Genomic DNA, 288358 nt, shown 5'->3' with positions numbered 1-288358 from the left:
AAATTCTTTGTTTAGCTCTGGACCCCATTTTTAAGGGGTTTATTTGGCTCTCTGGAGTCTACCTTCTTGAGTTCTTTGTATATCTTGGAGGGCTGGATTTGTGGAAAGATACTGTGTAAATTTGTTTTTGTCATGAAAAATCTTGGTTTCTCCATTTATGGTAATTGAGGGATTTGCTGGATATAGCAGTTTGGGTTGGCATTTGTGTTCCCTTAGGGTCTGCATGACATCTGCCCAGGCTCTTCTGGCTTTCATAGTCTCTGGTGAGAAGTCTGGTGTAATTCTGATAGGTCTACCTTTATATGTTACTTGACCTTTTTCCCTTACTGCTTTTAATATTCTTTCTTTGTTTAGTACATTTAGTGTTTTAATTATTATATGACGGGATGAATTTCCTTTCTGGTTGAATCTATTTGGAGTTCTGTAGGCTTCTTGTATGTTCATGGGCATCTCTTTCTTTAGGTTAGGGAAGTTTTCTTCTTTAATTTTGTTGAAGATATTTGCTGGCCCTTTCAGTTGGAGATCTTCACTCTCTTCTATGCCTATAATCCTTAGGTTTGGTCTTCTCATTTGGTCCTGGATTTCCTGGATATTTGGGGTCAGGAGCTTTTTGCATTTTTCATTTTCTTTGACTATTGTATCATATATCTTCTATATGTTATTATACATATATTTGTATGTTATATACATAGATATATATTTCTATGTATCTTCTACATCTGAGATTCTCTCTTCCATCTCTTGTATTCTGTTGTTGATGCTTGGATCCATGACTCCTGACTTCTTTCCTAGGTTTTCTATGTCCTGAGTTGTCTCCCTTTGTGATTTCATTATTGTTTCTACCTCTTCTTTAGATCCTGGATGGCTTTGTTTAATTCCTTCACCAGTTTTGTTGCGTTTTCCCTTAGTTCTTCAAGGGCTTCTCGCTGTTTACTTGTGTTCTCTTGTATTTCTTTAAGGTAATTATTTATGTCCTTCATGAAGCTCTTCATGATGCCCTCCATCAGCCTCATGACCTGTGATTTTAAATCCAAATCTTGCTTTCCTGGTGTGTTGGGGTATCCAGGACTTGCTATTGTGGGAGAATTGGGTTGGGATGGTGCCATATTGCCTTCATTTCTGTTAGCAACGTTCCCACCTTTGCCTTTTGCCATCTGGTAATCTCTGGTCTTAGCTGGGCCTGCTGTCACTGGCAGGAGCTTGCCCCTCCTGTGTGTGTGCCTGTAGGTCTATCTCAGCAACCTTGGGTGAGCTGATTTCTCCTGGCACAAATTGCTATGATGCTGCAGAGTTCTTGGGTACAGATGGAGTCCTGGTGTGGTGTGTCCCAAGTGATCCTCTACTCTGGTGAAACCTGCCTACCAATCTGTTGCACAGTCACAGAAGCAAAGATGACAGCTGAGACCTACTCTCTTGTAGTTGTATTTGGGTATGTACCTCTGTGGCCCTGATCAGCTCTGGATGCAGGCTGTGCTGGCTGTCTCCTCTTCACTGGCTGCTTCATTTATAGTTGGCTTCCTGCACTGATTAGAGATGGCATGCTGTGGCCGAGGCTGTTCCTAATCCAGAGGCAGAGACTGGAAGGTTCTTGCCAGAGGCCTCTGGACTGGATCCTCCGCTCTGCAAGGCCAGACTCAGCCTGTGCAGGCTGCCTCTTCCTAGCTGGCTGCTGGGTGTATAGCTGGCATCCTGCAGTGCTTGAAGATTGTGCGCTGTGGCGCTGCCTAAGGAAGTTAATTCAAGGTCACATTTATGATCAATCTCAGGTGTCTGCAGAAGCACTCATAACTGTGTGGCAGCTCTCAGCTTCCCAGAAGCTGTGGGTCTGAATTCTTTTTGTACCGTGCATGCCATCACTCTGTGCAGCACCAGCAAACACTGTTAGGAACTCCTCTGCTCAGGCTCAAGCTGGTGTTTCCACAGAACACGCATGGTTTCCTGACTCTAGAGCAATATAACAGAAAACTGAGAATTCATATTTTCCTCCCATCATTCCTCAGCACACATCAAATTAATGAATCTTTTGTTTATGTTTAACATTTTAAATTTGTTTAGTTAGTGGTTTGCATTTCATGCAAAAAAGAAATCAGTCAATGAATCTTGGCTGGTGTCTTAGCCAGGGTTTCTATTCCTGCACAAACATCATGACCAATAAGCAAGTTGGGGAGGAAAGGGTTTATTGAACTTATACTTCCGCATTGCTGTTTATCATCCAAGGAAGTCAGGACTGGAACTCGAGCAGGTCAGGAAGCAGGAGCTGATGCAGAGGCCATGGAGGGATGTTTCTTACTGGCTTGCTTCCCCTGGCTTGCTCAGCCTGCTGTCTTATAGAACCCAAGAATACCAGCCCAGAGGTGGTACCACCCACAAGGGGCCCTACCCCTTGATCACTAATTGAGAAAATGCCCCATAGCTAGAACTCATGGAGGCACTTCCCCAACTGAAATTCCTTTCTCTGTGATAAGTCCAGCCTGTGTCAGTTGACACACAAAACCATCCAGTACAGCTGCAGAGTAAGACAGAATCCAGCAACTTCAGATTTGGCCTTACATGTAGTTCCTCCATTTTGTACCACATTTTTCTGTATTAAAAATTATGAAAAAAATATGAAATTGGGCTGGAGAGATGGTTCAGTGGTTAAGAGCACTGATTTGTTCTTCTGGAGGTCCTGAGTTCAAATCCCAGTAACCACATGGTGGCTCACAACCATCTGTAATATGATCTGATGCCCTTTTCTGGTGTGTCTAAAGACAGAAACATATAATAAATAAATAAGTAAGTAAGTAAATAAATAAATAAATAAATAAATAAATCTTTGGGCCTTAGTGAGTGGGGCTGGAGCAAGAAGCGGGGGGAACCTATGAAATCTGAATGTTAATCAGTTGTTAACATGGTGAAGGTGGCCCTTGTCCTTCCATATAAAAAATTGAGCCAAGAATTAAGTCTTCCTGTCAAAAGAAATAAATGGCTTTAAGATAAATTTGCTTCCAACTTACAAAGGAATGTTTGAATTGCCTGTTTTGTATTCCTGTATGTCAGAGATTGTATAAAATTTTCTTGGTTACAAGGGGAAAGAGATTAAGCAGTCCTTGTATACATGATGACTAGGAAGTAAAGCAACAGACAGGAATCCCAAATGAAGAAACCAACTGACCTCAAAGAGATAACATGCAGCTGATCTGAGTTCTGCTCCTGGCCCAGACTCTATGATGCTCACAGCATTATGAGTTTATGGGACCAGCCACTTGTATTTGTGCCGTGGACTGACCCAGCTGGGGAAGTCATGACCATGGGAAAACCAGGGCTTTGGTACTCAGGAAGGTGTGGCGAGGTAATGACAAACAGACACACAAGAGAGCGGTTTGAATCTGCTGCAACTTTAATTTTTCAGTCAGGCATATTTTTAGTATATTGAGGAACAGGTCGAGGTTGGAACACCTCCAGAAACACTCATACAGTTACTAAACAAGGTACACTTCCATCTTAATTAGAACAGTAAGTAGACATGGCATGGTGCCCACAGGAACTATTGCTCTGTGAACCATGGTCAAAAGCAGACTTAGGTCATGAACTTTAGACATGTGGTGTTGAGTCTAATTTTTGGTTACTTAAAGTTGTGTTAATAATCAATACGAGAACCTGGACTTTCAGGCCAATTTGCATGATATAAGCCTTCTTCTGCCACCAAAAGTCAAAATGCTTTAAGAATGAGCAATGTTCATTGCAAGAGCCCTCTGTACTGCCCTGGAAAGCAAACCCCAAAGTGGTCTGGCTCAAGCTAATCTATCTCTAAAATTTAGAATATTATAGGACCTCTGCCCTTCAATGCTATTACCCCTCTGTTACCTTCTTTACCATAAGCACCTGTTTAAAGCAATGGCTCATCAGTAGTCCTATATTTTCTCCTACTGTGTTCTTCCTGCTACAAACTATCCATAACATTCCCTAATATCTCATATTCTTTGGTCACTACTTTTGCTAAGGCTAGTAATAAAGAGGGGCCCTGATGAGAAACAATCCAAGACCTTCTTTCACTAAGGTTCAACATGAGTTCATTGAGTTCAAGACTGGGAGCAGTAGGCGTAACCGCCACATCCTCTTTTCCTTCTACTGGAACATCAAATCCTCCTTTATCAATTAACCAGCTTGTAGGCTGGGATTGTGCTATATAAAGAATTAAGAATAGGAAGAAGAAAGACACAGTGCAGAACCCATAACATAGGAAGCACAGTATCTGTGGAGAACATCGAGGCCCTTTTCAAGGCCAGAGGTAGGCACTCTGCCAGAGACCTCCAGGGAGCCTAGCCCCAAGGGGCATTTATCTCTCCTCTGCCTTAATGATGTACTGTCCTGTCACACAGAGGACACTGGAGTTGGTGTGGCATATTTGCACATTTTCCCGAAGACATCTTGAGCTACTCAGAGGAGTTGGTTTCCTATTTAGGAACAGTCTCAAGCCTCCTAGGCCTCAGCTTCTTTGGTCAACCCTGGGAACATCCCCTCTCGGCTAATGAGCACCTGTTTCTTCGTTTTTTTTGCCCTGCCTCTTCAGCTACAGCTGCCTCTTCAGAGCACCCACGGCCTCCCTTTGTTTCTGGTGTGCCATGTTGATGTCTCCCAGGACTGGATATGTCTGAATGCTTGGCTTGTGGCTGCATATGGATATGGAAACAGCACCTGACCGTGTTGCCCAATCTGGCCTCACATTCCTAGTTGCAGGAGAATCTCCTGCCTCAGCCTCCCAAGTGCTGTGATGATATGTGGGTGCCATCACCTTGGTTAGAAAATGCGTTTGATCAAATACAGTAATGGGCCTGGCTACTTCCAACAATGGGGACATCAAAATTCGGAGCTTCCAGCCATCTTAGCCTATGTCTAACAGTGGGGGGTCTCCATTGTCACTCTGTGGATGAGGCTTTGTTAAGAAAAAACAAGCCAGGCAGTGGTGGTGCACACCTGTAATCCCAGCACTTGGGAGGCAGAGGCAGGCGGATTTCTGAGTTCGAGGCCAGCCTGATCTACAGAGTGAGTTCCAGGACAGCCAGGACTCCACAGAGAAACCTTGTCTTGAAAAAAAACAACAAAAAAAAAAAAAAAAAAAAGAAGACAAACCCCCATGAAACCAACCAGGCAGCATGTAATCTTCTCAGAGGTTACAAACAATACTGCCAGGCTTAGGTCATTCAGTGATAAGGTACTTGGCATGTTGAGGGCCCAAGTTCATAGCCATTACACAGATTGGACAACAAAGTCCAGGAAGATCCCAGGTTCTCTCTCCAACTCCCAAGAAAGAAATTGGAAAACATGTGTAAACACACAGGGCAACCTGTCTCTTTGAGTTTCAGGCAAGAGGGTGCCACTACCATAAACAAGTATGTGGTAGAGAGATGGCAGAGACAGAGAGGTGGAGAGGTTTGTATATTGTGGAGAGGGGCTACACTGCAGATGCGATGGCAGTGAGGCTCAGGCTGATGTGGATGGCCTGTGCTGCCACCTAAAGCCTTGTTGATGTAGGAGGGCCCAGCTACCACTGGAGGCCACACTGATCTGGGAGGCAAGCCCTGCTCTAAGGGTGATGTCTTGGTCCTGATGCTGCTGACAGCCAGGTCTGCTTCTTCCATAGCTGGGGGCTGTGATGATGTCCATAGTCTGTGCTGTCGTCTCAGGCCAAGTGGATTCTGTGGGGGGTGCTGCTCCTTGAGTCCATGATGGTATCTTGATCAGGTCTGAGTAGATGCCTGTGGCCCCTTATAACACCAAGGACTTGTGGATGTCCATGGCTGCAGCCTGAAACCATGCTGACAGCAGTGGCTGTGCTGACTCTGGGGGCCATATTGATGGGAGTGGTTTGCACAATCCCCTGAGGCCAAGGTGATACCCATGGACCAGGTTGTCTCCAAGGGTCTACTGTGGTTCTGTGGTCCTACAGCTGATGGGGTGTTGTGCTGATGCAAGTCAGTTAAGAATACAAGGTTTAAACCCAGTCCTTTTAATTTCTGCTATTACAAACTGTTTAGGATAGACAGTGAAACTCATGTCATATTAGATTCTCATTTAGTTAATTATAATAGCATGTTTTCAAGGTTATTCAAATAGTAAATAATTAAAAAAATTAATGATTAGCAATTCAGTCATGCTATATGTAGGTAGCTTCAAAAGCATCAGTGATCCATAGAACATGGCATTGAAAGTTATTTCATTATTTTTTTTTTTTTTGGTTTTTTGGATTTGGTTTTTTTCGAGATAGGGTTTCTCTGCATAGCCCTGGCTGTCCTGGAGCTCACTCTGTAGACCAGGCTGGCCTCGAACTCAGAAATCCGCCTGCCTCTGCCTCCCAGAGTGCTGGGATTACAGGCAGGTGCCACCACCACCCAGCTATTTCATTATTAAAGATCGTGTGACTATAATTTTCATAATTGTTGTAATTGGATTCAACGCATATTTGAGAGAAAAGGAGGTTTGGTCTTTCTGTCTATTGTAATGCTAAGTGCGGGTTTCCAAGCCCTGGAATCTGCATGTAGACCTGCGACCCTACCCCCAAGTTATTTAAATAAAGACAGAAACAGCCAATAGTTAGGCAGAAGAGACATAGATGGGTGTTAGGTTTCTCCGGCTTGGGGTCCAAGGAGAACCACGAGAAGAAGAAGGAGGTGCATGAGGGAGAAGGAGAAGCTGCCACAGGTTAGGTGAGCCATAATCACATGGCTCCGCGGGCTGGCACATTAGAGCTATGAGCAGCCCAGAAGAAACAGAGAAAATAGTAAGTAATAATTTGGGGTTATCAATAGGAAAGTAGATTCTAATACCAAAGAGGATTCTAATCCTAGCTTTTGTGCCATTTAAGGCTTATTGCAAAAATAAAGGCTGTGTGTATCTTTTATCAGGGAGCTAAAGGTTGGAAGGTGGGTTAGAAACCTGGGTCGGGATTAAAAACTTCTACAACAATCTGCCTTCAGAGTGCTGACATTAAAGGTGTGCTCCACCATGATAGCTCATTAAACAGGAATGGCAGCCAACAACCACAGAAGGAATATGTATTTGGAAAAGCATCCTTTGCAACTCAATAAAATAGTTGACTGAGACCAAGTTTATCAATAGAGGCTGAAACATTAGTTGTCAAGTTGTTGGTGAGAACTTAAGGTTGATAAAAGCATTGTCAAGTTAATGGCCAATATAGAGGAAAATGTATTTTTATATTTTAGTAAGGAAAAAAATCTGGCTGTTACCACTCACCCAGGCAATTCTATTTTGTATTCTATTTGTAGTGAGGAACCTGTCCCTTTCACTATGATAGAATATTAAGTGTAGAGCAGTGTGCCTGACCGTTTCCTGCCAATGTAGAGTGGGAAACAATAGTGATATTGTCCCATAGTCCCAAGTTTGAGAAGTGGCACATTCCCCAGTGGCTACAGATGTCCCATTAGTAAATAAAATTCGTAGTTTTGTTTTTGACTTAAGTATATTACTTTTTTGCCTGATGAATTTCCAACCTGTTAAGTTACAAATACTTCAGTTATGTGGCCTCATTTATTGTAATCACAGAGTTACATATTTATTTTGGCTTATGGATAATATTTAAAAAATTATTGAGCCATAATTGCTAGGGACAGAATGAGTTTGTGAACCCCAGTTTGTAGGGTAATCAATGTATTAGAATTTAGCACGTTAGATGATATTCATACTACTGACTTGATTCAAAATGATTTCTTGAGTCATTGTCTCCAGTTCTGGAATTCACTTATTTAGCAATTTGACTGTTCAGCTCCTCTGGAAATCCTGTCTCTACTTCATGAGAGTTGGGAGTATAGGCAAGCACCCACCCCTGCCCTGCATTTATGTGGGTGCCACAGATCTGAACTCAGTTCCTCACAGTTGTGTAGCAAATTCTTGACCCACTAAGCCTTCCCCCAAGCCCTGATATCTGATGACTTTAATACATATAGAGATGAACCATCTCTGTCCTGAACTTTCATATCTTTGAACATCTCCTTTAAAATGACTTTGTCCTCCAATTTATTTGTCCTCTCTCATGGCTGCAGCCAGGGTGAATTACTAAAGTTACTTTTACTGTTTAACTCTTTCATTGATTCCTCCTCTGGAGTATAGGCTCACCAGGTCTCCAAACCCGGCAGGACCTTCATTCTCAGTCCTCCATTTGCCTCCCTAGCTTCCTCTGTCTGGATACTCTGCAGCCTATGCCACTCTCTGCTTCACGCTTCACAGTTCCTAGAATGCACGCTGACCTCCATCCTCTGCCCATGCACATGCTGCTCTGGATTTTTCCTACCTAATAGAACTAATCATTCAGTTCATATTATGACTTTATTGACATTTTCTAGCTGTGCCCCCCAAAGCTTTCCCTCAGATGTAGCTCAGAACTTATCCTGCAGCTGTTGCCTCTCTCACCACACTAAATGTGTTTTGAACACTGGGAATCGACCTGTTTGTCCATTGGCACAAAAGATGTGGTAAAGTGAGTGGTGGACAGAATGTATGCTGTGACTAACTATTGGTTAGAATGAATTTTTGTGAACTGTGGTGGAACATGCTTTTCTCAGCTTTAAAAATACAGTTTTTTCATTTTTCTTAGTGGAAATAACAGCTGTGTAGAGACAATTTTTAAAATATCATTCCCTCAAATCTTCATTTTCTTTTTTTTTCTTCACTGTTACATTTCAGGACATGACCTGCTGGTAAGGCAGCTAGGAGCTCTGTCTGAAATTAAGCTATTTCTATCTTTTCCGTTGTGGGTCCAGAGAAACATGCTGCTTTTTAGGGATAGAGATGGAATATTGAAGTTGAATTTATGAAGGAGGGAGAATGAGAGCGATTTATTTGAGTATCTCCTGTTTTTTCTGGGGAAAACACCTCAGGTTTGCAAAGTCAGTTTTGAAAACAGTACTGATTGTTTAAGTGATTGCAAACACTTTCAAGTCTCTAAGGTGGAGGAAAGAAAGTGTTGAACTTTGGGAAAGGAGTTGCTTGGGAGAGGAGTTTGAATATTTCAACAGTAAGGACTATTGTAATAACAATGGAGTCTCAGGTCTGATATCACAGAGGCCTCCTTTGCCAGCCAGCAATTTACCACCGAGGCTATGTCACCCCCAACTCGGGAGAAGGACCTTGACTGGGTCTCTTTGCTCTCTGTGTTAGCAGCTCCCATGCACTGTGTCCACTGAAAGTGTCAGCTCTCACCCAGCAGGTGGGTCACAGGCAGGATGGGGGCGGGGCGCGCTAGAGGGATGTGGGGGAGGCGAGGAGCGGGGCGGAGCCATCGTGAAACCGGAGGCTGAGCTGACCAAGGGAGCAAGGGGTGCGGTGCGGTGCCCCTCGGAGGCCTGCGGACCTGCTACCTTCTCCGGCCTTCCTCCTGGCTGTGGCGAGGGCACTGAGTGGCTGTGGTGCTGCCGAGGCCCAGGTGCGGTGTTTTGCTGTGGCGCCAAAGGTGAACGACCCCCGGGATGGCAGGCTGGGGAATGGCGCTGACCCTGGAGACCTCGATTCTTGCAGCTCAGGCTGCAGAATTGTGTGACCCGTGACCTCCGGTTCCCCCTCCGCCGCGACTGCAAGGCCACCCCGGCCCTGCCACCCGCGCTGCCTGGTTCGCCAACTTGTGCGCCCACGGATCTGCTTCTGAGTCCCGCCGCTGGTGTCGCCTCCTTCCTCCAGCGTGGGTCAGTCTTGGCCATTCATTCCCTGTGTTTTCTCTGCGTGGTTGCTCCTCTGGCTTTTGCAGATCTTGGCAGGGCTCCCTCCCGCCCCCCCTCCCCGCTCCCCAGATGCAGTTCTCCAGTTTGCTGTTCTTCAGTAACAGTAAGAATGATGTTTTGAAAAAGAACTTGGATTGAACTGCTTGTGCTCAAATCCTCCAAAAGCCCTGGGTTACACACAGAATTGAATCTAAGCTGCTTCTCCCTACCACCAGGGCAGCTTCCAACCTAACCTCAGCCTTACCCCACACTGTTGATGAATTGTACTTTCACTGCCCCTGCACTGTCCCCGCAGTGTCCAACACTGTCCTGGACTGTCTTGCACTGTCCTATACTGTCCTCAAACTGTCCACGCACTGTCCCAACACTGTGCCCACACTGTTCCCACCTGTCCTGCACTGTCATTGCACTATCTTCACACTGTCCTGGCCCAATCTCTGCATTTTCCTGCACTGTCCTTCACTGTCCTGGAACTGTTCCTGCACTGTCACAGCACTGTGCCTGTACAGTCCTAGACTGTCATGCACTGTCCCTGCATTGTACTGCACTGTTTCAAACTGTTCCCACACTGTTCCCACACTGTCCACTCACTATCCTGCACAGTCCATGACCTGTCCTGTCTTGTCCCCCACACTGTCCTTTACTGTCCCAGCACTGTCCCTGCACTGTCCTACACTGTCCCACAGTGTCCCTTCACTGACCACGCACTGTCCCTGCACTGTCATCCACTGTCCTGTACTGTCCCCACACTGTCATGCCCTGTTCCTGCACTGTCCCTGCACAATTTTGCACTGTCCTGCACTGTCCCCACACTGTACTGTACATTCCTGCACTATTGTCACACTGTCATGCATTGTCCTGCACTGTCTCTCTACTGTCCCTGAACTGTCCTGCACTGTCACCACATTGTAGCACTCTCCCTATACTGTCATTTACTGTCCTATACTGTCCCCACACTGTCCCTACACTGTTCCCGCACTGTCCTGCAATGTCACTGCACTGTCCTGGCACAGTCTCTCCACTTTCGTGCACTGTCCTACACTGTCCCTGCACTGTCCCTGTACAGTCCTGGACTGTCATGCACTGTCCCTGCACTGTACTGCATTGTTTGAAGCTGTCCCAACACTTTCCCCACAATGTCCCTCACTGTCCTGCACAGTACCTGACCTTTCCTGTCCTCTCTCTCACACTGTCCTAAACTGTCCCTGCACTATCCTACACTGTCCCACAGTGTCCCTTCACTGACCCCGCACTGTCCCTGCACTGTAATCCACTGTCTTGTACTGTCCTCACACTGTCCTGCACTGTTCCCGCATCTGTCTCTGCACAATTTTGCACTGACCTGCACTGTCCTGCACTGTCCTCACACTGTACTGTCCACTCCTTCACTATTTTCACACTGTCCTGCATTCTCCTGCACTGTCCCTGTACTGTCCCTGCACTGTCCCTGCACTGTCCGGCACTGTCACCACATTGTACCAACACTGTCCTGCACTGTCCCTGCACTGTCCAGCACTGTCACCACATTGTACCAACACTGTCCTGCACTGTCCCTGCACTGTCCAGCACTGTCCGGCACTGTCACCACATTGTACCAACACTGTCCTGCACTGTCCCTGCACTGTCCGGCACTGTCCGGCACTGTCACCACATTGTACGAACACTGTCCTGCACTGTCCCTGCACTGTCCGGCACTGTCACCACATTGTACCAACACTGTCCTGCACTGTCCCTGCACTGTCCGGCACTGTCACCACATTGTACCAACACTGTCCTGCACTGTCCCTGCACTGTCCGGCCCTGTCACCACATTGTACCAACACTGTCCTGCACTGTCCCTGCACTGTCCCGCACTGTTGACTCACTGTCCCAGGACTGTCCCTGCACTATCCCCACACTGTCGTGCACTGTCTTGCACTATTCTAGAATGTTACTACACTGTCCTCCATTGTACCTGGACTGTCTCCTCACTGTGGATACATTATACCCTCACTGCTCCTGCAGTGTTGCCACACTGTCCTGCATTCTCCCTGCACTGTCCCAGCACTGTTCCCATACTGTCTTCCACTGTCCTGCACTGTCTCTGAACTGTGTCTGCACTTTCCTGCACTGTCCGGCACAGTCTTCACACTGTCCTTACACTTCCCTGCACTCTCCACTCACTGTCCTGCACTGTCTCTGCACTGTCCCCGCATGCTCCCTGCATAGTCAGTACACTTTCTGGCACTTTCCTGCACTGTCCTAACACTGTTCCTGCACTGTCACCGCACTGTCCCTGTACAATCCTGGACTGTCATGCACTGTCCCTGTACTGTACTGCACTGTTTGAAACTCTCCCCACACTGTCCCACACTGTCCCCTCACTGTCCTGCACAGTCCCTGACCTGTCCTGTCACCCACACTGTCCTGCATTCTCCCTTCACTGATCCTGCACTGTCCTACACTGTCCCACAGTGTCCCTTCACTGACCCTGCACTGTCCTACACTGTCCTGTACTGTCACCACACTGTTGTGCACTGTTCCTGCACTGTCCCTGCACAATTGTGCACTGCCCAGCACTGTTCACACACTGTAATGCACACTCCTGCACTATTGTCTCACTGGCCTGCATTGTCCTGCACAGTGCATGAACTGTCCTATACTGTCCTCACACTGTCCTGCACTGTCCCACACTATACGCTCACTGTCCCAGGACTGTCCCTGGACTATCCCCAAACTGTCCTGCACTGTCTTGCACTGTTCTACAATGTCACCACAATGTCCTCCACTGTCCAACACTGTCCTCCACTGTCCTGCACTGTTCATGCACTGTCCCCACACTGTCCTGTACTGTCCTGCACTGTCCCTGCACTGTTGCCATGCTGTCCCCACATTCTCCCTGAGAATGTCCTGCACAGTACCTGACCTGTCCTGTCTTTCACGCTGTCCTTCACTGTCCCTGCACTGTCCTAAACTGTCCTGTAGTGTCCCTTCACTGACCCCGCACTGTCATCCAGTGTCCTGTACTGCACTGTCATCCAGTGTCCTGTACTGTCCCCACACTGTCCTGCACTGTTCCTTCACTGTTTCTGCACAATTTTGCACTGTCCTGCACTGTCCTCACACTGTACTGCACTGTTCTGCACTGTCCTTGTACTGTCACTGCTCTGTCCCTGCACTGTCTGGTACTGTCACCACATTGTACCAACACTGTCCTGCACTGTCCCTGCACTGTACTGCACTGTCCCGTTCTGTTCACTCACTGTTCCATGACTGTCCCTGCACTGTCCCCAAACTGTCCTGCACTGTTTTTGCACTGTTGCTGCACAATTTTGCACGTCATGCACTTTCCTTCACTGTCTCTGTACTGTGCCCACACTCTTCCTGCACTGTCCTGCCCTGTCACTACACTGTCCTCACACTGTCCCGGCACAGACTCTGCACTTTCCTGCACTGTCCTGCACAGTCTTCACACTGTCCTTACACTTTCTGCACTGTCTCTGTACAGTTCTGGACTGTCATGCACTGTCCCTGCACTGTACTGCACTGTCCTGCACTGTCCCCACACTGTCCCTACACTGGCCTGCACTGTCTCTGTACTGTGTCTGCACTTTCCTGAACTGTCCTGCACAGTCTTCACAGTGTCCTTACACTTTCCTTAACTGTCCACTCACTGTCCTGCACTGTCCTGCATTGTCCCCACATGGTCCCCATACTCTCCCTGCTCTGTCATGCACTGTCCTGTACTGTCCCCACATTGTCCCTGCACTGTACCAGCACAGTCCTGGCACTCTACATGCACTGTCCCTTCACAGTACTGTCACTGTTCCTGCACTGTTCCTGCACTGTCCCCACATTGTCCCCCACTCAGTACCAGCACTGTCCCCACACTGTCCCCGCCCACACTCTTCTTGCACTGTGCCAGCACAGTCCCCACAATGTCCCTGCACAGGATCTGCACTGTCCTTGCACTGCCCCTGCACAGTCCCTGCACTATTTCCACACCGTCCCAGCAGTGTCCACGTTCTGTCCCTGCAGTGTGTACGCACTGTCCCTGCCCTGTACCCACACTGTCCACCCCTCAATTGTAGTCCCCTCAATGTTCCAGCACTGTCCCCATACTGTCCCAAACACTGTCCCTGCACTGTTTCAGCATAGTCCCCTCACTGTCCCTACACTGTCCCTCACTCTCCCCACAGTGTCCCTGCACTGTCTCTGCACTGTCCCGACACTCTCCCTGCACTTTCTCTGTACAGTCCCCACACTGTCCCTGCAATGTCTCCTCAATGACCTGCACTGTTCCCACACTGTTCTGGCCAAGTCCCAACACTTTCACCACACTGTCCCCACACAGTCCCCTCACTGTCCCTGCACTCTCCTTGCCCTGTATAGGGATAGTCCCAGCACTGTCACCACAGTGTTCCAGCACAGTCACAGCACTACCCACACTTTCCCCGAACTGTCTCTGCAGTGTCCCCGCACTGTTTCAACACTTTCCTTGCACTGTCCCCACAAGGTCTGGAAACAATCCCCGCACTGTCCTGGCACTATCCCCGCACATAGTACCTGCACTGTCACCACACTGTCCCTCACTCTCCCCACAGTGTCCCTGCACTGTCTCTGCACTGTCCCGACACTCTCCCTGCACTTTCTCTGTACAGTCCCCACACTGTCCCTGCAATGTCTCCTCAATGACCTGCACTGTTCCCACACTGTTCTGGCCAAGTCCCAACACTTTCACCACACTGTCCCCACACAGTCCCCTCACTGTCCCTGCACTCTCCTTGCACTGTATAGGGATAGTCCCAGCACTGTCACCACAGTGTTCCAGCACAGTCACAGCACTACCCACACTTTCCCCGAACTGTCTCTGCAGTGTCCCCGCACTGTTTCAACACTTTCCTTACACTGTCCCCACAAGATCTGGAAACAATCCCCGCACTGTCCTGGCACTATCCCCGCACATAGTACCTGCACTGTCACCACACTGTCCCCACACTGTCCCCACACAGTACCCACACTGTTCCCTCACTATCCCCACACAGTCCCGGTGCTCTACCCACATTGTCCCCACAATTTTCTGGCACAGTACCCACACTATCCCAGCACTGTCCCCGCACTGCCCCAACACTGTTCCTGCACTGTCCCAGCACCGTCCCCGCACAGTCCCTGCACAGTCCTGTCACTGTCCCCGCACTGTTCCTGCACTGTTCCCATACTGTCCCAGCATGGTCCCCAACCTGTCCTGGCACTGTCTCTGCAATATCCCTGCACTATCCCCACACTGTCACCTCACTATCCACGCACTGTCTCCTCAAGGTCCCTAAACAGTACCCGTACTTTCCCCTGCGCTGTCCCAGCAGAGCCCCTGCAATGTCCCCACACAGTATCCCTACTGTCCCTGCACAGTGCCAGCTCTGTTTTTGCACTGTCCCAGCAGTGTCCATGTTCTGTCCCCATACTGTGCCTGCACTGTCCCTGCTCTGTACCCGCACTGTCCTGGCACAGTCCCTGCACTGTAACAGCACTGTCCCTGCACTGTCCCCAACACTGTGCCTGCACTGTCCCTGCACAGTGCCCGTTCTGTCCCCGCACTGTCCCCACACTGTCTCTGCACTGTCCCGGCACTCTCCCTGCACTTTCTCGGTGCAGTCCCCACACCATACCCACAATGTCTCCTCAATGACCTGCACTGTCCCCAGTACTGTACCAGTACTGTTCCTGCACTGTCCCTGCACTGTCACCGCAAGGTCCGGGTATAGTCCTCACACTGTCCCCACACTATCCCCACATTGTGCCAGCACAGTCCCTACAATGTACCCGCACAGTATCTGCACTGTCCCCGAACTGTCCCAGCACAGTCCCAGTACTGTTCAGGCACTGTCACTGCCATGTCCAGGCACAGTCCCCTAACTCTCCCCACACTGTCTAGGCACAGTACTCAAACTATCCCCGCAATGTCCCCACACAGTACATGCACTGTCCCCACACTGTACCATCACAGTCCCAGCACTCTCCCCGTATTCTCCCTGCACAGTCCTGTGACTGTGCCTGCACAGTCCTGTTTCTGTCCCCACACAGTCCTATCACTGTCCCCGCACTGTTCCTGCACAATCCCCACACTATCCCTACACTGTTCCCACAAGTTCCAGGTACAGTCCTCCCCACTGTCCTGGCACTGTCCCAGCACAGTGCCGGAACTGTTTCCACATTGTCCCAGCAGTGTACAGGTTCTGTTCCCATACTGTGCCCACACTGTTCCTGCCCTGTACCAGCACTCTCCTGGCACAGTCCCTGCACTGTCCCAGCACTGCCCCTGGAGGGTCCCCACAATTGTCTTCACACTGTCCTGCAATCTCCCCGCAATGCCACAGCATTGTCCCCACACTGTCTCTGCACTGTCCCTGCACTATCCCTCCACTGTCCCCATTCTGTCTCTCCACTGCCATCTGTCATCTCACTGTTTCCACACTGTCCAAGCCATGTCCACATTCTGTCCCTGTACTGTGCCCACACTGTATCCACACTGTCCTCAACACTGTCCCCGCACTGTCCTGGCACAGTCCCGGCACTCTTCCCACACTGACCCCACTCTGTGCCCACATTGTCCCCACGCTATCCCTGCACTGTCCCTGCACTGTCCCCATTCTTCTCCTCACTGTCCCCACACTGCACCCACACTCTCCCAGCATGGTCCCCACACAGTCCCTGCACTGTCCCAGCAGTGTAACTAAACTGTCCCCACAATGTCTCTGCAATGTCCCTGGACTGTCCACGCACTGTCCATGCACTGTCCCTGCATTGTCCCCACACTGTCCCCTCACTGTCCCTGCACTGTCCTCGCATGGTCCTGGCACTGTCCCCACAATTTGCCCGCACTGTCCCTGCACTCTCCCTGCACTGTCCCAACACTCTCTCCTCACTGTCTCAGAAGAGTCCCCTTAGTGTTCTATCAGTGTCCCCGCACTATCCCCACACAGTACCCGCACTGTGCCAGCACTGTCCCCGCATGGTCCCTGCATTGTCCCCACAAGGTCCGGGTACAGTCCCTGCACTGTCCTGTCACTGTCTCTGCTCTGTCCCCACACTCTGCTAGCACAGTCACCGCAATGTCCCTTCCATGGCCCGCACTGTCCCGTCACTGTCAAGGTGCTGTCCCGGCACTGTCCCAGTACTGTTCTGCCACACACCTCTCCCTGTCCCAGCACTGTCCCAGCACTGTCCCTGAACTGTCACACACTGTCCCGCAATATCTCCTCAATGTCCCCACACTGTCCCCATACTGTCCCTGCAATGTCCGCATATTGTTCCCACACTGTTACCACACTGTCCCCGCAATGTTCCTGAACTGTCCCCACACTGTACTGGCACTGTCCCGCCCTGTCCAGGCACGGTCCTGGCATGGTCCCTGCATTGTCCTGGCACTGTCCCAGCACTGTCCCTGCACTGTCCCCACACTGTGCCAGCACAATCCTCACACTCTCCCAGCAATATCTCCACAATGTCTCCACTCTGTCTCCACACTGTCCCCACGGTGTCTACGCATTGTCACCTCACTGTCCTGTCACTGTCTCCACAATGTCCCTGAACAGTCCCCACACTGTTTCCACACTGTCCCTCCTCAGTCCCAGCACTGTCTCCACACTGTCCCTGCACTGTCCCCTGGCACAATTCACACACACACTGTCTCGCACTTTCCTGGCACTGTCTCTACAATGTCCCTGCACAGTCCCCACACTGTACCATCACTTTCCCCACACTGTCCCTGCACTGTCCCCAATCTGTCCCCACACTGTCCCTGCACTGTCCCCAATCTGTCCCCACACTGTCCCTGCACTGTCCCTGCACTCTCCTCACACTGTCCCCACACTGTGCCAGCACAGAGCCCACAGTGTCCCCACATAGTATCCGCACTGTCCTGGCACAGTCCTGGTACTATCGCCTCACTGTCCCCACACTGTCCTGGCACTGTGCCCGTTCTGTCACCACACTGTCCATCCACTGTCTCCAGATTTTCTCAGCACAGTCCCCGCACTGTACCTGTTCAGTCCCCACACTGTGCCAGCACAGTTCTGGAACTGTTCCCACAGTGTCCGGGCATTGTCCTGGCACTCTCCCTGCACTTCCCCCTCACTGTCTCCGCACTGACCCCCGCACTGTGCCAGCACAGTCCTCACACTGTCTCTGCACTGTCCTCTCACTGGCCTTGCACTGTACCTACATTTTCCCCCACACTATCCCAACATGGTCTCTTCAATGTCCCTGCACAGTCTCCACACTGTCCCAGTACAACACCCTAACTATCCCATCACTGTCCCCATACGGTCACCATACTGTCCCCTCATGGTCCCCGCATTGTCCCTGAACAGTCCCAGCACTGTCTCTGCACTGTCCCCTCAAGGTCCCGGTACAGTCCCTGCACTGTCTCATCACTGTCTATGCTCTGTACCCGCACTCTGTGAGCACAGTCCCTGCACTGTCCCAGCACTGTCAAGGCACTGTCCCAGCACTGTAGCTGCACTTTCCTGGCACAGACTTCTCCCTGTCCAGGCAATGTCCAGGTACAGTCTTTGCACTCTGCCAGCACTCTCCCCACAGTGTCCCCGCACTATGCCCGCAATATCTCAGCTATGTCCCCATAATGTCTGCATATTGTCCCCACACTGTTCCCACACTGTTCCCACACTGTCCCTGCACTGTCCCTGAACTGTCCCTGAACTGTCCCCACACTGTGCCAGCATAGTTCCCACACTTCCCCCACACTGTCCCTGAATGGTCCTGGCACAGTCTCCGCAGTGTCCCAGCACTGGACACGAACTGTCCCTGCAATTTCTCTGCAATGTCCCGGGACTGTCCCTGTACTGTACCTGCAATATATCTGCCCTGTACCCGCACTTTCCCTGCACAGTCCCCGCAATGTCCCAGAACTCTCCACACACTGTGCCAGCACAGTCTCCGCACTGCACCCGCTCTGTCCCTGAATGGTCCTGGCACAGTCCCTGCACTGTCCCAGCTGTGTGCCCAAACTGTCCCCACAATGTCTCTGCCATGTGCCTGGACTGTCCACACACTGTCCCTGCACTGTCCCCACACTGTCCCTGCACTGCCCCGGCACTGTCCCCACACTGTTCCCACACTGTCCCTGCACTGTCCCTGCATGGTCCCTGCACAGTCCCCTCACTGTCATAGCACTGAATCCATACTGTCCCTGCAATGTCTCTGCAATGTCCCTGGAGTGTCCTGGCACTGTCCCCGCACTGTCCCCACACAGTCCCTAAACTGTCCCACACTGTCCCCACACAGTTCCGGCACAGTCCCTGAACTGTTTCCACACTGTCCCAACAGTGTCCCCATTCTGTCCCCGCACTGTCCTCAAACTGTCCCCATTCTGTCTCAGCACTGTCCCTGCACTGTCCCCGCACTGCCCAGGGACTCTCCCAATACTGTCCCCGCAATGTGCCCATACTATCCCCACACTCTCTCCACGCTGTCCCTGTACTTCCCAGTTCTGTCTCTGCACTGTCCCTGAACTGTCCCCACACGGTCCCCGCAAGGTCCGGGTATAGTCCCAGCACTGTCCTGGCACTGTCCCCACACTGTCCCCGCACCATCCCGGCACTATCAAGCAATGACCCCACACTGTCCTGCTCTGTCCGGCACTGTCCCTGCACTGTCCTGTCCGGTCCTGCACTCAAACAGTTCTGTCCTGCACTGTCCCCACACTGTTCTCACGCTGTCCCCACACTGTCCTTCACTGTCCTGTGCTGCCCTGCACTGTGTTCATACTGTCCCCACACTGTCCCACAATGTCCCTGCACTGTCCCCTCCCTGTCCTACACTGCCCTACACTGTCCCCCCACTGTCCTGAACTATCCCCACACTGTCTCCACAATGTCTCTTCACTGTCCCCTCACTGTCATGCACTGCCCTGCACTGTCACAGCACTGTCCCCGCTCTGTTTCCACCATGTCCTGCAATGTCCTACACTGTCCCTGCACTGTTCCAAACTGTCTTGCACTGTCATTACCATGATGTTCTCTAACATGATGTCCATAACATGATGTACTGAAACATGATGTGCACTTAAATGATGTTCTATTACATGATGTCCTCTTACATGAGGGCCCGCATACTTAATGTGCACTAACATGATGTCCTATATCATGGTGTTCGCTAGCATAATTCCTACTATCATGATGTCTTCTGACATGATGCCCAAAAACATGATGTACACTAATGTGAAGTCTACTAACAAAACATTCACTAAACTGATGTCTCCAGATATGATATACACTAACATGATGTTTATGACATGGTGTCCATGAACATGATTCCCACTACCATGATGTCCACTAATATGAGGTCCTCTAACACGATGTCCTCTAACATGAATTGCTCTGACATGATGTCCAATAATATGATGTCCACTAACATGAACTCCTCTAACATGATATCCACTAACATGATGTCCCCTTGCATGATATTCACTAACATGTTGTCATCTAACCTGATGTCCTCTAACATGATGTCCTCTGACATGATATCCACTAACATGATGCCCACTACCATGATTTCTACAAACATTTTCCCACTAACATGATGTCCTCTAACATGATGGCAACTAGCATGATGTCTACCAACAAGATATCCACTTACATGATGTCTACTAACATGAAGTCCACTAACATGATGACCTCTAACATCATGTCCTCTGATGTAATGAACTCTAGCATGATACACACTACCATGATGTTTTCTAACATGATTTTGACTATCTTGATGTTCTCTTACGTGATGCCCAATTATATGATGTCATCTAACATGATGACCTCTAACATAATGTCCTTTGATTTGATGTCCACTAACATGATTCTCACTAATGATGTTCTCTGACATCATGTCCACTAACATGATGTCCTCTAACATGATGTCCAGACATGATGTTCGATAACATGATGTTCACTAGCATAAGGTCTACAAACTTGATGTGCACTAACATAATGTCCTATGATGTGGTGTCCATTAATATGATTGATTCCCACTACCATGATGTCCTCTAACATGAGGTTCTCTAACATGATATTCACTAGCATGACATACACTAATGTCATGTTGACTAACATGACATCCAATAACATGATGTCCTCTAACATAATGTCCACTAGCATAATGCCCTATAACATGATGTCCATTAAATTGAGGTTCTCTAACATGATGTCCTCTAACATGATTTGCTGTGACATGATATACAATAATATGATGTTCACTAACATGAAGTCCTGTAACATGATGTCCCCTTACGTGATCTACACTAACATGAGGTCCTCTAATATGATGTCCATTGACATGAGGTCCTCTAATATGATGTTCATTGACATGATGTCCTCTGAAGTGATGTCCACTAATATGATGCCCACTACCATGATGTCCTCTAACATGATGTCCACTAACATGAGAACCACTAACATGATGTCCACTAACATGATGTCCACTAATATGATGTCCCCTTACATGATATCCACTATCATGTTGTCCTCTAGCCTGATGTCTTCAAACATGATGTACTCTGTGATGTCCACTAACATGATGCCCACCACCATGATTTCCACAAACATGACTTCCAATAACATGATGTCCTCTAACATGATGGCCAGTAGCATAATGACCACCAACATGATATCCACATATGTGATGTCCACATGATATCTACTAACATGTTGTCCTCTAACATCATGTCCTCTGAAGTGATGTCCCTTATCATGATGCACACTACTTTGATGTTTTCTAACATGATGTTGACTAATTTGATGTCCTCTTACGTGCTGTCCACTTATATGATGTCATCTAACATGACGACTTCTAACATGATATCCTCTGATGTGATGTCCACTAAGATGATGCCCACTAATTATGTTCTCTGACATGATGTCCTCTAACATAATGTCCAAACATGATGTTCTATAACATGATGTTCACTAATATGAGGTCAGCAAACTTTATGTGCACTAACATGATGTCCTATGACCTGGTATCCACTAACATGTTTTCTATTGCCATGATGTCCACTAACATGAGATCCTCTAACATAACCACTAGCATGATGTCCTCTAACATCCACTCACATGATGGCCTCTAAAATGATGTCTTCTAACATGATGTCCACTAACATGATGTCCACTAGTATGATGTCCTATAATTTGGTGTCCACTAACCTGAGGTCCTCTAACATGGTGCCCTTTAACATGAATTACTCTGATGTGATGTCCAATAATATGATGTCCACTAACATGAATTCCTCTAACATGATGGCCACTAACATGATGTCCCCTTATGTGATATCCATTAACATGTTGTCATCTAACCTGATGTCCTCAAACATGATATCCTCTGACGTGATGTCCACTAATATGATGCCCACTACCATGCTTTCCACAAATATGACTTCCACTGCATGATGTCCTCTAATATGTTGGCCACTATCATAATGTCAACCATTATATCTACTTATGTGATGTCCACTAACATGAGGTCCAATAACATGATGTCTTCTAACATCATGTCCTCTTACATGATGACCTCTAGCATGGTGTACACTAACATGATGTTCTCTAACATGATGTCGGCCAATTTGATGTCCTCTTATGTGATGTTCACTTACATGATGTCATCTAACATGACTACCTCTAGCATGATGTCCTCTGATGTGATGTCCACTAACATGATGCCCACTAATGATGTTCTCTGACATGATGTCCACTAACATGGTGTCTTCTACATGATGTCCAAACATGATGTTCTATAACATGATGTTCACTAACATGAAGCCCTCTAATTGATGTCCATTAACATAATGTCCTATGACGTGGTGTCCAGTAACATGATTTCTACTATCATGATGTCCACTAACATGAGGTTCTCTAACATGAAGTGCATTGACATGATGTCCTCTGAAGTGATGTCCACTAACATGATACCCACTACCATGATGTCCTCTAACATGATGTCCACTAACATGAGGTCCTCTAACATGATGTCCACTAACATGATGCCTACTACCATGATGTTCTCTAACATGATGTCAACTAACATAAGCTCCTCTAACATGATGTCCATTGACATGATGTCCTCTGAAGTGATGACCGCTAACATGATGCCTACTAACATAATGTCCTCAAACATGATGTCCTCTGACATGATTTCCACTAACATTATGCCTACTACTATGATTTACACAAATATGACTTCTACTACATGATGTCCTCTAACATGATGGCCACTAGCATGATGTCCACCAACATGATATCCAATTATGTGACGTCCACTAACATGATGTCTTATAACATCATTTCCTCTGTCATGATAACCTCTAGCATGATGCACACTACCATGATGTTCTCTAACATGATGTCAGCCAACTTGATGTCATCTTATATGATGTCCACTTACATGATGTTATCTAACATATGACCTCTAACATAATGTCCTCTGATGTGTTGTCCACTAACAATATGCCTAATAATGATGTTCTCTGACATGATGTCCATTAACATGATGTCCCCTAATATGATGTCCAAACCTGTTGTTCTATAACGTGATGTTCACTAAAATGAGTTCCTCTAATTGGTGTCCACTAACATGATGGCCTATGACTTTGTGTCCAATGGTGACCAGAGACTTGGTGTCCAGTCACATGATTTCTACTACCACAGTGTCCACTAACATGAGGTCCTCTAACATAATGTCCATTGACAAGATGCCTTCTGAAGTGATGTCCACTAACATGATGGCCACTACCATGATGTCCTCTAACATGATGTCTACTAACATAAGGTCCTCTAACATGAAGTCCTGAAACATGATGCCAATACCTTGATGTCCTCTAACCAGATGTTCACTAACATGAGGTCCTCTAACCTGATGTCCATTGACATGATGTCCTCTGAAGTGATGACCACTAACATGATGCCCACTACCTACCATGGTTTCCACAAACATGACTTCCACTAATATGATGTCCTCTAACATGATGGCCACTAATGTACTGGCTAGTTTTGTATGTCAACTTGACACAGGCTGGAGTTATCATAGACAAAGGAACTTCAGTTGGGGAAGTGCCTCCATGAGATCCAGCTGTGAGGCGTTTTCTCAATTAGTGGTCAAGTGGGGAGGGCCCCTTGTGAGTGGTACCACCTTTGGGCTGGTGCTCTTGGGTTCTATAAGAGAGCAGGCTGAGCAAGCCAGGGGAAGCAAGCCAGTAAGAAACATCCCTCCATGGCCTCTGCATCAGCTCTTGATTCCTGACCTGCTTGAGTTCCAGTCCTGACTTCCTTTTGTGATGAACAGCAATGCAGAAGTGTAAGCTGAATAAACCCTTTCCTCCCTAACTTGCTTCTTGGTCATGATGTTTGTGCAGGAATAGAAACCCTGACTAAGACATATTGGTACCAGCGTAGTGGGGTTTTTCCCGTGACAACATGACCATGTTTTGGGGAGGAATGTGGAAGGACTTTGGAACTTTGAGCTAGAAGAGCCATTAGGATGTTAAGAACTCTGTGGAAAGTTCTGTAGGAGCTTGGAAGATAATGTTGAGAACATTGCAGAAAATGGAGGCCTGGCTTGTGAAATTTCAGAGGGAAGATTAAAGACTCTTAAAGTGGCCATGTTTTGATTATGAAGATTCTGTGGTTTTGGTTAGCTGGGGCTGAAGAATCAGCTGTGAGTAACAAGATACCAGAACCACTAAAGCAAACCTTTGTGTTACTGGGACTATTGATGCTGGTTAGCTGGAGCTAAGAAATTAGTGGTGATTAAGAAACGATCAGCATCACTGAGGTGAAATCTTCTGGGAAGTGTTTTCTGAGAGTACAGAGAGTGTGTTCCAGAGATAGCCACAGTTGTATTTTGTGCTGTGGCTAGACTTTAGTACTGTGTAAGAGTCACCCAGATGGTACTGGTTTTGAAGGCATGAAGGGGTCATGAAGAGCAGCTGAGGCTCTTGGCACAGTGAGAGGCCACGGAAGGCCATTGGTGAAGGTTCAGCCTCAGTTGCAATTGATGGCCCAGGACTTGAAGGGGTCATGCATAGGAGCAGAGGCTTGTCACCATGAAGAGAGCTTATGAGAGGCTATTGGTGAAGCCTAATTACAGTGGAAGATAGCAATGTTTTGGAAATGCCAGTACCATGCTATGACCACCAAGAACAGCAGCAGCAATGGAGTACAGGCAGTTGGAGCCTAGAAGACAAGCTGTGTGCTACAAAGGGCAGAGCTGGAGAAGTGACCCAGGCCCTTGGAGGAGTCCAGAAGATCATGAGTTGGATTCAAGACATTGAACCATTGGAATCTGAGTTTTGCTTTTGGTTGTTACTGTGACCTGATATGTTTCCCTCTTGAAGGAAGAAAGTATTTTAGTGGAGCCCACAGTTAAGAGACTTTGAATTTTAAAATACTTTGAAAAAGAATGTAAGGGTTGAGGCTTAATAGTGATGTGTTTGTGTGTCAAGTTGACAAAGGATTAATTGTACTGGCTAGTTTTGTGTGTCAACTTGACACAGGCTGGAGTTATCACAGACAAAAGAGCTTCAGTTGGGGAAGTGCCTCCATGAGATCCAGCTGTGTGTGGGGCATTTTCTCAATTAGTGGTCAAGTGGTGAGGGCCCCTTGTGGGTGGTTCCACCTTTGGGCTGGTGCTCTTGGGTTTTATAAGAGAGCAGGCTGAGCAAGCCAGAGGAAGCAAGCCAGTAAGTAATATCTTTCCATGGCCTCTGCATCAGCTCCTGCTTTCTGACCTGCTTGAGTTCCAGTCCTGACTTCCTTTTGTGATGAACAGCAATGCAGAAGTGTAAGCTCAATAAACCCTTTCCTCCCCAACTTGCTTCTTGGTCATGATGTTTGTGCAGGAATAGAAACCCTGCCTAAGACAACTAGCATGATGTCCTCTAATTTCATGTCTTCTGATGTGATGACCTATAGCATTATGTGAACTACCATGATGATCTCTAAAATAATGTGGGCCAACATGATGTCATCTTACATGATGTCTACTTACATGATGTCATCTAACCTGATGTCCTTTGAAGTGATGTCCACTAACATGATGCCACTACCATGATGTCCTCTAACATGATGTCCACTAACATGAGGTCCTCTAACATGATGTCCACTAACATCATGTCCCCTTCCATGATATCCACTAACATGTTGTCATCTAACCTGATGTCCTCTGACGTGAAGACCTCTAACATTATCCATACTACCATGATGTTCTCTAACATGACGTTGACTAACTTGATGTCCTCTTATATGATGTCCACTTACATGATGTCATCTAAAATGACGACCTCTAACATGATGTTCTCTGATGTGATGCCCACTAAGATGATGCCCACTAATGATGTTCTCTGACATGATGTCCACTAACATGATGTCCTCTGATATGATGACCTCAAACATGATGCGTATCACCATGATGTTCTCTCACATAATGTTGACTAATTTGTGTCCTCTTACATAATGTCTACTTACATGGTATCATCTAACATGATAACCTCTAACATAATGTCCTCTGATGAGATGTCCACTAACATGATGCCCATTAATGATTTTCTCTGATATGATATCCACTAACATGATGTCCTCTTACATGATGTCCAAACATGATGTCCTATAACATGATCTTTACTAACATGAGGTCCTCTAGTTGATGTCCACTAACATGATGTCCTATGACATGGTGTCCAAAAACATGATTTCTATTACCATGAGATCCACTAACATGATGTCCTCTAACAGGATCTCCACTAACATGAGGGCCATGAACATGATGTCCACTAACATGATGCCCACTACCATGATGTCCTCTAACATGATATCCTCTAACATTATGTCCATGAGCATGATGTCCTACAATAAGATGTCCTCTAACACAGCGTCCTCTAACATGATGTCCACTAACATGAATTCATTGACATGGTGTCCACTAAAACGAAGTCTCTGACATTGGGTTCACTAACATGATGTACACTAATGTAATGTCCACTAAGATGACTTCTACTAGCATGTCCTCTAACATGATGTCCACTAGTCTGATGTCCTACAACATAATGTCCACTAATATGAGGTCCTCTAATATGATATCCACTAATTTGATGCCCACTACCCTGATGTCCTCTAACATGAATTGCTCTGATGCAATGTCCAATAATATGTTGTTCACTAACATGATGTCCTCTAACAGGATGACCACTAACATGAGGTCCACTTTACATGTTGTACTCTAACATGATGTTCTCAAACATGATGTCCATTAACATTTGTCTACTACTGTAATGTCCCCTAACGTGATGTCCACTAACATGATGTCCTCTCACATGACATCCACCAACGTGATGACCACTAATATAAATTCCACTATCATTATGTCCTCAAACATGATGTCCACTAATATTGGGTTCACTAACATCATGTCCTCTAACATGATGTCCTCTAACATGATGTCCACTAGCATGATGTCCTATAACATGATGTCCACTCACATGAGGTCCTCTAACATGATGTCCTCTAACATGAATTGCTCTGATGTGATGTCCAATAATATATCCACTAACATGAAGTCCTCTAACATGATGTCCACTAACATGATGTCATCTAACCTGTTGTCTTCTAACATGATGTCCTATGATTTGATGTCCACTAAAATGATGCCCATTACCATGATTTCCACAAGCATGACTTCCACTAACATGCTGTCCTATAACATTATGACCACTAGCATGATGTCCACCAACATGATATCCACTTACATGATGTCCACTAACATAGTGTTCACTAACATGACGATCTCTAACATGATGTCCTCTGATGTTTTGTCCACTAACATGATGCCCACTAATGACACTCTCTGACATGTCCACTAACATGATGTCCTCTAATATAATGTCCAAACATGATGTTCTATAACATGATGTTCTCTAGCATGAGGTCCTCTAATTGATGTCCACTAACATGATGTCCTATGATGTGGTGTCCACTCTCATGATTTCTACTACCACAATGTCCACTAACATGAGGTCCTCTAACATGATGTCCATTGACATGATGTCCTCTGAAGTGATGTCCTCTAACATGATGCCCACTACCATGATGTCCTCTAACATGATGTCCACTAACATGAGGTCCTCTAACATTATGTCCACTAACATGATGCCCACTACCACGATGCCCTCTAACATGATGTCCACTAATGTGATGCCCACTACCATGAATTCCTCTAACGTGATGTCTGCCCTCTAACATGAATTCTCTGACATGGTGTCCACTAACATGAGATGATGCTCACTAACATGATGTTTTCTAACCTGATGTCCACTAGCGTGATGTACACTAATGTCATGTCCTCTAACATGATGTCCACTAACATGATGTCCACTAACATGATGCCCACTACCATGATGTCCTCTAACATGATGTCCTCTAACATGATATCCATGAGCATGATGTCCTACAATAAGATGTCTACTAACATGAAGTCCTCTAATATGATGTCCACTAGCATGAGGTCTCTGACATGGTGTCCACTAACACGAGGTCTCTGTTGTTGGGTCCAGTAACATGATGCCCACTAACATGATGTTTTCTAACCTGATGTCCACTAACATGAAGTCCACAATCATGATGTTCTCTAACATGTTGTCCAATATCATGATGTCCTATAATGTGATGTGCACTAAAATGATGTTCTATTTCTTGATGTCCACTAGCATGAGGTCCACAAACTTGATGTATACTAACATGATGTCCTGTGACGTGGTATCCACTCACATGATTCCCACTACCTTGATGTCCTCTAACCATGATGTGCATAAACATCATGTACACTAATGTCATGTCCACTAACAAGACATTTGCTAGCATGATATTCTCTGACATGATGTACACTAACATGATATTCTATTATGTGGTGTCCACTACCATGATTCCCATTACCATGATTGTCCACTAACATGATGTTCTCTAACATGATGACCACTAATATGAGGTCCACTTAACATGATGGTCTCTAACATGATGTCCTCAAACATAATGTCCATTAACCTTTGTCTACTATTGTGATGTCCCCTAATGTGATTTCCACTAACATGAGGTCCTCTCACATGATGTCCACCAACATGATGTACACTAATATGAATTCTACTATCAAAATGTCCTCTAACATGATGTTCACTAATATGGGGTTCACTAACATGATATCCTCTAGCATGATATTCACTAATATCAGGTCCAATAACATGATGTCCTCTAACATGATGTTCACTAATATGAGGTCCACTAACTTGATGTCTTCTAACATGATATAAAGTAACATGGTGTATACTAATGTGATGACTTCTAACATGATGTACACTATGTGATGTACACTAACATGATGTCCTCTAACATGATGTCTTCTAACTTTATGTCTACTAACATGATGTCCTCTAACATGAAATCAACTAACATGATGTCCATTTACATGATGTCCACTAACATGATATACACAAACACGATGTTCACTAATATGATGTCCTCTAACATGATGTCCACTAATGTGATGTTCACTAACATGATGTCATCTAACATGATGTCTTTTGATGTGATATCCACTAATATGTTATCCACTAAAATGATTTCTGCTAATATGAAATCAACTAAAATGATGTCCACTTACATGATGACTACTAACATGAGGTACACTAACATTAAGTCCACTAACATGATGTGCTCTAACATTATTCCACTAATATGTTGTCATCTACCATGATGTCCACTAAAATGAGGTCCACTAACATGTGGTGTTCTGGCATAATGTCCTGTAACAAGATGTCCATTAACATGAGGTGCACTAACATGATGTCCAATAACATAATGTTCACTAACATGAGGTTCACTAACACGATGTCCACTAACATAATTTCCTCTCACATGATGTTCTCTAACATGATATTTTCTAACATGAAATCCACTAATATAATGTCCACTTAATGATGTCCTCAAACATGATGTCCTCTAACATGATATCTTCTCACATGATGGTCTCTAACATTATATCCACTAACTAGAAGTCCTGTAACATGTTGTCCTCTTATATGATGCCCACTTACATGATGTCCTAAAGCATAATGTCCTCTAAGATGATGTCCACTAACATAATGCCATCTAACATGATGTCCTCTGACGTGATATCCACTTACATGATGTCCTCTAACATAAAGTACTCTAACATGATGTCCAATAACATGATGTCCTCTAACATGGTGTCCACTAACATGATGTCCACTAGCATTATGTCCTCTAACATGATGTCTGCTTTCATGATGTCCTCAAACATGATGTCCACCAATATGATGCCCACTTATAGAATGTCCACTTTTATGATATACTCAAACATGATGTTCTCTAACATGATATCCAATAACATGATGTTCTCTAACTTGATGTCCACTAACATGAAGTCCTCTAAAGTGATGACCACAAACATGGCATCCACTAGCATGATGTCCTCTAACATGATGTCCACTAATATGATATCCACTAAAGTGATGTCCTCTAACATGAGGTCCACTAACATGATGTTCTCTAACATGATGTCCCCTAACATGAGGTCCTCTAATATTATGACCATGAACATGATGTTCACTAAAATGATGTCCATTAACATGAGGTACACAAACAGGATGTCTAATAACATCATGTACTCTAACATGATATCCACTAACATGATATCCACTAACGTGATGTCCACTAACATGATTCCAGAAAAATGATGTCTGTTAACATGATCTCCACCATTGTAACCTCCTCTAAAATGAAATATTCTAACATGATGTCCACTAACATGATATCCACTAACATGATGTCCACTAATGTGATGTCCACTAATGTGAACTAGCATGATCTACACTAACATGATGTCCTCTAACATGATGTTCTCTAACATGATGCCCTCTAACATGACGTCCTCTAACATAATGTCCACATAAATAATGTTCACTAACTTGACTTTCTCTAACATGAGCTTCAGTAGCATGAGGTCCACTAACATGATGTCCATTAACATGCTGTCTTCTGCTTCCGGGCGGCCAGCGGGAAGAAGTCAGTGTGCTCCGGTAAATCCAGCGGGCCCCAGGGGGAGCCTTCGGGTGCCTGCTTTGGGATCTAAACATCCTGGGCCACAGCACTCAGTCTCCAGGAAGTATGGGAGACCCAGTGTGCACCCAGAGGCAGTCTGGGAGCTCCGGTGGCACGGAGCTTGGGTTCCAGTCCTGAGGCCTCTGGCGGGAGCACTCAGATCTCTGTGCTTCTGGATCCAGATCAGCCTGGGCGGCAACACCACATCTCCAGGTCCTGCAAGAGGCAAGAGGGGCTTCCGGGCGGCCAGCGGGGAGAAGTCAGTGTGCTCCGGTGAATCCAGAGGGCCCCAGCAGGAGCCTTCAGGTGTCTTCTTTGGGATCTGAACAGCCTGGGCAACAGCACCCTGTCTCCAGGCAGTGCAGGAGCATGTCCTGGATACCCCATCGCACCAGTAAAACAAGATTTGGATTTAAAATCACTGGTCATGATGCTGGTACAGGAACACATGAAGGGCATACTTAAAGAAATTCAGGAGAAAATGGATCAAAAGTTAGAAGCCCTTTCAAGGGAAACACAAAAATCATTGAAAGAAATCCAGGAGAATACAAAAGCCAATAATGAGGAAATGCAAACAACACTTAAAGAAATACAGGAGAACTTTGGTCAACAGGCTGAGGTCATGAAAGAGGAAACACAAAAATCTCTTAAAGAATTACAGGAAAGCACAAACAAGCAAGTGAAGGAGCTAAGCAAAACCATCCAGGATCTAAAATCAGAAATAGAAACAACTAAGAAAACTCAAAGGGAGACAACTTTGGAGATAGAAAGCCTTGGGAAGAAATCAGGGGACAGAGATGCAAATATCAACAACAGAATACAAGAGATAGAAGAAAGAATCTCAGATGCTGAAGATTCCATAGAAACCATGGACTCAACAGTTAAAGAAAATGCAAAATGCAAAAAGCTTGTAACCCAAAATATCCAGGAAATCAAGGACACAATGAGAAGACCAAACCTAAGGATTATAGGCATAGATGTGAATGAAGATTTACAACTTAAAGGGCCAGCAGATATCTTCAATAAAATTATGGAAGAAAACTTCCCTAACCTAAAGAGAGAGATGCCCATGAATATACAAGAAGCCTACAGAACTCCAAACAGACTGGACCAGAACAGAAATACTTCCCATCACATAATAATCAAAACCCAAAATGTACTAAAGAAAGAAAGAATATTAAAGGCAGTAAGAGAAAAAGGCCAAGTAACATATAAAGGAAGACCTATCAGAATCACAGCAGACTTTTCACCTGAGACTATGAAGGCTAGAAGGTCCTGGGCAGATCTCATGCAGACTCTAAGAGAACACAAATGCCAGCCAAAACTACTATATCCAGCAAAACTCTCAATCACTGTAGATGGAGAAACTAAGATATTCCATGACAAAACCAAGTTTACCCAATATCTATCCACAAACCCAGCCCTACAAAGGATAATAGGAGGAAAACACCAATGCAAAGAGGGAAACTTCACCCTGGAAAAAGCAAGATAGTAACCTTTCATCAAACCCAAAAGAAGTTAAGCGATCAAATTTAAAAAATAACGTCAAAAATGACAGGAAGTAACAATCACTATTCCTTAATATCTCTTAACATCAATGGACTTAATGCCCCAATAAAAAGACATAGACTAACTGACTGGATACGTAAACAGGACCCTACATTTTGCTGCTTACAGGAAACACACCTCAGGGTCAAAGACAAACACTACCTTAGAGTAAAAGGCTGGAAGACAATTTTACAAGCAAATGGTCTCAGGAAACAAGCTGGAGTAGCCATTCTAATATCAGATAAAATTGACTTTCAACCCAAAGTCATCAAAAGAGACTATGAGGGACACTTCTTGCTGGTCAAAGATAAAATACAACAAGAAGAACTCTCAATCCTGAACATCTATGCTCCAAATGCAAGGGCACCCTAATTGATAAAAGAAACTTTATTAAAGCTCAAAGCACACATTGCACCTAACACAATAATTGTGGGCAACTTCAACACTGCACTTTCCTCAATGGACCGATCAGGAAAACAGAAACTAAACAGGGACACAATGAAACTAATTGAAGCTTTGGACCAATTAGATTTAACAGATATATAGAGAGAACATTCTATCCTAAAGCAAAAGAATATACCTTTTTCTCAGCACCTCATGGTACCTTCTCCAAAATCGACCATATAATTGGTCACAAGACCGACCTCAACAAATATAAGAAGATCGAACTAATCCCATGCCTCCTATCAGATCACTATGGAGTAAAAGTGGTCTTCAATAGCAACAAAAACAACAGAAAACCCACATACACGTGGAAACTGAACAATATTCTACTCAATGATAACTTGGTCAAGGAAGAAATAAGGAAAGAAATTAAAGACTTTTTAGAACACAATGAAAATGAAGACACAACATACCCAAATCTATGGGACACAATGAAAGCAGTGCTAAGAGGAAAACTCATAGCCCTGAGTGCCTCCAAAAAGAAAATGGAGAGAGCATACATTACCAGCTTAATGACACACCTGAAAGCCCTGGAACAAAAAGAAGCTATTTCACCCAGGAGGAGTAGAAGGCAGGAAATCATCAAACTCAGGGCCGAAATCAATCAAGTAGAAACAAAGAGAACCATACAAAGAATCAACAAAACCAGGAGCTGGTTCTTTGAGAAAATCAACACGATAGATAAACCCTTAGCCAGACTGACCAAAGGGCACAGAGAAAGTATCCAAATTAACAAACTTAGAAATGAAAAGGGAGATATAACAACGGAAACTGAGGAAATCCAAAAAAATCATCAGATCCTACTACAAGAGCCTGTACTCAACACAACTGGAGAATCTGGAGGAAATGGACAATTTCCTTGACAGATACCAAATACCAAAATTAAATCAGGACCAAATAGATCATCTAAACAGTCCCATAATGCTGAAAGAAATAGAAGGAGTCATAGAAAGTCTTCCAACCAAAAAAAGCACAGGACCAGATGCTTTCAGTGCAGAATTCTATCAGACCTTCAAAGAAGGGTTAACACCAATACTCTTCAAACTTTTCCACAAAATAGAAACAGAAGAAACACTACCCAATTTCTTCTATGAAGCCACAATTACGCTGATACCAAAACCACACAAAGATCCAACAAAGAAAGAGAACTTCAGACCAATTTCCCTTATGAACATCGATGCAAAAATACTCAATAAAATTCTTGCCAACCGAATCCAAGAACACATCAAAACGATCATCCACCATGATCAAGTAGGCTTTATCCCGGGAATGCAGGGTTGGTTCAATATACGGAAATCCATCAATACAATCCACTACATAAACAAACTCAAAGAACAAAACCACATGGTCATTTCATTGGATGCTGAAAAAGCATTTGACAAAATTCAGCATCCTTTCATGCTTAAAGTCTTGGAGAGAACAGGAATTCAAGGCCCATACCTAAACATAGTAAAAGCAATATACAGCAAACCGGTAGCCAGCATCAAACTAAATGGAGAGAAACTTGAAGCAATCCCACTAAAATCAGGGACTAGACAGGGCTGCCCCCTCTCTCCTTATCTTTTCAATATTGTACTTGAGGTACTAGCTCGGATATTCGACAACATAAGGAGGTCAAAGGGATACAAATTGGAAAGGAAGAAGTCAAACTATCATTATTGCAGATGATATGATAGTCTACCTAAGTGACCCAAAAAACTCCACTAGAGAGCTCCTACAGCTGATAAACAACTTCAGCAAAGTGGCAGGTTATAACAGCAAAGTGGCAGGTTATAAAATCAACTCAAGCAAATCAGGGGCCTTCCTATACTCAAAGGATAAGCAGGCTGAGAAAGAAATTAGGGAAATGACCCCCTTCACAATAGCCACAAACAGTATAAAGTATCTTGGGGTGACTCTTACCAAACATGTGAAATATCTGTATGACAAGAACTTCAAGACTCTGAAGAAGGAAATGGAAGAAGACCTCAAAAAATGGGAAAACCTCCCATGCTCATGGATTGGTAGAATCAATATAGTTAAAATGGCCATTTTGCCAAAAGCAATATACAGATTCAATGCAATACCCATCAAAATCCCAACTCAATTCTTCACAGAGTTAGAAAGAGCAATTATCAAATTCATCTGGAATAACAAAAAACCCAGGATAGCTAAAACTATTCTCAGCAACAAAAGAAAGTCTGGGGGAATCAGTATCCCTGACCTCAAGCAATACTACAGAGCAATAGTGTTAAAAACTTCATGGTATTGGTACAGTGACAGGTAGGAGGATCAATGGAACAGGTTTGAAGATCCAGAAATGAACCCACACACCTATGGCCACTTGATCCTCAACAAAAGGGCTGAAAACATCCAATGGAAAAAAGATAGCCTTTTCAACAAATGGTGCTGGTTCAACTGGAGGTAATCATGCAGAAAAATGTGAATTGATCCATCCTTATCTCCTTGTACTAAGCTCAAATCCAAATGGATCAAGGACCTCCACATAAAGCCAGACACTCTGAAGCTAATAGAAAAGAAACTGGGGAAGACCCTTGAGGACATTGGTACAGGGGGAAAGTTCCTGAACAGAACACCAATAGCGTATGCTCTAAGCTCAAGAATTGACAAATGGGACCTCATAAAATTACAAAGTTTCTGTAAGGCAAAGGACACCATCAAGAGGACAAATCGGCAACCAACAAATTGGGAAAAGATCTTCACCAATCCTACATCAGATAGAGGGCTAATATCCAATATATATAAAGAACTCAAGAAGTTAGACTCCAGAAAACCAAACAACCCTATTAAAAAATGGGGTACAGAGTTAAACAAAGAATTCTCACCTGAAGAACTTCGGATGGTGGAGAAGCATCTTAAAAAATGTTCAGCATCATTAGTCATTAGGGAAATGCAAATCAAAACAACCCTGAGATTTCACCTTACACCAGTCAGAATGGCTAAGATTAAAAATTCAGGAGACAGCAGGTGTTGGAGAGGGTGTGGAGAAAGAGGAACACTCCTCCACTGCTGGTGGGGTTGCAAATTGGTACAACCACTCTGGAAATCAGTCTGGCGGTTCCTCTGAAAACTGGGCACCTCACTTCCAGAAGATCCTGCTATACCACTCCTGGGCATATACCCAGAGGATTCCCCACCATGTAATAAGGATACATGCTCTACTATGTTCATAGCATCCCTATTTATAATTGCCAGATGCTGGAAAGAACCCAGGTATCCCTCAACAGAAGAGTGGATGCAAAAAATGTGGTATATCTACACAATGGAGTACTATTCAGCCATTAGAAACAATGAATTCATGAAATTCTTAGGCAAATGGATGGAGCTAGAGAACATCATACTAAGTGAGGTAACCCAGACTCAAAAGGTGAATCATGGTATGCACTCACTAATAAGTGGATATTAACCTAGAAAACTGGAATACCCAAAACATAATCCACACATCAAATGAGGTACAAGAAGAAAGGAGGAGTAGCCCCTTGTTCTGGAAAGACTCAGTGAAGCAGTATTCGTCAAAACCAGAATGGGGAAGTGGGAAGGGGTGGGTGGGAGGACAGGGGGAGAGAAGGGGGCTTACCGGACTTTCGGGGAGTGGGGGGCTAGAAAAGGGGAAATCATTTGAAATGTAAATAAAGAATATATCGAATAAAAACCAAACAAACAAACAAACAAAAAAACCCAAAAACATGCTGTCTTCTAAAATTATGTACACTAATGTGATGTCCCTATCATGATGTCCACTAACATGATGTCCTCTAACATGATGTTCACTAATACGACATCTTCTAACATGATGTTCTCTAACCTGATGTCCTCTAAAATGATGTACATTAATGATGTCCATTAACATGATATCCACTAACATAATGTCCTCTAACATGATGTTCTCTAAAATGATGTACACTAATGTGATGTCCACTAACATGACTTCCACTAAAATGATATCCTCTAACACGATGTCCACTAACATGATGTCCTATAACATGATGTTCACCAGCATGAGGTCTACTAATATGATGATGTCCACTTATGTGATGTCCACTTATATGATGCCCACTTACAGATGTCATCTATCATGATTCCTATGACCTGATATCCACTAAAATGTTATCCACTAACATGATGTCTATTAACATGATGTCCACTAATGTGATGTTCATATATATGATGTCCACTTTTTCCCAAACATGATGTCCACTAACATGATGTCATCTAACATGATGTGCTCTGATGTGATATCCACTAACTTGATATCCACTAACATAATGGCAGTTAGTGATTTCCACTAATATGATGTCCACTTATATCCTGTCCACTTACACGAGGTCTTCTAATGTTATGTCCTCTATCATGACATCCACTAACATGATGTACTCCAATATGATGTCCTCAAACATAATGTCCACTAACATGTGTCTGCTAACTTGAAGTCCCCTAACATGATGTCCTCTCACATGATGTCCACTAATATGACATCCATTAATATATGTCACTAACATGATATGTTCTAACATGATATTCACTGATATATGGTCCACTCTCACAATCTACACTAACATGATGTCCTCTAACATGACGTTCACTAACATGATGTCCTCTAGGATGATGTCTTCTAACATGATGTCCATTAACATTATGTCCACTAAAATGATGTCCACTAACATGATGTCCTCTAACACAATGTCCTCTAACATAAAATAATCTATCATGAGGTTCGCTAACTTGATGTCCTCTAACATGATGTCCACTAACATGATGTCCACTAAGATGGTTACCCCTAAGATGAGCACCCCTAACATGAGGTCCATTTATATAATGTCCTGTAACATGATGTCCTGTAACATGATGTCCTGTAACATGATGTCCTGTAACATGATGTCCACAAACATTAATTCCACTATCATGATGTCCTCTAACATGATCCACTAATATGAGGTACACTAACATGAGGTCCACAAACATGATGTCCTTTAACATGATGTCCTGAAACATGATATCCACTAACATGAGGTCCACTTACATCAGATCCACTAATATGATGTCCACTAACATGATGTCCTATATCATGATGTCCACTTATATAATGTCCACTAGCATGATGTCCTCTAATGTGATTTCTCCTAACATCATGTCCAATAGCATTATGTCCTGTAAAATTATGTATACTAATATGATGTCCACTAACATGATGTCCACTAACATGATTTCCACTAATATGATTTCCACTAATGTAAGGTCCACTTATATGATATCCACTTACATATTGTTATCTAACATGAGGTCCTATGACCTGATAACCACTAACATGTTATCCACTAACATGATGTCCACTAATGTGATGTCCATGTAAACGATGTCCTCAAATACTATGTCCTCTTACATGATGTCCACTAACATGGTGTCATCTAACATTATGTTCTCTGATGTGATATCCACTAACTTGATATTCACAAACATGATGTCAGCTAACATGATTTCCACTAATATGATGTTCACTTATATGATGTCCACTTACAGAAGGCCCTCTAATGTCATGTCCTCTAACATGATGTCCAATAACATGATGTTCTCTAATCTGATGTCCTCTAACATGAGGTCCACTCACATGATGTCCACTAAGTTGAGGTGCACAAACATGATGTCTACTAACATGATATCCTCTAACATGATATCCACTAACATGATGTCCTCTAACATGATATCCTCTAACATGATATCCACTAACATGATGTCCACTAATGTGATCCACTAATATGATGTCCTCTAACATGATTTCAACTAACATGAGGTCCACAACCATGATGTCTACTTACATGATGTCCTTTAACATTATATCCACTAACATAATGTCCACTAAAATGATGTCCTCTAATGTGATGTCCAATTAACTTGATGTCCACTAACATGATCTCCATTAACATAATGTCCTCTAACATGACATTAATAATATGATTTCCAATAACATAAGGTTATCTGACATGATGTCCACTAACAAGAGGTATACTAACATGACATCCACTAACATGATGTCCACTAACATGAAACTGACTATCATGATGTCCTCTAACACACTGTCCTCTAACATGAAATACTTTAGAATGATGTTCACTAACATGATGTCTTCTAACATGATTTTCAGTTACATGAGGCCTACTAACATGATGTCCTCTAACCTGATGTCCTCTAACATGATGTCAGGTAAAATGATGTCCTCTAATATGAAGTCCACTAACATGACGTTCACTAGCTTATGTCCTCTAACATGATGTTCACTATTATGAGGTCCACTATCATGATGTCCTCTAACAAGATGTCCTCTACCATGATGTCCAATGACAAGTGTCCACTAACATGATATCCACTAACATGATGTCCTATATCGACGCCCACTAACATGAGTTCCACTAAAATGATGTCCTCTTACATGTTTTCCACTAGTATGGAATCCACTAATATTATGTTCTCTAACATGTCCTCTAACATGACATCAAATAACATGATGTCATATAACATGAAGTCCTCTGATGTCATGTCCACTAAAATGATGTTCACTATTATGATATCCTCTAATATGCTGTCCACTAATATGTGCTCCACTAACATGATGTCCTCTAACATGTTGTTCACTAATATGGGGTCCACTAATGTGATTTCCTCTAATATGTTGTCCTCTTACATCATGTCCACTAATATGAGATTGACTAACTTGATATCCTCTGACATGATGCCCACTAACATGAGATTGACTAACTTGATATCCTCTGACATGATGCCCACTAACATGATGCACACTAATGTGATGTCCACTAACATGGCATCCACTAACATGATGTCCTCATTTGTGATGTACACTAATATGATGTCCTCTAACATTGTCTTCTAACATGATGCCCTCTGAAGTGATGTCTACTAACATGATGCAAAGTACCGTGATGTCCTCTGACATGATATCCACTAACATGATGCCCACTAACATGGTGTGCACAAACATAATGTCCACAAAAATGAGGTCCCCTAATATAGGGTCCACTAACATCATGTCCTCTAACATGATGTCCACTAATATGAGGTCCACTAACATGAGGTTCACTAACATGATGTCAACAAACATAATGCTCACTAACATGATGTCCACTAACATGATGTCCTCTAACATGATGTCCACTAACATGATGTCCTCTAACATGATGTCTACTAACATAAGGTCCACTAACATGATATACTCCAACATGATGCCCTCAAACATGATGTCCACTAACATGTGTCTACTACTGTGAAGTCCCCTAACATGATATCCACTAACATGATATCCTCTCACATGATGTCCACTAACATGATGTCCACTAATATAAGATCCACTCACAAGATGTCCTGTAACATGATGTTCACTAATATGAGGTCCACTAACATGATATCCTCTAACAAGATATACACTAATATGGGGTCCACTAACTTCATGTCCTCTAACATGATGTCCTCTAACATGATTTCCACTATGAGGTGCACTAACTTGACATCCTCTAATATGATATAAACTATCATTATGAATACTAATGTGATGTTCTCTAACATGATGTCCACTAACATGATCTCTATAATGCTATTTGCACTAATATGATGTCCTCTTACATGAAGTATTCTGATGTGATGTCCACTACTATGATGTCAATTAACATGATGTCTTCTAACATGATGTCTTCTAACATGTTGTCCACTAACATGATGTACACTAACATGAGGTCCTCTAATATGATGTCCACTAACATGTGGTCCACTAACATGAGGTCCACTAACATGAAGTATACCAACATGATGTCTTGTAACATGATATCTACTAACATGTTGTCCACTATCATGATGTCCACTAATGTGATATCCATGAATATGACATCCACTAACATGTTCCCCACTAACATAATGTCCTCTAACATGAAAAACTCTAACATGATGTTCTCTAACATGATGTCCACTAATATGAGGTCCACTAACATGATTTACACTAATATGATGTCCTCCAACATTAGGTCCACTTCTATGAATTCCAATAACATGATGTCCTCTAACATGTTATCTACTAATAAGGGGTCCATTAACAACATGTTCTATAACATCATATACTCTAACATGATGCCCATTAATATGATGTCTGATAACTTGATGTCCTCTAACATGATGTCCACTAATACGAGGTCCATTAGTATGATATCCACTAATGTGATATCCTCTAATGTGATGTTCCCTAACATCAGGTCCACTAACATGATGTCTTCTAACATGATGTCCAGTAACATTATGACCTCTAACATGAGGCCCACTCACATGATGTCCAATAACATGATGTCCACTAACATGATGTCCACTAATATGAGTTCCACTAACAGAATGTCCTCTAAAATGATGTCCTCTAATATGAGGTCCAATAACATGTACTCTAACATGGTGTCCTCTAACATGATGTTCTCTAACATAATATACACTAATATGATGTCTTCTAAGGTGATGTCCACTATCATGATGTCCAATAACATGCTGTCCACTAACATGAGGTCAACTAACATGCCATGATGATCCCTAACATGAATTTCACTAACATGAGGTTCACTAATATGATGTCCTCTAACATGATGTCTTCTAATATGATGTCTACTAACATGATGCCCTGTAACACGATTTCCACTAATATGAGGTCCAATAACTTGATGTCCACTAATGTGATGTTCACTAACATGATGTTCTCTAACTTGATGTCCTCTAACATCATGTCCACTAAATGATGTCCAATAACATGATATCTACTAACATGATGTCCACTTATATGATGTCAACTTATATGATGTCCACTTACGCGATGTCCTCAAATGTGATGTCTTCTAACATGGTGCCCACTAACATGATGTCCACTAACACAAGGTCCTATAACATGATGTCTACTACCATGAGGTCCACTACCATGAAGTCCACTACCATGAGGCCCACAAACATGATGTCTACTAACATGATGTCCTCTAACATGATGTCCTCTAATCCTATGTCCACTATCATTATGTCCACTAACATAATGTCTTCTAACATGAAATACTCTAATGGGATGTCCAATAACATTAACTCCTCTAACGTGATATCCATAATGTGATGTCAACTAACATGATGTTCTCTAACATGATGTCCACTAACATGAGGTCCTCTAATGTGATGTCCCTTTAACATGAGGTTCACTAACATGATGTCCACTCGCATGAGGTCCACAAACAGGATGTCTACCAACATTGATATCCTCTAACATTATATCCACTAACATGATGTGCACTAATGTGATGTCCACTAACATTATGTCCACTAACTTGACCTCCACTAACATGATCTCCACTAACATAATGTATTCTAACATGAAATACTCTAACATGATGTCCACTAACATGATGTCCACTAACATGATGTCCTCTAAGGTGATGTCCAATACCATGATGTCCACTACCATGATGTCCTCTAACATGATGTCTTCTAACATGAAATCCTGTAATGTGATGTCCTCTAACATGATGTCCTGTGATATGATGTCCTCTAACATGAGGGCTACTAACATGATGTCCACTAATATCAGGTCCACTATTTTGATGTACTATAACATGATGACTTCTAACATGATGTCCTGTGACATGGTGTCCTCTAACATGAGGGCCACTAACCTGATGCCCACTAATATCAGGTCCATTATTTTAATGTACTCTAACATGATGTCCTCAAACATGATGTCCAATAACATGTGTCTACTAATGTGATATCCCCTAATGTGATGTCTAATAACATGATGTGCTCTTACATGATGTCCACTAACATGATGTCATATAACATGATGCCCTCTGATGTGATGTCCACTAACATGATTTCCACTAACATGATGTCCTCTAACATTAGACCCACTTATATGAGTTCCACTAACATGATGTCCTCCAACATGTTGTCTATTAATATGGTGTCCACTAACATCATGTCCTATAACATGATGTCCTCTAACATGATGTCCATTAATGAGGTCCACTAACATGATATCCTTTAACATGATGTCCACTAACATAATGTCCACTAACAAGATGTCCAATAATGTGATGTCCACTATTGTGAAGTCCACTAAATGTTGTCCACTATCATGATCTCCAACCAACAAAACATCCTCTAAAATGAAATACTTCAACATGATGTGCACTAACATGATGTCCACTAACATGATGTCCTGTAACATGAAATACTCAAACATGATGTCCTCTAACTTGACATCCTCTAATATGATATCCACTAACATGATGTCCCCTAATGTAATGTCCAATAACATGATGTACACTAACATGATGTCCTCTATGAGGATGTCCTCTAACATGATGTCCAGTAACATGATGTCCTCTAACATGAGACCCACTAACATGTTGTCCACTAAAATGATGTCCTCTAACATGATATCCTCAAACATGATGTCCAGCAACATGTGTCTTCTAATGTGATGTCCAATAATGCACTGTCCACTAACATGATGTCCACTAACATGATGTCCACTAACATGATGTCCTCTAACATTAGTTCCAGTAACATAATATCCTCTAATATGATGTTCACAAATATGAGGTCCACTAACATGATGTCCAATAATATGTGGTCCACTAATATCATGTCCTCTAACATAAGATTCACTATCATGATGTCCTCTAGCATGATGTCCACTACTATGGTGTCCACTAACATGATATCCTCTAGCATGAAATCCACTAATGTGATATCAACTAACATGAAGTTCAGTAACATGATGTCCTCTAACATGATGCCCACTAACATGATGTCCCTTTAACAAGAGGTTTGCTAACATGATGTCTACTCACATGAGGTCCACAAACAGGATGTCTACCAATATAATGTACTCTAACATTATATCCACTAACATGATATCCACTAACTTGACCTCCACAAGCATGATCTCCTTTAACATAATGTGTTCTAATGTGAAATACTCTACAATGATGTCCATTTACATGATGTCCTCTAACATGATGTTCAATACCATGATGTCCACTACAATGATGTCCTCTAACATGATGTCCTGTAATGTGATGTCCTCTAGCATGAGAGCCACTAACATGATGTCCACTAACATGATGTCCTCTAACATGATGTCCACAAATATGATGTCCAGTGACATAATGTCCATTAACATAAGTTCTACTAACAAGATAACCTCTAACATATTCTCCACTAACATGTGGTCCACTAACATGATGTCTTCTAAATGTTGTCCACTAACATGATGTCCACTAATGTCATGTCCATTAACATGATGCCTAATAACATGATGTCCAATAGCATGATATACTCTAACATGATGTCCTCTGTTGTGATGTCCACCAACATTATGCACACTATCATGTTGTCCTCTAACATGATATCCACTAACATGATGTCCACTAACGTGATGTCCCCTAACTTGACATCCACTAACATGATCTCCACAAACATTATGTTTTTTAACGTGAAATACTCTAACATGTTGTCTACTAACATGAGGTCCTCTAATGTGATGTCCAATAACATGATGTCCACTAACATCATATCCTCTATCATGATGTCCAGTAAAATTATGTTCTCTAACATGAGGCCCACTAACATGATGTCCACTAAAATGATGTCCACTAATATGATGTCCAACAAACATGGTCCACAAACATGATGTCCAGTAACATGATGTCCTCTAACATTAGTTCCATGAACATGATGTCCTCTAACATGATGTCCATTAACATGTGTCTTCTAACATGATATCCCCTAACATGATGTCCAGTAACATGATCTCCTCTAACATTAGTTCCACTAACATGATGTCATTTAACATGATGTTCACAAATATGAGGTCCTCTAACATTATGTCCTATAACATGACGTCCACTAATATGTGGTCCACTAACATCATGTCCTCTAACATGAGTTCCACTATCATGAGGTCCTCTAACATGATGTCCACTACTATGATGTCCATTAACATGATGTCCTCTCACATGAAGTCCACTAATGTGATGTCTACTAACATGATGTCCACATGATGTTCTGTAACATGATATCCACTATTATGATATCCACTAACATGAGGTCCTTGAACATGATATCCACTAACATGATGTCCACTAATGTGATGTCCACTTATATGATGTCCATTTACATGATGTCCCCAAATAATATCCACTAACATGATGTTCTCTAACATAATATTCAATAACATCCTCTAATGTGATGTCCACTAACATGAGGTTGACTAACATGATGTCCACTAACATGAGGTCCACAAACATGATGTCTACTAACACAATGTCCTCTAACATGATGTCCAGTAGCATGAGGTCCACTAACATGAGGTCCACTAACATAATGCTCACCAACATGATGTCCTCTAACATGATGTCCACTATTATTAGTTCCACTAACATGATGTCCTCCAATATGATATCTACTAATATGGAGTACTAATGTCATGTCCTCTAACATGATGTCCACTAACATGATGTACATGAACGTGATGTACTCTAACATGATGTCCACTAACATGATGTACATGAACGTGATGTACTCTAACATGATGTTCACTAACATGATGTCCTCTAACATGATATCAACTAACATGGTGTCCACTTATGTTATGGCCACTAACATGATGTTCACTAGCACAATCTCCACTAACATGATGTCATCTATCATGATGTGCTCTAACATGATGTCTTCTAACATGATATTCACTAATATTATGACCACTAACATGAGGTCCTCTAGAATGATATCCACTAACATGAAGTCCACTAACATGATGTGCACTAATGTGATGTCCACTTCTATGATGCCCACTTACTTGCTATCCTCAAACATGATGTCCTCTAACTTGATGTCCACTAGCATGATGTCCTCCAACAGATTGTCCACTAACATGAGGTCAACTAACAATTGTTGTATGTCCACTAAGTTATGTCCACTAACATGACTTTCATTAACATGAGGTTCACTAATGTGATGTCCTCTAACATGATGTCATCTAACATGATGTCCTATAATGTGATGTGCACTAACATGAGGTCCTCTAAGATGATTTCCACTAAAATATTGTCCAATAACATGAGGTCCTCTAACATGATGTCAACTTATGTGATCTAAACTAATATGATGTCTACTTACACGATGTCCTCAAACATGATGTCTTCTAACATGATGTCCACTAACATGAGGTCATATAATGTGATGTCCAATAACATGAGGTCCACTAACATAAGGTCCACAAACATGATGTCTACTAACATGATGTCCTCTGACATGATCTCAATCAACATATTGTTTTTAACAAGAAATATGTTAACATTATATCTACTAACATGATGTCCACTAACATGAGGTACTCTAACATGATGTCCACTAACATGTGGTCCACGAACATGATGTCCATTAACATGAGGTTGTCTAATGTGATGTCCACTAACATGAGGTCCACTAACATGAGGCCCACAAACATGATGTCTACTAACATGATGTCCTCTGACATGATCTCAATTAACATAATGTCTTCTAACAAGAAATATGCTAACATGATATCCACTATCATGTTATCCACTAACATGAGGTCCTCTAACGTGTTGTCCAATAACATGTGGTCCACTAACATGCTATCCACTAACATGATGTCATTTAACACGATGTCCTGTAAGATGATATCCACTCACATGATGTCCTCTTGCATGATGTTCTCTAACATGATATCCACTAACATGAAGTCCACTAACATAATGTTCACTAATATGTCTACTTATGTGATGTCCAATTACATGATGTCATCAAGCATGTTGTCCTCTAACATGATGCCCTCCAACATGATGTTCTCTAACATGATGCCCTCTAACATGATGTTTTCTAACATGATGTCCACTAACATGAGGTCATCTGACGTGATGGCCACTAACATGAGGCCCACAAACATGATGTCTACTAACTTGATGTCCTCTAACATGATCTCCATTAACATAATGGCTTCCAACATGAAATACTCTAACATGATGTCCTCTAATGTGATGCCCAATAACATGATATCCACTAACTAGATGTCCTCTAACATGATGTCCTCTAACATGAGAGCCACTAACATGATGTCCACTAACATGATGTTCTCTAACATGATGTCTACTAATATGAGGTCTACTAACATGGTGCATTCTAACATGATGTCCTCAAACATGATGTCATGTTACATGATGTCCTCTGACGTGATGTCCACTAACATGATATCCACTAATGTTATGTCCATTAACATGATGTCCAAAAACATGATGATTGCTAATATGATATACTCTAACATGATGTTCTCTAACATGATGTCCTCTGTCATGATGACCACTAACATGATGCCCACTATCATGATGTCTTCTAACATGATATCCACTAACAAGTTGTCCTCGTATGTGATGTCCACTTATATGATGTCCACTTACATGATGTCCCATAACATAATGTCCACTAACATGATAAGTTCTATCAAAATCTCCACTAACATGTGGTCCACTAAAATGATGTCCTCAAACATGATGTCCAGTAATATGTGTCTACTAATGTGATATGCCCTAACATGATGTTCACTTCCAGGAGCCATTCTTACTTAGATCTCAAAACCCCCTCCTTCTAGCCTGCCTTTTTCTGGCCTGCTTTTAGAAAGAAATAGCCTAGCTTATACTGTCTTGCTGTCTGTCTCTCATGTCTCTTGTCTCTCACCTTCTCCTAGGTGGTCCAGGGACCCTGTTGACTGTCCTGCAGGTTGGGACAGTCCACTAAAATGATGTCCAGTAGCATGATGTCCTCTAACATGATTTCCACTAACATGATGTCCTCTAAGATGATGTCCACTAATATGAAGTCCACTAACATGATGTCCTCTAACATGCTTTCCATTAATATTGGGTCAACTAACATCATGTCCTCTAACATGAGCTCCACTATCATGATGTCCTCTAATATGATGTCCACTTCTATGATGTCTATTAACATGATGTCCTCTAACATGAAGTCCACTAATGTGATGTCCACTAACATGATGTCCAGTAATATGATATCCACTCACATGAAGTCCACTAACATGATGTCCACTGATGTGATGTCCACTTACATTATGTCTTCAAACATGATGTCCTCTAACATGGTGTCCTCTCACATGAGGTCCTCTAATGTGATGTCCACTAACATGATGTCCACTAACGTGAGGTAAACAAACATGGTGTCTACTAACATGATATCCTCTAACATGATCTCCATTAACATAATGTCTTCTAACATGAAATACTCTAACATGATGTCCACTAACATCATGTCCTCTAATGTGATGCCCAATAGCATGATGTCCAGTATCATGATGTCCTCTAACTTGAGGCCCACTAACATGAACTACTCTAACATGATGTTCACTAACATGAGGTCCACTAATATGATTTCCTCTAACATGATGTCCAAAATCATGATGTGCAGTACCATTTGTCTACTAACATAATGTCCCCTAATGCGATGTCCACTAACATAGCTTCTGACATGTTTTCCACTAACATTATGTCATATAACATGATATCCACTGATGTGATGTCTACTAACATTATGTCCACAAACATGATGTCCATTAACATGAGGTACACAAATATGGTGTCTACTAATATGAGGTCGACTAACATCATGTCCTGCATGGTGTCCACTAACAAGAGGTGCACTAACAAGATGTCCTATAACATGATGTCCACTAACCTGAGGTCCACTAATGTGATGTCCTCTTACATGTTGTACACTAACTTGATGTCTTATAAAGTGATGTCCACTAATATGATGTCCACTAACATGATGTCTACTAACCTGATATCCACTTGTCTTAGTCAGGGTTTGTATTCCTGCACAAACATCATGACCAAGAAGCAAGTTGGGGAGGAAAGGGTTTATTCAACTTACACTTCCACGTTGCTGTTCATCACTAAAGGACGTCAGGACTGGAACTCAAGCAGGTCAGGAAGCAGAAGCTGATGCATAGGCCATGGAGGGATGTTTCTTACTGGCTTGCTTCCCCTGGCTTGCTCAGCCTGCTCTCTTATAGATCCCAAGAGCACCAGCCCAGAGATGGCATCACCCACAAGGGGCCCTTCCCTCTTGATCACTAATTGAGAAAATGCCCCACAGCTGGATGTCATGGGGGCACTTCCCCAACTAAAGCTCCTTTTTCTATGATAACTCCAGCCTGTGTCAAGTTGACACACAAAACCAGCCACTACACCACTTATATGATGTCCACTTATATGATGTCCACTTATATAATGTCCACTTACATGATATCCTCAAACATGATGTCTTCTAACATGATGTCCACTAGCATGAGGTCCTCTAACATGATGTCCACTAACATGAGGCACACAAACATGATGTCTAATAACATGATGTCCTCTAACATGATATCCCCTAACATGATGTCCACTATCATGATGTCCACTTATGTGATATACATGAACATGGCATCCACTAATATGATCTCCACTAACATAATGTCCTCTAAAATGAAATACTCTAACATGATATTCACTAGCATGATGTCCTCTAATATGATGTTCTCTACCATGATGTCCAGTAACATGATGTTGTTTAACATGATATCCACTAGCATTATGTCCTCTATTATGAGTTCCAATAACATGAGGTCCACCAGAATGATGTCCACTGACATAATGTACACTGACATGATGTCCTCTAACATGATTTCCACTAATATGTTGTCCTCTAACATTATGTCCATTAACATGACGTCCACAATCACGATGTTTTATAACATGATTTCCTCTAAAATGAGGTCCACTAAAATGAAGTCCACTAACATGGTGTCTTCTAACATGATATCCACTAACATGAGGTGCACTAACATGTTATCTTACATAATGTCCACTAACATGAGGTCCACAAACATGATGTCTAATAACATGATGTCCTCTAAGATGATCCCCATTAACATAATGTCTTCTAACATGAAATACTCTAACATGATGCCCTCTAACGTGATGTCCAATAACATAATGTCCACTAACATGATGTACTCTAACATGTTGTCCTCTAACATGATGTCTAGTAACATGATGTCCTCCAACATGAGGCCCACTGACATGATGTCCACTTACATGATGTCCTCAAACATGATGTCCACTAACATGATGCACAGATGCAGGACTTTCACATAGTGCCAGGAGAACTTGGAAACAGATGTGAGCTGGTAGGAGAGGCCATATGCTGGTGAGTCTTTACTAATCTTGAGTTGAGATCTATAAAGTAAGTAGACCTGGCACAGAGAGTCAGAGGATGTCCACATCAGGTCAGGTGGCTAGGAACACAGCCAGTGAGATAGCCCTGTGTAGTGGCAGTGTGGAGGAGCATATGGCTTAGAGAAGACTGGCGATAGGCCACTGTAGAGTAAGAAAACCATTGGAGGTCACACCAGGGCTCTGAAAAATCTTTGAAGTCATGGAATTGGGACAATAGCCTATGATTAATTACCACAAATGGGTCCAAAAATGCCATAGGTTAGCAAAACATAACTAAACCAGAATCAAATACAGGGATTTGATTAAACACCAAATGGAGAGGTTGGAGGAGGTGGCTCAGTGAGAAGAATACTTGTTCCACAAGCATGAGGACCTGCATTTGGAACCTTAGAACCTACATTAAAGCAAAGAGTTGATGGCAAGTGTCTGCACCCTCAGCTCTGGTGGGAGGGAGGGAGAATTGTGGATTCTGGGGCTGCTGTTCAGTTAGTTAGCCAAAATGGTGAGCTTTGGGTTCAGTGAGAGACAGTAAATGAAACACCATAGCAAATGTCAGGGCACAGGCATCCAGGAGTGTGAAACCTGGGTCGACAGCAGCTCATCTGCCACCACTGTGGCTCTGAGCACAGAAAGGGAAGGTGCTCAGCCCAGGAGATAGGACTGGAAATCAGTCTGCTCATGTTTTGGAGGGTGTTTCTATCACCCAGAGGCTGAGGATGTAAATAAACTCTATCCAGGCTGTTTCCACAGCCCTGTTCTTCAGCTCTCATCATTTTACCTCAGGCTCCAGAAGTTACCAAGACCCCATCCTACTTGTTGGTGCTCTCCTTCCAATGGCTCCTCAGTTTGGGTTTGGGGTGCTGACAAACTCCTGGTTTCCTCAGGCATGAAGCAGGAACACAGTAACAAAGATAAAACCTTTGGACTAATGTGAGAGGATCAGTGGGACTCTGTTCTCTGATCACCCCAGGACTCTGCTGACAGAACTGTGGGAGGGAATAGCAAAGACCCTGTGGAGCCCAGAGAAAGGAGTGTACTATGAAAGAGACATCCTAAGTTGGTGGAGGCAGGGGAGCTCTCAGCTGGGAGCAGAGAGAAAAAGAAGCATGTAGCACCTGCTCAACCTGCCAGAGTGTCAGCTCCTCGTCACCACAGGGCCCTATGGTATCTTGGTCTCTTGCTTCAGAAGTCACTTTTATGAGTTTTCCTGGAAGGCCATCCTGTCCCTTCATTCTTGAGAATGCAAGTGAGAAGGCAAGAAAGGCTGAGGATGTTGTCTCAGCCACTCAGTGGAAAGTCACATGGTGTGCCTTGCTGTTTTCCCACAAATCCCAGAGCATAATGTTTGTGTGGGGAAGCAGCTGTGCATGCCAGAAACGTGTTCTCCAACTGATGACTGTAAATCCTTGCTGTCAAACACACTTTTAACATATCCCACAAATAACGGGAGTTAGTACGGTCATGTTAAGGACATCTAAGGAAGAGTCAAACACTGAACAAAGTACCAAAGGGAGGGGGGAACAATAGCAGTGAAACCCACAGTTGGTAGTCACAAAGCCCAATGTTTTATTGAAGTATAATACACATACAGAAAAGCACCCAAAAATGAACAGTTGGAGAACTTCCACAAACTAAACATATCAGGGTGACCCACAGCTAGATTCAGTGACAGAACATTCCAGACACCTTTTGTGCCCTTTCTCTGTTGCCCTTCTGAGAACAGCTACTGTCCCTCCTTCAATCACCATGGGTTGGCCTGCCAGGCCTTTGCTGTATGGAAATGGAACTGTAGTTTGGACTTGCCTGCTCTTAGTCCCTCAGGCCAAAAATGTTGACATCAAGCTGTGGGTGGAGCTGAGAATCCACCACATGAATCCACTGACTCTCATCTGCTTATTCCTTCAGCATGGGCATAAAGGGCTTCTTCTGGCTATTGTTACTGTAAACGGTACTTCCATGGACACTCTAGCACATTTCTTCTGACAATAATGTACACATTTCTATTAAGTACATACTCTAGTGGAGTTGTCTCCTCACAAAATATTTACATCCAAATGAGGATACTTTGTGGAATAATGAGTTTACAAAGTTAATCACAAGACTCCAAGAATTAACAGAAATCTAGGAATAAGTAGAAAGATGTTGGGGGTAGAAAGCTCAATTGGTCCAAGGAGTAGAGAGGCAGTGGAGGGTAGGGGGATCTTTCTAGGACAGTTACTAATGGATGCATCACCCACAGGAGAATGTAAGAAAGATGGTTGGGAATGGGAGGAAGGAAAGCAAAGACAGTATAGTTGGAGATTAAAGCACACTGTTCTATTGACCTGATTTTGCCTCTGCAGGTGCTGCCCCACTTCCTTGGATTTTGTGGTCTGTGGTCTACTCTGTTAATGATGCCAACACAAGCCACAGAATAAAGAGATCCTGTTACATCCAACAAAACCAGAGTCTTAGCCTCTCATCTCACGTCCAATAGTGAAACTAACTGCAAGAGAGGGTAGCAAGGCACAAACCTATCTTAAAATGATAGTCACCTCCTTGGAGGCCATTTCACACATCACAGAACCATGGTGTCTATGAAGTCTTATACTCTCCACAACATTATGGATTGTCATGCAGCACACATTGTTTTTCAAGGATAATTGGAGCTTTACTTGGTTTTTGCCCTGGCAGAAGAGCAAGAGGAGTAATTAACTGTGTGCAATTTGCTGGTTTGAACAGCATAGCACACAATGGCTTGCCCAGTACAAACCTCTTTGAGATCCAGAGGAGAGACAGTTTCCAAACATCTACACAACAAATATCCTCATGAGCCCTCAGCAACTGTGGTTACTGCCTCCATCAGGAGGGTATGGGGGTGCCTTAGATGAGGCCAACCACCTTGGAAAATCTCAAGGCATACTGCTATCTGATCTAGGGGTACCTACATATATAATCTATCACAAACTATCATCTAGGCTTGTGACGCTTCTCTCGGCCAAGGTGGGAGAGGGGTGTACATCCAGTTAGTGTGAAAATGTGCTTGCTTCATTCCTAGTGTACAGTTAGGTCTGTTTGTGAATCTTCACACTTGCAACCATTCAGGACTTCAGGGAGAGCTTTAGGAATAGACTACCCACATATGGAAGCCTTGGTGTGTCTACTTTCTGTCTGCACTTTTCAGCAAATGTGATTTCTCTATGCTTAGGATATTCCATCCCTAAAAATAGGCCTATACTTGTAGTATTTATTGTTAGGTTAAATATGTTGACATCCATAAATTCAGAACAGCAAGTGGCATAGTGACATCACTTTCAGGGATAACTGTGCAGAGACTCCAGAGGACCCAATGTTGTCAGACTCCTTGCCTTACTAAAAACATCAAGTAGAAGGGAGCAAGCAAGGAGAGTGGGGCATTTGGACTGAGGAGATGGTCCAGTGGGGCTGTCTGGTGAGTATCTGAGTATCTACAGTCAAGGCTGCTCCAGTGTCTACACCACAAATGTATTCTCAGAAGCATCAGCTTTGGACTGTTCAGTGATAAACAGATGAAATATTAGTCATCTACAGGGCCTAGCCACATGGCCCGAAGGCTCCTATGATAGAGTTGCCAGAGGAGAAAAAGACCCCATCCTCACATGTGTCTGGCTGACATGCTCTCATCTGCTACTGAATTACTGTGCATGGGAGACACTTGTGCATGGTTTTGATTTCAGTAAATTAACCACTGAAATTTATTAACTGGATATATTTATGGTTGGGAATGTTTAAAAACCATAGACCTTTAAATCTACACTTTTATATGGTACATTTGTTATTTGGCTATAAAAAGTCTGTTTTCTCTATAAATGGAAATAAGAAAAATGAAACTGAAAAAAAGAAGAAGAGGAGAAGAGGAAGAAGAGGAGAAAGAGGAGGAGGAGAAGGAGGGGGAGGAGGAGGAGAAACAACGTCATGAAGGAAATATGATAAAACAAGATGAGTCTATATCATGATTGATTGGACAGAGATGGGGTGTTGTGGGAGGCATGTCTCTACATGGGAGCATGCATGGTTTCTGCTTGAAATCTTTATGGCAGGAAAAGGCCTGCTTCATCACCATGTTGTTAGAGAATAGTGCAGAAGAACTTCTTCTCCCGGAAGGGGTTTTCTGACGCAGGCACAGGGATGATGAGAGGATCCTCCCGAATGTGGGCTTCACAGTAGGCCAGAAGGTCTGAGGCAGCCTGGGAGACCTGAAGCAAAACAGCACAGGCACTTGTTAAAGGCATTCACAGTGGGTCTAGGGTGAGATCCACAAGAAGAGTGGCCATTGCTAAAGTCAGGCTATGTAGTAGGCGTGATCAAACAAGGCCAGGGGCTGGCAAGTTTGGATAGAACTGAGGTGATGGATTTGGAAGATGCTCCAAGGACCTGCTGCCCTAGAGTGCTAAGTCAGGATCCAGAGAGCTGAGAACATACTCAGGGTATGGCTCAGGAATAGTGTTCTTGCCGAGCATGAACTGGATCCCAGCATATCCAACAATGAAACAGGAAGAATGAAACAGAGTAACCTCACAGTGACTCTGCAAAGCCATTTCTATAAGAATAACACAGAAACTATTCCTGGCCAAGTCAGGCTGATGGTATTTGTTTGTGTTGATTTTTCTATAGTCCACTCTCATGTCCAAACCAGGAGAGACAAACTGTCCTCTTCAGCAGACCCCAGTTCAGCTCTGCTTTATAAGCCGTCATCTTTTACAATGTATTCATCACTATCTTTTTATATAATTATGCTAACATATAATGTACTTTTATATACTAACTAATGTGTACAAATGCAGTGGAGGGAGCAGGTACTTGCCATGGCACACATATGAAAAAGTCTAAGAACAAAGTTCTGTCCTTCCACCTTCATGTGGGCCCCAGGGATCAAAACCAGGCTCAAGCCCATATCATGTAATGACAGGTAGCTGCTCCCTACATACAGGCTGCTAAAGGCCAGGAAGCCCTTTTGTTTGCCTTACAGACCTTTCTTAATTGCATAGAGAACATGCCCAGTCTGAGTCTAGAGAAAGAGCTGAGGGTTCCGAGTGGGAGAGGCTAAGTCCTTTTAAGTGGTCAACCACCAGAAGGTGTGGCCCAGATTTAGGGTGGACCTTCTTCAAACCGTCTTCTCGAGACAATCCTTCACAGGTGTGCCCAGCTACTTGGGTTTAAGTTGACTTCAGATGTAGTCAAACAATAAACCCAGATTAGCCATCACAAGTGAGGGGAGAATATTCTAAAGCCTCTGTCCCAGCAAGCCAAAACACCAGCTTTGGGGTTTCTTACACCTTTGATTACAGATTCTTACTTCCATTTTCCACCCCAGTTTCAACCTGTCTGTGTTGGTGGTAGCTAGTCTCTGAGAAGTGATGTAGGCAGACTCAATTTGGTGTTTTTCTTTCCCAGATGAAATAACTACAGGTCAAGTTGATGAATCAAGTCAAATGCTACACTTGTTGCTAGTGTGGAATGAAGAAATGATCTGTTTTCACTGTCCTTTTAGAAATAAACTCTTCCTTTTATAGAGTTCTGTAGGTATTTTGTCACTGCATCAAGAAAAATAGTTAATATAGATGGGAAAATGATGAGGGTGTGAAACAGGCCTAAATGAACTACAGGAGCCATCATGCAGGGAAGGACAGATGTGCATATCCTCAGATTAAAGAGTGGTTATAATATAGCCACCCTGATGGGTTCTGGCTTGAAGCATACTCCAGGGGTCGCTAGAGGGACTGCTGGGTGGATTTACTGCCTTCCCACATTGGTGGCTGTAGGGAGAGAGAGGCAGCCTTTGCATGTTGGTGGAGGTGAGCATGACTGCCAGTCAGGAAGCACTTGGCATTTACTTGGAAGGTTAGAGTAGGCATGTTCATGCATGTCCTCTCTCCCTGTGACCACAGATCTGTTCCATTGCCCTTCCTGTGTGTCTCCTGATCTATGTGTACATTAGGGTCATCTCTGTGCCCCACATTCCTTTTCTTTGCCATGGTTATAAAGATATCCCGCAAACTTGGTCTTCCCCTGGGAATTCCCATCTCAATGTACAGTTAGGTGTTTAAAAACTGACTATGCTATAGACCACAGACTAGAAGAATGAGGTTGGAGACATTTAAGAACACCCTGAATGTCACTAATCAATAAGGTCTTTTAACTTATGGTAAGGTGAGTTTCTTGTAGAAAATCTACTGGCAAGCTTAGGAGCGGAGGTAGGAAAAAAAGCTAGAAGTCAGGGTTGGAGATCCAACAACTCAGGAGGGAAGAGCTCAAATTGGTCTCTTTAGTCATTCCGTACTTGCCAAAAATTATTCTATTTCTTTTTTCTTGACTGTACTCAGCTAATTTGGAATTCTTATAGGACTTAGCTTTTAAGTCACCAGTAGGTGTTTACTGAGCATCTATTTACATTGCCAAGCTAATTGAGAAGATGCCAGGGGGAAACTAACACAAGAACCAGCTGAGAAGACTCAGGAATAACAGAGTCACCACAAACAATAAAATGTGTTGAAGAGTCAAAGATGTAGACATGGAGAACTGGCCGTAGGCAGCTGTCCTTGTGCACAATCCAGCTGCTGCTTGGCAGCTGGCATGGGAGTAATCAGAGCAGCTTTGTTTCCCCCAATTTACCTTCATACATAACCAGCAGCATACACCTTGTATCCATGTGTGTGTGTGTGTATGTGTGTGTGTGTGATAATAACTTAACTCTGAGAACAACCCCAAGTTCAAATTTATCACCATAAGACATCAGAGAGGGGGTTCAGAAGATGCTAGCTCCTCTCACACACCTGCAACATCTGACAATGATGCTGGGTGTCTGACCTGCCCAGTTCTGAGTAGGTCCTATCTAGAAATTTTCCCTGCCTTGTCACAAAGGTGAGGCTATAGTTGTCACCATGCTCCTCCACAATGCTTCTTTTAAGAGAGTAAGTTGTTCTAAAGTTGCTTATTTTTCTGCTGCATCCTCTCAGCCATAACTAGAGTCCTGCGGGGCATCCCAGCCACACATTCATTTGACCTATCAGGCTGCAAAGAGGCAGTTGGTGTAAGCATGGAGAGAAATGTGTTGGCCTCGGTTGTTTCCACACTATGCCAGTTTTCCCAGATGTACTCAAAATTACTGACATGTGATTGTTGCAGTTTGGAAGTCCCTTAAAAACTCACAATGAAAGTCAAATGTACTCACAAGTAGGTCATGTGACACCCCCAATAGATTATGATATTGCTAAAGGACAGGGCTCTGACAAGAAGAAGGATTTAGCCTGAGTTTTCTTCTGCCTTGCTTTTTAATAGCTTGTCTTCAACCACGCTGTGACCCAGTTTGGGGGCCCTGCCACCTACAGTATCCTGCTCTTCCAGCCCCAGAGCTTCAAGAAACACTGTCCTTTCTTCTCTTCCTCCCTGCCTCCTTCCTATCTTTTCTTTCCTTCTAAGTTTCCTTTCTTCACTTTTGTTTTCCAACCATAGAATTCTGATACAGTTGTAGAAAACAGACAAACAAAAAGTCTGAGGTCAGAGATGTAGATCTGACAATCCCAGGAGGAAACGGTGATCCAGACATGGTCCCTTCAGTCATCCTACACTCCTAACAAATGATCCTATTTCATTCTTCTGACCATGCTCTGCTAATTCTGGGTTCATGTAGGGCTTACATTTACTCAAATGATTACATTGTAAAGAATGTCTCACTTATGCCTAGCTGCACCTAATGGAGTGTAAATCATTTTACAGCAAAGTAAGTGAGGGAATTTCCACTCCGCCTAGATCCCCTCAGTTCACAGAATAGAATCCAAAGTCCACTTATGTCAGTATAAGCACAACACCTTGAATATCTGCTGGTGTTCACTATACTGTGATCAAAGAAGATAAACACAGGTAATGACTATTTTCCGGCATGGATCACTAGACATGAAAGATGTCATCATGGCTGTGATGGGTATAATTTATAATCACAGAGGAGACACATCTTTGGGTGTGTCTACAAGGGTGTTTCCAGAGAAGTTTAACTGAGCTGGGAAGATACAGGCTAAATGTGATTGAAATCCTCCCATGAACTAGAGTCCTGGACTGAATGAAACGGAGCACATGATCTGGGCACCAGACTCTGTCTCTCTGCTAATGTGATGTGAGAAGCTGCCCCATGCAGCTGCCATGCCTTCTCACCACAACAGCCTGTATTTCCAAACTACAAGCCTTTCTTTATGATGTACTATGGGTATTTTTGTCCTAATAATGAGAAAATTAATACACTGGCCCACAGTATTCCATCCCAGCATTAATTAACCTAACTGCTGCCGTGGCTGAATGTGTTTTTTGTTAATCAGGTTAGATTGATTTTTTTGTGGCTGGTGAGCTCCTTCCTGCAAAATATGGGTGGCAGACAGTGCCAGATGCCAAAATGTCTACTGCTTCTGAAACAAACCAGATAATCTCAGAAACAAAATTTTATCACGGTAGAAAACTGACAACTGTCTCCTTCCCAGTGCTTTCTTATCAAGCATTGAGATCATGGAGATGAGCTGTCCTGAGCATCTCTGCCTCCTACCTCAGCATCCAGCTCTTACAATTATAAGTCAGCAGATGCTGAGAAAAGTGGGTAGCCTGGGAACAACTGTGGAATTTTCCCATTGCATTTCAGAGTAAAAGAGGTGATTAAAACAGCCCAAGTTAGCACATAATGCTGTTAGTTGCACTATAATTACCAGCTTCAATGATGGGAGAAAATAGTTGCAATTACTTTAGTCGCATTCCATGACAAGACAGATGACATAATTACTACTCTCGCTGTGACACCCACTGCACTTATCTTGTACATCTGAAGTCAAGAGGGCACCTACTTCTCGACATACCAGGTCTATTGAACAATGTAGAATCAATGAAGAGTATCTTGGTTGGCTTTGCCTATTCCTCCCTCCACCCCCAGAAAACAAAGTCATGTCAGGGTTAAGAGTACTGCCAGGCTGTAGTCAGCATGTAGCAATGGTATCTCCTCTAATGTCAGGCCTGGTGTACACCCCAACAGAGGCTGCCATGTGCCCTTAGCCCCACAGGGATCCTCGGAGCATCACCAGTATATGTCTTGCCTCTGAATCCTGTGCACTCTTCTTTCCAAACACAGAGTTGAGCTGAACACAACAGCTTTTAAGGAGGATACCCAGGCACTGAGCAGCCTGGCTTTCAGCAGACCCCAGAGCACTGCAGGGAATTTTTAGCTGTTGGGAAATGGTCTAAATAGGAAGGTGACTTTCACTGCACAAGAGGTCCTGTCCTGAGGGAGGGAGCATCTCCTGTTCCTACAGAACATCTGGAGGAGGAGAAAGCCAGGTGGTGATAATGTGAATAGATCTTAGGGCCAGTCGTCTCTAACAGTGGGACAGCCATTGTCAATGACCATAACTGCTCTTCTTTCCTATCAGAATCTGGTTGCACACTGGGAAGCAGAAATGCAAGAGATAGGTTGACAGCATCAGGTTCACTCCAGTGAGAACTGTTACTTACATGCCTACTACAGGACCAACAACCGCTAGCCTGAGTAGCCTACCACTGACCCACAAGTACCCTGGGTCTTGACTTAACCAAATCTTTCAAACAGGTGGGAAGATGTCCCATATAACCTATTCCCCTTCCGTCTTCATGATTTCTCAGTTTACACATTTCCTACAAAGAAATGTGTAACTCAGAACTAGGTGGGGTGGTGCACACCTGTGATTCCAGTCCTCAGGAGGCTGAGGTAGGATGGCAAGCTCTGACAAAAGGAAACAAGATGAAGCAACCAAACCCATCTATGCCAACAGAGTATTTGCATAGCAAGGTGAACCATGAAGGTCAAGGACGCTGGTCTTGTCACAGAGAGATTCTACAGTAATAAGGTGCTGTATTTTTCCTAGAGAAAAACAGTGAGCTTTGGCAGCCTCAGCAGGTACCAACACTGTTCCCTCACTGGATGCATCGCACACCATTCAACCCAATTTAGCCTCAGTGGCCACTGACACATCCTGTCCTGCTGGCAGGAGACACACCTCACAGATAACCCATCTAGCTTTCACTTCTGTAAGTGGCAAGAGCTCCAGACTGCACACCACATGCCACCCTGAGGATGCTCTGACTCCAGTGCTACTTCCTGGTGGCACAGAGGACATCCTGCCCTGCTCTTTGGCTTAGTTAAAAGGTTGTTCTCCTTTTTATCTGATCTTCATTCTAGAATTGCTAACGACCCTTACCCATGTCTTACCAAATACCAGTTTTGGCCTTTCCTGGTTTGAATTTTGGGGGGTAGGGTCATAAATCACATCTTGTTATTTCTAAAGCTCCCCATCTGGTGGCATGGCACACAGCTCTCATGAGAGGGAAAGTGTGGAGAAGTACTAAGCTTGAGTTTACAGGGCTAGCTCAGAAAATGTTTGCAGCAGGTAGCCTGGTCACACTGAGAAAACAAGCAGACACAGATTCTTGAGCAAGGTCCTTGGGTTTGGTCCTTGAAGACCACAAGCCTGGTTGACTCCAGGTGGATTTCTGGGGGGAGGTGTGTCCTAACCTTATCATAGCCATAAACTGGCTGCAACTCGGAGCCACATACTGCCATGCCTTTAACGTGCCTCTGTGTTCATCAGTCTACATGGCGTCTGTGGAAACCAAGGTTCCATCTCCCTGCAGTAATGCCAGTAGGAAGGGACCCCATGGTGGGGGCAGGCACATACCTTTACCTCCCTGCAGGGAGCATTTAATACATAAGCTTGATTCAATGTGTCTGCCCCAGATGTGACTATCCAAAAGCCTGTTGTTGTCTAACCTCTGTCACTGCACCAGGGAGATACAATGTGATTGATCTTAGGGTCCAGCTCTCCAACCCTTATTGTATGTCTACAGTTATATACAGCTGACAGGACAGTTTATTTTTGGTGCCTTCTAGAATTTACACACACACACACACACACACACACACACTCTGTGTGCATACTTTATCATGGGAGCCCCTGGGCAGGGTCAAAGCTCTGGAACAAGCACACACACACTGAGAGTATTCCTCCTTTGGGGGACTGAGCCTCACAAGGTCACTCTGGAACCAGGAGGAACATGCTGAGTGAGTTTACCTTCACCCTGTCCATGCAGGCTTCCATCTTCAGCTGCTCTACAGCTTTCCTGGCCTGGGAGATGCTGGTGGTGCTGTTATTAGACATGCCTTCCTTCATTCCTGCACTCCCTGCAAATAACCACAGGGTGAAGATTGGGGTATCGCTGTCCCACAGAAACTCGGGCCCCATCATACTCCTCCTACCCCCACCACCTGAGGCTTCTCAATCCACACCCAGATTTGTTCTTTTAGAAAGAGGAAGGAATTCTTCTTGCCCCCACCCATACCTACCCCACACTGTGAAGTCATTACAGTGCTGACTGTCTCCTGAGGGAGACTCTGTTACCCTTGCAAGGAAAAACTGTTTGAGGGAGACTGGCAGTGATCATTGTGTGGGGCTGAAGTCAGGTAAACACAAATGTAAAAGACAGTGGCTCCCTAGGTACAGAGTGAGGCAGGGGTCCAGGTTCTGAGCACTAAGTGCCCAGGCAGGGGTGGGGAGAGGGTGTGGGAGCATCAGGGTCCGCAGCACTATGCAATTGCATTTGCTCATATGCATTTTTTTAAAGAAAAGGCTTTCTTGGTATTATTTAGATCAGCTACTCAAATCAGAGTTCAGCAACTGTGGGTTCACATCTTCCTTGGAAACCTGTGCCCAGCAAAAAGAGAAGAGCCACACGGAACTGGGAGTTTGAATTCCAGGGACCTCCACTGAGCCATCCCCAGCCTTGATTTCTTCTGCTCCTCCAGGACCAATGTACTTCTGTGTATATAGGGGGAGGGGAATCCATACTTTGCCTAGCCTGCGAGTGAGGGCAAAGAGGAGCTGGCAGAGCAGTGGGCCAGCCATTCGAGGGCTGCAAGTATGGAAAGAAACAGCTGTAGCCAACTAGAGCTAGAGACAGAAGAGCTTTAGAAGGCAGACCAAAAGGGAGGCTTCAGAGTTGTCCTACTCCAAAACTTAGCTGCTTGTGGTTTAGGCTCCACCTGAATGACGCCCCTGCTTTTCTGAGCCCACTGGCTGCCCCTACAAGACCTGTGTGAGTATTGAGTATCTAAGAAGAAATAGACTAGAGACAAACACGAGTGGGACATGAGCTTTTTTTTTTTTTTTGGAGAGATGATATGTCCCCCAACACAGAACAAAGTTAAGATTCGCACTACAGTCTAGCTTGGCAAACCAATATGTTTATTGGGCTTTCTTACAGAGCATGAGGGAGGGATTGCTTACTGGATCTCTGGCGACATCAGAAGATCCATATCACTGAACAACTCCATACCAACATGGGTGGCAACTTGCCCACAGATGCAGATAGAGTTCCTCTTCTATCAATCTTCCTCTCCTAACTACTCTAGTATCTCGGAGACCAGAGAACTGGGGCAGAATTATATTCAGTCTCCAGAGGGAGTGGCTGAAGCTCAGGTGTGGGGTAATGACAGTCTCCCTCTCCTTCTCCTCCTCCCATGAGAGCACTGCAGTTTTCCAAGTAGGCGCAGCTGCTCGGATGAAGAGGGCAGTGGTTGTAATGCTGAAAGAACAGCTTTCCACAATGGGGGCAGGGACAAAATTAGATGTCCATGCTGACTCCAGGGGACACTAGTGGATGCTTGGCCTCCAGGAAGGTGAGGTGAAAGGGAAACTGAGTCAACTGTTCAGAGTCACCCTGGAGCCTTGATATCAGTCTAGTTTGGCACACAGACACATTTAGACTGACAGGTCATTTAGGAACCTCTGGTAAGCTGCATCAGTGGCTCCTAACTCAGCAAGTGCCAACTTAGGATGGGGGTCAGGGTGAGGCAGTTTCATACCAGTGCTGTTGAATGACTCAGGACACAGAAAGGATTCTCAGAATGATGGTTGTCCATATGCCTTCCATATGCCTTGGCTAGTAGTGTCCCTAACTTTGCTATGGGGGAAGAGTGAGACTAGGACTGACATGGATAGTGTGAGGAATTCTGCCACCATAGGACCCTGTTTCCTGGGTCTTACTTTCCCTGCTCTGTAGACATCCATTCTTACCTGCTGAGAGGTGGTGCAGGGACAGGTCCAGACAGGAGACACTGCAGCAGCAGAAGTTGGCTATTAGAAGAGAGGCTGACTCAGGGTTCTGCTGTGGAGTTTACCTGAAAAGACAAACAGATATACATTGTCCTCACACTTCACGGCCTCTGCCAAGCTCAAGCTCAGTGGCTTTGCCTAGAACCCTGGGGGCTCTCATACCAGTCCCGGGGATGACAGTGACCTGAAGGATGAAGAAACACTCCAAGGTGGCATGAAACAGACTGGGACACAACCTCAAGACAAGGCCACCCTGAGCCTTGCCCAGCAACTCCACTTTGAGCACAGCCTGTGTGCCCAGCTGCCCTACCTTTTCTCTTGTCAAACTAGTGTGCCAACCTAGTATCCTAAGCAGAAAGAGTTTGCAGGGATTTTTTTTAATGACTGACAGCAATCAATTGTACAGATGAATAGGTTTTACTGTGGCATATCCAAACATCACGTTTTTTCCTTACCATATGTGTGTGTGTGTGTGTGTGTGTGTGAGAGAGAGAGAGAGAGAGAGAGAGAGAGAGAGAGAGAGAGAGAGAGAGAGAAAGAGAGAGAGAGAGAGAGAGAGAGAAAGAGAGAGAGAGAGAGAGAGAGAGAGAGAGAGAGAGAGAGAGAGAGATCACCTCTGTAAAAATAAAAACAAAAACTCAAAGACCAAGGAAAACTTTGGAAGGGGTGTGTGTGCACATGTACACATGCACACAGTGGATACCTAAAGTTATAGAACACACTGAGCCCTATATGCTCTGTGTGTGTCCCTATCCATATATACCAATGAAAAAAGTTAGCTTTTTCTTAAATACAAACTCTGTGATACTCTGACAGTTTAGTACAGAGAGGGTTGTAAAGTGAGCCTAAGGCAAAGGCACTTTCCAAAAGTCATGGAGATAGCTGCAGCTGTGGAGAAAAGTCATGGACCTTGTGGTATCATTGTCACAGTACCACTGGCTTTGGGGGTACCTTCCCACCTATTTTGATGATTTCTAGACACTCTTTGGTAAACAACAACTCAGAAAAGAAGGATAGATAATTTTTCCTCATTTACTTGACATGTGCACTTCATTTTCTATCCAACACTTAGTAAGTGTTTCACATATCACCCCATTAGTGTGCCTGGATCCCAGTGAGCCTTTAAGACACCGTCCTTATGTCTTACAATTTAAAAACATTTATGCATTTATGTGTCTTCCTGCATGATTTTATATGTACTACATGTGTTCAAGAACTGGACGAGTCCCAGAACAGGGGCCCTTGGAGCTGGAGTTACAAATGGTTATGAGTTGCTGTGTGGGTGCTGGGAAGAGCAGTGCATGTAAGCCTCCTAACTGTGGAGCCATCTCCCCAGGCCTCATCACCATTTCTTAAATTGTGACAAGTGTTTGATAGTGAGGTCTCCTTTGATCTCTACTAGCTGTCCTGGAGAAAGCTATTTAAATGGCATTACATTTTGCTATGATGTTTTCCAAAGCAATGTCCCCAACTTCAAAGGAAGAAAATATGTTAATTTCTAAACAAAGTATTGTGGTTATACTGTGAAGCCACTTGGCCATCACTGGACAAGAAGCAACTAAAAGTCAAAGGCTTTGATTTGTTTTTAAGTGAGGTGCCCACTTGTGTGCCTGTCACCACATGTATGCCTGATGCCCATGGAGGCCAGAAGAGTGAGTGCATCAGACCCACTGGGACTGGACTTACAGAGATAGGACAGAGCTGTGAGTGCTGGGAACTGAACCAGGGAACCAGTGTCCTTTGGACAAATACTGCTGAGTCATCTCTCAAGTCCCAAAGGCCCTATTTTATTTTCTTCTGTGTCCCTAGTGCCCAAGTAAAACAAGTGCATAGTCAGCTTTTGCCAAGCAGTGGTGGCACATGCCTTTAATCCAAGCACTTGGAAGGCAGAGGCAGGTGGATTTCTGAATTCAAGGCCAGCCTGGTCTACAGAGTGAGTTCCAAGATACCTAGGGCTACACAGAGAAATTCTTCTCGAAAAACCAAAACAAACCAAAACAAACCAAAAACAAACAAATAAACAAAAACAAAAACAAAAAAACAAATGCATAGTAGCCAGTTACTAGGCCAGCAACAGCAACATCCTTTGAGATATAGTGGGAAAGCAGATGTTCAGCATTCTGTTCCATAGTGTGCACAGCCTCTGCCATGCTCTTCCATGGCCATGGACTGAGCTGTTCTGCCATGCTTTCCTGACTACTGGGGCTGAACTCTGTGAAACTACTAACCAAAACACATCTTTCCTCACTTACAAATGCAAAGTCTTTACTCAACTGTGACTTACTGAACAGGTGCAGTAATCTAGGGGTAGGACACAATTTAACAACCTTTCCAGGTAACAAGCTGACAGCCCAAGAACCACAGTCCAGGAACGCAACAGGGAAAAGATGTTGCTGGAAAAACATCTGTCTTTCTGTCAGCCTGGCCCCTTACTACCAGGCCCACTAGTCAGAGAGGAAGGCACTTCCCCTACTTCAAGACTCACACTGAGTCTCTTCACCCCTCATTAGCCAGTGTGGTATTTCAGTAGAGGTCAGTGTACAGAGATGGAAACCCTGCTGCCTTACAAAGGCTTTGCCTGATTAGAAAGGGCTGAGGGTTAGGGTTATACTTTGGAGATCAAATATAATAAATCACATGACTGAGCAAAGGATTCTCTTGTATGGGTGGATCTAACATCTAGGGATCCTCATGCTTCTGGGACTGCAGGTTCAAATTCCTGTTGGATTTTAGGGAGGGAGCTGTAAGCAGCCATGCAAGGAAGGTGCCACCATCCCCATAAGGTTCTGTTGTAGACCAGCCAGAGAGAGTCATCATGGACAAAAGTGTGACAGAGGCTTTTCCTGCACTCAGATACTGAGCCCTGGGTTCCCATGCTCTGAAGCTGTACACAGCCCTTCAAATGACTTTCAAATTGAAACCTTTTATTCAGACAGTGATAAGCAGTAAGTCATAAACCTTGGCTGGTGAGATGTATCTCAGAGGGAGAGTTTTTGTTTGGCATGTTCAAGACACCAGGTAAGATCCCCAGTACTGAGGAAAACAAAACAAAACACACCGCCATGAGCAGCAGCCATGGGTGCAGTCACAGAGTGGAATACAGCCCACCGAGAGCACAGGAGGTCTGGACTAAAGGTTCTTCCAACACAGGTTTTCAATAAACTGGATTGGAATGGCCACAAGGATGCCATGTGTTGAATAAGTATCTTAGAGTGGCCAACAAGGGATGCCACACTAACTGTGTGACACAGCACTGAAAGGGAGGGAGCTGTGCATCCACCTGGAGTTATGAACAATAGAAGGAAAGAGTACAGCCCCCAGCTGCCAAGGGTGGAGGACACACTGGCCATCTCAGCAGCTGGGGAGGCTGGGGACAGGAGGATGCTGAGTTTGAGGCTGTGAGCTACTTAGTCTCAGTAAGAAAGAGAGAAGGAGGGAGGGAGAGGATAAAGACAGAAACACAGGCATAGAGAAACAGAAAGAGACAGAGACAGAGAGACAGAGAGAGAGAGAGAGAGAGAGAGAGAGAGAGAGAGAGAGAGAGAGAGAGAGCTCAAGTGAGCAGTTTTAAAGACCTAAGGATTTATTTATTAATTTTTAACATGATTTCAAATATAGCCAAGTTGAAAGACTAAAAGATCAAATAACTTTAGTAATTACTTTGAATAATTGTTTATATTTTACTGTATTTAATTTCTACAGTGCTTTTAAAAATATAAATTTTACTAACTTGTTTTGTTGTTATTTCGAGACAGGGTTCCTCTGCGTAGCCCTGGCTGTCCTGGGACTCACTTTATAGACCAGGCTGGCCTCGAACTCAGAAATCCACCTGCCTCTGCCTCCCAAGTGCTGGGATTAAAGGCGTGCGCCACCACCGCCTGGCTTAACTTTTTTATTTATCATACATGAATACCATATATCTTCATGACTTCCCTTCCACTCCTTCCCCTAACTCCTCTCAGATTCATCTCCCACCACCCATCCCTCTCAACCTCATGCCTCATTTTTTGTTTTGTTTTTAAATATAGTCCACTGAGTCTGGTTTGCGCTGCCCATACACTACTCCTGGGCATGGGGCCATCTGTTGGAATGTGTTTGGCCTACCAGGACCATACCCTTAAAGAAAACTGACTCTGCTTTCCCCAGAAGCCAGCAACTGCCAACAGCTCCGAAATGAGGTGTGGGAGATTTTCAGTCCCTTGCCACTCTGTGGAGCATAACTTTATTTGTTCTCAATGGAATCTAAAGGAGTATTTTAGAATCACATGACCAATGTTATTCTTTCTTGGTTATCCTGAGATGAATATCCCTGAAGGCAAGACCTGGATCTGAGCGAATACACTGTCTCCACAGCCTCCTCATGGGAGTGTGAACTCCAGGAGGAACCACTGTGCAAATTAAATACTGTGATAGGGAACTTTGATATATTTTATAGCTTGGGTCTCAGTCATTCAATTTACATTGTGGCATCTCTAGCTACAGAAGGAAGAATCAAGAGGCTAGAAGCTGGTGATGCTACCTGAGAACCTTCCTCACTAGCTTCCTTCTGCTACTGTCCTGTTTTCAGAGTCATCCCAACTGACAAACACACTGAGCACATGACAGCAAACAGTGTACAAAACACCATAGGCTGACTGTATTACATTTCCAGAGGTCAGAAGTCCAAAACATCCTCAGGACCTGGAGGCAAGGCCTAGCCTGGCCATGTTATCTCATGAGGGTCTCAGGAAGTCTTTTGCCCCTTTTCCTGGATTGTGGAGGCTAAACACAAACTTGTCTATTATTCCCTTCAAATCCATGGGCAGAGCATTTTCAAGTCTATCTCCGACTCTTTCACCAAATCCTATGTCTCCTTCTTTCACTTATAAAGACTCTGTGATCACATGAGGCCCAGTGGATAATCCACGACAACCTATCTTAATATCAGCTGGTCAACAGCACTAATCCCATTTGCTACTTTAATTCCTCCATGTCTTGTAACACAACATGTCCACAGAGTCCAGGGATTAGGACACTGGGGGAAAAGCCATTATTTTGCCTCCATACCCTAGAAACCAGATAAGATATTACATGTCAGCTTTGTTGCCAGGCAACCTACTTACAGTAAAAGTGGGCTCTGGTTGGTAAATAACATTCAGCCCTGGAGCAACTGGAAATGAGCCTCAAATACTGGATGTAGATATCACTTTGGCCTTCTTTGTCCTGTGTTTATTTGGCATCTGCATGAGAGAAGCTATTACTGGAGCTGGAGCTGCAGGATTCCTAGAGTTGCCCAACAGCACATACCCTATTCCTAGCTATTCACATCTAAGATACATACACTCTGTGTAGTCACGAAGTATACTGTACTTTGGACTGAGTATTTTTCAGTAGCTTATGAGTCAAAGCTTAACTAAGGATTACTTTAGAAGGTAGAAGTAAGTGTGTTCTTGAAAGGGCCCTGATCTCTTATTTTTTTTTCCCCTCTGGATACCAGGTGAGGAGTTTTGCCATGCCAAACTGATCGTGGACTGATAACTCAGAAACTGAGAATGGGATTTTAGGTAGACCAGACTGTCCTCAAACACACTACATAGCTGAGACTGGCCTTGAACTCCTGATCTTCCTGACTCTGTCTTGAGTCATAGAATTCAAGGATGTGCTAGCAGCTCATGTTAGATACTGACCTTGTATTTTTATACAGTGTTTTTTTATCAGGCTTTGTTATTAAAATTATCCTCCCTTTCAAAGCTATATGCCCTCATCTTCAAATTATCTCAATACATTTGGATGTAATCAGCATACCTTTCCCCTAAATGTCTGGTAACACTTTCTACAAATACATGTGTTGTTAGAATTTTCTTTGTTAAAAGATCTTTGACTCCACATTCACATTTGTTAGTGGAATTAGGACCATTCAGTTTTTCTACTGGTCCTTGTATGAACTTTTAATGTATCTTCAATAGAGTTCAGACATTTAGAGTTAAGCTTATGAACATATAATTCTCTCTTAAAAATTACTAGGAGTGGAGCATGAGAAACTTGTTTGTATTAGGTCAGAAGACAACCTATGGGAGTTGGTTCTCTCTTTCTACTATGTTGATTCTAGGAGCTGAACTCAGGTAAGGTCATCAAACTCGGCAGCAAGTGCCTTTACCTGCAGAGTCATCTTACCTGTACTCCATCAAGTTCTTTCTGAGATTTACCTTTAATATTTGTAGAATCTGTAATGATTCCTCCTTTTTTATGCCTAACATTTGTAGTATGTATTTTCTTTGTCTGAGTCTGCCTAGAGGGTTAATGTTACATATGTTTTCAAAGAATTAGCTTTGACTTCTTTTACTGTTTTTCTTTTTCAAGTATTTGTTCCTAAATTTCAGTGTTATTTTTCCTATTTATTGTTTCCTTCCTCTTCTAGCTTTAGGTTGAATTTTCTCTCCATCTGTTTATGATTTAGTTTATTAAGATGAGGGCTATCGATGATTCAGGGTCTTTTTTCTTTTCAAAAATAAACTCTGGTATGAGTGTTCCTGTTAGCACAGCTTTAGCTGAACCCCATACAAATTTATATGAATTCACACTATTTTCTAATTTTCTTTGTGATATCTCCTTTGACTCTTGGGATGTGTAGAGCTGTGTGTTCCATTAGGTTAGATTCTGACTCCAGTTTAGTTATTTAAAGCCTTTGCAATTGCATGCACATGACATTCAGAGACCTGCCAAGATTTTAGTGGTATTATCAATCTGACTTTGGTTCTCAAGGCTTTTGCATCTTTTGAGTCTGCCCTAAACACATGCAGAGATGAGGCTGTAATTCTGTTGCTAATAGAAAGAATCTGATGATCCTCTTCTCCAGCGTTTCCCTCTCCAGCATTCTCCCCAAACCTTCAACTTCATAGGAACATTTTTCTTATTCCCTTGGTGGTATAGAGAGGGCTTATCTTAAAGCTACAGTACTGAAGTGCAGCCATTTCATCCCAGTCTTATGACAGAGCAAGGCTGTAAGTGAAGGAGAAGGAAAGAACCACAGACATCTCAGTCCTGCATCTAGAAAGGTGGACCTCACTCACATTATTACACGCACACTGCAGCTTCCCTTCTGGCCAACCTGGGAGCAATGCCATGAATTCTGGGATAAAACAGACAGGAGATACATCTTCTTTTGAGTGGCTTCTCTTGTGATGCACCTTTTCACAATCCACATACTTTCCTGTGCTTTTGGGGGTCCTTGGATCATTCATTGTCTTTTCTGTTTTTCCGGAGCATTAGTTTCAGTCAGCTGAGGGAGAGGCGCCGTGAGCTGGCTTCATCGTGGACACTCTGTACGGCACTCACTGTGTCCACTCCTTTCTGTTCTTGTCTAATTCACACCTATGCAACTCTCATGACCTCCAGGACACCTTTCCTCATCACTCCCACCTCTACTGGGTCACAACAAGCTCGCTCTCTGTTCTAGTAATTATTCAAATCTGCCCCGTCTTCTACCCTGCCTTGATTATTGAGTTCCAAGATAAAAAACATACTCGCCGCCTTTATATTTACAATAAGCCTTAAGCAGCACAAGAACTGGGTTAGGGTCTACCCTCAATGATGCCACTTCTTTCTCCTCCCCTGCATGTTCTTCTTCCTCTCATGGTCTTCCTTCTAACCCAAAGCCCATGAACCTTAAATCCTACCTATGTCTCTTCTGCCTAGATACTGGCTACTGCCATCTTTATTTACCAACCACAGTTAACTGGGGGCAGGGTCACTTACCTACAGGGCCACATCTAAGAGCAGACTCACCCTCGGGGGCAGCCAGTTTTGGGAGCCCAAATTAGCATCAGAATACAAGCAGCACATCAGGCCAAGCCACTACAACTCTCTCTCCCTACCAACCAGTAGCTTAGCAAGGGGGAAATCTGCATGTCCCTATTGTTGCTGTATCTATGGCTCTCCAAGATGGGGAGGGAAAGGTGGGGTGAGTGATTCTATCCTGTGTCCTGATTCTATACAGGAAATAGATAAAAACAGAAAATTGTAATCATAACAGAGACTCTCGGAATGCTGAAGAGAGAGGTGGAGATTCTTAGGTATTTGGGGTCCAGACACAGATGAAACAAGCAAGCCTGGAGCCTTAGCTATGGCAGACCCAGAAGGACAGTTTGGCACCTTGGATTATGTCAAGTTCTGTCTCACAGAGCAACATCTTCATGGAAAAGCTGTTTTTACAATGAGAAGTGACATTTGTAGAGTAATGTAGTCTTGACTTTTCCATGCAATTTTAATTGAAGAAAGAACAATGCTTTCGTAGTCCAGCTCCTGTTATAACTGATGAAGGATGGATTTCCTATCAATATTCTTAGAGCAAATCGTTACTTTCCATATTCATGGAAAACCCATCTTTTAATTTTAATAGGTTGACTTGGTTCCAAAACTTGAGGACTGTAGCCTTTATAAATGTACTTCCTGTTTCACTTGCTTCCAGTGAGGTATCTCAGGACTCCACTATGACATATCAAAGCTTTGCCTACTGTCTGTGCCACAGCTCTACAGGTTCCTTTGTTAGCTTCCAATGTGCCTTGGCTTATGGTGCCACTGAGAACAGGCTCCTGAGCAGCAGAAAAGGATTGACAATGCTGTGCTGCTCTTAGGAAATTTGTAACGCACGGCTGACTGCAGCTTGGGGACAGCTGGCCTCTAAGAGTCTGCTTCCGACTCATCATGAGAGGTACTGGTTGGATTGGCAGCTGCCAGGCTGTAGAGGCAGTACTAATAGATGGTATTTTGGGTTTAGAAGAGGGACAGACTATGGAAGTATGTCTTTTGGAAAACAGACCTTGTCACCTACATGAAGATCCACAAGCAGCATCCTTTTCCCGCACTCTCTTCCTGTCCTGGGATGATGCTCTTCAACCTCACCTTCCCAAACTTCTTTTGCTTTTTCCCTAGCTCTTTTAAAACACAGAGAGGAAAGAGGGAGAGAGAGAGAGAGAGAGAGAGAGAGAGAGAGAGAGAGAGAGAGGAGAGAGAGATCTTTCCATAGATTTTAGTATAGTTCCAAACTCACAGTGTAGCTAGGAACAACCTTGAACATTTGAGCCTCCTGTTTCTATCTCTGAAGTGCTTGAATTATAGGCATAGGTTACTATATATGGTCTGCATATATAGGCATAGGTTACTATATATGGTCTGCATAGGTTACTATATATGGTCTGCATATATAGGCATAGGTTACTATATATGGTCTGCATATATAGGCATAGGTTACTATATATGGTCATATATAGACATAGGTTACTATATATGGTCATATATAGGCATAGGTTACTATATACGGTCATATATAGGCATAGGTTACTATATACGGTCATATATAGGCATAGGTTACTATATACGGTCATATATAGGCATAGGTTACTATATATGGTCATATATAGGCATAGGTTACTATATATGGTCATATATAGGCATAGGTTACTATATACGGTCACATATAAGCATAGGTTACTATATATGGTCTGCTTAGGGCAGGATTGATTCCTAGGGCTTTGTGTTTGCTAGGCAAGCACTTTACCAACTGAGATACACCCCCAACTGCCTCCTCCTCCTCCTTTGGGGGGGCAGTTAATGTCATGCCTCTGATCAAACTATGTAGTTGAGGCTGCCCTTAAATTGATCCTTTGCCTTCAAATTCCCAAGGGCTGGGGCTACATAAATGTATCATCATGCTTCACTTAGTTTTTATAGAAGTTTTGAATTCACAGAAAAACTGAATAGAAAGCACAGACTTCCAATACACTCCTGAGCACACCCCAGGCTCCCCCACAACCAGCACTTCACACCAGAGCAGAAACTTTGTGACAGACAACCAACGCTGACAAGTTTACACCTGGGCTCACTGTTCAAGTCTTTCGTAGGCCTGTCTGCACAAACGTGCCACCTGTATCCACCCAGATGGCATCCTACAGAATAGACTTTTGGCCTTAGAATCTCTGCACACTATTTTTCACACCTCCCCCATAATTATTAATCTTAAAAAGTATTTATTACTGTGTTTGCAAGTTGCGTAAATTTAGGCACACATGTGCCATAGTACAAGGGGTGATCAGGGGACAACTGCAAAGTTAGTTCTCTCCTTTTGCCTTTGCATGTGTTCTAGGGATAGAACTCAGGTCACCAGGCCTCTACCCACTGAGTAATTTTGTTGGCTCCAATTGTTGATACTTTTACTGTCTTCATGGTTTTGTCTTTTCTAAAATGCCATGTAGGGGAATCATAATCTGCAGCTTTGTCAGACTGGCCTCTCTTGCTTCGCAACATGTTCCTCTATGTCTTCTCAGGCCTTGTACATGCAAACCAAGCATCTCAGAGGAACCCCAGCCCTGATAGCTCTTGCATATATGGTTCTCATCTAAGCAAATTCAACTCAACATTAACAGTAAGAGGAAACTTTAGTTAAATGGATCAGAAACCACTATCTAACCCCTCTCAATAAGGACTTTCCACATTAGCCAACCAAACCAAATGTGGTTCATCTTGATTCTGTGCACCCCTTATTCAGTTCTCCTCTTCACACCTCTCTTCTGCCAGTAGAGACATGACTAAAATTATTTATGATGGGTTATTAACTCCCAAGTCTGTCTTCGCCCAAATCCAGTTGTCCTCCTTATCTGCAGGAAGTATATTTCAAGATCCTCCACCCCTCAGCTACTGCCTGAAACCATTAATCATATGTTATCTGTTTTCCTCTGTGTGTGTGTGTGTGTGTGTGTGTGTGTGTGTGAAAAAGGTTAGTCTTTCCTGAACACAAATACTGTAACACTTGGTAATTGAGATGGCTTCTAAGTGACTAACAGGTAGTGCCACACCCTAGATGAAGCTGATTAATTTCAGGAGTTCGATAGACAGAGTAGAGCTAAGGTCTGTCCACATGCACACCTTCTGAAGCACACACTGCCCACTGTGGCTTAAGAATGGCTTGCAGACTGTGGTACGAATCGGTGGGCTGATGGGCCAACAGATGCAGCTTGACCGTTCAGAAAAGGTATTTTTCCAGTGTGGAAACACTTGAGGAGCCACACATACTTGCTGCACACTCTATTTCCATCTTCCGTTATTCATATGACTCACCCAAGATTCCATCTTTCTGCATTTTCTTTGTCATTCTTTTGCTTCAAGACAGTGACAATAAAACAAAATGCCACCAGGGGGAACAAAACCAATGACAAACTGACAAATTCATGGTCTGACAGATGCTTTCACATGCCTCCTTTTCCTCCTTTCGAGAGCAGAGACTGAGTTAATTGCTTGATCCTGAAAGAAGAAACCTACTAGTGTAGTTTTCATTCTAGATTCAGAGATTGCATCACACCAAAATGACTACTGGAAGTTAACCTCCTCAAGAGAACGAGGAGGTACAGCCTCTGCTTGCTGCCACTCACCAACACAACGCCATGAGTCACCCGTTACACACAGTACAGAGAGCTCCCTGAAGTGGTTTTCTTTACAGGCAAGACTCATTTATGTTGCTCAAGTACTCCATGCATGGAAGAGAATATTTTAGCGGTAGTGGAGAGTAAATGGGACACACAAAACAAGTCTGGAAGTGACCTAGATATTTTCCAGGAAAGATATGCAAGCTGACCCGGCTATTTCTTCAAGGTGCTGACAGCCCAGTGAAGATCTGAAGCAATGTAGGTCTGCTTATGGTGACCTGTCTCTGAGTACAGGGGCAGCGGACAATGTTAGGCTAGACTAGAGACAAGCAGGGACAAATTCCATTCCCTACCAGATGACAGAGTCTGACTTCTGTGCCAGGGCTCCATCAAGTGTCTCTCTGAAAGGGGGACATTCCAGTTTCTCAGTTGGTTGACAGTGGCAGACACTGCTGCACTGAGCAGCCAGGCAAGCGGTCTTCCTTCCGCTTCACTAAGATCTGTTAGTTTAGCATTTCTGTGACTCAATTCCTGACAGACCATCTTAGAGAGGGATTATTTCTTTTAGCTCTCGGTTTCCTAGGGCTCTGTTCACTTCCTGGTGGGCAGGAGGCAGAGAGAGATGGCACAAGCAAGGGCCAAAGTGAGACAGAAGCTCTAAGTGACACACTCCAAGTGGCTCTACCTCTTCCAATAATGCTGTTACTGTGAACCCATGACGGGGCTTCGATTATACTGTGGTGCCATAGAGGAACTGTCTCTGGAAATCCCATTACAGACACAGGATGTGTCACTAAACTTCTAGGCATGAACCCATCAGGTTGACAGTCAACATTTACCATCCCAGAGCCATGTTCTGGTCAAATGTCTGGTGGTGACTTGGGTCTGGGTCTCTCTGCTCAGCACCCCAGAGGTGCTGCTGTTTCTGTGAAAGAAAGACATAGTAGGTAAGTCTTTACTGGGGAGTACCTGAGCTCTGAGGAGGGGTAGTTGTTGGGGATGAGTGGATCTCTTGAGAAGGCCTGCCCTACTCAAGACAGGAGAAAGATTTGTAATTGAGCCTGGAGAGGAGGCCTGGACTCCTACAGGTGTGGTACCATGGTTTCATTGGTAGCCATCCTGCAGGGGAGGGACAGGTGAGGCTCAGTAGAAAATAGAAGTCTGGAGAGACACAGACAAGATAGAAGACTCCAGAGGAAGGGCCTGTGGAAACCATCTGGCTTAGTTTCCCAAACCTGCTGGTTGCAAAACATACACAGATTCCTAATCTAGACCCCACTGAGTAGGAATGACCAGAGTGGAAACTAAAGAAGTTGTATTTCAAAATGTGGCCCAAAGTTTACATAGCTAGATGTGGGAGTGGCTGCTGGATCAAAGATGGACTTTCTAGATTGAGCTGCAAGAAGATCGCTCTTAAAGGTGGTGTGAAAATATGAAGGGAGTGACCAGTGCCATGAGGAATGTGTCGTCTGTTTCCCCAAGATGTTTACCACGCTTCCTACCATGACCCTGGGTTTCTTTTGGTACCTGGTATCTAGCTGTCTAGAATCACTGCATCCTAGTCTGGACCAGGATTAGCACCTGAATATAAACTCGTCCTTACAGGCTAATGTGCAGGGGCCTTAGTGACACACTGTTTTGGGATGTGGGGTTTATTTCAGAGTATGGGCTGCTATGTCTCGTGTGTAATGTGGTGCCTCCTCCAGCCTGCTATGCCCTTTCTGGCAAGCCATTCCTTGTCCCATTTTCTTGAACCTATTATGTTTCAAGAAGCTCATTTTTTGTTGAAATGACTTTTTTTTTAAATGATTTGTTTTTATTTTATCTGCATTTGGTGTTTTACCTGCTGGTGTGTCTGTTGGGTCCCCTGAAACTATAGTTACACACAGTTGAGAGTTGCCGTGTTGTGTGCTGGGAATTGAACCTGAGTCCTCTGGAAGAGCAGCCAGTGCTCTAACTACTGAGCTATCTCTCCAGCCTGACTTTTGAGTTTCTTGCTTCTTATTGGTGATGGTAAGACTAGGCAGACAGGGAGTCAGCTGTGAGGGAACCAAAGACAGGGCAGCAGAACCTTAGTAGCTAGCTGTGTCTCCCAATGGTTAGAACACCATCTATGGTTAAACATCCTGGAGGCTGAAGCTAGATTCTACCCTCTATACCAGAAACTAGGACATCAGGGCACTTTCCCAATTCTCACATGAATACTAACAAAGGGTCTGTACTCTCAGGAGACCTTGGCCTCATTATAATATTATTTGCATAGTGTTTTTTTGTTTATACCCTTTGACCTGAAAATAGTTCTCCTCTATGGCAGAAGGTCATCTACCTATTTCCAGGAAGACTGTCTTCTTCAACCAAATAAATGCAGAACTTCAGGAGGGATGAATGTGGAGCCATGAGGGAGGTAGGACACACTTACCTTGCCAGCCAGATCAGCCAAATCAACCGCAAGGTCTTGACTCCCCTTGTGGGCTTCTCAAGAAGATTACGGGAAGAAATACCCTACAGGATCATCACTCTACAATACAGCATCCAGTGGGCTGCCCCCACCCACCTGGGTTTGCCTGTTCTACTCTTTCTCTGGAGTTTGCTATCATTTTTCTTTGATAAAATATACTTCTGCTTAAACTATTTGTGTTTTTCTGATGAATTATCTCCTTTGAGAAATCTTCACCCTATTATGTGAGAACAACCCCCATCCCCCAGTGCACATCCATCGTGCAGGAGCCCTGTGCTTCCTTCTACTGCCTACATCTTGTTTTCTGCTGTATCATCCCCGGTGCAGATAAAGTACAGTGACAAACCCAACTGAGCTATTCAGACTGAGGAAGTAAAGAGGGAGGGGGAGGCGGAGCACAGAGCAGCACACAGCACCTACACGTAGACCCCCGATGGTAGGGGAAGGTGAGCCCTACGAATCTGGGGTGTCAGGATAGAGACTGGGCATGCTTATTGGGCTGTACTTTGAGTGTGTGCAGAAAGGCCCTAAAGGAGACACAGAAGACAAAAGCAGGAAGAGAGGCAAGGGCTGACATGCAGAACTGGCACTGGGGAGGACATGGTGGGGCATGGGGCCTCCAGAAGATGCCAGCATCTCCCCTGCAGGTAAAACCCAACTGAAGAAGTATGTGATACTGTTTAAGTCCTGTTCAGAAATCTCTGCCTTCCCCTGTCCAGAAAGAGTTCAAAGGACGTTATCATTCCTTTGTTTCTCTTGAGGTCACTAAAGGCATTGAATTCTCCACTCACAACTCCCCATCACCCTTCTCAGACACAGTCCACCTCCATCTTTGCCCTGGAGGGTCAGAGAGCCTGTCAGTCAACTAAAGAACACTCTTGCCCTCAAATTCCACCAAACATGCCTACTGGATATGACAGTGTTTGCTAGGCTGCAGGCTGCCTCTTCTAGACAGAGTACCACAGGTGGAACACTGGGTAAGTACCCAAAGGTACGTACACTGTGGGATAAAAGGCACATTAGCTGTACACAGGAAGGACAGGATTTCCCCAAGATAGCTGAACAGGACTAAATGTGATGAACTCACTTGCCCTCAGCACACCTGGGGGTATGGCTGCAGAAAGGACTGGGGGAAGTTTCCATCTAGCATATGACCTGCAGGTGGTCTAAGACATCATCGAAAACGGCTTCTCAATCAGGCTGTAAAGACCCTATAGTACATACAAGCAATGGGCATGTCCAGCTGTCCACACAGATAAGAGAAAGATGTGTTAGCTCCAGATGCCTGGTGTTTGACAGTCCTGGACTACCACAAGCGCTTACCAGTAGTGGGGTAGCAGACATGCACAATTCTTTAGCGGTGTAACAGTCATGTTGGGGGCATGTAGTCCTTGCAGAGGGATCCGTCCAGGGGCTAGCCACGCCTATGCCCACACTGTGCTCACAACAGGCTCTGCTCCCAGACCTGACCCCACATGGGGCATAATCAACCTCTCTGTGAATTTGGTCCTCACCTTCCCAAGAGCTTCTGGTAACAATGTGACCACTGTCAACTCCAGTTTTGCTTCCTCTGTGGATCCATCATTCTTTCCTGTTTTCTAAGCCCAAGTCTCCTATTTGGACATCTTGGAGAGGTTGAAGAAAAGGCCTTGAAGTTGTGTCTCAGACCCAATACCAGGAGGAACCAGTGGGAAGGAGAGGGAAACAAAAGCATGGTCATGGTCAGCTAACACCTCCTGGGTACTGTCTGCACATGTGCTGAGAAGTAGCCCTCAGACCTCAAAGGAAAATGAAAGTGCTTCTCCTGTCTCTAGGGAATCTCTTCACAACCTCAGTACACATCCTGTGATGTTTACATATGCTCGTCCCAGGGAGTGGCACTATTAGAAGGTGTGGCCTTGTTAGAGGAAGTGTGTCACTGTGGGGATGGGCTTGGGGAATCTTCCTCCTAGCTGCCTGAGGACACCCAGTCTGTCCCTCACTTCCGTCAGATAAAGATGTAGAACTCTCAGCCCCTACTGCGCCATGCCTGCCTGGATGCTGCCATGCTTCTGCCTTGATGACAATGGACTGAACCTCTGAACCTGTAAGCCAGCCCCAATTAAATGTCATTTGTAAGACTTGCCTTGGTCATGGTGTCTGTCACAGCAGTAAAACACTAAGTAAGACACATCCCAAGAAGAACAGCTGACCCAACCTCTTAGAGGAAACTTTGAGGAGAAAGAAGGACATATTCTCTCTCATCTTTGGGAAGAGCCACTTCCAGCCTCAGTCACTCCTGTCCTCCATGTGGCTCTGTCGTATCACTTGTCATCTCTATGTACTTTCATTCATTGAGGTCCCCACGACCCACCGAGGACACTGCCAGAACACTTCCCAACTATGATGCTTTGCAAAACCTCAACCCAGCAGGTGTCACATGAGGATCAACTGAGGCTATTCTCATTGTGTGCCAGGCAAGGACTGCTCCTCAGCCCTGGGCCTGCTCACCTGGGCTCCTGTCCTGCTGCTTCTGACAGGCTCAGACTTTGTGGAGCTGCCTGTAGACACCCCAAGACCTCAAGGGCACATGATTTTCTGTGTCTCCAGTACTACTTATGTGTCCTCACCCCTCTAGAACAGCAAGGGCCCACCTACAGCGAGCAACACAGCTTCCACACAGTCCCATCTGCCAGAGACTGCAGCAGCTGCTGCCACAATGGCCCCATAGCTCAGTGCACCGATCTCTTTACACATGTCCTGATTTTTCCACATGAATCTTTCTGGAGCTTTTCTTGCCTCTGTTTTGTTCCCTGTGTGGGCACTCCATTTGTATTTCCCCCTCTGGTTCCTTGAAAGGCCTTGGCTTGTTCTCAGTTTTTAGGCAGTCACTTAGAGGCTTCCAGGAGCATGGTCCTACTTTGAAACTTACGTGGTTTCTCTGACTTTCAGTGAAAATCTTTGTGATATCCAGTGTTGATGTTTTGGGAGAATTTAGGATGTTTCAGTGTGTGGTCTAAGAAAACTGAATGAGTTAACTGTGACCTGAATACTAAAAGTCTCAAAGCTTGAATTTGTCTAAAGGCAATAAAGATGTTGCAAAGGGGTGGGGGAGAAGGAAATCATCAGATTGGATACACAATGTAGATTTAAAAAAAGAAAAATCAAACATTGCTTCAAATTTTCCCCCAAAAGAAGCTTGTAATGCACACTGTCAACACCTCCCTTGGTCAAGCAGAATGAAGTGAGACGAAGTAGGAAAGGTGGCAGTGGGATCTGCAGTAAGGAGACCCGGATTCTGGCTGACTGCTGGGCTGCATTCCTGGCAGGTGCTGAGTGTGACTGTGCTCTGGGTGGAGGCAAACACAGCCCAGGTGTCCCGTGATCCCGAGACAGGCCACAGGCAAGGGCCCTGTGCCATCTGATAAGCCACAATCTTGAAGAGTGTTTGAGATTTGGGAGCGTTGGCGATGGCCATTCTTCAAACACTAGGAAATGAACAAGGGAAATCTTCCCTCTGGGTATTTCCTTACAGGCTACCATGAAAGGGGGGAGGCCTGACATGCATGAACTGGTCAGGATGGCCCTTCCTTCCCTGTGCAGTTTCCTGCCCATCGCTTCCTCCATGGGTTTTATTAGAAGGGGAAAGGACTGGGGCCTACGGGTTGCAGGTCCCACAGCTCTCAGCCTGAGAGTCCCTTGGCTAGCAATGCACCCCAGTAGGTTCTGTATTCTCATCAACACCTCTCAGTCGGAGAAATCCAGAAACCTCAAGTGTAGTTTACAAGCACCTTGTCTTGTTTCTCAGTACTGAAAGAACCAGGTCTCCCCCACCCCATCCCCAGGTTAACAGGACCAGAGGAGGAGGTGGCTGCCTTCCTCCTTGCAAGCCAGTATGAGGAAAAGGGCAGTGGTGCCCCAGTAATGAAGAACCAGTCAGCCTGCACACAGCCCAAGTGCCTTGCTGCAGCCATGGGGCCATCATGCTTCCCTTTGTAGCAGACAGCAGGAGTGCTTTTTCATCGGAATCCCAGCATAGCCTTGCAGGCTTGCTCTGGCTAAAACAGCAGCCTGTCCGCTGCCAGCCAGCCCGTCCACAGACCCAGGAGGCCTGAGAACTGAGGACAGGATTTATCTATTACTGGATCAAACTTTCATATTTGGAAGTATCCTCACTCACATCTTAGCTCAAAATACACGACAAGAAGCAGACTAGTCTAAATGAAGGAGTCTTTTGCAGCCATAACTGGCATCTTGCCCCGTTATTTCCCAGGAGACTAAAAAAACAAAGCTCACTCTCCCAAAGCTCAGCAGCGCGTGTCAGCACCTTCTTCCTGGACAATCACCATGCAGAGGGAGGGCACAAACTCGCCCAGGTCACCAAGCTCTCCCCTCTACCGAGGCAAGTGTCCTGGCGTCGGGAAAGCAGAGGGAGTCTGCGAACCTCCGCCAAACACTGCTCCAAACAAAATGATCAGTGGCCATGCCATCTGTCTCCTGTAGTCCTGCACGAGGGTGGGGGTAGGGGGACGAGGGGGCGTCCCTTATGATCATGGCCGGCCATAAGGGACCTCTACGCCCCACTGATGAATAAAGGTCCCCTGGGAGCCTCGGACCTCCTCGACCCTGGGGGGGGGGGGGAGGCGGGATTTGGCTATGTCCCTGAGACCAAAGCTACCTGTGGACATTAGGGAGGCTCAGGCTGGAGGCGGCCAGCGGCCGTGCACCAAGCAGCCGCCACAAGGAACCATAGGTCTTTGTGACGCGTGCTGCGGTAGTTCCAGGGAAGACCCAGGAGCCAGATTGTCTCTCCAGTTCTGACAGTTTCGATTTCGCCCAGGGTCTCACGGAGCTGTCGGGGCCCGGGCTGAGGTTCCCCGACGAGGCGCCGCGCCCTCCTGGGGGCTTGGGCGCCACTTACCACAGCCGGCGCGCAGCCGGTGCTGCTCAGACACGGGCTGGGTCCCTGGCGCGGCGCTCGACGGGGGTGGCCAGGCCAAGTGGCATCGCGCGCCCCGGCTCAGTGAAAGCGCGCCCCGCGAAGCCACCCGCGGGGTCCCCTGCCACAGAAGACCGTGCGTGTCTGGGGAGAAAAGGGGGCGCGGCGCGGAGCCCAAGCCACAGCAAAGCCACCCGCAAGCGGGACCTCGGGTCTGCGCAGTGGGCCCACAGGGTGCAGAGCGGTGACCCCCAACCCTCGCCTGCTGCGCCACGCTGGCCGCACCCACTCCCTCGCACCCACTCCGCAGCAGGTCTCCTCCCGCGCTGGGAGGGGCCGGGAAATCCCGCCCGCCGCCGCCGACGTCATTGGTGCGTCACTGGGGCTCCCACTCTGGGCTCTGCGCGTACCCTGCCCCAGACCCACTCTCCCGGGGAGCAAGCAGCCTTGGAGGGTTCATGGCTCAAGGCAGATTCCCAAGTGTAAAGTGGGGACGACCAGCTCAGGGTACTTCACCTGGGGACACCTAGGGTGTCTCACTCCGAGGAAGGTGGGCGCTGTTAGCGCAGATGCTGAACATCTGGAAATGCGCACCAATCTTACGCAGACGTCGCTAAGCAACGTGGGCAAAACTGCCATCCAGCAGAGCTTGGCAGAGCAGCTGCCTCCCAGCCAGTCACAAGGGTGCGAGTGGACAGCAAGGAGCTGCTGCCGCGGGGAATCCTGGTGACTCCCATGGACGAGATAAGGTCATGGTCTACCAAGCCTTGTCCTAATGGAACTGTGTTTTGTGTGCCTCATTGTAAACTGATGAATTACCAACTCCTCTCCCTTGAAACCCATCTTCAGCTTCAGCCACATCTGTTTTTCAATTCATGAAATAACACAAAGCCCTCTGAAGACAAAGGCAGAGAAAACATTGCAGGCAGTAGACGCATAAAGGAGGCCTTATTACTTCTGTCTAAACGCCACTGACAGATTTCTTGAAAAATCTTCCTTCCTCCAGGCACCTTCCCTAACTCTCCCTGCAGAAAGTGACACCAGACAAGGTGCCTTAGATTTTCGCAGATCTGACATGCCTCACAGTACCGTGGACAGAGGCACACTTTGGCTGAGTGGAACTGCCCAGAGAGGCCAGAAAGATCCAGTGGGGTGGAAAATCACACTGATTGTCTTCACCGTTCTCAGAAGTCCCTTTAGGCTTCAGAATTAAATGGCATCACAACGACTGATTTAGCCAGTAACATTCACAAGACAGAGATTAAGTGAGACCCTATAGTCACTACAGTTGAAAATTCAAGCAACATAAAATTGTGGCCTCTATTTTTACTCTTTGATCTACCATCTCTCCTGCAATCCCTAGCTCAGTTGTACACTCTTCCCACAAACCTGCTGCAGAAAAGTTGACCTTAGGTTTCCTTTTACTAGAATTCTAATGAGTTGGTGCCAACTGTTCAATTGTATGGGATGTCAATAGATAAACTCTATGCTTCCATCACTCCCAGGCCCTTTGTCTTACACACATAAAGACCAATATTCAGCCTTTTGGGCTCTGGAGGGAGAAGCTGTATCCCTTTGGGCAACCTCCTACACAAAGACCCTACCCTCTTCCAGTAGCAGCCCTTCTGGGGGCCAAACGACTAACACACGGGGCCTCTGGGAGACATTAAATATACTAAGTACAGCATGATCAAGGATAGTTAAAAACAGCTGAGTTGATTTAGCATCAAGCACAAGGGTAGAGGGGCAGCCAACTCAGAGACCAACTGCTTCTGGTACAGCAGACAACAACTGAGTTTTCAGTCTCAAAAAGAGATTTAAATAAGAGATTTTCAGTAGATCTAAATGTAGCTGTGATAACCTCTGACAGGACATATGTGTTCAACTCAGATGTGTCATTCTCAATCTTATTTAACAAGTGGTTTTTGTCAAGATACATATCACAGCAACAGGAAAGGAATCTAAGTTATCCAACCGCTATGAAAGCTACAGTGTAGATTTAACTAAAATCTCAGAAAACAACATTAAAAAAACTTTTGAGCTGGGTTTTAAACACGATTTGGACAAGATCAAAATATGAGAATGAAAAGAAGGCTTCCTGTGGTCAGCCAATAGAAGCTGGGTGAGACAGCTTATTTCACACTGGGAATGAACCAAACTTGACACAGGATCATCTTTTAAAAACCCACCTCTCATTGGTTCTGCCTACGAGGGAAGAAACTCTCAAGACTTCAGCAGGAACACTGATACCAGCCTCAGCCTTCAGAGGCCAGTGTTACAGAATTCTGTCCACTAGCAGCAGGATACACATTTTTGTCCATGTCATGTAATGTGCAGCACATTTACATGATTTTTTTTATTTTAGGAACTGTAGCTGCTTCTTAAATTATGGTTTCATATTGGACATACCTGGAAGAAATGTCTATAGGCCATGCATGTTACAGGGCTCTATCTGAGTGTGCTTTTCCTGATCTCTTTTGGCCTTATTGCTGAACTGCCCTTTCAAATGACAAGTCTCCTTTCCCCACCTCCCTTCCATCCCCTGCTTCTCTGAGGAAGGTGCAAACTAACCAAGACTGCTGGTTTCTGAAGTGTCTAGGTTTCATAATGCATAAAATGTTGTCCTGATTAGAATTCTCAGGGAAAAAAATGGTAAAGTTGTCCAAAACATTTGGGAACAATTTGAAACATTTTTTGCTTGTGTAGGGACCAACAGGGAACAGTTAAAGGGTAATCAGCAATGAAAGAGGCTCCTGAGAACGATAACTCAACATAAAGTAAAACCATGGTGCTTTTGCTTCTCTTCCTGCCTTTCTGAGCCTTCCTTAAGGACACCATGTAGCTCTTGTTTGTTGAGATGGGGCATTAGCAAGTTATCCAAAACAGTGGGAACCAGAGAGCTAGGAAAGAGCTCTGAAGGGCTGGGGAACATCTGGCCTGTCTCCTTTCTGTACCCTTAGATATGCAGACAGGCAGGCAGAGGGAGGACTGGGATTGGCAGCCTCATACTAATAAAGCACTGCTGCTGAGTTCCCCTGGACAGAAAAGCACTAAACCAGCTTGAAAAGCTGTGACATCCCACAGATGCAGGCAGAGGAGCAGCAGTTCCCACACCCGTGTGTTCTGTGACTGCAGACACCTGATGCTGTGGCTGGGATAGAAGAAGATGCTCCTTCCCAGCCCTGTCCCGGACCTGCTGCTGGCACCAAGGTCCTGGGATGTGCACCATTCAACACGTTGATGTCTCAGTTCACTTGTATTTCTATCCATCCATTATGTTGCAGTAACACTTTAGTCACTAGAAAGGCTTTCCACCTGGGCAGAGGGGTACACAAGTGTTAGCCTAGAGCTCAGGAGAATTTGAAATTTCAGGCTAAGCTAAAAATACACAGGCTGGGAGTGTATCTCAGTGGTGGGGGCTCTCAGGATCCCTCCACCTGTGGCTCTCCCCGCCTGTAATGACCAGGAGCTGGGCTATTACTGCATCCTCAGCTCTACCCTCAATACAGGGCTGCCACAGGAGAGAGACAGCCACTCTCCTATTCAAAATGAGAGGCTGGTTTTGGAACTGATGTGTAAAGTTCATTTAAGGATACAAAAGGTTGAAATTTAGCATTTTACAACAAAAACTAAAATTAAGGAACGGGAGCTGCCTTATCTATTCCTAGTGGTAGAAATTTATAGGCCAACTAAAAAGAACAGATGGGGCTTCTTAAAAAGCCACTGTTGTGTGAACTTTCCCAAGGAGGAGAGAAGAACAAACATCTCACTCAGATAGGACCCCAGAGACAGAAACAAATGATTTACCTCAAGTGTAGAATGGTGAGCCAATGTGTTTAATTGGGGTTACTTACAGAGCATGGATCCCGCTGAAGGAAAAGAATTCTTTTTCTGTAACTTAAGTGTCATTGGGAAGGGGCATGGCCTTGTGAGCCTCTCCTCAGAGCAACCATTAACTACAAATTCTCCGGTAGGGGTGGAAGCTTGTGAGACCCTCCTTCAGCAATGTTAACTATCAATAAACCTTTATGGGGCAGTTAACCAGAGCCTGTCAGCTGCCAGCACATCCTCAGAGAAGTGGGGCTTCGCAAGCAGCTCAGGGTGGGGGAGAGGGGCAGATACTCATGGCTTATGAGCCATATTCCCTATTAGCAACCATTAACTATCTAAAATCCCTGGGGCAGGGATGGCTTTGGGCCTCTCCCCACAGTGACAGAAAGTTAATGGGCCCAGTCTTGGGCAGGTGTCCTGAGGGTAATCACACTGAGTTAGAGTTATAAAAGACAATGTACAGGGCAGGCCCAAAAGACAGCATCCCAGCACACCCCACTCTCCTCCAGTTCTGACATTCTCTTTATTCCATCTTCAGCAATGTTGCCTGAGACTTATGCACAATATAGATGTCTCATTTAGGGCCGAGCAGTCACATCCCTTATTCTCAGCACTCTGACCCTGCTCTGACCAGTTACGAGTCTCTGCAGTAATCAATGCCCACTGTAAAAAGTTTTTCAGACCAAATCTGACCAATCTCACTAACTATGGTGGCAAAAATAAGTGTTTCTACAGCAATATGAAAGGCACATCATGTCCAGTCAGCAAAACCCCAGCAGCAGCTTCTCTCCAGTAGCCCAGGAGCTTCCGCTTGCCGCAGGGGTTCACCCAGGGGCCAGAGTTCCCTCCGGTGAAGCTGGCCTCAAATGAGTCTGCCAGTCATGCTATTACGGCACCAGTGGGCAAAACCTGGCTAGCATGTTGATAGTGTAGCATGTAGGATCCACCACCAACCAGAAGCATTGGTGACAATTTCCCCCAGCAACTGCATGGTGCCTTCTGGCCCCATGAGAAGTAGTCAGTAGGGAGAAAGCTTCCAGCTCAGTTCCATCTAGGTTTGGCTACATTCTGCAAACCATGAGGTGTCCTCAGCATTGGGGCCTTACCACCCAGGTTTGTTGAGCAGTCAACAACAGTGGCTGTTCTGTTTAGAGGGTTATAGTTCTCACTGGCCAAAACCTAACGGGGAGGTATCCTATTCCTAATCCTACCACTGAGATCTGTGTTCAGTAACTCTAAGGCTTCTTGGAGTGTCCTTGCAGAGGGTGTGTGTGTGTGTGTGTGTGTGTGTAGAGGGGAGGGAGAGAGGGGAGAGAGGGGGTAGAGAGAGGGTCAGGGACAGGGAGAGAGACAGGTAGAGGAGATAGAGACCCTGTGGCAGCTTCCACATAGGAGACACCTTAGAGCCCTAGCTGATAGGCTTTGGCCTAGCAGTGACTCAGCTATTTTCCAGTCTACACTGAGGTCTTGTGGCTAGATGCTAATGGATCTAGCAGTCTGGGGTGCCTGAGGGCAGATGGCCTGCATTTAGTAAGGGCATCTGCTTCTTGGCTTCTGGGAAGACTCATGGCCAATGGACTCTTAAACAGAACTACTGACTGTTCCCTGCTGAAGTCTGTGTTTCCTCCCACATCTGCTGTCCTCCCCCCCCCCCACTAAGCTGTTCATAAAGCCTGACTGTAGGTGCAGACTGTCACAGGCCCTGTCCCATGAGCTATTACTACTCATGGTGCTCTTGACCTATTCCGTTGGCTATTTCCTTCTGATGACATAGTATCTGGGCTTATCTGCATGGTTGCAGCCATACAATTTCCTCTAGAGTCCCTACTCGAACCAGCAGCGAACTATGGTTTGCTTGTTGCTTCCATTCCTTGAGAAGGACATTGGTCCCAGCATAGCCAGTGATTAGTAACAGGACTTCCAGACAGACCTTGTTACAGACTGAGCACAGCCACAGACTGAGATCTGGTCATAATTCACAAGTCCTATATGCAGGTTTAAGTCTATTTTTAGGAAGTTTATTTCCAAACTGAAGTGGCAGTGTGTAAAAGGTAACAGCATGTGATGACTTCCAGGAATGTATGCTATAACATGCATGTTACAAAGCGTTTCCAACATATACATACTAGGTTTCATGCTCAATAAATAATCCCCCCATGAATTTTTTATTTTTACATAAAAATAGAATATTGCACACTTAACAAGACCGATTTTTTTATATTTTCCTCTTTAGATAAATGATGAAACTTGGCCCTTAAAAAAAGCCAAGACTGCATAGCATCCTTATTCTAATAGGAGACTACCTTGAAGTTCTCAGTAAAAAAAAAAAAAAAAAAAAAAAAAAAAAAAAAGAAAGAAAATGAAAGCTAGACATTAGCTGAATTTTTAAAAACAAATCAATCACTTCAACGTGAGTAGGAGTAATATTATCTCTGTTCTGAAGTAGGCATCAGGAGTAACATGTGGCCCATGTCAATATGACCTAAAGGTCCCCTGAGGCCCTGCTCTCCCTGTGCCTGTCCCCACAGCAGAGACTCTGGAATTGCATCTTGTGGATATAAGCAGAATGTTTTACAAAGTCTGGAAGTTACAAAAGTAGTTCTGTAAACATAGGAATTACATTTACATAACAAATGCACAAGTCATTTATAGGCAGCAACACATGCTTCTACCCCACACTGATATATTTCTGAGCCTACACAATAGTTTTCAAAGCCATCCAAGCAGCACCTCAAGGAAAAGCCCAGTGGTCCAGAGCAGCAGGCATGGCATTCCAGAGCAGAGCTGTTGTCCCCGCCATGGTGCACATGGAGGCCTTCCCATCTTCCCTAGGATTCTCAGATGGTAGCTTAGTAGGACCAAGTAAAACTGGCTCCTAAACTGTGACGTGCTCTGCCTTTTGTCTGCGCACTGCACTTCCTTTCCCTCCCAGTTCTGTCTCACAGTAGAGCACTGTCCCAGCTGCTGTGCCTCCTTCACACTGTCAACACCGTGGAGTTGTGTGGACCTTCCCAGTGCACATGTGAGTGTTCAGTGCTCTGTTACTGTTTAGCAGGTGCTAAAAGACTTATCATTATGTTTGAAGGTTAGTCACTGAGCCAAGGGTGCGGATACCTGGTGTTATGGAAGCCTATGAGGAAGTAGGGTGTGAAGGAATTGAAAAGCACCCGAAGCTCCTGCCCCTGGCTCTTCTTTGGGCAGAGAGGACAAGAGCAACATCACCCTCATGTGACGATGCAGCAGCAGAGTCTACGTTCTGTTCCGATATGCCGGAATGTATTTGGTGCAGAGGTACCTGCTAAATAATTGCTTCCTGAATCCTGAAAAGTCCTATTCTTTTCCTTTTATTGGATGTATGAGTGTAGGGGATATATCAGAAACTTTTAAAATATAATGCTTAATATTTTAGATAAATAATTAGCCAATTTAAGTTCTGCTCTTCCTTTTTGAAAAAGGAGGAGAACAGAGACCCTAACCTCTGATTCAGTATACCTTTTTGGGAAAAAGCATCAAGATTCTGACTTTAATTCGCCTAGCTTGTTGGCTAGTGTGTGCAGACCCAGGCTTCCACACCATCACTGAGTGAGGGCAGGGCTGCACTCTTGGGACCACAGAGCTGGGGAAGTATGCACAGAGGCACCGCTGTTGTCAGTCCTGGGGATCTGCTTAATCATCTGCTTCTGCAGCTGCTGGAGCCAGACTCACAGAACAGTGCTTATGTCCTGTGAGGACGCTCCCTCTCTTCATCCAGCTGCGTAGCTGCTAAGGAAAGAGTAGAACATGGGCTGCTTCATACGCTGCTGGTCCTTCCGGCACCATGCAATCACTGTCCCCTCACTGTTGGCAGTGTACAGATGGTGGCCATCACAAGAAAAGGTCAGGCTGTGGAAAGCAAGCCCATTGGTACACATCAGTTCTCAATACACAGACTGTGATGCTGAAACTAAAGTATTTCCACCCAGAGAATCATAAATGAAGAGACTGCCAGCAAACTGCCTGATTCTAATAGTCGCCCACCTAACTAGGCTCAGGCTCAGCTAAGCTAGAATAAAACTGGAGTCCCAGAGCTCAGGCCCCTGGGCGGGAGAAACTTCATAAAGATATCACAGTATTACATTTTGCCTTTAAAAATCAAATAACAATTGCTTTATTATTCTATGTAGTCCTGGGTATCCAGAAACTTGCTCTGTGGAACACAGATCCACCTGCCTGTGCATCCCAGCTGCTAGATTAAAGGTGTGTGCGACCACACCCAGGCTTTAAGTGACATTTATTTTAAAGATATATTTTGCTTCTCTGGAGGAAAAAGGTAAAGCAATGTATAATGTAATTAATAGATAACTTGGGTTCGTTAAATTTTAAATTTAGTACAATCAAAATAAGTTAATTTTAATTAAGTATAATTTGAATTAGTATAATTACTTGTTGAGTTTTAAAGGCAAGTTTGTAAGCCAAGTTAAGGGTGGTTGGTCTTTCTTCTATCAAGCACATCACTGTGGCAGCCAGTCACATGACTGTCACTGCAAAGCTGGAGGTGAAAAGCACAGTTTTCATGGTCTCTGAGGCTTCCTGGCACCGAGCCAGCCTGTTTTTCCACTAGACACTAGATAGTGAGTTCCACACGACAAGAGTGCATTGGCTGCTGCCGGTAACAGGTAATTTGCTGTATGGTAAGAGGATGGCTTTTCATGAAGCCTTCATACCTTCATTCTTTGGGTCTATATGCTTTAATGTCAGAAAAAATACAATTACAAATTATTTTATGAAGAAAAAAGGTGGAGGTAGGTCTTACCTTATGATAGGCTTATTTGATTTGGGAAATGCAATTTCTCTCACAGGCTTCAAGTCCCATGTACTCCATAGCCTAGAGGAGAGAGAAGCCATTATTCAGTCATGCAGACTAAAACGACATGTGTGAGCTCAAGGTGGGAAGGGGCTCTTTGCCTTTTCATATGGGTACTACATTATAGGTAATACTTCCAAACTGCAGTAGCTTTACTTTTTAAAAATACAACAGGAATAAAGGCCTATATACAAAGTGAGTTTAAATCTCTAAGTACTATATATTTATATGTGTAGACATTAAAAGTAATTTCTCAGACTGCACTGATCCATGACTGGGAGGAAGAGTCAAGTCCCCTCTTACCTTACAATGCCATTTTCTAATCCCCCAGCAATGACATTGATGGATACTCCCTCAGGCTGGTTGGAGAAAGCTACAGAACAAATGATCTCTCTGCAGTGGACATGTCCAATGAGGTCCCCATTCACTGTCCAGAGTCTCAGGTCACTGCCCCCTCCAGCTGAAACATGAAATCATAGCACAGATCACCCACAAGTCCCTGAGGCATCCATAAGGGCCATCCCTACTTGCTCACTGATGCAGCTCAGAGGAACCCGGGGTTAATGACTCTGAATTACTGCACAGGGAGTGGTACTGTATTACGTACTTGGTCCTCTGTGTATAGTGATCACAGATGAAGTGAAACAGTAAGGAGGGAAATGATTCACGAATCTTTGTATGATTACATTTCTGTGTATTAACTGGAAAATCTTAATTACGTTAAAAAGTACTCAGAATATGATTCTTTAAAAGAGAGAAAAATATTCTTTAAAACCCTCAGGAGGAAGTGACTCGAGGGAGCTGGGGAGATGGTTCAGTGAGTCAAATGCTTGCTGTGCAAGAATAAGGCACCAAGCACAGACGCTCAGGAACCACATAAGAGCCAGGTACGGTGCTCCGTGCACGGCACCCCGCGCTGGGGAGGCAAACCCAGGCAGGGTCTTGGGAACCGCTGGCTAATGAGTCTGGTGAAATGGTGAGCTCCAGTGGGTAAGTCTGAGAGATCCTCTCTCAGAAAATAAGATGAAGAATAATAAAAATATTCAGTCAACCCCTGGCCTCCACATGTGAGCAGCATCCCTTCCAGGACAGAAGTGACTTAAGCCAAGGTTGGTGGTATACAACTGCATTCCAAGCACTCAGGAGGCAAGAGGATCATGACTTTCTGGTCAGTTTGGGCTGCATATAGAGACCCTACTTTACAAAAGAAAAAGTGACTTATGTGATTTTTAAGAGAGACAGAAACAGATGCAATAAAAATGTTATGTTTTAAAAACAAATTTTAAAAATCCCCATTCCACAGAATATCTAACATAGGATTTTATTTACTAAAGCTGAACTAAACTAGGTTTTTCTTCTCAAATACAACAGAGTGAGGGGCCTGGGAGACGGCTCAGTGAGTAAAGTGCTTGAAATACGAGCATGAGAACACGAGTCCAGATCCCCAGAACTGGGCCACAGTTCGCACTGTCAACTTGACACCCAGTCTGGTGCACTTGTGAGGAATCCTCTAGATGAACTTTAACCTCTGAGAATGTATGTGAGAATTGTCTTAATAGGTTTTATTACTGTAGGAAGACACATCTTAATTGTGGGCACACCCATCCCCTGAATTGGGGACCCTGGACTATCTGTATACAATGGAGAAGGCAGGCTGAACACTAGCTTTGTGTGTGTTAAGTCTGCGGCTGACTGGCTCTTCAGGTTCCTGCTGCCTTGGCTTCTCTCCGACAGCAGACTTAGCTGGGAATGAGCCACATCAGCCTTCTTGCCCTAGGCTGCCTTACTTAGGCGCTCCCTGTTAGTGACAGGTAATGAGACTATGACCATGCAAAGCTAGATACAATTGCTTGTAACACTACTGTGCTCCCACGGTAAGACTGAAGGTAGAGATAGAAGCTCTTGAAGTTGGTAGGCCAGCTAGCCTCGTGTACCACAGCAGTGAACAACAGAAGAGGCACTCTTGATTGTAAGGCTCTATTGCTGAAGAAAACACCTACACAATTTATTGAACATAGAAAAGTTGAACTTGTGCCTAATTTAAAAAAAAAAAAAAAACACCAGCCCAGCTATAAATGCTTCAATCTACAATGGTGACTATATTCAAGATGCACTAGTACAATATAGAGTCACAAAGCTTATGAGACTAGTCAACCAATATCTGACTGGATTTAAGAACTGCTCCATGAGATAAAACCCATATCAGAGACTGCTTGGAAGGCGAAGAACCTGAGACTAGAGAGGTCAGAGAGAAAGCAAATACTACTGCTCTGCTAACTGAACACAGCAACAAGGTAACTTCTAATGATGTCACTCTGCTGTACTCATAACTCAGTGCCGTGCTCAGCCCAAACCAGGAAAGCTTCCTCCTGCAGCAGATGGGAATAGATAGACCCACAGCCAGACAATGAGCAGGAGCAGGAGACGCTGCACACCTGGACCTAAATGGATGTCTCCATCCATTCCATCCCTCAGGGCTCAGGAAGCCTTGCAGAAGGGATGTAGAACAGCAAGGGAACTAGGCCTTCTCAACACATCTGAGCTCAGCGACCGCAGCAACATGCACAGTCTGGGCTTGATGGGTCCGAGATGGGTGCTGAGAGTGGAGGTGGAATAGCCTAAATCCTTATCCCAGAAATTATGTCCAATTGACAATCACTCACAAGTGAAAGAAGTCAGTTTTCTCTAGTGGAGTCTTACTGGGCATACAAACCACTCTGAAGGCCAGGACCCATGGCCAATAGAAAATTACCAATTGGAAAAAAATCTTAAGGATTTTTTTGGAGGTTTGGTTGGTTGGTTTTGTCTCGTAATGCTTTGTCTGGGAATTTCTTTTTTCTTTACTTACCCTACAGGTCTTTTGCATATGGTTTCCAATTTTGTATTTATGGGACTTCTGTGTTTGCTGATGTGTCTCTGCATTTATATATGTTTCTTTGGCTCTTCCTTTTTCCTTTCCTTTCCTTTCCTTTCCTTTCCTTTCCTTTTTCCTTTCCTTTCCTTTTCCTTTTCCTTTTCCTTTTCCTTTTCCTTTTCCTTTCCTTTTCCTTTCCTTTCCTTTCCTTTCCTTTCCTTTCCTTTCCTTTCCTTTCCTTCCTTATCCAAGTCTGTTTGCATTTATTGTCTGTTATTTTAAAAAATTAGTATTTTAGTTTTTCTTTCAGATGTCTGTTTGTTTTCTAATGGTTAGGGCAAGAAAGGGTATGGAACTGGGTTGTGGGGGGGATTTGGGGTGAGGGGGGCATAATCAGAATATACTATGTGAAAAAATATATTTTCAATTAAAAAAAGAAACCAACATCAATAATAAAGAGATCTAGAAAAGATAGTCACAGAGGTGGAAGTAAGAAAGCAAATTACCAGCGGTCTTCCAGTGAGGCGGGCAAGGGAATGGGGACAGAGTGCTTAGTGACCACACAGACTTTATTCTGAGGTCAGTGGGAAAGTTTCTGAAATAGTAGTGCCGACTCCACAATGCTGCTCGTGTATCTGAACCACTGGGGTGCACACTCAAGAAAGGCTTCTAGGCAGATTCTGTGCCATGCACTAGACTCTTGCCGTTTCCTCAGTGGCACTGTGACTTCTAATTGTAGAGCATGGTTTGGGAGATGTAGGAAACAGCAAGTTAGGAGAGAGATCCACCTTCTAAAAAAAGATACATTTAAAACAACTTTTTAAAATATTTTTATTTTCTATATTCTTTGTTTACATTCCAAATGATTTCTCCTTTCCCGGATCCCTCCTCCCCATATGTCCCATAAACCTTCTTCCCTCCATCCCTTCTCCAATCACCTTCCCCCTTTTTTTTCTCTGTCCTTATATTCCCCTCCAATGCTAGATCGATCCTTTCCAGGATCAGAACCCTCTCCATACTTCTTCATGGGAGTCATTTGTTATGTCATTTGTGCCTTGGGTATTCAGGGCTTCTGGGCTAATTAATATCCACTTATCAGAGATTGCATTCCATTAAAACAATTAAATTATATGTGGGTAAGCACCTATGAATGCAGTGCCTATGGGGGTGAGAGGCACCAGATCACCTGGAGCTGGGATTATGCCTGATAGCATGGTTAGACCGATGCTCCGATTATTAAAGTAAGGGACTGTCCAGGTGACCAGAGGTCTCTATAATTGGCTAAATTTTGGAAGCTGTGTTAAGCTTCCTATATATTTTCAATTAATATCAGTCATTCTTGGATTTCTGACAGTGTTGAAAAACTACATAGTCTCCTAGCCAACCCAGGCTTTTTACTTTGAGAAGAACAGATCTAAGAAGATGGTTTTCAGACAGCATTCAATCTAAAGCCAAGACAGCCAGATGCAGAACTGTAGTCTTATAAGTTAGGATAAAATACAGTATTCAATTTTATTGGCAAAAATGTTAGACTGGGTGTTAGGTGATAGGTTTTATTTTAATATTTCCCACAAGAGATAACAGGAACAAACTTGGGTCCTCTACAAGAGAGGTTCACACTCTTAACCCCTGAATCATCTCTTCAGCCTGGAGAATCACCTCTTTGATCATGGTCCATAGCTACTTCATGGCTTAACACTTCAAAACGAAAAGTCTAAACTTGGACCTGATGCCCTAAAGTGTGGCATGTGATTTCTTAGTCAAGGCAGCTTACCTAGCATTTTAAGACAACCCAAAACCAAACCCATCTGTTTAAAACTATATGTAGCCAAGTGAGAGACCATTATTTCATACCAGATTGCTTTCATGCAAAACTTAACACATTAACTGAAAGTTGCAAGGTTGGGCATCTCTGTTCTTATATACAGTCTTGGAAATTAAAAGAAGTTGGAGAACCAGCTGGCCCTGAATCTTAGAACACTGTCCGACTTCACAATGCCAGTCTAATAGATGGCCAGGTCATGCACATCCATTATCACCCAAAGACATGCATTCTTATCCAGAGATAGAATGGTTAAAGATAGAGAAAACTAATTATAATATTTTCATAAATTAACTTCAATCTTATTACTGTAAAAATCACAGTTTTTGTGTCTGGTTCTCTTTGACTAGCTGATCCAGTAATTAACTCTTCCAAACTGAGCTCTCTTGGGGTTAGTCCTAGCTTTCAAATGGGGTCAAAATAAGAAAGCAGTAAGTTTTTATATAAATAGCCATCCTATTATCTGCACCCCCCCCCACCCCAGTGTCTCTTGGTATGCAACCCAGTCAAGGAAAGCTGCCAGTGAGGAGGCCAGGGCAGAACTATCAGCAAGTCTGTCAGTCATCTGATCCCTTGTACGGCTAAGGTCAGACCCTTAGTAGTGGTCAGGAGGAGATAAGGATGTTTTCATGGCATTATTTTATGACTGGGGTTAGGACAGAAACACATATCCAAAATTTATAACATCACTGAAGCTATTACTTTGACAACAAAAATGAATGAATAGCTGGCCATGGTGGGGTATACCTATATTCCCAGCACTTGGTAGGTTAGGGTAGGGGATTGCTATGATTTTGAAGTTAGCTATTATATACAGAGAAATAAATAATAACAAAACAATGAATTAGTGTCCAATAAAAACAGCAACAAAACTCTAAGAGATACCTACAACTTAAGCATTTAGTCACTGTCTCTGTACCCCTCACAAAGCCCCCAAACACTTGGAACCCCTGTCTTCTGAACATTCAGGCCATGGCTCCTGGTGGAGCTCCTGGCTTTGGGCTCAGAATTGAAGGGTTAGAATTTTCAGATTCTGCTTTCTGCAGAAAAAGAGAGACTGGAGATTACAAGGCCACCTGCTTACACGGGCCTTCACAGAAGCCCTGCCTGACATGGTTACTTCTGTGCTTGAGCACATAGCCCTGTGCATTCCCAGTCTAGTCTCAAGCCCAGGAAAACAGCCCTATGCTCAGGGTCCTGGTGCGCATGATCCTTTTTAGTTCTTCATCTGACTCCTTACTTCCATCCTTATTCTGGATTGAGGCAGTAAGACTAGGTTGAACATTCCCAGTGAGAAATGCTCTATGACTAGAACTTCAAGGCCAGTCTGTGCTATAAAGTGCTACCTAATCTCTAAAATTAATAAAAATTAATTAATTAAATAAAATTTAAAAAAATATAAAATTAAAAGGAAATAAAATTAAGATAAAAACCCAAATAACAGAAAAATGGAACCAAGCAAAAAACAGAGGCATACCCACTAGAGATGTATTAAAGGTACTCTATATTAAGTGGATGTTAAAAAGCAAATATTTTTTCAAAATATTCTTTCAATTTTAAAATTCTTACAAATAGAAATACAAACAGAAAGTCCAAGAGCTCTTCAACAGGTACAGATGCATCATATTTTAAACATAAAAACATGGGAAACCAATTGTGTCCTTTAATTAGGAGATATATCTTTCTCCTGGAACTTAAAGCAAGTTATACCTCCACTGAGTACCCTACACTATTTCTCTGTCTCAGGAACTAGAGACATACTCAACACTAGCCAATAGATGGTGCTCCTCTTCTTTCTTCACTATTTTCTCCCTGCATCGTCCACTTCCCCTGTTTGGCTCAGGAATATCCTTCTGTTTTAGATGGGTACCTGCCAATCATGATCTATCACTAAAGCCTATCAAATCTCCTGTGATGGCTTAATCAGAAATGTCAACCTGAAAGCTAGAATCACCAGGAAGGTAGCTATCAGGCACGCCTTTGCAGCACTGTCTTGATGGGTTAATTGAGATGAAGATCTGCCCCTGTGGGTGGCACCGTTCCCTGGGCTGAAATCCTGGCGTATAAAAAGGACAGAGAGCCAGACATCAGCATTCATTGCTCTCTGCTTCTTGCTCATGAACACAATGTGACCTACTGCCATGACTTCCGTACTACGATGGATTGAGCCAAAATAAACAGACTTCTTTAAGTTGCCTTCTTCAGAGTATCTTATTACACCAAAAGGAAAGTAACATCATCAAATTCAATTTATCAAAAACTTGTTTTCTAGCACAACAAAGGTAACAAAACCAATAGTTAAATACCCAAAGCAAAGCAGTACAGAAAACAAAAGCTAAGAACATTCAATTAATTAGGTAATAATAAATCATATTAGTGTACTCAAATTTTTACACCTCACAAGAAAACAATTTGAACTCTTGCGTAAGGTAAGAAGTCAGTTTAGGGCCTTACATTTTAATATGATCCACGCCATGGCCAAGGTGCTTACACTGAAGGGAGCTGAGAGAGGGCCTAGCCAGGGAATGGACAACCCTAGGCTTGGGCTGGGGGCAGCTCACCTGAGGCACACACAGTAGCAATGTCACCCGTCGTTTCACTGGCAGAGACAGCTGTCACAGGGCTTTTGTGTCCAGCCAAACTTTGCACATAGCATAGCCTAAAAAAATAAGGCATGAATTTGTATATTCAGTCATATAGAGGATTACATCTTTTATGTTTCCTATCCTCAATAGGTATAGCTCTTCTTCTACAGTATTTCATTTCTGACTTAAAAAAGACTACAGAGCTACTCTTAGTACCTTTAAGTACGTGTTTTCATGCCTTAATTGACAACATAATGACATGATTTTAGTGTATTTATTAGATACTGTAAAATAATATTTCAAGCAACCATGTCTGGATAAGAGTCTTCTGTACCTGTTCAGGTCCCACACTATGCAGGTGCCATCTCTGCTCACACTTATCATCACGCTATATGGTTTGCAGACACATAAGCTGGTTATCTCTTCTGTGTGTCCATAGAGATGCATCTTACTCTCCATTTCAATTTCTGAGGGCTGGAATTTGAATATTAAACAAAGTATGAGATTAAAACCCATACAAAATAATCTGTAGTATCTCAAAATAAAAAAACAATGGTGTCTCAGCATTCTTCTTGTCTGATCATTTTTCAATTCTACTTACCTTTTTAAAATCATAAGTTAATAAAGCACTATAATTTAAACTGCTCAATTTTAATAACTTGCATTTCTTTTTATTTGTTCTTGTTCAGTCTTTGTTCAAAAACACATACATTTTTATTGTTTGCAGTTTTGCTATACAAATACATTTCTATTTTGTATTTTTCATATTTTGTACTTTCTACTTTTGATATTATCTTTAAATAGTGTTAATGGTATATAACACTCCATACAGTTATCATAGTTGACTTCTGATGTATTTGAAACTGTTTTCAAGGGTCTGGTAGGATTTAAGGTATGAAAAATGTCCCAGTTCAGGTCCCTGTTCCCACAGGAACTGCAGGCCATCGAGAAAGCTAAGGACACTGGTAGAAATTTTTAGGCAAATGGTTGGAACTCGAAATATCATCCTAAGTGAGGTAATCCAATCACAAAAGAATACACATGGAACGCAATCACTGATAAGTGAAAATTAATTAGCCCAGAAGCTCTGAATACCCAAGACAAAATTAGCATAACAAATGACTCCCATGAAGAAATAAGGAGAGGGTCCTGATCCAGGAAAGGCTTGATCCAGCATTGTAGGGGAATATAAGGACAGAGAAAAAGGAGGGAGGTGATTGGAGAATGAGTGGAGAAAAGAAGGCTTATGGGACATATGGGGAGGGGGGAACCAGGAAAGGGGAAGTCATTTGGAATATAAACAAAGAATATAGAAAATAAAAAAAAAAGAAAAGGGAAAAAAAGTATTGATAGACTAATAAAAAAATTAAGGAAGTCATGTGTATTTTCCATTTCTCCCCAGGACCTCCGACCTGTGGCAACTGCAGATGTGGGAGCATCTCATGGATTTGCAGGCTAAAATGGCCCTGATGGTGAAGACCCTGCAGGGTGTGGCTGGAAGACATCTTGGACAAACCTATCAACGCATTTTCACAGTGCCCCTCAACTCCATGCTCAGCATATAGCAGGCTCAAGGTCCTAGAGCTACTTCTCTCCCACTGCCTGTGCCAGTAGAAGACTCCTGACTGCCTAAAAGCTTCTGTCACCTTCAGCTCTTCCATCTGCTCACCAGGTTGTCAAGGGAGACCAGTGACTCTGGACTCCCCTGCCAAGTCTTGAATTCTACATTGCACTGGTACACTAATATGTTGTCTAAATTTAAAGCCACTATGTATTTATTTGTATATGTGTGTTCTCGAACTCTGAGCCAAAAGAGTCTATTTTTTACTCTGTTAAACGCAATACTATGCAGTAAGTCTCAAGAACAATTACTACATTCATAAGACATTCTTCTGTAAGTCATTGGACTTATAGGTGACTATCTTAGAAGGTATCATGAGAAGACTCAGACAACTGAGCAATTAAGTACCCAAGTTAAGTATGGTTTGCTAGCAAAGAGAGACACTTCCAAGAACCCCAAGAAAATTCTCCCAACAAGAACTTTGGTGGCTCTTATGTGGCACAATAGGGCTATCCTTAGTCTGTGTGAAAATCCCCTGAAGGAACACAAGAAGGCTTTCAGAACCAGGTCTTCATGGTGGTAGTGATGGTGGGGTGCTGCAAAACGGAAAGAAGTGAATTCCAGAGGCCTTCAGAATCAGAGCCTGGGCTGAATCGGGGATACAATTTGCCTACACAGTCCCTGGGATAAGGCATTGGTACAACATCTGTGAAAATCTAAGTGAACTCTCCATAAACACCAAGGACCACATAGCTTAGCTGCATTTCTGACCCTGGGTAGGTAGGTAGTGACTTCTATTCTCACAACTCAGTTACCTAAAAAAAAAAAAAAAAGTAGGAAGGAAAACCCTTAGCAATGAGCTGAGAAACCTGCTTTCTGGAAAACTATATAAAAGGAATGATAAACAAGATGGGTCTTCAGCCTGCTACAGCTTAAAACCAAATGAACAGGTCTGGCTATATTTAAGTCACAACTGTAATCAGCTCTATGGAAAGGTATTCCTTGTATAATTACTCCTATATTGACTTCTTAATCCTTTTCTTTTTAATATGTTACTAAATACTGTGCTGGTAGATGATTAATAACACAGAAATGAGAAAAACTAAAACTGAGGGTATTTAAAATGTCAAGAAGAAAACAGAGCAAAAACTAAAATGAAACACCACCACCACCAAAAAAAAAAAAAAAAAAATCCCCAAAACCAAAATGAAACTAAAAACCCAAACAAACAAACAAACACAACAAAAATAAAAACAAAACAAAGATAAAGCTAGTTCTAAAAAGGCAGAGCAGATAGCAATCCTAGAGGTAAGTTGGGACAGATTCCTAGGAGCATGGCAACAGAGTACAAACCAAGATGGCTGAAGGAACCAGAAACCATTCATGGTCAAGTTAGATATACAGGGGTGAGGTATTTGAGTGTAAAAAAGGAGAAATAAAAAGGAGACTTTCTGGATGTTATAGCACTCCAGGACTCAGGTTCCTTAGTGACCATGGCATGTAAAAACCCTGGGCTCTGTTATGGGTGTCTTTTGGAGGGGCCCTGCCAGAGCCTTACAGATAAAGAGGCAAACACTAGCAGCCAACCACTGGACTGAGTTTGAGGTTCACAATAGAGGAGTTGGAGGACAGACTGGAGGAGCTGGGAGGGTGTGTGTAGCCCTATAGGAAGAATGACAATGTTGACCAACCAGATGCTCCAAGGCTCCCAGAGACTAAGTCATCAACCAAGGGGTACACATAGTTCCAGCCAAAAGAGTGGCAGAGGAATGCCTTGTCGGGCATCAGTGGGAGGAGAGGTCCTTGGTCCTGTGAAGGCTCAATAGAGGCCCCAGTGGGGAAATGGAGTGGGGGCTGTGGGAGTGGGTTGAGTGGAGGAGCATATTCTTGGAGGCAGGGGGTGAGAGGATGGGTTGGAGGTTTTCGGGGAGGGGGGAACCAGGAAGGGGTATGACATTTGAAATGTAAATGAAAAATATGTTCAATTAAAAAAAAAAAAAACCCTGGGCTCCACAGACTGCTCTGTTTTTCTATTTCATCTTTACCACTACCTTCTTAACTAAACAGGAAATTATTTGCCACTTCTCCCCCAACATGGGCAAGTTGGTTCCCACCTTGTGGTAATCTCCTTTCTCCACACTGTACTATCCAGTTTTAGTATAACCTTCTTGTTGTGGATGGGGCTGATGCTGTTTGTATTTTGATGCTATTTCTACTCTCCTGGAAGGGGTTGCGGGCAAGGAGTGAGTTACATACCCAGGTGACTTCTTGAGAACCAATCCTCTAATGAATAAAGGAACCAATCACTGGGGGAATAGAAGGGACTTCTGGGTTGGACAGAGGATGAGAGGGGGAGGAGTTAGAAGCTTTGTGAAAGGGGATGGTGGAAGGACAAGATGTAGCTGCTAAAGTTTCCCGGTATCACTCTGGAAATCAGTTTGGTGGTTCCTCAGAAGACCGGACATTGTACTACTGGAGGACCCAGCTATACCACACCTGGGCATATATCCAGATGCTCCTACATGTAATATGGACACATGCTCCACTATGTTTGTAGCAGCCTTATTTATATTAGCCAGAAGCTGGAAAGAACCTAGATGTCCCTCAAGAGAGGAATGGATACAGAAAATGTGTTATATATACACAATGGAGTACTATTCAGCAATTTAAAGCAAATGAATTCACGAAATTCTTAGGCAAATGGATGGAACTAGAAAATATCATCCTGAGTGAGGTAACCCAATCATAAAAGAACACACATGGCATACACTCACTGATAAGTGGATATTAGCCCAGAGGCTTGGAATACCCAAGATACAATTCACAAACCAAACAAAGCACAAGCAGAGGATGGTCTTGTTGGTCATCAAAGGGAGGAGAGGCCCTTGGTCCTGAGAAGTCTGCATGCCCCAGTATAGCAGATTATCAGGGCAGGGTAGGGGGGAGTGGATGGGATGGTGAGTAGGCGAGGGGGAATTGGATAGGGAGCTTTTGGAGGGGAAACAAGGAATGGGGAGAACATTTGAAATCAAAATAAATAAAATACCTAATTAAAAAAAAAGGAAAAAAAAGTTTCCCAGTATCATGGTGGATCTGTCAGGATTCACCACAGGAATCAGATTTAATAAGGCTTACAAGATTGGGTTTTAGTTGTTGCACCCAAAGATTGAGTTACCATTGTTTCTGAGCTAAATTTGAGTGGTGTTTTCTTCTCGTGGTGATTCGACTGGGTTCCAGAGAGAAACGTATGGAGGCAAAGCGTGGGTTTGCCTGACATGCACCACAAAGGCCGTGGGGGCTTTGAAGCTTGGGGCTAGGGTGGTAGCGACCCGCCAGTGGGAACCTAGCGAGCTGCATGGAGAGATTGTGGAGTTATGAGTCAGTGTCTTCATGAAGAGAAACAGGTCAGCCATTGCCCGCCTGTGCATTGCCAGCCAGGTCGCCGGGGCAGAGGCACAAGTGCAGGAAAGGGCCAGTTCTTTAGCTTGGAAAAGGGCCAGTTTGTTTTTTAATATTTCCCGCAACACCTTCTAGACTCCCTAGTACCTAGCTGTTACTTCTCCTGTAGAAGTCTGTCTTCTTGTCCTATCTTTCCCTACATCCTGTCCTAGCCTCCATCTTAGCCTTCCATGTAGGGTTGCAGGTTCTACAGGGTCTCTCCAGAGTGCTGACTAGGGCCCATTACTCCTGCTAAAATATTTTAATGGCTCTATGGATAAGAGATAGAAACAGCATTATAGTCACATTTAAACCCCAGGGTAAATACAAACTTTAATGAGGGATTTACCATAAGAATTTGATAGTAATTCTATGCTAGGAATAGCAGCTTCACCCAGTAAAATATAATTCCAAAAATTGTAATAGCCCAGAGAAGATTCTAGACCAGAAAGAAGATTATTGCCGTAACTTGATACATCCTGAACATTACATAGTCAACATGTCTTTTATTTTGGGGACTGACTTATTATTTAGACACCACATTTATCTTGGACGTTCAGTGGATGGCTTAAAAATGTTTTCCAGTATGCAAATCAAAACAATCCTGAGATTTCACCTCATACCAGTCAGAATGGCTAAGATTAAAAACTCAGGAGAAAGCAGGTGTTGGCGAGGATGTGGAGAAAGAGGAACTCTCCTCCACTGATGGTGGGATTGCAAGATGGTACAACCAATCTGGAAATCAATCTGGCGGTTCCTCAGAAAACTGGGCATGACACTTCCAGACGACCCTGCTATACCACTCCTGGGCATAAGGAAACATGCTCCACTATGTTCATAGCAGCCTTATTTATAGTAGCCAGAAGCTGGAAAGAACCCAGATGTCCCTCAGTGGAGGAATGGATACAGAAAATGTGTATTATTACTCAGCAATTAAAAACAGTGCATTCATGAAATTCTTAGGCACTGTAATTCTTAGGAACTGGAAAATATCATCCTAAGTGAGGTAACTCATTCACAAAAGAACACACATGGAATGCAGTCACTGATAAGTGGATAATAGCCCAGAAGCTCAGAATACCCAAAACACAAACCACATATCAAATCACTCTCAAGAAGAAGGAAGGAGAGGGCCCGAGTTCTGGAAAGGATTGATGCAGCATTGTAGGGGATTGCCAGGACAGAGGAGTGGGAAGGGGTTGATTGGGGAACTGGTGGAGGGAAGAGGGCTTATGGGACTTAGGGGAAGGGGGGAACCGGGAAAGGGAAAATCATCTGGAATGTGAACAAAGAATATAGAAAATAATAATAATAAAAAAAGAAAATTCATAGCTTAAAAAATGCTTTCCAGTAAATAACATAATTAATTAAGAGAGCTACTTAGATTTTGCTGTTAATTAATTTAGCCAGAGACTAGGAGGATGACATTAGGGTTTCCACACTTCTGAGTTTGGAGTATACAAATCAGGTTATAGACTCTCTATCTAAATATTCAAGTTGAAACTGAGAATACAGGCAATATTCAAATGTTGTGGAAAAAGCTGTATGGCGGCCCACCCCCTAGAATCTCTTGGGCACTTGGTAGCATGAGGCAGGAGGACCGCTAGAAGTCTGAGGCCAGCCTAGGCTATAAAGTAAGACCCTGTGTCTCGAAAGCAGATATGAAAAAGCCCAAATGCAAAGCAGATAATAACTCAAAATATTATCCGTCCCTGAAGCAAAAATAAGACCTTCATGATTATTTTATTTATGTACTTATTTATTTTCAAAATTCTTCATCACTCTTAATAAACCAGTTAGGAATGTGACCTTCCACCTTCTAGGAGCTGGCAAAGGGAAGGACTAACACATGCTTTAAGTCAGCCTTACACAAGGGTACCCCACATCATCCAGGCTTTCCTCAATGACATGAAGTGAGACCTACCACGCTGCTGCTGAGCCTGTTGGTATAGGCTGTGATGACACCACACTTGCTCCCGGTGAAGAGCTGACAACTGTCAGGCACCCAGGCACAACTGGTCACCTTTGAAAGGACAAATCAAAGACAAGTATATGTTCAAAACATAGGTAAAAGACAGTTCTAATTTCTAAGAACTTCTCACAAAAAAATCACAAGCTTACAGGTAAACATTTTACTTGATATGATCAGAACAGAAGCATATATAGCCATAGTACTTTCAACAATTTTTAGCAAAAATCGTTAATAAATGTTTCCAGATTACAAGGTTTTAAAAACAACAGTGCAAAATGTTACAGATTTTTTAGTTATTTGTTTATTGACGTTTCATGTCACCTGAGCTGGATTCTCCCTGCAGTTCCTCCTCCACCTGTCCAAGCCACTCACTGCTGGCTCCTAGTATATGTGTGCATGTATGTATGTGTGTCTGCCTCACAATTTTATTTTTATACACACTTGTGGCTTAGAAGTTTAACAAAATAATACAGGATCAATCAAAGCTTGAGTGTCAATGTGTGAGGGGTTAAAACATTAATGTACTGGTCTTTTGTTCTGAAATAGGATGTAACTATGTGCCCCAGATTGTCTTGGAACTAAAGATTCTCAAATCTAAGCTTCTTACATGTCAGAAGCCACCAGGCTGCGCTACCAGCTTTTACTTATGTGCATTCTCCTTCTGTCTTTCTGCAGGGAAGGAGTGTGTATGTAAAACATAGGTATCATGCTAACAGTTGTAAATGTTGTTAAGTAGGAAATGGAAAGATAAAGGTGAAGAAGGATTACTCTTTTGGTACAAAATTCTTCATTCTCAAGCATGGAAGTACCATTCAAGTTTGGCCCAGTTCTCCATGTGGCCTTACAGCCTCTACTTAACAGTAGTTGATGCCAAGCACTACATTCAAAGAGCTGAACTACTCCTAGTCATGATTATAATTGTCACCATATTTGCAGAGGGAGGATATATTACACGTCTAACTCCCACTCTGTGTTCTTTCCCCTTGCAATTCATGACAATTCCATAAAGAAGGCAGCAAAGGGAACACTTATTCTGGAGTATGGTTTTTGTGTTTTCACTAATTTTGTATACACATTTGCGATTAATTACACTGCCAGATTTCTTATGATTTATCATCACCTGCTTGTGTTGGATACATATTTCTATTTGCATAAAATGCTCCAATATGATTTAAAACAAAAAAATCTTATCAGCATTTGTAATAAGGTTGCTTTTCTTAGTCCCTTTATCCTCTGGGCAAGACCAGTAGCAAACAACATGGCATGGCCATTGTTGGTGTCTTAGTCAGGGTTTCTATTCCTGCTCAAACATCATGACCAAGAAGCAAGTTGGGGAGGAAAGGGTTTATTGAGCTTATACTTCCACGTTGCAGTTCGTCACTAAAGGAAGTCAGGACTGGAACTCAAGCAGGTCAGGAAGCAGGAGCTGATGCAGAGGCCATGGAGGGATGTTTCTTACTGGCTTGCTTCCCCTGGCTTGCTCAGCCTGCTCTCTTATAGAGCCCAAAAGCACCAGCCTAAAGGTGGAACCACCCACAAGGTGCCCTCCCCACTTGATCACTAATTGAGAAAATGTCCCACAGCTGGAGCTCATGGAGGCACTTCCCTAACTAAAGCTCCTTTCTCTGTGATAACTCCAGCCTGTGTCAAGTTGACACACAAAACTAGCCAGTACAGTTGGTTTGCTTCCAACCATTCTCAGAGTAGTTATCCAGCTTCTAGGATTCTAGGGATGGGAGCATGTCAACACACATGAATAGGTAGTGGGTGTTTCACAGGCCAGGGAAGAGAAGTCAGATAATGCTCAGAAAGCTCCCCGTGGAAAGATGGAGAGAGATAGAAGGTGGGTGTATGTTTAATTCAGAGCCTAAGATGGCTGCAGAAGTACCATGTATCTATTGGATATGCATAGCACACAAATTTTATAAACATCGGCAATATATTCATAACAGTCTTTTGAGGCATCAACATAAACTGGATAAACCCAGTTTTAAAGAGGCGGAATGACACTCTAGTTTGGAGAAGCCAAGTTATCTGTCAAAGTCAGTGACTATCTAGCTCCTGGGAGCTCAACACAGCTCCAGGAGATGAGGCCCAGTGTCCTCTTGTTTCATCAGATACTGGGCTATTTAGGAAAAACCAGGTAACAAAGATGATACTATGGTTACAGAAAACGACCTAGTTGCAAAGCCAAATGGGCCCAAGATGAAAGAAGCTTATTTGCTGAAACAGTAGGCTCCGGGCAAACTCTCCCAATGAAGAAATAGGCAAAAACCAAACTGTGAGACCTAATCAGATGAGCAGGGATTATGACAGCTATAAGCACTGCATATAGCAGCTTCTGGGCTGGCATTTAAGTAGAGCAGTGTCAGCTGGATTCCTTTATTCCTTCCCAAGACATAAACTTAATCAGCATACAATCCTTATACCTAACTTTACCTGGTGCTGTTGTGAACTCTGTATGAAGTTGATTGGTGGCTCACTCTGTTTACTTTTCAACCGTAGAATGTTGTCAGCATATCCCCAGCTTAGGATAGCAGACCACTGGATATCTGTGTTGTTCATGCTTCTCACACCTCAACAGAAGGGAAAACCAAGTATCTAGTTGTCAGTACTGTATCATAGCTTTAACCTCAGACAACAGCAAGTTAAGGGCTGACATTTATAAAGCAGAATATATACTCTTTTCAGGCAATATATCCTTATCTGCCTGAGATAGAATAGTCTTGGCTTTAGTCCTAAGGGTGGAATTATCTTCTCAGATAAAATTTTTTAAAGGCAACAATAATAAAGCTTATTCTATCCATGCTCTGAGATTCTTTTTCTTTAAAAGTGAAATATGAACTATATACTTGTTAAGTAACATTCTAGATATCTAGTGCTGAGGAGTCAGTGTGGACATCTTTGAATACCGGAGGCGCACTCTGCTGGGGAGAAGCCATCCTTTCCTGAGCCATAGATTCACTCTGGTTAGCTGTAAGATCTGGCACAGCACACTACCTCTCCAGGGGTTTTGGTCTTTGCTCTGTTTTTAATATGCCCATATTGGGCATAAAGACTTGGACATTCTTGTTCTTTCTCCGGACTTTCTGTTGTCTCTACATGTGCTATTACAGTAAGCACAGCAAGAAAACACACAACATGTGGATAAACAAGTTTTTAGATGAATTAGCAGCACACTGAAATACAATTCAGAGGGTCTTTTTTTTAATAGTCAAATATAGGCATTAGTTTTATAACAAAAGAACTGAGAATATGCTCACAAAATACAAACTCCACTACATATGAGCTTATGTCATGAGTCTGAGAATGCTCAGTGTACCAAGCTGACACTGGACCTACCAGTGGGAATGTCGTCTTTTTCAGGGGTGTTCTGTCTGTGACTTACTTGACTCAGAACTAAAGATCATCTGTGGTTGATGATCAATTAATTAGACTTATTTTCCTTTGTTGTTTTAGAGAAAGAAACTTTATCTAATGGAACAGTGGATTTTGAGAAGGAGCTTGTGAGGAAAATTGCAGTTTGGGTACATGTACATCTGGACTCAAGCCCTAAAGGTTCCTAAGGCACTGTGAATGGAACAAAATGTACTTGATAAGAGAGCCTTAGGCAGTTCTGAGGCACAGTTCCCAAGAGAGTGAACCACTGGTCTTATGATCATTAAGTATATTTTGTGCAGCTGTCTATTATGATAGATAACCATTCAGAGCCATGCTATTTACATATTAGCACTCAACACATCCAGTTGCAATCAGGACTCTCAACCCTCATCTGCAAGGTGTAGTCAGTTGTCAGTCAATGCTCTCTGTGATGCTTCTGTGGTGCTTCCTATTATGGTTTAACTCAAAGCAGTGAACAGTGACAATATTTGGTTCAGGATGGTTAAAATCTAATAGATTCTTGTAAGTATTAATACTTATAATGATCCAGGCCCTATGCTAATCATTTTTATACACAATTTTGAATCTTCACAATAAATCATGCTGTGAGGAAGTCATTTGTTATTCCTACTTTTTATAGATCAAAACCAGTATCTAGAAAGCCTCAAGTAACATTCTCAAGGCCACACCAGTAGTAAATAGCAGAGCTTAAATACAAATAAGGAGCTGTACTTCTAGAGGTTACAGTGTAATTATTTCTGTACCCACACCCAAGCCCACTCTACTGAGAGTTTACAGAATGAACATGGCTCTCAAGGCACATTAAGGGCCTGGGACTTAGTGATAAAATGCAATAGGCTGAAAATTATCTGAGACACATTTAAATCCTTAATGCTGCGTGATAAGGGTGCTGACAGAGGAAGCTTAAAAGAACCACAGATGGTAGGCTAGTCTTCAGCAACCTCACGAGAGCAGGAGTATCCTCAGCCATTCATTTTCATCTTAGGCCAAGCAGGAGAGACTCTACCCTAGAGGATGTCAGCAGGAAGGACAGAGGGGCTGGTAAGTAGAACATGCCCTCAGTTCTTCAGTGTCTAGGTGACATCTGAAATAATGATACATACCACATAGTCCTTGTACACATTTCATGGATGCTGAGCTGGAGGAGGGAACTACAAGAGCTGCTTTTAGGACATGTGTTGATACTTCTCCCTCCCTGTGTGTTTAAACCCACAGTTGCATCTTCTAGAGCACCAAATCTGTCTGTTAAATGAATCTGCCCATCTTGGGGATTAAGAATTTGAATGTGTATGTTTCAATTAGACTGACACTGCTTCCTTTTTTTTAAATTTTTTTATTTATTTTGTGTGTTGTATAAAGGTATGTATGTATGTATGTATGTATGTAGACATGCCTGTGTCAAGGCATGTAATACGTATATTGTTAGCAGCAATTCGGGCGCTGAAAACTGAACCTGGGTCCTCTGAAGAGCAGTCAATGCTCTCCCCATGGAGCCATCTCTCAGCCCCACACTTTTTTTGAGATGAGCTTCCCTATGGTCTAGGCAGGCATTAAACTTGCTTTATAGGTGAAGGTGACTCTGAACTCCTATTGGTCCTGCCTCCATATCTTGACTTTCTGGGATTACAGATGTGTGCCATCGTTTGGCTGCTCTTTTTTTTTTTTCCTTAAGAAATGATTTTCCGGGACTCCAGAGACAGCTCAGAGGTTGAGAGCGCTGACTGTTCTCATGATGGTCCTGAGTTCATTCCCTGACAATGCTTTCATCCTGGGAGCACAGACATTTGTTCTCAACTCCCTCGAACTCCTTTCATTTTAAATGGCACTACTGCATTTAATTTTCACTCTTTAATGTACTACACTTTAAGGCCTAGTTTGCATAAGTAACCACAATTCTGGACAGAGCTTTTCAGCAAAGACTGTGCAGCTTTAGAAGTCAAACAAGGCACAGTGCAGGTGAGCTAGGCACAGCTATGTCTTATCAAAGACCCTCACTATGGTTAACATTACCTTGCTCCTTGCTGTAGGTCATCAGAAGACAGAAGTTTCGGGATAAACCACAGATGGCTCTAGTGGGCAGTGCCTGCAGGGAACCAAATCTTTCTCCGTGAGGCTGGCTGAAGCAGACCACAGGTACTGGAGCACTGGGGGAACCTACGTACTCCCCCCACTTCAAGCCTTTTATCCATGACAAAGGGCTCTAAAACCAAAGAAAGTCAAGAATAAAAAAATAAAGCCTTATAAATAAAAGGTTATGAGATTATTAATTACAATACAAATTCTAAACAGAAGGTAATTAGGTTATAAACTCTTTGAGAGAATTATGCTATGAATTTTACTTCTCCATGTTTACCACATAGAAATGTTTGCTTCTTATTTGATTTTTGTTCAGTGGTTCTGACATAGCTTGAATGGAATTGCCTGATATTCTTTATTTTTAATTTTAAGATTTTTTTATTTTATTTTATTTATGAGTATACTGTAGCTGTCTTCAGACACTCCAGAAGAGGGCATCAAATCTCATTACAGATGGTTGTGAGCCACTATGTGGTTGCTGGGCATTGAACGCAGAACCTCTGGAAAGCAGTCAGTGCCCTTACCCACTCAGCCATCTCTCCAGCCTGCATGATATTAATTCAAATTTGAAATTCAAGCAAAGAAAATAAAGTTTATCTAGACACATTTCTTTTAGGCTTGCTAAAATATCTAAAGTTGGTGACAAGATACATCTACATAGAACAGAAATGAAAACATATGAGCACAGAAGAGCTCATTTAGCTACAAGTTTTGGAACCAGAGACCCTTGCTTGATCGTAGCAGTTCTCAGTGGATGTTCAGAGTTTAGTAATGGAGTATACTGAGAAGGCTAAAGCACTCAGGGCTCCAGAGATTGCTAATAAATCCTAAAGAAAACAGGGTTGTCCAATGGAAACAGAGAAAGAATTGGGCTTCAGGAGCTGCAGGCTGTGAACATGAAGACTGTAGCAAGGATAGCAACACACCTGCCATGAACAGATACCACAGCCCTTCCTCCATCCAAGTAAAAACAATTATCAAGAAGATCCAGGAAGGGCAGAAAACAGCCCTCAGAGTTTTTCCCCCAAAACTTTATTCTTCCACTATCTTTTTGAATGTTAAACTCTATTAATCTCTTATTAACAGACTTCCTCTGTTTTAGACATTTAAAAGTTTAGTTTTCTGTTTTCGAATTACAGAGGAAATGCTACACAAATCTAATGAAGATAACTGTCGCAACCACCCTTGACCAGCAACATACTAAAAATTCCAGTTGTTTCCATAAAAACACCAAATACTCTTCATTTTACTTTGCTTCTCTCATTTTTCCATCTGAATGAACAGGCACTTTTGACCTACATACTATTGTTTAAAATGCATGACAGTCAGTGCTCTATCTCTTCTTATTTAGACCACTTAGGGGACAAAGTAATATGCAGTGTTAAGTGGCATGGCAGAGAGGGCTAAGCAGCAGGACCGCTCCTGTGGGAAGAGAGAGGCTAACACTGGTATTTTGAAAACAGGTTTCCTTTGGAAAGCTGTCAGCCTATCTATACTGATGTTGGACTCTAGTTATGACTGGTCATTCATAATTCCTTGCCTAAAAATTTCTCTCATATGAATGGCAGAGTTTAAGCTTTTTTCAGTAATATACAAAGCTAACCATTTTAAGTTGTACACAATCACTGACCATCGTATAATGGCTAAGTGTTTTACACTGTACTATATGCCTAAGAGAAGAGTGCCTTTTCTAAGTTCTGTTCATACAGCTCTAGCTTCTATAATGAGCTGAAGTTCACATACGTGCAGCTGGACTGTGTGGAGGGCCTTCCTCAGCACAGCATTGCTGATGTGTGTCAGAGCTGGAGGAGCTGCGACCTGAAGGCCATGGTGCAGGACTGTGTGGGAGATCCCACTGTGGTTCAAGCAAAGAAAAGATGTGGCATACACCAAGAGCCATCAAGGAAAAGTTGAAAACTAGCAGGAGCTCTTCCTGAGATAGTTCTGCCATGGACTGTTAAAGTTAATCATAGAGTCCAGCGGAAGGGACATCAGCAGGGGAACCAAGGTGACAGGGTCCTGGCAGGCCCTGCGCCCGCTACCACTGAACATCGCTGGCCAGCCAGGCTGCAAGCAGTGGTGGAGTTACAGTGCCTTTCACCGCTCTGAAGCCACATCAGAACTCTGCCTCCCGCCAGTCAGTTACGAGAGATATTCCACCATCTTGGCTCTGCACCCAGGCCCTGAGCTATTGTGTGTGTGTGTGTGTGGGGGGGGGGAGGAAAGGTGTACCAACCCGGCCAGGAGGTTCTTTGCCTGGCTGTCTGTCCCAGCGCGCGCAAGCCACCATTTTGGCTACAGGATGCCAGAGAGTTCTAGCAGGCAAAGCCGGCTAATAGTCATAGCCCGAGGCTAACATAGCAGGGGTCTAAACCCACCAGGCGTTGATTTGCACCCAGGCCCTGGACTGCCCGGTGGGTCATCTGTGTGCCAACCCAGCCAGGCAGACTCTCCATGCACTTTCAGGGAGCCTGCACACACTGCCATCTTGGCTACCAGACAGAACCAGTTAACAGTCATAGCTTGAGGCGAACATTGCTCAGGCCTAAGCCTGCCAGGCTTTTGCCTAGACTCAGGGCCTGAGCAGCTAGGCTAGCCTTGTGTGCACCAATGAGATTGGGGGAGCAGTCTCCTGGCAGTGATCAACACTCTGCAGATTGTTGCAGAAAAGGTCCCCGCAGCATACACCATCAGCAATCCCTGAAAGAGCAAATGGGCACCACCTGGTTCACAGACACAATCAGGGGCAAGGCACACTAGGGCTCCAAGGGCACCCAAGAGGAGGTCAGCACATCAGCAATCTGTGACAGGGGAAACCCAGCCATCCAGTGTTGCGGAAATAGCCCTACAGCCTCACAGGAGGCTCAAACATCAGCCAGAGACAAGACCAACTAACTTCAGAGATAACAAGATGGCAAAGGGCAAACATAGGAACGCTACTAACAGAAATCTAGGCAATATGGCAGCGTCTGAACCAAACTCTCCAACAACATCAAGTCCTGGATACTCCAACACTCCAGAAAAACAAGATTTGGATTTAAAATCACTGGTCATGATGCTGCTAGAAGAACACAAAAAGGACATAAATGAATCTCTTAAAGAAATACAGGGGAACATGAATAAGCTAGAAACCCGTATAATGGAAACACAAAAATCACTTAAAGAAATTCAGGAGAATAAGGCTCAAGAGATAGAAGCCAATAAAGAAGAAACTCAAAAAAGACTTAAAGAAATGCAGGAGAACGTGAGTAAAATGGCAGAAGTCATGAAAGAGGAAACACAAAAATCTCTTAAAGAATTAAAGGAAAACACAAACAAACAAATGAAGGAACTGAGCAAAACCATCCTGGATCTAAAAACAGAAGTAGAAACAACTAAGAAATCACAAAGGGAGACAACTTTGGAGATAGAAAACCTTGAGAAAAAATCAGGGGCCATAGATGCAAATATAAACAACAGAATACAAGAGATGGAAGAAAGAATCTCAGATGCCGAAGATACTATAGAAACCATTGACTCAACAGTCAAAGAAAATGCAAAATGCAAAAAGCTTGTATCCCAGAACATCCAGGAAATCCAGGACACAATGAGAAGACCAAACCTAAGGATTATAGGTATAGATGAGAGTGAAGATGTACAACTTAAAGGGCCAGCAAATATCTTCAACAAATATCAGCAAATTATGGAAGAAAACTTTCCTAACTTAAAGAGAGAGATGCCCATGAATATACAAGAAGCCTACAGAACTCCAAACAGACTGGACCTGAGCAGAAATACCTCCCATCACATAATAATCTAAACCCCAAATGTACTAAACAAAGAAAGAATATTAAAGGAAGTAAGAGAAAAAGGCCAAGTAACATATAAAGGAAGACCTATCAGGATCACACCAGACATCTCACCAGAGACCAAGAAAGCTAGAAGATCCTGGGCAGATATCATGCAGACTCTAAAAGAACACAAATGTCAGCCAAGACTACTATACTCAGCAAAACTTTCTAGCACCATAGATGGAGAAAGCAAGATATTCCATAACAAAACCAAACTTACACAATATCTTTCCACAAACCCAGCTCTACAAAGAATAATAGGAGGAAAACTCCAATACAAAGAGGGAAACTACACCCTGGAAAAAGTAAGACAGTAACCTTCTTTCATCAAACCCAAAAGAAGATAACCACTCAAATATAAAAATAACATAAAAAATGACAGGAAGTAATAATCACTATTCCTTAATATCTCTTAACATCAATGGACTCAATTCCCCAATAAAAAAACATAGACTAACACACTGGATAAGGAAACAGGACCCGACATTTTGCTGCATACAGGAAACACACCTCAGTGTCAAAGACAAAAACTACCTCAGAGTAAAAGGCTGGAAGACAATTTTACAAGCCAATGGTCTCGGGAAACGAGCTGGAGTAGTCATTCTAATATCAGATAAAATTGAGTTTCAACCTAAAGTCATAAAAAGAGACACTGAGGGACACTTCTTGCTGGTCAAAGGAAAAATCCACCAAGAAGAACTTTCAATTCTGAACATCTATGCGCCGAATGCAAGGGTACCCTCATTTGTAAAGGAAACTTTACTAAAGCTCAAAGCACACATTGCACCTAACAAAATAATTGTGGGTGACTTCAACACTCCACTATCCTCAATGGACCAATCAGGAAAACAGAAACTAAGCAGGGACACAGTAAAACTAATTGAAGCTTTGGACCAATTGGATTTGACTGATATTAATAGAACATTTCACCCTAAAGCAAAAGAAAATACCTTTTTCTCAGGACCTCATTGTACCTTCTCCAAAATCCATATAATTGTTCATAAGACAGACCTCAACAAATATAAGAAGATTGAAATAATCCCATGAATCCTATCGGATCACTATGGAATAAGAGTGGTCTTCAATAGCAACAAAAACAGCAGAAATCCCACATACACATGGAGGCTGAACAATACTCTACTCAATGACACCTTGGCCAAAAAAGAAATAAAGAAATAAATCAGAGACTTTTTAGAATTTAATGAAAATGAAGGCACAATATACCCAACTAGACCATCTAAACAGTCCCATAATGCCTAAAGAAATAGAAGGAGTCATAGAAAGTCTTCCAACCAAAAAAAGCACAGGACCAGATGGTTTCAGTGCAGAATTCTATCAGACCTTCAAAGAAGAGTTAACACCAATACTCTTCAAACTATTCCACAAAATAGAAACAGAAGGAACACTACCCAACTCCTTCTACGAAGCCACAATTACGCTGATACCAAAGCCACACAAAGATCCAACAAAGAAAGAGAACTTCAGACCAATTTCCCTTATGAACATCGATGCAAAAATACTCAATAAAATTCTTGCCAACCGAATCCAAGAACACATCAAAAGGATCATCCACCATGATCAAGTAGGCTTTATCCCAGGGCTGCAGAGTTGGTTCAATATATGGAAATCCATCAATGCAATCTACTACATAAACAAACGCAAAGAAAAAAACGACATGGTCATTTCATTGGATGCTGAAAAAGCATTCGACAAAATTCAGCATCCTTTCATGCTTATTTGAAAAGAACAGGAATTCAAGGCCCATACCTAAACATAGTAAAAGCAATATACAGCAAACTGGTAGCCAGCATCACACTAAATGGAGAGAAACTTGAAGCAATCCCACTAAAATCAGGGACTAGACAGGGCTGCCCCCTCTCTCCTTATCTTTTCAATATTGTACCTGAGGTACTAGCTCGGGTAATTAGACAACATAAGGAGGTCAAAGGGATACAAATTGGAAAGGAAGGAGTCAAACTATCATTATTGCAGATGATATGATAGTCTACCTAAGTGACCCAAAAAACTCCACTAGAGAACTCCTACAACTGATAAACAGCTTCAGCAAAGTGGTAGGTTATAGAATCAACTCAAGCAAATCAGTAGCCTTCCTATATTCAAAGGATAAGCAGGCTGAGAAAGAAATTAGGGAAATGACCCCCTTCACAATAGCCACATACAGTATAAAGTACCTTGGGGTGACTCTTACCAAACATGTGAAAGATTTGTATGACAAGAACTTCAAGACTCTGGAGAAGGAAATGGAAGAAGACCTCAAAAAATGGACAAATCTCCCATGATCATGGATCGGCAGGATTAATATAGTTAAAATGGCCATTTTGCCAAAATAAATATACAGATTCAACACAATACCCATCAAAATCCCAACTCAGTTCTTTATAGAGTTAGAAAGAGCAATTCTCAAATTCATCTGGAATAACAAAAAACCCAGGATAGCTAAAACTATTCTCAACAACAAAAGAAATTCTGGGGGAATCAGTATCCCTGACCTCAAGCAATACTACAGAGCAATAGTGTTAAAAACTGCATGGTACTGTTACAGTGACAGGCAGATGGATGAATGGAACAGGATTGAAGATCCAGAAACGAACCCACACACTTATGGCCGCTTGATCCTCGATAAAGGAGCTGAAAACATTCATTGAAAAAGAGAGAGCCTTTTCAACAAATGGTGCTGGTTCAACTGGAGGTCATTATGCCGAAGAATGCGAATTGATCCATCCTTTTCTCCTTGTACTAAGCTCAACTTCAAATGGATCAAAGATCTCCACCTAAAGCCAGACACTCTGAAGCTAATAGAAAAGAAACTGGGGAAGACCCTTGAGGACATGGGCAGAGGGGAAAAGTTCAAGAGATCACCAATAGCTTATGCTCTAAGATCAAGAATTGACGAATGGGACCTCATAAAATTACAAAGTTTCTGTAAGGCAAAGGACACCATCAAAAGGACAAATCAGCAACCAACAAATGGGGAAAAGATCTTCACCAACCCTACATCAGATAGAGGGCTAATATCCAATATATACAAAGACCTCAAGAAGTTAGACCCCAGAAAACCAAATAACCCTATTAAAAATGGGGTACAGAGATAAACAAAGAATTTTCACCTGAAGAAATTCGGATGGCAGAGAAGCATCTTAGAAAAATGCTCAACTTCATTAGTCATTAGGGAAATGCAAATCAAAACAACCCTGAGATTTCACCTTACACCAGTCAGAATAGCCAAGATTAAAAATTCAGGAGACAGCAGGTGTTGGCGAGGATGTGGAGAAAGAGGAACACTCCTCCACTGCTGGTGGGCTTGCAAACTGGTACAACCACTCTGGAAATCAGTCTGGCAGTTCCTCAGAAAACTGGGCATATTACTTCCGGAGGATCCTGCTATACCACTCCTGGGCATATACCCAGAGGATTCCCCAGCAGGTAATAAGGATACGTGCTCCACTATTTTCATAGCAGCCCTATTTATAATAGCCAGAAGCTGGAAAGAACCCAGGTATCCCTCAATGAAAGAATGGATGCAAAAAATGTGGTATATATACACAATGGAGTACATTCAGTCATTAGAAACAATGAATTCATGAAATTCTTAGGCAAATGGATGGAGCTAGAGAACATCATACTAAGTGAGGTAACCCAGACTCAAAAGGTGAATCATGGTATGCACTCACTAATAAGTGGATATTAACCTAGAAAATTGGAATACCCAAAACATAATCCACACATCAAATGAGGTACAAGAAGAAAGGAGGAGTGGCCCCTTGTTCTGGAAAGACTCAGTGAAGCAGTATTTGGCAAAACCAGAACGGGGAAGTGGGAAGGGGTGGGTGGGAGGACAGGGGGAGAGAAGGGGGCTTAGGGGACTTTCGGGGAGTGGGGGGCTAGAAAAGGGGAAGTCATTTGAAATGTAAATAAAAAAATATATCGAATAAAAAAAAAGAAAACCTTTAACACCAAAAAAAAAAAAGAAAAAAGAAAAAAAAAAAAAAGAAACAATGAATTCATGAAATTCTTAGGCAAATAGATGGAGCTGGAGAACATCATACTAAGTGAGGTAACCCAGTCTTAAAAGATCAATCATGGTATGCACTCACTAATAAGTGGATATTAGCCTAGAAAATTTGAATACCCAAAACATAAACCACACATCAAATGAGGTACAAGAAGAACAGAGGAGTGGCCCCTGGTTCTGGAAAGACTCAGTGTAGCAGTATAGGGTAAAACCAGAACAGGGAAGTGGGAAGGGGTGGGTGGGAGAACAGGGGGAGATAAGAGGGCTTATGGGACTTTCGGGGAGTGGGGGACCTGAAAAGGGAAAATCATTTGAAATGTAAATAAAAAATATATCGAATAAAATAAAGTTAATCATAGATTTTATTTGTAGTAAAATAGTGGATGCCCACTGTGTGCCAAGCACAGTCTGAGGAACTGCGGACACAGTAATGAGCAAGTCAGACAACACCCTTTCCAATGCCGCTGCATTCAGATAGGATAGAGAGACAAACTAAACAAGAACTTACATGTATATTAGGCATGAAAGTGTTATAAAGCAAAACAGAGAAGAAGATTGAGAACAACAGAGATGCTGGTTTATATATGGGGTCAGGGAAGACTCTCAGGACGGGCTCTGTGAACAGAGAGGCCTTTCTGAAATGAGAGAGCCAAATGGGCTGTATGTGGGGATGAGTCAGTGTAGGATACAGTTAATGCAAAGGTCCTATAGTGGGAATGAGGAAGAAGGGTGGGACTCACTGCCAGCAGACAGACTGCCTGATGCTTTTACACACATCAGCCTTAAAGAGTTAAATAGCACTGAGCATAGGTCAGGCACAGAATCTAGCACTAGGAGAAGAAGGCAATCCAGAGCACTGGAGACTCTTCAGCTCTAAACTGGTCTGGGTGAGACAGTCTCAAAAACCAAACAGTGAGACCATTTCAAAACACCAAAATCACCCAAACAAACCCCTAAAACCAACATCTTACTCATTAATTAGCAATATGTATAGTAGTAAATTAAATGGAATTTATTACATTTCAGGAATATATTGTTATATTGTTCTGACATGTTAAAATAATGTATTATAGTTAAAAATAACAACTCTGGTAATGGCTAATATGACTCATGAGCATTTAAAAACTCTATTAATAGAATGGGTTCTGTTTGCATTTAAAATGCAAAACTCACAGATGTGAGCTATAGTATGAAAAATTTACATCTACAGTTATAAGATATTTAAGCAATATCCTTACCAAAAATATCAAAGCAAGGTCTGTGAGAACTCTTCACTGACAGTGGACCACAGATCAGTGCACTTGAGGTATACTGCTTGATTGATGCTCAAGGTCTCTTCCCTTCCCTTTTTATTTTCATTGGCCTCCCTTCTATAAACACTTTGCAACATTTTACAATTTAAGTTCAAGTATTTTATGCTACTTCTATATGGTGAACTTAAGTGACGGCTAAAATTCTTTTTCCTTTTAAGGTCTGCTTCCTTTAGTTTCCAATTGTAAAGAAAAATTATGCTCACCTTCTATTTTTAGAGACAGTATTTCCCATTACTATGATCTGAGGACATACTTCTCGTTAGTGCTTTTGATTGAAGATAGCTGTCAGACCCAGCGGTGCCACTTACATAGGTACCAGCTGGCCCCTTTTTATTTGCTCAATCCTATTTAGAAGTCTGTTTGATGAGGCTTTCCCTGGTAATAACCCTTCTGTGCAGTGGAAGACAGCTCCTGTCTGTCCCAATCAATACTTCTTTTCCTTGGACTTGCAAGGCATGCTCTCCACATCACTGATGCAGCCAGCTTCTGGTACACACAGGCCATTGCTCTGGCTGCCCCTATTTGTCTTGCACTGGCTGATGCTTACCCTAGTGTGGCCAGACATGTGTTCATGTCTGTATCCCCTTAGCTATATGGGGGTCATGGCAGGCATTCAATCAACTTTTGCTGAATTTTACTGAAATCAAAATAACATACCGGATAAGTGATTTCCTTGACTGGTTCTCGGGTCTCTCTGAAAGCAAACTGTACTAACAAGCCAACAGCTGCTGGAAGCTCCCCTTCGATGTTGAGCTTGGCTCCAGGTCGGCTGACATGAGCTGTGTGGAACAACTGACGCGGAGTCTGCCCATAGGTTTTTATCATGGTTTCTAAAGCCCTTCTCTGCACTGGATCTTCAACTGCAGAGACATCCATTCCAAAATATGTCTGTAGAGAAGACAGTCCAAGAATATGACTTAAGCAGTGTAATGGTAGAATTAGTTATAATGTTGAAAAGAAAACTTGTTTCAATTTTTAAGTAACAGGCACTCTATTTTGAATGCAAATGATTTAAAAATGTTTCTGATTAAAGAAACTGGGGAAGACTCTTGAGGACATGGGCACAGGGGGAAAGTTCCTGAACAGAACACCAATAGCTTATGCTCTAAGATCAAGAATTGACAAATGGGACCTCATAAAATTAAAAAGTTTCTGTAAGGCAAACACTGTCAAAAGGACAAAACAGCAACCGACAAATTGGGAAAAGATCTAAACCAACAATACACCCCAACAGAGGGCTAAAATCCAATATATACAAAGAATTCAAGAAGTTAGACCCCAGAGAAACAACCCTATTAAAAAAATGGAGTACAGAGCTAAACAAAGAATTTTCACCTGAAGAACTTCAAATGACTGAGAAGCACCTTAAGAAATGTTCAACATCATTAGTCATTAGGAAAATGCAAATCAAAACAATCCTGAGATTTCACCTCACACCAGTCAGATTGGCTAAGATTAAAAACTCAGAAGACAGCAGGTGTTGGCGAGGATGTGGAGAAAGAAGAATACTCCTCCACTGCTTGTGGGGTTGCAAGTTGGTACAACCACTCTGGAAATTCCTCAGAAAACTGGACATGGCACTTCCAGATGACCCTGCTATACCACTCCTGGGCATATACCCAGAGGATTCCTGGCATGCAATAAGGACACATGCTCCACTATGTTCATAGCAGCCTTATTTATAATAGCCAGAAGCTGGAAAGAACCCAGATGTCCTTCAATGGAGGAATGGATACAGAAAATGTGGTGTATTTACACAATGGAATACTACTCAGCAATTAAAAACAATGCATTCATGAAATTTGTAGGCAAATGGTTGGAACTGGAAAATATCATCCTAAGTGAGGTAACTCATTCACAAAAGAACACACATGGAATGCAGTCACTGATAAGCCCAGAAGCTCTGAATACCCAAGACACAACTCACATATCAAATCATTCCCAAGAAGAAGGAAAGAGAGGGCCCTGGTCCTGGAAAGGCTTGATGCAGCATTGTAGGGGAGTACCAGGACAGAGAAGTAGGAGGGGGTTGACTGGGGAACTGGTGGAGGGAAGAGGGCTTATGAGACTTATAGGGAGGGGGGACCCAGGAAAGGGAAAATCATTTGGAATGTAAACAAAGAATATAGAAAATAATAAAAAAAAAAAAAGGAAAAAAATGTTTCTGATCAGGTTATCTTAGCCTTACTGGTTTCACTAGGATCAGACAATAATAACCAATATTTCTGAATGTGAACAAAATCATATATTTTGTCTGACTAATATATGACTAATTAGGTGTGTTTATAAAACATTTCAACTTTAAGGCCTGAGAAAGTCATAGAATATGTCAGGTAGATTGCTGAAGAAACTGCTTGACGCAAAGTAATACATGGAAAGAGGCAAAAGTGAAGTTATACTGCAATACAGGTAAGTGAGTTCATAATGAAATCTACCAGTGAATATGAAAAAGCATCAAGGAAGGCTCCAGGGTGAGTTATTGAAATGGCATGTTCCTTGGTACTGTACCTCTGAGAATCTGTCCTATGTGCTCCATGTACTTATCTATTCTAAATAATAGCTATTCTAAAGCTATTATTGTTGGTGCTATGCACGCCCCTGTGAATGGTCCAGGTTTGAGCATTTAATCAGTTACAGCAATCTTCACATGTGTATCTAAATATAACATTCTTTTAAGTGTCAAAATAAAATTTCCAAGGCACTTTAGAAGTTAAATAATCTTCAAGGTTAGTGTACATTTAAGAATACTAAAGTCTCAAAGACTTAGTGAAAAATATTACAGTTAGATGAATTACCTCATATGTTTCAGGCTCTAAATAAATTTTAAACAAAATTACTAAAAAGATAATGTGAAAGTGTGTATACAGACAGGGTTTCCTGAGGTTAATATTTAAATTCACAATTGCTCTAAATGTTATATTTCAGGATAAAATATGAATACCTAGACCTTTGCCTCTACTTTATACTTGACAGTGCTCAGAATGCGCTACTTAAAACATGGTGCCAAGATATATGGAGTATTCTGAGCTGAAGAATGAATGTAAGGAAGCGTTTGCTCTGCCCCTGAAGCTGTTTATAAAACCTAGAATGAGTTTTCTTACCATTTTCTGAAGCAGGTCAGTAGCACCACATTCTTCCATGGAGAAAGGAGCAGCCTCACTTCTGAGGACTGAGGAAGGCACATGTATACGATGTGAGCCCAAAGGCCTCACTATTTGCTGTTCACCTGCTTGCCTCATATTGCTTTGATTTCATCACAGACTCCCTAGCATTAGCTCTAGCACAAATTGTTGGGAAAGTTTGTGTTAGATAAGTCCTCATATTGTTCTCTTATTAATCTCTGCTTTGTTGTGGAGTCCCAACGAGGAACCCAAGAAGGGTATAAGGAAATGGTATTTTTCCTCCTCGATTCACTACTTTTCTTGCAAAACTCTTATTTGTGAATCAAATGATAATGCTTTCCTTAAAATAAAAACTGTTCTCTTCAAAATCATCTTTTATTAGAGCTACCATAAGACTGTTTTATTCTCCCTTCTAAGGATACCTTGGAGGTATCCAAAATAATTACAGAGAACAATAACATACCTTTGGGTATGTGTCTCTGCTATAAATAAGCTTAGAGGAAGGATTCCTTGTAAGGGTTTGGGGTGTAAACATAGTTCTATTTGTTACAAATACTTTCAGATCTGTAACATCTACATAGACACCACTGCAGAGCAAGCCCATGGTCAACCAATTTACCTTGCTAAGTGGAAGTCTGGGGCAGCCACAGACCATGCAGTGGGTGAGAGCTGGTCTGTTGGTCTGCACTGAGCAGGCAGCATGCAGTGCCTTTCTGCCTCCTGTTCCTTCAGCCATGTCCTTCCACCATCACACTGGACTTCCCTAGAACATGCAGTCAGCCTGCCCCTCCCACACCTCCCTGTGCTACTCACCCTAGTTACTCTGTGCCCAGAGAGCCAGCATAGTAAATGCTTCCTGTGACTATGGAGCAATATAAACTAATACAAGTATAAACAACAACTCTACTTCTAGGGAATTAGAAACTATCTTAAATAGGGATAGCAGTAGCCATTGCAATGATACCTTATGACTGTACTATTCTTACAGATTATACTTGAGACTGTATTATTCAGGGGGAAAAGATTTTAAAAAATAGAATTTATATTAAATTACTGGAATAATATGCAGGTGTAGAAAAAGTCTTGAAAGTAGTTTTGATATTTATCTGTATATGCTGAAAGCAAAGGTTATTTCTCATATTTCTTCTTTTTGATAGTTATATATTACATATATTCTAATAAGGCAAATGTACTGTCTCTGTCATGAAGAAAAATGCAGCTTTTAAAAAATGTAACAGGCACTCAGAATAGTAGTCAGAAAAGAGCTAACTCAACCAGCTGGCCACTCTTTTTGGAGACCTCTGCTGCCTCTCTGGCTGGTGTCTGGAAGCTGAGATTTCAGGGTTTGACATTTCCTGGGTGGCTCTGCCTACACTATGCAAACATTGTGGTGCATGCTCAGTACCTGCACTACTTCTGAGTCTGGGATTTCAGCATACATCAGGCAGATGGTTTCGAAGTGACCATTCCCAAAGAGAATATGAATTCTGAATCTCTAGAATCTCTAGACAGCTTTCCTGGCAGAAATCACTTGAAAGGCCCTGGAGGAAGCGAGCATGTTCTTCGTGGTTTAATAGAAGAAATCAGGTATGTGTGTGCCTTACTTCACTAAAACTTTGTCCACTTTTGTTTCCTTCGGTCAGTTATGCTTGCAATCCTTTACTGTCATAAATCAGGGCGAAAACTGAGTCCATACATTTGGTTAGTAAATCACTAAATATGAAGTAGTCTTGGAGAATCCCTAGCTAGCATCTAAGACATTTTTAAAAAGATGAAATATAAAACCTAAAAAATCTTACATAAGAGTAGTATAGCTTAGTGTAACCGTCTCTTTTGATGACTTGGGTATTTTAAGGAAATACCTTAACAACCAACCCTAAAATATTCAGGTTCTAACTCACACATGCGTGCAGCCTTAAAAGAGTCACTTACAGCAGGATGGAAAACATTGATAGCTTGAACAGAAGCCTTTCCCTTTTGCTTGTAGCCAAACACTAAGTCAATCCAGTGACAGATATTCTGGGACACATGGTCAGATTCTAGTGCTTGCCGGTGAATAAGGATGAACAGCCGAGGATCATTGCGTGCCCAGAGAGGAAGGTTGACGTGGTTAACCCGTTCACCATTCTGACGAACACCAAAGTCAAAACCTAAGGAAGATTAAAACACAATTTTTAACTCTGCCAATGCATGCTTCATTTAGCCCACAGTGACAAGAACTTTAGAAAACAGGTAACTGTGCAATGTAACTCTTAATGGAAGCAGCAAGATGAAATGCCCAACAGTAAGAATGAACTGTCCATATTTCTGTACCAATAGGGACAGGATAGAAGCTAAGCTAATTCAAGGTGGGACTTTCAACGTTACCCTTTGACCACTTTCTAACAGGATGGACAAAAAAGCAGAAAATCAGTGCCCATAAATTTCAGTAGTATACTCACTAAACTCTTCAAACACTGTGAGTGCTTAAATATCTTTAATTATAAACTTGATTAAAATCAAATTAAAGCTTTGTATAAGAATTTCTAGATTGTTGGTATTTTCATATATTGAGTACTATATATTTAATACATATTAATATTCTGTAGTTTAGAAAACTCCTTACAAAATAGAAACCACCCTAGAATGAGCTGTCATAGTCTATTGGTTTTATGGGCAATATCTAGTTCTGCCTTGATGTCCTCTCTTCTAAGTACTCCTAGCCTACTAAAAATAATAACATGAACTAAACAGCTTCTGGTTTTGTTTCTGTTTCTTGTTTTATTTTTCAGATGGTTTCTCTGTGTAGGGGAGAGACCATGAATTCAATCATTCCAAACTTTCAGGTACCAAGGGCACTTCACAATCATTCTAAACATCAGGTACCAAGGAGATACTCATTACTCAGAACAGATGACTAAAGGGTACCATGAGAAATGCTGATAGAAAAAGACATGAGGAGCATTATAGGAAGTTGCAGTTTTAATAAGAGGCTGCAGGGGTTGGAGAGATGATTCAACGGTTAAGAACAGTGGTTGTAAGCTGCTGCTGCTGGTGCATGCCTTTAATCTCAGCACTCAGGAGGTAGAGGCAGGTAGATCTCTGAGTCTGAGGCTAGCCTGATCTACAGAGTGAGTTCTAGGACAGCCACGACTATGCAGAGAAACCCTGTCTTGAAAAACCAAAACCAACCAAACAACTACAACAACAAGAAACACTAGTTGTTCTTCCAAAGGACCCGGGTTCAATTCTCAGCACCTACAATAGAGGCTGGCAACTGTCTGTAACTCCAGTCCTGGGGAATTCAATGCTCTTCTGGCCTCTGCAGGTCCTGTACGCATGTGGTACAGACATACATGTAGGCAGAACCCCCATACCCATAAATAAAACAATAAAATTACTGTTTTATTTACCTTTAAATAAGAGACTACAATATTTTCTATCTATGCTTTTCTGGGTGTCTTATCTCTCCATTATCAAGTGGTAGACTCTAACTGTTCAATCTGAATCTGGTAGATGGAGGGAAGCAGGAGTGGCTATTTGGCTGACAAGGCTAGGTTAGAAAAGGTAATTCAGCTCTGTCCTGCTCTCTTGGGAAACTTGCCTTTGGAGCCATGAGTAGCCAAATCGTTTGTGAGGAATCCCAGATCAACCTCCTTTTTTTTTTTTTTTTTTTTTTTTTTTTTTTTTACACATTTTTAATTGATATATTTTTTATTTACATTGCAAACGATTTCCCCTTTTCTGGGTCCCCACTCCCCGCAAGTCCCATAAGCCCTCTTCCGTCCCCCTATTCTTCCATCCACCCCTTCCCACTTCCCTGTTCTGGAATTCCCCTATACTCTTGCACTGAGTCTTTGCAGAACCAGGGGCCACTCCTTCATTCTTTTTGGACATCATTTAATTTGTTGATTATGTCCTGGGTATTCAAAGTTTCTAGGCTAATATCCACTTATCAGTGAGTGCATACCATGATTGATCTTTTGAGACTGGGTTACCTCACTTAGTATGATGTTCTCCAGCTCCATCCATTTGTCTAAGAATTTCATGAATTCATTGTTTCTAATGGCTGAATAGTACTCCATTGTGTAAATATACCACATTTTTTGTATCCATTCCTCTGTTGAAGGACACCTAGGTTCTTTCCAGCTTCTGGCTACTACAAATAGGGCTGCTATGAACATAGTGGAGCATGTGTCCTTATTGCATCCTGAAGAATCATCTGGATATATGCCCAGTAGTGGTATAACAGGGTCCTCAGGAAGTGACATGCCCAGTTTTCTGAGGAACCGCCATACTGATTTCCAAAGTGGTTGCACCATCTTGCAATCCCTCCAACAGTGGAGGAGTGTTCCTCTTTCTCCACATCCTCACCAACACCTGCTGTCTCCTGAGTTTTTGACCTTAGCCATTCTGACTGGTGTGAGGTGAAATCTCAGGGTTGTTTTGATTTGCAGTTCCCTAATTATTAATGATGTTGAACATTTCTTAAGGTGTTTCTCAGCTCTCTGAAGTTCTTCATGTGAAAATTCTTTGTTTAGCTCCGTGCCCCACTTTTTAATGGGGTTATTTGGTTCTCTGGGTTCTACTTTCTTGAGTTCTTTGTATATATTAGATGTTAGCCCTCTGTAGGATTTAGGGTTGATGAAGATCCTTTCCCAGTCTGTTGGTTGATGTTTTGTCCTTTTGACGGTGTCCTTTGCCTTACAGAAGCTTTGTAGTTTTATGAGGTCCCATTTGTCAATTCTTGATCTTAGAGCATAAGCTATTGGTGTTCTATTCAGGAACCTTTCCCCTGTGCCCATGTCCTCCAGGGTCTTCCCCAGTTTCTTTTCGATTAGTTTCAGTGTGTCAGGTTTTATGTGGAGGTCCTTGATCCATTTGGAGTTGAGCTTAGTGCAAGGAGATAAGGATGGATCAATTCGCATTCTTCTGCATGCTGACCTCCAATTAAACCAGCACCATTTGTTGAAAAGACTATATTTTTTCCACTGGATGCTTTCAGCTCCTTTGTCGAAGACCAAGTGACCATAGGTGTGTTGGTTCATTTCTGGGTCTTCAATCCTATTCCATTGATCCGCTTGCCTGATATTATACCAATACCATGCAGTTTTTATCACTATTGCTCTGTAGTAGAGTTTAAAGTCTGGGATATTGAATCCCCCTGAAGTTCTTTTACTGTTGAGAGTAGTTTTAGCTATCCTGGGTTTTTTGTTATTCCAGATGAATTTGAGAATTGCTCTTTCTAGCTCTATGAAGAACTGGGTTGGGATTTTTATGGGAATAGCATTGAATCTGTAGATTGCCTTTGGCAAGATGGGCATTTTAACTTTATTAATCCTACCAATCCACGAGCATGGAAGGTTTTTCAACCTCCTTTAAGAACACCTCTGATAAAGCAGAGATCAACTTAAGGAAAGGAGCTGTGGATCTACCACTCCCTCTGCCCTATCAGCACAAGCTCTGAATGCAACCAAGGACACTTGGTTGACTTAGACTTGCAAAAAGTGTAATTAATAGCAAATTTATTATTGCTTTGGGTCACTAGGTATTGGGATGACTTGTCATAAAGCCATAATAGGAATGTATGTGACAGACTATAGACAAAACAGGCAGTACATTTAAATGAGCTCTAAACTGAAATCCACATGTGTTTACCCCAAGCTGTAGGTGCTGATATTTGACTTACACTTTTGTACTAGTAGTGCATATTGTGTGCCACTGGAGCTCCACACTGAGGTTATTTTGGATAGCCAACATGATGAAACAGCTCCAGGGCAACTAATAGGTGAAGTGCATTAATGATTCACCAAATAGTCTCAGAAGATAGCTAACAATGAAATTCTATGGTGTTTTGTCTAACGCTGACTTACCTAAAGATATGTCTCAATTTCATATATTCTCAAGGGTCACATGAAATTAAGGAAAGCAACTCAAAAGTAACCCTCCCAAAGTTGTCTGAGAGCTTCTGTCAGAGAATAGGAAAGGGTGGCCAATGTCACTGGCTTCACAGCATTGGAGCTTATCCTACAGAATACCCTTTAACTTTTGATTATTAGATAATTCTTTTGAGAGAGTTTTTCTTCTTTGCTTTTTTCCACCCATACTCTAGAGTACAGATATGTACAACCACATCTAGTTTATGTGGTATATGTTAGACAAGCACAGCACCAACTAACCAATGTTAGGCAAGCACAGCACCAACTAACCATAACCCTAGCGCCAGAGTATTTTATTTCTCTTATTTCCATATAAAAATCATTCAGATTCTAATTGCACTTTTTTTAAGACAGGGTTTCTCTGTGTAGCCCTGGCTGTCCTGGAACTCACTCTGTAGACCAGGCTGCTCTCAGACTCAGAAATCTGCCTACCTCTGCCTCAGAAGTGCTGGGATTAATAGTGTATACCACCACTGCCCAGCTTACATTTTTCAAAGAATTGCTTTTTACTATTACTTTTAATAAGTATAACTTTTACTAACAGAAAAAAATGTGTAATAAAGTTAAAATACATATTAAAATAATTTTAATAGTTAAAAAATTAATTTTCTATATGTACCCAGTCCTCAGCCATAGCCTTTAGAAGTCCTCAAGCTCTGGAAAAAGAAGTATAGATTTAATGACAGGAATCTCTCCTATCTGAGAATTCAAATTTCAAGTCTTAGAAAAGCTACTTTTACTCCTGGAAAATTATAACTCTATTGTATACCCTTCAAAATATATGAGAAATGATCTGCTGCTTACCTTCACGGTTCACTAAGAATTCAGGAAGATAGAAAAACTCTGGAATCAGCTCCTTCACGTCAGTCATGGATTCAAAGGATGAGAGGCGCCAAGTTGTATTTGTAGAATGAAATGTTCTGTCTGGAATGTCAAAACTCTGATCTACAATGAAATTCCATAATATAATGAAGACACAAAAACCATATTCCACTTGAAGCTTCCCACAGTTCTTTTCTTGTTGCTTCAAAAATGATTAAAGTAATGGTCCTTTGGTTTATTTAAAGGATTATTCAAATTTTTGAAATCACATTTTCAACTGCACTATGCTTCCATCATACCTCTAACAGAATGTCTATGATCTACATGCCTAAATGACTACTGCCTTCTACTTAGTTAGAACGAAACTTTCACAAAAGCGGGAGTCTAGGTCCACCCATACCCAGTACATAATGAACAAACAATAATGATCTCCTTATTAAATGAATGCATAAATTTAAAAAGGGAAAATTATGGGTTGAGGAGATGACTTAGGTGGCAAAGTACCTTTTACCAAAGCACAAGGACAAAAGTTTGATCCCAAGCATGCATGTAAAAGCACAGCACTGGGGTGATCTGTGTGTGGCCTCAGCGGCCATGCAGGTGAGCGGACATGATGAGTTCTAGCTTAAGGGAAAGATCCCATTTCAAAAGGTAAACTGGAAAAACAGTTAAGGAGGACATCTGTTGGTGATCTGTGGCCCTCACAAGCAGACACATTCATACGCGCAGCTGGACACCCATACCCATACACCTATACATTTGAGAGACAGAAAAAAATGAAAAAGAGAAAGAATGAGAGGGAGAATAGTAGTCACCAAGACTACTTAGATATTTTTTTCTTTTTAAAAATTTTTTATTGAATATATTCTTCTTTTGTTTTAGGATAGAATGTTCTATATATATCTGTTAAATCTAATTGGTCCAAAGCTTCAATTAGTTTCATTGTGTCCCTGTTTAGTTTCTGTTTTCCTGATCGGTCCATTGAGGAAAGTGCAGTGTTGAAGTCACCCACAATTATTGTGTTAGGTGCAATGTGTGCTTTTAGTTTTAATAAAGTTTCTTTTACGAAAGAGGGTGCCCTTGCATTTGGGGCATAGATGTTCAGGATTGACAGTTCTTCTTTTTGTATTTTTCCTTTGACCAGCAAGAAGTGTCCCTCAGGGTCTCTTTTGATGACTTTGGGTTGAAAGTCAATTTTATCTGATATTGAAATGGCTACTCCAGCTTGTTTCCTGAGACCATTTGCTTGTAAAATTGTCTTCCAGCCTTTTACTCTAAGGTAAAGTGTTTGTCTTTGACCCTGAGGTGTGTTTCCTGTAAGCAGCAAAATGTAGGGTCCTGTTTACGTATCCATTCAGTTAGTCTGTGTCTTTTTATTGGGGCATTAAGTCCATTGATGTTAAGAGATATTAAGGAATAGTGATTGTTACTTCCTATCATTTTTGACGTTATTTTTTAAATTTGAATGCTTAACTTCTTTTGGGTTTGATGAAAGGTTACTATCTTGCTTTTTCCAGGGTGAAGTTTCCCTCCTTGTATTGGTGTTGTCCTCCTATTATCCTTTTTAGGGCCGGGTTTGTGGATAGATATTGGGTAAACTTGGTTTTGTCATGAAATATCTTAGTTTCTCCATCTATGGTGATTGAGAGTTTTGCTGGATATAGTAGTTTTGGTTGGCATTTGTGTTCTCTTGGTTCCTCCGAAAACTGGGCACCTTACTTCCAGAAGATCCTGCTATACCACTCCTGGGCATATACCCAGAAGACTCCCCACCATGTAATAAGGATACATGTTCTACTATGTTCATAGCAGCCCTATTTGTAATTGCCAGATGCTGGAAAGAACCCAGGTATCCCTCAACAGAAGAGTGGATGCAAAAAATGTGGTATATCTACACAATGGAGTACTATTCAGCCATTAGAAACAATGAATTCATGAAATTCTTAGGCAAATGGATGGAGCTAGAGAACATCATACTAAGTGAGGTAACCCAGACTCAAAAGGTGAATCATGGTATGCACTCACTAATAAGTGGATATTAACCTAGAAAACTGGAATACCCAAAACATAATCCACACATCAAATGAGGTACAAGAAGAAAGGAGGAGTGGCCCCTGGTTCTGGAAAGACTCAGTGAAACAGTATTCAGCAAAACCAGAACGGGGAAGTGGGAAGGGGTGGGTGGGAGGACAGGGGAAGAGAAGGGGGCTTGCGGGACTTTCGGGGAGTGGGGGGGCTAGAAAAGGGGAAATCATTTGAAATGTAAATAAATTATATCGAATAATAAAAAAAAAGAAAATTAAAAAAAAAAGAATATATTCTTTATTTATATTTCAAATCTAATACCCTTTCCCTGTTTCTCCACTGCCAGAAAACCCCCAACCCATCCTCCCACCACTGCCTCCAATAAGATGCCCCTCCACCCAACCCACTCCCACCTACCCCAACCCTCGATTTCCCCACACTGGGGCATCTATCGAGCCTTCATAGGATCAAGGACCTCTCCTCCCAGTGATGTAAAACAATGCATTCCTCAGCCACACTTTTGGCTGGAACCATGTACTGCTTGGTTGATGGCTTAGTCCCTGGGAGGCCTTGAGGCGTCTTTTTGGTCGACATCTTCATTCTTCCTATGGAGCTGCAAACCCCTTCAGCTCCTCTAGTCCTCCCTCCAACTCCTCTATTGGGGACCCCACACTCAGTCCAATGGTTACCTGCTAGCATCTGCCTCTGTATTTGTAAGGCTCTGGCAGAGCCCCTCCAGAGACATTAATAACAGGCTCCTTTTGTTATGCACTTCTTGTCATCCATAATAAAGTCAGGTTTGGTGACTGTTTATAGGATGAATCCCCAGGTAGGGCAGTCTCTGGGTGGCCTTTTCTTCAGTCTCTGTTCCACACTTTGTCTCCATAATTGCTCCTGTGAGTATTTTGTTCCCTTTCTCAGAGGAACTAAAGCACCCCCACTTTGGCCTTCCTTTTTCTTGAGCTTCCTGTGGTCTGTGAATTGTAACTTGTTTGTTTTGAGCTTCTGGGCTAACATCCACTCATGAGTGAGTGCAAACCATGTGTGTTCTTTTGTGATTGGGTTACCTCACTCAGGATGACACTTTCTACTTTCATCCATTTCCTTAAGTACAGATCTAAACAAAGAATTTTCACCTGAAGAAATTCGGATGGCTGAGAGGCACCTTAAGAAGTGCTCAACATCATTAGTCATTAGGGAAATGCAAATCAAAACAACCCTGAGATTTCACCTTACACCAGTCAGAATGGCTAAGGTCAAAAACTCAGGAGACAGCAGGTGTTGGAGAGGATGTGGAGAAAGAGGAACACTCCTCCACTGATGGTAGGGCTGTAAGATGGTACAACCACTTTGGAAATCAGTCTGATGGGTCCTCAGAAAATTGGACATGACACTTCGGGACCCTGCTATACCTCTAATGGGCATATACCCAAAGGATTCCCCAGCATGCAATAAAGACACATGCTCCATTATGTTCATAGCAGCCTTATTTATAATAGCCAGAAGCTAGAAAGAACCCAGATGCCCCTCAAAGGAGGAATGAATACAGAAAATGTGGTATATTTACACAATGGAATACTACTCAGCAATTAGAAACAATGAATTCACAACATTTTTAGGCAAATGGTTTGATCTGGAAAATATCATCCTAAGTGAGGTAACCCAATCACAAAAGAAGACACATGGAATGCAATCTCTGATAAGTGGATATTAATTAGCCCAGAAGCCCTGAATACCCAAGGCACAAATCACATAACAAATGACTCCCATGAAGAAGTATGGAGAGGGTCCTGATCCTGGAAAGGATTGATCTAGCATTGGAGGGGAATATAAGGACAGAGAAAAAGGAGGGAGGTGATTGAAGAATGGATGGAGAGAAGAAGGTTTATGGGACATATGGGGAGGGGGGGATCCGGGAAAGGAGAAATCATTTGGAATGTAAACAAAGAATATAGAAAATAAAAATATTAAAAACAATAAAAAAATTAAATTAAAAAAAAGGTTTTTTTTTTTTAAAAAAAAAAAAAGAATTTCATGAATCAGCCAGGTGGTGGTGGTGGCGGCAGCGGCAGCAGCGATGGTGGCGGCTGCGTTGGGAGGCAGAGGCATGTAGATTTCTGAGTTCAAGGCCAGCCTGGTCTACAAAAGTGCATTACAAGGCAGCCAAGGCTACATAGAGAAAACCTGTCTCATAAAATAAAATAAAATAAAATAAAATAAAATAAAATAAAATAAAATAAAATAAAATAAAATAAAATAAAATAAAATAAAATAAAATAAAATAAAATAAAATAAAATAAAACAATAATAATAAAAAAGGATTTCATGTATTCACTGTTTTTAATAGTTGAATATTACTCCATTGTGCAGATATACCACATTTTCTATATCCACTCCTCTGTTGAAGGACATCTGGGTTCTTTCCAGGTTCTGGCTATTATAAATAAGGCTGTTATGAACATAGTGGAGCACGTGTCCTTATTACATGTTGGAGCATGCTGATCTCCAGTTAAAATAGCACCAATTGTTTAAAATGCTGTCTTTTTTCCACTGGATGGTTTTAGCTCCTTTGTCAAATATCAAGTGACAATAGGTGTGTGGGTTCATTTCTGGGTCTTCAATTCTATTCCATTGATCTTTCTGCCTACCTCTGTACCAATACCAAACAGTTTTTATCACTATGGCTCTGTAGCAGAGCTTGAGGTCAGGCATGGTGATTCCACCAGGAGATCTTCTGTTGTGGAGACCAGATTTTGATATCCTGGGTTTTTTGTTATTGCAAATGAATTTTCAGATTGCTCTTTCTGGCTCTATGAAGAACTGATTTGGAATTTTGATGGGGATTGCATTGAATCTGTAGATTGCTTTCAGCAAGATAGCCATTTTTACTATATTAATCCTGCCAATCCATGAGCATGGGAGATCTTTCCATCTTCTAAGATCTACGATTTCTTTCTTCAGAGGCTTGAAGTTCTTGTCAAAAAGATCTTCCACTTGCTTGGTTAGAGTCACACCAAGTTATGTAATATTATTTGTGACTATTGTGAAGGGTGTGTTCTTCCTAATTTCTTGCTCAGCCTATTTATCCTTTGAGTATAGGAAGGCTACTGATTTGTTTGATTTAGTTTTATATCCAGCCACTTTGCTGAAGTTGTTAATCAGCTTTAGGAATTCTCTGGTGGAATTTTTGGGGTCGCATATGTATATGTATATGATCATATCATCAGCAAATAGTGATATTTTGACTTCTTGTTTTCCAATTTGTGTACCTTAGACCTCCTTTTGTTGTCTAATTGCTCTGGCTAAGACTTTAGGTACTATATTGAATAGATAGGGAGAGAGTGGGCAGCCTTGTCCAGTCTCCGATTTTAGTGGGATTGCTTCAAGTTTCTCTCCATTTGGTTTGATGTGGGCTACTGGTTTGCTGTAAATTGCTTTAACTATGTTTAGGTATGCGTCTTGAATTCCTCCTCTCTCCATGACTGTTATCATGAAGGGATGCTGAATTCTGTCAAAAGCTTTTTCAGCATCTAATGAAATGATCATGTGGTTTTTTCTTTGAGTTTGTTTATATAGTAGATTACACTGATGGATTTCTGAATATTGAACCATCCCTGCATCGCTGGGATGAAGCCTACTTGATCATGATTATTGTTTTGATGCATTCTTGGATTTGGCTGGCCAGAATTTTATTGAGTATTTTTGGATCACTGTTCATAATGGAAAATGGTCTGAAATTCTCTTTTCTTATTTGGTGTTTGTTTGGTTTAGGTATAAGCATTATTGTGACTTCATAGAATGAACTGGGTAGTTTTCCTTGTATTTCTATTTTGTGGAATAGTGTGTTTCCTGTATGCAGCAAAGTGCTGGGTCTTTTCTAAAGAGTAGGGCCACTGCTTTTTTTTCTTTTTTCTTTTTTCTTTTCTTTTTTTTTTTTTTGGATTTGGTTTTTTCGAGACAGGGTTTCTCTGTATAGTCCTGGCTGTCCTGGAACTCACTCTGTAGACCAGGCTGGCCTTGAACTCAGAAATCTACCTGCCTCTGCCTCCCAGAGTGCTGGGAGTACAGGCGTGCACCACCTCCGCCCAGCGGGCCACTGCTTTCTACAGTGAAACTTTTAGTTTGCAAAATAATGTTTCATAATTATACTCTAATGCATTATTTCACTGTAATCTTCTTGTATTTGTTTCTCCTATCATCTCCCATGTTTCCTTCCTCATTCCCATTGCTGGCCACTCTCATGGTCTCCTACAGATAGGCCCTCTTTGGCATTCTTGTTTTATTTGTGTGTGCTAACATACTAGATTCTGCACAGGAATGACTACATGCTATTTATTATCATATTTGTGTCTCCTCCCCTTCCCTTCAGATCACTCCCCCTTACTTAGTCCCCATCTACTCCTACACCAGAGACACAACATGCCACACTGACACTGCTTTTCAGATGTACCAATAATGTACTCAACCATTAACTAAAATGTTTACCAAAATACAACTGAGCACACTCACTTCTGTTCATTTTCTTTCCTGTTATAAAATATTAATGAAAATTGAATTTTGTCTCTGTATCTTTTCTGTGAACACAATCACAGGCTAGGAATATTAAGTGACATGCAAAGGCCATCACTGAGAACAGAAGCTGTTTGTATGGTTCTGAGGGCCTGTGCTGTATTGCCTAAAGTACTTCTACACTTGCTGGAATCTGAGCATATCTTCTAGTGTAGACACTGTCATAGACTAATCTCAGCACCAAGCACAGCAGTGTTAAAAGAATGAGTTCATTTCTTTCTCCAAGCTCATCAGCTCTGCTGAGCCACATTTTCCATTATTTTTATCACTTTTCTATCTACTACGCTGAGCCAGTTAGTATGGCTGTCCACTAAATCAAATCTGGGGAAAAATATAATTTATAGTTTTTTTCCAGAAGTAAGATATATCAGGCCATCATGGAGTTAGCATATAGAACTCAGACTAAGCAACTAACTAACAAGAATATCATACAATAGGTTCTGTTTGGGTTGTAAGATTCTTTGCAGTTTCTGTTCTTTAGAAAGTCCCACTGAGCCTTCTGGTTTCTGTCTGCTCCCAGGAGCTAATCCTATGCCACAGCACTTAATACCCAAATACGTTCAGGAGAGAGCTGGTCTCCCAGGAGTGCTGACATGCCTGTGAGCACAGGTAAGACTACCACTTCAGCTCAAATTCCTGGTCCAAGAGGGACCCACCCAGAGCCATCAGGACACAGGAACCAAGGACAGCTTGAGACAAGAAACTTCCGGTTTCCATCTGTACCCCAGCGCTGACCCTGTTCTACAGCTTTCCATATCCAAATTCCACCGAAAGAGAACTGGTCTCTGAAGAGTACTGATACACAGGAGGACAAGCCACAGTCAGAAACAGCAATTCTAGCTAACACCAGGGATAACCATATGGTGAAAGGCAAGAGCAAGAGCATAAGCAACAGAAACCAAGGCTACTTGGCATCATCAGAGTCCAGTTCTCCCACCACAGCGAGCCCTGGATACCCTAACACATCAGTAAAACAAGAATCTGAGTTAAAAATCACATCTCATGATGATGATAGAGGACTTTAAGAAGGACATAAATAACTCCATAATGAAATACAGGAGAACACAGGTAAATAGGTAGAAGCCCTTCAAGAGGAAACACAAAAATCCCTTAAAGAATTACAAAAAAATACAACCAAAAAGGTGAAGGAATAAACAAAACCTTCCAGGATCTAAAAATGGAAATAGAGACAATACAGACATCACAAGAGGAGACAACCCTGGAGATAGAAAATCTAGGAAAGAGATCAGGAGTCATAGATGCAAGCATCACCAACAGAATACAAGAGATAGAAGAGAGAATCTCAGGGGCAGAATATACCATAGAAAACATTGACAAAACAATCAAAGAAAATGCAAAATGCAAAAAGCTCCTAACCCAAAACATCCAGGAAATCCAGGACACAATGAAAAGACTAATTCTAAGAACAATAGGTATAAAAGAGAATGAAAATTCCCAACTTAAAGGGCCAGTAAATATCTTCAACAAAATTATAGAAGAAAACTTCCCTAATTTCCTTAGCTTCTTTTCTAAAGAAAGAGATGCCCATGAACATATAAGAAGCCTACAGAACTCCAAAGAGATTGGACTAGAAAAGAAAGCCCTCCCATCACATAATAGTCAAAACACCAAATACATAAAACAAAGAATATTAAATGCAGTAATGGGAAAAGGTCAAGTGACATACAAAGGCAGACCTATCAGAATTACACCAGACTTCTCAACAGAGACTATGAAAGCTAGAAGATCCTGGACAGATGTCATACAGACCTTAGGAGAACACAAATGCCAGTGCAGGCTACTATACCCAGCAAAACTCTTAATTAACATAGATGGAGAAACCAAGATATTCTGTGACAAAACCAAATTTACACACCTCAGTGACAAAAACAGATACTACCTCAGAGTAAAGAGCTGGAAAACAATTTTCCAAGCAAATGGTCCCAAGAAACAAGCTAGATTAGCCATTATAATATCAAGTAAAACTAGTTTTCAACCAAAAGATATTAAAAAGGGAAAGACATTTCATACACATCAAAGGAAAAATCTGCCAAGAAGAACTCTCAATTATAGACATCTATGCTCCAAATGCAAGGGCACCCACAATCATACTAAAGATCAAAGCACACATTGCACCTCACACAGTAAAAGTGGAAGAATTCAACACCCCACTCATCAATAGACAGAACATGGGAACACAAACTAAACAGAGACACATTGAAAAATAACAGAAGTTATGAACCAAATGGATTTAACAAATATCTATAGAACATTTCGTCCTAAAACAAAAGAATATACCTTCTTCTCAGCACCTCATGGTACCTTCTCCAAAATTGACCATTGGTTACAAAACAGACCTCAACAGATACAAGAATGCTGAAATAATTCCATGAATCCTATCAGATCACTACGGACTAAGGCTGGTCTTCAGTAGCAACAAAAACAACAAAAATCCCACATACACAGGAAGCTGAACAATGCTCTAGTCAATGATAACTTGATCAAGGAAGAAATAAAGAAAGAAATCAAAAACTTTTAGAATTTAATGAAAATGAAGGCACAACATAGCCAAACTTATGGGACACAATGAAAGCAGTGCTAAGAGGAAAACTCATAGCTCTGAGTGCCTCCAAGGGGAAATCATTTGAAATGTAAATAAAAAATATATCGAATAAAAAAAAGAATCAGCTGTTGGGGATTTAAGAAATCTGAAAGGTTATGTTCTTAATTTGTCTCAAACAGTATCATATACAATTATATTCACTAAATAAATATTATTGGATTAAAAAAAAAAGAAATTGGAGAGAGCACACACTAGCAGCTTAACAACACACTTGAAAGCTCTAGAACAAAAAGAAGGAAATGCACACAAGAGGAGTTGACAGCAGGAAATAATCAAAGCCAAGGCTGAAATCAACCAAGTAAAAACCAAAATAACTATACAAAGAATCAACCAAACCAGGAGATGGTTCTTTGAGAAAATCAACAAGATAGAGGAGCCAGACTAACCAGAGGGACAGAGACCATATCTAAATTAACAAAATCAGAAATGAAAAGGGAGATCTAACAACAGAAACTGAGGAAATCATCAGATCCTACTGTAAAAGCCTATATTCTTCAAAACTGTAAAATCTGGATGAAATGGACAATTTTCTAGACAGATACCAATTACCTAAGTTAAATCAGGATCAGATAAACCATCTAAACAGTTCTATAACCCCAATGAAATAGAAACAGTCATTAAAAGTTTCCCAACCAAAAAAAAGCCCAGGACCAGATGGGTTTAGTGCAGAATTCTATCAGACCTTCAAAGAAGATCTAATACTAATACTCTCCAAACTATTGTACAAAATAGAAACAGAAGGAACACTACCCAATTTGTTCTATGAAGTCACATTTACACTGAGTATTCTCCCTTGGAGATGGAACAGTTTCTATCTAATCAGGAACCTGTCACAATTTCCTTTCATAGAGGACTTCATAAGAGATTTTTTTTCTACTTCTATTGCACAAAATAGAAACAGAAGGAACACTTCCCAATTTGTTCTATGAAGCCACAATTACACTAAGTATTCTCCCTTGGAGATTGAATGGTTTCTGTCTAATCAGGAACCTGTCACAATTTCCTTTCATAGAGGACTTCATAAGAGATTTTTTTCTACTTCTATCATGTTTAATGTTCCAAATAGATTTTAAAACCTGGTTGAGTGCATATTACTTTAAGCTTCAGAAGACATTATGTATATTTAAGAGGCATCTAACTATTATAAATTATTTTGATGACTTTACAAAATTTCAATACTGAGTTGGATATTTTAAAATAAATTTTATTAGTTTAATAAAAAAATAAAGGAGGAAGGAGAAAAAAAGGCCTACTGAAAATTACTAGAATTTAGAATATGTTTATATTATATCAGTGGTTCTCAATGGGTAGCATGTTTGCCCTCTAGGTGTTATTTGGCAATGTCTCAAGTTATTTTTGGCTGTCACAACATGATAGAGTTCATGTACCACTAACATTAATTAGTAAAAGCTAGAGATACTGCTAAAATGTTCTGGAATACACAGGGCAACACTTGAGACAAAAAAAATCATGTAGCTTAAAGTAACTAAGTGCCAAGGCTTAGAAATAAGAAAAAAATCAAAAGCCAGCATAAAAGTATGAAATTGAAATAAATGAGGATAAAGGTAATATTAGGGTTTTAAAATAACCTATTCACAAATATTCAATGAAGATCTAGTCATGGCAGTGCACACTTATAATATCAGCACTTGGGAGGTGGAGATCAGGAATCCAAGACCAATCTCAGCCACACAATGAGTTTAAGGCCCACCTTGGTACAGAAGACTGGGTTTCAAAACAACAACAATGTAACTACTTGATGAAGAAATTTGTATATGAAATTTGTATATTATATATGAATCTATTCATAATAGCAAGATAATAAAGATCGATGGCTAACTGGGAATTTCATATTGATGGATTCTTGGACTACACTGGAAGAAATAGTTTTAACTGGAGGGAATGTTAATAGCAATGCAATGTTTTAAACTACATTAAAATATTGTTTTAACTGCCTTTTTAAAATAAATGATATTCCCAAATGATGATGATGTTAGTATGCCCAAAAAGATCTTCAAACAATGGTATGGTTAGAAACCAGCGCGGGTAAGAATGGTGTGTGTGTGTATACATATCAGTTCTGGGTGCTCTTCCTTAACAGAGCCACTCATTTGTTTATGGGAGTTCCTTGCACCAGCTGGTATGGGGCAATACATACAGATACTCTCAACCAGAGATTAACTAGATATAATTGGTCAAAGGAAGCAATTCTGAGAGGGAAGAAAGGGACATAATGATTGTTTTGGGAAATAGAGAAATGGCTCAGTGGGTAGGAGCTCTTACAGTGTAAGCATTGAGGACACGAGTTTGGATCCCAGACCCCATGTGAAAATGCAGGGGGTGGCCACATGTGTACTTGCTACCCAGTACTATGGGGTTGGGAGAGAGAAAGACGTATCCCTGGGCGTTTTGGCTGTCAGACTAACTCTAGGTAAAGTGAGAGACACTTTCTTAAAAGAATAGAATACAGAGTAATAAATCAAAAAACCTGATGTCCTTCTCTGGCTTCTGCAGACACACTGACATTGGCCTAGGCACATATAGAACTTTCCTTCTGTCTCAATAGTTGAATAGCCGTCATGTGGGACTTTACTATAAGCTTATGATGGGGCAAAAGATAAAAGCCCCATTAATAGACTAAACATAGAAATATAAGTTCATTCCTCTAAGAGGTTGCTTTAAGAATAAAAGACTCAAGAAGTCTAAAACAGGGTAGGACAAACTGAATGCACAATGGTTCCCTAAACAGAAGTCATGAGGAACAACTACAGAGCTAATGCCACAGCTCTTACAGGATGGCATAGCAAGTCTGTCCTTACTGGTACCCAGTGAATTATACCAGTTATGCTCAGGCTGCCATGAAAAACACTAAGCTAAATTTCTAGCAAGATCTACTACAGTAATGATGCCAGAATATCCTCTATTAACTAGTTATTATAAATAATAATGCTTTCCCATAACAGATTTTTATACCAAAAAAATCATACAAGCTACAAAATCTTTGTGCTTAGAAATAATTATTGAATTGCAAGTCTTTAAAAGGGAGTTGAGCTGGGTATGGTGGCACTAACTTTTAATCCTAGCATTCAGAATGTAGAGGCATGTAGAGTGCCTGGACAACCTGGGCTACACAAAATATTAAATGAGCTTAATATAATTTAACTGGAAAACTTTATAGTTTGTGAATTTATATCTTAATTTTTAAAAAGTGAACTGCATTTTTACAAATGTAGACACTATCTAAAGCTAAAATCTCAGACAGGAGCACGAAGTAGAATTCCTTTTCCTGGGCTTGGTTCAGGTTAATTTACGAGAAGCTAGTTGAATTTTTTGTTCTAGTGATATAGCATGATTTTCAGGTGGTTACAGAAGACATCCTTACCTTGGTAGGCTAGAAACATTTTAGTAAAAGGAGGCATCCTGACCAGGAAGTGGAGCACAGTGCCACTGTTGGAGTAGTGCGAGCCGTAGTGGTAGGGCTGCACAGGAGGCATGGGGTCATCCTCGCGGGCTCCTTTGCGGTACTCTTCCTCCAAGTACTGCAGAACACAGAAGAATATTTTCAGTTGTGTGCTCCATGTATGACTAGCTTTCTCTTCCATTCTCCTCCAACTATTTCACATTATTCTTGACTTCCCAACAGTGTCCAGATCCCCCAGCCATTTTTAACATCTAGGAGTTTCCAACTGACCCTAGACCAAATGAGAACCACCCAGTTCTTTCTACCTCCACTCCTATCCATAAGAACTCACCCATTTTGCATTCTGACTCTTAGCTAACAGCTCCAAATATCTAAATGGGTATACTCAAAACCAAGAGCTGATCTTACCAATACAGTTTCATGCTATGCTTTGAGTAATTCTCTAGGAATGGAAATGTATTCTTACATTACCACTGTTGACACAGTGACAGTTTTGCAGAGCATATACAGAGCTAAAAAGAAAATGATGATCTTTCCCACTTCCAACTCTCCCCTCACAAAGAAGGCAGCTCAGCCACACACTTCCTGTCACCATGCTCTCTGTTACAGCTCTGTCTGCCTGATAACAATGTTGGATGTAGTGAATTTTAAAGTAGTGTTTTGGCTCTCAGACTGTCATATTTATTTTCTGTCTTCCTTCCTTCCTCCCTTCCTTCCTTCCTTCCTTCCTTCCTTCCTCCCTCCCTCCCTCCCTCCCTCCCTCCCTCCCTCCCTCCCTTCCTTCTCCTTCTCCTTCTCCTTCTCCTTCTCCTTTTCCTTTTCCTTTTGGTTTTTCAAGACAGGGTTTCCTTAGCCATCCTGAAACTCTGTAGACCAGGCTAACCTCAAACTCACAGAGATAGGCTGTCATATTTTCAATTGCAGAAAAATCAAATGGTGAGTTTCTGGTACTTAGAAGGATATCTCTGGAATTGGGGCATGAGTTATGTGGAAATATAAGAGAATTGCTTCTGTTACTCCTATCATTACAGTATTATGAAGAATGTACTATAAGGTAAGTTAGTTTTCTACAGTTCTAATAAAATTATATTAAATTAACATTGTTGACATGGATAACTCATTTTTATTTAATAGGAAATCTCACTTATATCTAAAATGCATATTTTTCTGAATGTCTAGTGTTAAAGTAGAAATAAATACATATTCAGTATACACGCACACTCACACACACACACACACACACACACACACACACACACACATACACACACACAAAACCTTGGTAGTCAGCCACAGGAAGAAGTGGCTAAATAATGGAACAGACCTGGGCGACTTGCTTTAGGAATGTCATGTAAGGGTTTTTAGCAAGGCAGAGGGAATGGGAACAAAGGTCAAAGCCTGCCAGAGCCACGTGCTTGAATGAGCTAGTGTCCCTTCAGTCCCAATGACTATCGCCTAACAAAAATTGTGATCATATTTATATAATATAAAGAATACTCAGAGGCCTAAGTAGTTGCATCTCTGAAAATCTGTGATTTTTTATAAGAAGTATAATTTTTATGCTTTTGAAACAATAGTGGACTAAGTAGCTTTTGAATTGTGCCAAAATAACAGTATACTTTCTATTTTTGGAATGTGTTTTCATAGAACTAAGACAAAAACAATTTTAAAGTTCAAGGAAACAAAAGACAGAAAAATAAATACTATAAATTTAAAAAGGACAAATTCATAAAGCTCCATTTTTCATGTATCAAAGTATTAATAGAAACTAAAACTACCTTGTATGTGTCAACGTAACGGTCTTCTTTTTCTTTATACTGCACAGCTATAGGCTTAGATAGGTTTCTACAAAGGAAGAAATGATAAAAAATATGAAGTAATTTGATACCATCAGGATTAAGCTATTTATGTCTTCACCCTGAAAATGTGCAGGCCTTAACTCACATTAAGAATGTTGCTTTGCAACCAACAGTCACCATTCAAAATCATGAGCCCTTTAAGAACAGATCTTTACTTGCATTTCCTTAACAGTAAGGATCAGTACCTGTATGGTGAATAACGGACTCTTCCTGGGTGATGCTGCCATGCAGATATGCACACAGATGAACATGTTAGTAATGGAGTTCCTACTATCAAAACCCCATGATGTTCTTAAAAGCCGAAGAATGCAAGAAACATGTCTTCACTTTAAAAACCTATCAGCATTACTGTATGGTATGTGAAAGAGCAGGATAAATAGTTTTGATGAGAGGGACCAGCTGCTCTGGCTAAGAGACACAGTGAAAAGACTATTTATAATGTCAACATCTAGCACTGTACTTTGACCAACAGCAAAATCTGCTCAAGGCTCAGTAAATCTAAGCCATCTGGCTTATTCAGATGTATTTTCTCCTCTAGACAAGACCTTACTATGTAGCCCAAGCTATCCTTAAACTCACTTTGCAGTTCAGACTGGCAACAGTCCTCCTGTCTTAGTCTCCCAGTGCTGGGATTACAAGAATGTGTTCCCATACTCTCTTTTTGATAAATTAATTTCCTATGGTTATGCACTTCAGTAATATTAAATGAATTTTGGTGACAGTAGTATAATAAACTCTATCAAAAAGTTAAAAGGTTTTCTTGAATAGATGTCAATTTTTACCTTCAAAATATGAATAAATTATCTTTAAGACCCTGGTATATTTTTTTACTCCTTAAGACTGTTATAATAAGGGAGTTGTGGTTTAGCTCAGTGGTAGAGCATTTGTCGAGCAAGCATGAGGCCCTGGGTTCAGTCCTCAGCTCTAAGGAAAAAAAAAAAAACCAACCAAAAAACCCCAAAATAACAACAAATCAAGAATGTTATAATATATCTTAGATAAAATTATATTTTTATGGCTAGATGGTAAGAATTACAGTTGTTGCCAGTTGTGGTGACACATGCATGCCTTCAACTCTAGCACTTGGGAGGTGGAAGCAGATAGATCTCTATGAGTTTAAGGCCAGCCTGATCTACATAGCAAGTTCTACACTACAGAGTTACAAAGTGAGTCCCCTGCCTCAAATACACGAACAGACTGCCAAATAAACACTTGAGTGAAAAAAAATAAACCAACTCACAGGTAAAACATCTTAGAATATATTTGTCCAGCTGTTTTTCTGCTTATTAGTGGGTACCTAGATATTTTTTAAACAAACAAATATCTTTCCATACTTACAAAATGTAATGTACATTCTTACACATTTACTTATTTTGTGTACATGTATGTGTGGGCATGCATGCTATGGGAGTTGGTTCTCTGCACCATGTGGTGCAGAGGATCAAACTCAGATCGTCAGACTGACATACTGAGTCATCTCACCAACCCTACAACACTACTTTAGTAGTTGAAGCATACAACAATGTATTAAAATCTAATACTGGATCTTCAGGCTGATTCTAAATTTTAGATACTTTGAAAACATGCCAGGAATGCCACATTCCTGTTAAATTTTTGCATAGAGTGCCAGATACCAAAGCAAGCAAAGAGGTGAGCAAGTTTAGGTCCTAGCCCTCACAAAATGACTGGTGGGTTAAACTGGAACCTTTATGTTGAATATATGTTCTTTAGCATTCCCAAGAATAATTCCTGGAAGCTAACGTGCTGAAAACAAGTATGCACATTTAATAGGTTTTTATGAATATATACCACCAAACTGTTTTCCAGAAACATTGTGTATATTTATGCTAGAAATGTATAAATTGTTGAAATGTCCAAGAGCAATATATATAATATCTAAAACACAAATAATGTACCACTGTGAATTAACTTGAATCTGATTCTTGAGGGCCAAGTCAGGCTTATTTGGAAGAAGTTATAATTAAAATATTTAAAAATTTCCCAACTGGAATATTAGAAGTCAATTTTTCTTTAAGTAAGAGAAATTTAAACTAAATGAAATATTTATCAATGAACTTGGACTATCTGGTTTCTTTTATTGCTTTTATTTTTATTTTTTTATTAAATATATTCTTCATTTACATTTCAAATGTAATACCCTTTCCTGGTTTCCCGCCCTCCCAGAAAATACCCAACCCATCCTCCCACGCCCTGCCTACAAGAAGATGCCCCTCCACCAACCCACTTCCACCTACCCCCCTCGATTTCCCCACACTGGGGCATCTATCCAGCCTTCATAGGACCAGGGAACTCTCCTCCTACCGATGCCCAACAAGGCATTCCTTTACCACAATTGTGGCTGGAACCATGTGTACCACTTGGTTGATGGCTTAATCCCTGAGAGCCCTGGGGGATCTGGTTGGCCAATATCATCATTCTTCCCATGGGGCTACAAACGCCTTCAGTTCCTCCAATCCTCCCTCCAACTCCTTCAGTGGGGACTCCGCGCTCATTCCAATGGTTGGCTGCTAGCATCTGCCTCTGTACCTGTAAGGCTCTGGCAGAGTCCCTCAGGATACAGCCATAATAGCCTCCTTTCAGCAAGTACTTCTTGTCATCCATAATAATGTCAGGTTTGGTGACTGTTTATAGGATGAATCCCCAGGTAGGACAGTCTCTGGGTGGCCTTTCCTTCAGTCTCTGTCCCACATTTTGCCTGCATAATTGTTCCTGTGGGTATTTTGTTCGCTTTCACAGAAAAACCAAAGCACCCACACTTTGGTCTTCCTTCGTCTTGAGCTGCTTATAGCCTGTGAGTTGTATCTTGTTTATTCTAAACTTTTGGGCTAATATCCACTTATCAGTGAGTGCATTCCATGTGTATTCTTTTGTTATTGGTTACCTCACTCAGGATGACACTTTCTAGTTCCATCCATTTGCCTAGGAACTTCATGAATTCATTGTTTTTAATAGCTAAATAGTACTCCATTGTGTATATATACCACATTTTCTATATCCATTCTGCTGTTGAAAAACATCTGGGTTATTTCCAGCTTCTGGCTATTATAAAGAAGGCTGTTATGAACATATTGGAGCATGTATCCATATTACATGTTGGAGCATCTTCTGGGTATATGCCCAGGAGTCGTGTACCTGGGTCCTCAGGTAGTACTACATCTAATTTTCTGAGGAAACACCAAACTGATTTCCAGAGTGGTTTTACCAGCTTGCAATCCCACCAGCAATGGAGGAGTGTTCCTCTTTCCCCACATCCTCTCCAGCATCTGCTGTCCAGAGTTTTTCATCTTAGCCATTCTGACTGGTGTGAGGTGGAATCTCAGGGTTTTTTTGATTTGCATTTCCCTGATAACTAAGGAGGCTGAACATTTCTTTAGGTGCTTCAGAGCCATTAGATGGATATTCCTCAGTTGCAAATTCTTTGTTTAGCTCTGTACCATGTTTTTAATAGGGTTATTTGGTTCTCTAGAGTCAAACTTCTTGAGGTCTTTGTATATATTGGATATTAGCCCTTTATTGAATATAAGACTGGTAAAGATCTTTTCCCAATATGTTGGTTGCCATTTTGTCCTACTGACAGTGTCCTTTGTCTTATAGAAGCTTTGTAGTTTTATGAGGTCCCATATGTCGATTCTTTTTCTTAAAGCATAAGCCATTGGTGTTCTGTTCAGGAAATTTTCCCCTGTGCCCATGTGTTAAGACTTTTCCCTACTTTCTCCTATATAAGCTTTTATGTGGACGTCCTTTATCCACATGGAGTTGAACTTTGTACAAGGAGATAAGAATGGGTCGATTTGCATTTTTCTGCATGCAGACCTCCAGTTGATCCATACCATATGCTAAAAATGCTGTCTTTTTTCCTCTGGATGTTTTTAGCTCCTTTGGCAAATATCAAGTGACAATAGGTGTGTGGGTTCATTTCTGGGTCTTCAGTTCTATTCCATTGGTCTTCCTGCCTGTCTCTGTACCAATACCATACAGTTTTTTATCACTATTGCTCTGTAGCAGAGCTTGAGGTCAGGCATGGTGATTCCCCCAGGAGATCTTCTGTTATGGAGACTAGATTTTGATATCCTGAGCTTTTTTGTTATTCCAAATGAATCTGAAGATTCCTCTTTCTAGCTCTGTGAAGAACTGATTTGGAATTTTGATGGGGATTGCATTGAATCTGTAGATTGCTTTCGGCAAGATGGCCATTTTACTATATTAATCCTGCCACTCCATGAGCATGAGAGATCTTTCCATCTCGTAAGACCTACAATTTTCTTCTTCAGAAGCTTGAAGTTCTTGTCATACAGATCTTTTACTTGCTTGGTTAGAGTCACCCCAGGGTATGTAATATTATCTGTGACTATTGTAAAGGGTGTGGTCTCCCTAATTTCTTGCTCAGCCTGTTTATCCTTTGAGTATAGGAAAGATACTGATTTGTTTTATTTAACTTTATATCCAACCACTTTGCTGAAGTTGTTTAACAGCTTTAGGAATTCTCTGGTGGAATTTTTAGGGTCGCTTAAGTATATGATCATATCATCAGCAAATAGTGATATTTTGACTTCTTCCTTTCCAATTTGTGTACCTTAGACCTCCTTTTGTTGTCTAATTGCTCTGGCTAAGACTTTAGGTACTATATTGAATAGATAGGGAGAGAGTGGGCAGCCTTGTCCAGTCTCCGATTTTAGTGGGATTGCTTCAAGTTTCTCTCCATTTAGTTTTATGTTGGCTACTGGTTTGCTGTATATTGCTTTTACCATGTTTGGGCGTGGGCCTTGAATTCCTGATCTCTTTGTGACTATTATGAAGGGATGCTGAATTTTGTCAAAAGCTTTTTCAGCATCTAATGAGATGATCATGTGGTTTTTTTCTTTTAGTTTGTTTATGTAGTGGATTACATTGATGGATTTCTGTATATTGAACCATCTCTGTATCCCTGGGATAAAACCTACTTGATAGTGGTGAACTATTGTTTTGATGCATTCTTGGATATGGTTGGCAAGAATTTTATTGAGTATTTTTGCATCAATGTTCATAAGGGAAATTGGTCTGAAGTTTTCTTTCCTTGTTTGGTTTTGTTTGGCTTAGGTATAAGCATTATTGTGTCTTCATACAATGAACTGGGTAGTGTTTCTTGTGTTTCTATTTTGTGGAATAGTTTGAACAGTATTAGTATTAGGTCTTCTTTGAAGATCTGGTAGAATTCTCTACTAAACCCATCTGGTCCTGGGCTCTTTTGGTTGGGAGACTGTTATTAACTGCTTCTACTGTTATTATCAGCTTTAGGACTTATGGGACTATTTAGATGTATCCTTAATCTCTAATACAAAATATCCTAGGTTCAGGGTCTATGTTTTCTTCTCATAAATTTAGAAGAAATGGAAGTCTAATGTCCTGGCTAGTCTTATGTCAAGACAAACACAAGCCACAGTTATCTGAAAAGAGAGAGCTTCAACTGAGAAAAACACCTCCATAGATCAGGCTGTAAGAAGGCATTTTCTGTTCATAAACTTTCTCCCTGTACCGATGTCCTCAACGGTCTTCCCCAGTTTCTTTTCTATTAGCTTCAGAGTGTCTGGCTTTATGTGGAGGTCCTTGATCCATTTGGATTTGAGCTTAGTACAAGGAGACAAGGATGGATCAATTCGCATTCTTCTGCATGCTGACCTCCAGTTGAACCAGCACCATTTGTTGAAAAGGCTATCTTTTTTCCATTGGATGTTTTCAGTCTCTTTGTCGAGGATCAAGTGGCCATAGGTGTGTGGGTTCATTTCTGGATCTTCAATCCTGTTCCATTGATCCTCCTGCCTGTCACTGTACCAATACCATGCAGTTTTTAACACTATTGCTCTGTAGTATTGCTTGAGGTCAGGGATACTGATTCCCCCAGACTTTCTTTTGTTGCTGAGAACAGTTTTAACTATCCTGGGTTTTTTGTTGTCCAGATGAATTTGATAATTGCTCTTTCTAACTCTGTGAAGAAGTGAGTTGGGATTTTGATGGGTATTGCATTGAATCTGTATATTGCTTTTGGCAAAATGGCCATTTTAACTATATTGATTCTACCGATCCATGAGCATGGGAGGTTTTCCCATTTTTTGAGGTCTTCTTCCATTTCCTTCTTCAGAGTCTTGAAGTTCTTGTCATACAGATCTTTCACATGTTTGGTAAGAGTCACCCCAAGATACTTTATACTGTTTGCTCTAAGATCAAGAATTGACAAATGGGACCTCATAAAATTACAAAGTTTCTGTAAGGCAAAGGACACCATCAAGAAGACAAATCGGCAACCAACAAATTGGGAAAAGATCTTCACCAATCCTACATCAGATAGAGGGCTAATATCCAATATATATAAAGAACTCAAGAAGTTAGACTCCAGAAAACCAAACAACCCTATTAAAAAATGGGGTACAGAGTTAAACAAAGAATTCTCACCTGAAGAACTTCGGATGGCGAAGAAGCATCTTAAAAAGTGCTCAACTTCATTAGTCATTAGGGAAATGCAAATCAAAACAACCCTGAGATTTCACCTTACACCAGTCAGAATGGCTAAGATTAAAAAGTCAGGAGACTTCTTAGGCAAATGGATGGACCTAGAGAACATCATACTAAGTGAGGTAACCCAGACTCAAAAGATGATTCATGGCATGCACTCACTAATAAGTGGATATTAACCTAGAAACCTGGATTACCCAAAATATAATCTATACATCAAATGAGGTACAAGAAGAAAGGAAGAGTGGCCCCTTGTTCTGGAAAGACTCAATGAAGCAGTATTCAGCAAAACCAGAATGGGGAAGTGGGAAGGGGTGGGTGGGAGGACAGGGGGAGAGAAGGGGGCTTACGGGACTTTTTGGGAGTGGGGGGGAGCTAGGAAAGGGGAAATCATTTGAAATGTAAATAAAAAATATACCTAATAAAAAAAAATTAAAAAAAAAAAGTCAGGAGACAGCAGGTGTTGGAGAGGGTGTGGAGAAAGAGGAACACTCCTCCGCTGCTGGTGGGGTTGCAAATTGGTACAACCACTCTGGAAATCAGTCTGGCGATTCCTCCGAAAACTGGGCACCTCACTTCCAGAAGATCCTGCTATACCACTCCTGGGCATATACCCAGAGGATTCCCCACCATGTAATAAGGATACATGCTCTACTATGTTCATAGCAGCCCTATTTATAATTGCCAGATGCTGGAAAGAACCCAGGTATCCCTCAACAGAAGAGTGGATGCAAAAAATGTGGTATATCTACACAATGGAGTACTATTCAGCCATTAGAAACAATGAATTCATGAAATTCTTAGGCAAATGGATGGAGCTAGAGAACATCATACTAAGTGAGGTAACCCAGACTCAAAAGGTGAATCATGGTATGCACTCACTAATAAGTGGATATTAACCTAGAAAACTGGAATACCCAAAACATAACCCACACATCAAATGAGGTACAAGAAGAAAGGAGGAGTGGCCCCTTGTTCTGGAAAGACTCAGTGAAACAGTATTCGGCAAAACCAGAACGGGGAAGTAGGAAGGGGTGGGTGGGAGGACAGGGGATGAGAAAGGGGCTTATGGGACTTTCGGGGAGTGGGGGGCTAGAAAAGGGGAAATCATTTGAAATGTAAATAAAAAATTATATCGAATAAAAAAAAAGAGCAATATAAGCTCTTAAAAAGAAAGAAGAAGGCATTTTCTTAATTAGTGATTGATAGGGAGGTACCGGCATATTGTGGCTGCCATCCCTGGGCTAGTAGTATGGGTTCTATAAGAAAACAGGCTGAGCAAGTCATCTTGAGCAAGCTAGTAAATATCACCCCTCTACTGCCTTTTCTCTTGCATCCAGATTCCTGCCCTGTCTGAGTTTTTTCTTTTTTAATTTTTTTATTAGATATTTATTTATATTTCAAGTGTTATCCCCTTTCCTGGTTTCCCCTCTGAAAACCCCTTATCCCATCCCCCCTCTCCTGCTTCTATGAGGGTATTCCCCCACCCACCTACCTACTCCCACTTCCCTGTCCTAGGTTCCCCTACAATGCGGCATTGAGCCTTCACAGGACCAAGGGCCTCTCCTCCCATTGATGCCCAACAAGGACATCCTCTGCTACATATCTGGCTGGAGCCATGGGTCCCTCCTTTGGTTGATGGTTTAGTCCTGAGAGCTCTGAGGGGTCTGGTTGGTTGATACTGTTGTTCGTCCTATGGGGCTGCCACCCTCTTCAGCTCCTTTTGTCCTTTCTCTAACTCCTCCACCGGGGACCTGATGCTCCTGGGAGTTCTTGTCCTGACTTCCTTTGATGATGAACAGCAATATAGGGGCCAAATAAATCCTTCCCCCCCCCCCAACTTCTTGGTCATGGTATTTCATCACAGCAAGATCAAGTCCTAACTTAGAGAGATAGGAAAACATCTTTATACAACTTCTTTTGAAATAATTGATTCAAGCAATAAAGTCATGGCTAAAACAATTAGATATGCAGTTGGTGTGAATCTGCTACTGTGAGTTATCATGAGCATTCTCAGAGGGAGGCATCACAGCTCTCTCCTGATAGGTTAGTGACATAAAGCTCACATGGCCATCTATGGTGGAGTTCTCACAAAACAAAGGGCGAACTGAATACAAGTAAGCTTTCTGAGCTGAGCCTTGCTCTCTAGCAAACAGGGATGACATGAACAAATGTTATCATGCTGCAAAAACAAATAACCAAATATACAAAAATGTTAAGGCCTTTCTAGATCTATTTTTCACATATCAGCAATCAAATCCAATGCCAGACCTGAGTCAAAATGGTCAATTATAAAAAACATTGTTGAGATAAGCAGGAGACAGCGAGTATATTAGGTATTATTGGGATTGCTAATTTTCTTAGATTTGCATAGCAGCAAAAAAGAGATGTATACTGTAGATCTCAGAGGTGACATAACTAGATGTCTCAAATAAAAAAAAAGAGAATATGATACAAGTTTGGTAAAGTATTCATAATTCACAATTGCTGATTTGGGGGAAATGAATTATAAAGGTTTCATTAATCATTAAATTGTTGAAGATTTTCAAAGTAAAAACTTTAATGGTATAAGTTCAGTATACGTATGAACCCAAGATGATATTTTTACTTGCCTATAGATAGATGGATCATTGAGGTCAAGAGTCTCACTAACATAGTCAGAGAGGATGAAGGGGAACACCGGGTACTGCATGAGATCATTGAAGGATCGGCCTGCATGCTTATTTAAATGAGTCAAATATTCAAAATTGGTAATTTGTCCAGTATACCACAGGTTTGTCAGAGCAGTGATGTTGCCGTATTCCAGAAGATTTGTGAGATTATTTGTGAGAATGTTCTGGTACACATCATCGCGAACCTAAGAGGAAAGGATTTAAAAAAGACCAGATATTTTTAGGTTTATTGATACTTTCCTAGAGAAGCAGAACATTGTAGACATGTTATTAATCTAAAATACTCCAAGAAATCTGCATTAAATGATAGAGAACCAAAATCTGATTGCAGTTTCTTTCTAGAGACAGGCTATTAGTCATTAGGCTTAGTGCTAGATAAATCTGCTTATAAAGTTATGTGGCAGAAACTTCTGCATTGTCTGTTCATAATTTCCAAGGAAAAGACAGTTACGCACAGAAATCACTTAGGCATAGATACCAAAAAAATAAATATATAAATGATGCACTGACAGTCTGATTGTACCAGAAAAGATCTCTCTGCTGTGTTCCTACTAAACCCTATATGCTGTTATTTTATCCATAATATGGAGGTGATAGTGTTTACCTCATAAAGATTAAATACCACATCTTATATAAGTAGGATACAAACCCACTACTGACTAAAAACATAGAGGATCAATTTCACCAACCCTGTTCTTCTTGGGATTAAACCCAGGGCCTTTTCGCTCTAGGCAAACGTTCTACCACATATATTCTACCATATATATCCTAGCTCCATAGATCTTTTTTAGAGATTGATAAAAGTTTTAGAGATTGATAAAAGTTCTGTCACAGAAAAAAAGGGTCTTCCAAAACAAACTAAGTGGGTTTGAAAGATCCATCTAGAAGTCCCTATTGCAAGTGTAGGAAGAAGAGCCACTGATGTGACAGTGAACGGCAAGACAGAACAAAAATGACAAGAAAGACAAATGTGGGAACAGACAGAAACACCGTGCCAAAAAACCCAAAATGTCACCTAAATTCAAAGGCTGTAAACACTAAAATAGATGGATAGCAATGTGTGAGAGTGCTCCTGACTCTGGAAGAAAGAAAAGAGCTTTCATTCATCCAGCACATAAATCACACCATGTGCCCACAGTGCTCCAGGTGCAGGCAATGGAACACAGAACAAAGGCAGGTCTAGACCGTCTGCGGGGAGAGCAGAGTACTAGGCACTAAAGAGCCTCACGGAGCAAGCACTTGATCAAGTAGCAAAGGCGACAGGAGTGCGGGTTTACAGAGGGGGATGCTTGTGGTAGTTTGAGTGCGGGTGGCTCATGTTTAGGTATTTTGTCACCACGGAGTGGAGCTGTTTGAAAGGATTACAAGGATTATTAGGAGGTGTGGTCTTGTTGGAGGAATGTCACTGGGGGTAAGCTTTGAGGTTTCAAAAGCCCATACTAGGTCCAATTCTCTCTCTCTCTCTCTCTCTCTCTCTCTCTCTCTCCCTCCCTCCCTCCCTCCCTCCCCATGGATCAGGGATCAGGATGTACTTCTCAGCTATTACTTTAAGTGCCCTGCATGGTGCCATGTTTCCTGCCATGATGATAATGGATTAAACCTCAGAAACTAAGCAAGCCCCAATTAAATGCTTTCTTTCATAAGAGTTGCCTTAGTCACATGGTCTCTTTGACAGCAATAGAAAGGTGACTAAGACACTCATATTTTATATAGTCAGGGTCAAGAGGGAAGGGATGCTGTTTAGTACAGTAAGGCACTCTGTTGAAGAAACACTTGGTCAAGGGGACTCAGAGTGAGTCATTTGGAATTCTATGGAGAAAAGCATTCTTCCCAGCAGTTAAGTACAAAGGCCCTGCAGCATCAGTGTGTCTGATATATTCAGGAAGAAAACTTCCCTGGATAGAATATGAGTCCTGGAGAGAAAATCAGTTAAAATCAGGAAGTAATAAGGTTCTTGCCTACCTGGGGCTTTATCAGGCTCTTGTAAGAGCTCTGACTTCCAGTGAGTAACATGACAAGCAACAAGAGTTTTTACTAGAGTAACGACACAGCGTGAAGGAGTGGGGTATGGATACAGATGGCCAACTAGGAGGCCGCTATAAACACTTTTGGTGAGAAATGATGGCAGCTCAGTCAGGTCGAGTATGTGTAGATGGAGCAGACATGCAGGGTAAGACGGAAGGCAGTTTACGAGGATACTCAAGATTTTGGGCTTGAACAACAGAGAAGGTTTCATTTCTGAAAAAAGGGAAGAATATTTTCAGGGTAGAGATAGCAAGTCAGAGTTAAATAAATGGATGTGGTGTGCAGGGGAGAGGCCTGTGAACTGACACAGAGCTTAGGATACAGACTGCTCTGAAAGCCAGGAGATGAGTGAGAAGATTCTGAAAAATGAGCCTGAGCTACTCAAGAAGGACCCGAAAACATGCTGAGTGGGAAAGCTGGCGATGGAGAAATGGAAACCCAGGAGGCCAGCTAGAGAGTGTCAAGAGTGGGAAGGAGACAGGCAAGGTGAGGAGCACGGACGCAGCAACAGAGGCTCTGGCAACCTGTGCAGGATGAAGAAAAGAAAGCAGGAGTGGAATATTTCTGGAGAGAACCCAAGGGAGCAAAGGGAGGAGAAGGGACTACAGGGACAAGCAGGTGTAGCCAGCATGTGCATCTTCTCCCAGGGCTCCCCCACCCCAAAAGAGCCATGGAGAGGCGATGGCCTTGAAGAGGACAGACTGTATCCTGAGCAAGTGCTAACTATGCCTTTCAGTCAATTTGGGGACATCAGATTTAACATTTAGAGGTCAGAGAGAATTTTTATAAGATTAAGGGCTTCATTAATTAAGATTAAGGTATAAGATATATTTTATATAATCTTAGAGTACCAATTAAATTTTATTTAACTAGTAGCATCATTGGTCACAATATCATTTCAAAAATTACATATCTAACAATGGTGGATTTACCTTAGTATTGTCAAACGCCAATAGGAGTGTTCTGCCATTTGTTAAAAAGATTTCTACAGCATTATCTCTCAGTTGCCACCAGCGCCTATGAACTTCTTTAATTTCCTCATATGTCCAGGAAAACGATGCTGGTTCTAACTCCCCTTGAAGGCTCTAAGACAGAGGAAACAGACAACAGTGTTTTCATTACCTAAAAATATTATTTTGGCTTTCAATCCCAAACCATGTCAAAATAAAACACAGAATCTTTCTTCCATGCCAAAAAATAAGATTATCTGGAAACTCTCCTGCTATATATAACACTGCATATGTTAGAGAGGATCTAGGAATAAAAAAGACTTTCTAGATCTGTTTAGGTTTGTAGAACACTGAAAGCTTCATCCTACTAATATGAGAATTCAGTCTTATCTTCATTTTTACAACAAATACTAGCATATCCAGAAGAATCTGTTATTAGCCAGCCGAGTTATTCAATTATACAAAAGTTACCTTTCCTTTTGATAGCAAATGTACCTGGTTGTGAATTGGGAGTGGCAGGGAGCATTCAATTGTTGTCACTGAGGAAGGACAGTGACAAGAAAATGACATGAAATAACAGGAGTGTATTCGAATTTGAATCATAATTGTAATTGCTGAGACCCAGGCCAAACGTAAGAGGCAATGACAGTCTTCCCTTAAAAAGAACCTTTTAAAAAGCATTTGGAATTCATACTAGTCTACACAAAGAGTGATAACAGGTGAGCTCTGTCACTATATTGTCATGATATTATGCAATTTTAGAATTTTTCTAGGTTTAAATAAATATAAACTTAAATCACCACTCACCGAACTTTCAACTGTATCAGAGGCATTGTCTTCCACAAAATACATTCCACATTTACCTGCAGGAAATAAGTGGACAGAGAGGTTTGAAGTATGTGTGCATTATTAAATGTGATGAAAGGAACCTCTGAAGTCTTCTGGCTTGAGTTTGAATGCCAGCAGCTAGAAATGATTCTGCACACTCAATAAATACTTTAAAATAGTACCCATAAGATCTGGGTTGCTTAATCGTAGTTTTATTACTAAAAATGGGGTCTCAAGAGCTGAATTTCCAAAATTATTGTTAAAATAAAATTAGGATTTTTACAAAACATGTATCAATACTGGCCAGCTACTGCTCATTCTTACTATATGGATCATCTCCTCGGGCAGTGTACCCAAGTCTCCCAGTCAGACACAGCTGGTCTTCAGGCAGACTGCTACAATGTTGAGCACCTCATAACCAAGTTACCTTTATTTTACTTTACTAATAGCTTCTAAAAGCAAGAGTAGTGATGCTGGCAAACTACAGTTGCCAAGAGAAGACATAAAATTGTACTTTAAGTAAAAAGGTGACAGAACAATAAAATATTTTGAGAGGCCTCATATTCATAAAGCTTTTATGATAGTAGTGTTATTTCATTAGTTACTTTTGCTAACCTCATTCTGTGGGTAATTTATAATTTAACTTTATCACGTTATGTACATGTGGGAAAAATGGTACTATCTATGCATTCAAGCATCCACTTGGGTCCTATGGGTAAGTGAAGGCTGTTTCTATAATGTCAAAGCGAAGCCACCTCAGTGATATTTAAATAATTTTGCTTAAAACTGTTTAAGAATAAGGAAGGGTGAATATAAATGAAATTCTTTTGAAATCAACTTACCTAACAACAATTCCCCAGCTGTCTCTCGCGATGGTGCAACACTGATGCATCTTCGATTCATTCTGTCAAAACATGTTTAAAATTGCTATAACTGAGTTTTTTGCTTTTGTTGGAGACATGAAGATGTTTTAATCTAGGGGAATGTTAATGCCAAGCTGACGAGAGTCTCAGTAGCACAAGCCAGCATGTCACAACCCAGACGATGCTCCTGTGCTACTTATGTGACATTCATCAGAAGGGGAAAGAAACGATGGAAATGGTTAGGGCAAGCTAAGGATTCCTGCAGTTTGCATGCAGATAGATGGAATTGGCTACCTAAGAATGGCTTCGTAATGCAACTAGACACTGGGTTAGGTCATTCATACTTCAATATGTGAACGAAACCTAGCATTTGTTCTTGCCTTCATTTTTGTTTTGTTTTGTTTTTCTTAAACAGGGACACTGGGATCAAAATTTTCTGTTCTCAAGTCACTTGTCTTTTTAGGGTGTAAGGTTGCTAACTATAAAATGGATACAATAGCGGGATGGAGAAATGGCTCAGTGGTTAAGAGCACTGGCTGCTCTTCCAAAGGTCCTGTGTTCAATTCCCAGGAACCACAGGGTGGCTCACAACCATCTACAATAGGATTTGATGCCCTCTTCTGGCATGCAGGTGTACATGCAGAGCACTAATACAAAAAATATAAATATATAGAGTTAAAATTAAAAATGTATACAATAATTACAACCATGATAATATGACAACAATGTTAACAACTAATACATACTGAAACATTTAAATTCTCTAATACTATTAAAGCCTGTATATGATAATTTCCCCTACATACAAATTGAGGAAACTGAAGCAGAAATATAAACAAACCCAGGACCAGGCAGGTAGTCAGGGTGGGAACTGTATTTATGTCACCACATTCCACTCCTGTGGATAGCACCAGCAGGAACTCTGTCTACTCTACAGAGACTAAAAAGTCAACTATATATAGGAGGGCTATGTGCTGCCTTAGCTGAGGAGTGTTGCTCTTATATGGACCATTTGGACTTGTTAACCCTTTTAGGACCCCCAATTGTTCTCCAGCTATAGTTGACTTTTGGCCCTACATTTTGAACTGCTTAGTTGCTATTGTTAAGACACACTTAGGTGCACTACAGCTAATGATATTAAAGCAGAGATACAAAGAACTAGATATAGAAGATCAGGAGTATGAGCTATCAGAATACCAGCAATTGCTTCAGGATTGAAACATGCAAAAAAAAAAAAAAAAGTGGGGGGGGGGGATGAAAGGGTTAACTCAGAAACTTTGAAAAGGTCATAGAACACAGGCTCCTCCCAGAAGGGTAAGTGTTCCCCCTGCCCCCTGAAGGGAGAGGCTAAATTACATTCCTCAGAACACAGGGTAGTCCCTACAACTAGGAAAGGCCCAGAGTCCATTGTCCACCTACCTCATCCCTATAACAACCAATTGGTTTAAAGGTAACACTGTTCTGCCAATCACACTATGCCTAATGGCAGCTGCCCAAGAACTGTATAAAAGGTCCACACAGTCTGGAGTACATGTCATTCTGTCTCCATGTGCAGGGCGGTCCCACCATGCTGGATAATAAACAAAAATCCTCTTTCTTTTTGATAAAAAAAAGTCAACTATAAAATATACATGCTGGGAAGGGGCAGAGCTGATGACTGATACCCATTAAACCCCAATGTCACAAATGCATTTGGACTTTGTCATTCAACTTCGTCCTGTCTCAAGCCTTTTTAAAGACTTCCCTAACGCCACAGTATTATCAACATGAAGTCTACAATGAGCTAAATTTGTATTCATCTAAGGGTAAAGGAAGCATGGACTCAGATCTACCTGATAGATTCACTTGCAGCTTTGTCTTTGACAGTAGAGGAGAAAGAAGAATGAGTTTTATCTTCAAATAGGTAAGAGAGTGGTGGCCTGACCACACCTGTAGAGAAAAAGTACAGTGTTTATCTAACAACCCATTATCTGTCATGCCCACAGGCCAAGGCCAAAGCTACTGTTACCTTCTGACTTTTGTCTGTCCCTAAGAAGATACTTATTTGGAATAGTTAAATAGCATCTCTGCAAACGTCTCCTCTCTCGGTTTGGCCCTTCTGTTGGATCCAACTGCCATGAAGTTGGATAGTAGATTGGGTCATACCAGACTGCTCTGCAAGGTGAAATAAACATCTTAGTGGTCACCAAAGAACTTGCAAACTTAAAATCATAGAGACTGAGCAAATTAATACTTATTTAATTACAAAACAACAGTTTATACATCAGAGGAAACATACATAGGATAAAGACTGACAAAGAAAGTAAGTGTCTTCCGGAGTCCAGTTCCCAAGTTCCCTTCTGGAGCAAGTGCTGCATCCAGTTTCCTGTATTTACTAGATTTTATTTTCTTTTTCATAATGTAAAGAAAAATGTGTGGTTATAATTATATCACTTCTCCCCTTCTCCTTCCTCTTTATAACCCTTCCCAATGCCCTCCTCTGCTCCTTTAAATTCATCATCTCTTTTTAATTATTATTAAACACAAGCTCGCACGTGCACGCGTGTGTGCACAAACACACGCGCGCGCACACACACACACACATGTACGTACACACTCTCTTTCCCTCCCTCCCTCCCTTCCTCCCTGCAAACCTCCCTCCATCCTAAATATATAAATGCAATTTGCTCAGTCTGTATAATGGTGGTTGTAGGAATATTTTCAGGGATGACCACTTGGTATTGATAAGCTCTTTCTCCCACATTCAGTATTCTTTAGTTGTCTGAACTTCTTTGTCTAGCATTCAGACCTCATGAGATTTCCCCTTTCATGTTAAATTTACTAAAAATTTGTAAAGATATGTTCCTACTATCACAAAACTTTAGCAACATAACACAATAAAGTATATTTAACATGGTTATTAGCTAATGAAAAACATTTCCAAATCTATTTTTATAGTTCCCATTTTGTCTACTGAACAAAATTATATTCCTTTTCTATATATGTCACATCTTAAAAATTTAGATAGAAAATGAAAGAAAACAGTAAAATTATATATTTTTTGAGACACCAGATAAAGAAAATCACCCTTAATTTTATTACCCAGAACATTACTTCGGGTCATCGTAATGCATTCTTACTCTTTCTGTGCTATATTACTCTTTCTGTGTTTATTTACTGACTCCTGCAGGTTGGATCTTTTCCTTAGAAAAAAACTCACTAAAATATTTCCAGGGCAATAAATATAAATAAATAAATATTTGTAGAGCTCCTGACATGCACCATCACCACTATCACCAAAGCTCTGAATAACAACAGCTAATGTGTCCAGCTAGTATTTTGCTGTAGATACTGACACAAGAAAAATTCTTAGACAAATGGATGGAGTTGGAGATCATCATACTAAGTGAGGTAACCCAGTCTCAAAAGATCAATCATGGAATGCACTCACTAATAAGTGGATATTAGCCTAGAAAACTGGAATACCCAAAACATAATCCACACATCAAAAGAGGTACAAGAACGGAGGAGTGGTCCCTGGTTCTGGAAAGACTCAGTGTAGCAGTATAGGGCAAAACCAGAACAGGGAAGTGGGAAAGGGTAGATGGGAGAACAGGGGGAGGGAAGGGGGCTTATGGAACTTTCGGGGAGTGGGGGACCTGAAAAGGGGAAATCATTTGAAATGTAAATAAAAATATGTCGAATAAAAAAAAGAAAAAGATTAAAGTATAGTAAATAATGATTTTCAAAGTCAAACTTGCAATTGGGCTTGATGGCACATGTCTGTAATCATAGTAATTGGAGTGTGGAGGCAAGAAGATTAAGAATCCAAAGCCTTTCTCAGCTAGAAAGCAAGTTCAAGACCGAACTAGGCTACATGAAACTATGTGAAAGAACAAAAAAACAAATTGAAAAAGTCAGATTGCCCTCTGTCAAATCTAATTCACATTTTTCAATGTGCTTATTAAATCTAATGTACATCAAGAGGATAGTAATGTTTTTTGCTTTTTTGAACTTCAAGGCTAGTATAATTATACTTTTGTATCTCTGTAAGTTTTCAAAATAATAAAATATTAATTCTTTTACATACTTTCTGAAAATAAATTTCCATACCTTTGTCATTAAATATAATAAACACTGGTTAAAATTCAAATTCAAAACCACTGAATTCTTTCTTTTATTCTGTTGTATTCAAGCTGAGAATGTTGTCAACTCTTTAGAGTTGATACCCTAATTTCATCCACTTAACTTTGGGGTATATACTGGGGAATGGAACTCAGGGCTTAGCACATCCTAGGCAAGTGCTACCTTATAAACTTTCTAAGTGTAATTCTTTTTGTCTGTAATTTCCACTAGTATAAAATTGTTAGTGTATCTTAGAACTCAAAGTAAGTCTGACGAGCTATTTTCTTTTTCTTTCTTTCTTTCTTTCTTTCTTTCTTTCTTTCTTTCTTTCTTTCTTTCTTTCTTTCTTTCTTTCCTTTCTTTTCTTTCTTTCCTTCCTTCCTTTCTTTTCTTTCTTCCTTCCTTCCTTCCTCTTTCTTCTTCTTCTCCTCCTTCTTTTGAAACAGGGCCTCATTATGTATCTCTGGCTATCCTGGAAGTCACTATGTAGATCAGCTGGCTTTTACCTACAGAGAGCCACCTGCCTCTGCCAAGTGCTGGGATCAAAGGCATGTGCCACCACATCTGACTGTAACTAGTTGTCTCAATTAAATATAAAGAGTAATACATTACTTTTCTTTTTGTCTCTTATAATTCACCTTTTAAGAAAGATTTATTGTACATGTATGAGCATTTTTCCTGTGTGTATGGATGTGGACCGTGCATGTGCCTAGTGCCTGAGGATACAAGACAGTGTTGGATCCCCTGTAGCTGGAGCTACACAGAGGTTGTAAACTGCCATTCAGGTGCTGTGGAAACTGAAATCAATCCTCTGTAAGAGCAGAGGCACTCCTGACACTGAGCCATCTCTCTAGCTCCCTCATAAATCATGTTAATAAAGTCTAAGATAAAAAAGATCTAGTTCTCAAACATACTCTTTTGACAATTTCTCTATCCTTTTGAAAAGTCCTAATTTTAAAATTGAAATGAGTTTTATTATCTGAAAGAGCTAATACCTCTATGTTTTCTTTCAAGAATTAAAAAACAAAACAAAACAAAACAAAACAAAATAAAACAAATCCTCATGTGGTTATTCTTGAAGATTGAAATAAAAAAGGCTAGATAAAAAGTTTCATTAAATAATTTTATAAATGTGAATTCTAGAATGAAAGCACTATTTAACCTCACATATAAAAGCTGTGCTCAGACATGTGTTCCCAGCACACACCTGTCATGTGTCAGCTGCTGGATGAGTTCCTGCCAGTGTCTGCTGGCACTCAGGTCGACTTTGTACATCCCTCTGATGTGCTGAATCACCTTTTTTCTTTCAATTCCTTGGGAGAGAGATACAGCCTGGGTGATATCTGCAGCTATTTTAGATATATCCTTGGATTTTAAGTCGAGCCTCTGGAAGAGACTAAACACACAAGATTGTTCCAAAGTATTCCTTAAACATTACATAATATATTTTATAGTACACCTGAGGCTCAGTAGTATAGCATTTGACAAGCATGCTGGAGAACTTGAGTCCCATCTCAGGCATAACACACACACACACACACACACACACACTCGCACGCGCGCACACACAGGAACACACACAAACACACACACACACACACACACACACACACACACACGCACACACACGCGCGCACATACACGAACACACATATATGCACACAGATTCAAACACACACAAAGATACAAACACATATGCATACATACAAAGTAACCCCACAAGTTTCCAAAATCAAACCTAAAGGAAAAAAAGAAGCTAAATGTCCAGAACTGAATGACTTGGAAGGACAGGGCTCTGGTATGTGGTGACGCACCTCTGTTGGTTGTTGTTCACTGTTTTCTCCCATACACCTTTACTCACACTCTCTTCATTTTCATATTTCTTTTGCTCCTAAAAGATTGAAACAATAATACTTAAAACTTACTCTCTCTTTTCTTTTTTTTTTTTTTTTGAAACAGGATTTCATGTATCTCGGAATGGCACTAAATTCCCTATGTTAACAAAGGTGGCCATAAACTCCCAATCCTCCTGCTTCACCTTCCCTAGTACTGAGATTACATGTGTACACCACCACACCCAGGGTCTTCAGGTGCGCACACTATGAGCTGATCTATATTCTGAGCTTTTAAACTTGTTATTTCTCATATAATATTGGCACTAAGTCTAACAAAGTAATTTTGAAACTAAGGTAGTAAGTTATTTTAAAAAGATAAAAGTATTGAAATAAATAAGCCATGTAAACAATATTATAATTTCCCTCTTTTTTTGATACAGTTTGAGCCATTAAAATCATAGCAAAATAATTAACTAAGTTCTCCAGCTTCCTGAATTTACATAGCTACCTGCTTATTTCACTTGCTTATTAAAGCATCCTTAAGTCCAGGAAGGTTTCATTGATTGTCACTACAAAAACCTTTCCTTCATGGGGATGGCACACTTGTTGCTCTTGCCAAGGATGGGGGTTCACTTCCCAGTACCCCCGCGATGACTCACAACCACTTTTAACTCCAATTCTTCTTCAGATTTCCAAGGTCACTGCACACATGTGATACATAGACTTATATGCAGGCAAAACATCCCAATACATAGAATAAATATATCTTAAAAATAATCCTTCCTTCATTGAAGGCTATAGATAATGGATGAAAAGAACCAAAGAGAATAGAAAACTCCACAAAATAAGTCTATTTCTCCTTTCCTGATCAAAAACTCTATGTAGCAAAAAATGAATAATTGCAAGCTATTATCAACAATATCTAACAATAAAAACAATCTTTCAGTCACTGTGTTAAGTGTACTCAACAGGATTTCCTAAGAAACAGCTCTGGTTGATAGACTCACCTCTTTGATAATCTTACTGAGCTCTGGTTTGGAAGGAGCACTGGGAGGGATGCACTTGTGGCCACATAACTTTAGAGCACCCATAAGCAGCTCCGCTTTGTCTGTTTCTTCTTCATTTAACTTGTCCTGATGATTATGTATCAACTCTGACAAATATAAAGCCAACTTGGCTCCATGCTTTAAAAATAAGTAAGAAGATTTTAGTTATAATTTTTATTTCTTATATTTAAATTATTTAATAAAAAATTAATTGTATTTGTACTTTTGTTTTAAATTATTTAATGATAATTTAATATATTTCTAAAGTTAGTTGGTCAGATCAGATGTAATGCAACTGTAAAAGACATGATAGAGTAGATGAAGAAATTTAATAATGTATTAGGTATTTGACATTACAGAATTATTCCTAACTTTATTAAATGATAAAAAAGTACTTTTAAAATAATATAGAAAATGTCATGATTTCCAGAAGCTACTTGTAAGTACATTAAAAAAAGATATGACACCAATGTTAGAAAGATACTGTAAAATATTAAATCTATATTTAATATGAGGGTTATGTGGTAGTTACCATATTATTCTAATTCTCTGTGTGTATTAGAAACCTTTCATATAAGGCTGAAATGAAGCAATCTTGTTACCCAGATTCTGGGAGAACAAGTTAAGAAAAAATAGAAAATAAAGTGGGGATAAAGGAAAAGAAAAAACCACCAATCTAGAAGAGAAAACTGTTTTTTAACATTAAAGGAAAAATGCATTTCCATCCCCTTTCCTCTGAATTTCACTCAGTGAGATGTTAGGAACAAAAGATTGTCTCTAGCTTGCCAACACTGAGCCTCTCAGTTCCACATGAGTGTCAAGGAGAGTGTCAGGGTAGGCCAATCTATGAGCAGAACTAAAGCCAAAATCAGCATTCTTAAGGTGATGACAGCTGTGTTTTGAAGCGCAAACTTTATTCAAATTTTGGTTCCTAGTTTTGTTGGGTGGGCCTTCATGTTTCGTCTATCACATCTGTTTGTAACATGTACATACATATTAGACAATAATTACACCAACAAACTGAACACATGTCCTTTACTTTAGAAATCTTCATTGATACAAACATCACTGAATTTAGCTTTATGGCATTTTAAACCATGAATTGAACTAAATGTCAACAAATGGTTCTAGAAATGATTATGTCTTAGATGACATTTAAACTAACATGCTGAATCATATCATGTGGCTAAAAGCCTCAGATGAACATACGCAACAGTGAAAGCAGCAAAGCTTATTTCAATGAATTTTAAGTTAGTCAGAAGACAGCTGCTACCTGACCAAAAGAGGAAAGCAACAGATGCTGTGAGAGTAAAAACACTGAAAAGTTTGCAAATAAAAATGGTACACGACTGGAGTATTTTTCTATGTGTCTTTAAAGTAATGTTCATTTTATAACATTAAAACTATTTCAGCTTAGTATTCGGTGACATTCTAAATTATCTTTTTAAAAAAAACTATATAGGAAAAAAAGCCAAGAGCAGCGGCCCACACCTCAGCATTTGCAGCCTGAGGAAGAATTGCTACAGGTTTCTGGATAGTTGGGGTACAAAATGATAATATGCAAAGAAACATCTGATCTTCTCAAACACTAAGTTGTTTCTAATATCTCATTTTAGTATCCTTTGATCAGCAGTTTATTGACGAGAAAAGGTGTAGGATTCATGTGAAAAGATTTTTTTTTTTTTAGCACTCAAAAAATAGACATGTTGGTAGACAGAAAGATCACTTTAGCCCACAAATTTAAGATCTAGTTTTCATCTCAAAAAACCAAAATGAAACAAACTGACTTAAGAAACTGAACCTAGATACCCTGGAGCTGACCCTGTGCCACAGCTCTCCATACCCAAATATCGCCAGGAGAGAGCTGGTTTCCCAGGAGTAGGGACAAGCCTGTAAGACCACTACTTCTGCTCCCAGGGGCCTGCCCTGAGCCCTCAAGACACAGGAATGGAGGAGCACCCTGGGACAGGATCCTTCCAGTTTCCTGTGCCCGGGGGTTGATCCTGTGCCACAGTGCTCCATACCCAAATACCTCCTGGAAAGAGCTGGTATCCTAGGAGTAAGGACACACAGGCTTGAAGGAGGGATAAGCCACTGTCAGAGACAGCAATGCCAGCTAACACCAGAGATAACCAGATGGCAAGAGGCAAGGGCAAGAACATAAGCAACAAAAACAAAGGCTACTTGGCATCATCAGAATCTTCAGCCTGGATACCCCAACACACCAGTAAAACAAGGCTCTGGTTGAAAATCACATCTCCTGATGGTGACGAAGGACTTTAGGAAAGACATAAATAACTCCCTTAAAGAAATACAAGAGAACACAGGTAAATAGCTATAAGCCCTTAAAGAGGAAATACAAAAATCCCTTAAAGAATTACAGGAAAACACAACCAAACAGGAGAAGGAATAAAACAAAACCATCCAGGACCTAAAAATGGAAAATAGAAAAAATAAAGAAATAACAAAAGGAGACAACTTTGGAAATAGAAAACCTAGGAAAGAGATCAGGAGTCATAGATACAAGCATCACCAACAGAATACAAGAGATAGAAGAGAGAATCTCAGGGGCAGAATATACCATAGAAAACATTGACACACCAGTCAAAGGAAATGCAAACTGCAAAAAGCTCCTAACCCAAAACATCCAGGAAATTTAAGACACCAATGAGAAGATGAAACCTAAGGATAATAGGTATAGAAGAGAGTGAAGATTTACAACTTAAAGGACAAGTAAATATCTTCAACAAAATTATAGAAGAAAACATCCCTAACCTAAAGAAAGAGATGCTCATAAACATACAAGAAGCCAAGAGAACTTAAAATAGATTGGACCAGAAAAGGAATTCCTGCCATTACATAATAATTAAAATACCAAATGCACTAAACAAAGAAAGAATATTAAAAGCAGTAATGGGAAAAGGTCAAGTAACACAAAAAGGCAGACCTATGAGAATTATACCAGACTTCTCACCAGAGACGATGAAAGCTAGAAGATCCTGGGTAGATGTCATAGAGACCCTAAGAGAACACAAATGCCAGCACAGGCTACTATACCCAGCAAAACTCTCAATTACCATAGATGGAGAAGTCAAGATATTCTATGAAAAAACAAAATTTACACACTATCTCTCCACAAATCCAGCCCTACAAAGGATAATAGGTGGAAAACTCCAATACAAGGAGGGAAACTATACCCTAGGAAAAGCAAGAAAGTAATCTTTTTTCAACAAACCTAAAAGAAGATAACCACAAACACATAATTCCACCTCTAGCAACAAAAATAACAGAAAGAAACAATCATTATTCCTTAATATCTCTTAACATCAATGGTCTCAATTCCCCAATAAAAAGACATAGACTAACAGTCTGGATACATAAACAGAACGCAGCATTTTGCTGCATACAAGAAACACACCTCAGTGACAAAGACAAGCATTACCTCAGAGAAAAGGGCTGGAAAACAATTTTCCAGGAACATGGTCCCCAGAAACAAGCTGGAGTAGCCATTCTAATATAGCATAAAATCAACTTTCAACCAAAAGTTGTCAAAAGAGATGAGGAAGGACACTTCATACACATCAAAGGAAACATCTACCAAGAAGAACTCTCAGTTCTGAACATCTATGCTCCAAATGCAAAGGCACTCACATTCATAAAAGAAACTTTACTAAAGCTCAAAGCACATATTGCACCTCACACAATAATAGTGGGAAACTTCAACCCACCCCGCACTCTCATCTATGGACGGATCATGGAACCAGAAACTAAACAGAGACACAGTGAAACTAATAGAAGTTATGAACCAACTGGGCTTCACAGATATCTATAGAACATTTCATCCTAAAACAAAATAATATACCTTCTTCTCAGCACCTCATGGTACCTTCTCCAAAATTGACTATATAATTGGTCACAAAACAGGCCTCAAAAGATACAAAAAGATTGAAATAATCCCATGCATCCTATCAAATTACCATGGACTAAGGCTGGTTTTCAATAACAACAAAAATAACTGAAAGCCCACATACACATGGAAGCTGAACAACACCCTACTCAATAATTTGGTCAAGGAAGAAATAAAGAAATTAAAGACTTTTTAGAATCGAATGAAAATGAATGCACAATATACCCAAACTTATGGGACACAATGAAAGCAGTGCTAAGAGGAAAATTCATAGCTCTGAGTGTCTCCAAAACGAAACAGGAGAAACCATACACTAGCAACTTGAAAGCACACCAGAAAGCACTAGAACAAAAAGAAGCAAATATACCCAAGAGAAGTAGACAGCAGGAAATAATCAAACTCAGGGCAGAAATCAACCAAGTAGAAACAAAAAGAACTATATAAAGAATCAACAAAGCCAGGAACTGGTTCTTTGAGAAAATAAACACCATTTATAAACCCTTAGCCAGACTAACCAGAGGGCACAGAGACAGTACCACTCTGGAAATCAGTTTGATGGTTCCTCAGATAATTGAACATAGTACTACCTGAGGACCTAGCTATACCACTCCTGGGCATATACCCAGAAGATGCTCCAACATGTAATAAGGACACATGTTCCACTATGTTCATAGCAGCCTTATTTATAACATCTAGAAGCTGGAAAGAACCCAGATGTCCCTCAACAGAGGAATGGATACAGAAAAACGTGGTACATTTACACAATGGTGTTCTACTTAGCTATTAAAAACAGTAACCTCACAAAATTCTCAGGCAAATGGATGGATCTAGAAAATATCCTGAGTCAGGTAACTCAGTCACAAAAGAACACACTTGGTATGTACTCACTGATAAATGGATATTAGGCAAAGAGAGTAGAATAACCACAATACAACTCACAGACCACATGAAGCTCAAAAGGAAGGAAGACCAAAGAGTGGATGCTTCAGTCCTACTTAGAAGGAAGAACAATATAAATCAAGGGAACTAGAGGGTGGGAGGGACTTGGGAGGAAGAAAGGTGGGGGAGGGAGAAAAAGAGGGACAGAATCAGGTTTGGAAGGAGATAAAGGATATGTTCAGAGGGTCAGGAAATTGAACAGAGGTATGCAGCAATGGAAGATGAAGAACTGAGGGTAGCAACCAGAAAGTTCCAGATGCCAGGAAAGCAAGAGCCTCCCAGGACCACATGGGGGATGACATTAGCTGAAATACCTCACAAAGGATAGAGAACCTATCCAGACCATATCCAGAGGTTAGGCATGGCACCCTGGTTGAGGGATGGAGCCACCCACCCATCTCCAAAACTTTAACCCAGAATTGCTCCTGCCTAAAGGAAATACAGAGACAAAAAGTAGAGCAGAGACTGAAGGAAAGGCCATCATCCAGAGACTGCTCTACCTAGGGGTCCATCTCACATGCAGACACCAAACCCAGACACTACTGCAGATGCTAAGAATTGCTTGCTAACAGGAGCTCGATACAGCTGTCTCCTGAGAGGCACTGTCAGATCCTGACCAATACAGATGCGAATGCTTGCAGCAAACCATTGGACTGAGCACAAGGACCCCAATGAAGGAGTTAGGGAAAGGACTAAAGGATCTGAAGGGGCCTTATCTGGCATAAATGGGAGGGGAGGCTCTTGGTCTTATGGAGGCTTGATGCCCCAGTATAGAGGAATGCTAGGGCAATGAGGTAGGGGTGGGTGGGTGGGTGGGTGGAGGAGCACCTTCATAGAAGCAGGATAAGGGGAGAATAGGATAGGGGGCTTCCAGAGGAAAAACCAGAAAAGGGGATAACATTTGAAAGGTAAACAAATAAAATATCCAATTGACAAAATTACTAACCAAAAAAAAATTTGAAGGGAGGGTCAGAAGAAATACAGGGTGAGCTAGTCAAGGGCTAAGTGGTGACAAAAAAGAAGGCTCTGTTCAGGGTGAGTCTCAGAGGACTAAAAGAGGCTACAAGGGGCAGCAACAAGAAACTATCTAAAGGAAGAGAATTCATCACAAGAAGATGAATGGAGAAAAGCAACTCTGAGTTTTCCGACTCTAGAAGGCCAACAGAACAAAGCTTCTATGCAGCTTTGAAAAGGCATGAAGAACTTTCCTACAGAGGACATGCTCTCTGGCCAAGGACAAAGAGAGTGAAGGGCTCTCAATAACAAAAATGGACTCGGCAGGCTGTCTATTTATTTATGTATACATATACACATATATGTAACAATAACAACTAAAGAAAAGGAGGCTGTGAAGCTGAGGGTGTGGGAGGAGGGAAATAGGGAAGGGACTGGAGGAAAAGAGCAATATAATCATATTTGTAAAAATGTATTAAAAAAGAAAATTCTTCACAGTATGGCAACAAGTAACCATGTAAGACCTTTAAAGAACTCAAATATAAAATTTTTCATCTAAGCCCTGGAAAATAGCTGGGAAATGACCATGAAGAAGTCAAATCAAGCCTAAAAAGCATATGAAGGAAGGTCACAGGTTAAATTTGTTTGGTAAGAAAACTACACTCCTGACAGCATGAACATAGTTTAATTTCCCTTTTTGTTTTGAAAGGCTTTATCATATTCTGAGATACTTACTTGTGGGGAGGGGCTAAGACAGTCACGAAGTATATCCTGGTGAGCTGGTTCATGAACTATCTCAAGTATCTGCTTCCTTTCTTTTACAGTGTGGGTTGGTGACAAAATATGCGCTAACAATCTTCCAAGCTGGACTCGGAAGGTTTCTTTACACGATCCCAGGATTTTAGTCCATTGCTGCTTAGAAACACCAGTTTTACTTGATCCCTAAGTCAAAATAGGAGTGAATTAGGTCAGACTTTTAAAAACTAAATAGCAGTAGTAGTAGCCTCAGCTGCATTGTGTGTAGAGAGGGTGCCTGAGTGGAACACACAAGTGTGGAGGTCACAGGACAACTTCCATCTTTATATAAGATCCAGGGCCTGAAATCAGGTAGCTAACATTTGTGTGGTGTTTCTACCCACTGAGCAATCTGGACAGCTCAGGATCAGACTTCTTAAGCAATATATACCAGCCGCACAGAAACTCAAGGAAAACTATAGAATTCATTCCAGATTCAATATTCAAAGTTAGACACTCATACATATATCCATACATATCAGAGTTTAAGAAACAGATGTATGACAATATTCAGAACTTTATGTATTTTTGTCACAAGTACAGAAGGAGAAGCAAATGTCATGAGTCATTTTTCAAAAACCACTAAGGGCTTAGAGATTATCAACTGAAAATCAAATCAAAACAATCAGAGAATAAAGGGAAGTCAATCCACCTTACTTTTACAAGCAATATAATATTATACAATATAAAAGACAAGGAATTCATAATAAAAATGTATCAGTACTTCCATAGTGAGTACTATGGTTATAAATGTATCTCTATATGGAATTTGATCATCACTTTCCCCTAGTTGTTGTTTTAACTGTATCTCTACCAGTGGCCTCATCTTGACCAAATCACTGGAATTTAATATTGGAATCAGTATATATGAGAGATCAGACACAATTTTAGAATGGCTTTCTAATTACTCCTACTCTTAAGATCTCTGCCTGAGTGATTGAAGTCTAAGTAAAACTACACTTTATTTAATGATCAGAGATGGACACTAAAATCCAGTCTAAACTAAATTCAGAGACCAACAGTGGTGACTCACGGTATTCTAGAATTAGATTCTGATTGAGTGAACTGATCATGTTGTTCCCTATAATCAAGTATGAATGATCCAAAGAAACTCAAGAGAGATGAAGGGAAGTGAAGTAAGACACTATCAATATATTCTATATCGCTCTGAAGGCATGGATATACTTATAGCAAGATCTAAACTTTTCAATAATTCAGAAATGTAGTTATAAATAAAGTCCTTTAAAAATAGGCTATCATTTACAACCACAGCAATCTTCAAAATCCCACTTTTGCCTGATACTGCATGAGGTTCTTCATTTTATATCAGGTTAGCCAAGCAAAATATATCTCTCTATTATGCACACACCTGCAATGTCAATTAGCATAAGACTGAGAAATGAGAAATATGAATTCAAAGTCAACCTAGGCTACATAGTGAGTCCTTACTTCAAAACAAAACAATGCTCTTCGCCCAACAGAAAAACTAATTCAAATTGTTTCAGCTGCAAAGCACAAAGAAATATAAATTTCTTTATATTTCTGAAACCCCGAGTTCACATATATAGATCTCTAATCCTTTTGTGTAAACAGACATTTCCAAGTCATCAATTTACTTACAATAGACACTTTGAAACCATCCAACAGATATGTGAACATTTCTTTTTGAAATGGATTGTATACAGAAGGTTGCTCATGATGCATGTCTTCTTCAGAAATTTCAGTCTGGGAAACTGAGGTCTTGCTTTGGGATGTATTTTCTGGAGTTCTCAAAATGTCAATAATATCTGAATTCAACTCTTTGAATTAAAAAGAATTTAATAAAAATTAGTTAACTCATTGATAGGTATCTATTATGTATAGTAATGATGCTGGTGAAAATACTCAAGAGATGGGATAAGTAACACTGAGGATATCTGACATAGCCATGGGAAATTATTTTACATTTACCTAAAATTACATATAATTGTATATATTTTATGAAGTTAAGCTACTTATAATCCCCAAGAGCCAAAGACTAATCTAATAAAAACCTCAGTACTACGCATAAAAAAACCCTTTCAAGTTGGTGGTTAGGGGAGTCCGAGAGACTCTCCAGGCAATATAGGTTATTGTTGTTGCCCTTGGTTGCCTTCTAAAGGCAAGTCCCTATTGATGAAGATACCATGCACTGTAGACACAGAGTCTGAAAGATTCTAGCGGCATCTGACCTGCAACCCTCCTTCCTGAGGGCTAGCTTTCGTCACGTAGGATGATATGCAAGTTGCCAAGGAAGGAAAGCAATCAAGTTGGGATGCCTATGAACAGCAATGACCAACACAGAAAGATATTCTTAAAGGTATATCTTGGCAGTAACCAATAGCGTCTCAATACGAAGTAAATCAGGTATTATTTATAAATCTAGCCAACCACCAGTCCCAGTGATGCCATAGATTTAGAATGAGAACCTGTAACTACCATTTTCTTGTTTTTTTTTTATTTTCTAAATTCTTTGCTTACATTCCAAAACGCTTTCCCCTTTCCCAGTTCCCCCTCCCCATATGTCCCATAAGCCTTCTCTACACCCATACTCCAATCACCTCCCTCCTTTTTCTCTGTCCTGGTACACCCCTACAATGCTGGATCAGGCCTTTCCAGGATCAGGGCCCTCTCCTTACTTCTTCATGGGAGTCATTTGTTATGCTAATTGTGTCTTGGGTATTCAGAGCTTCTGGGCTAGCTAATATCCACTTATCAGTGATTGCATTCCATGTATATTCTTTTGTGATTGGGTTACCTCACTTAGGATGACATTTTCAAGTTCTAACCATTTGCCTACAAATTTCATGAATTCATACCATTTTCTTAAACCAGTAAAATTTCTGACTGTATTTTAAATTTATCCTTGAACTGACAGAAAAGTTTAGCTCTCACCCTCATCAAAAAAGCTTCTTTTTACAGCAGATGGAGATCACTTCAGATCTCCACAACTAACCAAAATGCACAGAACAGCTGGACATCTGGTGCCCAAACCCAGGTGACGCATCCACAACACAAGTGCATACCTACAGCTTAGAAAACATTGTGGAACTTAGATAGAAAAACTGTAAGAATCAGAAGACCATGAAGTCTTTGGTAAGATTTATCTTCTAGATATGAAAGGGAAGCTGCACCCAAGAAATTTCAACAATATGGTTACTTAAACAAGACCTGAACAATGACACCAACTGGCATGTCAAAGTAGATGGGAAAAATTGCCAAGTCCCACCATTGGGTTGCAGGCAATTAACAACGGTTGAAGGAGGCAGACATGAGCCCTTTAAATGGTTATCTGATACCAAGTAACCAATCAGAAAACATATATACACAAGCAACACTAAACAGATTCAGCAAGTTGCATTTATGTATTTACTTACACACATAATTAAAGGAAAAGATGAGTATAAATCAGAGAAGGAGCAGCAAGGGGAGACATGGAAAGCAGTAGAGATAGGAAAGAGAGGAGGAAATGATATAATTATATTTTAACTGATTTTAAAAAATCCTCTGGACAGGTAGGGTGGAACGTGTCTATATTCCCAGCACTTGAGAGGCATATCTCTCCGAGTTTGAGGACCCTGCTCACACAAACAAAACTTTGAAAAACTATCTTAAATCTTCTGTATTACTAACTCAGTTATCATAGTATAAATGTGGTAAATGTATTAATTAAAGCAGATAAAATGTGACAGAAGAGGGAAACAACTTATTTAAAATAATATAACATTTAAAAATACTTAAATTATGAAACCATAAAGGTTAAATTTGCTAATGAAGATGAAATAGTTAAAATTTGCTAAGACCATCACTTCTTGGCCTTTTGACTAAGATCAAGTATAAAATTTGCGAAGACCATAGGACACTTATAAACATCAACTGAAAGACCACATGGGCCCTCTGCAAGAACAAGTGATCTTAACTCCTATACCATTTTTCCAGTACCCTGAATAGTTTTTAGAATTCTAATATGCTTTAACTTTTTCAGCTTTATTAAGGCCTAACTCTAAGAAATTATATTTTATATATAAAGTATACAACTTGATGGTTTGATATATATATATATACGGCCGAATGAAAAAGTTAGGTAACATTCATAAATCCTGATATAGTCGTGCTTGTGGTGTACATATGTGTGTGATCTTGTGTGCATGTGTGTATGTGTGCACACATATGTATGTATATGTGAATATTATATATATTATATATAATGTATATATGTTTGAATATTAGCTATAGAGTTACTTTTTCCTTTGTATAAAAGCTTGCTTTGTACACATGCCTGGCCTCAAACTTGTGTCCCTATTGCTCTAGCACCCCAGGATGCAGCTATAGTGCTTTTATTGCTATGGTTAATTTTTGTAGGTCTCTTAATGATTGCTCTAGGTATTAGCTTAACACTGGCTTCATGGGACACCACATTAAAACAACAGTGAGATACCTCCATACATCTAGTAGAATGGTGAAAACACAAAATGCAGATAACTCCAGATACTAGAGAAAATGAAGTAAAACCTGAATTACTCATATATTGTGGATGTGAGGGAATATAAAAGGGTATAGCCACTCAGAAAAGATTAAAACTGCCATGTAGCCTAGGAAATGAGCCTTGAGTGTTTATCCCAGATAATAAAGGCTTATATTCACTGTACATAAAGGTTGCTAGGAAGTTTGTTTGTAATAACTCTAATTAAAACCAGTGTGCATGCACTTCAACAGATAAATGGTTAAATAGACTCTGGTACATCCATATCATGGCACTACTATCACATAAAACAAACCCCCAACTGAATAGATTGCTGATACATTCAAAATAAGCAGGACAACTCACCAGAGTTACACTGAATAAAAATGGCAACAGACTTAATATCATATTTAGATAAGACATTTTTCCCCCAAGACAGGTTCTCACTATGTATTTCTGACTAACCCAGAATTCACTATGTAGACCATGCTGGCTTCAAACTCAAGAGAATTTGCCTGCCTCTGCCTCCCCAGGACAGGGATTAAAGGCCTGCACCACTACATCTCGCTATTTTTTTAATGCTGTATTGCTAGGTTAATCTGGAATTCTTAGGCTCAGACAGTCCTCCTACCTCAGCTTCTGAGTGCCTGGAGTGCCTGGATCACAGGCACAAATTACTTGTTTCTGGCTGTCTTATAAAACATTTTAGAAATGATAGAAATACAGAAATGGAGGGTGAATTGGAAATAGGTAGGGGCTGAGGAGGGAAAAGTGGATTTGTTCATAAAAAGGCAACAAGACAATTCATTGTGGGAATGAAAATGTCCTCTTTGACCATATTCATGTCTCCTTGAAAGGGACTTTGTATTACAATATCACAAGATCCCATAGGGAAAAACTAGATACCAAGTTGATGGATTTCTACATTAGTTCTATTAACTGCCTATGAATCTATTACTTTGTCAAAAGAAAAGTTGAAAGCTATTGTTTTAAAATCAATGGCCAACCCAGACTAGCACTTAACACATCAAGAAGTAAAATACTAGTCTCAAACCTAAAGCTCCTTTAATCTGTAGTCACTGAGAAGAGAAAACCCGATGCTGTCTTTAAGAAAGGAAACCTACTCACTTTCATAGGATCTATTTCCCCTGTGGCTCAGCATGCAAGGGAGGAGTGGGGTCTAGGATACCTTGATAAATGATCCTGTTCACAGCTAAGATGATGAGCCTCTGAAGCCTCTGAGCGAGCTCTGCCTCCGAGGCCTGACTGGGGTGCTCCTGGCTCATCCTCCTCTGCATCATCGAGTGGAGCTCATCACTGGCCACTGAGCGCATCTTCATCAGGAGAGACTCTGTCTGAGCCAGAGGGAATTTGCGAGGACCTTCAAGTGTATAAATTACCCAATGCCATAGTTAATAATGAGCAATGAACTTATTTTCACTATAATCTTTTGCTTATGGGTCATAAAAAGAAAAACTTTTTATTACAAAATTAATTCATATTAAGATTTAGTTTTCCAAGATCATCAACAGTTTTACATAACAAGATATATCCACAAAGGAAGATGATAATTTAGTAATAATGGTACTATGGATAATTATCATTGAATTTTATAGTTTGGAAAATTATACAGTGACAAATAAGAAATCAGTCAGTGAGAATGAAGATAAAATACAGTAGATACAAGTCCAGTGATTTGCCAGCACAATGATTAGGGGTAGACCCATCATTTGGAAAGCATTTCCTGAGAAACACCTCCCCAGATTGAATGAGGCAGAGTGCTGTTCCTAGGTTTACTGCACCTGCTTTGGGGGGTACCGCACATGTGGTGCATCCAGGAGAGAGCTGGGGGGAGTCTTGATTTAATGGACTGAAGAAGGGCATCGGAAGTTGACCATAGGAACCAAAGTGACGTCTTGGTGGATGAGGAGTAACAAAACCCTTCACTGGAATTGAACCTTTGTTTTGAATTATGAAAATAAACATAAATTTCCATAAATAACATTTTTACAAATTACTTGCATCTGACTAAATTATGATAGGTTTTAATAGGTTTTTTTTTTTTAGATTGTCCACTACTATGCATTTTTAATCAGTTAATAATTTTGGCAGCTAGAGTCATCTTTGAGGTAAAAAAGAAACAAAAAATAATTCTTAGAGATAATAAAATAATATTGTCAGATAGTATCCCTAACCATTGAGATGGGCTTATCCTCATATTATCCACAGATTTCTTATGTATAATCCAATTATAACCCAGGGATGGCAAGGTAGTAGACACTGAGTAAGACTCTCCTTCTGTATTGGTAAATGTGGAAGTGTGCTTCAGCACTCATGCTTTAAAGCCACATGGATGGATGGAAGTCTTGTGTGCTTCTTTTTCTAAGCCTCAGTTTCCATGTTTATAAGATATATACTGAAAACAAAGGAGAGCTTATCTCACAGGACGATAGTTATCATTATCTGATACTATGATAATACATTTGTTTAGATGCTTTTATCACTTCCTCCTATTCTATGGAGATAGGTAAAACAGAAATTTGTACATGGCTGGTACTCAGTAATTATTAAATGGCTAAATAAATAAGTCAAGAACATATTATTTGAATTACGGAAAATAATATAAAATACAATGCCTATCTCATTCTTCAAAGAATAAAGCATCATTCATGTTGGTATTGTTTTTACTGATTAAACACAAATTTCATTCGTGTACTAATTATACTAATCATCTACCTGCATGAATGACACTTAACATGAATATATGTCACTTTAAATAATACCCTACTACTTACTTCCTCTATCTTCATGCATTAAAATACTATAGAGGTTTTTTACTTGAAAAACTGCACAATAATGGCAAAAATTAGTAAAGCAAAGCAAAAAGGCTAGGGAAGAAGATCATAGCACACAATACAGGAACTACCAAACACTGTATTGTTTAATGTAAAAGGATGTCTATATGGATTAAAAATAGAAGTCACTTTGTAAACAGTTGGTAGGGTATGATACCATTTAGGAAAAAAACATCTCTCCATCACTCTACCCTCCGTGCCCTTCCCTCTTCTCCTCCATGCCTCCCCCTTCCCCACCTCTGTATATGTGTCTCAAAGGATTGAATTTGGTCCTATTCACTAGGCTGACAGGAACTCGGGACTGCCAAGCAGAACAACACACATGTGAGGCTGAAGGAAGATTAATCTGGAACATAGCAGTGTCTACATCCTCTAGGAAACAAGATTCAAGGCATTTAGGAAGCTGCGCACCACAGTTAGATCTGAAAAGGGCTCATTTTACCTGGGACAGACGACAGGTACAATAGGGGAGTGGTGCAAGAAGAGAGACTGTCTAGATATTAAACAAGGAAGGATATAGAGGGGCAATAAGTTTAGTTACGTGGATGTTTTATAAGTTGCTTTAGAATAACTTAAACATAGTATTTCATATTTAGAAGTATTTTCCATGGATGGGCTTTTTATCACATGGCTTTAAAATTTTGCATAGCATTGAACATACAAAAGAAAAGAAAATTAGTACAAGGAGAGAAAGATTTGGACTTAAAAGTCTTTACATATATTAGAATAAATACAGGAAATATACTAAATACTCTTTATATATGTGTGTGTATATATATAGATAGATATGTATGTATATATATATATATACATATCAAAGTATGTGCACAACAGTTGCTACAGATACTGAGCAGTAGCTGGATTAACATTACATTCTTTTTTTTTAATTTTCTACATTTTTTTTATATTCTTTGTTTACATTCCAAAAGATTTTCCCTTTCCCAGTTCCCCCCTCCCCATAAGTCCCATAAGCCCACTTTGCTCCACCAGTTCCCTAATCAACCCCCTCCCACTTCTCTGTCCTGGCAATCCCCTACAATGCTGCATCAAGCCTTTCCAGGACCCAGGCTCTCTCCTTCCTTCTTCTCGAAAATGATTTGATATGTGTGTTGTGTTTGCGGTATTCTGAGCTTCTGAGCTAATATCCACTTATCAGTGGCTAGATTCCATGTGTGTTCTTTTGTGATTGGGTTACCTCACTAAGGATGATATTTTCCAGATCAAACCATTTGCCTAAAAATTTTGTGAATTCATTGTTTCTAATTGCTGAGTAGTATTCCATTGTGTAAATACACCACATTTTTTGTATCCATTTCCAGCTTCTGGCTATTATAAATAAGGCTGCTATGAACATAGTAGAGCATGTGTCCTTATTGCATGCTGGGGAATCCTCTGGGTATATGCCCAAGAGTGGTATAGCAGGGTCCTCCAGAAGTGCTGTGCCAGTTTTCTGAGGAACTGCCAAACTGATTTCCAGAGTGGTTGTACCAACTTGCAATCCCACCAGCAGTGGAGGAGTGTTCTTCTTTGAACATGAACATATATCCTAGGTTTGTGGTGTTTTTATTACCTTTCTAGTTTATGTTTCTATAAAAGCAGTGGCATGTTTTGTAGAAAATATATCAGCACTTATTCTTTGATGATACATACAAAATTCACAGTAAGCTCCAATGCCGTGTGCATTTGCCTGTCTACAAGCTACCACAGTCTACCTTGACTGCTGCCACAGCCCCCACCTGGGTTCTACACTTCGCTTCCTTCAAGTCCATATTCCTCACAGAAGTCAGAGCTCTCTATACAACAGACACCTCTCTGGTCACATATGCATCTCCTGAAAACCTTGATGGCTCCATTAGGAAAAAAGATGGACATAGTCTATGTAGCCTCTTCTGGTACAGCAGTTTCTGCTAAGAAGAAAACTTCCTGAGATTTTATAATTTGATTTTTTTAAACCAAGAAATATGTTTTAATTCCTTGGTTCCTGGACACAAGAGACTCAGTATGTTAGACCTGCCTCAAACTCTAGAAACATACTTGCCTTTGTTTCCCTGGTGTGAGAGTAAAGGTGCAGGCCTCCATGCTCAGCAAGAAAAGTATTTTTAGTATAAATAACATCAGAATACAGGAATACAGTATAGCTACCTTCAATTTATAAATTATTAAAGTGCCATTTTGGTCCTCACCAGCAATGCTTCTCCGCTTCTGAGGCACTGAAAGGTGGTGGGGAGAAGGCGACTGCACTGGACTTTCAGAGTCATGATTGGCTGTGCTCCTTATAAATTCCAAAGCAGCCTGCAGAACTCTAAGCTGCAGGGCCAAAGCCATATCTAAACCCAAAAGAGATAGGGATGTTTTCAAGCTATCATAATTAACTCTTTTAACTAAATTTATATATTATCTAACATCTAAAATATATAATCTAATACACAAACTATAATATTGAATATCTAAATGAAAAGGCCATAGACATAAGTTAAAACTGTTTCATCAACATGGGCTCTTTATGTTAGATTTCTAAGCTATATTTAATAATAATGCTAAAATAAATTCCCATATGGTCTCTACTAATTTTTTGATATTTTTTGAGACATGTTTCCTGTAGCCCAGGTTAGCCTTTAGCTTGCTATGTAGCTGAAGGTGACCTTGAAATTCCAATCATCCTGCCTCCACCTCTTGAATATATATCACCATATCTACTTTCCACTATAAAAGTTTGAATAGAAAAATAAATCATAAATTTATTTCACTTTAAATAATTGTTTTCAAAACCAATAATTTTGTATAAAGCAAAAACTTCAATAATCCACATGCTTTCAGGTTGCAGTCACTTTAGTATTTTCCATTAAAGAAAATTAAAGATCATTAATTATTCTTCAACATAAGCCTTTGCATTATACTTGGTTAAAAAAAAAAGTACTTGTTTCTGCCAGTGATGTACTGCCAGCTACTAATTACAGCAAGCCATCAATCACTCTATTTTCTTTTTTTTTTTCTTTTTTTTAATATTTTTATTTTCTATATTCTTTGTTTACATTCCAAATGATTTCCCGTTTCCCGGATCCCTCCTCCCCATATGTCCCATAAACCTTCTTCTCTCCATCCCTTCTCCAATCACCTCCCTTCTTTTTCTCTGTCCTTATATTCCCTTCCAATGCTAGATCAATCCTTTCCAGGATCAGGACCCTCTCCATACTTCTTCATGACTTCTTCAATAACTTAAAGGTTGCTTTTGATAACAATTAATACCAACACATAATTATGTTTAAACCTTCAGTAAAAGAGCTATGTGCAAATTCCATAAAAATCATTTCTTACCTTGTGTCTTCTTGTTTTTGCTATTATGAAGATATCCAAGAAGTACAATAAGGTCTTCAATAACTCTAAAATACTGTGAGCCTGAGGAACTGCAGGCGTGAATTGTAACTGCTATGAAGAGTTGCTGTATATCACATGCAAGCAATTTATATTCATTCAAAGGAATGCTAAAGTGAGTCCAAAACAAAACAGAAGATATTATAAGCAAAACAAGTAAAGACTTAAGACAATGAACTGGTTACATTGTATGCTACCAGCATGTACTGATTTAATAACTGTTCATGTTTCCTCTACATAGCAAGCAATATACCCTGCCCACTAGGAACATACATAAGACATGTTGCCTTCTGTTGAAATTACAGTTTTGTAGAGAAAAGGGCAGGTTAGGAGAACAACATAAACAACAGAGATTGACACAAGATACTAAGAGAACACTTACAAAGGCTCTTAGTCTACATGAAGGGTGAAGAGTAAGGTGCAGCAGCAATACTACGGGATAGTGAATTTGAAAGAATCCATTAACCTCTCTGCAGCTCAGCTAAATAAATGAAAGTCATTTTAGGGATTATAAGCTTGAATTTATATCAAAGTTAAATTAAGGATAAACTTGAATATATATTAATCAATTATAAACGCACAATTAATATGAATCAGTTACTCTGCCCACAAATTTAACCTTGATGATCCACTTAGGTGTATGACACCAGGTCCAAATATTTTTCTATATTTAGTTTTTCCAAATAATAGAAATATAACTTTCATAGGGTCAAATATAACTTAACACAGTATCACACAGGGTCAATCAGTATAACTTATTTTTAGGAAAAACTTCTTTTATAACAAACCTTATACCTATAGGTATCTTCCCAGTTTTACCAATTTTATGCACTGAACTAAAACCAAGTCTAAGTGTTCTGAGAAAACATAATACCTTATGTTTAACATGAAACCAACAAACAATAAGTGCCCAATTAAAGCTGAACTTAGTGAATATAAGAAATCTATCTTTGCCCCAAACAATCACTGGGTACAAATATGCTCTGTACTCAGCAAAAATATGACAACATCTAGTGCTTTGGCATGCAACAAGATGGTGTATCTTAAGATTCACATTTTAATAGTATGCTAGTAAAAAATGGTAAACTATACATCAGATGTGAAAAGACCAAAAATATAAAATCTAATTAAAATTTTACTTTTCAAAGCTCTTAACTCAAGTGACAGGAAGCCCTCTGCCACCATACTTTTGACTATTAGAGATTAATTTGTATTAGCAGTGCTACTATATTCTCTGTTGTTATAAACTGATCATGGAGGCAGTGTTACACCAGCAAGTGAGTTCACTGAGATGCTAGAGTCCTCTGCTGTTCCTGAGCTCCTCATAGATCAGTGAGTAGACCTAACTAATCTCTTCCTGGTGGGGCTTAACTACGTGACAAACTGTGGAAGCCTAATAAACATGCCAGAGAGTAGCCTTGTCTTCAAGTCTGAGTACCCAACACAGGTCAGATAAGCATCCTATTCCTAACCAAACATTATTCAAAGTGATGAAAAACATGCTATCTCCAAGTTAATTTAATTCTGTGGGAAAGAAATTATTTGAAAACATTACAAAAAAAAAAAAAACCCAACTCTTTAAGGTAACCTATTAACTATTTCCCCTTCTAATAATCTTATCACATGTAATTTTAATTAACAGTTTAAAACTTACTTTTTTTCTAATCCATTCAGGGCTGCTACTGTATTACATAACACATAGAGTAGACCATTGTCCAATAGCATGTCTGCTACCTTGGAACAAGAGTTTAAAACTTGCAGAAGAAGTAAAAGAGCATTGTGCAAGAGTATATTGTCATAGAGAGAGGTCTCTATTAGTCCCAGAATTGGAATGACAGCCCACTTCTGGAACAGGTCCATGTGTTTCACCTCCTCCAGATCAAATCTGTATAAATAAGACATAGTGAAAAGCATGTTAGAAGTCATCAATCAAAAACTGGGAATAAATGCTTGACACCACAAGCTGTTTTTAAAATCTGATATTGAAATTATCAAAAAACAGTGTTAAGAAAAATAACTCTTAATTAAAAAAAAGATTATAGTTTACAATAAGGCAAAACCTAAGATAAATGCATAAACACTCAGGTGAAATATGTATACAGTTTCATAACTTCAGTGGACTCATTTGCATTCATCCATTGGACTCATTGAATTCATCCCATCTTGTATCCAAAAATGCATGCTGTGTGGGACTATAACAAGTGTAAAGGAAAATTATTAGTTTACAAACTATCTTAGTGACAGTGAGCTAGTAAAAGTAACTATCAAAAATTATCAAATCTCTCACTCCTGACCTAAAACTACTTGCCTCTGTGGTACAACAATTTAAGTATTTTGTGGATATACCCACATGTAAAGTCCTAGATTTGATCACCAGCAATACACACATACATAAAAGGACCACAGTAAATAATTTAAGTTCACCAAGGTCTGAACTGGTGTACCACACCAAAGATGTATATATTTTTCTCTATCAAGCAGAAAAAAAATGTGCCAAACTGTTAGTTTCAGTGATTCTTTTCCTTTTATCTTTGCACATATTGTTAATCCTTAAGTGTTCTTCCAAAGTCAAATCTCAGTGATGAGCAGCACATTCAGAAATTCCAAGGGAGGGCTTTGAGTGACTGAGGAGTCTTGCATGGGTCACAGATACCATGTCACTGAGATTACAGGGGCCACCTTCCTTTTAGATCACTTTCTCATGTTCGTAATACATGTTAAATCTTCTCTGTCACTTTCATTTTCTACTCCACTTAAGTTTCTAGTTTCTAACAAGTGAGTAAAATACAAAGAAAGAAGTAATAATAGTACATCATATGTCAAATAATAAATCAATTCTGGGAAATGATTATAGCTGACATTTCCTGAGACCCAAAATAATCACTAAATTTTATACTTAAGACAAAGGATCTGAATTATGATGCAGAGAACTCACTCTTCATCCAGGCCCATCGGTCGACCAAAGAACATTGCAATGAAGCACTCCAACAACTCCTGAGTTCCCCTATGAAGATACAACTGGTTGGCTAATAAGGAAAAGCCACGGTTCTTCAGAAACTTGTCCTTTTGTTCTTTCGATGCTCTATTAATGTATGCATGTAACAGCTAAAGAAAAAATTGATACCATTTAGATGTTAACATTTAATATATACAATTCAGACTTATATAATTCTTATATTTATAAGCTATTACCTATTATTCACATACACAGACACAAACAGAGAAAGCTAAAAGCCATGTCACCTGCACAGAGAAATTAACTGGCAAGCCTGTGGTGCTCGTGGTAATTCTCTCTTGGGGACTGCTTGCAGGTGCATTTCTCGAGGATGTTCTGAGGCTGAGCAGAGGGCCTTGTAGACTGGCAGCCATGACTGAGTGTAAGTAAAACGTTATGTCTAATTCAAAGGGAAAGAAACCAGTGCACTGCTTTTTTTTTTTCCTTTAGATTTGTGCACATGTGAGTTTACACACACACACTCATACACATACACACACACTAGACCTCTTGAGAGACCTTCCTGTCAGATCTTGAGCACAAGTCAAATTTCCACATTTTTAAACTTCATTTCCACCCTTTTCTCCTTATTCCACCTTTTAAAAAATAGAAATCCCAGAAAAAAATATATATATATATATTCACAGAAATGTTTTACATTTATTTCTCTATTTTGTGTGTGGGGAGTAAAGGGGCTGTTCCAGTGCACATGTGGAAGTCAGAGGTTGAGTTGGTTCACTCCTACTGTGCAGGTCCTAGGGATCAAACTCATGTTGGGATTGACAGTAAATGTCTTTTACCCACTAAGCGACCTTGCTAGTCCTCATTTTCTAACTTATTAAATGCAACACATGTAAAACTCAACTAATTACTTTTTATTCTAAAGCTACTTTTACCCCATTTTTTACATTTAGATGGACCATAGAACCATCCCCCTAGATTTCAAGACAAAATACCCTCTTGTTTTTTACTATTATTGATCCCCATACATAAATATGAAGGTACATCTCCTTCAAAAGTCTCAAACCTATGTCCTCTGGTTTGCTAAAGTCCGGGTCATGAGCTCCTGCATTTGCTGCTGTACTGAAAGGTTAGTAACTCACTATCACAGGTATTTGTATCTGAAGAGTTGGGCTGCTCTGTAGTAACCTTGCTCTTCTCCCTCCTTTTTGGGCAGTCCTCACAGTGGAGACAGAAGAGTCTCCCCAAACACACATCTTTTTTTCCTACCTTCCTTAGACTTAACTAAGTTTACAACAAACCACTACAAGATTCCTTCTTCCCTTTCTCCAAAGAATGGCTTACATTCCCTGTGCTCCCATTCTTCTTTTTAGCACTGCCACTGCACACAGCACACTTCATCACAGAATCCCTGATGTCAAACATAGCAAGGTTAATGACTTTCTTCTAGTACAAAATAAGTGTACTGAATGCAGGGTCTTATATTATTCTCCCTTTATATTCTCCATAGCAATTTTATACTAGAACTACAAGAAACTAAACAATACCTACATCCAGAAAAACTAAAGAAATAAGAATCTTTAAAAGAGCATTTTAATATGTTTGTTTTCTAAAGGAAGCTATTCATATTGAACATTCATTTGTCAGTATACTTAGTAAGTACAACATATGGACAAATGTAGATGAGTGTAGTTTACAATCACATTAGTGATTAAAAACAAGTGTACAAATAAATTAAAAAGATAAAAAGTGTGACAATATATGAATATATACATACATGAATAAATAAAGAGTATGACTAGAGGGAAGTAATCTGATATGGTAATCAGGGAAGACCTCTTTAAAAAGGAAATAACTGAGCTGAGACTTAAATGTTCAAAAACTGATACTACACTGCAGGAAAGAATATCCAATAAACCACATGAATCTTATAATTTTTGTAAAATAGACTTACTGTTTATAGCGGTAAACTGATTGATATAAATCATTATATGAAGCATACTTAAGATTAAATTGAATACTACACACAAATGCCAGTATGAAATAACAAAACTATAGAGTTCTATTTTAAATAATTTTTAATTTTAACTTTTATTTTATGTGTATGGGTATCTTATCTGCATGCATGTCTATACACCGTGTTCCTGGTGCCTGCAGAAGGGGTAGCAGATGTCCTAGAACTGAAATTACAGATGACTGTGAGTCACTATATAGGTGCTGAGAATTGAACCTGGGTCCCCTATAAGAGCAGCCCAATGTTCTTAACCACTAAGCCATCTCTCTAAGTCCAACAGTTCACTATTATTAAATATGAAATAAGCTTTAAGTCTTAACATATACTAAACAACTTAAATTACACATACTCATATATTCTTGATGAGACATCACTTATGTAGTTTTTGCCCTTACTTTAATTACTCCTTGCTGGATAGCAGGTGATGGGTGGTTAACAAGGACTAGAAGAGTATCTGCTTGAATAATCCTGTCCATCACATCTTCAAGCATAGCATCAGGCAGGACAAGAAGAACCCCACTTAAGAGCTCATATAATCCACAGCAGATAGGTATCAAACAGTCTTCAATGACACTGTAACAGAAACCAGGGAAGTCTCACTACCACAGCAACAGAAAGAAAGCCACAGGAGCAAAACCCTAGGAGCTCCAACAAGCTGCAACTTTAACATGTCCAAACAGGTGCTCAGAAGGTTTAAAAAATGTTTCCTAATTTAAATATGATTATCTAACTTGCCTTGCAAGATAGAGGTTTTCCCAGCAGACTGTATACTAAAATGCTGTCCTCACTACCACATATGTTACTTAAACTATTTGAAGTTAAATATCAAGGTCCTGCACAACCAGACTGTTGACTGCTAAGTCAATAGTCCAGCATGGAAGAAGGAGAAGCCTACTATTCTTTACCTCTAACCAGGCATCTATAGACAACCGATGGCTTCTAAGGTCGGTTTTTTAAGGGTGTGGCCCATAGTAGGCTGACCACTCTCCACTGGATGCCAACATACTCATGAGTATGCACAAAATAGACTTGGTGAATTATTAAAAAACAACAGAGAGAGAACCTGAAGTGGGGAGTGGATAAAGATAGAGTAGAAGTGCATCTTGGAGGTGTTTGGAGATGTATAAAATTCTCAAAGAATTAACAAATAAAATATACTTTAAAAAAACAATTGAGACTCTCAGTTTCTCTTGCTGCATTTCAAATGTCCCACTGTCAACATTTCATTACCATAGAAAGTTTCATCACTCAGGATCCCAGACACTATCTAAAAACATCAATCTAATGACTTCTCTGAACTTAGGATTTTTCTGCCTAATAAACCACAAGAGAGATTTTTCTTACAGAGTTATCCGGCTTTTGGGTGAGTGTAGAATTCACTGTCATCTAACAATGAAATAAATGAGAAGGAATCCTTCTGCTTGGTATTAATGTAATATGATCAGAAGTGGCATACTGAAGACATTTCACACACTAGTGCAGGGATTCTGAGGCAAGAAAACATGAGTACCTGCAGGTGCTTGTGGCTCGATTGTAGTTTGCCTCATAAGCAGGAGAAAAGGTAAGGTTTTCCCAATCATCAGCATTCCTATCAACAAGACTTGGCCATCTGCTAGCAACTGCAGATCCATTCTGAGAGGGAAATGCAAGCCCAAGGCTTGCAACAGTGCTGTGGCTTCGCTGGAATGAGGCCAGTCCCTTGAGGTTATCAGGTCGACGTGGATAAGACTCCTCAGGACTGTCATCATCTGATCTGGGCTCCATTCCCACATCTTTGTGATCTACTCTGGCCATGGGAAATCTCAATGATCCTCTGGAAACTCCGTTGGCAGAGCCCTGGGCTGCAAGAAGTCCTTCCATTTCACAAACAGTTTTTGCAGACTCACAGCTATTGATGAATGCTTCCTCTTTGTCTGTTTTCAGTGCATAGGGTCTCCCTAAAGGACTCCATTTTTCTGGGTTGGTAACCACAATATCTTGTAACTTGTCAATACTAAAGTCCAAACTTCCAGCAAGTTTTTGTGTTTGTATTAGTGGTGAATAAGTAGGAAATGCTGGTAGACTTCTAGATCGAACCATCTGAGCAGCCATCCGCCGTGGAATAATACTGCAAGAACTGGTTCCTAGTAAATGTAGACAGAAAAATAATACTTAAAAATCTACTGAACAGCACCACTTCTCTTCTATAAGTCACAACCATGCCACAACCCACCTTGCCCTGCACTACTCAAGAATTATAAATGATAATATTCCAAGCCAAAAATGCTTAAAATTCATATTGCCAAAACTGTTTTTCTATTAACTATATTTCAAGCTTCCAAAGACATGTCTTTTTCTATTTCATTAACAGAATGAAGTATTGCTGGCACAGCTTGAAGTCATTAAGATTAATGATTCAGAAATCAGGTAAATCAGAGTGCAATTTAATTTCCTTAGGCCAGCAACAGGGTGCAAACAAGACAAAATGGACAAAGCTCAGGTTCTGCAAGACTAATTCAATATGACTAATTCAAATAAAAGTTCTGTTAGTTCAGAGGTCACAGGTAAAACACTGAATTACTATATAGGTAGTAGTTTCTGAAAATGTATGATTAGAGTTCAAAAATATCAACTCTGCAGGGAATTTTTAAGGATGAAGAGAGCTCGTGTGTGTGACACACCTAAATAGTGCCTGGACTATAACAGGTGCTTAATAAAAGGTGGTATTTGTCATTATTAGACAATCAGTCCTCAGACTATTTCTGTTCTTTCTCCTATTTCTGTAGTTACTTACTAATGAGAAACAATCATCTCTTTTCTTCACAGCTCTCCGATGTAATGGTGATAATACTATACTAAGGAGACCAGAAAAATCTCTTATGAGCACAGGATATAAGCACAGATTACCCAAAATTTGGCTGTGAACCAGCAACAGAGGAGCAACAACAGGCCAATAGCTAAGAATTTACATTCTCAGGCTCTGACCTACACCTGCTCTTCAAGAATACAAGAAAGAGGTACACAGGAACCTGTGTTTGAGTGAGGTTATCAGGTGCTTTTATGCATGCTAAAGTTTTATAACTATGATAAAGTAAATAGTTTCTGAATGAATTATTTTAGAGGCAAAGGTTTGTGTCGATAAAACAGATATACAGCTTGGAACTCTTTCCTAGTAATTTTTTGATTTTGGCTGGCAGGATAAAGTTGCTAAAAGATTGTTCAAATAATCTAGAAAGTAATGAGGCATGACTATATTTAAAAATATTTCCGAATAATACAATTTTTAAAAATATATTTCCGATAAAATATTAGATGAAACTAATTAAAACACAGCTTTAAAATATTATAATAAATGACTATAAAATGAACTACACTGAATGCAGAGTTGGTAAAATTCTTTTCCCAATCTGTAGGTTGCCATTTTGTCCTATTGACAGGCCATTTGCCTTACAGAAGCTTTTCAGTTTCATGAGGTCCCATTTGTCAATTGTTGATCTTAGAGCCTGAGCCACTGGTGTTCTGTTCAGAAAAAATTCCCCCTGTGTTCAAGGCTCTTTCCCTCTTTCTCTTCTATTAGATTCAGAGAGAATAACTGAAATGCTTTGGAAAATAAACACAATTGGAGATTAACACCCATACATCTTGTCCTGCTTTCTCAAAGTTCTTCTTTGCCTCTAAGACTTAATAGCTGTTTAGAGTAGAGTAGAAGATATGGCTGTCCTGACAATAAAGAGGACAGCTGCTGCGAATGAGAAACAAGTAGGGCCAATTCATGTCCAGCAAATCTACACATACTGAGTACTCTATTAAGAGTAATTAGGAAGATAGGAAATTCCTATGAGCTTAAAGACTTAAATACTCATTCTAAGGGAAAAGAAAAGAGAATTAGCTCTGTGCATACAAGCAATGCTGGGGCAAGCATTTAAAGCAGTGAAGCTGGCTGGCTGGGAACCTCTGTGGGTGTTTCAAGTCAACAGACACAGGCTAAAATCAAAGACTCTGCTGCGTTTCTCACTAATACTGTAGCAGCACAGGGAACTGGGGAAGTGTCACAGAGGCCAGACAGGAGGTTGTTAGAGTGGTTCAAAGGGATCACTGCCTCCTCCTTCCAAGTGGATCTTCTTTCCAGAAGGAGGGCTAAAGTCCCTTCTCTCACATTCCCTCTCACTCTCATATCGTGTGTGTGTGTGTGTGTGTGTGTGTGTGTGTACACAAATTAGTAATGACAGATAAAAACGGATTTTTTTTAAACACACTTTGGGCTAGATGTCGTTATGTTATACTGCTATAATATACAATATGCACAATTTAACATCCATGAATATCCTTAACTGAAATAATATGAGTGGTAGTTTAATCTTTGCTACACTTACCTTCAGGAGGAGATGCAGTAAAGACAGATGGACTTATTACCAGAAATCCAGGGCTGGGAAAGGACTGCCCTCCGCTGCTAGAATGCCTCAGGTACATGATTGACCGCACTTTCTCCTGAAAGATCTTGCCATCTGGAATTTAGAATGGTTTTGAGAAAGAAAAATTTTAAATAGGGTAAAACAAAACAAAACAAAAAAAACTTTTAAAAGTAAATCATTAAACATGAATTGTGACAAAAAATCCTCAAAGAGAAACAAATAAGGCCCGCTCCATACTAGCAAATATAGTGTGTAAGTATTCTCTTTACCTCACTTTGGAGCTTGTGACTGTTGGCTATTATAGTCGAAATCACTTCTCAAGTCTTTCAACGCCAACTGTCTTAACAATTATTTCTGTAGTTTCACACTTTACAGTTCTCCTTTACTGTGTAATTCTGATCTCTCCAAAACAGACTGTTTACCTGTTTATTCCTTGAATAAGAACTGTGTCATATGCCTATATATTGTATTTTTTAATTTTAATTTATATATATGTATATTAGCTCTCACATGTATACCTGGAACCTGAAAAGGTCAAAAGGAGGTATCAGATCCCCTGGAGCTAGAGTGATAGGCAGTAGTAGGTAGGTGATGGAATCTGAACGTAGGCCCTCTGAAAGAACAGCAAGTGCTCTTAGACACTGAGCCATTTCTCTGGCCTTGTCTTATATTTTTATGTATTCTCTTCAGTATATGATACAAATATAGTAATAATAATAATACTTTCAGTTTAATCATCCTTTTCACATTCACACTGAAATTTTCTATCGTGACTTTTTAAACACACCATCCACACACAACTGCATTATCTCTTTGCTCTCATTCACGCCTTATATGTATTCTCTGGATTTATCCGGGAACTCGCTGCCTTTTATCCCCAACATACATTTAGGGCTTTTTCCAGCACAGAGAGACCATCCAGCAAAGATGCAAACAAACATGGACCCACAGGAAAAAGACAGGAGTAGAAATGGTTATGATCTAACAATGACCTTACCCACCTATGTGCAAAGAGAAGTAGAAGTTTGTGGGGTTGTGACAAACGTAAGTATTAGTAGGAGGGTGTACTGCTAGTAGAAAATTGAAGATAACTGTCAGTAATTCCAAGTCTGGAGGAGAACCAAGGACTTCTGCAATGATTTTCACAAATGATCTACAAACTTCTCGGGGCATGGATGTAAGCTGCCCCTCTCTGTGTTCCTGTAAAAATAAAAGCCAAAAGCTTTTTAGATTTAAAGAACTGTCAGCTAATATTTTTTTATTTAAAAAAGATAGTCCTTTACAAATCATTATTATTAGTGTTGGAGGTACACAGTCTTGAGGTCAGAAGACACCTCTGTGAGTTAGTTCTCTCCTACTTTAATGTAGGTTCTGGGGCTCAGACTCAGGTCATCAGGCCTATATGGCAAGCTCCTGCCTGCCAAGTCATCTCACTGATATTCTTCTTAAAATAGAATTTTGTTGGTTTACTATTCTAGTCTGACCATATTTAACATTAATTTGAAGTACTATTTCTCAACCCAAGTGATCGTGCCTAATTACAAGTGATGGCAATTTAATTCTAGCCCTTTTAATTTAGTTAACTGAGTCAAGTTACACAGCAGAATTCATGCCCCAGTGTGCAATGTGGCCCCACACTTACACCAACATTGCTATACTCTTTGTCTATATGAATATACTAACACTAGTATGTATGCTCAGTTTACAACTTCAATGACTCCACAGAGAAACCCTGTCTTAAAAACATCAAAGACTTTTTTCAATGATACAAACTCTTAGAACAGCACCCCAGACACTAAGCCCTATGCAGGGTAACCATCTTGTAACTCAAAACGCTATAGACCAGAACAGCTATAAATTTCAGGTTTTTGGATTTGGAGGATATTTGTACAGACTTTATAGATGAGTAACTAAAAGCCCCAAATCAGAAATGTTCCAAACTGAAGATTTTTTAGTGAATAAAGCCATAAAAATCTTAGTTCTTTTAATACTAGCATCACTGCTAGTACTATTATCCACTATGGTTACTAGATCTGTACGGACCTCTTGTAATACAGCAAACAAGTTACAGCAATATCCTGTGCCCCAGCTTACAAAGTCCTTTCTCACAGTGGTTACTGCAGTGGTCTTATCTTTCACTTCTAGAACATGGTCTTACAATGGTTATTTGACTAGCTTGAACCACACAAAGAAACAAACAATTGCACAACTATAACCAAGCACAGGCGCCAGGCTTCTCTGTGCTGTGCCCCCCCACTGCATGGATTATAGAACTTAGTAGGAGGCCATGCCTTACTAAAAACAGAGGCTGTCATAGGTCATTTATGTCCTTAAACTCCATCTCCTCAGAGGCTAGTAATTAATCTCCTGATTAAAGGCACAGAATATAAAACTGCCCTGTCTTCTGTCTCCCTATGTCCAAATATGACACTCCATTTACTGTTATGTACTGCTGAATCAGAGTACTTAAAGGGGAGTTGTTTTTAGTCATCAGATCACACAGAGTCCTTTGGAGTATTGTCATAGTATTTGGATTTTAATGTACCTATACTGTAAAGGTGCCAGGCTATAGAAGCAAAAGTACTGGCCTCATGAAATAGTAAAGATCCCATAGAACGTCTGAACTTAACTCACTTGACAAGATCACCCATGTTTCAAATACTAAAAACAAAAACAAAATCTTGGGAATAGTCCAATATACTAACCAAGCAGATAAAAGGACATTTGTAAATGCACATCACCGCACAGACATAGTATGTAAGTTAGCGTCACTTTTTAACATAGTATTTTAGGTATATATCCATGTTGCTAGTTAACATTTAAAATAGACTACAATAAGTTTTATTTATTAAAAGCTCACATATGTGTAAGTTGTTATTTAAAGACTATATAGTGACTTACGGATCACTAATAGTTGATGTTCTGGAAACCACAAAATTATTATATTCCAATACAAAAAAACATGCAGAAATTTAGTAGCTATTCTTTTGTAGTTTGAGTTAGAGAAGATGACAGTATAAATGAACAGCAGAAGGGAAGAGCTGAAAGAAAACATGCTTACAGAGTAGGAAGGTTAAAGACAGAAAGAAATCCCATAGACAGGCTTGTGAAATTCTGATGTGTACAACAGTAGGTTATTAAATAGAAGCAACTGCAGAAGTCATCTCTGCAGAGAAGGCACATGAAAAGTACCTGTAAAACCTGACAAGTCAGTAGGAAGTGGTGAACCACGTGGGCGTTCAGCAACTGTTTAATATTAAACTGCTGCTGCTGGTGCTCTACCCGGATGAGGACTTCGAAAGCTGTTAGCAGAGTCTCCCACACACCTTGCTGAGAAAATAAACACATGCCAATTAGCACACAGTTATGAAAACATGCTGTGGGCTTCTTAGAAAACTAGAAACATAACTGGTTAACAAACTGTGCATATTCTATTTCAAAGACTGGGTCTGTTGGTGTGGAAGGAAGAGCAAGCCTTAAAATGTATTCCATTCAGCTCATCATTAGCTCGGAAGTTAAAAGTTTTACACAAGGAACACACTCCTGGATTTACACTTAAAATTAACATTACACTGAATCAGCCAAATTATCCTTTCCTCCAGAATGGTTAGTGATTTCTAAAAATACTTTTACTAATTATCTAATACGTTCATACATGCATCTAATGCATTTTGATCATACTCGCACTCTTCCACTGACTCCTTCTAGATGCACCTCACCTCTTCCCTATTTCATGTCCTTTAAAAATGTTTATTTAGGTGATTATATTTAAATGTCCTTTTGGGGGGGTGAGAAGCCCAGGACACCATAGCATACACACACACTACCATATTCCTCAACCTCAGAAGAGTAAAAAAACATCATAAATAAATCCAGGGGGCATTATATCACAGACCCCAAAATACCATGGCAGTTGTGGGGACAGAGAGAGAAAAAGATGTCTGGTGGGTATAGAGCTCTGCCTTTATAATATGAAAATTATGGCGGTAAATATTGGTGATGGCCATGTAACATTTGAATGCAAGTAATGCTTCTGAATAAGGTACTTGAAATGATCAAGGTAGGCAAACAGAATGTGGTATGTACTTTACTACAATACACAGATTAAATAAAAGTATATATTACATGCCTCTGCCTTATTCCATATTTTCCAGTCAAGCAACAGTTCCTGTAACAGTTTAACATCTTGGATTATTGCATGAGACTCAACATCCAACTTGAACTCTCCATGCTCACTAAGGTGGATAACTTCTTCACCACAACAACCTTCAAGAAGGGTCTATAGAAAATTAGCAAAAAAAAAAAAAAAAAAAAAAAAAAAAAAAGAAAGAAAGAAAGAAAGAAAGAAAGAAAGAAAGAAAGGAAGGAAGGAAGGAAGGAAGGAAGGAAGGAAGGAAGGAAGGAAGGAAGGAAGGAAAGAAAAGAAAATTAGCATTAGTGTAAAATACAGTAATAACTGATTAACCAAATGGTGTTTACCAGAATTATCAAACTTTTTATCTCAGCAGTCATACCATCAAATTCAAAGAAAAACTAGAAAGGAATTAAACATTTCCCCAAATATCTGTGTTATAAAGTAATTCAACTTAGTTGCAAATCATAAATTTTTAAATGTTTATAATTATTTTATTTCAAACACAGGGTAAAACACCTTCAACTCATCTTGATTTTTAATTCTTTGCATTGCTAGGGATGGAACCCAGGGTACGTATACTATAGATATTAAGCCAACGTCTAGCTCTTGATTACCCTTCTTGCTCTGAGTTCGCATCCCAGTACTCACTACTGTGTGACTCTGTAACAGCTCTTCATCTATCCATGCTTCTGTTGCTATCCCTATGACATGGGAAGATGTATTTGGAGCTGGAAAGAATGTTGATTTGTTTAGACTGTTTAATTCTCTAGATAACCTTGTGAGGTGTAAATGACTGTGATAATCTTTTATATAACATTCTCGAAGCCGAGATTGACACAGGAGAATTAAGTCCTTGGGTTTTAAGGATTATTTACTTTTATTTAGTGTGTTCTATGTGTATAGGTGTATAGATGAGTGCAATTGCCCTAGAGACCACAAGAGGGCATGCCTACTCCATATGAGGGAAATATATGCATGTACTACAAATCTGTTCAAAATGCAGGAGGTTACAGATCATAAAAAAACACATGGTATTAGCAAAAAAATAGACATGCTGGTCAATGGAATGGAACTGAAGACCAGACGTAGATCCACACACATACGGCAGCTGATGTTTGATAAAGAACTCAGAAATACACACAGGAAAAAAAAAAACATCTTCAACAAATGATGCTGGTCTAACTAGATGTCTGTATGTAGAAAAACACAAATAGATCCATATTTATGACCCTGCCCAAAACTCAAGACCAAGTAGATCAAAGACCTCAACGGAAAACCAGATACACTAAACCTGACAGAAGAGAAAGTGGGAAATATCCTCACCACAATAGAATAGGAAACTACTTCCCAGGCAGAACACCAATAGTGCAGCCACTAACATCAACAATAAGTGGGACCTTGTGAATCTGAAAAGCTTCTGTATGGCAAAGGACACATCATTTGAACAAAGCATCAACCAGCCTATAGACTGGAAAAAGATTTTTTAATAACTCCATATCATATATATTTTTTCTTTTTTTCTTGTTTTTCTTTTCTATATTCTTTGTTTACATTCCAAATGATTTTCCCTTTCCTGGTTCCCCTCCCCATAAGTCCCATAAGCCCTCTTGACTCCACCAGTTCCCCAATCGACCCCCTCCCACTTCTCTGTCCTGGCAATCTATAATGCTGTATCAAGCCTTTCCAGGACCAGGCCCTCTCCTTCCTTCTTGGGAATGATTTGATATGTGAGTTGTGTCTTAGATATTCAGAGCTTCTGGGCTAATCAGTGACTGCGTTCCATGTCTGTTCTTTTTGTGATTGCGTTATGTCACTTAGGATGATATTTTGCAATTCCAACCATTTGCCTAAGAATTTCATGAGTGCATTGTTTTTTATTGCTGAGTAGTATTCCATTGTGTAAATATACCACATATTCTGTATCCATTCCTCCATTGAGGGACATCTGGGTTCTTTCCATCTTCTGGCTATTATAAATAAGGCTGCTATGAACATAGTGTAGCATGTGTCCTTACTGCATGCCAGGGAATCCTCTGGGTATATGCCCAGGAGTGGTATAGCAGGGTCCTCCCGAAGTGTCATGCCCAGTTTTCTGAGGAACCACCAGACTGATTTCCAGAGTGGTTGTACCAACCTGCATTCCTACCAGCAGTGGAGGAGTGTTCCTCTTTCTCCACATCCTTGCCAACACCTGCTGTCTCTTGAGTTTTTAATTTTAGCCATTCTGACTTGTGTGAGGTGAAATCTCAGGGTTGTTTTGATTTGCATTTCCCTAATGACTAATGATTTTGAACATTTCTTAAGGTCTTCTCAGCCATTTGAAGTTCTTCAGGTGAAAACTCTTTGTTTAGCTCTGTATGCCATTTTTAAATGGAAAAAAGATAGCCTTTTCAACAAATGGTGCTGGTTCAACTGGAGGTCAGCATGCAGAAGAATGTGAATTGATCCATTCTTATCTCCTTGTACTAAGCTCAACTCCAAGTGGATCAAGGACCTCCACATAAAGCCAGACACACTGAAACTAATAGAAAAGATACTGGGGAAGACCCTTGAGGACATGGGTAGAGGGGGAAAAGTTCAAGAGAACACCAATAGCTTATGATCTAAGATCAAGAATTGACAAATGGGACCTCATAAAATTACAACATTTCTGTAAGGCAAAGGACACTATCAAAAGGACAAAATGGCAACCAACAAACTGGGAAAACATCTTCACTAACCCTACATCCGACAGAGGGCTAATATGCAATATATACAAAGAACTGAAGAAGTTAAACTGCAGAGAACCAAATAACCCTTTCTTTTTTTAAATAGAGGAAAATTAAATGGCTGAAATACACTTAAAGAAATGTTAAACATCCTTAGTCATCAGTAAAATGTAAATAAAAACTACTTTGAGATTCCATCTTACACCTGTCAGAATAACACAAGTGACAGTTCATTGCTGGTGGGAGCACAAAAAATATGGAGATCAATATGGCAGTTACTCAGAAAGTTGTTAATCAATTTCCCTCAAGACTCAGCTATACCACTCTTAGACATATGCCCAAAGGATACTTCATCCTACCATAAACACACTTGCTCAACTATGTTCACTTTGGCTTTAGTCATAATAGCCAGGAACTGGAAACACCTAAATGGCCCTTAACAGGAAAATAGATAAAGAAATTGTGGTACATTTACACAATGGAGTATTATTCAGCTGTCAAAAAATTATATTCTTAATCTGCAGGCAAATGGATAGAATTAGAATTCTCAGATAATTAGAATCATTCTGAGTGAGGTAAATCAGACCAAGAGAGATAAATATGGTATGTTTTCTTTTGTAAGAAGATATTAGTCATTAAGTAAATGATAAGCAAACTATAATCCATAAACTCAGAGATGTTAAGTAAAGAGGAAGAGACAGGGGCAGGGGGATACAGAAAATCTCCTGAGGAAAAGGCAGAAAGAGTTAAGACCCAGAGGGGATGGACAATACCAGGAAAATAAGGTCTTGTAAATCAACCAAATAAAGTACACACATAAGCTCACAGAGACTGAAATGCAGCATCAAGCAGAGGGCCCACATGGGTCTCCACCATTTCCTCTGTGTGCATATGATAGCTATTAGTTTAGTGTTTCTATAGTACTCCTAACTGTGAGAATGAGTATGTCTCTGTGTCTTGTGCTTGCTTCTGAGACTCTTTTCCTCCTGTTGTGTTGCCATCTGCAACTTCAATATGATAGCTTTTTGCTTTATCTTATCATATTTTACTTTGTCATGTTTGGTTGTCATCTCTTAGAAATCTGTTTTTTTCTTCTTTTTGAAAGACAGAAAGGATCTGAAGGTGAGAGGATGAGGAGGAACAGGGAGGGGCAGAAGGAGGAGAAACTACAATCAGGATATTATTGTATGAGAAGAGAATTTATTTGTAATAAGAAAATATAAAAAAGAAAAAGAAAAAAGAACAAAAGGATATGAAATTGGGAGGCAGTCTTGTTGGGGAGGTGTCCAGGAGAACTGGAAGGGAGAAGTACGAAGTGGGTCTGACCAAGGTATTTTATGTACACGTATGAAATTCTCAAATAAGAAATAAAATATTATATAACAAGATTTCAGAGCTTAGAAATGGCTCAATTGGTAAAGCATCTGTCTCACAATAATAAGTACTTGAGTTCAAAAACTCTTATAAGAGTTAGATGTGGCTATGTACACCTGTGACTGCACTAAGGCAGGGCAGAGACAAAGAAATTTAGCCAAGCTGAACTTGAGGCTCAGTATGAGAGCCCTATCTCAGAAATTAAGTTGGAGAGCTAGAGAAAGGCACCTGACATCCACCTCTGTCCTCTGTGAACACACACACACACACACACACCTGTATGTGCACTCACATGCACACATCCACACTAACCAGTGCATACATATACTAAGCCCCCCTACATACAAACATGACAAATAAGAACAAATTCTAACTGCAGCAACAAGGGTTGACTGCAGTAGTACTTCCTGGGGGGGGGGGGGCGCACTATAATAAGTGTAAGAGTGAGATATACAAGTTCATTAACCATAGAACAAAGGCTTGCCACATCTGTGTTTATTTAGACCTAAAATTCTTGTGGTTTAGTTTCTTCCTTTCTAAAATACCTAGAAAAAAGAAAAATTATTATGGAAAGAATCAAAAGAGTGCCATGGTTTGACTACATATACATTAGTTAAGTTTCCTTCACATACTAGCAGCATAAAATGATCATGGAAAATTTTGATAAAAGGTGTCACTGCATAAAAATAAGAACAAATTTTGTAAGGTAATACCTTCAAAATGTGAAAACCAACAATGCATTTCTGTTTGACCAACACTTGGTGAATCATAGAAAGTCCATTACAATTTTCCAGTTCATGTGTTCTCTGTTGGCTGTACTTAATTAAAGATAATATAACCTTCAGTGCTAATGCTTGAGTTTCTTCACAGCTACTAAGTTCAACAACCTGAAAACAAAAAGTAGATGGTTTCCTCTTAGTCTGTTAATAGCAAAAATTTAATGAATGTCATTATCTATAATAATGTCATATCAAGCTATTTTTACTGCTTACACTATAACTTATTTGTATTTAAATATTATTAGATATCTTAAATTATGAATAAGCAAAACTGAGAATTATAAATTCCATTATTTTAATCTCTCAAATATACTACAATGAACAAAGATAACTCTGACAGTCTTAGAGATCACTAGCATCTATACTTAGTAATCTGAAATGGGATCATAGAACTTGAGTTTTCCATGGTCAATCAAGAAACAGGCTCAAGTGCAGGCAAGAGTCAGAGACACCCCATTCCCATTACTGGGAGCCCCAGAGGAACACCAAAGTACACATCCTTAAGGTACATACAAAGGACCTAGTTCAGGCCCATACAGGGTCCATGTTTGTCACCTCAGTTTCTATGACCCCTGTGAGACCTGCTTAGCTGATTGTGTGGGCGGTGATATTCTAACTGCAGCAACAAGGGTTGACTGCAGTAGTACTTCCTGGGGGGGGGGGGGGCGCACTATAATAAGTGTAAGAGTGAGATATACAAGTTCATTAACCATAGAACAAAGGCTTGCCACATCTGTGTTTATTTAGACCTACATGTTCAGCTGTGATATTAGGATTTGTGACCAGACTTACTGTATCTGGTTAGGCCATGTTCAGTGGATATCACTAGGAGGCCTGCTTTTTTTTTTTTTTTTTTTTTTTAAGGTCAACAGAGGAGTAATTGATCTCGAGGAAAAAGGAGGAACTTAGAGGAGTGGAGGGAGGGAAACTGCAGTCAGGGTATACAGTATGAGAGAAGAATAAAAGTTAAAACAAAGAAGCAGGCTCAAGAACATCATGTATTATTATTATGGGAGAAACAAAGAGGCAAAGGGCAGGTACAATGTACCAGTGAGGGCTCCTGTGAAGCATAACAATAAAGGCAAAAATAAAAACCACATGCTGTGCCTAGTAGCATGGTTCAACCAATGCCGCTGGTATCTCTGACGTGTAAGAACCAGGCATGATTATCACAATAAAAGACCAAAGACGAGATTTAGATTTCTATTGCACATACATTCAGGATCTTGCATAGCACCCACTTCTGACTCCTCTATTGGTTTAAGGCGGGCTGCACTAACAAGGTATCCTAAAGAGAAAGACAGACTCTGCCTGGATATGGGGAACACAGGGATATGGGGAGTGGGCACGGGGCACATCTAGAAAGGCACAGGCCTACACTGGAACACCTAAAGGTTCGTATTTCCGTTAGGCAGAAAATTAGGCTTAAAAGACAGGCTGTTTACATAAGGCTTTTAGGAAAAATACATTTTTTTTATCTCTATAGGAAGCAGAAAAATACTGAACACATTTTAAATTTTAAATGTGAAAAAACTTTAAAAGTCTTTTAGCAATATCATAAATGTATGCACAGTAGAAATTAAATGTCTTCTTGTAAGACATTTATATTTATATTCACAATTATATTTACTACGTGGATAAATAGGAAAAAAGGGCATTCATTTTGAAGTTAAAATGTGAGAGGAGATCGTGAGAATCTAGTCACCTAGACACTAGCTGGGAAAACCTCAGGAAGAGGAGTGACAAGACAGGAAGCACACTAGGAAAGATAAGATGCTAGCAAGACTTTTATTAAAACTTTAATAAGAACAAATGCTGGGGCTGGAGAGAGCTCAGCGGTTAAGAGCGCTTGACTATTCTTTCACAGGTTCTGAGTTCAATTCCCAGCAACCACATGGTGACTCACAACCATCTCTAAGGAGATCTGGTGCTCTCTTCTGGAGTGTTTGAAGAGAAGTACAATGTACTCACATACATAAAATAAATAAATAAATCTTTAAAAAAAAAAAAAAAAGAACAAATGCTGGTGTGCCCTTTGTTGCAAAGTTAGAGCAAAGGTGGCCTCATCGGGAAGCAAGCTCCTGAAGGACATACTGTGAGCCGCTGAGGATGGTTTGGAAGTGTACTCAGGGATAAGACAAAACGGCATTCTAAGGATAAAGGAAGATCAGCATTGCTTTAAACGGGGATATAGACCTGAGGAAGTAGAAATTATATGTAGCAAAACAAGGTTCTCTGTGTTCAAATTGTGTATTTCAGCAAACCTTAAAATAAAAAGTCTTAAATTATGAACTGTTCATTGTCTATCAGGAACAATTCTCTTCCTGCCTGTGAGTATCTAAAGAGAGAGGATAAATAAAAGTTTATTTTAAAATGATGCTTATAAACAAAGTTTTGTCTCTCTCTTTTGAAAAAAGAAAGCATATCTTGAATCTAGAGAGATGACTCAATGGTTAAGGGAGCTTGCTGCTTTTCCAGAGGACTTGAGTTTGGTCCCCAGCACCCAAGTCAGGTAACACACAACTAGCTTCTACCCGTATATACACATGTGAATATACACACAAACACAGACATAATTATAATTAAAATAGATAAATAATTTAAAAAACATTTCTTTCATATCATTAGTATAGAACATATTTTCCTTTCCAAAGACAATTTAAAATCTTACATATTTAACATTTACTTGGTCCAATTACATTTGTGGATAATAGAAAACTTCTAAACTCTTCAAAAATTAAAATAAACTTTTTTTATCCATGGCCGAAAGCTTGGTATTCACTGCACTATATTATCACTGTCTTAAAGTTTTACACAGCTGTTACATAACTATGATACATAGCTTTACATAGCTTTTTTGGTATTCTATAACAAGTCTCATAACTTATCAATAAAAGAGATGGAGCTTCTGTTCAGACAAAACTATAATCATGATCTTACCCTAGCAAAGAGAAAAACAAATATACCAGCCCCACCAATCTCATGCAGAACGCCCTGGATGGTTTTACATTCCGTAGGTTGGAGGCTTTTGAGTTGAGAAGGTTCTAGCAAGATGCTCTGGGCTTCCTTTGAGCTGAAGGGTCTTTGAGAGAGCGGAGTTTTCACTTGGCCCTTGAGTCGAATCACAGGTTCATAGATGGTGTACTGAGCAGGGCAGGAAGCTGTATAAACAACTGAAAGACTTTCCTAAAACACAAACACTTTCATTTAGTGACAAAACAAAGTTTAAAATGTTTAAAATGATACATCCAGAATAAACATGAAATTAAAATATAAATACTGCTAGCTACAGCTAAGTCTTTTTCATTTTTCAGAGAATGCATTATTAGTACTATAATCAAATTCACATAGATAAGACCTTATCTATTTAATACAGGAGAGCTAAGTCTTCTACCATGCTCAGCTTATTTTGGGCACTGTTCTAAATTCTTAAAAATACTAGGACTCTGGGCTAACTTACCCCAAGTTTTTGTTTTGGATTTGCTCATTGGCTGCCTACTTAGTTAAATGTGTCTCTGAAGGAGGAAAAGAATAAAGGAGTCAGAGGGGATTGGAGGACACCAGAGCATGGCCCACTGAATCAACTAGGCAGGGTTCACAGAGGCTAAAACAGCAAGCACAGGGATTGCACAGGTTTGCACCAGGGGTTCTGTGTATATATTAAGGCTGTTAGCTTGACATTTTTGTGGGATTCCTAACAGTAGGAGAGGGAGTGTCTCTGACTCTCCTGCTGCTCTTGAGACTCTTCTTCCTATTGGGTTATCTTAGCCAGCCTTGATATGAGGGCATTTTCCTTGTCTTATTATATTTTGGTTTATCCTCTTTGGCTGTTGCCTTTTTCAAGCCTACTCTTTTCTGAATAGGAACAAATAGGGAGTAGATCTTAAAGAGAGAGAAGATGGGGGTCATTAGGAGGAGTGGGAAGAGAGGAAACTTGTTGGGATGTATTATATAAGAGAAGAATCTATTTTCAATTTAAAAAAGGAATGTCTCTGAATAGATGTTTCTTTCATTAGAACTAAGTTTCACACTGTCAGAATAAGTAAGCAAAATTAAGTCAAATTTTCTTTTCACAGAGAGTCCATGTCAAACTTCTCTAATCTACTACTCACCGAAATCAAAGAGAATCCCAGGATTTGGTCACTTATAAGAAGTCAAAGAAATTTAAGTAGTCTCATTAAGCATAGTACATGTCTTATCTATTGTCTGATATAGCTGACTAGTGCTATTAACAAGAATCTCCACCAGTAGCTCCTGAACTGTGCACTGGTAGGGCAAAATTAAAAAATAATGCAAACAAGCAATAGGGAACAAGTAGCAATACTTTCAAGGGGAAATGCCTATGTTATATTGATATTAACAAGTGAATTATCTAAACTATAAATATGTTATTAAATTTTAATTTATGTATGCACACATATGTTACAACATGCCAGTGGTTTTCCTTTTAGCTTTACAAGGGTTCCGGGGTTCAAGCTGAGTTCAAACACACAAGTCAGGCTTGCACAACAAACCGTTTTACCCACTGAACAATCTCATTGTCCTTTAATACATGCAATTACAACTAATATTATAAGTAAATCTTTGTGTTTATTTCTAAGTATGAAAAAAATATAAGTGATATTTTTAAAGGATGATATCAAGCTGAAAGTGCTGTATTTTCAATGTATTATATACATTTTTGAAAGATTATTAGTATAAAATAAACTTAACTAATAATATTGCTATATAATTTCAAATAAATAAGAATACATGTTTAAAGCATGAAACAAGTTTAACAGGAGATTAAAGTGTTTCACAATATTTTTAGGAAAAAACTCCACATTCAAAGAAAAGAACAAAATTAAAAACTTCAGGAATCTAATTCACTGCTAATCATATATTCCAATGAACATATCTACATAAACCTACAAATGTTAAAACTTACAATTAAAAGACCAACATCCACATCTTTCCTGGTCATAAAAAGGTCTCTGATTTCATCACATCTCAAAATGTCCTTATTAATGTATTTGGAGTAGTCAATCACTGGCTGGCCATATTTACATGGCATTATGGATGTGTAGTTGGGTCCACAAGCATACAGGTAAAAGGCCTCTTGTGAGCCAATTTTAGCTCCTGGATAAACAGAAAAATAGAGCTAGTTATTTAAAGCATTTCAAGTAGAATTTTTTATAAATACCAAGAAAATGAGGTTTTGTGTGTGTGTGTGTGTGTGTGTGTGTGTGTGATAGACTCTTTCAGTTTTCAGTTTCCAAATAAGTCTAAGTATACTGACCTATGTAGACTATGTTAACTATGCACAGATATAAAGTAAACTGGGAAGCTTTCGGTAATTTTTTCTTTTCTTTTTTTTTTTTTTGTTCCTTAAGATGGTGAATTTTAATTTAACCACACTTAGGTTTATTTTGCTGTTTTCTTTTTGTTTTGGGGGGAGAGGGTTGTTGCTGTTTAAGACTGATTGACTGACTGATTGATTGATTGACTGATTTTTATGAGTACGGGCATTTTGCCTGCATAAGTGTGTGGTGCCTGTGAATTTAGAAGAAGGCAGTAGATCACCTGGAACTGGAGCTGCAGGTGGTTGTGAGCCACCATGTGTGTGCTGGGAACTGAACCTGGTCCTCTGCAAGAGTAAGGAGTGTCCCTAATCTCTGAACCATCTATCCACCCCCCCACCCCCCCCCCACACACACACTCACTCACCCTCTGCCTTTGCGACAGGGTCCTGTTGTTATTATTTTGACTTTTCGAGACAGGGTTTTTCTGTATAGCCCTGGCCGTCCTGGAACTCACTCTATAAACCAGGCTGGCCTCAAATTCAGAGATCCACCTGCCTCTGCTTCCCAAGTGCTGGGATTGAAGGCGTGAGTCACCACTTCCCAGCTTCTTTGTTTTCTTTCTTTTTCTTTTCTTTTTTTTTCTTTTGTTTTTTAATAAATGAGGACTTTTAAATTTTTTTTGGTGAAAACTCTTTCTTGGTACATTTCATTTTAAATGAAATTAGAATTTATGCCTTTATCTTCTCTCATCTAAACACACTCCAAATGCTACCATGAGCCAGGCTTAATACTTTTTAAATGGTATATTTTATTGCTTTTGTAAAAATTCACTATTTGGATAGAATGTATAAAATCATGACTAAAAGAGGGACAGGAGAAGTAGCTCAATGGTTAACAGCACTGGCTAATTTTACAGAGGGCCTGGATTTAATTCCCAGCATTTACATGGCAGCTTACAACCTCCTGTGGCTCCAGCAACATGGGATCTGACCCCTTCTTCTACCCCAGGCATATATGTGGTACACAGACACAAAAGCAGGCAAAACTCCCACACATACATTAAAAGTCATAAATAAGATTTACATAAATAGATTTCCTAGTTATGTCATTGTACTTCCCAAGCAAAGCTGATTAAGTGTATGGGATGAGGTTAGAAACTACAACTCCCCATCACATAGCAACTGTTAGGAAACATTCCTTAATAAAATGGTGAAAATATCCTGAACATGAATGTTAGAATCTTATTAGACACAAGTCAAGGAAGAGAGACCAGGATTGCTCTCAGGTTAATTTATGTAAGATGTGTTAATTTAAAGTTTGTAAAAGTTTCATGTGGGAAAATATACCATTGAAGAGGAGCAAGTTCCCAAGGTCCCATTTTCCAGCTAATTGCAGAAACTCTTCTTGGGATGTTAAGCAATGACCAATCATGCAAAATGTTTTATTGCTGTCTGATGATAAGCTTGTTTTTCTTGGAAGCACAAACTCCAAGATGACATCAGTCTTCCTACATTAAAAACAAAAGTTAAATTAATGATATGTAGGTATACCATGAGTGTTTAACAAGGGGACATTCCTAAAATTTTCTAGGTCCTGGGTTGTATTATAGTCAATGGGAGGGAAAAGAGGATAGCCTCTGTCTCTTGGTCAGAGGCAGCATACAATACCATGTAGAACAGATGCCAAGTGATCCTTCATGTTGGCCAGGGAAGAAAACACACATTTGCTACACGCTGTCTTTGTCTCCTGGCTCCTAGAAATGCCCCTTCCTGGCATTTGCTATAAGCTGTCTTTGTCACATGGCTTTTACATGTGTGCCTCCTTTGCTCATAGAAACAAAGTAATAACCTCTCCTTGTTTTCTCAGAGTCTCACATCTTGGCAGTGATTTCTAATGTTCCGTGAGTGTTGGAATCAGTTTCTAAACGTCCCTAACTTTTTCTGCATTAAATTTTGAAATGCCAGTGTTTTTGTATTATGTTTTGTAACGCTAAAAATTACAGAAATTTTGTTTGGTCTGTTTGTCTGTAAAAGCTGATCAAGAATTTGTATGTAAAACAGAACTGGGAAAGGTAAAAGTAAAGCTTTCTCAGAGAGGAACACAAAGGCTGTCAAAGGAGGACTCCATCACCTGGAGACACTGCTGAGTGCAAGTCCACCCATGTTTCAGGAATGCCTTAAACTCCATATTAAGGAAATGAGGATGACCTATCAAGGCAAAGTCTAAAATGTAGAAAATGGAGACTTACATGGCTAACTCACTTTTAGAAATTAAATGTTTTTATTATTTTAAAACTTAAGTATCTGATTCATATTTAGTAAACTATCTTAAGAGTAATATTTTTTATTTTTATGTTTTTGATTAGATATATACTTTATTTACATTTCAAATGATGTCCCCTTTCCTGGTTCCACCACACACACACACACACACACACACACCGAAAATCCTAAGCCATCTCCTCTCCCTCTATTCCCCAATCAACCCTCTCACAGTTCCCTGTCCTGGTCCCTGTCCTCTACATTGAGCCTTTCCAGGACCAAGGGCCTCTCCTCCCTTTGGTGTCTAACAAGGCCATCTTCTGCTGCCTCTGAGTCTGGAGCCACGGGAAACACCATGTATACGATCTGGTGAATGGTTTTGTCCCTGGGAGCTCTGGAAGTACTGGGTGGTTCAAATTATTGTTCCTCCTACGGCACTGGAAACTCGTCAGCTCCTTGGGTCCGTTCTCTAGTTCCTCCATTGGGGACCTGTGCGCAGTTCAATGGCTGGCTGAGAGTGTTGCTCTCTGTATTTTTCATGCACTAGGAGAGCCTTCCAAGTGACAGCTATATACAGCTCTAATCAGAAAGCACTTGTGGGCATCAATAATAGTGCCTGGGTTTTGGAACTATATATGGGATGAATCCCTAGGTGGGGTAGTTTCTGGATGGTCTTTCCCTCAGACTCCGCTCCACCCCGCTCCACCCTTTGTCTCTGTATCTCCTTCTGTGGGTATTTTGTTCCCCTTCCTACGAAAGACCATAGTATCTATATTTGGTAGTATCTTCCTTCTTGGGCATCATTTGATATGTGAATTGTGTCTTGAGTATTCCAAGCTTCTGGGATAATATCCACTTATCAGTGTGTGCATACCATTTGTGTTCTTTTGTGATTCGGTTACCTCACTCAGGATGATATTTTCCAGTTCCATCCATTTGCTTAAGAAGTTCATGAATTCATTGTTTTTAATTGCTGCTTAGTATTCAATTGTGTAAATAGATGACATTTTCTGTATCCATTCCTCCATTGAGGGACATCTGGGTTCTTTCCAGCTTCTAGCTATTAAAAATAAGGCTGTTATTAACATAGTAGACTATGTGTCCTTATTACATGCTGGATAATCCTCTGGGAATAAGCCCAGGAGTTGTGTAACAGGGTCCTCTGGTAGTATTATGCCCAGTTTTCTGAGGAACCACCAAACTGATGTCCAGAGTGGTTATACTCTAGAGTTTGCAATCCCACCAGCAGTGGAGCAGTGTTCCTCTTTCGCCACATCCTCGCTAGCACCTGCTGTCTCCTGAGTTTTTGATTTTGCCATTCTGACCTGCATGAGGTGAAATCTCAGGGTTGTTTTGATTTGCATTTCCCTGATGACTAAGGATGTTGAACATTTCTTTAGGTGTTTCTCAGTCATCTGGTATTTGTCAGTTGAAAATTCGTTGTTTAGCTCAGTACCCATTTTTTAATTGGATTATTTGGTTCTTTGGAGTCTAACTTCTTGAATTCTTTGTATATATTGGATATTAGTCCTCTGTCTGATGTATGGTTGGTAAAGATCTTTTCCAAATTTATTGGTTGCTGCTTTGTCCTATTGACAGTGTCCTTTGTAATTTTATGAGGTCCCATTTGTCAATTCTTGATCTTAGAGCACAGGCTATTGGTGTTCTGATCAGGAAATTTTCCCCTGTACCCATGTGTTCAAGACTCTTCCCCAGTTTCTTTTCTATTACTTTAGTTTAGGACAAGGAGATAAGAATGGATCAATTTGTATTCTTCTACATGCTAGCTGCCAGTTGAGCCAGCACCATTTGTTAAAAATGCTATCTTTTTTCCACTGGATGGTTTTAGCTTCTTTGTCAAAGATCAAGTGACCATAGGTATGTGGGTTCATTTCTGGGTCTTCAATTCTATTCCACTGATCTACCTGCCTGTCACTGTACCAGTGCCTTGCAGTTTTTAACACTGCTGCTCTGAAGTATTGCTTGAGGTCCGGGACAGTTCCCCCTAGAAGTTCTTTTCCTGTTGAGAATAGTTTTCTCTATCCTGTATTTTTTGTTATTCCAGATAAATTTGAGAATTGCTCTTTCTAACTCTATGAAGAACTGAGTTGGAATTTTGATGGGGATTGTATTGAATCTGTAGATTGCATTTCCCAAAATGGCCATATTTACTATATTAATCCTGCCAATCCACGAGCATGGGAGATCTTTCCATCTTTTGAGGTCTTCTTCAATTTCTTTCCTTAGAGACTTGAAGTTCTTGTCATACAGATCTTTCACTTGTTTGGTTAGAGTCACACCAAGATACCTTATCTTGTTTGTGACTATTGTGAGGTTTCCCTAATTTCTTACTCAGCCTGTTTATCCTTTGAGTATAGGAAGGCTACTGATTTGTTTGAGTTAATTTTATATCCAACCACTGTGCTGAAGTTGTTTATCAGCTGTAGGAGTTCTCTGGGTAGCATAAGTAAACTATCATATCATCTGCAAATAGTGATAATTTGACTTATTCCTTTCCAATTTGTATCCCTTTGACGTCCTTTTGTTGTCTAATTGCTCTAGCTAGATCTTCAAGTACTATACTGAATAGATAGGGAGAAAGTGGGCAGCCGTGTCTGGTCCCTGATTTTAGTGGGATTGCTTCAAGTTTCTCTCCATTTAGTTTGATGGTTGACTACTGGTTTGATGTATATTGCTTTTACTATGTTTACGTATGGGCCTTGAATTCCTGTTCTTTCCAAGACTTTTAACATGAAAGGATGCTGAATTTTGTCAAATGCCTTTTCAGCATCTAATGAAATGACCATGTGGTTTTTTCTTTGAGTTTATGTAGTGTATTACATTGATGGATTTCTGTATATTGAATCATCCCTGCATCCCTGGGATGAAGCCTACTCGATCATGGTGAATGATGCTTTTGATGTGTTCTTGGATTCGGTTGGCAAGAATTTTATTGAGTATTTTAGCAATGATATTCATAACGGAAATTGGTCTGAAGTTCTCTTTCTTTGTTGGATCTTTGTGTGATCTTGGTATCAGCGTAATTGTGGTTTCACAGAACGAGCTAGGTAGTGTTCCTTCTTTTTCTATTTTGTGGAATCGTTTGAAGAGTATTGGTGTTAGGTCTTCTTTGAAGGTCCAATAGAATTCTGCACTAAAACCATATGGTCCTGTGCTTTTTTTGGCTGGGAGAGTTTCAATGACTGCTTCTATTTCTTTAGGGGTTACGGGACTGTTTAGATGATCTATTTGATCCTGGTTTAACTTTAGTATTTGGTATCTCTCTAGGAAATTGTCCATTTCTTCCAGATTTTCCAGTTGTGTTGAGTATAGGCTTTTGTAGTAAGATTTGATGATTTTTTGGGTTTCCTCAGTTTCTGTTGTTATATCTCCCCTTTCATTTTCTGATTTTGTTAGCTTGGATACTGTCTCTGTTCCCTCTGGTTAGTCTGGCTAAGGGTTTATCTATCTTGTTGATTTTTTCAAAGAACCAGCTCCTGGTTTTGTTGATTCTTTGTATGGTTCTTTTTGTTTCTACTTGGTTGATTTCAGCCCTGAGTTTGATGATGTCATTCCTTCTCCTCCTCTTGGGTATATTAGCTTCTTTCTGTTCTAGAGCTTTCAGGTGTGCTGTTAAACTGCTAGTGTATGCTCTCTCCAGCCTCTTTTTGGAGGCACTCAGAGCTATGCCTTTTCCTCTTAGCACTGCTTTCATTGTGCCCCATAAATTTGGGTTTGTTGCGCCTTCATTTTCATTAAATTCTAAAAAGTCTTTGATTTCTTTCCTTATTTCTTCCTTGACCAAAGTATAATTGAGTAGAGCACTGTTCAACTTCCATGTGGATGTGGGCTGTTGTTTTTGCTGCTATTAAAGACCACCCTTACTCCATAGTGCTCTGACAGGAGGCATGCAATTAGTTCGATCTTCTTATATCTGTTGAGATCTGCTTTGTGATCAATTATATGGTCAATTTTGGAGAAGGTACTATGAGGTGTTTAGAAGAAGGTATATTCTTTTGATTTAGGATGAAATGTTCTATATACATCTGTTATATCCATTTGGTCCAAAATTTCAATTAGTTTCACTGTGTCTCTGTTTAGTTTTTGTTTCCCTGATCAGTCCATTGAGGAGAGTGGGGTGTTGAAGTCACCAATAGTTATTATGTGAGGTGGAATGTGTGTTTTGAGATTTAGTAATGTTTCTTTTACAAATGAGGGTGTCCTTGCATTTGGAGCATAGATGTTCAGAATTGAGAGTTCTTGGTAGATTTATCCTTTGATGACTATGAAGTGTCCTTCCACATATTTTTTGATGACTTTTGGTTGAAAGCCAATTTTATCGGATATTAGGATGGCTACTCCAGCTTGTTTCCTGGGACCATTTGTTTGGAAAATTATTTTCCAGCATTTTAGTTTGAGATAGTATTTGACTTTGACACTGAGGTGGGTTTCATTTCTGCAGTAAAATGCTGGGTCCTGTTTACGTATCCAGTCTGTTAGTCTATGTCTTTTTATTGGGGAATTGAGTCCACTGATGTTAAGAGATATTAAGAAATAGTGATTGTTGCTGTTATTTTTGATGTTATTTTTATGTTTGAGTGGTTATCTTCTTTTGGGTTTGTTGAAAGATTACTATCTTGCTTTTTCTAGGGTGTAGTTGCCCTCCTTACATTGGAGTTTTCCACCTATTATCCTTTGTAGGGCTGGGTTTGTAGAAAGATATTGTGTAAATTTGGTTTTGTCATGGAATATCTTGGTTTCTCCATCTACAGTGATTGAGAGTTTTGCTGGGTATAGTAGTCTTGGCTGGTATTTGTGTTCTCTTAGAGTCTGTATGAGATCTGCCCAGGATCTTCTAACTTTCATGGTCTCTGGTGAGAAGTCTGGTGTAATTCTGATAGGTCTTCCTTTATATGTTACTTGGCTTTTTTCTCTTACTGCTTTTAATATTCTTTCTTTGTTTAGTACATTTGGTGTTTGGATTATTATGTGACAGGAGGTTCAGTCTGTTTGGAGTTCTGCAGGCTTCTTCTATGTTCATGGGCATCTCTCTCTTTAGGTTAGGAAAGTTTTCTTCCATAATTTTGTTGAAGAAATTTACTGGTCCTTTAAGTTGTAAGTCTTTGCTCTCTTCTATACATATAATCCTTAGGTTTGGTCTTCTCGTCGTGTCCTGGATTTCCTGGATGTTTTGGGTTACAAACTTTTTACATTTTGCATGTTCTTTGGACTATTGAGTCAATGCAACAGTCATTGACTATGGTATCTTCAGCACCTTAGAGTCTTTCTTCTCTCTCTTGTATTCTGTTGTTGATGTTTGCATCTGTGACTCCTGATTTCTTTCCAATATTTTCCATCTCCAGAGTTGTCTCCCTTTGCCCCTCCACCAATTTTCCCATAATTTACTTTTCTTAAGTGTGAAAGAAAAATTCATGGCAAGATGAATGTGAAATAAACAATAAGTACTAAGCATATCTCTGTTACACACTACATTTGTGTGATTCTGGTGCTAATAAGTTATTTTCCAGTGTTGTTATGGTTCTTTCATTTTTGTTTGTTCACTTCTCTAAGGTAGACTCCCTCTGTAGCCTAGGTTGACCTTGAACTCACAGCAATCCTCCTGTCTCAACTTCTACAATACTGGAATTACAGGTGTGAGTCACCATGTTTAACTTGCTATTTTTTTATTAAAATAACTTCTTGAAATGCATCTTTTGTAGGAAAATAATACAGAGTTTCTAAAATAACAAGTCAAATTTAAACCAACAAAACTATATTGTTCATCTTTGTCACTTGTTCTTTGATCTGTTAACTAATGAAAATAACTTCTACCAACTGGTTAAAAAATTCTTCAAGCCGGGCGTGGTGGCACACACCTGTAATCCCAGCACTTGGGAGGCAGAGGCAGGTGGATTTCTGAGTTCGAGGCCAGCCTGGTCTACAGAGTGAATTCCAGGACAGCCAGGACTACACAGAGAAACCCTGTCTCAAAAAAAAAACAGAAAAAAAAATTCTTCAAAGCAAAGTAAAATTAGTAAGAGGGTGAGAAAGGAGAGAGCAGTGTGTGAGTCAAGAGACTGTACTCACTAACTTCAAAACTATTCATGACAACCTTCTCTCTCACTCTGAAAGTACCTAAGAACTAGTATATGGCTCTATATTCATCAGACATCATGAGGGAGAAAAGGGCTGAAGGGACAGCATTGCACAGGGGTTATAGCATGACCACAGTCTAGGCTTGGAGCTTCAAGTATTGCCTATACCACTTCTATGTAGCACAACTCTGGGCAAGTTTCCTTATCCCACTCTAGGTCTCAGTTGAGCCATGTAAATTAGTCAATAACACACCTACTTCATAGAGTACTAAGAGGGATAAAATGAGGTACAGTACAAAAACGTAATACAATGACAGGCAGTTGTTACTAGCTTAAGAAAGTAGGAGACTGTTCAAGACAAACGGGGCCCATGTCCAGCTCTAATAGTTCTAACCCAGTGTCCTGAAAACAAACCTATATTTGGTATAGCTGCCATTCAGGCTTAGTCAGGTATGAATACAGTTTTGAAGATAGATTTTCTTCAATAAAACAAAACTAAACTTGAGTTTAACTTCCTATAGCAGACATCATAGACAATCGCAAAGCCATTTTTCTTTCTCTCCCTCAGTGATTGAAAGTTGATGGTTGAAAGTAACCAGTGCTTGCAGCCTCCTACAGCAGTGCCATGTCTAACACACAGTAATTCCCTGATAAATACTTGATAAAAGTCACTTAATTTGTGTTAAGAATACATATACCTATGCTGTGCTGCGATACCTGTAAGCAGGTAGTCCTGTGCTGTATAAGACATAGGTTCGTATGGGAGTGAACGGCATTCCTGTGTTCTCTGCTTCATTCCGGCCTCCAGGATTCTGCCTTTCATTCCTGCCTGGCTCTCCTAAACGATGGACTTTAACCCATAAACCAAGTAAACCCTTTCCTCCCTGAGCTGGTTTGGTTAATGCTTTATCAGAGTTACAGAAAGCAAACTAGGGCACAGCTCATTCAGGGTTAGCGCTTTCATTAGGATAGTCTACAAACGTTTATTAACTTGGCCTTGAAGTCTATGTGGTAAAAGTCATACAGCATACTACCTCAATCTGTCATTCTGTAGTTCTAAGACCCAATCTAAATCTATTACCAGATATAAATGCTTTATATACCGGGCAGTGGTGGCTCACGCCTTTAATCCCAGCACTTGGGAGGCAGAGGCAGGCGGATTTCTGAGTTCGAGGCCAGCCTGGTCTACAAAGTGAGTTCCAGGACAGTCAGGACTACACAGAGAAACCCTGTCTTGAAAAACAAACAAACAAACAAAAATGCTTTATATTCTCTAGTCATTTAATTTCTATCACAACTTAATTTAGGTATTAGCCTTCTTATTCAATTAAATTAAAGAACTCCTAGTGGATTCATTCTTGAAATATATGGGTTTGAGGGACAATATTACAGCTCCAATAATTACTTACCTAGTATATATTGTTCATAAATAGATAATGCACAGGTTTTTAGTTTGCTCCTCATACCTAAACATAGTCTAGTATTCACTGGAGGCTAGATGCAGGCATCCCATGGATACTAAAAGCTAAGAATATTCAAATCCCTTCTAGAAAATGCCATGTTTACTTATAACTTACACATAGCCTCTTATATAACTTAAAGTATCTTTAAGTTACCTTGTAATATATAAAGTAAATTCCTTATAAATAGTTGTTATGCTCTACTGTTTAGAGAATAATTAGAAGGCAAAGCTATAAATATTCATCATAGATGCAATTCTCAAATATTTTCAGTTTGATGTTGGCTGAATTCTCTAGAGCAGAATTCATGGACAATTTTCAAAAGTCACATCTATGGAAGACTTACTCTGTACTGAAGTGATAAACAGGGAAAAAATCCAGTTTTGATATAAATTTCTATTAATACATATTATATTTTTACCTAGTTTGCATTGTTTCAGGAATGAAGACTAAATCTAAAGTTGTAACTGCGAATACTCCTTACCTCTGCCCGGACACCCATATGGAGATTTCCCCACAGACATTCTTTTTCCCTTGAGGATGCTGGATATAGGTAAGTACTAAGTGTTGCCATGTGCTTGGAAAGAAAATGTTCTCCTGTGATTCTGCCTGTGCTAGTGACACAGCTTTCGTGTCATCATTCGAGTCCACGCACACACTGCAGGAAAAAGTCACAGATCAAAAACATGACAATTATGACCTTAATAGCTAACACATACACTGCAACTGTCATGCTCAATATGTGAGATTAAAAGTAACTTCTATTTTAAAACAAACCAATTGAGAAATTCAGTAATACTTTTACATTACATCTGCTTCCTCAATTTATAAACTAAAATTGGAATAGATTCATTTAATGTTAATAACTTGAGCAATAATTTGCAAAGACAGTTTCTACTTACACACTCAATGTCTATTTTAGAAATTATAATGTAATATTTGGTTCACCAAGAAACTAATACAAACTGTAATAAATGTTTAAATGCCAGAATGTATTGAATGTTAACTTTCCTTACAAGATTATTAAAAATATAAGAAGAAAATGAATGTAGAAAATACCTAGTAACATTTACAATATCTACAAAACATAAAATCTAAACATACTTAATTTTGACTTTCAGAAAGATAATATGTAATATAGATTAAACCAGTAAATTGCTGTGTCCTGTTTGAGTTCACTGAGAAGCTGGCTCTGGAGGCAGGATAGACACCACACCTGTATTTCAAACCAATCATGTTTGTCTCAAAAGTGTTTTCTAAGGTTCTTGTCCAGGGACAGGCTGGCCCCTTAGCCCTATGATAGGGAAAAAGGAGAACAAGAAAACACCACAAATATAAAAATACTGTGCCCTTAAGGACACAAAGAGAGAGTGCTATCTGAATAAAAACAGTACACCTTTGAGAACAACTGAACACAGAAACGCTGTCCAACAGACGTTACTATCCTTATTGCATGGCATAAAAATGGTTGCATTGTAGAGAAAACTAGAAGCTCATCCATGGAGAGAATCCTCTCTCTGCCTACAAGCCACGAAACCAAGAACGCCAGTATGCCTGTTTTCAGCAAGACTTCCCCAGTGATGTCTGCTGGATATCTAGGCACCTGATTTAGCAGGTTTTGCTATCTGCCATCTGTATACTGAAGATAGAATCCATGTGCTATCTGATAATTGTTCTTTTAATTATTGCTTTGTAATGATCTTCAATAACAGATTGTTCTTATAAATATTATTTGATAATTTCGTTAAAAAATTATTTAAAATCATGATATATTTGCTAAAAGTTGAGAATAATCAATACCGAAAGATAAAAGTGCCACTGTGGGGACTGGCCCACACTTGGATCATCAATGCTTTGGATCCCAATGACAGCAAATGAATACAGCCGTCTTCTATGAGTCTGTCACCAGGATTGATGAATTCTGTAACTTCTGGTCTATCACATTCTGTGAGAAAAATGTTAGAGTCATCAATAAAATAGTTCATAAAAACTGCATGAAAATGTAAATTTTCAAGAATACAATGTATGTTGGTTTATTTGTAACAGATCATTTACCCCAAATGATTAAACCTGTTTCAAGCAACTGTATTTGCAAAGATTAAATGTTAACCTCAAAAGAACAAAGGGGGTTAAAAAAAACAAAAAACAAAAAAAACTTCAGTGTTTTAAGTTATAAAATGCTTTAAAACACAATAACTGCGGGCAGCTGTAAATAGGGCTGCTAAAGAACTGTCATCAGGACACTATATACCAAGGTTCTGCTTTTGTTGGACTGGGTCACTATAACACAACTGACCATGGCCCAGGGAGCACATGCCATCAACAAATTCCTTGTACTAACAAAATTGTTAGAAAGGCATGATCTATATAATATTATTAAAACTCTTCTTAGAAAAGCTGCAATGCTTGAATGGTCATTATTTAGGGTGATGAACAACCCTAAAATAAAGTGTTAAGTAATGCCAAAACCCTGAATCATAGTTTGTCTCCCACTGAGAGAAATGTTTATAGACTTTGGGCTAGCTGGTTATCCCCCAATGCCATCTTACTGCTTACATTTTGAGTTGCCCCTAGCAATGGTAGGTGGACTATATATGATGAGCTTTTTGTTACTATGAGACATTATGTTAAACTAAGCTAAGATGTACTATTACAATACACAGTGCATGTCCAAAGGCTCAGACTTTTAAAAAAGAGAAACATTATCAGTTATTAGGTCATATAAATATTAGCCATTTCAACAGGTTAAAAAAAATACACAACCAGTTTTTAAGACTATTTCCTCTAGCAGCTGTACAGCCTAAGAATGCTTTAAAAAAAGAAGAAAACAAAAACAAGATGCAATTTCAATACAGCCTAACAGCAGTTCTTCAGTTATGAATGAACTCTGTTCTAACTTTGGACTGTTACATATAAACAATCAGGGGCAATAACTAGAAGGGTCCATTGGTATAAGACACAGAAGGAGAACTTGAAATAAAATGGCTATACGGTTTTATTTACTCTTTTCTAGTATCATAGGCCACACTAACACAATAATGAGACTGCTAACTTCAGAAGCTATTGCAGAAATAAAGTATTCCCACTGTCCTATCTAAAGTTTAGAGACAATGAAGATTGCAAGGCTGTCTGAAAACTCAGGCTTTGGTAATTCAGTAGTGAAGTAGGACCTTTAAGGCGAAGGATATTTAAAGAATACATTAGAATATTGCCACATTATGCTTAGACCTCAGGCAAACAGCTATTTGAATAATCTTAGCGTACAGATCAGACCCTGCCATCATACCTGCTCCTTCAAAACTGCCATCTTCTTGAACTGATGGTTTGTTTCTTTTCTTTGTTTTCTTTCCTCTTTCTGCAGCACTCTCGGATTCATGGATATATTCCACATTAAACCACAGAGAAACACTAAATCCTTCTGACAGGTGTGGCCAGCAGTTTTGCCCCAGCAGTGGCAGGTGGATTGGGGCTATATGCCAAGAGGAAAGCAGCCTACAGGGAACACTCTCTCTGTCAGCCTCTTTCTTGCCTCGGGAAATCCGTGCTCTTCTCAATAAGCCTAAGGCTTTACTGTTAAGAATCCCAGGAGGCTTTTGTGATAAGACTCCATTGCTTAAACATGGGGTATGCAGCAAAGGGAAGGTCAGATACTGTGAAGGGCTCATACTAAAATCACTTTCAACAATTTTCCGAATACCAAGGAGAAGAATTTCCTAGAGAAAAAAAAAAAGTAGAAGTTTACAGTCTTATAACCCAGATACATAACAATCTAAAATTTCAGGTTATAAGAAAAAATACAAACATCTATGTATAAGATTTAATCTTATGCAATCTCTTGATAAATTTGGTTTAAATTGTGGTATTTGTTACGAATCTATGATTTATGAGTAACTTTTAAGTAGTATAAATGAAATACATTAATTATATGAGGAATTATTTCTATAAATCAAGGCTATCGCTTCCTGTGTTATTTCTCTCAAAACTATTTTTAATATTTATTTTTATTTTTAAAGTGTGTACATATGAGTGTATGCCTGCCTGCCCGCCCACGCACCCGCCTGCCCGTCTGCCTGCCTGCCTGCCTGCCCACCCACCCGCCTGCCCGTCTGCCTGCCCGTCTGCCTGCCTGCCTGCCTGCCTGCCCACCCACCCGCCCGCCCGTCTGCCTGCCTGCCTGCCTGCACAGGTGCCTGAAAACGGAGCTGATCCTTTGGCGCTGCAGGGACAGGTATCTGTAAGCTGCCCTGCATAGGTACTGGGATCTGAACTCTGGTCTGTAGGACTGAGCAGCAAGTACTCTAACCACTGAGACATTTTTCCAGTCCCATAACTCAAATATTTTTAAATGACAAATACAACCCTACAAATTCTCCAGATTTTTAAATATTATACAAATGATCAACTACAAAAATTTTAATGCTCATATTCAATTAACAATAATAATTTTATAAGTTAATAATAACTATTATTATTTCCATGATTTTTCCCTGGCCAAGAAAAAATTCTCTCATTTGGTTTTGGTGAACTAAAATTTTAAGGTTTTACTCATCATAATTATAAGTTTTTTGTTTAAAAGGAATACAAAACAGGCAAAAGATGTAATGTTAAAATTTCCACTTAATCTAAAAAAGAAATAATCTATCAATATACAGCCAATCTCTCAAATGACCAGTGGTGTTTCACATGCTTCCATGGGGCCTGGAGACTGAAGTGGACAATGAGGCTTATCCTGCTTCACATAGCCTCTGTGTTTTGTGATTAATTTGTGGATTCTTCCAGTCAAGACTACATTACAAAGATGGGTTCCCTACTAAGAGCCATTAACAGCCAAGGGAAAGAGAATACTCAACTTAAGAACAGATACTGATTCTTTAATATACCACATTTTCTGTATCCATTACTCCTTTGAAGGGCATCTGGGTTCTTTCCAGCTTCTGGCTATGATAAATAAGGCTGCTATGAACATAATGGAGCATGTGTCTTTATTGCATGCCGGGGAATCCTTTGGGTATATGCCCAGGAGAGGTATAGCAGGGTCCTCTGGAAGTCTCATGTCCAGTTTTCTGAGGAACCTCCAGACTGATTTCCACAGTGGTTGTACCATCTTACAGCCCCACCAGCAGTGGAGGAGTGTTCCTCTTTCTCCACATCCTCGCCAACACCTGCTGTCTCCTGAGTTTTTGACCTTAGCCATTCTGACTGGTGTAAGGTGAAATCTCAGGGTTGTTTTGATCTGCATTTCCCTAATGACTAATGATGTTGAGCACTTCTTAAGGTGCCTCTCAGCCATCCGAATTTCTTCAGGTGAAAATTCTTTGTTAAGATCTGTACCCCATTTTTAATAGGGTTATTTAGTTCCCTGGGGTCTAACTTCTTGAGTTCTTTGTATATATTGGATATTAGCCCTCTATCAGATGTGGGGTTGGTGAATATCCTTTCCCAATTTGATGGTTGCCGTTTTGTCCTTTTAACAGTATCCTTTGCCTTACAGAAACTTTGTAATTTTATGAGGTCCCATTTGTCAATTCTTGATCTTAAACCATAAGCTATTGGTGATCTGTTCAGGAACTTTTCCCCTGTGCCCATGTCCTCAAGAGTCTTCCCCAGTTTCTTTTCTATCAGATGCCCCTCAAAGGAGGAATGGATACAGAAAATGTGGTATATTTACACAATGGAATACTACTCAGCAATTAGAAACAATGAATTCACAAAATTTTTAGGCAAATGGTTTGATCTGGAAAATATCATCCTAAGTGAGGTAACCCAATCACAAAAGAATACACATGGAATGCAATCTCTGATAAGTGGATATTAATTAGCCCAGAAGCTCTGAATACCCAAGGCACAAATTGCATAACAAATGACTCCCATGAAGAAGTATGGAGAGGGTCCTGATCCTGGAAAGGATTGATCTAGCATGGGAAAGGAATATAAAGACAGAGAAAAAGGAGGGAGGTGATTGGAGAAGGGATGGAGAGAAGAAGGTTTATGGGACATATGGGGAGGGGGGATCCGGGAAAGGGGAAATCATTTGGAATGTAAACAAAAAATATAGAAAATAAAAATATTAAAAAAAAAAAGAAAAAAGAAAAAGAAAAAGGAAAAATCTGGGGTGGTTGTTGTGATTCATACTTAAATTTTCTTTAGTAATTAAAATCACAGCAGCATTTGCATCAGAGAGCTGGGGCCACTGCCTTCTATGCATAGTCCTCCAGGAGAGAGTGATCTTCCAGCAGCAGTTTCACTTCTGAGCACAGAGGTAAGATCTCTACCTTCTCTCTGGAAGGGACCAGCTAGGAATATACGAATATACAGAGCATAAGATCAATAGAGCAGCTGGGACAAAAGTAGGTCACAATTTGCTCCAGGGAGCCAAGAAGTTCCACAGCCTTCTTGACCGCCAGGAGAGAGAGAGAGAGAGAGAGAGAGAGAGAGAGAGAGAGAGAGAGAGAGAGAGAGAGAGAGAGATCTCCCAACAGTGCGTTCACTTTTAATCTCAGAGGAGTAAAGAAATAGGCTTATAGGGCCACAGGAGGAATAAACTCCAGCCAGAGATAACAATACTAACTAGCACCAGATGGTGAAAGGCAAGCACAAGAACCCTACCAACAGAAACCAAGGTCACATGGCAACATCAGAACCCAGTTCTCCCACCACAGCAAGTCCCAGATACCCCAAAACACCAGAAAAACAAGAGTTGGATTTAAAATCGTATCTCATGATGCTGATAGAGGGCTTCAAGAAATACTTAAATAACTCCCTTAAAGAAATACAGGAGAGCATGGGTCAACAGGTAAAAGCCTTAAAGAAGAAACACAAAAATCCCTTAAAGAAACACAGGAGATCATGGGGCAACAGGCAGAAGCCATTAAAGAAGAAAATCCCTTAAAGAATTACAGGAAAACACAAACAAACAAGTGAAGGAACTGAACAAAACCATCCAGGATCTAAAAGTGGAAGTAGAAACAATAAAAAAAAAAAAATCACAAAGAGAGACATCTCTGGAGATAGAAAGCCTTGGAAAGAATTCAGGAGTCAGAGATGCAAGCATCAACAACAGAATACAAGAGATAGAAGAAAGAAACTCAGGTGCTGAAGATACCATAGAAAACATTGACTCAACAGTCAAAGAAAATGCAAAATGCATAAAGCTGGAAACTCAAAACATCCAGGAACTCCAGGAAACAATGAGAAGATGAAACCTGAGGATTATAGATATAGATGAGAGCTAGGATTTACATCTTCAAGGCCCAGGAAATATCTTCAACAAAATTGTAGAAGAAAACTTCCCTAACCTAGAGAAAGAGATGCCCATAAACATACAAGAAGCCTTCAGAACTCCAAACAGACTGGACCAAAACAGAAAGTCCTCCCGACACATAATAATCAAAACACAAAATGCACTAAATAAAGAAAGAATATTAAAAGCAGTAAGGGGGAAAGGGCAAGTAACTTATAAAGGAAGACCTATCAGAATCACAGCAGACTTCTCAACAGAGACGATGAAAGCTAGAAGATCCTGGGCAGATCTCATACAGACCCTAAGAGAACACAAATGCCAGCCCAGGCTACTATACCCAGCAAAACTCTCAATCACCATAGATGGAGAAAGCAAGATATTCCATGACAAAACCAAATTTACACAATATCTGTCCACAAATCCAGCCCTACAAAGAATAATTAATGGAAAAATGCCAATATAAGGAGGGAAACTACACCCTAGAAAAAGCAAGAAAGTAATCTTTTCCCAACAAAACCAAAAGAAGATATCCACACAAACATAAAAATAACATAAAAAATAACAGGAAACAACAAACACCATTCCTTAATATCTCCTAACAACAATGGATTCAACTCCCCAATAAAAAGACATAGACTTAACAAAATATTTCTCATGTAAATCTTCAATTTTATCAGAAAATGTTTGTAAGTCCCATTTTAATTTGAAAAATTTTTATGTCTACCATTTTATCTGCATTATTTTTCATGATAATCTTCAATTTTAATGTCTTTCTATATATTTCCTCTATTTTATCAGAAATGTTTCCAATGTAAATCTTTGACTTTATCACAAATGTTTCTAATTCCACCTTCAATTAATTTAGAAAGTGTTTTTATACCTACCATTTTATATGTAAATTTTTCCATGAAATAGTCAATTTTAACGTGTTTGTCTATATATTTCTTGAATTTTACCAGAAATATTTTCCATGTAAGTCTTCAATGTTATCAGAAAATGTTTATAATTCCACTTTCAATCAACTTAGGGATACTTTTATGCCTACCATTATTATATCTATATAAAATTTTCCATGATAAACTTCAATTCTAACATGTTTTTCTACATGTTTCTACAATTTTATCAGATATATTTTCCACGTAAATCTTCAATTCTATCACAAAATGTTTCTATCCTATATTTCAATTATTTAGCAATGTTTTTATGTGTACCACTTTACTCTTTAATTTTCCATGAAAATTGTCAATTTTAACATGTTTATCTGAAATATTTTCCACGTAAAACTCTAATTTTATCATAAAGCGTTTTTACTTCCCTTTTCAATAAATAAAAGGAAAAAAGAAAACAATCACAGGCTATCTCAAGCACAAAGGATGGAGCTGACACAGGAGTGAAGGCGTCTGGTTAGTCCACATCAAAGTAAAATAGTTAAGGTGTATACAGACACTATAACTGAATATGTCAAACATGAAACAAGGTATTGACTAAATAGTAATTACAATAGCAAGAGCTGATGGTTTACAAATTAGTGAAAATGCATTATATTGAGAATTAGTGAAAATATAAAATTTTTAGCATATTTACTGTACAAGGAGATTTCTCCAGAAATATTCTCAAAAGATGGGTTAAGTCTTCTGAACACATTCTTGAACTCATCAAAGATACCAAGAGATCCACCAATACTCTCTGGCATGCTAAATTTTAAAAAGAAGAAAAAAATTAAAGGAAGATAATAATCCAGTTTCATTGAAAGAAGTACAAAACTATAATCATATACTGAATGATTATAAACAACTGAGTTAGTAATCACAAAAATTGGTGAAGAAATAGCAAGATAACTAAATTCAAATGAACTAACAGTAATAAAACAACAATTGTTTAGATTATAACTACTGCATCTTATATGGAAATTAAGTGACAGATGTAAAATAGCAAAGATTATATAAATATCACAAGCTGTTTTGTATGATCATTTTCTTATATCTACTAAAGAGTTGAGCATAAAACATAAGCAAAGGTATACTAATTCATAGAATTCTATAAAGTAATTATTATTCATAGATCATTTTAGAATGTTTCAAGTATATTTGTACATGTATGTTTCAGCTGCTCCTCACTCCAAAACAGAAAACAAATTATTCTCTCCAGTTCAGACATGACAAAAACAATACTGCTGTAAACACTGAGATGTATCTAAAAAGATTGGAGGTTTAAGACTAGAAACCCCTTCTAAGTAACCTGTCTCATAAAGGCAATGAGCAGACAGGATAGCGTAAGAGAAAGCTTTTCTGCAAGACAACTTTCAAGGAGACCATAAGCTGGCATGGATTTCACCCTGCAGGTAATTAATGTAAGTCCCTTAAAGGCTTTTGAATAAAAAAGTAGCACAACCAAAATGTGCTTAGACTTTTAAAACTTCAAAATTGATAGGTTTCCGTGTGAATGTGAAAATGGAAACACACAAATAATCATTTTTAAAAACAGAAAATAATCAAGCAAAAGGACCTATAGCTATAAAATAGGTATGGTGGATTCACTGAGAATGGCCCTGGCAGGGTCATATGTTAGGTGGAACTGTTTGAGAAGGATTAGGAGGTGTGTCCTTGTTGGAAGAGACATATCACTGGGAGTGGGTTTTGAGCTTTCAATATCCCATAATGTTCCCAGTTCTCATTCTCCTTTTCTTTCTCTCTCTCCCTCTCCTTCTCTCTCTCCCTCCCCCTCCTCCTCCTCCTCCCCTTCCTCCTTCCCCTTGCCCTCTCCCTCCTTCCTTCCCCCTTGCCTCTTGCTTATGGATGACATGAAAGCTCTTGGCTACTGCTCCAGGGCCATGCCTGCCTGCCTGCTTACTGCCATCCTCACTGTCATAATAGCCATGGTTTCACCCTTAGAAACTGTAAGCCCCTATTAAATGCTTTCTACTATAAATTGCCTTGATCATGGTGTTTCATCACAACAACAGAAAAGAAACTAAGACATTGGGCAGCTGCCATAATTTTTTTTAAAAAATTAATAAAATGTTGGGATATAACTGCTTTTAAAATTTTTTGACAAGCATATTTCTTTCTTCCTTTATTTTATGTATAGGGGTATTTTGTATGCATGTACATCTACATACTAGAAGAGGAAGGTTGTGAGCTGCCATATGGTTGCTGGGAATTGAACTCAAGTCCTTCAGAAAAGAAGTAAGTGAGTGCTCTTAACCACTGAGCTCTCTATCCAGCTCCAATGGAATAGAACTTTTAAAGTCTCCTTGAATGTTGTACAAACAAAGAGAAGTATACGAGGTAAGAGACACCTAGCAGGATCAACCTTCACAGCCCAACATTACAGTCCATATGTAAGAAAACAAAGAGCAAAAAATGGAGAGAAGAAAATAATTTCTAGAAATAATTTTTGTGATCATTGATCAGTCTTCCCTAGGTTTGACATAAAAGGCATAACAACAAAAGCAAGGAAATATGACAATTAATTGTAATGTATCCGGGAAGGGAAGGGCTCTCTAGGAACAAGAAAAGAAAATTAGGTAATGTCTTAGAAAAAATGAATATGTTATGAGTGTTAGATAGAAATAATGTGCTAACAGAGGTTATAAACTTTAACATGTCATACCAGTGTTAAATGTTTATAATGAAAACACTGGTATGAAAGAGTGTAACATAGGTATAATATATTCATGCATTAAGTAAGTGAATGAATGGAAAAAAACTTTCCTCATAGCATAATCCCAATTCATAAATGAACAAAGAATGTCAGAAGTACAAAATCACTATTTGGCAAATATTACAATACTACCCTTTTCATGCATGACTGCCAATAGATGCTAAAAACTGGACTAAAATATGAGAAAAGTGATATTTACATACTTTCAAGTTGCTACCCATAAAATACTTGCAAATTACAATAGAGAAAAACCTATAGACTATCTTTACCTGAAATGATTAAAATTAACATCCCTAATAACAAGACACAGCTATCACAAAGCCTTTGATATATTGTCCTCTAGAGGACTTAACACTAACATTAGGTATTCCTGATAAAAACATGTAACTTGTAATTAACTTGAGGAAGCATCACACAAACCCAAATTAATACTTCACATATATTAGTCTTAACCTTCAACTATAATTTAGATCTACTGTGGGCAGAAATCACATTAATGTTCATCACAAACTTCTCAAATGCCCGGGAAAGAACTAAGAAGAGCAGACAGCAGATAAAGCAGCAGTGTAGTGTTTATAGCAGGCTATTGTCCTCACAAAGCTACTGAACAACTTACTGCAGGTCTTGGAATCAACATTCTGTCCCTCTACTCAATACATTTTACTGAATGAGCATGAGGAACGAATAGAACAATACACATAAAAACAATTTGGAAACCACGGAGCAGTGTGCAAGTGGGAGACACAATCTAATTCTTCACACAACAACATAATAATTACTAAGTTATTTCCTTAAACCAGGTTCAACTCACCTTGGAAATCAGAATTAGTTTGTGTTAAAATATTCAAGAACCCTCCTAGAAGAATTTTCACAATTCCCTGAAGATTAAAGAGTGAAGCATAGAAAATTAAAACATTTGACTTTATATAAGCATAATATAACTACAATGTCATAATAAATTATTTCATAAGAGCCTGCATGTGTACATGTGTACATGTGTGTGTGTGCAAGAGAGGGTGGGAGTGTTTAAAGGACTGGAAAAAATACTGTTATAGGATTAAATACAAGTTTAAAATCTGCTATCAGGATACACTACTGTTGAGCTAATGACAAAATTAATTTTATGCTACTTATTTGAGAAATACAGGATTAGATGGCTTTAGAAAATCACTGGAGAGTGAAAAGTGAAAACACACTGAAGGGATAGCAAAAGATAAGTTATCTCAAATAATTTTCATACAAAGTTGGGTTAAACATAAGAAGATGAATAATTGGAGCATGAAGGTGATAAGTACTGAATCAACTTAGTACATCTTTTACCTGTTGCATGAGCAGAGAAATGTTCTTTTCCTTCTGCCTGGCAATTTTCAGAAAGCTCTCAAACACATGAGCAAGCACATCAAGTTTAGCTTTGCTAGCAGAAAGCAAATTTAATCCCAGCATGCAAATCTCAGGGTATATTATTTCCCCATGAGTGAGGTTTTCAAGTAAGTTGTTTGGAACAATCAATCCACTGAAACCTTCTGCTTCAGGTTTTAATTCTACTCCTGACAAAGTAAAGAAAAAGAATGCTTTTATTCCCCAATATGAATATTTCAACCCTAACTCATCACTTAGAACATTCAATGAAAACAGCCCTGCTTATATGAAGATGCTCACAAAGCCTTTCCTTGCAACATTACCGGTGATTACAGGTTGAACAATGAAGTCTTACGGATAGTTTAATTTTGAAAGTAATTTTGCTCTTCAATGAAACCACAAATATAACCAACAGAAATTTTCATAAACATGTGATACAAATTTAACATTCTTTTGATACAACTAGAAAATCTTATCTCAAACTTTCTTATTCTAAAATATCTAATCAGAATGTTTATTTTATCTGCCCCAATTTCTCTGCTAACAGTAGGCTTGATTTGTTGAAGTCTAAACAGTATCTGCTTTATGACTGTCATACTGACTGACCTTAAAATTGTCTGCTGTACTATTTGAAAGACATTCATCCAAGGGACAGGAGGAAAGTGCTGCCTGCACAAGCATGAGAGCCCCGGTTCAGACTCATAGCATCCATACAACAAGCTGGGCTCTGTGCCAAGAATCAGTAATACAGGCCTAGGACAAAGGACTCCCTGAGGCTCACTGGCCAACCAGCCTACCAGAATCAGCAGAGACTCTGTCTCAAAGAATAAGCTCTATGAAACAGATGAGGTGACTACGTGGGTAAAGGCGCTCACCATGCAAACCTTAGCAACAACCTGAGTTTAGACCCTGGAACCCATATATAGGTGGAGGAGAGAACAGACTCCACAAAGTTGTCCTTTGTCCAAACATTCACCATGGCACAATGTGTTTGTCACCCATATCATGTATATTCACACAAAAAAAATAATAAACTAAAGCTTACGATGTAAGGCAAAAAGCCTGGCATAGTGGTACATGCCTCTAGTCCCAGCACTGGGGAGGCAGAATAGCTGAGTCTCTATGTGTTGGAGGCCAGCGTGGTCTACATAGTGAGTTCCAGAGTTACATGGTGAGACCTTGTCTCAAAAACAAAACAAAAGAACAATCAAAAACAAAGCACACAAGGAAATCCTCCTTTGTAGATTATACCTAGGTTATAATAAAACTACCATTAAGCCAATACTTTTTGTAAAAAAAGCATAGATACCTTTCAACTCTAAAATCAGTGATTATTCCCATTCCCTCCACATAAAAGGGAAAATCAAATTCTAGCAAGAATAAACTACTGTAAACCTAAATTAAAAGTGCTGTGAAAGTCCAAAAGTCTGAAAAGATAGAGCCTTCACAAAAATCTTGTGGCGCAAATAATCTGAGTTAGGGTTTCTTTCTATTACTGCAAAAATACCACTATAAAAAGCAACTTGGGAAGAAAAGGGTTTATTTCATCTTACAATTCTCAGATCATGCAGCATCACTGAGGAAGTCAAGGCCAGAACTCAAAGGCAGGAACCTGAAAGCAGGAACTGAAGCAGAAGCCATAGGAGTGCTGCTTACTGGCTTGCTCCCCATAATTTCTATAGCCTGTTTTCTTATCTATCCCAGGACTCCTGCCCAAGAAGGGCACCCACAGTGAGCTGACCCTCATATTCACATCACTAAATAAGAATGCACCAAAGGCTTGCTCACAGACCAATCTGATTGAGGCATTCCCCCAGTTGAGGTTCCCTCTTCCCAAATGGCAGCTTGTGTCGAGCTGACATAAACCAAGCAAGCAGACTATCATTTACATTCCATCCATCCTGCACAGCCAGCACAAAGGATCACAGGCAACACAGTTCCATCCTAAGAACTGGCTAGGCTACAGAAAATGACAAAGGAACCTGCTGTATCACTAATGGGATTTCACTGACAGTGAGATTCCAATGTATATATTACCTCTTCAGAAAGAGTTTCTCTGCTCAGCCAATGACTGGTAGGCACATCACCTGCTTTCCCTTGTAGTATCTACTTCTGGGTATCTCCTTTCTTGCTTACATATAAAAGAAAAAGTTTCTCCCTCATCCTTATTCTTGGGCATCTACTTGTTTTAGGGTAGACAAAAACAAGGGGTTTTGTCTTGTTTTGTTTTCTCCTAACAGTGCAGGGCATCAATCATACCTGGGGCTTTACACTATCTCCCTAGTCTTGCTCTCACTGTTGACATTATATATTCAATTGACAGATTTGTTGTGATGACAAAACAAAATGATAACACAATGCCTTTTTGAAACCATAAGGCTACAATGTAGAGACAGAATGAACCTTTTCTTAACTGACAGTTTAACGGGCAATATAATCACAAACATCAGAGACATCTCACCATCGTCTTGGGTGTCACCATCCTCAGGATTGCTTTCACTATCTGCCTCATAACCTTCTTCCTCGTCCAGAAGTTTCAAACTACAACATTGAGAATCCTCAGTTTCTTCTGAAAAATCTCCAGGCTGGGACAACAACTCTTCCTCAAAGGGATGACACTATAAGGCCAGTGTAATTCAAAGTCAACATTGCAGCACTGACTCTTTTTCTCAGTTAAGAGAATATCTATCACTCAAAAATAACTTTAAGAACAGTCTCAATATTTTATTCAAAAGAAAAAAACTTAGTAATCAGGATTCAGTTAAAAAAAAAAATGTAAACATGACTAAGCAAAATTTCCCAAACTCTTTCAGAAAGGCTACAGCAGAAAAAAACAATGGTCCTTTTTGTTTCTCTGAAAAATAAATCTACTCAGGAACTTGCATTCTAGGTACACAACAAAGAATGACTGAAAATCATAACCAGGCAGTATTATCTTATACAGAAATTAATCCTAGTAAAATATATTATCTTCATACATTGTTGATAGGAACATTTTCCCAAAAGCATTTTTAATTAAATGCTTTACAAACTAGATCATTGAAAAAGCTATAACAATTTTCTAAACGAAATAAAAATTTCAAAATATAATTGTCTACATATAAGTATATCAGAAATCAGAGCTGCAGCATCAACTTCCTGTCTAATTTCTATAGCAAGACTTTTTTTTTCCTTATAAAACTGTTAATGACACATTTGCCTTAGGACATAATTGAGTTTTTAAAAGCTCAGAGTACTTTATCACTGCAATAGCAATAAAAGGTAACATTAAGTAGATCAATTTGTGATAACCTGTCATTTGATTTGTTAACACATAGAAAAACATTTCAGTAAGATTTAAAGTTATGGGAACCAATAACAGCCTATTATGGCAAAATACAATCAAATACCAAATATATTACTAAACTAAAGGGTTAAAAAAGAAGTTATGTAAAGAAGAAAATTAACAATAGTTAACACAAAGTAAAAGAAGCATATCAGGAAAGTTTTTAGAAACCTTTTAAGTTTCAGGAGAAAAAAGTTAAAAACAGTTACTTTAGGGAAAAAAATGTTAACAGCACTCAAAATTTCCTAATGCTGTCTTCTATATGAGTAATCATTTTTGTTGAGCAATTTAAAATTAAAGTCAGCAGAGAATTCTGGAAATATTAGATGTACCAATGCAGGACAGATAAGATATCTAAATACCACTATTCCTGAGTCATTATTTAATAGATTATCAGCTACTACAAACCAGGATTTCCTTTAAAAAATACTTCAGTAAAGAAAAACATGGAAAAGAGAAGAGGAAAGGAGACTGTTGATACTGAGGAGTCAACTATAGAAGTGGCTGGCATGGGCTGGGGGTGACATATTGTTTCTGTTCAAATTTGAAATTTTCTAAACTAAAATGTTTTAGGAAAAAAAAGATTATCAGTAAGATTATCAAACCTTAAGATATCTTGTCTTATTAGGAACAATTATCAAAATATTTCCAGGTTAGATTAACTGCTTTTCTTTGAAGCAGGACAATATTTACTATCCCTTCCAGATGGCAGAGAAATGATCAAAATTCATGTTCCTGTGAGTTAATCAATGCCCTGGTCCCACCCCACATACTCCAGTTTCTGCTAATCATACCTAAGAACACTGCACATGGATTCATACCTTCTCAGTCACAGCATCACCAGGATCCAAATCTGCTGAATGACTCCCCAAGGCTACTCGAAGCAGGGCATCAAATAAAGGCTTTGCTAACTCTGTTTCTGCCACCTTTGACTGGGAAAGGTGTTCCCTCAGTTCACACAATATATTTTCCACAGACAAGCTCTAAGGTAAAATGAAAGACTAAGAATATCAATAATACACTTTTATAAGGTGAAAGAAAGAATTACAACAAGCAGGAAAAAAATCATCCATGTATTTGTCATTGATATGAAGGTAAACTAACTACAAAAAATTTGAGTTCTTATCCAAATAATGTACTGTTAAAATGTTGCTTTTTACTTTTAAATATATTGGATTTTAATCATAAAAAAATCCACGCTTAGGCTTTTAATCCCAGCACATAGGAGGCGGAGGCAGATGGACCTCTGAGTTCAGGCCATCATGGTCTATAGAGTGAGTTCCAGAATAGCCAGCACTACACAGAGAAACCCTGTTTTGGAAAAAAATCCACTTTTTGGTGGCTGAGGACATGGTCCAGTGGTTAAGAGTCCTTACAAAGGACCCAAATTCCATTTCCAACACCTATATGGTAGCTCACAATTGTCTGTAACTCCAGTTCCAAGAAATCCAATGCCTTATCTTCTGACCTCCCCAGGTACTTTGCACACATATCCAAGCAAAATCTCATACACGTAAAATAAAAAATAAATCTTAAAATTTTTACAAGGTTATTCTTTGAAACTTCGGGATTTTAATTATCCCTAGAGATTACAAATTCCTTATTCTTAGAGATTCTCTAATATTCTAAGAACCAGTTCTAATTATTTTTTTCTTTTGCCTTCAGTTCTGCCCTTTGAATGAAGCTATTATGCTTGCCTAGCTCTCTATAACAGTGGATTAAAAACAAAAACAAACAAACAAACAAAAAAAAAAAAAAAAAAAAAAAAAACAGCCAGGCAGTGGTGGCACACGCCTTTAATCCCAGCCTGGTCTACAGAGTGAGTTACAAGACAACCAGGACTACACAGAGAAACCCTGTCTCAAAAAACAAAACAAAACAAAACAAAACAAAACAAAAACAAAAACCTTACTTTTCTTTTAAGGAATTCCAAGTCTAAAATGTAAAACAAACTGGTACAGAAAAGATGATTACCACAACAAAGCCATAAACAAAGATTAGAAAATAGGGGCAGAGTACCCAACAGTAACACCAATATTGTGAACTTCTAAAGTCTAAAACAAAATAACCTGAAATACACATTTAACACTAAATTCACAAACTATCCTGGGGGGGGGGGGGGGGCTTTTGTGTGTCCCTTTGTGTCCTCCATACTTGATATCCTGCTAAGCACAAAAGGGCTTTCTAAAAACAAAGTATGCAGCAAATGGAAGGGGGAGGGCCATGAGGCCCCTCCCCTGTGGATTTAATAGGCAGATAATGGAGCCCTAGCCCACACTGAATCTACAAGGAGCTAATGGTTACTGGGGAAGGGAAAGACATTTTCTCCTGTGATATTACCACTGGCAAGGAACTCTTGCTCTGGTAAATAATTCCTCATCCAGTATTTTACAAGAAACCCTAATAAAATGTAGTAGGTTTTTACACACACACACACACAGACACACAGACACACACACACCAAACAACAACAACAAATATGAAAATAGAAAAGAAACTAGCTGGAATGAGGAAGGGGACAAGTGTAGGGGGAAAGAAAGAGAAGGCCAAGAGGGCAAATTGATAGAAATACACTATATACAGAACACTGTCATTATGAGTTCCAGTTTTATATATAATTAATACTTGAAAATAAATTAAAATATGTGGCAAAATAAATTGACAATGTTAAGTCAGAACACATATATTATATATTATTATATGCATGCTGCATAAGAAGGACTAAGCACAAAGTATCACCTGAGACGGTAGCTCCAATTCCATCTTCTGTTGACTGGCTCTGGCGCTATGAAGACAAATGGCCAGGAGAGATTCCAAAAGTCGTATGCTCTGGAGAGAAGTCTCATTTTGTTGACTCAAAAAGGGCTTTGCTTCCCCAGGAACAGACTCAGTAGCCAACATCTGCTCTGCACTTGTGGGAAGCATATGCTGTGACTCTAACTCACTCATGCTACCAACACTCGTTTTCAGAAAGCCCAGTTCTGGTGCTGCTGGAGATGAGGCATCTCCCCTCAATGTCATCTCAGGATGAGATGTTCTGATTAACGCCTGGTTTTCATTTACACTCATTTCTCCCTGCCTTCCTTGATCATCTGTATGACTTCTGAATAGTTTTCGGATTATCATAAATATTAATTCATGGCATACTTGGAAACCACCAAGCCTGTGAAATTGTTTCTGGAAGACTGAGTTCAACATGAAGATCCAACGACACATGGACCAAATGTCTGCGGCGTGGTGCAAACATTCAGGGGAAGGTAAGACAACATTCTCAAGAGACAGACATGGCAGCATGTGACTTAATGGCTCACTGGCAGTACTGTCATAGCCAGAAGTGTCTTCTGACTCATTGGCAGACTCCCTATCAGAGTCTGCTTCTTTACTGACACATAGAAAAGCCTCACAGAGGAAGAGGTTTATGGTGTTTATGTGAACATCCTGGTGAACGGTCTTTCGCTTTTTTGGGTCAGCTTCTCTGAGGTTGGCATAAAACTTCCTGAGACTGCAAGGAGAATCTGAAGAAGCTTGCTGCTTATGGAGAGAAGGACCCACACTTAAGGACGGCAACTCCTGCTGGATGTCTAACCCATTGACACCTGGAACTGCAGCATCTTTCTCTTGTTCCCCTAGGCTGGCAATCAGAGTTTCAAATGCTTTCAGGGAATGACTTCGAATCCCATCTAAGTAATTTAATTCAATTATTTGGTTTACTCCATTACAACTTAAAAACAAATCTCTTATTACCCTGTGAAAGATAGGAAAAAAGATTTTTTACATGACATAGTGGAACATTTATAAATAGGTACATATGCTATGTAAACATGCCATTTCTATGTGTGGTATATACACTAAACACTGCCTATTCTGATTCATTATTTGAGTAGTTCTAAGATACTGATCAAGATCTCAAGTTACTTTCTAATAGCACTTGCATGCTCATATACAGCTCTGGAAGTATTTAACTAGAAATATTTCTATGTATCCCACATTAAAAGAAGCAACTCAAGAAGGAATTTTGTCTTCAAATAATAAATTCAATAGAAATTCTAAATATCATAATTATTACCGGGAGGACAGGCATATATTTCCTTTTCCTGCTGCCTTGGTTGTCTAACACTCTGCTCAGGACTTCCCAACTTAACAATCTTAACTGCCCCAAAATTAACAATCACAAAATTTGGAAAATTTATTGATAAAATACAATTTAAACTTTCTTTTTACTTACCTGTATTTTCTACTTTATCTAAGTAATAAATATAACTATAGCATTTAAGAAATTATCTCCGTAATGCCACTGACTCAGGAACTAAATATTTCATGTATGTGCAAATTTTATATGGTCATAAATACATAAATACTACTTTAAGCTTTATGTGTTATTCATAAAATGATACAAGCTCTTTTCCTGTTCTAACATGATCTTTATAAGCGTTTTAATGGGCTATAATATACTATCTACATGATAAATACAAAACAATTTATTTACACTGGCCTTTTAGATATCTTTGTCTCACACATTTCTTTCCTTCAGATATATAAGCAAAAATTTATTTCCGCCCCCACTGAGAACTTAAAATTCAATGCTTCTAGCTTCTCTCCTCTAACTACCTCCAGAAAAGTTAATTAAAAAAATATTTAGAAAAATGACATGAAGGGGGGATGGGACAGGGTGTTTGTGGAGGGGAAACCAGAAAAGGGGATGACTCTTGAAATGTAAATAAAATACCCAATTTTTAAAAAAAGGCAGCCGGGTGGTGGTGGCGCACGCCTGTAATCCCAGCACTTGGGAGGCAGAGGCAGGCGGATTTCTGAGTTCGAGACCAGCCTGGTCTACAGAGTGAGTTCCAGGACAGCCAGGGCTATACAGAGAAACCCTGTCTCAAAAAACCCAAATCCACAAAAAAAAAAAAAAAAAAAAAAAAAAAAAAAAGCACAGGAAAGGTGCTTTCTTTGTTGGCAAACTAAAGTCCTTGATAGCAATACAGTTATTATGACTACCCTATGAGTGAGGCCCTAAAGGTTAGAAATCAAATACACACACTTTTATCCCATGTTCAAAAGCATTCATTCAACTGTAAAACATATGCACACATACAAACCTGGATTTAAGTAGGATAGGCAGAGTTTTTAAATAAATCTGAAGCACTTCCTGAGGCAAATATTGTTTCAGTTGGCTACACATGTGAGTCTGAGCTGAAGTGATGCTTAGCTGTTGACAATGATGTACTAATTCAACTCCTCTTTGGAGCACAGGATTAAAGATATAATTATACAATTTCCACTGAACAACTACATTGCCTTTCTGGATTAAGTTGCAAATGTGATTTGCAATCGGAATGTTATGTAATCTGTCTTCCTGAAAGACAAAGTTCTGATAAGCCTCTAAGGCATCCCATTTCCACAACAAGTCTTCAGACCCGCTGCTTGGCAGGATCCCTTGACATCTGTAAGAAGTACTGGGCAAGTCATGGGAAGGACCAGCACCACACAAGGTGCCTTGCAGTGTCTCTCCTAACTTAGCCAGTTGGTCCGAGTCCACAGTACAGACGTTACAAGCTGCTTTTTTAATTCTTTGTGATATCTCTGCTCCACCTAACTGATCCAAAAGAAGTTTGCTAAGGACATTCAGTATATGCTGCTGGAAATTTTTCAGTGCTGGCAATTTAAAAGCATGGAGTAAAGGGACAATCACAGACTTGGGATCCATACAACAACAGATTCCAACATTGTGTACACCTGATAGGATCTGGACACATGTGGTGCTTAAGGAAACCTGCTGCAGCAAGCGCAAGCACTGGTGAGCGCAGACTGCGATGCAGCAGCACCGCTCTGGATACTGCACATCTCCCTCTGCAGTCTCTTCAAAGGGGCTTTTAGTAAGCTGATTTTTAAAAGCTGAAACCAGGAGACCTGAGAGATCTCGGTGGTGCTGCATGAAATGGGAATACTCACAACGCCGGTGCCTTTTCCTTGTGCACATGGAATGATGAAGTTGCTCTGATTTCACTTTTTTGACAGTACTCATTATTTTTATTACACTGTTTATCAGGGCTTTCAAATGTCCTGCAGCCTCTGAAGGAACACCATCCCTTGATAGTAACCATTCCATCTGAAGAACTGCTGTTTCAAAGAGATTAAATCCTTGGTGCTGGATAAATTCTTGAACTAAATCCATGGCTTGGCTGAAGTAAAAGGGATTTGAAGCTGCACTCTGAAGACAAGAGATGAGGAGCTGTAGAACTCCTTCCAGAAGCTCCGGTAGAAGAAAGGCTCTATGACGAAACGTGGAAAATACAAAGCCCTCCTGGACCTCCTGGAGTGTTTTCTTTTGTCTTGGAGAGAAAGGGTCAGGCTGCTTTTCCAAGCAAGCTCTAATTTTTAAAGCTGCCCTAAGCAATTCAGTCAAATTTTTCCTAAGACTTTCTGGCATCACCTCTGCAGTACTAACATCAACTGACATCAGATGCAGCACAGTTCGAAAGAGCATCCGTTGAACCAAAGCTACTGGCTCTTCTGTCCAACCTGCAGAAACCAGTTGTCTCTCCAAAGTGTCACTCTGGCTACAACAGTCCCCAAAGCCTGCTAGGAACTCAGTCAGTGTGGGTACTACACTGAGTGCTAGAGAAGAATTATGATTCAAAGCAATGTCAAACTTACAAACTTTTTCCAATAGAGATAACAAAACATGACATAAGTCAAAGGGAGAATTATTCATATTACTGAGAATAGACAAGGCAGCTGGCTCACTTAATATGTCACCATTTGAATCCTGTCTCAGAATGACTTCTCTGGAGTTTTCCAAAGACATGGTGTCAGAAAGGACCTGTTCTTTGGTTGCAGAGAGGTCAAGGTTGGCTATGCGGTGGTCCTCCTTAGGAGACTGCGTCAGGAAGCGTGGCAGTGTGTGGAACCTCCTATGTTTACTCACAACTGTACTTTTCTCATCTGAGTTGCCTTCAGAATCAGAGGTGGAGAGCTGTGTCTTTCTTGCATCTCTTACAGAATAGCGATGGGTACTTTTACGCTGCCGCCTGATTTTTCGAAAAAGGTTTTCTTTCGCAGAAACCTGATCAGATAGAGCACTTCCTTCTAAATATAATTTTCCCTGAGTTGACTTTTGCAAACTTGGGTTCTTTTCTTTGGTCAGAATTATATAAGATGACAATGGCAGATTAAAATCTAATGAAATCAAGAAAGAAGACTTAGGTTAGTAACTGTTAAACTCAACACATATAGGTAATGACTCACAGCCCACATGAGTCTGCCCTGGCATGCCTTTCCTGCAAGGCTGCTTTCCCTAGTTGCAACTCCGGGTCACTTCTGCCCACACTTATCTTTTTAACTCTCAACACCAGGTGGCATTAGCTCAGGAGATACAAACTGATTTTGAGAATAGCAAGGAAAGGAATTAGGAAAGTAGACCTAAGTTGAACCTAGAGATTGCATTCTGATTTCACAATATGAGACTCTGAATTATTCAGCTGCGTGCTCACTATTTAGAAATCTTTAGTGATGTTATAATTAAGACACAGAGTAGTTTATTGAATCTTAGAATTTTAATATTCACCCATCAGAATTTGAAATCATAAGTATACAACAAGTATTCATCAAGACTAGGATTAACAGGAGGCCACCCAGACTTGAGATTTAAAGGGTAAGTGTCGGGTGAAGTGACTAAGAGATGCAACATGGAAAACAGTCTTGCAGGAAAATCCTGCCAGGCCAGACTCACAGTGAGGGCTGTAAGAGTTATTTCTATAGGGCCTTGTCCCTGAATTAGCCAGGTGTCCAGAGAACAGCAGTCCATCCTAGGCCCTGGGAGCTTGGGCCAGCATTCAGTGATCGTTTCTTAAAGGAAGGATCTAATTAAATGCATCTTTCTCTTTGCTGTAATATTTACTATAGTCTATACAAAATGAAGTTATACAAAACAGAGGAATAAATAGAATTAATACAAGTTAATAGACTCTTATGCTTTATGTAGGAGAGGGAAAACAAAGCAGATAAAAGCAAATGTTAAAAGGGACCAATTCCACCAAAATATAACATGAAAACAACTTCCCTAAAATGGCATAAATCAAGATTCTTAAGTGATTAAAAATGTTTAATTCTACAAATTCAAAAAACAAGTTACTGAATCAATAAATAATCAGGAAAATATATTAGAAGTCTTTAAATATCTTCCTTAAAAGAGCTCTATGCCTTGATTCATAAAATTGGAAATAGTTTTACCTGAAGACCCAGCTATACTATTCCTGGGCATATACCCAAAAGATGCTACACCATATCACAAGGTCACATGCTCCAGTACATTCATAGCAGCCTTATTTGTAATAGCCAGAAACCGGAAACAACCCAGATGTCCCTCAACTGAAGAATGAATACAGAAAATGAGGTTCATTTACACAATGGAATACTACTCAGCTGTTAAAAATAAGGACATCATGAATTTTGCAGGCAAATGGATGGAACTAGAAAATATCCTGAATGAGGTTAACCCAAACCCAAAAGGACGACATACATAGTATGTACTCACTGATAAGTGAATATTAGCCAAAAAGTTCAGTATAGCCATGATATAACTCACAGACCATGTAAAGTTTAACAAGAAGGAAGGCCCAAATGTGGATGCTTCAATCCCACAGGAGGCAGAGGGAGGGAAGGACCTGGGTAGGAGAGGGGAAGGGGAGGAAAAAAGGAGAGGGGTAGGATTAGGTATAGGGGCAACAGGAGAGAATCCCTGAGGGCCAGGAAAATGAACAGAAATACACAGCAGTGTGGATGAGGGACGGGGGGAACTTCTAGAAAGTCCCAGACACCAGGGATATGAGAGGCTCTCGGGACCCAATGGGGATTACCTCAACCAAAATCCCTAAAAGTAGGGAGATGGAACCTGAAGAGACCACCTCCAGTAGATAGGCATGGGCTCAGTTGGGGAATAGGGCCACCCACCCATCTCAAAATGTTTGACCTAGAATTGTTCCTGACTAAAGGAAATGCAGGGACAAAAATGAAGCAGAGACTGCAGGAAAGGCCATCCAGAGACCGCCCCCAACTGGGAATCCATTCCTTGTGCAGGCACCAAACATTATTGCTGATGCCATGCTGTGCTTACAGACAGCAGTCTGGCATGGCTGTCTTCTGAGAGGCTCTTCTAGCACCTGACTGAGACAGATGTAGATACTCACAGTCAACCACTGGACCGAGCTCAGGAACCCCTATGGGAGAGTTAGGGGAAGGACTGAAGGAGCTGAAGGGGATTGCAACCCCATAGGAAGAACAACAGTATCAACCAACCAAACCCCTCAGAGCTCCCAGGGACTAAGCTGCCAACCAAAGAGCATTCATGGACTGGTCCTTATGACTGACTGCCTTGTCTGGCCTCAGTGGGGGGTGGGGGGGGATGCAATTGGTTCCACAGAGGCTTGATGCCCCAGAGAAAAGGAATGCTAGAGGGCTAAGATGGGGGTGGATGGGTGGGTGCAAGAGTACCCTCTTAGAAGAGATGGGGAGTTGTGATGGGGGGGTGGCTTGTGGAGGGAGGAACCGTACAGAGAGATAACATTTTAAATATAAATAATTAATTAATTAATTTTAAAAAAGAGCTCTATGCTAGATATGCATTAAAGTAGAAGCAAAAAAATATAACACAGAAAGACAATTGTTAATCCAGGACAGCCTGAATTCCAGGGGAAAACCGGGAAGAAACATGTTTATATTTCCACTGAAGTACTTAAAGGTTCATGTGCTTATACATTCATAGTTATTAAAATCAGAAATTAAAACCAAACAATGGTGGAAAATGCCTTTAATCCCAGCACTTGGGAGGTAGAGGCAGACAGATCTGTGAGTTCAAGGCCAGCCTGGTCTACAGAGCAAGTTCCAGGGCAGCCAGAGCTACACAGAGAAACTATGCATCAAAAAACCAAAACCAAAACCAAAACTAAAACCAAAACAAAACAAAACACCCAAAATTAAAATTACCTATTGACCTCATAATTCTATTTAGCCTTGAAACAACATACAACTTCAAATTTATCCTTCAAACGCAAAATTAGAAAATTTGAACTAAAGAAAATACTGTAGAAGTCATTTTTGGAGCACTGGTGACGGAAGTCTTTAAGCAAAGAGCTGTAATCTGTTTCTTCAAAGTCGTCACCACCTATCTTCCTAATGCTACAGCACACCTAGTGACTTCTTCCAGGAAGTACTCTGCTTCTTCATGTATTTTGCATTTGTCATTTGTGTAAGCCTCTATGAAGCGCCATGGTTTTTATATTACCAGAAGAAATAAAAATGTGCTTGCCTAATGAATTTTTCATACCAGGTTATATATAATAAAAATATAACTGCAGTATCTACTGATCTCCATCTGAAGCTGCAGAAGTAGCTTTGCAAATGAACTTTCTTTCCCAACAGGATTTGATAATGCAAGTGACCTATGAAAAAAAAACATACCTGTTGCCTGCTGTTCCTGGACAGGTATCTTCCACACCAAGGGAAGGAGCGACAGAAGAAGAGTCAGGAGTTCTTCTCTGCATGTCAAGGCCTATGTCAGAAACGCAAGATTTTCATGTTCTAAGGCCCCAAGACATATTAATTACTAACAAACCTATATTTAACTGAAACAAAAACAAAATTTTTCCTTAAAAAAAAAAGGGTTACATTTGAAAACTGAGGATCAAATTAACCTATTTTAAGTCGGAGTCAAACTGTGGATCCTTTTCAATTTATAAGTGTTTCCAACCACAGAGGAATGTAAGATTATGTGATGGTATTTAGCACATTCTCACTAATACTTCGAGAAGAGCTGCTATTGACACCATGCACATTGCAAGAATTCCTCACCTATAAAAAAACAGACTTATTAAGTAAAAATAAGAAATTAAAGCATATCAGCTATTAATTAACAACAAAGTTACTATTAAATGTAAATCTTCATGTAGTTAAATATAAAAGATAAAAAACAATTTTAAAAGAGAAAGCAACAAAATAATACACATAAAAAGATTTATCAGAGAAGATAAATATATTAAATATATTATTATATAAACATAATAATATATTATTATATAAATATATTATTCTTTTTGAAGTAATGGTCCACATTGAAAAAGGTATCTTTATTTGGACCATAAAATACATACACCCAGACAGAACAATAGAAGGCATATAGTATCTCCCCAGTATTGTATAGAACTGGTATTCAGTTTAGGAGTTCAGAAAACAAGAACAATCATCAGAAGTGTTGAAGTAGGACTGCAACTAGACTGCTACACCTGGACACCTGAGACACGAGTGGTCCAGTCTTTAATAAACAGTTAAGCCAGGAGTTATTCCTTCTCACACCATTCCTGGGGGAGAGGGGCAAGGTGAGACAAGATGTGCTAAGCAGAGCTGGGGGTAAGTAGGAACCGCCAATATTAGCAGCAGGGTACAATGGTTACTAAGTGACTCCACAACAAATAGACACAGAGACATATGAGAAACTATACAGCAGAATTGAAAAGGCTCATAGTTAATTTTCAATGACCAACAAGTGGAGAAAAAACTCCTCACAGGTTTCTGGCTTAGGTAACTAGGTGCCAAAAATATTTCTAACAAGAAAGAAAATCTAAGTGAGATACTAAGTTAGGCTAAAGATGATGAATTGACTTATATTTTTTTAGATTATATGTATAATGCATGTGCTGTTAGGCTTAGTAGTGAGTGCCTTTAACTGCTGAGCCATCCCACTGGCTCAGATGCATCTTTTAGACATATACAATCCATGACACTTATGTCTAAATGGAGATGTTATTATTATACTATATATAATACATAAGTATTAAATTGTGTATGACAGATATATAGATAGAGATAGAGAGATATAACACCACTCATCATTGAGGAGGCTCTCCCTAATTTAATCTGTCTACTTAAGCTATGAAAGTCACTTGGGTTATGCCTAGGACATGAGTGAGGGCTTCCAGACGGCAAGCAGAGTGATGAGAGAACTGAGGACATTGGGACTCCGAGCTCCAAGACGCTTCAAGGAAGTAAGGGCGGGCAGTGCTGAAGGAAGCCTGTTGAGCAGACTGTTACAGAGATGTGAAGTCAGAGACACCACAGAAGAGAGCAGTGGAAGGAAGGAAGGGCATTCAACAGCATGCAAGCTAGCCTTTCTGCGCTGTGTGAGATGGCTGAAAAGCCGTAAGCAGCTGGAGGGAGCTGGTAACATTCACAACCACAGCTTTATTAGAGTGAAATGTAATGATGAGAGTCTGAGGACCTGTTTCAGCAGGTTGAAGAGTCAAAGGAGTCAAAGAAAGATTCCTAGTCTTAAATTAAAACAGAATGGGCCATTGGGTCTTTAGTGGATGGCCTCACAACATTCTAAGGGAAGAGACAAACTGTCCTGGTGAGTTCTTGCTCTATATAACAGTACACTGGCAAACCATCACTGCTATGTGAACAGACATTCCTGCGCTGCCTGCTGCTCAACAAAGGCTGGACCCACCATGCAAAGCCCAGCTCCAGCAATATCTGTTCTGTGAGGCTCCTGATTCCCTGAGTTCACCATACAGACTGAGAGACCACAAACCCTTGAAAAGGATGAAACGGGAGCAAGTACAGATCTTTGGGGTTTGATCCTGCTATGCTAGAGCATTCATTGGTGGAGAGAAGGGACATACTGGCAGCTTAATGCAACAAGTTTTTATTTCATATAATTACTGTCTTTCTAAAACAACTCATTATTGTTAGTAGCTCTCACTAATAATAATGTTATTGCTGTATGTGTTTATATGTGTGCAGATACCACATGTATATCTAGATGTATGGAGTTGTTTCTCTCCTTCCACCTTTACATGAATGAGTTCTGGGATCAAACCTAGCACATATTTCTCTTACAATCAACTTTACCCACTGAGCCATCTCACTAGCCCTGATTCTATTACTTTTTAAAGTGTCATATATTCTTACTTTGTTTTTTTGTTTTGTTTTGTTTTTGCTTATTTGGTTCGTTTTTATCCCTTCTGGTCTTAAGAGAAACTCCATATGTAATTCTGTTCTTTGAAATCCATAAATATTTTTCTTGTATTTAATGGTACACTGGAAAAGTAGGATTACAGTTATATCAAATGAAATCCTAATTCTATCTCCCTAAATCATAAGTACGCACAATAGCTATAGTATATAGAAATAAAAGTTGTTCCTTAATACCAGATCCACACATGCCACACCCATTGCACAGGCCATGCACAGAGGCATTCCAAGACTTTTCCATGGCCTAACATACGGAAATGAGTTTATATCACATCTTCCCTTACTTAACACTTACACTTAGGTCATGCCTTTACATTTTTTCCCTAGCAACAATAAATAATGAAATCATTCTCAGTGAAGTGTCCCTTTCTGAATTCAGTTGAAGAAGCATGTTACAAGTACTTGCCAGGTACCAGGCACAGCTGTTTCCATAGAGACAGTAGCCATAGTGACAGAAGGAGGAAGAACAAGTGAGTCAGGGAAAGGCTAAGATCCCAGCCCAGACAAATATCTAGGAGGCTCAAAGGTAGGCATCAGTAGAGACTTGGTCATGGAATGTCTTACACAGCAGGGAATATGAATGGCAGCCAAAAACTAGTGCAAAATTACTGAAGTTATTCAATGATATTACAAATGTGTGTCTTGGCATACTAATTAAACTTAACTTTCCAAATGTTAAAACATAATATCCTAATGGCATAATGCATTGCTATTCTTCATTTCTTCTCTAAGAATATTATTCTAATATACACACACACACACACACACACATACACATATATTGTACACATAAAGTTTCTTCATTAGGATTATCTGTTTTTCCCATTCCCTAACCGTATATCTCTCCAGCTAATGGAAGCTTAACAAATCTGTACCATTTTGTTTTGTTTGTTTGTTTGTTTTCAGTCTTGCTAAAAAGATTTCCTAATGGTTGTTTTCATTTCTGTACACATCACTTTGAAAAACAATATTTTTCCTTCTCTGTTTACTTGTTTTGTTTGTTTGTTTGTTTGTTTTTTTTTTTTTTGTTTTTTTTTTTGGTTTTTCAAGACAGGGTTTCTCCTTATAACCCTGGCTGTTTCCCAAGTGCTGGTATTAATGGCGTGCACCACCTCTGCCCCAGATTTTATTTCAAATTCACTATGATGGCCTTGAACTCACAGTGACCCTCCTATATTAGTGTCCCATGTGCTAGAATTACAGATAGTGCCATCAGGGTTAAAGCTATTATTACACTTTAAAAAAATCACTTGACTATTACATTTCTCTAAAATAAGGTATTGCTGGGCATGGTGACATATGTCTTTAATCCCAGTACTTGGGAGGCAGAGGCAAGAGGATCTCTGAATTCAAGATCAGACTGGTCTATACAGCAAGTCTCGGGACAAGCTAGGACTACATAAAGAAACCCTATCTCAAGGGGAAAAAAACAATAATAAAACAGCGTATCAAATAGAAATAGCACAAAAAGTTCTACTTGTAGTGGTCCTGTGTGAATCTCACTAAAAATATTACTGGTTCTTCAAACTCTTTTTATAGGAATAAAAACCTTTATTCTCAATTGGATTTTTTGTAAAGAGGTTTTAGTTCTGCAAATTCCAAAGATCTGGTACTTCTAAGCCTGCACTCTCCCTCTGAGCTACAATACAGCCTTGTCAAATAGTTACCATCTCAGAGTAGTTGTATACTGGTTTTCCACTGATGTCAGACATTATATTGCTAGTTCTTGAATTAAACAGGAACTGAAAATGTATTTTGTATATGAACAGATAGTAAATCTGTTCAGGCTTTGTGTATCATATAATATCTCTGTCACATATTTTTCTCTTTCTTTTAATAACTCTTTAAAATATCATAAACTAGTCTTAGTCATGAGCTATATCAAAACAGTTCAATGACAGTTTTGACCTTGAAGCTGCAGTTGTTCCCAGACAGTCCCTATTCTCTTGCCACTACTCTCCCTCAGCAGAGAATGGTGTAAAATGTTCACAACACCTTTTGTTAAAGCTTCAGAAAGATTTTAGGAAGGTAATACCAAGTACTATCATCTAGAGAAGATTACTCCTAAGAATCATTTAGAAGTTTTGTCAACAGGCTTTATATATTCATATTACAGAAAGGTTTGTCTCAAAAATACTTACAGACACAGCTTTAGAGCTTTAGAGATACTGTAATCCCAGAAAGATTCATAAGAAACCCATATTTCAAAGAAAATTGTACTATTAAGAAACACTGTAGGAGAAGAGAAAAAAGAAGGGTAGAGGAAATATGGGGGAATATGTTCACTTTTATTTTTTATTTTATTTATTTTTTAATGTCAATTCACTTTTTAATTATTTTTATTTGATATATTCTTTATTTACATTTCAAATGATTTCCCCTTTCCAGAATCCCCTCTCCCCGAAAGTCCCATAAGCCCTCTTCCCTCCCCATGTTTCCCAATCCACCCCCTCCCACTTCCCTGTCCTGGTATTCTCTTACACTGCTGCACTGAGCCTTTCCAGGACCAGGGGCCTCTCCTTCCTTCTTCTTGGGCATCATTTGATATGTGAATTGTTTCTTGGATATTCCAAGCTTCTAGGCTAATACCACTTATCAGTGAGTGCATACTATGAGTGTTCTTTTGAGACTGGGTTACCTCACTCAGGATGATATTCTCCAGTCCCATCCATTTGTCTAAGAATTTCATGAATTCATTGTTTCTTTTTTTTTTTAATTTTTTTATTCGATATAATTTATTTACATTTCAAATGATTTCCCCTTTTCTAGCCCCCCCCCACTCCCCGAAAGTCCCGTAAGCCCCCTTCTCTTCCCCTGTCCTCCCTCCCACCCCTTCCCAGTTCCCCGTTCTGGTTTTGCCGAATACTGTTTCACTGAGTCTTTCCAGAACCAGGGACCACTCCTCCTTTCTTCTTGTATCTCATTTGATGTGTGGATTATGTTTTGGGTATTCCAGTTTTCTAGGTTAATAACCACTTATTAGTGAGTGCATGCCATGATTCACCTTTTGAGTCTGGGTTACCTCACTTAGTATGATATTCTCTAGCTCCATCCATTTGCCTAAGAATTTCATGAATTCATTGTTTCTAATGGCTGAGTAGTACTCCATTGTGTAGATATACCACATTTTTTGCATCCACTCTTCTGTTGAGGGATACCTGGGTTCCTTCCAGCATCTGGCAATTATAAATAGGGCTGCTATGAACATAGTAGAGCATGTATCCTTATTACATGGTGGGGAATCCTCTGGGTATATGCCCAGGAGTGGTATAGCAGGATCTTCTGGAAGTGAGGTGCCCAGTTTTCGGAGGAACCGCCAGACTGATTTCCAGAGTGGTTGTACCAATTTGCAACCCCACCAGCAGTGGAGGAGTGTTCCTCTTTCTCCACACCCTCTCCAACACCTGCTGTCTCCTGAATTTTTAATCTTAGCCATTCTGACTGGTGTAAGATGAAATCTTAGTGTTGTTTTGATTTGAATTTCCCTAATGACTAATGAAGTTGAGCATTTTTTAAGATGCTTCTCCGCCATCCGAAGTTCTTCAGGTGAGAATTCTTTGTTTAACTCTGTACCTCATTTTTTAATAGGGTTGTTTGGTTTTCTGGAGTCTAACTTCTTGAGTTCTTTATATATATTGGATATTAGCCCTCTATCTGATGTAGGATTGGTGAAGATCTTTTCCCAATTTGTTGGTTGCCGATCTGTCCTCTTAATGGTGTCCTATGCCTTACAGAAACTCTGTAACCTTATGAGGTCCCATTTGTCAATTCTTGCTCTTAGAGCATACACTATTGGTGTTCTGTTCAGAAACTTTCTCCCTGTACCGATGTCCTCAAGGGTCTTCCCCAGTTTCTTTTCTATTAGCTTCAGAGTGTCTGGCTTTATGTGGAGGTCCTTGATCCATTTGGAGTTGAGCTTAGTACAAGGAGACAAGGATGGATCAATTCCCATTTTTCTGCATGCTGACCTCCAGTAGAACCAGCACCATTTGTTAAAAAGGCTATCTTTTTTCCATTGGATGTTTTCAGCCTCTTTGTCGAGGATCAAGTGGCCATAGGTGTGTGGGTTCATTTCTGGATCTTCAATCCTGTTCCATTGATCCTCCTGCCTGTCACTGTACCAATACCATGCAGTTTTTAACACTATTGCTCTGTAGTATTGCTTGAGGTAATCCCATGCCTCCTATCTGATCACTATGGAGTAAAAGTGGTCTTCAATAGCAACAGAAACAATAGAAAACCCACATAAACGTGGAAATTGAACAATATTCTACTCAATGATACCTTGGTCAAGGAAGAAATAAAGAAAGAAATTAAAGACTTTTTAGAACACAATGAAAATGAAAACACAACATACCCAAATCTATGGGACACAATGAAAGCAGTGCTAAGAGGAAAACTCATAGCCCTGAGTGCCTCCAAAAAGAAAATGGAGAGAGCATACATTACCAGCTTAATGACACACCTGAAAGCCCTAGAACAAACAGAAGCTATTTCACCCAGGAGGAGTAGAAGGCAGGAAATCATCAAACTCAGGGCCGAAATCAATCAAGTAGAAACAAAGAGAACCATACAAAAAATCAACAAAACCAGGAGCTGGTTCTTTGAGAAAATCAACAAGATAGATAAACCCTTAGCCAGACTGACCAAAGGGCACAGAGAAAGTATCCAAATTAACAAACTTAGAAATGAAAAGGGAGATATAACAACGGAAACTGAGGAAATCCAAAAAATCATCAGATCCTACTACAAGAGCCTATACTCAACACAACTGGAGAATCTGGAGGAAATGGACAATTTCCTTGACAGATACCAAATACCAAAATTAAATCAGGACCAACTAGACAATCTAAACAGTCCCATAAAGCCTAAAGAAATAGAAGGAGTCATAGAAAGTCTTCCAACCAAAAAAAGCACAGGACCAGATGGTTTCAGTGCAGAATTCTATCAAGACATTCAAAGAAGACCTAACACCAATACTCTTCAAACTATTCCACAAAATAGAAACAGAAGGAACACTACCCAATTCCTTCTACGAAGCCACAATTACACTGATACCAAAGCCACACAAAGATCCAACAAAGAAAGAGAACTTCAGACCAATTTCCCTTATGAACATCGATGCAAAAATACTCAATAAAATTCTTGCCAACCGAATCCAAGAACACATCAAAACGATCATCCACCATGATCAAGTAGGCTGCTTTATCCCGGGAATGCAGGGTTGGTTCAATATACGGAAATCCATCAATACAATCCACTACATAAACAAACTCAAAGAACAAAACCACATGGTCATTTCATTGGATGCTGAAAAAGCATTTGACAAAATTCAGCATCCTTTCATGCTTAAAGTCTTGGAGAGAACAGGAATTCAAGGCCCATACCTAAACATAGTAAAAGCAATATACAGCAAACCGGTAGCCAGCATCAAACTAAATGGAGAGAAACTTGAAGCAATCCCACTGAAATCAGAGACCAGACAAGGCTGCCCCCTTTCTCCTTATCTTTTCAATATTGTACTTGAGGTACTAGCTCAGGCAATTCGACAACATAAGGAGGTCAAAGGGATACAAATTGGAAAGGAGGAAGTCAAACTATCATTATTTGCAGACGACATGATAGTCTACCTAAGTGACCCAAAAAACTCCTCTAGAGAGCTCCTACAGCTGATAAACAACTTCAGCAAAGTGGCAGGTTATAAAATCAACTCAAGCAAATCAGTGGCCTTCCTATACTCAAAGGATAAGCAGGCTGAGAAAGAAATTAGGGAAATGACCCCCTTCACAATAGCCACAAACAATATAAAGTATCTTGGGGTGACTCTTACCAAACATGTGAAAGATCTGTATGACAAGAATTTCAAGACTCTGAAGAAGGAAATGGAAGAAGACCTCAAAAAATGGGAAAACCTCCCATGCTCATGGATCGGTAGAATCAATATAGTTAAAATGGCCATTTTGCCAAAAGCAATATACAGATTCAATGCAATACCCATCAAAATCCCAACTCAATTCTTCACAGAGTTAGAAAGAGCAATTATCAAATTCATCTGGAACAACAAAAAACCCAGGATAGCTAAAACTATTCTCAGCAACAAAAGAAAATCTGGGGGAATTCATTGTTTCTAATGTGTGTATATACACCACATTTTCTGTATCCATTCCTCCATTGAGGGACATCTGGGTTCTTGCCAGCTTCTGGCTACTACAAATACATTATTACATGCTGGGGAATCCTCTGGGTATATGCCCAGGAGTGGTATAACAGGGTCCTCCAGTAGTATCATGCCCAGTTTTCTAAGGAACCACCAAACTGATTTCCAGAGTGGTTGTACCAGCTTACAATCCCACCAGCAGTAGAGGAGTGTTCCTCTTTCTCCACATCCTCGCCAGCAACTGTTTTCTCCTGAGTTTTTGATCTTAGGCATTCTGATTGGTGCGAGGTGAAATCTCAGGGTTGTTTTGATTTGCATTTCCCTGATGACTAAGGATGTTGAGCATTTCTTTAGGTGCTTCTCAGCCATTCGATATATGAAGTCAAGGATCCTGGAGATCAGGAATTAGCGAATTACTCACATAGAATAAAAACATTTCAGGTCCTTAGAGTAGGTGGAAACCTACAAATCCAATTAGGTCCTCCTAACTTGCATGTACATATACATACATATACATACATGTACATACAAATATGTGTATTATGTATCAAATATATATGAATATAAACTTAAAATTTGTCATCAATAGCCATTAAATAGGTCTTTTGCCATTTAAGATTAATAGCTTATTTAATAGATTAAAATGATTATGCATAATAAATCATTAACAAATGGGATTTATCACAAAAACCCAAGCATAGTTCAACAGTAAACCATCTGTGTACTTCACCCACACTGAAGAATTAAAAGGAAAAATAATGATAATCTCAACAGATGTAGAAAAGGCATTTGCTATAACTCAGCATCCATTAAGGCTATAAACTCTCAGTGAACTCAGAACAGGAGAAAATGTCTTCACTCTGACAAAAGGCAACTAAGAAGTTCAAACCACAGTCCATGAAAACATTCGTACTTCCCCTTGGGTTACACTCAAAGCTATAAGTCCACTCTTACCCACCATTTCCATCTGTCTCTATGTAGAAGACAGTCCAAAAAAATTTTAAGGTACAAAAACTGGAAAAGAACTAAACTGTCATTACTTACAAATAGCCTGGTTGTTAACATAAAAAGTCCTTAGGAGTTTACAGAAAAATTTGGAGATCTAATAAATGAATTTAACAAAACAACAGGATAAAGCATCAATATTCAAGAAAAGCAACTCTATTTCTATAAGCAACAAACAGGAAAATTACATTTTAAATAGCATTTGCAATATCATTAAAAGGGAATAAAATACTTAAAACAATTTAATAAAAAATGTACATGATCTCTATATTGAAAACAACACTTCAGAGGAATCAGAAAAGACCTAATAGATTTACACCTTCTTCATGGACTGGGAGGAAAAAAAATCAATAATGCCAATTCTTTTCAAGTTGATTTAAAGATTCAACACCATCCCAAGTGAAAGCACACTGAGTATTGACACAGAAATGTCAAACTGAATAATTTATATGGAAACCTACAGGATACAAAATGGGCATTGCTGATGAGATAGAATAAAATTGGAGAACTTACATGACCTGATTTCTGAATTTTTTAAGTAAATTTATTTATTTATTCATTTACTTACTTACTTATTTGAGTGGTAGTACTTATGCTATGGCACATGTGTGAAGATAAGAGGATAACTCGCAGAGCCAGGCCTAGTCTTTGACATGTGTGTTCTAAGGGTTGAATTCAGGTCATTAGGCTCAGTGGCAAGGGCCACCATCTTGCTGGCTTGCTGGATTTACTTTTATTAAAAATCACAGTAATCAAGTCAGTGGGTGTTGGTGAGAGAACAGACAACATAAGAGTGAACAGAACAGAAAGTGTAGATAGAAACCATTAAATACTTAGTTAATTTGGAAAGCAGTGATTCTACTGAGTTCTCCCAGTCCATGAATCATGTATTTGAGTCTTCTCTGACTCCCCTGTACCGTTATATTTCCAACATCACCGGTACTTTGAGCTAGGAAAGAAACGGCTCTGAAGAAGAAAGACACTGTAACATTTCAGTATGTGTGGAAGAAAAGTGTAAGAACTGAACCGTCTACCTCATGCTCTACCCAAATAGTAATTCTAAGCAGATCACAGATATAAGGTAAAAATAAGACTAAGCAGTTAGAAAGGTGAGTATATTGCTCTCTAGGTAGAATGCTTACATTGGAATCATAAGACTCTGGCTTTAAGCCACAGCACTATTTTAAAATTAAATAAATACATGGATTAAAATAGCTTTTAAAGTAGGAGAATATATTACAACTTTAGGGTTGCAAGACATAAAATTTTAGAACAGAAAATACCACTGCAAAAGAGAACTCTATTTTCTGACGACACTGTTAAGGCTTGGGGTATAGCTCAGTGGTTTAGTGCTTGCCTAACATTCAAAAGGCCCTGGGTTTGATCCCTAGAACTTAGGAGCAACAGGAAAACACTTAAAAAATAAAAAGGCAGCCAGGTACAATGGCACCTACCTCTGTAACTCTAGTATTGGATAAGCCTAGAAAGGAGAATGGAGAATTAGAGGCAGGCATGGACTGCCTATTGAAATCCTATCTTAAAAAAAAAACGAAAAAGAAAGAAATACCCAGCACTTGGGAGGCAGAGGCAGGCGTATTTCTAAGTTCAAGGCCAGCCTGGTCTACAGAGTGAATTCCAGGACAGCCAGGGCTATACAGAGAAACCCTGTCTCAGGAGAAAAAAAAGAAGAAGAAAGGAAAAAGAAATTAAAAAAAGAGAGGAAGGAAGGAGTGAGGGAAGGAAGGAAGGAAGAAAAAGAAAAGAAAGCAAAGAGAATACAAGAAGAGAAGAAAGGGTAGGGGAATGAAGCGGACTGTTAAAAAAGAAAATACTTGCATGCTAACAAAGACATCTATCTCTAATACATGAAGAACTGTACTAGATGACAAAAATGTGCCTTCAAAATGGAATAAACTTACATTCATAAAACAAGATACAATAGTCCCCCTTTTCCAGTTTTACTTCCTGTGGTTTTGGTTACCCACAGTTAGTTACTACAGTAAAAAAAATTCAAGAAATAACTCAAAAAAATTTAAATAACTTTTATTAAAGCACATTGCCAAATTACTATATTTTATCAATTATTGCTTAACTTTTACTGTGCTTAATTTATAAAGTGCACTTCATCATATATATCTACATGTAGGACAGGAAATGTGTGTGTGTGTGTGTGTGTGTGTGTGTGTGTGTGTGTATACACATATATATACATATATAAGTTTAGTACTAACTACCACATCCAGTGTCATAGCACATATCTCTTGCAGAAAAGAGTAGGTCACTATACATACATACATACATACATACATACACACACACACACACACATATTACACTAAAAAATACTAAATATCCTTAGTTGTCAGGAATAAAATTAGGCAAGTTTTCATGCTCACTTAAAAATGGCTAATACTAGAAGAATGGTGGAATATATCTTAGAGAAGCTATACACAGAACAACTAGAATACTCATACAAAGCTAATGAACACTTTTTCAAAAATGACTCAACCACTGAAAACAACTTTCAGGTTCCTACGAAGTTACACAAATAACTATCCTTTCACCTGTAATTTGCAAGCCCAATGAAAGATGTAAACACAGAAAGACATAAAAATGTCCATAGCAGTTGTATTCATAATAACCAAATGCATACAATCTAAATGGCTAAGCAACAGGAAAGCAGTTAAACTGTAGTACAACAAAACACCAATCAGAAACAAACAAGCAAATATGCCTGATGCAAGATCATAGATTCAACAAGCTCAGTCATAAGAGGGCAAACTGTAATCACAGAATTACACTCAGATGCCAGCAGTCAACACAGCAGTGACCTCACAGTGGGCAGCTGGCAGAGGCTGAAAAGGTCATGATGGAGCACTGAGTGTGACAGTACTTACATAGAGATAATAAACCCTTGTCAAAATTCATCCAACTATATAGTTTACATATGCACATTTACTTTGTTGATTCTAACTCAATAGTCTACTTAATTCTTTATAATAAATATTGGTAAAGCAAAAAGGGTCTATAGTGGATGAAGAAGTGTGTGACTCACCCCTTGCCCAAATACTCAAAAAATGCCCGTACTTATATAAAAGCTGAAGTCTGCTCTACAATGTGAAGTTTTGTGTTAAGTGTGATTCCATCGTAAAAGAGACGTATTGTTAAACTAATTTCCCATGAAGACTCAAATGGTTATTCCCCACTTAATAACTGAAACAATCAAATATAGATAAGCTCTATTTTTTTAAGTGGCTATTTATCTGCACTCCAAAGATAGCATCTACTGTCCCTACTATCATTGCTATAAATATTACAAAAAGTGACTAGGTAGGAAGGGATAAAAAATTATTATAGAGGAAAAATATTATTGCAGTTAAAGGTTGTACAATTTTAGTCATTTAGCTACATATCAATGGTTATTTCACAAAGGGATCTATCATATTTACAGTCCAACATAGTTCATAATAACTGTTATTCTGGGTAATAAACAGATAGCCTGGCCTTAAAGAGGACATATAACGTAAACAAACTCACAAAAAAGTATACTTTTAAGCTTATTAATACGCTATTAGACTGGAAGGATGGCTCAGAAGTTAAAAGCACTAGCTTTTTAAATCCTCCTCTAAAAGATCTGGGTTCAATTTCCATTACCCATATGGCTGTTCACAACCATCTGTTACTACAGTGTCAAGTGATCTGACGCCCTCTTCTGGCCTCTGTGGGTACAAGGCACATACATGGTACACAGACATACATGTAGACAAAACATAAAATAATTTAAACAAAGTATATGTTATCATTTCAAATTCATTTAGATGTCTAATCCTAAAGCATGACAAAACACTACTAGAAAAACTATTGCTGCTATTATGACTTAGATGATTTTAAGCATTTTAATAATACATTAAAGGATATTTTGTGGATTATAATGGAAAGTAAAATCAACAGCCACAATAAGCAGATTAGTGGTAGCTTAGCGCTAGGAAGAGGTGGAAAAGGACAGCTAGACTACAGGATTCTTTTTAAAATAATGAGAACGTCCTAAAATTGACTCTGGTAATGGTACACATATTTCTGAGTGTCCAAACACAACTGGATTGTGCATATGGAATGGATAAACACTGTAATATATAAATTACATCTCTAAAACAGTATTAGTTGAAAAGCTAGATATTTTGATTGGTATTATATTGGAAGGCATAAGTCAATTTAAAGAAAATATGTACCTTTATAGTATGATTCTTTGAACACATGGAAATGGAATCATTTTCTACTTAATTAAATATCCCATGGTTTCTTATAAGAATATTTTATAGAATTCTATGTAAAAATATTATATATTTTTATTAGATTTATTGATGAGTATATTATATTTCTGGTGCAATTTATACAGTACCTTTAAAAACACAAGCTAGTCGGATGGCGGAGAAACATCTTAAAAAATGTTCAACTTCATTAGTCATCAGGGAAATGCAAATCAAAACAACCCTGAGATTTCACCTTACACCAGTCAGAATGGCTAAGATTAAAAACTCAGGAGACAGCAGGTGTTGGCGAGGATGTGGAGAAAGAGGAACACTCCTCCACTGCTGGTGGGGTTGCAAATTGGTACAACCACTCTGGAAATCAGCCTGGGGGTTCCTCAGAAAACTGGGCACGTCACTTCTGAAATATCCTGCTATACCACTCCTGGGCATATACCCAGAGGATTCCCCAGCATGTAATAAGGATACGTGCTCCACTATGCTCATAGCAGCGCTATTTATAATAGCCAGAAGCTGGAAAGAACCCAGGTATCCCTCAACAGAAGAATGGATGCAAAAGATGTTGTATATACACACAGTGGAGTACTATTCAGCCATTAGAAACAATGAATTCATGAAATTCTTAGGCAAATGGATGGAGCTGGAGAACATCATACTAAGTGAGGTAACCCAGTCTCAAAAGATCAATCATGGTGTGCACTCACTAATAAGTGGATATTAGCCTGGAAAACTGGAATACCCAAAACATAATCCACACATCAAATGAGGTAGAAGAAGAATGGAGGAGTGGCCCCTGGTTCTGGAAAGATTCAGTGTAGCAGTATAAGACAAAATCAGAACAGGGAAGTGGAAAGGGGTGGGTGGGAGAACAGGGGGAGGGAAGGGGCTTATGTGACTTTCGGGGAGTGGGGGGCCAGAAAAGGAGAAATCATTTGAAATGTAAATAAAAAATATATGGGGGGGGGGGGAGAGACAAGCTAGATACGGTGTCTTTACCTATACTCCTATACTTCTAGTACCAGGGAACTGAGGCAGGAGGATCAAGAGTTATAGGCCTGCCTGGGTTACATTGTGAGTTCTAAAATTTTGTTTCTAATTACTTGGAAGCTAGGTAGAGAAGGAGAAAACGGATTGAGTGAAGAAACATAAAAAGAAATATGTATCTAATTCACATTAAATTTCTAAAACTTCATTCTGATCCTTACTAAAAACATAAAACTTCTGAATTACAATACTATGTTTCTACAAATAAACATGGTAATATTGTGCTATTAAAGTCAAAACCTATGATTATGCATTATTAAGAAAATGTTTCTTCACACAGTCTGGAGATTTAGTTACAGGTAGCTTTTCTATGGCTTCCAAGGATTGGAACTGTGGGGAAATTATTCAGCTACCTGGTGAATTTACAAAATAGGAATTCCAGCTCTTCCACAGGGACTTGTTGTGACAAAGAATAGTCAAAAGTGCTTTGGGTAATCTATAGTAGATATTCAAGAAATAGAATTATATTAACATCAATATAGTATGATTTCCCACACCATAAAATGTAATGATGAAATTGTAAAAGTTGTATTATTGGGTCACTTAGGTAGACTATATCACCTGCAAATAATGATAGTTTGACTTCTTGCTTTCCAGTTTGTATCCCTTTGACCTCCTTATGTTGTCTAATTGCCCGAGCTAGTACCTCAAGTACAATATTGAAAAGATAAGGAGAAAGGGGGCAGCCCTGTGTAGTCCCTGATTTTAGTGGGATTGCTCCAAGTTTCTCTCCATTTAGTTTGATGCTGGCTACTGGTTTGCTATATACTGCTTTTACTATGTTTAGGTATGGGCCTTGAATTCCTGTTCTTTCCAAGAATTTAAGCATGAAAGGATGCTGAATTTTGTCAAATGCTTTTTAAGCATCCAATGAAATGACCATGTGGTTTTTTTCTTTGAGTTTGTTTATGTAGTGGATTGCATTGCTGGATTTCCGTATATTGAACCAACCCTGCATCCCTGGGATAAATCCTACTTGATCATGGCGGATGATCGTTTTTATGTGTTCTTGGATTCGGTTGGCAAGAATTTTATTGAGTATTTTTACATCGATGTTCACAAGGGAAATTGGTCTGCAGTTCTCTTTCTTTGTTGGATCTTTGCGTGGTTTTGGTATCAGCATAATTATGGCTTCATAGAAGGAATTGGGTAGTGTTCCTTCTGTTTGTATTTTATGGAATAGTTTGAAGAGTATTGGTGTTAGGTCTTCTTTGAAGGTCTGATAGAATTCTGCACTGAAACCATCTATCTGGTCCTGTGCTTTTTTTGGTTGGAAGACTTTCTATGACCCCTTCTATTTCTTTAGGGATTATGGAACTGTTTAGATGATCTATTTGGTCCTGATTTAATTTTGGTATTTGGTATCTGTCTAGGAAATTGTCCATTTCCTCCAGATTCTCCAGTTGTGTTGAGTATAGGCTTTGATAGTAAGATCTGACGATTTTTTGAATGTCTTCAGTTTCTGTTGTTATATCCCCCTTTTCATTTCTAATTTTGTTAATTTGGATACTTTCTCTCTGCCCTTTGGTCAGTCTGGCTAAGGGTTTATCTATCTTGTTGATTTTATCAAAGAACCAGCTCCTGGTTTTGTTGATTCTTTGTATCGTTCTCTTTGTTTCCACTTGATTGATTTTAGCCCTGAGTTTGATGATTTCCTGTCTTCTACTCCTCCTGGGTGAATTGGCTTCTTTTTGTTCCAGGGCTTTCAGGTGTGTCGTTAAGCTGCTAGTGTATGCTCTCTCCATTTTCTTTTTGGAGGCACTCAGGGCTATGAGTTTTCCTCTTAGCACTGCTTTCATACCCAAAGATTTGGGTATGTTGTGTCTTCATTTTCATTAAATTCTAAAAAGTCTCTGATTTCTTTCCTTATTTCTTCCTTGGTCAAGGTGTCATTGAGTAGAGTATTGTTCAGCCTCCATGTGTATGTGGGATTTCTGTTGTTTTTATTGCTATTGAAAACCACTCTTACGCCATAGTGATCTGATAGGAGGCATGGGATTAATTCAATCTTCTTATATTTGTTGAGGTCTGTTTTATGACCAATTATATGGTCGATTTTGGAGAAGGAACCATGAGGTGCTGAGAAAAAGGTATATTCTTTTGCTTTAGGGCGAAATGTTCTATAAATATCAGTCAAATCCAATTGGTCCAAAGCTTCAATTAGTTTTACTGTGTCCCTCTACCTAAGTGACCCAAAAAACTCCACCAGAGAACTCCTACAGCTGATAAACAACTTGAGCAAAGTGGCAGGTTATAAAATCAGCTCAAGCAAATCAGTAGCCTTCCTATACTCAAAGGATAAGCAGGCTGAGAAAGAAATTAGGGAAATGACCCCCTTCACAATAGCCACAAACAGTATAAAGTACCTTGGGGGTGACTCTTACCAAACATGTGAAAGATCTGTATGACAAGAACTTCAAGACTCTGGAAAACGAAATGGAAGAAGACCTCAAAAAATGAAAAAACCTCCTATGCTCATGGATCGGCAGGATTAATATAGTTAAAATGGCCATTTTGCCAAAAAGCAGTATACAGATTCAATGCAATACCCATCAAAATCCCAACTCAATTCTTCACAGAGTTAGAAAGAGCAATTATCAAATTCATCTGGAACAACAAAAAACCCAGGATAGCTAAAACTATTCTCAGCAACAAAAGAAAATCTGGGGGAATCAGTATCCCTGACCTCAAGCAATACTACAGAGCAATAGTGTTAAAAACTGCATGGTATTGGTACAGTGACAGGCAGGAGGATCAATGGAACAGGATTGAAGATCCAGAAATGAACCCACACACCTATGGCCACTTGATCCTCGACAAAGAGGCTGAAAACATCCAATGGAAAAAAGATAGCCTTTTCAACAAATGGTGCTGGTTCAACTGGAGGTCAGCATGCAGAAGAATGCGAATTGATCCATCCTTGTCTCCTTGTACTAAGCTCAAATCCAAATGGATCAAGGACCTCCACATAAAGCCAGACACTCTGAAGCTAATAGAAAAGAAACTGGGGAAGACCCTTGAGGACATCAGTACAGGGAGAAAGTTTCTGAACAGAACACCAATAGTGTATGCTCTAAGAGGAAGAATTGACAAATGGGACCTCATAAAATTACAAAGTTTCTGTAAGGCAAAGGACACCATCAAGAGGACAAATCGGCAACCAACAAATTGGGAAAAGATCTTCACCAATCCTACATCAGATAGAGGGCTAATATCCAATATATATAAAGAACTCAAGAAGTTAGACTCCAGAAAACCAAAAAACCCTATTAAAAAATGGGGTACAGAGTTAAACAAAGAATTCTCACCTGAAGAACTTCGGATGGCGGAGAAGCATCTTAAAAAATGCTCAACTTCATTAGTCATTAGGGAAATGCAAATCAAAATAACCCTGAGATTTCACCTTACACCAGTCAGAATGGCTAAGATTAAAAATTCAGGAGACAGCAGGTGTTGGAGAGGGTGTGGAGAAAGAGGAACACTCCTCCACTGCTGGTGGGGTTGCAAATTGGTACAACCACTCTGGAAATCAGTCTGGCGGTTCCTCAGAAAACTGGGTACCTCACTTCCAGAAGATCCTGCTATATCACTCCTGGGCATATACCCAGAAGACTCCCCACCATGTAATAAGGACACATGTTCTACTATGTTCATAGCAGCCCTATTTATAATTGCCAGATGCTGGAAAGAACCCAGGTATCCCTCAACAGAAGAGTGGATGCAAAAAATGTGGTATATCTACACAATGGAGTACTATTCAGCCATTAGAAACAACGAATTCATGAAATTCTTAGGCAAATGGATGGAGCTAGAGAATATCATACTCAGTGAGGTAACCCAGACTCAAAAGGTGAATCATGGTATGCACTCACTAATAAGTGGATATTAACCTAGAAAATTGGAATACCCAAAACATAATCCACACATCAAATGAGGTACAAGAAGAAAGGAGGAGTGGCCCCTGGTTCTGGAAAGACTCAGTGAAACAGTATTCAGCAAAACCAGAACGGGGAAGTGGGAAGGGGTGGATGGGAGGACAGGGGAAGAGAAGGGGGCTTACGGGACTTTCGGGGAGTGGGGGGGGCTAGAAAAGGGGAAATCATTTGAAATGTAAATAAATTATATCGAATAAAAAAAATTAAAAAAAAAAGAAAAAAAAAAGAAAAAAGAAAATGTTTTACATTTTATAAGACTAGATCTTTTACTAAACCTCACAGCCAGAGTTAATAATATACCTTGATGTCACCTAAAACTTAAGACTGGGCCAGGATGTAGTGGTGCATGTCTTTAACCGTAGCACTTGGGAGGCATAGGAGGACAAGTCTCTATGGGTTTGAAGCCAGCCTGGTCTATACAGTGAGTTCTAAGAAAGCCAGGGCTACATACAGAAACCCTGTCTCAAAACAAAACAAAGACTTAAATTGTTGTTCTATTCTATAGTGGTCTGAATGGGTATGGCCCCCACGGATTCCTATATTTAAATGCTTGGCCCGTTGGGACTGGCACAATTAGGAGGTGTGGCCTTGTTGGAGAAGGTGTGGGAATGGGTTTTGGGGTCTCCTATGCTCAAGCTATACCCAGTGTGAGATACAGTCTCCTTCTGGTACCTAGAGATCAAGATGTAGAATTCTCAGCTCCTTCTCCACCACCATGTCAGTCTGGATGGAGTCATGTTTCCCACCATAATGATAAGGGACTGAACCTCTGACACTGCAAACCAGCCCCAGTTAAATGTTCTCCTTTATAAGAGTTGCCTTGGTCATGGTGTCTCCTCACAGCAATGGAAACCCTCACCAAGACATATCATGTCCTCAACCTGTTTGTTTTCTGCCTTTAAGAAAATGATTTATCAATCAACTTTACTTGCTTGCATTCCTCATATAATTGACTTTTAGCTAATGCAGAGTTGTAATCTTAAATTGTGCACTCTTCCATGCCCCTGATTCAAAACAATGTGTGCATGCTCTAATAATCACTTGCTGAAAGCAGCAGGTATAGAGGTTGAAAGCAATCTTTTGTTTTGGTTTGGATTTTTGTTTTTATTGTTTTAGATGGCTTTTTGTTTGTTTTTGTTGTTGTTGTTGTTTCTGAGACAGGGTTTCTCTGTGTAACAGCCCTGGCTATCCAGGGATTGACTAGGATCAGGCTGACCTTAAACTCAAAGATCTGCCTACCTCTGACTCCTGAGAACTAGAATTAAAGGCATGTGCCACCACATCCAACTTGAAAGCAGTATTTTAAATGAATAACCACCATAAATGTTGAACACAAATGATAAACAATGACGTTTGTAGTACCATTTATTTGTTATTTGGGTCAGTTGGGGTCAATTAGAGTCTATACTTAATCCCTTGTAAAAACCCTGTTAAAGATTTCAGTAAAGCATACATCATTCCTTCCCCCATATGATGCCTTCTATGATGTCAGTGAAGACAGAACAAAACCCTTTGTTAGGGACAGGCACACAGCTAAGGACAACACATAGATACACAGACAGATTCACAGGACAAACTTTAGGTAGTCACAGATTCAGACTCATGCAACAGACAGAAAAAGGATAGAAAACATACAGAACATGTCTATGTAGCATATCCAAATCTGGCCTTGATTTTGGTTAAATGACACCAAAAGAAAGTGCTTCTATTTATTTCCTTAATGTAATAACAATGTATTATTGGTGACTTGTAGTTTATGACTGTTGCATTCAAATCAACTACAAAAAGCCTACATACAAAACCTGTTTAGAAAAATGGCCACTTGAAATTCTAAAATGTTTCAGTTTTAAAAGTATCCAAATAAATATTTTCACAAACGGCTATTTTTTTGTTGTTGTTGAAGTAATGTGAAAGATACACAATATGTCAATGTCTTTAACACAAAGAGATTCTCAGGAAGTATGAAATCTTTAAGTTACTAATCAATGACCAACACTAACATATTGATAAACAATTGATATGATGTTACCTGATCAATGATAGAATTTAGTTTGGTAAGTAACAGAAATCCTCGTCCATTGACAAGGTACTGTCCAAGGGTTGCCATGTGTGTCTCCTCCTCTTCTTCTTCCCTGGCTTCTGCCCTCTGGACAACTGCATTGCAAAGCTGGTTGACATCGATCAGAAATTCACGTGCCAATGAGTTGCTGTCGGTGCTCATGACAGAGCTATAAAATGAACAGGATATGAGAGATTTTTTAAAAAATAAATGTAAATTTACCTTTAAATATATGGGATTTTTGTAGACTGACTTAAAACTGCTAGATTTCAGTTCCTAGCTCTCTACTATTCTCAGGCATAGTTCTGACCTTATTAGGTAATTCCTATGACAGTGCTAGTACCAGGTTTGAAACACCTCAATACAGTAGGAAGACATAAATGACACTGCTTGGGAGAAGACACCAGTGAGCAGTGGCAGTGCAGGGAGGGTCTGACTTTCTCTCTTACATAGAATAAAAATAAACCATTACTTAGGAAATGGTTTTTACTTTACATGTTTAAAACAGATAAATGGACCTTTTAAAAATATAAACTGGAGGTTGCAAAAATGGCTTAGTGGTTAAAAACCCTTGCTGCTCCTGCAAAGGACCTAGATTCAGTTCCTAGAATCCATATGGCAACTTACAACTGCCTTGTAACTCCAGTTCCAGGGGATCCAAGAGCCTCCATGAGCACCAAGCATGCATGTGATGCACATATATATATATGCAGAAAAGACACTCATGCACATAAAATTAGAATAAATAAATATTCAGCTATAGGATAAATAATATAATATAGTATAACACACAGTTTTTCTCTTGATACAATGCAATCACTGGCCTACCCTCCACAACTACCAACACGTAGTCAAGGCTGAAAGTGGTGGTTCCTGTCAGGTGAGTGACAACTAAAGAAATTCAGCTGCTGAGCTTATGCCACTTTTAGTCAAATAATACAGCATTTTAAGATTAAGGAAAACAGCAAGGTAAAACACAAAGGAATGAATATAGAGGGAAAATGTATAACCATTCAGAAAACAAAAAAAAAATCACAAACAACATAATATTCAAAGAATTTGGGAATAGTTTTATCTATGGTCAGAAGTAATTTGGAAGACTGGAAAGAGCTTAGCACTTAAGAATAGTTGCTGCACCATGGCTCTGGCCATGTACGTGGTAGAGGATGGCCTTGTTGGACATCAGTAGGAAGAGAGGCCCTTGGTCCTGTGGGGGTTCAATGCCCCAGTGTAGAGGAATGCTAGTGTGGGAAGCCGGGACTGGGTGGGTGGGTAGGGGGAAACACCCTCATAGAGGCAGGGGGAGGAAGGATGGTATGGGGATTTCCGGAGGGGGAGACCTGGAAAAGGTAAAACATTTAAAGTGTAAATAAAGAAAATAGCCAATAAAAGAAAAAAACCAAACAAAGAATCGTTACTGGTCTTGCAGAGGACCTAGATTTAGCTCTAGAGCCCACATGCAGCTAACAATCGTCTGTATTGCAGTGCCAGCAGATCTGACACCTCTTCTGGCCTCTGCAGGCAGCAGGCATGCACAGGGTGCACACACATAAATACAAGAAAAACATTCAAACATGTAACAGCTTTTTTTCACATTAGCTCTCTTGCTCTTTAGTTTTTTAAACTGACAAAACAACTGACAACCCAAAGGGGTTGTGACTCATAGATTGAGAGCCACTGCTTTAAATCACCTAGCAATATGTGCTACAATAAACCACAACAATCTGTATATACACTTTCCTAGGGAGAATCTGTTTACTTTAACTATATAGCTCCAAAATTTTACCTTGAACCAAGTCTTTATTTTTCTTTTTCTTTTTTGAACCAAGTCTTCTAACCATTAATATTTATTATGTTACTCACCTGTCTTTCAACACTTCTGTAACATTCAGCTTGTATATATTTTGGTTCATGAACTAGATAAAACTGTCTCAGCATAAGGCTTCACCTATAAGAAGAAGATGCAGATACATTAGTGGTAATAATAATCAAATAATGTTAATAAAGTTCTGACAAAAAATCTGTAGCCTGTTTTAGTATGTGATATATGTAACAGGCAATAAATTATTTGTAATCCCAAAACCACAAAAGTCCTAGCCAGCTGAGGACCTCTTAGAGCCACCTCACGGGCAGCTGTGCCTGTCCACTCACCTGCTGACCCCTAATAACCTGCCATCTGGGAAAGGGGCAGAGTCCCACAACTTATACAAGTAATACTACCCAGTGGGCAACCCCAGCCCTACCACCCATGCTGAAAATGGGGCAAAGCTACATATCTAGCACAACTAGACAGCACCAACTTCTAAACCCTTACTGTTATACACAATAAATTAGTGCATCTCTCAACTGGGATCAGAGAAGCTTGTAGTAGACAGTAATGTAACACAGAGACCCATAACTGGTCAATATGCAGAGAATAAGAAAGTGTGGATTGTTCAACCACAGATGGGACATCTGTATCATGCCCTTCCCCCAAGACTCAGGGATATACAAAGAGGAGGTAGAAAGATTGTAAGAACCAGAAGCAACAGATGACTATAGCGAAACTGTTTTCTACAATACAACAGGAAAGCTTCACAGAGAAACTGACAGTGGCTACAGCAGAATGCTCAAGACCTGCACACGGTCAAGCCAGACAAAACCTCAGAATGAAGAGAGGAGGTGGTCAGGAAGTTCCAACCCTGAAGAGTTATAGGCAACTGATGACTACTAGGAAGTTCAGGCACTTTTCTTCAGGGATACAGCACCTGAGAAGCTTCCTATGCTCCAGTAGATGGCTCCACATCTATGCATACTGGTAACACTAAGTGAACTCTTGAGTTTTAAAAAAGAGAGAAACAGAACATACGAAAACAGAACATAGGGAGTGGCAGTGGTGGGGATAGGGGAGGAGTTGGAAAAGAGGGAATAGGGGTGTGGAACTGATCAAAACAATATATGCATACATTCTTAATTAACAAAAAATTTTGAATAAAGAATAAATGCTGGTCCTGGAAAGGCTTGATGTAGCAATGTATGGGATTACCAGGACAGAGAAGTGGGAGGGAGCTGACTGGGGAACAGGTGAAGGGAAAAGGGCTTATGGGACTTATGGGGAGGGGGTAACCGGGAAAGGGGAAATCATTTGGAATGTAAACAAAGAATGTAGAAAATTAAAAAAAATAAAAATAAAAAAATAAAAATAAAAAAAGAATAAATGCCTAGCTCCAAGAACTGAGTCACTGGGAAGGGAATTCTGGAATATAGAGCTATAAACTTCATCACAGTACTCGTCCTTTTCTAACCCCTACTTCCAGATAAGGCACAAATTAGCCACAAAGGAGAATGAGACAAGTATCAGTCTTCTAAACAGGGAAATCTAGGAACTGGTGGAGTATCACCCATATATAATTCAGTGTCCTTACAGCCAGCCAATTAATTACTCTCCTATAAGTGTAAATAGTATTTGAAAATACATGAGAACTCAAAATACCAAAACCAAATAATGATAAATTCCCACCAAAATTCATATTCTTAAATTCCTTGTTTTGTTTGAATCCTTTAAATGAAACTGATTTCTTTCTGTATAATACAATGAACGCTACTTCAAAATGCTAAGGGAAATTTTGTGCTTCTGAGAGCGGCAAGATGATTCTGTTTAGGCTGAGAAAGAAATTAGGGAAATGACCCCCTTCACAATAGCCACAAACAGTATAAAGTATCTTGGAGTGACTCTTACCAAACATGTGAAAGATCTGTATGACAAGAACTTCAAGACTCTGAAGAAGGAAATGGAAGAAGACCTCAAAAAATGGGAAAACCTCCCATGTTCATGGATCGGTAGAATCAATATAGTTAAAATGGCCATTTTGCCAAAAGCAATATACAGATTCAATGCAATACCCATCAAAATCCCAACTCAATTCTTCACAGAGTTAGAAAGAGCAATTATCAAATTCATCTGGAACAACAAAAAACCCAGGATAGCTAAAACTATTCTCAGCAACAAAAGAAATTCTGGGGGAATCAGTATCCCTGACCTCAAGCAATACTACAGAGCAATAGTGTTAAAAACTGCATGGTATTGGTACAGTGACAGGCAAGAGGATCAATGGAACAGGATTGAAGATCCAGAAATGAACCCACACACCTATGGCCACTTGATCCTCGACAAAGAGGCTGAAAACATCCAATGGAAAAAAGATAGCCTTTTCAACAAATGGTGCTGGTTCAACTGGAGGTCAGCATGCAGAAGAATGCGAATTGATCCATCCTTGTCTCCTTGTACTAAGCTCAAATCCAAATGGATCAAGGACCTCCACATAAAGCCAGACACTCTGAAGCTAATAGAAAAGAAACTGGGGAAGACCCTTGAGGACATCGGTACAGGGAGAAAGTTTATGAACAGAACACCAATAGCGTATGCTCTAAGATCAAGAATTGACAAATGGGACCTCATAAAATTACAAAGTTTCTATAAGGCAAAGGACACCATCAAGAAGACAAATCGGCAACCAACAAATTGGGAAAAGATCTTCACCAATCCTACATCAGATAGAGGGCTAATATCCAATATATATAAAGAACTCAAGAAGTTAGACTCCAGTAAGCCAAACAACCCTATTAAAAAATGGGGTACAGAGTTAAACAAAGAATTCTCACCTGAAGAACTTCGGATGGCAGAGAAGCATCTTAAAAAATGCTCAACTTCATTAGTCATTAGGGAAATGCAAATCAAAATAACCCTGAGATTTCACCTTACACCAGTCAGAATGGCTAAGATTAAAAATTCAGGAGACAGCAGGTGTTGGAGAGGGTGTGGAGAAAAGGGAACACTCCTCCACTGCTGGTGGGGTTGCAAATTGGTACAACCACTCTGGAAATCAGTCTGGCGGTTCCTCAGAAAACTGGGCACCTCACTTCCAGAAGATCCTGGTATATCACTCCTGGGCATATACCCAGAGGTTTCCCCACCATGTAATAAGGATACATGCTCTACTATGTTCATAGCAGCCCTATTTATAATTGCCAGATGCTGGAAAGAACCCAGGTATCCCTCAACAGAAGAGTGGATGCAAAAAATGTGGTATATCTACACAATGGAGTACTATTCAGCCATTAGAAACAATGAATTCATGAAATTCTTAGGCAAATGGATGGAGCTAGAGAACGTCATACTAAGTGAGGTAACCCAGACTCAAAAGGTGAATCATGGTATGCACTCACTAATAAGTGGATATTAACCTAGAAAACTGGAATACCCAAAACATAACTCACACATCAAATGAAGTACAAGAAGAAAGGAGGAGTGGCCCCTTGTTCTGGAAAGACTCAGTGAAGCACTATTCGGCAAAACCAGAACGGGGAAGTGGGAAGGGGTGGGTGGGAGGACAGGGGAAGAGAAAGGGGCTTATGGGACTTTCGGGGAGTGGGGGGCTAGAAAAGGGGAAATCATTTGAAATGTAAATAAAAAATTATATCGAATAAAAAAAACTTAACTCTGGAATTAAAAAGAAAAAAAAACAAAAAACAAAAAACAAAAACAAACAAACAAACAAAAAAAAGATGCTTCTGTTTAACTATATAGTCTAGCTATATAGTTTTTACCTAGAACTCATGAAGAAATGATTCTTTATTAGTTATGGGGTTTATTTTTAATAACAATGATTAAAAAATAAAAGTGATCTTCAACTGTTTCAAAATATTTAAAATCCAAAGACCTGCCCTGAGTATCTTGGCACACAGTCTTGATCACACATTATTATAAGCTTTGGAAAATAAAGCAGACAGGAAATGGAGCAAGGAACCATGCCAGAGCACATGGAGCCTCGAGAGTTAGAGTAGGTGCAGTCCACACCACTAGCCAACAGTGCAGCAGCAGCTCAGTTACCGTCCCACAGAAATCTAGACAGATTACAGCTGTGGCTGTACCTGTCTTCAAAGGGGGCAGGGTGAGCTATATTATCTGAAATAAGTTCTTAAAGAACTGATGCAAATTACTGCTCACCTTTCTGTGTGTAAATATCTACCAATATTTTAAGATCATCTCTAGAACTTTGTGGGAATAATGTCAAGTTCACTAAAATCTATGGAATCTGAATTCTCTTAAATTTTGGAACAGTGCACTTCTGCGGCATCTTACAAGTTACCATGTTTATTACAATTCCTCAAAGATTACCAGTTCAGCAAAAACATTAACAAATCTGCGTGGAATGTGACCCTAAGGTGTGAATCCATTTAGACTAACGAGAGGGCCTAGATCTCCTCTTTCATCCTGGGTTTTAATTTTCTCTTATGTTTCTCACTATAATCTTTACTAGTCTGCCTATAGGCCATCCTCTCCTAGTCAGAGAAAATGAAGAATGGAAGCTGAGAACTTTAGCTTATTCTCTGAATCCAAATACAGGGTCAGTTTGTTAACAATTTTTATTTGTGGAATGTGTTTTTCTTTTGTGTCTTATGTGTGCATATTATTTGGTTTCATATCCTTCTTCCTTCTGCACATGCTATTTTAAAGTCAGTCCATTTACCTAAATTCATTTTCCTATCTCTTTTTCTTTCACATATTTCCAGTTGTTCCATAAAAAGCATTCTGACCGCTACATGACCACTTTTGTTTCTAGAGTCTATATCCATGGCACCTTATTTACATTTTCTTTAAACCTTACAAACTTATTTTTATTTTAATTTTATTATTATTGTGTATGAGCTTATACCTTTGTTATTCTTCTGTTGTCGCTAGGTGACTATGAACAAGGCAACTTACACTAGAGTTTCTTGGGGCTTACAGTTTCAAAGAGTGAGCCCATGGACATCATGACTAGGAGTATGGCAGTAGGCAGTCAGGCGTGGCCCTGGAACAGAATCTAACATCTTACATCTGATCCACAGGCAGGAGGCAGAAAGAGTGCTAACTAGGAATGGTATGGTCTTCTCCAACTTCAAAGCTCACCTCCCTACTCGCACTCCCAGTGGCATATCTCCTCTCTCAAGTCCATACTTCTTAATTCTTTTCAAACAATTTCATCAATCAAGAACCAAGTATTCAAATATGAGCCTATGGTGATCGTTCTCATTGAAACCACGTATAAGCACACATCCTGTGGCATACACGTAGAAGTCAGAGGACAACTTTGTAGAGTAGTTCTCTGCCTTTCTACCTTTACAAGCATTCTAAGGATTGAACTCAGGTCATCAGGCTCATGTGGCAGATGCTTCTATCTGCTGAGTCATTTCTCCAGTGCCTGAACCCCATACCTTAATTTGCTATATCATAACTGTGGTAGTTAATCTTGTCATGTATTGAACTGTGAGACCAGTAGCTCTGAGTATATCTAAGGATTTTTCCAGAGAGAATTGGATTTGAAGGGTTCTGACCCACTCTCTGGTTTAATCCACTGATACTGTCAAGATTCAATGACGATCAAAAGGTAAAAAATCTGTAGAAGGCAGAGCTAGCTGGAGGAAGTAGGTTGCTAAGGATATGCCCCTGAAGCGGGTATCTTGGCACTGACCCCTTCCTGTTACCTCTGCTTCCGAGTTAGCACAAGGTAGGTAGCCTTTCTCTAATACAACCCTACTGGCATGATTGTCTGCTTTACCTCAGGAACAAAGCAATGAAAGCTGATAACCATCAAGTGAGACCTAAGATGCCACAAACACAAATAAATCTTTAAATTATTTCTGTCATTCATCAGTGACAAGAACTAATTTAACACACCAGCCTGGTACCATGTTCTTCCTGCTTATAATTACAGATCATCTAGTTGGTACTAGATTAAGACTACAAAACACTGAGTCAGCAAAATGGCTCAGTAGGTAAAGGTACCTGCCACCAAACTTGATGACCTAAGTTTGATTCCAGGAACTCAAAAGGTGGAAGGAAGGAACTGACTCCAGCAAATTGTCCTCTGACTTGTATGCATGTCTCATGGGCTGCACATCGCCAACATATACAAATAATAAACATAATTTTAAAAAACAACATGTAAAATGGAATACAAAACACACATGCACAAAAATCTCAGTCTCTACCACAAGAAGCTCATGATACAATGACAAAGAAAAGCCAGGACTGTAGATCCTGAAAACTGCTAAGGGTGCCTGACCCAAATTCGAGTCCAGGAAGCTTCCTGAAAGAGGTAAACGTTAAGCTAACAGATCTTTAAGTAGAAGATGGACAAATGATGGGAGAAAGTGAGGGAAAAAAGTATTATAGACAGAAGGCAGTTCCAGTTAAGTCACTGAGGACATTATACTAAGTTTGGTATTGTAATTATAGTACAAGATACAGGGAAAAGGAGGTTGAGTAGTAGGCGAAACCAAAAGGAGAAGAGACTTTTGACATTATACCAAGAACTTAATCTACTAGCTAGTGGGTGTCAGAATCATCCATACACTTGCCAGTGTTTCACCTTCAAAGACTCCAATCCCCTAAACTGAAAATGGTCCATCAGCAACACATTTAACAAGCTTCCTAAGAGATTCTGGTGAACAGCCTAATAGAAAGCCCAGGGCTAACTTTAAACAGTCAATGTTGAACAGATAGATCACTCTTGTATCAAAGCAGAAGCAAGAGTTCAGGGAAAAAATTAGCATCATGTAAATCAATTTGAATATTGCTGTAAGATTTCTAGTAAAAGGCGAGACCGTTTTTCCTAAGCAATAGTAGAAGAGTGCAATTTTAATAAATGTCTATTTAGGAGTTACAAGAGCATAATTTTGATGACATTAGATTGGGAAAAGAGAAAGGGAGTCAGGGGAGTCAGAACAATTCTCTCAATGATTGGCTGAGCTGCTGGTGTTGCCACCTGGACATCAAATAACAAGAGCTAAAGCACAGGTGCAGAATGGCTGCCAGGGCGAAAGCACACCTGGTACATGAGCTATGACTCTATCCATAAGCATAGGTGCAGAATGGCTGCCAGGGCAGAAGCACACCTGGTAAATGAGCTATGACTCTATCCATTAGGCCAGTGACGAACCTCTTCGCAGTAACTACTAAGACTAAATTCATTATGCTGTACATTTCAATCCCAAAACATCTTAAAAACAACCTTGTCAACTCTACCCAGTTTCCAACACAGGGTAGAATGAGTAAATAGTATAAATCCAGATCACTTTTTCGAGAAAACCAGACTAGGAAAGAAGAAAATATAGGGGGATGCTACAAAAAGAGGCCACAGGTCAAGAAAAGTTTTTGTTTTATTTAAAAATAATGGATCTCCTTTTTGTTTGAAAACTTTGGGGAAACAAGTCATATTTTTAGGTTCTAAGGAACCTGGTGGTACAGCTAGATATCTCTAACTGGCTGTGCCTGGCCCTTCTCCCAGGCAGTTCAGTCATAGTAAGAGTATTTACACATGAAAACGAACAAAATGTTATACAAAGTCTAAATTTTGTTCAATCATTGTAAATGTGAAAAAATAATAGAGGGTAGAGACATTTATTATTTGTGTGAATTTTATTATTTCCATGCATATTTATACATATATATGCATGCTTGTAGAGGTCAGAGGTCAACATCAGGTATCTTAATCTTTCTCTCTGCCTTATTTTTTGAGATAGTATCCCCCCCACTTCCCTCCTCCTCTCCTTTCCTTACCTCTTTCCCCCATTTCCTGATTTTCCCCATTCTCTCCTTTTTCTCTCTCCTTCCCTCATACCTCTCACTGAACCTACAGCTCACCAACTGGTCAAACTCACTGGCCATCCTCCTATCTCGAACCCCTCACTCCAGTGCTGGATTAAAGAATGCATTGCTATGACCACTTTTTATGTAGGGACCAGGAATCTAAACACAGATCCTCAAACTTATATATCAAAAATGTTACACACTGAGCCATCTCCTCAGCCCAAACTTCTCTTTAAAAATAATAAAGCATATCAATTAAATTAAATCATACAAGCAAGAGAGCATCTGTTGATATATGTGCTGCTTGTAACGCTCTGATCAAGGCTTCACGTGCTAAAGGCCATCAGATTTCCAACCAAAAATTTAAAAACATAAAGCACATTACAAACATTTATATACTTTTAATAATATAGGCAGCTTTTAAAATTTTATTTTATGATGATAATCAATCTATTTCTTTGTCTCTACCTCCTTTGTCACATACTTCCACTGTTAAGATCTACTCAAACACATGGAATCATGAAACCATAGATTGAACACTCTGAATATGTAAGCCAAAAAAACCTTTACTCCTTTAGAATTTTCTCTTGGGTATTTTGGTCACAGCTCTGCAAAATTAACACAGAAAACTGATACCAGAGAAGCAGAGTTTTTGTTGTGTCTAAGCCCAAACATGTGGTTCTTAAGCCTTTGGGAATGATTTATGAGAACTGGAAATTTGGGTGCTATAGGTTAGAAGCTATCTAGAATTGTATAAGCAAAGCTTAATGAGCCATTCTGGTGGGAAGCACAGAGTACCAACAAGAATGGCACAGTGAAAGCCAAGCTCATGATGTCTCAAATAAGAATGAGGCCTCTGTGAAGAATTAGACTAGAGGCAACTCACGTTACATTCTGGCAAAGAATTCATCTACAGTTTGTCTATGTATCTAAGATTAACTAAGGCTAAGATTAAAAGCTGGGTGTACAAATTCTTAACTCATGTTTTTCCTGATATTGCATGAAATTCAGGGAGACTTCTCATAGCTGTGTCTTTCAGAAGGGTACCTATCAAGCAATTTAGTGACCAGGTCTAGACTATATATAGCTAGGCTGCTTCAGCCCTAAGCATCACAAGTTTCCTGCTGCCCTAACTTTCAATTTCTTTATTCTCTCTCGTCTCTTCTCTTCTCTTCTCTCTCTTCTCTTTCTCTTCTCTTCTCTCTCCTCTTCTCTTTTCTCTCTTCTCTCTTTTACAGAAAAATGGGTCAACTTATTATTACTTCTCTTATGTTTTCTTGTTTTTCTTTTATACAAACAAGTAAGTGACCTGAGGAGATACTACTCCTCATAGAAAAAACTTACATCTTAACAAGAGTTGTTACTAGAATTTCAGCATCACAGGGCTTTGCAAAATTGTCTGTGACCTAGATGTTCAACATTACAAATGTGGAGCTATGCTAATCTTCAAGAAGTGAAAGAGGAAAAAATGGTGGTGCTGCTCCCACATTTATTCTGTATTGTGCATTTAGGTTAAGTCAAAATAGAAAATGTGTTTAATGAAATATTTTTAAGTTACATGGAACAGCGTAGGCTGTTCAAATAAAGAACACTTAGCTAAATATATTTACAATAATTTTGTGTAGAGGGAAAAAAATCTAAGAAAGTGACAGTGCCTAAATTTTCTTTTCCTTCTATATTTCAGGGAATCAACAGCAATAATTGGGGTGAGCTCGTTTTTCTTCCCAAGAGATCCCTTGTTTCTTATGTAGGTAAGCTTTTAGAAAGAGTTATTTGTGAGGCAGGGTTATTAAAATTAAGTGAAACATTCCATTCAGAACACAAACACCTGGCAGATTGAAGATTAGTAATTATCTATTATCATTATATTCTATTATAATTATCTATTCTATTATCATTATTATAATTATCTATTAGTAATTAGCTATTATCATTATCACTGAATCTGGCTCCTTCTTCTCTAGCGTCATTTTAAGCACTCCTGGGCCCTCATCTCCTGCCTCTGGTCTGTTTTCTATCCAACCTAAATCTTACAACTGCTTTTTTTTAAATGTCACTCAGTCAGGTGGTGGTGGCGCACGCCTGTAATCCCAGCACTTGGGAGGCAGAGGCAGGCGAATTTCTGAGTTCAAGGCCAGCCTAGTCTACAGGGTGAGTTCCAGGACAGCCGGAGCTATACAGAGAAACCCTGTCTCGGGGGGAAAAAAAAAAAAACAAATCCAAAAAACTAAAAAGTCACTCAGATTCCTTGAAGTTCTAACTCATTCTAATTCAATGACATTCTAATTCATGGGAAATGAGACCCTAATACCTTTCTTAGAGCATGCGATATCCTCCACCATTTTATCATTCCAATCTCTCTATACAACTAACACACAGGACCACCTCATCTACAGTTCTTCCCCAAAGTGTACAATTCCTCCACAGTTTCACTGCTTTACCATGTTGCTCCTGCCATGGAAATTACTAATAATTTCTTTTCTAAATGCCTTTATATTATCAGTCATCACACTGTATCATATACTTATATTCTTTCTTTACAAACTAAATTACACTTTCGTAAGAAGGGATCCCAGAGGGTCAGTGGTTAAGAGTACTGGTTGCTCTTCCAGAGGACCTGGGTTCAAATTTCAGTAGCTACATAGTACCTTACAACCATTTGTTAACTCCAGTTCCATAGGATTTGACATCTTCTTCTGGTTTCTTTGAATATTGCATACATGTTGTGCACAGATACACATGCAGGCAAAACTTAAATTAAATTAAATCTCTTTTAAAAGATTTTTTTAATCCAGGTCTTATTTTAAAAGAAAAATATCATTGCTTAACACATGCAATACACAGTAAGAAATCAATAAATACCAACTCACTTAATGCTAACTTTGACAGAAAACACTCAATTCTTTTTAAAAACTTTTCCAAGCTAGGGCTCTAACATGAACTTAGAAAAGCCTTTTTTTATTCCACAGCTAGCTGTGAAGTACTAAGAAAGGTGCTACACAAACTCTTAAAATCCTTAGCAAAGCTTACTATCTTAAAAAAAAAAAAAAAAAAAAAAAAAAAAAAAAAAAACCTTACAAATAAAAGTTGATATTGGTCAGCAGCTGAGTGGGGCCTCTAGGGGGACAGTCATGCTAGGTTCCTGTCTGTAAGCATAACAGAGTAACATTAGTAGTGCTAGGGATTGGTTCTTATCCATGGATTGGGTCTCAAGTTGGGCCAGTCACTGGCTGGCCATTCCCTTAGTCTCTGCTCTATCTTTATCTGTCCTTGCAGTTTTTATAGGCAAGACAAATTTGGGGTTAAAGGCTTTGTGAATGGATTGGTGTCCTTATCCCTCCACTGGGAGTCCTGCCTGGCTACAGGAGGAGGTCACTTCAGGCTCCATATTCCCCACTGCTACGAGTTTCAGCTAGAGTCATTCCCATAGACATAACTTTCCTCATCCCATCCCCCATCCCAGATTTCTGGCCACACAGTAGCTAACCAAAACAGAAGCAGAGACCTACAACCAAACAGATGAAATTCAGGGAGCCTTATGGAAGAGTTTGGGAGAAGGATTGAGAGTCCCAGAGTGAACAGGAGGGAACCCCAGAGAAAGACCAACAGAGTCAACTAACCTGGACACTTGGGGACTCCCAGAGACTAAACCATCAACAGAAGAGCATATGTGGGCTAGACCTAGGCTCCTCACATAGACATATACTGCATATGTACAGCTTGATCTTCATGTGGGTCCCCCAACAACTGGAACGGGGGTGTCTTTTGACTCTGTTGCCTGTGGATCCTGTTCCCCTGACTGGGTTACCTAGATGGCCTCAGTGAAAAAGGATTTGCCCAGTCCTGCAGTGACTTGATGTGCCAGAGCAGGCTGGTACCCTGGGGGCCTCTCCTTCTCAGAGGAGAAGCTGAAGGGGTATGGGGTAGGAAGCTGAAGGGGAGTTGTTATTGGGATGTAAACAAATAAATTAATGGAAAAAGGTTGATATGTCATTTGTATTATATTAAAGATTATAATTCAAAGGATTTTTTAAAAGTTCTTAAACTTTTATTATAGGCATAGCTCTTCATACTTGTTGAAGAAACATTAAAAATCATTTGAAGCCTAAACCTAATGTAAAGTGAAAATAATAAAATAATTTCTATAGCAAAATCATAATGATCAAGTCTTATGTTTTTCTGGCATATGCAAAAGATTCCACAAAATAAGGTCTAGGGATACTAAACATAGATATTCATAAACCTTAAAGATACCTTGTAAGTCGGGGAGGAGGTTCAAACCTATAATCAGTCTTAGAAAGCCGCACAGAACCATAATGAGATTAAAGACAACCTAAACTATTCCTTGGAAGTTTAGACAGCACTAGTTTCCTCTTATTCTTATATGTCTGCATAGGCAATACGACTAGCTACCCCTTAACAAAAAAAGATGAATTTAGTTGAAGCAGTCATATATAGAAAAAAGTTTCTTGTTATATTTCACTCCAAGAAAGCTAAGAGTAGAGTCAAATCAAGATGCAGTTGTTGTTTCAACGGCTCTCTAACTATCCATGAAGAGGCTAGTTAAGGGAGATGAACACAGAGTCGGGGGAGAACTGAAGCAAAAAAGATATTTTCTGAGAAAGGACTTTTCAAATCTAACCTACACTCATCACAATAAGCTTCTATCTCTATGTTAAGAATATGGACAGGTAAGCTCAGCATGGTGGCACACATATGCAATTCTAGCACTTGAGAGGTTAAAACATGAGATTGCCTCAAGTTCAAGCTAGTGAATTCTAGGCTAGCCATGGCTAGTGAGACACCTTCAATAATAATAATAACAATAGCAATAATAAGTAGACAGAGACATATAAAGAAAAATAAAATTATCCATGAACCACATACTAGAAACCAATTGCTACAGGTTCCTAGAGTATTCAAGTATATTTTGGCTACAGAATTACATTCCTAAAACACACAAAAATATTCAGGGTATTAGTAATACAGTAGATGAAATGTCATACTAAAAATAAAAGATATTTTTGAGCTTTTGTTTTTCCTCAAATATTTATGACTCCCTACCCCCAACTTTTTAACTGTTGGTTTGATGTTGGGTTTGTCAATTTGTTTTGAAACAGAATCTAGCCAATCAGCCCAGGTCACTCCAAACTTAGGATCCTCCTAAACTAGCCTCCTGAGTCCCCATGACAGGGTATATTAATCCCAGCCTGTCCCCTAGTATTCCTATATCCAGAAAAATTAACACTAGATAATTTCCAAATGTCTCTTTGGACTGTGAACTTTCATGACAGTACACCAATAAAAAAATATATATATAACAAACATGAAGATCCAGTTACAATGTTTCCTTAATATGAGTAAAACCAGATTTTGCCAAAACACTAGTATTTTATTTAAAAAATAAAAAATAAAAATGAGGAGTAGGGCTGGAAAGAGGGCTTGGCAGTTAGGAGCACTTGCGGCTCTTGCAGAGGGCCCAGTTTCTGTTCCCAGCACCCATGTCAGGAGACTCACAACAGCGCTTCACTGCAGCTCCACGGAATCTAACACCCTATTCTGATCTTGTGGGCGCCATCACATATGTGTTGTACTTACATTGACTCAGGTTCACATACATGCAAACAAAATAAATACTATAAAAAATAATAATGAGCCAGGCAGTGGTGGCACACGCCTTTAATCCCAGCACTTGGGAGGCAGAGGCAGGCAGATTTCTAAGTTTGAGGCCAGCCTGGTCTACAGAGTGAGCTCCAGGACAGCCAGGGCTACACAGAGAAACCCTGTCTCAAAAAATTAATAATATCTACATAGTGGAAGCAGAGAACAGACTCCTCAAAGTTGTTCTCCAACCTCCATGACTCATGCCTACACACAGACATCCTTTCTCTCAGTCACATTTAAATAATAAATATAAAATATAAGGAATAGAGAAGATTATGCCAGTAACTTGAAACAAATGACTTTAAAAATAGTCTTCAAAACATTTAAATAAAGTTAACAGGAGAAAAATGCAAGAATAATTATCAGCATTACTGTGTTTGGAAACATCATCACGAGGAAATACAAAAAGCAACAAAGCATTTTAATCTTTAAGATATCACAAGTCAAGACTGAGGATACAGCTCAGTGTCAGAGCCCTTGCATGGCACTCAAGACCCCAGGTGCAACACACACACGCTCAGGCATGCACGAGCACACACACACACACACACACACACATTTAAAGCATCAGGCTTTCCTTAAGTCAGCAAAGTGCTTCCTTTGCAAGCATCCGAGGATCTCAGTTTGATCTTCAGAGCCCAGGTTTTTAAAAAAGCTGGGTGTGGTGGTATATGCATGTAATCCCAGTCCTGGGAAAGTGAAAACAAGTGGACTCTGGGGCTCAATGGCCAAACAGCCTGGCCTAATCAGCTAGTTCCAGGCCATTCCTGAAGAAAGTCCTCTGGCCTACACACAGACACATACACACACACACACACACACACACACACACACACGCACGCACACGCACAGTGCAAGTCAAAATGCAATAAAGTCCAAAAAGCAAATCTAGAAAGCAGTGTAATGAGAGCTGACGGACATGAACAGCTGCCCCACAAGTTACACCAGTACAGCCTCCTTGCACTGTATTTCCCACTTCAATGGATTAATACCCAGAGGTTACAACAATGAGTGATTCTGAACTGATAAATATGTTTTGCTGCCCTTTTAAAGAGGCCACATTATTATGATAAAAAATAAAGAGGAAACTGTTCTTACCACTGTTTTAATTTCGCTCATCCAAACTCAATGTATTTAATAGCTCTTCTGCTCCAATACAATGAATGTAATTATTACTACTGTTTTTCTAAGGAGTGATGACAACTATGGCACCAATAAAAAGTGTAAGTCACATTTGACCAGATCAATGTTAAAGAATATTCTTACTGCTTTTTAAAAGTCATAATACATTAAAAACATACAGATTTAATTCTGTCTGTGGTACATAAATATGAATTACTATATTTAATCATAAGACATCTCCAATGTACAAAACACAGCTAATTTTTAAAAAAGAAATAAGCATAAAGAAAAAAATTCCCAGAAAATATCAAGCATACCAACAATCTTTTGTATAGCTCATAACTAAAAACAGTACAAGAAAATGCAAGTAGAGTTGGTCCACACTAGATATAAAGTGAATACTTCCCACCACTGTAATACTTGACACTTTTAATTAGTACGCTTGTCTTATTTATTAAAACATGTCTCCCAGGAGCTAGAGTGATGGCTCAGAAGTTTAGAGCACTTGTTGGTCTCGCAAAAAAACCAAGGTTTGTTCCCAACACACATAGATATCTAAATCTTTTAAACCACTTCATAAGGTGCGACATGTAATAAACTGTACATCTTTAAAGTATATAATTTGTTCAGTTTCAACGTATGTGTACACCCATGAAACCATGGTCATAATCAAGACAGTGGAGCCTGTCTACCAATCCCTGTAGTTTCCTAGTACATCCTCCCTTCTATGCTCCCTCCCTGACCTCATCTATACCCAGCCCACCACTGAAATGACTTATGCCACTATAGATAAGAACACATTTTCTAGATTGAACTACAAAGTACCCAGTTATTTTTTTGTTATTGATGTTGGACTGAAATTGTGTGTGTGTGTGTGTGTGTGTGTGTGTGTGTGTGTGTGTGTATGCCTACACATAAGTGTATTGTGGGTGTCTGGCTTTCTACACAGAGCATAATTATGTTTGATCTTTTAGTCCATTCCTCAATTGCTAATTAGTAATCTACTATATAAATGGCTCTTTGCTTTTCAAAGATCAGTAAAAACAGTTCTATAAAAATGACTACAAGTGTGTGGAACCATAGTGCTCATCTACTATTTCCATTCATTTAACATGGCTAGAAGCGCTCATTTCCTCACCACTGTGGGTTTCAGTTTCAAAGACTAATATCTGAATGAAACAATGCCTATCCCTTTGGAAAATAATTTTCTTTCTTAACCTATCAAGACATCTGGTTTTAAGCATTACTATTTCATGTTATTAGGTACTTTTTTTTCCTTATTCTATTCTTTCTAGTGCTTAGACTTAGTAAGCATTCAAAAATTCCAAATATATATCACATCTCTCTCAATTATTATAAGCAAGACCACAGGAATTAAGAGGTACAAGGACAAACATTGATGAGAAGCGACAATGAAAAAATAATACCAATGAGAATAGAGTTGCATCACTGACTCCACAATCAGTTTACACTTACTAATCTAATAGAGGATAGATATGCTGAAAATTTATTATAAAGTATCAGTTATTTTCTGTTTCTTTATTATAAACACTAAGAGTAGACCTCAGGACTACGTATTTTTCTGGTCTAAGTATTTTGTTGTTGTTGTTTTCTTTCACAGTGCTGGAGATTAAACCCCGGGCCCTGTGCATGCCAGACAAGTACTCTACCACCATGACACATTCTCAACCCCATTTTCTCATTTTTGAGACAGATCCTCACTAAGCTGTTAAGCTGTCCAGGCTAGTCTCGAACATGTGATCCTCCTGCTTCAGCCTCCCAAGGAGTTGGGACTACAGAGATGCTCCATCAAGCTTTACAGATCCAAGTATATTGGTCTAATACTTTATATTCTGATGTTAAAAAAATTCTCCATTTGGAATGTGGTGGTCCATTTATTTCAAGTCATCTATAATAAAACAAAAGAATTAAGATAATCTCTTTGTTGGTCATTAGAAAATCATTTTTAAAATTCAGGTCATTTATGTTGTAATTTCACAAATGGCCAAGAAAAGCCATATTTGATAACATTTCAGGGACTTAAATTCTTTTTAATAGGCATCTAAAAATAATTCAAAAAATCAGATGAAGGTGTTCAGGTTAAATATAGCAGCAGACTATAAAAATCACTCTGGAGTTCTGTATTGGATGGCTTTTTCTGCGACTAAAACTAGCAAACACATGGACTAAATCCAAGCAAACAGAACCAAAGCTACATTTGGGAACATAAATGACTAGGTTGGTTAAAAAGAACTAAAAGAAAAAAATGAGCCAGGTAAAGGGCTTAGTAAGAGTATGCATGCTTTAGGTACTGGGTTTGATTCCCAACACTGGAAGAAAAAAAGAAGTATGAAATGAAAATTGTCCATTTATGGGCAAAATGGTTAAGCTCCTGGAATAGTCAAGGCAACATAAAAATTTCTGCAATGCAAAGTCACTAATATCTATTATGAATAATCTGCACTCAGATGTTTAGTTCTATCACCTAAAACCTAACCTCCCAGCCAAGCCCATTCTCAGAGAGCTCTCAGCACCTCCCTATTCTGTCATTCTTGCTAAAGACACAGCTGTTGCTGTCTTCTACATCTCTATGGACAATGTATTAAAAAGTCAATAGCCTCTCACCACAGCCACAAATTTCTAAATCATTTCTGGCAGCATTATACTTACTAATATTCCCAGAGTTGGTATCTCTGCTTCTGTTCCTGCTAACCCTTCTCCCAAATACTGGTATATTTTCCAATTAGCCATAGTATAGCTCCTCTGAAAATCAAGTTTGAGCCAGGCGGTGGTGGCACACACCTGTAATCCCAACACTCTGGGAGGCAGACGCAGGCTTATTTCTGAATTCCAGGCCAGCCTGGTCTACAGAGTGAGTTCCAGGACAGCCAGGGCTAAGCAGAGAAACCCTGTCGGGGGTGGGGGGTGGGGGGAGCCAAAAAGCCAAAAAAAAAAAAAAAAAAAAAGGAAAGAAAAAGAAAGAAAGAAAGAAAGAAAGAAAGAAAGAAAGAAAGAGAAAGAAAATCAAGTTTGATTACATCAGTTTGTAAACAAAAAGAGGACTTCTCTCCCTACGAAGGCTGATAAAGCCTTTCACAATCTGATCTCTCACCCTTTCCATCTGTCAGTACTCTACAACTTCTACTTAACTGGCTCCAACAGGCAGACAAGTCTCAGCTCTCTTCAGACTCCAGTCTCCAACACTATTGCTTCAGGGCTTTTACAAATGGCTTTCTCACTGTTTGTCCTTCCCTCAGAAAAGAGCATGGATCACCCCCTCACTTCCTTCCGGTTATCAAATGTCATTTTTTTTTCCTGAAGGCCTTTCCTAACTAGCTCTAATCAAATTGCAACCATTTCTGGCTCTGTCTTCTCCCTGCTTTTTCTCTAAGTCCTTTAACATCATCTGACAAAGCATATTTATTTATGATCTGAGGTTCTTCCAGAAGATGTATGACCCAAGAGATGGGGGTATTTATCAGTTTATAAAAAGTGTCTGGCCCACAAAAGGTACTTAAATAGATCTTTACTAAATGCATATGCTGTATAAGCAATTTATTGTCTGAGAAGTATTTTAATGGAAACTAAATAACAGAAACTCATCTCTCCCTTATGTCCTCTCTCTTACAAAGTCTCTCAATATCTGTATGTATTAGTATCAATGTGGATAACAGCAAAGAGCAACAGAAAAGTTACTTGCAAAGCACTTTAAAAACAGATATCCCCTACCAATTAGCTACATAATAAAAGCTAAGCGCCAACATCTTTATTAGTATAAGGTTACCAGGTATGGAAGTTAAAAGTAATGGCAGACCAGCCAAATGCCTTCAAGGAGAAAAAGCTCAAATCAATGCACCATATCAATCTGTTAAACAAACCCTGGAGAAAATGCAAAATGAATTTGATCCTTAAGGAAATACTGGCCAGAATTCAACACAAATGTGTATTCAATACGAGTCAGCACCCTAAAAAATTTTTTCTCACACCATCAACTACGAAGCAAGAGTCTCTGTCTGTCTGTCTCTCTCTCTCTTTCCTTCCCTCCCTCCCTATGTGATACTGCGCGCGCGTGTGTGTATATATGTGTGTGTGTGTGTGTGTGTGTGCGCGCGCGCGCGCGCGCGCGCTCCTATCGAGGATGTTTTGCTGTTTTATTTATCCCTCTGAGGATTGGATGAGGGCACTTTTCTTGATCGCCTGAGCTCCAACCCTCAATCATGAACCCTAGGCCTCCGGTGGCAGGGGAAATCTCCCTAGGTCATGTCCCAATTTTATTCCCATCTCAGCCACCGCTCCAGAGGCGCGCGGGAACCACGAGAGGTTGTTTGCGGAGTCCCGCAGCAGGTGTCACGGGAAGGGAAGGGACAGCAGGGACTCAGGAACACCAGGGTGGGGATGACAGATGGGCCCGCGGCGCGAAGAGAGACGCCCTGAACCTGTCAGCTCCCGCAGTCACCTGCTGGAAAGGACCCGGCAGGCTGAGGGTAGCGGCGGTCCCGGACATGCGCTCCCCGAGGTGAAGCGCCCCCTGAGGACACCGGCCCGCCGCACCAGCCGGCCCGTAAGTAAAGTTAGTAAGGGGTCGGCGGCGCCACCTCAGTCCTCGGGGCCCCGGGACCGCCTCAGTCAGCAACCGTGCAGAGCTCGGAGTGCAAGCGAACTCCAGCCCGGCCGTGCTCCGGGCACCACCCGTTCCCCCAGCGCGGCACGACCCCGCCCGGGCTGACCGCCACCTTCCCGCCATGCCCCGCTGAGGTCAAGACCCTGACCCTCCAAAGTAGCCCGCTACCGCTGCTGTCTTTACCTCCGCTCTGAGGTCCGCCGCGCGCTCTCACCCGTGCAAGAGAACCCGGACTCACCAAGGCTGCCCGTCCAGCGTGAGCTCTCACCCCCGCCCCCTCAGGTAACCCGGGAAACCGGGAACACCACCCCTTTCTCCCCCGCCCGGACCCAGATCCACTCCTCTGCGCGTGCGCACAGGCCCCGCCTCGATCGCCTAGAGTCCCGCCCCACCGGGAGGGCACGCTGGGGTCACCGACGTGATGCGTGGAGAATCTCAGCCAATGAAAGGAAGAAGGCGGAACAAATGCAGCGGGGCGGGCCCTGTGCAGCCTCTCTGAGCTCAAACTCTTCCCAGCCGCCTGGAGATTCTGCCCCTAAAAGCCAAGCATAAGTGTCTTCTTTCTACTCTAAACTCAGGTTCATTGGAAAAACTACATCTGTGTTGAAGACTGTTCAAAGTCAATTTACGGAAAGATGAGTGATCAGTAGCCAAAATTATCTTGGACTATCTTTAGGTCCTTTAAAAACTGCTTATTACCGACCTCTGTAGCTGACCTAAGATCTTTGTGGCTGTTATGTAAAACGTTTGGAATGTATTGTTAAACTTAGCCAACGACTGGCTTTTCAGCAATGCTCAAAAGAAGAATATCAACTGGAGATTTTCCTGCTGTGCTGTAGTCTGCACACCTGATGTCCTTTCCCCTGTATTTGGCAAATGTATTGATTTATGATCTTTTGTTCGATGTCTACAAGACCTTGCGTAAACCTCTTCCACAATAGAACATGTAATTCTGGGAAACTCGAATCTGTATTACTAAGCAATATTCACTCAAAGTTGCCTCAGAATAAACTTTCCTTTGTTTTTGGTTTTTGTTTTGTTTTGTTTCATGGACAGTATGTGCAATGAACTGTTGTCCTATCTTCTATTGGAGGTCAAAGGATTAAAAAAGAAAGAAAGAAAAATGGAAAGGTTCATCAAGATGGAAGCAGGGCTATCCTCAAAATAGTTTTGTGTCCTGGTCATATATTTCTGTCAAGAAACTGAGAAACTCTTGCAAATTTTCTGGGGTCCGGGTATAATACCCCACCTAGCACTGTTCAAATATGTTTGCATACAGCGGGCCATGTGACAAAGATCCTCGTTTAAGCCAAACCTTAGTCAGACTTTTGAACCTTTTTCCCTTGGCCCAGGTGCTATGTGTACACATCTTTGTAAACTCTAGGTTTAGCAATCGCCAAGGCAGTTTAACAAGAACCCACATATACACAATCACACGCTCCCTATCTACAAAAATATTTTAGTCCTCACCTTTAGTATCTATTCATTCTGGCCTGCCTTCAGCATGAATCCTTCAAGGTTTGTGCTACCAAAGTTGACTCATATTGGCATCAATGATGGGCTCCACGTTTCCTGACTATAAATCCCCCACTTATCCCCAGTGTACAAAGGCCACCTCTGTACCTGGGTCTCTTTTATTATGCTATCCCTGGGTAAAATTTGCCTTTGCCACTTTAACTCGTGCCCAGCTTTGGTTTTCTCATGACTATCAATGTTATATACTTTAATATACCAATCTCTTCTGAGTGTGGGAACCACAAGTTAAAAGGATATCTGATCCTCACCACAGACAGTCTAACTAAACCTAAGACTGACAAAATGATGCTGCTGTAGGCATTTTGATTTTTACTACTTACAGCTTAGAGGTCACCCTTCCTCTTCTTCCTGTCATAACCGTGGTCAGCCTATGAGATAACAGAGGCATGGTGAGGGGAGGGGGAATCAAAGCTATACTGATATATTTGGTATCATTTGGCAGTTTTTAAAGGCTTCCCAAATCATACAGTCAATAATGAAAAAGTCTATAGGTTGATCATATAGCAGAATAGTAGGGTGGAGAGATTTACAATCAATGACAAAAAAAGCTCTGGAACCCCCATGTTCACCACCAATGAATACATGTAATAGAACATAGCTGAGAAAAGCACATAGCACACACATGTAAGGAAAGGCAGGATCTGTGTAAATGACCTATAAAGACTCATAACCACCACGGCCCATGTTTGGAGCCTTTGATCTTTCTCCAGCTCTGGCTCAAGTGTTTCTTCCTTAATAAACTGCCCTTTCTTTCTTCCACTATCCTGTGTGTCCCTGGCCCAATTCCTTGCTCTAAGACACAAAACTCTGGAAATGCCAGTGGGTAGCTTCCACACTCCATTATCTGTCTATAGTAGTAAGGATCACTATAAACTAAGGCCTCCAGTCACTTTTTCACACAGGAATTGAGAAATAAAAATAACTCAGGACATTATATCCAAAGGCTATTTACCAGATGCGACTCTTAATTCCTCAGCTGCCTTATGGCCTGATGAGAGAGTATACAGTTAGCCACTGATGTGGCTGAAGTGATCTCTCTAGGAAAATTCCTCTCTTCAAAATAATTTCATCTGATTCTGGTATTTAACCATTAACAGCTCATATCTTTAGGCAGAGGTTACCCACTTCCTCTGGCAGGCGGTCTCTTAACATGCCAGTACTCTAGGGATGGGCAGCATACAAAGTCTCTCAGAATCAAATGAAAGAAATGCCACAAAATGAGCACTTGTTTACCAAGTGTGTAAAGAGTGTCTCTTAAGTGCTAGGATCTGTGCTCAGTTCAATGTCAGGCACTTCAAGCTCTGCAATGTCTCTAAACACAGAGAGGAAAAGCAGTTACACCTTATTGGTCAGATATTGATCCAAGACTGGTGGACTCGATGTTCTCCCTCCAATCTAAAACAACAAACAAACAAACAAACCTTTTAATGAACAAAAAAGTCACAGTAACATCAAGTAACAAACTGCTTTCTGGTTCCCTTGGAAGAGAGATTATAGATGAATGTGCAAGACTTCATTAAATGGAAAGAAAATGAAAGACATTACATAATGGTATACTTTGACCCTTGAAATATTTTTACTCATAAAAGGCCAAAATAATGGCATTTGTGACATTATCTGCCTTCATCATAAAGCATTTTAAACAAGACATTACAATATTTATTTTGTTCAAGAACATTTTAGAATTAAGACAAGTATAGTAGTGAACACTGATAACCTTAGCATTTCAGAGACTGAGGCAGGGAAATTGCTACAAATTCAACACTAACCTTGACAACTTGAATTTGATTCTCAGAACACACATGACAGAAAGAAAAACCAAATTCTAAAAGTTGGTTTTAGAAGCCTCTGACCTCCACGTGTGTTTCACAGCTTGTGCACATGCATACAGACACACATACCAAACAGACAGACAAACATATAAGTAAATGTAAAAACAAAACTAACATGGCATATTAGAATATTAATATCCAGGCATAATAAAAGTATACACCTAGCAGGAAGTAGAGGCAGGAGGATCAGGAGTTCAAGGTTATCCTTGACCACATAAGTTTGAGGCCCTTTTTCAAAACAGCAAAAACAAAAATGAGTAAATACTAATGAATAGTAGTACACTAAGTATACACAAGCTTAAGACACTTAGCTTAAGAGATCTCAAATGGATATCAAAATAGATTTGAGAACATACAAAAGTGGAAAACATCTATAGAAAGAAAATGAATAGGAAGGAAGGAAACTGTGCTTATGTTTATTTGCTATCCTGAAGGAGTTTTGTAGCAGTAAATTGTCAATAGAACTTGCCTCAGAATGAATGTTAAAATGAGACTATAACATTAAGGCTTTAAAATAAATACCATAATGTGCACATTTTCACATTTAATTGTTCCCTAAATACCTTCAAATGTTGTGACTAAGAGGTCACATGCTTCCTCATTTCACTTCAGCAAAAGCCAAAGTCCTTGCAATGACCTTCAGTGTTTAATATCTGCCCCAGAACCTCACCACCTCCCTCCTTCCTTCTTCCCAAACAGAGTGGCCTCTTCACTGATTGGCATAGGCTTCCAGGCAAGTTCTTGCTTTTGAGATCTTGCACTGCCTGGATCCTCCAAACAATGTGCTTTCTCTTTAGATAGCTGCAATGATGATTCCTTAGCCATGCTCTGATTTTCATCTCCTAGTGAGATCTACCCTCAGGACCGCCTTGAATCCTCGGCAACAAAGGCTCTGGACCCTGTGCCTGAATTTCTTTCATAAGACAAACACCCTCTAAACACCTGTGTTGTTTTTCCTTTTAGTTTAGGTGTTTGTCACTTGGGATCTAGACCTCAGAACGGATGGGAGAACAGGCCTACACCACCAGGCCCAGGTCCCATGCTTATGTTCATCACCACTCTCACTTAGAATACAAGACCCACAAGAACATCAATTTGGGGGCTAGACAAAGTACCATGAGTGCAAGTCATGAAAGGTAATTTGTAACTTTAAACATCTTTTTCATAACAACTATCAATTTTAACATATTCAAATGACTTATTAATTATTCTTTTTTTTTTTTTTTGTCTTTCTGGGTATTGGATCCAGAAGCCTTCAACATGCAAAGCAAATGTTCTAGCACCAAGATATATGCCC

At 40.2% G+C, this 288358-nt stretch overlaps 2 protein-coding genes across 4 annotated transcripts; both read right to left on the bottom strand.

The window, feature by feature from the left end:
* Positions 1 to 51735: 51735 nt before the first annotated feature.
* Gng4 (G protein subunit gamma 4) lies at positions 51736 to 82399 on the bottom strand. The gene is made up of 4 exons (XM_052157369.1): positions 82069 to 82399; positions 63276 to 63379; positions 61275 to 61384; positions 51736 to 54395 (listed from the first exon to the last, which is right to left on the bottom strand). The coding sequence occupies exons 3-4, from the start codon at positions 61371 to 61373 to the stop codon at positions 54267 to 54269; spliced, it is 228 nt and encodes a 75-aa protein (XP_052013329.1). The 5' UTR covers positions 61374 to 61384; positions 63276 to 63379; positions 82069 to 82399; the 3' UTR covers positions 51736 to 54266.
* A 5514-nt stretch (positions 82400 to 87913) lies between these two features.
* Positions 87914 to 283996, bottom strand: Lyst (lysosomal trafficking regulator). 3 transcript variants are annotated; one of them, XM_052157710.1, is made up of 53 exons: positions 283877 to 283996; positions 264537 to 264621; positions 262644 to 262842; positions 241638 to 241728; positions 236279 to 238358; positions 233919 to 234924; positions 232001 to 232162; positions 230316 to 230472; positions 227816 to 228042; positions 227307 to 227373; positions 224417 to 224526; positions 218879 to 219305; positions 217393 to 217537; positions 216077 to 216250; positions 207123 to 207283; positions 205422 to 205612; positions 203435 to 203680; positions 200429 to 200602; positions 195628 to 195777; positions 194691 to 194828; positions 192500 to 192698; positions 191460 to 191591; positions 188618 to 189230; positions 187503 to 187680; positions 185073 to 185242; positions 183792 to 184022; positions 182081 to 182247; positions 180949 to 181092; positions 177100 to 177291; positions 173051 to 173229; positions 171371 to 171577; positions 164797 to 164973; positions 163769 to 163845; positions 163162 to 163350; positions 159859 to 160004; positions 159683 to 159779; positions 157830 to 157891; positions 156967 to 157022; positions 156142 to 156294; positions 153125 to 153369; positions 143925 to 143991; positions 142108 to 142264; positions 129491 to 129631; positions 124701 to 124918; positions 120304 to 120534; positions 110405 to 110594; positions 107432 to 107568; positions 104945 to 105043; positions 98356 to 98495; positions 97998 to 98095; positions 91064 to 91220; positions 90710 to 90781; positions 87914 to 89799 (listed from the first exon to the last, which is right to left on the bottom strand). In XM_052157710.1, the coding sequence occupies exons 2-53, from the start codon at positions 264584 to 264586 to the stop codon at positions 89661 to 89663; spliced, it is 11415 nt and encodes a 3804-aa protein (XP_052013670.1). In that variant the 5' UTR covers positions 264587 to 264621; positions 283877 to 283996; the 3' UTR covers positions 87914 to 89660. The 3 variants fall into 3 exon arrangements, with proteins under 3 accessions (XP_052013670.1, XP_052013667.1, XP_052013668.1); XM_052157707.1 differs by lacking the exon at positions 195628 to 195777 and adding an exon at positions 177713 to 177868; XM_052157708.1 differs by lacking the exon at positions 195628 to 195777.
* Between the last annotated feature and the right edge of the window lie 4362 nt (positions 283997 to 288358).

The sequence above is a fragment of the Apodemus sylvaticus genome, chromosome 14 (assembly GCF_947179515.1).
Source record: "Apodemus sylvaticus chromosome 14, mApoSyl1.1, whole genome shotgun sequence".
In the NCBI taxonomy this organism is placed as follows: Eukaryota; Metazoa; Chordata; class Mammalia; order Rodentia; family Muridae; genus Apodemus; species Apodemus sylvaticus.
This window is presented reverse-complemented; position numbering and strand designations above follow the sequence as displayed.

Coding starts and splice junctions, on each gene's coding strand:
- Gng4 (XM_052157369.1), bottom strand. CDS start 61,373: ATGAAGGAAGGCATGTCTAATAACAGCACCACCAGCATCTCCCAGGCC. Junction 54,396..61,274: donor CCTGCATGGACAGGGTGAAG/GTAAACTCACTC, acceptor GTTTTGCTTCAG/GTCTCCCAGGCTGCCTCAGA.
- Lyst (XM_052157707.1), bottom strand. CDS start 264,586: ATGAACCAAAATATATACAAGCTGAATGTTACAGAAGTGTTGAAAGAC. Junction 192,699..194,690: donor TGACTTGTCAGGTTTTACAG/GTACTTTTCATG, acceptor TTATTTTTACAG/GAACACAGAGAGGGGCAGCT. Junction 177,292..177,712: donor TGCGGTACCCCCCAAAGCAG/GTGCAGTAAACC, acceptor ATACACTTGAAG/GTCCTCGCAAATTCCCTCTG.